The sequence below is a fragment of the Macaca nemestrina genome, chromosome X, assembly GCF_043159975.1.
Source record: "Macaca nemestrina isolate mMacNem1 chromosome X, mMacNem.hap1, whole genome shotgun sequence".
In the NCBI taxonomy this organism is placed as follows: Eukaryota; Metazoa; Chordata; class Mammalia; order Primates; family Cercopithecidae; genus Macaca; species Macaca nemestrina.
The window spans coordinates 23,210,542-23,498,899 of record NC_092145.1 but is presented as its reverse complement, the minus strand read 5'-3'; the positions used below and the strand labels follow the sequence as shown (position 1 = coordinate 23,498,899).

The 288,358-nt window shown below is 38.2% G+C and overlaps 2 protein-coding genes across 13 annotated transcripts; both read right to left on the bottom strand.

Annotated features, from left to right (window-relative positions):
* Positions 1 to 4,820: 4,820 nt before the first annotated feature.
* Positions 4,821 to 10,119, bottom strand: LOC105481430 (RAP2C, member of RAS oncogene family). 2 transcript variants are annotated; one of them, XM_011741047.3, is made up of 3 exons: positions 10,048 to 10,119; positions 7,706 to 8,509; positions 4,821 to 5,133 (listed from the first exon to the last, which is right to left on the bottom strand). In XM_011741047.3, exons 2-3 carry the CDS (start codon positions 7,976 to 7,978, stop codon positions 4,855 to 4,857), a joined length of 552 nt encoding a protein of 183 aa, XP_011739349.1. In that variant the 5' UTR covers positions 7,979 to 8,509; positions 10,048 to 10,119; the 3' UTR covers positions 4,821 to 4,854. The 2 variants fall into 2 exon arrangements, with proteins under 2 accessions (XP_011739349.1, XP_011739350.1); XM_011741048.3 differs by lacking the exon at positions 10,048 to 10,119 and adding an exon at positions 8,610 to 8,807.
* A 155,209-nt stretch (positions 10,120 to 165,328) lies between these two features.
* On the bottom strand, positions 165,329 to 287,842 carry LOC105481429 (muscleblind like splicing regulator 3). 11 transcript variants are annotated; one of them, XM_011741031.3, is made up of 10 exons: positions 287,680 to 287,842; positions 232,830 to 233,705; positions 198,847 to 199,011; positions 185,578 to 185,769; positions 184,263 to 184,499; positions 180,133 to 180,283; positions 177,920 to 177,955; positions 175,438 to 175,532; positions 174,620 to 174,693; positions 165,329 to 172,940 (listed from the first exon to the last, which is right to left on the bottom strand). In XM_011741031.3, the coding sequence occupies exons 2-9, from the start codon at positions 233,004 to 233,006 to the stop codon at positions 174,637 to 174,639; spliced, it is 1,110 nt and encodes a 369-aa protein (XP_011739333.1). In that variant the 5' UTR covers positions 233,007 to 233,705; positions 287,680 to 287,842; the 3' UTR covers positions 165,329 to 172,940; positions 174,620 to 174,636. The 11 variants fall into 11 exon arrangements, with proteins under 11 accessions (XP_011739333.1, XP_011739335.1, XP_011739331.1 ...); XM_011741033.3 differs by lacking the exon at positions 287,680 to 287,842 and adding an exon at positions 286,699 to 286,896 and having other exon boundaries at positions 180,133 to 180,178; XM_011741029.3 differs by lacking the exon at positions 287,680 to 287,842 and adding an exon at positions 286,699 to 286,894.
* Positions 287,843 to 288,358: the final 516 nt, after the last annotated feature.

Below are 288,358 nucleotides of genomic sequence, written 5' to 3'. Positions count from 1 at the left end.
ACCAAGTCCAGTGATAATAAACAGCAGTGTGAGCCCAATGATCCAATTCTAGTTGCTAGCTTTGAATTAGACCAGGTAAGTTAGTACACCCCTCAACTCTAAATTGCTTTTTCTGAAGTTGATATTCCTAAGATTGGCTAATCAAAAGAACTTGGGAGTATGTTTTTGATTGGATACGTTTTTCTAACAGCTGACAGGACTTAAGTTTTTCTTACTGATACTATCTTCTGAATTGTAGAATTCTGCTGAGAAGTAATCCCACGGGGACAATCTTTTCTGTAGTATGGCTAGAACACTTCCTTGGTGGCAATTCTCCAACTCCATGATGCAATTTTTGTTACTTCTACCGATGGTTCATTCTAAGCCAGAGAGGTAATGGAGTAAAACTCAATGGCTTATATGCATTTTATTCTGCAATAAAAGCCTAATCTTGAGGTTAAAAGGAAGCAATTAAAGAGGGAACAGATATACAAAGAGTCATTCTAATCACCACACACCTCCAGATCTACAGCAGGTCTAACTAGGCACCTGTCCACTCTCAAGTCTCAAACCATGAACCAACCCTACGAATTCAGTGAAGGTCTGGGAGAATTAGGGGTAGCAGAAAGGGCAAGGTGGCTTTGTTTTTCCCTTTTACCCAAGGTTCGCTGAGGGCCTTTATGGTACATACCACCCCCAAAGCATGCTTCTTCCTCCATTCAACTCCTCTGCTCCACTTTGACTCACCATGTGAACTGGATGACAGATGAGCATTTTAAATAAGCCATTTTCCCCATTCAAAGTGATATGCAAATAGAGCAGTGGGAAAAAAAGAAGTATCTAACAAAACTATAACTTCTACAACAGAATTCCACCCCAGCATTTTACAGATATTATTAATATTTACCTTGTATAGGAAATTATAAGTACATGATGTGATTTGAGGATTTTTCTCCTCACATTTGCTAAAGCCCCAGCATACCATAAAAAATTAAAAACTAAAATTAAAAGCTAAAAAAATTAAAAACCATTCTGATTCTACTTTATTTAAAAAAAACATGAAAATGTTAATTCCACTGTATTTAGGAATAGTAAGTCTAGCTAGACTAAAATGATGTTCAAATATGGTTTAGCCTTTCAGTAGCCTTTGTTTGCATCTCAGGCATTCTGCTGCCATGTAAAATGATGTGCTAGTCTTGAACCGAGAACCCCCTTTTTCTTCAGGCTGAAATACATAATGAACTGGGGCTGACATAAATAGTGATCTTTGTCCTTTCAATTTGCTTCCCTGTGTTTGGTACTCTTATGCACCATTTACTCTAGTTGGGAGGACCTGTTCCATAGTACACTGAGAAAAATGGTATAAAATCTTACAGGAGACCTTCAAACCACAGTGAATAACACCCTTTGCCCCCATTTTCTTTCTTTATCACTTTCATCAATACTGGACTGACATAAAGGAATCCTTGAAAAATCATCTTTAAAACATTCTATTTGCCAAAAGGATATATCAAGCTGTCACATTTAAGAGACATCTTTACTGCGCTTCCCCCCTTCCTATTAGGGAATCAACAGAATATTTTAGGATATGATTATGCTCCTTCTTGGCATTCTTTCTGTTTGAAAGTCAACACTGACACCCCCCACCCCCACCACCAATCCCCTCAAGTCCTACCCATCTTCAAAGCCTGATTCAAATGCTATTGCTCCCAATATCGCTAACTCAGTGGCTCTTAACTAAGGGCAATTTTTGTCCCAAGGGGGCATCTGGCAATTTCTGGAGATATTCTTGTCATAATGGGGGATTAGGAAGATGCTACTCTCATCTAGTGGGTAAAAGCTAGGGATGCTGCTAAACATCTGACAATGCACGGGACAGCCCCAAACAGCAAAGATCCCAGAATGTTAAGAAACTCTGTTCTAATTGGTTGTGATCTCCCGTTTCCCTGAACTCCCACAGGACAGTGATTTACTTCTTTTATAGTATTACGAGATTATTAACAAAACATTGATCTTTCTCCACAAAAATATACCAAAACAGTGAACTGCCAATAATTTATACTAGCACAGAAGAGCTATGACATAGTGAATGAAACCAGAACAGGGAGACAATGCTGACCTGAGTTTCCATTATACTGCTGCCATACAGCAAAAGAAGTCCCTTCAAAGCACTTGATCGTATGCTCCTCAGATCAGTAAAGAAATCAGGATGATGATGGCAGTGTATAAGGAGTCTGGTTATGCTTCCAAACTTACACTAAAATTACTAATGGGAGGGTAAAAGGTGAGGAAACAATCCTGGGAGCCATGCAGATAAACAGGTGTTAGGGAAGAGACTAGTGACCCAAATTGAAAGGTGTTAAGACATAAATGTGAGGAATTATCAGAAGCAATTCTTAGAGCATTAATAAATTTTCCCTCTCAGTTAAAAAACAACCAATTAACAACAGTAACAGTGTTTCTGATTTACATCCTATTATTTCTAACTTGGACAAGGTACTCTTCTAAATATTAGGGACAAACATTTCTCAAATCACCTTTACCTGTCAAAATTTGATATTCAATTTAGATCTGGGTCTAATAGACTTCAAAGCTCCATGACTCAAGCTATAGTATTCAAAATCCACCATCTATTTTCTTTTCTTTTCAGGTAAATGGTGAACAAGGACAACCACAAATTTTACTAGCCTCAGATTAGAGATTCCCATACATGGGAATCAGTTCAATTTTATTTGATGTCAGAAAAAAAAAAAACAACAACCCTGCATATAGTGCACTTTGTTCTAAAAGATCTTGGTCAGGGAGTCCCCCTTAGTATTTTTAGAAATTCAGCTTATTGGATATTTTATTTCAAGGCTAACATCTTCATTTATATATTCTGCTTACAAAAACAAGCAAAAACCTACACACTATAAAAAACTCACTACTATAAAAATGAATAATTATAGGTATTAATAATAATTTCCATTTTTAGTATGTTAATTAACCAAAAATATATAGTTGGCTTGAGATACTAAAAAAAAAATCTATGTACTCATTCCTGTAGGTAACCAAATAGGTTAAATATAATTCAGATCACAAAAAGTTACCAAATGAAATAAACTCAGAAATGATTCAGAAGAAAAGAGGTTCAAAAATAGCTTTAGAAATTATTCACCTGCCAATTTGGCTGAGACAGCTGGCTCTTGACATGTGTGAGACCAATTTTATTCAGTTAACCTCCTATAGCTGTCTACACTAATGATGGAAGGAAAACTGAGAACATTTCGTGGGAGTTGATTAATTTTTAAAAAGATGATAAAACTAACACAAAATGTGTATGGACACTTACATCATCTGCCCAGTAAGTGTCAGATAGAAAAATAGAGCAAAACAGTAAAGATGCAATCACCACACAGAACTTGTTCAAATGTGAAGCTGGCTTACAATTTAAGGAGAGAGATTACAGCAGCAAGAATATGGGACTTGATCCATAAGCCTCTCTCCTCCTCAAAAGACTATAATGCAAGTGCGATGCTATCAACCAAACATAAGCTGGATTATGGTCTGAAAAGTGACTTTATAAAATAATAGATGTAGCTAGACATAAGAAAATAAATGAGTTTTCACCATATTCTGGTATCCGAAAGGCTGATGAGTGAAAGCATTTTAAATAAAGCATTGTTGTCATCCTTCATTTTTAAAGATGACATTATCTGACAGGAGACCTTGTCTGAAAAGATAAATTAGGGACCGTTAGTCTTTTCTCCAGGGAGCATACACAAAGCCAGACCCTTGATTAGGAATCATTGCTCCAATCTGAAATGCCTGTTGCCATTTGCAACACTGCCTCCTAGACTCGAGGTCAGCCTTGGCTCAGGAAGATCAATTTCATTCCTGATACTGCCAGGCTAGTCTGGCATTTGCTGCGGTTTCTCAGTCATTCACAATATTGGCTGTTCTATCTTATCATCTAAGTGTTACTGTCTAAGTGAGACTATTTGCTCAATTACAATCTAGACTAAAAGATCATGACATGAATAATCTTGTTTTAAATGCTTCGTAGGTTTTACATAACCTTACTTTTAAAAAAAGTATGAGTTTAAAAAAAAACTCATTCATTTAAAAAACTTGTAAGTTATTTAACTCAGTGAAAGGCCTGAAGGTTTGTTACTGTTCCTATTAATCTCATAATTTATTAAACTGAATAAATTTTTTTAATGCATGAAACTGTTCCTTCTAACACATCACAGATAATTCAACCAGATTATCATTTGGACTGTATATTTATAATGAAGTCAGGGTACACTGTGGCACTACAATTTGTTATTATCAGAGGTCACGTAAGTCCCTCAAGTGTTAGGTACAGATGAATTTGATTAAATAATTGTACTGTTAATCAAGCACTTGGTGATTAGTAAACTAGTGATTTTAATTGCAGCAATTTGCTTGCTCAGGACATAAAAACATAAAAGGATAGAAAATACCACAAAACTTCTGAAATTATTACTGAGTGCTCTCCTGTGCATTTTGGATGCTAAATCAGAAGAACAGGGAAAAAGTGTGTTATGGTTTAACTCAACCCAAAGAAATGTTACCAATAAAGCAGAGAAGGAAGAACAATAACTCACTTAAAATCTTGGTGATGGGAATATAAGCAATTTTTTACCTACGCTTTGCTTATCTGCATTTAAAAAAATTTTCTTCATTGAATGTTGACTATTTTGTGTGATGGAAAATGTTATTTTAAAAACAAAGAAATTTAAGACAGTGCCATGTGTATTAACACCAACCAGCTTTTTGTTATACTTGATCAAAAAACAAAACACTACCTGATTCACACAGTTCCATCAAAAACTAACCTGCTCGGTATGGCCATGATTGAGGTTATCTTTTTTACTGGACGACGCAAGTTGTACAACACTGATCTTGCTTCTCAGGCAGGGATGAATAGTTCATTTGCCTGACGATCTCAGCAAAAAGTTCATCCACCATTGATTTACTTTTTGCCGATGTCTCCATGAAAGGACAGCCCCATTCTTGAGCCAGAGCTCTGCCTTCTGAAGACATAACCTCTCTTTCTGGTTCCAGATCCACTTTATTTCCTACTAGGATTAGTGGGACTTTTTCATATCTCTTCACTCTGACAATTTGATCTCTCATTGGCTTGATATCCTATTCAAGCAATCACAAAGAGAAAGAAAAACATTATGCTGTTTGTATAACCATAACAGAAATATTACAGTATTACAAAAAGTCATACCTCAGTGAGTATACAAAGCTGAATCCAAAATGAAATCACACCTAAACAGAGAAAATGTCACCATTTTGTCCACAGGAGTAAGAACTAGATAATTTTCACAGACCCTACCTGCTGGGTTTGTCAGGAATATAAAACATGGGTTGCACACTAACCTTGACTCATATAATCACTTTTACCCACCCCCAGTCTATACTGATTTAAAAAGCAAGTTTCCAAATGATTAATCCATTCGTACATAAGGATGTTTGGCCATCTCCCTAAACCTGCCTGCTTGTCATCACTCCTTGTAACACCTGTTATCCTAGCACAGGATTGCAGCATCTATGCATTTCTAGCCATGTAGCAAGAGGGCTTGAGTGAAAGTGTTTTAAGTGGGAACAAAAACCACTCTGTAATGCCTAGAAGAAAAGCGTTACAACCAGATGGATACACTTAAATGTTTTATTTTAAACTGAATGGTATGCATTTATTCCAGTAAAATCAAACACCTTAAAATACACTTAAATTCGCTAGAAACTACTGTAACAGTTAGTAACTCCTGGGAAGGACAGTGCAAGGGGAGTCTGGGTGGGAAGAAGACAGTTTTTTTTTGTTTGTTTGTTTGTTTTCTTTCTTTCTTTCTTTTTTTTGCCTGTGTTTGTTTTTACTGCTTGATTGTTCTCCCATGCGTATTACTCTTTCCAAGTAGTTACAACGAATTACAAAACATAAGAGCGTTAGCAATCCTCCAGTAGCATCAATTTTGGGAGGTGGGAGTAAGTATTGATTTAAGACAATATTATAGATTTAATTATAAAAATCACCATTTTTTGTAATATTTCATAATTTTAAAAGTTTGCCTTAAATAGAAAATGTATGTTTAATTGGAAGTCACAGTAAGCACAGAATATTCACATGTGGGTCTACGGGAAAGCAAGGGACTATGAAAATCTATAAAAATATAGTTATTTGATATTTACATCAATTTGGTTTGATCATGTATCAACTCAGTCTTCTAGGTTACGCTTATTTCCCGTTGTCTTTATGGAAACATAAATTCAGCTGAAAATCCAAACTTATGGCATTTGGGCTCAAAGGAGTTTACATCTCCACTGAAATAATGGCACAGTTTTTCACTCCCAATTCATGTCTACAACAGAAATGGATATAACAGAAATCTTATGAAACACCCTTCAAAAGACTCTCAGCCTCCAGAGAGTAAGCTGATAGAATAACAAATCTCCTGAGGATCCTTTAGGGAAAAAAATGCCTGTCAGAGAGCACCTTCAGTACTTTGGTACTTTCTGGGGGAAAATGCTTTTATGATACTATTGTTTGGGAATTTACGCCCACATAAAGTGAATTTAGTTTGGTCTCAATAGCTTTGATTTATTTCCCCAGAATTTATCATCTTAAAAAAAAAATCTCTGAAGTTGTTCTATCAGGTTACTGGAAAAGTTCACTATAGTACTTTAATTTAAAATACTAAAGAAAGTGGAATTAGCACATTGTATTGGATGAAGCACTTAAGGTCTCTTAAGTAAGCTACATTAAGCGCATACCTTTAAATGCAGAAAAAATATATCCATTTCCTAAATCAATGGAGGTCAATATAATGGGTCAATATGAGGTTATTTATTTTCAAGGAATAAATAGAAACATACATCGCATCTCCTAAAATAACGTTAAACCTTCAGTCTGTTTCCCAGTGAAGGACAAGACAGATTTTCTAAGAGATTGGACCACATCCAGTTTGGCCACCCAGCCGGAGTAAGAAATCTGCACTTGTTCAGTGTTCCCAGACCCACGTATTTTCTGTAAATACAGGCAGTTACCAGAAACAATTTGGATCAACTGCAGAAAAGGAGTCATCCCTGATTTTTGTTGGTTATTAATTCTAGGTACTAGTCTTTTCTATTAGTAACTTTCCTTCCTACTACACGCCCCAAGTAATTAAGTAAAATGCCTAGAAGGCAGGTCTTGAGTTCTTCATTTTGCAACACTAAGATTTATGAATCTAGTTGAGAAACTTGAGAGAGAAGGGGAGGGCAGCGGGAGGGGGTGTTGCGGGGTGGGAGGGGAAGGTGTGGGTGGGACAGACAGGACTTATCTGTGCAACAGATAATCGGCTCCAAATAATTTTTTCCAAGTGCTCTATTTACCCGAGATTATTCGTTAGATGTTTTGTTGAGTGAGTTAATCAATACTTGTTGAATTGAGCAAGCAACTTCAGAAGGTTATATTCCAGGCGAAATATACACAGACATTTTTTTCACTTTTCTTTCACTTAAAAATAGCTTTAAAATATTTGTTGACGCTTATTACTTTACTATGCTCTATAGAAACAACCCGATAGTCTTCCATGCCTGGAGTAACCTCAAAAATGCGTCATGTCTAACTTTCAAAAGCAAAACACAGTCATTAATGCACGTTTCAAGCAACCCAGAAGTCGATGTCGGATTACCACACCCCCTTCTAACAAATTACGAGACTTGGTTTGGTTACCTGAAAAGACTGTTGATTAACCAGGCTATAAACCAGGATGAAACCCTGGCCGTTTTTGATGTAGAGATCTCTCATGGAGGCAAACTGCTCAGTTCCTGCGGTGTCCAGAATTTCCAGCACGGAGGGGGAAGAGTCCACTTCGATCTCTTTGCGGTAGAAATCTTCAATGGTGGGGTCATATTTCTCAATGAAAGTCCCAGTGACAAACTGCACAGTAAGGGCAGATTTGCCAACCCCTCCGCTCCCTAACACCACTACCTTGTATTCCCTCATGAGTCTCACCTTCACCAACTCCTACCAGAAGGGGGGAAAGATCACCCCGCTAGCTGTGGCGCGGCTAGACTAGGCGGAAGGTGGGCGGAAATCTGCGAACTGGGGAGGAGAGTGCAGAGGAGCAGAGGGCCCAACCAGGGAAGAAGAGGAAGTTACAGGAGGGGGAGGGGAAAGAGCGTAGAGTCAGGGAGGGTGGGGAAGGGATGGTAATGCCCTTCCTATAGGAACTGCGGCCCGAGCAGGGGGCGTGGGGAGGAGGGCGAGTCTGGGAAAAGCCCGGCTAGGGTGGCGCGCGTGCCCCCGGGAAGGAAAGGGTGGGGGCCGCGACGAGGGGACCCCGCGGCGAGGCGGACGTCAGAGTAGCCCGCAGCCCGGGGCTGCCCGCAACCCTCCCCCGCCCTTCACACAAAGGGGCCCGGGGACCCCGCTTCCAGCTCGCGCAGCCCAGCCGGCCCAGGCCTGCGGGCTCCGTTCCAGTTACTGCTGCCCGGGCGGGTTTCTGGGCCCCGGCTCCCGCGGGGGTCGTCCGGCCTGTGAAGGGGAGAAGGATGCACATTACCCGGCTGACCCCCGCCCCGAACCTGCGGTGCCGGCCGCCGGCTCCCACCCGGATCAGGCTACCGCCGCTTACCCCGCCGTCCGCACCCGCCCGGCCGCCGGGGAGGCTCTGTCAGGCCAAGGCCATGGCCACCCGCTGGCTCCTCTGTCTCTCCGCTGCCCCAGCGCTGCTGCTCGCGGCGGGGAAAGGGGCGGGGGCCGTCCGGCGGCGGCCGCAGGGACTCCAGGCGAACCCACCTCTTTTTTTTCTCACTCACCCCCCACCCCCCCAGCACACACCCGGAAGGGTTTCCCTGACACACTGGCTGAGGTGCCCCAGTTCCCCGAGACTGGACGGGATCACTTCCGGTGGGGAAAGTCCCACCTCTTCGGGGCGAGCCGGGTGGCTCTGGGGCCGCGCCCTGCTGAGCGAGCGCGCCGGCCAGGGACGGTTTCGGGTCGGGACTCCGGCCTCGGCAACAGGCCTCTGGGAACCTGCGGCGTCAGTCCTTACTTGCCCGCGGCTGCCGCGGACCATCCCACCCCCAAACCCGTAGAAGCGCCTCCGCCCCGCAGCCTCCAGCCGCCCGGCTCTAGGACTTGAGCCGCTCCCTGGCCGGTGCGGGACTGCGGGCTAATAATCTAGCGACCGGGAGAACGCCAAACATCCCTGGACTAGAAGTTACAGGGGCAATCAAACAGCCCAGAAAGTTTATTCTCCTTGCTGGTATTCCTTCCACTTGCTATTTTGCTGAGAGATGCATGCAAACTACCCTTAGACTTCGGACGCAGTGCGTTTTACTTAGCCGTGCCTGACAAACATACACAGTACTTTTACCGTGTGGTAGACCCGCCTTGACTTTAACAGCGAATACTAAAGTCACTTAAAAAAAAAAAAAATCACAAGACTCGAAAACAGCAGCATTAGAAGTAGACTTTATGGTACTCTGCTCAGCTATGTTCTCATTTGATTCCAACCACTACACGGCAGAAAAGGTAACCAATATTCAGGAAAGATTTGATTGGAAACGGTTTAGACCTAAAGAGTAATTTATTTTAATCGTTGATTATCTGTATGTATAACGATTTGCTTGGCTGGCTCTTACATGCTGAAGTTTTGTTTTAAAGGCCATCCTTTGTAGTCTTTGAAATTCAAAAGCAAGTAGTAACTCTGGTGTTAGATTCTAAGTTTCTATTTTTAGATAAAATTGTTACTTCCGACTATATTTCCCTTTGCAAGCTTTCTATTTGTAAACTTTGTGTCGAATCCACAGATCCCCAGGGCCAGGAGTCTAGGCTGTACTTTAGGTATGTCACTTTCTTTTCAGTTCAAGCATGTACCCAGAAACCTGCGAGACTCGGTGGCCAGCCTAGCAAAAATGACTCCAAATTCCCTTACTTGCAAGCCCTAAATGGTCAAACTCTATAAAAAGAGATTACTCAGCCTAAATTGTTAAACATTAGAACACAGACGAATCACAGTAGTGTGAGGTCCCACTGTCCCTCCCTGAGTATTCCCCAATGTCACTTACAGTCTTCAAAGGAGAGTTTAGTTCAGTTTCTCCTTGACCTCAGGCCGGTGCTATCTCTCCAGCGAAGTTCCCCGCTCTGGCTCCAGCTGGCCTGGGCCCTGTCTCATATCAGAGGCACTGCCCTCTGCTGGAAGAGGTTTGGTCTGTGAGTTATGAGTTTCCCCACAGGTCACTGCTCCTTTCACACGTGCTGTTGCCTGATTTGGAGCTCTGCTGCTCATCTCCCTGTCTAGCTGTCTCCAGACTGTCTGGTGGGATTCACAGCCCTCCACCAGCGTGCTTGTAACTGAGTCTGGAAATTCCTTTTCTGATCCAGCCAGTGTTGAGCAATCGTGGCAAGTCTTTGCTCTATTACTAAACTGTCAAAACAAGGAGTTCTTTTTCAGGTCATCCCACCTGTTGGCAATCCTAATATCTCTGAATGTGTTCGTCATGCTTAGGAGAGAGCTCTTTGTTTCTCCATGCAGTGAAACATACTCCTCCCCTCAGTACAGCGTCCTGTGGGGTCACTCTCGTCAACTACAGTGGACAAATATCACACTCAGTCTAAAGATCCTTCTAAACTTTCTTAGGAAGGGTATTTATTACAGCATTGATTAGGAAATCAAACAATTGGGAGAAGCTTAAATGTCCTTCAGCAGGTGATTTTTAAAAGTTTATAGCTCTCTATCTATTATCTATCATCTATCTATCTATCTACCAACCTACCTACCTGCAGGATATTATGCAGCTACTTTAAAAGAGAAAAGTAGATTTGTAAGTGCTTGTATAAAAAGATGGCCAAGGTATACTGTAGGGCTGAAAAAGCAAGATACTGAACAAATGTCTAGTTGCTACTGTTTATGTAAAACGCGGGTGTGTAATAATTACATAGCCATTCAAATCTGAAACAAAGTAATTATGGGTGAGGACTATTATGAAATAGCTTTTATTTCTCCATATTATTTTAATTTATAAACAATAATCAGGGGAAAAAGGAAGTAAATATAACTTTATAATATTTTTAAAGGAGGAACAAAAGAAAGTTGTTGATCTAAAAATCCTGACTGTCTAGGGGTCAGTGGACAGGTCTGCCCAATTTAAACAAATTCCCTACCCCTGCCTGCCCTACCCAAACATCTCTATACTTAGAAAAGTATTTTCACATACATTATCTCATTAGACTCCAGTTGTTTTCAGTGTACTCTCATTAAGCAATGAGGGTATAAAGAGCAACTAGAAGAGTGTGGCCTGGCAGTTGAGACCTAGGGCTCTGAAATGAGACAGAAGTACATTAAAATTGCAGCTCCCCCACATTCTAGCTCTGTGTCTCCAAGCAAGTGATTTCACTTGTCTGAGCCTCTAACTCCTCACCTGTAAAAAGGAGATAAGAAGTTAATGTGAAAATGGGGCTTAGCATAGTCCCTTGCACATTATAAAGCCTCAATAAATGCTATTTGGTTTTTATTTAAAAGATTTAATGAAGTGTTAATTTTTTAAAAATAGCAAACATGGGGGGAACAAAATTTTAAAAGCTCAAATATCTGCAAGTGGCACGAAAATAATAATTCAGTCACTCTTCACAAAGGTATTTATTGTTAGAAGCTTCTTATGTTTTTTTTGGAGGGAACATTATTCACATGTCAGTATATCAATCTACCTTCTATATATATATTTAAAAATTACTGCACTACAAAAGTAATCACACTATACACACTATTCTGTAACTTGCTTTTTAAAATTTAATTTATTTTTTTTTTAAGACAGTGTCTCCCTCTGTTACCCAAGCTGGAGGGCAGTAGCATGATCATAGCTCACTGCAGCCTCGACCTCCTGTACTCAAGTGATCCTCGCACCTCAGCCTTCTGAGTAGCTAGGACTACAGGTGCATGCCACCACACACAGCTAATTTAATTTAATGTATTTATTTTTAAAAATAGAGATGGAGTCTTACTATGTTGCCCATGGTGGTCTCCAACTCCTGAGCTCAAGGGATCCTCCCAACTTGGCCTCCCAAAGTGCTGGGATTACAGGCATGAGCCACCATGCCTGGCCTTCTTAATTTTTATTGCATGACAGTATCGTAAGTTAATTAGCCAGCTCCCCTTTGAAGGACGCTGATTGCTTCTGGGTTTTTGCACTAAACGCCTTGGACATATATCATTGTCAGTTAATGTTTAGGGTGAATTTCTAGTAATTCAATAATTGAAACAAAAGGCACTTGCACTTAAAATTCTTCTGGTAAGTATTGCCAAATTGTCCTTCAGAAAGGTCACACCAATTCACATTCCCACCAATGCAGTATGACCATATCACTTTATAACCTCACAGTAGGTATTACTAATTTTAGCATTTCATAGTGATTGTTACTTGCTTTAGGGTATTTTCAGGACTAACAAATGCAGGGAAGTGTTTTAGAAGGAATTTGGGCTTCAGAGCCAGACAGTCCTAACACTGCCCTTTTGCAAGCTACACCTCCATTCCTTCATTGGTAAAGTTGGGCATAATAGCAGTATCTAACTCGTAAAGAATAAATGAGAAATCAATTCAAAGCATTTAGCCTTCCAAATACTAATTGCTCAATAAATAGAAACTGCTCAAGTAATAATTTTCCACTCCAAAGGCTTGAATATGGGAAGAGGGGAATGAAGGACTTCTCTAGAGATCATGCCCTCGAGATTCACAACTTTTGCTTTAATTCTGCATCAACCTCCTCTCCAAAGTATTGCTCAGGTATTATTTTAAAGAACACAACCCATTTTTACCATAGTGTAAAGAAACCACAGTGTGTGCACTATATGCAGATAATACAAGTAATAGGACCATAATCTCATTTTGTGAAATTAGTTTGGCACAAGTTTAAAGTGCTGGATGTTTGCTACAGGTGCCAGTTGCTTACTTATCCCTTTCTTGTTTTCAAGTTGTTACCTCCTTAAGTTGCAATCCTTGGAGCCACCAACTGCCTGGGATATTTTACCCTAACTTTTCACTCTCCAAATGAGCCCTCTTGCCTTCTAGGTCCTGGGAAAAAACCCATGGCTATCCATCTATTTTCTATACATGGCTATCTATTTTCCATCCAGACTCTTGCCTTCTCTTTTGCTAGAAGTTGCTCTTGAATTACCAGAAAGCTTGAGCCAGTAGTGTCCTCAATCTTTGCCTACAGAAATCTTATTTCAATGCTTTAGGGGCCCCATTGATATCAGCTAAATTGTCCTGGATTCTTTCTAGCTCCTACCCTCTAAGATTCCAATCTTCTCTTTCAAATCCTGCCTCCAGCTACACCAATCATTAGTTAATCATTAGTTCTGTATGTCAGGCTCCCCCAGTACACAAAACCAATTTTATACCTTTATTATTATCTTTTTCTCATAAAAATAATGTTATTTGCAAAAAAAATTATAAAATAAAAGTATAATCCCACTACTTGGAGAAAATTGCTATTAACATTTTAGTGTCTTTCACAGTTTTTTTTTTTCTGGAGAGAGTTAAAGAACTTTTTTTTTTTTTTTTTGTAAACTAACAATCGGTTCAGATAAATTTGTGAATGGCTTCTTTCACTTACGGAAACATCATGTCTGCATAAAGCACTAAAAAATACTCGTATATCCCTTATCCCCTACATGAGTAAGCCTTTCTTCCTATAGCTTTAGCTTTCCTACAGCCTCAATGAGAATTTAATCACATTCAATTTTGCTCACCTGGAATCCTTCATCCAACCAATGAGATTTCACTAGAGGTGCTGCTGACCACAGAGGACACTACCCCAACCTGGCCAGGCAGACACTCCTACAAAGACACAAATTTCCTTTTCCATGTGTGACTGCTGACAAAGTTAGTTTCTCAGAACTGAGAGGCGTACTAAATAGGGATGTGTTTAAAATAGATCTGAATTCCTTAACAATTTTTCCCTCTCCATTTCATCCTTGATTTGAAAGATAGTAGTTAGAAAATTATTTTGTAATCTATCAAGTACCAAATAAATTTAAAGAATTAGTGCTAATAATAACTATACCCCTATACTCCTAATATATGTACATCAGAATCACCTGGAGGTGATGTGAAACCACAGACAGCCAGGTCTCAACCCCAGAATTTTTTATTCAGTAGGTCTGGGTCAGGATCTATCATTTGCATATCTAAGTTCCCAGATGACACTGTTGTTGCTGGCCCAGGGACCACACTTTAAGCACCACTGTTCTATAAAGCGGTAGGACATTATTTGGGGCTTTCTTGCTTGATATTCATTAATGTATCCACTCATTCATTTATCACACATTTATTGAATTCCTACTCTGTGCCAAGCACTTTACCAGCATTTTTGAGGAATATAGGCAATACAATCAACACTTACAGTGTAGCGTGGCACATCCTGTGATACAGATATCAGCCAGGGTTTTATGGGAGACTTAGGAAGGGTATCAGGGAAGATTTCCTGGAGAAGGTGATTAGGCAGTAGGCAAGGAGGCCAGAGGAATCGGTAGGGGCTCGAACCATAGGGAAAAGCCTTGAGTAATAAGCTAAGGGGTTTGACTTTTCCCCTGGAGGCTGTAGGAGGCCATGGAATGTGTTTTTACAAAGATCTGAACTGCAATACACAAAATCAGGGGCCAGCAACATCCATGCCAGGTTCAACCATTGGCTGTGCTGCATATGTAGCCTGAGGCAGGTTACTTCTTACCTTCTCTGAGCTTCCCTTTCATCATGTGTGAAGGGAAAATATTAATAGATTAAGTAAGAAATTGTGAAGGTATTGTGAAGATTAAGTAAGAAAAAGTGCCTAAGAATCCAGCATATGGTAAGTGTTTAACAAATGGTGATTATGATCAGGTTTAAGCCACAGAAAGAAATGACATGTAAGACATGCTTCTCAGATTATTAAAATCCATTTGAAATTGCCAAGCTAGTCTCAATATCAAGGCCATATCTGATGTGAAGATTAAGTAAGAAAAAGTGCGTAAGTACCCAGCGTATGGTAGGTGTTTAACAAATGGTGATTATGATCAGGTTTAAACCATAGAAAGAAATGACATGTAAGACAGGCTTTTCAGATTATTAAAATCCATTTGAAATTGCCAAGCTAGTCTCAATATCAAGGCCATATTTGATATGGTGGCAAGTCGGATGATTTAATCATGCAATGATAGTAATTTATCTTGTCTTTTGTTTTGTTTTGTTTTGTTTTGTTTTGTTTTGTTTTGGAGACAGTTGCTCTGTCGCCCAGGCTGGAGTGCAGTGGTGCAATCTCAGCTCACTGCAACCTCTGCCTCCTGGGTTCAAGCGATTCTCCTGCCTCAGCTTCCCCAGTAGCTGGGGCTACAGGTGCACGCCAGAATCCCTGGGTAATTTTTTTGTTCTTGTTGTATTTTTTAGTAGAGATGGGGTTTCACCATATTGCCCAGACTGGCCTTCAACTCCTGTGCTCAGGCAATCTACTTGCCTCAGCCTCCCAAAGTGCTACGTATACAGGTGTGAGCCACCACGCCCAGCCTGATAATAATTTCTTGATTACAGATTATTTGCCAGGCACTGTGCAAAGTGATTTACACACATCATTTCATTTAATCCTAGCAATAACCTTGAGTTAGGTATCATTATTATTATTTCCAATTTTACAAATGAAGGAATTAAGGCTCAGAGAAGATTAGCTTCTCTGATCTAAGATTATGTACAAGACTGTGTACAAGATTAGCTTGTACATAGTGGAACAGTTGGGTAGTGGTAGAGTTTGAATTCAAACCTAAGTTAGTCTGAGCCTATCTTATATTAGCCACTTTGTTCCACAGAAAGCAGTTTTGTTTCTTTGAAGGACAGGGCAGTGAATGGGCAGTGAGGCAAGGTTAAAGAATCTAGACTTTATTACCCTGTTTCTCTGCTCTTGAGTAAGACTGACTGTTCATACTGATTTCAAGTGCCCTCTGGAAACATGCCTCTATGACCTCCCAGGGGCCACTTGACCTTGGATCTGTGGCATCTTGTACTGAAGCTGAGGTGGTCATAGTTACTTTCCAAGGTGCTCTGGAACATTTACAACAGGAGCCCCCTTCTTTTGACAGCATTAGACTCCATAAGAGGAGGCATTGGGGTAAGCCTAGTTATTTTTAATGCTGCTATTACTGCTATTGTTTATTGAGCACTTGCCATGTGTCAGAAATTCTGTAGAATACTTCAATCCTTACAGCAACCCTATAAGGCAAGCACATTATCATCATCATCTCTAGTTTAGCGATGATGAGGAAACTGAGGCTCACACAACTAAGTTCACACAGCCAATAGATGCAGATTCAGGCAGAAAACTGGTTCATTCATTTTTACAAACCTTACATTTTCATTTCTTCCTTTGCCTCTGTAGCTATAACACCATCAAACACAGATGTAATCCTCCTGAATTCTTTTTCTGCCCACAAGTTTTAGTTACCACAAATAGTTTAAGCCCTATTTGTAATGATGTATATACAAATCGTGTTTCTCCTCAAAATTATTTCATACCATAAGAAGTCACTCTTCCCTCCCTTTATTTACAAATTCATTCCTCTTTAGAAATGAGCACTTATAATAATTACATGAAAGGCTAAATGTTTGCTGTTTAGTGTAAACCCATAATGTGAAATTGAGAATGGTTGAAAAGCATGGTTATGAAAACATCATGGACTCCAGACTCATCCCATACGATTTCCAAGGGTAATTTATTCTAAGTGCTTTAAAACTTACAAAGAGTTAAATTCTGAACTACTTGGGCCTCTATGCACTCTTAGCAACTCCCCCAGCAGGGAACCAAAAATGAGAATAGGAAGAAATTGCCTCAACATTGAATTCTTAGACATTTAGAAGGCCTGGAGTCTGAATACTTTAAAAGGCTGTTATTTAAATGTGGGAAATGATGTGAAAAGTATAATGTAAAGATAAGATAAATATTGTTTGCTAAAATAAATCATCTTTTTTGTCAAATTCATGGTAATTTAAAAATCCTGTTAATTCTATTTATTTTTTTCTTATTTGGAGCAGGTAGCTGAATATGCAGAGTTCTGGCACTAGGTGTCAGCAAAAGATTAAATTAAAAACACCCACTGTGGGTTTTCTTCTTTTCTTTTTTCTTTCTACACATATGTATTTGAGACGGGGTCTAACTCTGTCACCCAGGCTTTAGTGCGGTAGCATGATCATAGCTCACTGCAGCCTCGAACTCCCTGGGCTCAGGTGATCCTCCCAACTCAGCCTCTGGAGTAGCTGGGACTACAGCCATGTGCCACCATGCCCAGCTAATTTTGTGTATTTTTTTGTAGAAATGAGGTATTGCTATGTTGCCTGGGCTGGTCTCAAACTCAAGTAATTCTCCTGCCTTGGCCTCAAGCAATTGAGAATTGCCTGGCTCAAGCAATTCTCCTGCCTTGGCCTCCCAAAGTGCTGGGATGAGCTACCGTGCCTGGCCTAATCTTCCATATATTTCAAACTTTATAAAAATAAAAATAAAATACATAGTCTGGATTTTAAAAAGAAGAGAAAACACACTTCCTTGTTGCCATGACAGTGTCAGCATGAGAGAGGCTGGGTTGCTGCTGCTCAAGTAGGCACCTTACAGAGATACTCGTGGCTCAAGGAATTCACTGTAAGGCTAAGTTTGACCTTTAGCATTGAATGGCTGGGGACTTAATTTTGTGTCAGCTAGAAAGCTGGGGAATGAGAAGTTTGGAGGGTTGGATGAAGTGGTGAGGTACACTCCTGTAAACAAGATCCTGAAAGTCTAAATATTAAATTATTTTACACAGAAATGTAGTGTTCAAACCAACCACAGTGCTTGTGCAGACAAATTCAGTGGATGCTTTTCCCACATGGACAAGATTAACAAAATTAGCTTAGAGGCTAGCTTTGAGAACCCAGGCTGATTCCAAGGGTTTCTCAAACTTACTATGTTAATATTTAGCATATCATAGGGTTTTTTTTTTCCTTTTAATATCCAGAGCTTTCCCCCCTTCTTGTGTTTCGTGTCACAGTAAATGGTGCTACCATCCAGCAGTCGTTGAAAGTAGAACTTAGGGTAGGATATTGTGTTAGGTCATTCTTGTGTTGCTAGAAAGAAATACCTAAGGCTGCGTAATTTATAAAGAAGATGTTTAACTGGGTCAAGGTTCTGCAGGCTGTACAGGACACATGGCACGTGCATCTGCTGGCTTCTAGGGAGGCCTTGGGGAGCTTTTACTCATGGTGGAAGGTCAAGCAGGAGCAGGCAGGTGACATGGGGAAGGCAGGAGCAACAGGCCGGAGGTGCCATACACTCTTACACAACCAGATCTTGCAACAACTGACTCACTATAGCAAGGACAGCACCAACCCATGAAAGATCTGCCCCCATGATCCAATCACCTTCCACCAGGCCCCACCTCCAACACTGGGGATTACATTTCCACATGAGATTTTGTGGGGACACAGATCCAAACCATATCAAGTATCACTCTCAACTCTTCTTTTATCCTCATTTCCTATAACCAAACAACCATTAAGTCCTGCCAAGTCTACCTCCTTAGTCTTTCTTATATCTGTCCTATCCTATGTCTGCTCTAGTGTGTAGAGGGACTGGAGAAACATTTGTATGACAACTCTTTCCTGAATGTGGTAATAGCCTCCTAAATTGTTTGTATGTCTCTGGTATTTTCTGCATACTTTTACCACTGTTATGAAACAAGTCTGTTTGAAACAAGTCTAACTACATATTTCTGCTCATTTCAACAACTCTCTATCAGAAAAAGCCCAAGTTTATATGCGTGAAATATAAGGTCTTCTATATTCTTATCCCTACCCATCTTCCAAGCACATCTCCCACCTTCACATCCTTTATGTTCTAGTACAAATAAAATCATCATGGTTTCAGTGAATTTGCACCCTGTCTTATGGCTTTATATCATCCTAGAGTCCTCTTTTCCCCTTATGCCATGCAATCCAACCCATCTGGAGATACTGAAGTTCTTACCTTCATAATATGTCCAAAATGTGACCATTTCTTACCACACCCACTGCTTACAGTCTGGTCCAAACCACCATTTTCACTTTTCTGAATGATTATTGTATTCTTCTGGTTGCTCTTGCTGTTTGTGAACTTAGCCCCTTCAATCTATTCTCAACGCAGTAGCCAAACTGATCCCGTTATAGCCACAAAATCCTACAGTAATTTCCCATCTCAGTCAGAGCAAAGTCAAAGTCCTTACAATAATCTAAAAAGCCTTACATAATCTGGCTCTTCATAAATGATAGATATATTTTTACACTAGCCTTTGTACTTGCTGTGCCATCTAGAACGTTCTTCCCCCAGATTCACTGTTTCCTTCCTTTCTTCAGCTGTTTTACTCAAGAGCTCCTACTTTGTATAACATTGCACCCCCACCTCATGCAATACCTTCAAGTCTTATTTATTTTTTTCTCATTAGCACTTAAACACTTTTCTAATGTACTATGTTCTTTAGGGATTTTAATATGTTTCCTCTATTACAGTGTAAGCTCCACAAGGATAGGTACTTTTGTAAATTTTGTTCACTGCATATCCCATGGTCTAGAAAAGTGCCTGCAACATAGTAGGTGTTAGTGATGACGTTATTAAACTGTTTACACTGTTCTGCACATATTTTATTTGCATGTGCCTTATATGTATTGCCTCTGCCCAGAGGGCTTTCCCCTATCTTCATTTCCCACGCCCCCCCCCCCCATGGATTGGCAACATTCTTTTTTCTTAAAAAAATCAACTTTATTGAAATATAATTTACACACCACATAATTCTTCCCTTTAAGGGGTACAATTCAGTGATAGTATTATATTCACAGAGTTACGCAACCATCACCACATTTTTTTTCTTCAAATTCTATTTTAAGTTCAGGGGTACATGTGTAGCATGGGCAGGTTTATTACATAGGTAAACATGTGCCACGGTGGTTTGCTGCATAGATCATCCCATCACCTAGGTATTAAGCCCTGCATCCATTAGCTATTCTTCCTGATGCTCTCCCTACCCCCACCCTCCCCTCTGACAGGCCCCAGTGTGTGCATCGACACAATTTTAGAACATTTTTATCACCTCAAAAAGAAGCCAGGTACTCTAGCTATTGTCTCTCTATCCCCCATTCCTGCAGCCCTAACCAACCACTAATCTACTTTCTGTCTCTCTAGATTTGCCTGTTCTGGACATTTAATATAAATGGAATCATATAATATGTGGTGTTTTGTGACTAGCTTGTTTCACTTAGCGTAATGGTTCTAAGCTTCATCCATGTGAGATCTTGTATCAGTACTTCATTCCTTTTTATAGCTATATTATATATTATATTATATTATAATATATTAATATACCACATTTTGTTTGTCCATTTTTCAGTTGATGTACAATTGGGTTGTTTCCACCTTTTAACTATTATGAATAAGACTTCTATAAACACTTGTGTACAATTTTAAAATGTGGACAAATTTAAAATGTGTTTTCATTTCTCTCTCTCTCTCGTTTTTTTTCTTTTGAGATGGAGTCTCACTCTGCTGCCCAGGCTGGAGTGCAGTGGCATGATCTCAGCTCACTTCAACCTCTGCCTCCTGGGTTCAAGCAATTCTCCTGCCTCAGCCTCCAGGGTAGCTGGGATTACAGGCACGCACAGATCATCTCATCCCCTAGGTCTTAAGCCCAGCATCCATTAGCTATTCTTCCTGATGTTCCCCTTCCCCGCACCCACACCTGGCTAATTTTTGTATTTTTATTAGAGACAGGGTTTCACCATGTTGGCCAAGCTGGTCACAAACTCCTGACCTCAAGTAATCTGCCTGCCTTGGCCTCCCAAAGTGCTGGGATTACAGTCCACCATGCTCGGCCTAATTTCTTTTGAGTTGAGAATTGCTGGGTCATATGACAACTCTAGGTTTAACCATTTGAAAAACTGCCAGACCATTTTCCAAAGTGGCTGCACCATTTCACATTCCCACCAGTAGTGTATGAGGGTTGAAATTTCTCCTCATCCTCTCCAATATTTGTCATTATTTCACTCTTTGATTCTAATCATCCTCATGGGTGTGACATGGTAACACATTGTAGTTTTGATTTGCATTTCCCCACTGACTAATGATGTTGAGCACCTTTTCATGTGCTTATTGGTTTATTTGTATATCTTTTTTGGAGAAATGTCTAGATCCTTTGCCTATTTTCAAATTGGGTTCTTTTTCTTTTTATCGTTGAGTTGTAAGAGTTCTTTATATATCCTAGATATAAGTCTGTATTAATCTGTTCTCACACTGCTATAAAGAACTACCTGAGACTGGGCAATTTATGAAGAAAAGAGGTTTAATTGGCTCACAGTTCCACAGGCTTAACAGGAAGCATGACTGGGAGGCCTCAGGAAACTTACAATAATGGCAGAAGGTGAAGGGGAAATAAGCACCTTCGTCACATGGTGGCAGGAGAGAGAGAGAGAGCAAAAAGGGAAGTGCCGCATGCTTTTAAACCATCACATGTCATGAGAACTGACTCACTATCAGGAGAACAGCAAGGGGGAAATCCTCCCCATGACCCAGTCACCTCCCACCAAGTCCCTCCTCTGATTCAACATGAGATTTGTGTAAGGACACAAATCCAAACCATATTCAAGTTCTTTATTAGACATATACGATTTGCAAATATGATCTCTCATTCTCTAGGTTGTCTTTGGTTGATAGTATCTTTTGGAGCACAACATTTTTTAAGTTTGATGAAGTATAATTTATCTATTTTTTTCTTTGGTTGCTTGTGTTTTTGGTGTTGTATCTAAGGATACTTTGCCAATTTTGAGGTCATGAATATTTACCTTATATTTTCTTCTAAGGGTTATATAAGTTTAGCTCTTACATTTACATCTTTGATTAATTTTGAGTTAATTTTTGTATATGGGGTAAGGGTACAATTTAACTCTTTCACATGTGGCTAACTAGTTGTTCCAGCAGTTTTTAAAAACAACTATTCTTCCCTGTTGAATGGTCTTGGCAAAAATCAATTGACCATAGGTGTATGGGTTTATTTCTGTACTCTCAATTCTATTCTATTGTTCTATGTCTATCCTTATGGCAGTAAAAACATTGTTTTGATTACTACTGCTTTTTAGTACATTTTGAAATCAGAGGTGTGAATCTTCCAGGTTTTTTCCTCTTTTTCATGATTATTCTGGCTATTCTGGGTCATTTGCAATTTCGTGTGAATATTAGAATCAGCTAGTCAATTTCTAAAAGGAATCCACCTGAGATTGTGTTAGGAATTGCATTGAATCTATAGATCAATTCAAAGGGTATTGCCACCTTAACAATATTAAGTCTTCTCATCCACAACCATGGGATTTTTTCAATTTATTTAGATATTCTAAAATTTATTGAACAATATTTGTTAGTTTGCAGAGTGTAAGATTTGCACCTCTTTTGTTAAATTTCTTCCTAAATATTTTATACTTTTTCAATGCTACTATAAGTGGAATTGTTTCTTAATTTCATTTTGAATTGTTCATTGCAAGTGTATAGAAATAAAATTGAATTTTGTATATTGATTTTGTACCCTAAAAACTTGCTGAATTTGCTTATTAGTTCTAATAGTTCTTTTCAGATTCCTTGGCATTGTCTACATACAAGATCATGTCATCTGTGAATAGAGATCATTTTATGTCTTCCTTTCCAATCAGGATGTCTTTTATTTCATCTTCTTGCCTAATTGCCCTGCCTAAAACTTCCAGTACAATGTCGAATAAAAATTGTGAGAACAGATTGATGTCTTTGTCTGGTTTTCCATCTCCTGGAAAGCATGCAGTCTTTCACCACTAAGTACGCTGTTAGCTGTGGGTTTCTTGTAGATACCCTTAATCAATTTGAGGATGTTCTTTCTAATTCTAGTCTGTGGAGTGTTTTTTAAAATCATGAAATACTGTTAGGATATTTGTCAAATGATTTTTCTGTGTCTACTGAGATGATCATGTAATTTTCTTGTTTCATTGATGTAATGTATTATACTAATTGATTTTCAAATGTTGAACCAAACTTGCATTCCTGTGATAAATCTCACTTGGTCATGAAACATAATTCTTTTTTGGATTTTGCTGGATTCAGTTTGCTAGTGTTTGTGGTGAGTTTTGGTATCCATATTCATAAGAATATTGGTCTGCAGTGTTTTTTTGTAATTGTGATGTTTTTGTCTGTTTTTTCTCTCAGGATACTATTGGTCCCATAGAATCAGTTGGGAGATGTTCCTTCCTCCTTTTTAATTTGGAAGAGAATGTGATGAATTGTTATTAATTTATCATCATATATTTGGTAGAATTCACTAGTGAGGCTATCTGTGCCTAGGTTTTTCTTTGTGGGTAGTTTTGCCTTTTTTTGTTTGTTTGTTTAACTATCTCTTAATTGTTATAGGTCTTATTTGTTATCTCTTACTTGTTATAGGTCTCTTCACATTGCCTAACTTTTCTTGAGTAAATTTTGGTAGTTTTTGTCTTTCTAGAAATTTTTTCATTTAATCCAGGTTATTTATTTTATTGGTAGACAATTGTTCATAGTACACCTTTATAATCCTTATTCCTGCAAGGTCTGTAGTAATGTTCCCTTTTATGCCTGGCTAATATATATTCCTCCTTTGAGATCCAACTCACACATCACCTATTTCACAAAGCTTTCTTTCACACTTCTCCTACCCCTATCCCCACCCCAATAATCTTTCTGAAGTAATATTCTAATACCCCTCTTCATTCCCTCATCATATCATTTTACAGACTGTATTATTTCCTCTTTATTATGTCTGTTTTCCTCCTAGACTGTGAGAAACTTGAGGAAAGTAACTTTGGTCTTAATGACACACGATGCTTAGTGAATGTTTTTGGAAATTAACTAAAATTAGTGACTGTTATGAAGCTCCCTTAGCCTGATGCATCTACATCTACTATTGAACTACATTTGCTATTCCTATTTTCTCATCAGTGTCCTCTCTTATTCTTATTTCTGATCTCTCTCTTTGCCCTTCTCCATGATGACCTTTCTCTCTCATCCACAAGTTGCCAAGAACTTCCTTAAAAAGCTAAATCTCAGTTATCCATATTCCACCCTTCTAAATCATTCATGGTTCATTGTAAAATCTCTGGCTGAAAAAAAACATAAAGAGCCCTAAACTCATGAAAAGATACTCAGTCTCACTCCATAATAAGAAAGGTGTAAATTAAAGCCACACTGAGATACTGTTTTTCACCTATCAGATTGGCAAACGACAAAATGTTTAATAATACACTTTGTTGGCAAGTGTGTGGGAAAACTAACACTCAGAAATTGATAGTGGGACTGTAAACTGTTAACTTCTATGGAGGGAAATTTGACAATTTCTATCACCATTAGGAATCTACATATTCTTTGATCCAGCAATCCTAGTTCTAGAAATTTATCCTACAGATATATATACATGCATTTTAAATGACCTCAAAGCATTTATTATAGCACTGTCTAAAACATCAAAATATTGAAAACAATCTAATTGTTCTTCAGTATTGGACTGGTAAATCATGGCCATGTAGTGGAAAATTATGCAGCCATAAAAGAATGAGGAACTCTTTAATGATTGGCAATAATCTTTAAGATGTATCATTGAATTTTTTTAAAAAGCGAAGTGCAGAACTTGTGTAGAGTATGCTGCCATTTGAACAAAAGTGGAGAAAAGGTATGCACACATATTAACTTATATGTGCATGAGATATTTTCAGAATGATAAATCAGCTAAAATCTTTGGTTGCCTCTAAGGAGACGTAGTGGACGTCTGAGAGACTTTACTGTCTCTTTAGTTCTGCAATTTGAATTTTGACAATATCAATATATGCTTGTCTATCTTGAGTCTTGAGTCTGTGTGATTAGGGAATTCAAAGTCATGATGTATTAGTTTGTAACCAAATGAGACTAAAACATGATCCTCATGGCCTGTCTGCTGCAAAAGATATGACCTATTTCACTAATAGTCCAATGGTTCTCAATGTGTGTTCTCCAGACCTGTAGCATTGGCATCACCTGGGAAACGTGTTAGACATATAGTCTCAGGTCTCACTGCAGACCTACTAAATCAGAAACTCAGGGGTTGGGCCTAGCAATCTGTGTTTATCATAAGCCCTCCAAGTGATTCTTATGCAAGATCAAGTTTGAGAAGCACTTCAAAGTCAAATCACCTGATGAGGCACATGTACTTAATGAACACCTGTTGTGCAGATCATCTCCCTTTCCCTCTTTTACTGGGTCAGGCCACTGAGTCCTGTTGACTCTTCCTCTGAAATGTCTCCTGCATGCATTTGCCACTGCCTCTTCTCATTCTCAGCCTCACCATCTTAGTTCAGGTCCTCATCACCTCACATTACAAGAGCATCCTAATTCCCCACTCTACTTCTAACACTGTCCTTTCTAGTTCAACCCAAGATTCCTAGAATACTGTTCTAAAAAACTAGTTTGTCCACATCAATCAGTGCCCTACTCAAAAAAAGTGATAAATGCTTCATCTGCCTCCAAGATGAGGCACATCTTTTTCAATTGAGATTCAAGGATTTTCTTAATTTAGCTTCAAACTGACTTTAAAACATTTTTTCTTTTATGAATCCTCAACTATATATCCAAATTAATCCTTAAATTATACCATGAGAACTTTTGCCTGTATATCTTTCCCTTCTCAACTCCTTTCACCCCACACTCACCACCCTTCCCAGCTAACTCCTACTTATCCCTTAGATTTTAGCTTAGATGGGTTCTTCTCTTTCAGGAAGCCTTCCTGGGTGCTTCAGACTAGGTGAGGTACCTCTGGACTCCCATAGCACTCTGTACCTCCACACTATATTTTAAATATCTGGTTATCTTTCTCCTCCACTACTATGTAAACTCTCTGATGGCAGGAACCTTGTTCATTAACTCAACAAATCTTTACTGAACACTACTATGTATCAGGCCCTGTATCCCTGGCACCTAGGAGGTATTCAATAAATATTTTCAATGGATTTAAAGAAGGTTTATTCTCTTTTTATGTTTTCCCCTCCAGTCACATATTTCTCTGTTAACCATGATTTCAAAGGATAAATTTTTGGACACTTAAGATCACATCCAAGGGCAAGTAAGTGGTATAAAAAATATAAGAGCTATGGAGTTAGTAGCAAAGAGGAAGGGAAGGAAAGAAACTTGTAACCATCAAGCAACTACAGTGGACCAGGCACATTACAAGAAATAAGTGATTGATTTCCTCCCTCTCCATATTTTATGTGAATTTGCAAGCTAAAATGAAGTATGTACAAATAAAATAAATTTTGCTTGAAAAGTAAGTTATTTCTGGATACATATTTGTGTATCAGAAAATATGAGTGTTTCATATTAAGATAAGGAAAGAGTGTGAATTAGGTTCAACTATACATAATTTACAGATAGATTATAAATCTTTTTCCCTGTCTTGCCATATGCTCCTCCTAATCCTCATTAGTTAAAGACATCAAATGAGAATGCATGTAATTTAGAAAAAGATAGTAGAGAATAAAAAAGAGGATTTCAATGAGTTTTCAGACAACCTGGAAAGTTCAGCCTCCTTTCAGTGTGATCAGGAAAGACTGAACTATGAACAGGATTCCAGGTTCATCTAAAGTTAAGGTAGAAATTTCTAAAAGTGGGGCTGTGGATCTCTTAGAGGCTTGCAAATCCCTACATTGAATTGTCTGTACACAATAAATAGATCTGGTATATATGTGCAATGTTTTAAATTTATATTGTTGTTATTGTGAAGAATAAAATATAAATTCACATATGTTTTTAAAAATTTTAGTTTTTTCTTTTTGCAAAAGCAATACATGCTAATTGTCAAAAACTATGGACTGGCAAGAGGAAGAACATAAAGTTCACCTAAAATTCTACCACCCAGAAGTAACCATAGTTGTATATTTTTTGATAGAAATAATTTAGATTTACAGAAAAATTGTGAAGATAGTATAGAGTTCCCGTATAATGTACACCTAGTTTCCCCTGTTATTAACATCTTATGTTAGCATGGTACATTTGTTATAATTAGTGAATCAATATTGATTCATTATTATTAACTTAAGTCCATACTGTGTTTGAATTTCCTTTGTTTTTACCTAATGCCTTTTCTCTGTTCAAAGATCCCATCCAGGATACCACATTACATTTAGTCGTCATATCTCCTTAGCCTCTTCTTGGCTGTGACACTTTCTTTGACTTTCCTTGTTTTTGATGACGTTGACAGTATTGGTTAGATATTTGTAGAATGTTTCTCAGTTGGATTTGTCTGATGTTTTTTCATAATTTGAAAGAAGTCATGGAGTTTGAAGAGAAAGACTATAGAAGTAAAGTCCAATTCTCATCAGTAAAATGCCATTCCCATCACACCATATCAAGGGTATTACATTATATGTGTGTGTACATTACATATATGTGTGTATGTGTACATTGTAATTATGTGTATGTATATGTAATTATGTATAATTACATTGTAATTATATGTGTATGTATATGTAATTACATATAATTACAATGTACATACTGTTTTGTACTCCGCTTTCACTTAAATACCTGGCATGAAACCCTTTCATGTCATTAACAGCAACATGTTAATATCTACAAGTTCATTTTAAAATGTTAATGATTTCAGAGGAGGTTTATGTCTCCATGTCTTTCCTCAAATGATGGATTCTCTGGGTCTACTTCCTATCATGTGGAAGACAGTGTCATTTGTTTACATTATAGAAGGGGGTCTGATTGAAGAGTTTGCTTCCTAGACTCTGACACTTCTCTTTGAGGCTGTAGGTTGTGTTGGGTTTTGTGAGCTATTTTGAATATTTTGAATTCCTTTTAGGATCAGTGATAAGTGAGGAGGTAAGAGAGATAAATATAGAGGATACGCTATGTAGAGAATTCAGAAAAACAAGAGACTTTTGGATTTATATCTAAAGGGAGATAATCCAGTTCAGAGTCACTACCTGAGATACTATTGGAATTGACAGTCTCCAAAGGCTATGTTTTGCTAAACCACAACATATTTCCAAGAATTAGGACACAAGGGATGGGAAAGATTTGTGGCATTAGATATTTGCGTCATTTAGAAATGTCAACTAGAACTCATGGTATTTTTTATGAATTGAAAAGTGACCCCAAATAACTAGCCAATTTGTACTTTGTGGTAGCATTTTATTAAATATTAAAATTTAGTTCTTCTGGGTGGACTTTTACCTAAGATAATAATTACAATATATTATCATTTAAACCAACACTGTGGTTGAACACAATGTCATATTTTGAGTGTTACTGCTATTTGGACAATGTTTACTTACTACTCCCTATGGGTTAGAGGTAAACTACATTATTTGTTTGGGCTTATCTCTGCTTATGTTGATCCAAAAGATGTCATTAATTTCTGCTAACATTATTGTTTGAATGAAGTCAAATTAAGGGTATGTTATGATGACTAATAGGGTGAATGTATTTATTCATTTATTTATTAAGTATTTGAGACTGACTCCTGGGGATTACAATAGGAGATTCTGCTGGCTTTTGCCTACACATCAAGAAAAGTATGTATGCAGTATCATGCCAGGAAATCAGTGGCAGGGGCTTGGACTGGGAACATTATACCAAGTGTAATGTATTTGCAGCAGTAAACTAGAGGCCAGGGGAGTTACAAAAACAAGACTGCCAACTCACACCGAATGTCTATGCAAATAAGCAATTGAGAAACCTTAGTTTATTTATTCAAATGTGGTATGCTGACAACAGCAGTGGACTGAGAAGTATGAAGGTCTGAGTTTGGAAGACTTCTCCTATAACACCAACTCCCTGTGTAATCAAGACTCATCACCTCCTCTTTCTGAGTTTTCCACTCCCAAGGCTCTTTCTAGATCTAGCAGCCTATGAATCCTATGATTCTACTAGGTGTGAAGCACTAGGTGCTTTGTGAGAGCCAAAATTATAGTTCTTAAAGTTCTTTTTTTTGGAGGCTGTATATTTTTAATAGAAATATTAAAAATTTCTCTGTTGTTGTGTCACACTCTGTCACTGTGTCACCCAGGCTGGAGTGCAGTAGCACAATCATGGCTCACTGCAGCGTCAATCTCCTGGGCTCAAGCAATCCTCCTGCCTCAGCCTCCTGAGTAGCTGGGACTATAGGTGCACACCAGCAGACCTGGCTAATTTTTGTATTTTTTGTAGTGACAGGGTTTTGCCATGTTGCCCAGGCTGGTCTTGAGCTCCTGGGCTCAAGCGATCTTCCCGCCTTTGCTTCCCAAAGTGTTGAGATTACAGGTGTGAGCCGCTGTGCCTAGGCTCAAATTCTCTCTCTCTCTTTTTTTTTTTTTTTTTTTTTTTTGAGACAGAGTCTCACTCTGTTGCCCAAGCTGGAGTGCAGTGGTGAGTTCTTGGCTCACTGCAACTTCTGCCTCCTGGGTTCAAGCGATTCTCTTGCCTCAGCCTCCTGAGTAGCTGGGATTACAGGTGTGTACCACCACGCTCAGCTAACTTTTGTATTTTTCGTAGAGATGGGTTTTCACCATGTTAGCCAGGCTGGTCTCGAACTCCTGACCTCAAATGACCCACCTGGCTTGGCCTCCCAAAGTGCTGGGATTACAGGCCTGAGCCACCGTGCCTGGCCCTGGCTTCAAGTTCTTAAAAATCAAAGTAAGGAGTTGAATATTCCATAGATATTCCACAAATATTTGCTCACAGGACTCAAGAAGGCCCCAAGTACTGAGGCAGAGACAGAGCACATAAGTGGACAGTTACACAATTCTAACAATGAAGCAAGGCTACAATGTTTGTCTTCGCTTCAATTCCATTTGTTTTGCTCCAAAGACCTATCTATACACAGCTAAAAATTAGGGATAACATTGTCTCTTATCTGTTTTGTGCTGCTATAACAAAATGCCACAGACTGGGTAATTTATAACAAACAGAAATGTATTTCTCACACTTCTGGAGGCTGGGAAGTTCAAGATCAGGTGCTAACATCTCGTGTCTGGTGAGGGCCTATCATGCTTCCTCACATAGCAGAAGAGCAAAGAAAGAGCAAACCCACTCCACAAACCCTTTTTATAGCAGCACTAAACACCTCTCATTAGGCTGCACCTCCCAGCAGTGTTGCATTAGGGATTAAGTTTCAACATGCATTTTGGAGGGAACAAAAACATTCAAACCATAGCACATTGGTTTAAAACCAATATACCAGAACTTAAGCACAGTGTATCATCTCTTTGAAGTAATTGAACAATTATTGAAAGACACTTGGAAACTGCCTACATAACCTGTGGTGCATGTTCAAATTTACTTGATTGGGATAAATTTTGGTCATTGGAGAATAGAAAAGGTGTGTGGGAATAGTCAAACATCACTTAGAGCCAAATGAAGTGAATATGATGAGTGATAGACTGGGTGCAGTGGCTCACACCTGTAATCCCAGCACTTTGGGAAGCTGAAGCAGGTGGATTGCTTTAGGCCAGGAGTTTGCGACCAGCCTGGCCAAAATGGCAAAACCCCATCTCTACTAAAAATACGAAAATTAGCCAGGCGTGGTGGTACGCACCTGTAGTCCCAGCTAATCGGGAGGCTGAGGCAGGAGAATCATTTGAACCTGGGAGGTTGAGGTTGCAGTGAGCCGAGACTGTGCCACTGCACTCCAGCCTGGGTGACAGAGTGATAGACCTGGTCCATAATAAAAAAAAGAAGAGTGATAGACCTGGTCCATAAATTTTGAGTTAAAAATGAGGTATGATAATTAAGAAATGAGACTGGTTTTCTTGAGGGCCTTGTAATTGGCTCTGAAGGCAAGTCTTTTTTTTTTTTTTTTTTTTTTTTTGAGATGGAATTTCGCTCTTGTTGCCCAGACTGGAGTGCAATGGCATGATCTTGGCTCACCACAACCTCCGCTTCCTTGGTTCAAGTGATTCTCCTACCTTAGCCTCCTGAGTATCTGGGATTACAGGCATGCGTCACCATGCCAGGCTAATTTTGTATTGTTAGTAGAAACTGGGTTTCTCCATGTTGGTCTTGAACTCCCAACCTCAGGGGATCCGTCTGCCTTGGCTTCCCCAAGTGCTGGGATTATAGGCGTGAGCCACCGAGCCCGGCCAGCAATTCTTATTCCTACAGATGTTTTGAGCATTACAGAAATAAGTAGACTTCCTCCCGAGGGAGGACACTTTGAAAGACAACAGTCCTTATCTGACAAACTTATGATTTCAGAGTTGATTTAATTAGAAATAATAGCTGTGTTATTAACGGTTACCTATTGTACTTCACTGATCCTCATTGTTAGATTTTTGGTAGAAGTAATATCTTTTACTTCCGAAGGAAAAAAAAATTTAAAGTAACATTTACTGAATCTCTCCACCATTCAGCTATTCATTATATGTTATATGCTAAGCTAGATTAACTCCCACAGCAACTCTGTATGAAGTAGATATTCATTTTCCCCATTTGGCAAATGAAATGGCAAAACTGAGGTTCAGAAAAGTTAAGTGGCATCTTGGTAAAAATAAGAATCTTCCTTCAAGTTTGCCAAAAATCTTTTAAAAACCCACCTCCATAATATATTTCAGAAGTTCTTACACAGTAATTAGCAATGTAGCATTAGTACAATTGACTTTTCCTTTTTTTGGTATTTTAATACCATTTTAATTGACTAGAGTACACCATTGCTTCCATACCTCCCCACCAGAGACTAATGTAACAGAAATAAATTTTCATTGATTTAATAAATAGATGAACAATAACACTGTCACATTTGTCAGTTATCTACAAAGGGTTTCCCCTCTTTTGTTATGTGGTTGGTTTGTTTTATTGAGCTTCAAGTGTGTTTGACCTATATTGTATATTCTTCTTAGCTACCGAAAAAAATTATTTTGAGTAGTCTCTAGGTTTCTGACTTTTTTTTTACAACCAAGAAAATAGGAACTATCTAACCCTAGGTAATTTATGTAATCATTCTGAACCGGTGTTCTTGTCTTTCACATGGGGATAGAAATGTCTACCTTACTGCCCTTCAGATAATTGGTAGATGGTCTGAATGCAATACTGTATTTGAATGAACATTGAAGAAGTAAAATTTGTGGTACAAAAATGCACAGTATCATTTTTTTCACATTGATTATGTGATTGACTAACCACTAAGTCAATGTCTATGTATTCTGATGTAATTTGATCTACATTCTGGGATGGCTCCAGAGAAAGATTACTTTTTCCTGGTAGCTATAGAAAACAGAAAGAAGTCATACATTACAAAAGTCCAGGCTCTGAAAAATTTCCTTTTGACAATCAAGCACAGCAGCTGTTACTACTCACCGTCTAAGACATTCAATGAGGTGGTTCATATCAATGGAGTGAATGGGGACATTTCACCAAAAAGGCACCCTTGCACAGAGAAGCTCATCAGTCTAAACAAAGATAACAAGGAGAAGGAGTAAAATATCTCAGTGCAAGGAGCAGGAGGCCCCCCAGGGCTTTCAACCCTGATTCTTGCCCACAGTTTGAAGGTGAGTCAGGCTCTGTCACATTACGATAATCAGTTTCTTTGACTAAAACAAGATGAGGGACAGAGAGAATGATACTTGCTTTACTTACTCCATTGGGGTACTGTGAAGAGCTCTGCCAGTTGTAGAGACCTACACACAAGTAAAGAATTAACTCAACAAATGTTTATTGAGTACCTACTGTGTATAATGCACAAAAGGAAACATTCATCTGCCTTCAAGAAACTATTAGCCTGCTAGAGAAAGAATAAAATATATAAAAATGAGAAATGTGAGGTAGAAAATCCTAAGTGCCAAAATAGAGGTAACATTTCTGAAAATATTGCAGTTACTACATTTCTGAAAATAAATTAAGTAGGTGGTTATTGGAATTGATCAATACAATGACTACAACTATAAAAATGATCTTTTTAAGGTACACAGCTTTAGCATCACATTTGCTTTATTCCCAGTACTTAATTAAATCATTTTCACCTGACAAACATTTGTTGAGCAACTACTATGAGCTGGTCCTTGTCCTAGGAGCTGGAGATAAAGTTAAAAATGCATTTCCTTGCTCTCGATGAACTTATAGTTTAGTAAGGAGAAACAAACATGCACAACAATGATAAAAATTTACAGGTGCAGTGGGGGATAACATAAGGGAAGCAGTGGTTAGTTTTAGCTGATGGTGGAGGTTGAGCAAGGATCTGGGAAACTTCTTGGAGAAGGTTGTGTTCAGTCTTGAAGGAGAGGGAGGACTCCCTGAAGCAGGCAAGAGGCAAGGAGCCACGGATATCTCTGGCAGAGCGAAGGGCATGAACACAAATGCAAAACTGCAAAGAGCCTGGGAGTGAGGGCAACTGTAAGTGGTTTCCGGTGGCACTATTGAAGTAGGCTGAGGGAAGAGAAGAGCCACGGAAAATATGAGACACCTTTTGATTTATTTACAACTTTGCCCAGATTCAGGCCTGTAACCATCCTTCAATCTGAATTCCTTTTGTTTTATATAATAGCTTCAAGTCTGAATGATGTGCTTTGGTTCTGTGTCCCAACCCAAATCTCATCTCGAATTGTTATCCCCACGTGTTGAGGGAGGAAAGTGATTGGATTATGGGGGCAGTTCCCCCTGCTGTTCTCGTGATAGTAAGTGAGTTCTCACGAGGTCTGATGGTTTTATAAATGGTAGTTTTCCCGTACTCACTCACACTGTCTCTGCCAACATGTAAGATGTGCTTGCTTCCCTTTCTGCTATGATTGTAAGTTTCCTGAGGCCTCCCAAGCCATGCAGAACTGTGAGTCAATTAAACCTCTTTCCTTTATAAATTACCCAGTCTTGGGTATTTCTTTACAGCAGTGTGAGAACAGACTAATACACTCACTTACACACAGTTGAAAACACCTGAATTTGCCAAAAAAAAAAAAAGTTTTCTTTCCAAAATGTATTACAAGTATTTTCCATGTGAACATGGTGTTGAATGGCACAACTGGACTTGGGGTAGTGCATTACTCTCTACTGCATATTCATCCAAGCTGGTTAAAGGCTTTCTGTGTGAACTTCTTTTCTTCTAGGAAAAAAAAGGAGTCTGAAAATTTTTAATTAACCATTCAGGTTTCTAGAGCTCTGAAACAGTTGTTAGCTCACTAAATATTAGTATTATTCTAAAACATTTTTCAACTAAAGTCTGCATTTTCTGTGTTTCCATTCCTTTTTTCCCCTCACTCTGTGGCTTCACCTGCTATATTGCTTTCAAGTTTGGTGAGAATGGATCCTTTCCCTTTTACTGTGGGCCAGTTATTATTGTGTGTTAGAGCTCACTGGAATAAATGCTTGGTGCCCCTAAGAAGTCATGTTCATGCTCTTTTGTGATATACTCCCCACTCAAAATTGGAGTGCCTGCCTGTATCTGCTGTTGACTACAGGCTATCTTGCATGAGCATCATTCCTGCCTTTTGAACAGGAGCTAGTCTAGCGCAATAGCCATTTGCCATAGGGGAATTCCATTACCTCTCCTTACCAGGAGGATGGATTCTGTCTGGTGTTTACACTGAAGATGGGGGAAATTTAATTAAATTCTTTCAAGTGCTAGATTTACTTACACTATCAATTTACTGCTAAAACCACCATTCTCATTTTGGAGAACGAGAATAGGACCATATGTCTTAAACTGATCAACTGTCAACACTTCCAGTAATAGTTTTCTGCTTAGAATCAAAGAAAGATTTGGGTTTTTGAGTTCCCAAAGCCCTCTAGTTAGAACCTTATGGACCTCATGATTTGGAACTGAATTTACTATACATTTTTGCCCATTGGAATGAGTTTTGCAATAAATCTAGTATCTTATTTGGAACATGTCTCGGGGTGAAGTTTGGCAGCTTCTTCAAAGAGTAGTTTGTTCCTCCCATCATTGCCTGGTAAAGACTGCAGAAATTAGATTAAACAACACCACTGCCAATAAATCATCCAGATGTTTGGCCAAATAACAAAAAACTGGACTATGGGGAAAGCTAGTGAAAGCTAGGATAAGTACACACAATAATTGGCATAAAAATAAATCAGTATAAAGAGAAACATGGTAAAAATTTCAGATGCCAGAGATAAAGCATTCTTAATCCTGTCCAAAAATTGATATTATGGGAAAACTACCCTTGAGTTTCAGTTTAGATCACTATTTGAAGATGGAAAAGGAATACATATGGATTTTGTTTGTAATTTGTTTACAAAATGTTTGACACTTGGATAAAAGCTGAAAAAAATCTATCAAAAATCTAATCGACATGAAACCTGTTCTCAAGTAGCTTATAACATAGTTGAAAAGATAAGACTTCCACACTTGGCATCTTTAAAGTCAAAGGAAGCTTTCAATGATGAGTGAAATGCGTATAACTTAGTGTAAACCTGCATGATACAGACACACATCAAAAGCCATGGAAATTCAGGGAAAGAAAGGATTAATGAGGAGCTCGAGTCTTGGGAAAAGCTTCATGAGGGATGTATGATTTGTGTTGACTTGGAGGCTAGGCACTAGTCTCAGTTTGGGTGCACAGAAGGGAGAGAGAATGAGATATTCTGATTGAAAAGGGGGAAGAAAAAGAGCAAAGGCATGAGAGATAGAATAAAATTGGTGGGCAGAAGGCAAAGAAGAGGCCAGGCTACCTAGGGTAGAGTATGTGAGAAGGCTGGCATGGCCGGGTAGACTCAGACTTGGCAATGCAGGCTTTAGAAGTTAGTTTGAGTTCCAAAGGCAAAGAAGAGCCATCAGGATCCATTGAGCAGCATAGTGACACAATGAATGCAGTGTTGTGGGAAAATTAGACCAGGATTTATGGGATTACATATGGCCATCCAGATGGCAAACACACCAGTTGCAAAGATTCTTACTTGCTGGTGCAATGAATGTGAAGGGAAAGAGGCTGAAGGCTGGCATGAAATCAGGCTATGATGGAGGCTCAGATCAACCAGAATAGATTCAGATGGAGGGTACAGATAGTTTCTACTGGCATATGAGAGAGGTGAGATGAAATATTCTGATGTAGAGTACCCAAAAGAAACTAAGTGGAAAAAAGAAACCAAGGAGAATGAGAGAGCTGGAATAGTTAAGGTCCATTATTATCTGGCTCCTGCCTCTGACTCCAGCTTAATTTTCACGTGTCTTCCATTCATATGGAACTGACTATGGTTCCTTGAAATCAATGTTTTCTCATCTTTCGAGGGTTTTTCCCAGAACACCCTTTCTCTAATTTTTTTTTCCTGAATGCATTTGTTGTAAGCAGAATGGCCTCCAAAGATATCCAGGCTCTAATCTCTGGAATCTGTGGTTATGCTGCATCACACAGCAAAAGGGACTTTGCAGATATAATTAAGGTTACAGTCTTCAAGATAAGGGAGATTATCCTGGATTTTCCATTTGGGCCCAATTTAATCACATGAAGCCTTAAAGGCAGAGAGCTTTCTCCAGTTGGAGTCAGAGAGATGTGACAGGAGAAATCAGAGAGATTTGAAGTGTGAGAGAAACTCAAATTTGTTTCTGAAATTGAGAGGCACATGGAAATCATGAGAAGGAATAAAAGTAGCCTCTAGGAGCAAAGACTGGCCTCTGGCTGACAGCAAGGGAATGAGGGACTTCAGTACTAAAACTTAAGGAACTAGATCTGGTGAACAACCTAAAATGAGCTTGGAAGTAGATTCTTCCCAGAACTCCAGAAAGGAATGCAGCTGCTGGACACCTTGGTTTTGACTTGTGAGACTCATCGCATAGGAACCATCCAAACCATAGTGTAGCCAGACTTTTAACCTACAGAATTGTGAGATAATAAATGGATGTTATTTTAAGGCACAAAATTTGTGGAAATTGTTATGGCAGCCATTGAAAATGAATGCATCATCCTTTAACACTCAACTCCAATGGCATGCTTCTGGGAAGGCTTTCTTAATCATGGCAGCCGATAATTATTGTTCACTAGGGCTTAGGAGCAGTGTGGTGGCCATAGCCACTGGAGATGCAAATAAATACTAAAGGAGACTGAAAGGTTAGGAGGAAATATCAATAATAGGCAAGCTGATTCATCCTAGAGGACTTTGGAGAAGTTCCAAAATTGCAGGCATTAAGTTCTGCCCACCAGTTACAAAGCCCCACTAATGGAATACAACTTCCAATGCACTGTCTAGTTCGCTCTTAAGCAGGAATGGATAGCCAAAAATCACCAGTTATTTGAAGGAAAACTCCAATTTGAAAAAGACCAAAACAAAGATGAAAAAAGAAAACAAATCTAAACAATGTTAGGTGTGCCCGGCAAATGTATGAAGAAAAGCTCATCATCACTAATCATTACCTAATGCAAATCAGAACCCCAATGAGATAGTATCTTATATCAGTCAGAATGGCTATTATTCAAAAGTCAAAAAACAACAGATGCTGGCAAAGTTTCAGAGAATAGGGAACACTTACACACTGGTAGTATGAATGTAAATTAGTTCAGCCACTGTGGAAAGTAGCATGGAGATTTCTCAAAGCAGTGTGGAGATTTCTGTTTAAAACAACTGTCATTCAACCCAGAAATCCCATTACTGTGTGTATAGCCAAAAGAAAATAAATCATTCTACCAAAAAGACACATGCACATGTATGTTCATTGCAATACTACTCACCATAGCAAAGACGTGGAATCATCCTAGGTGTCCATCAACAGTGGATTGGATAAAGAAAATGTGCCACATAAATAATAGACACATAGACCAATGGAACAGGATGGAGAGCCCAGAAAAAATGCCACACACCTACAACAATCTGATCTTTGACAAAGCTGACGAAAACAAGCAATGGGGAAAGAACTCCCTTTTCAATAAATGGTGCTAGGGTAACTGACTAGCTATATGCAGATAATTGAAACTGGACCCCCTTCCTTATACCATATACAAAAATCAACTTGAAATGGATTAAAGACTTAAATGTAAAACCTAAAAATATAAATATCCTGGAAGACAGTCTAGAAAGTACCATTCTGGACATAGGAACTGGCAAAGATTTCATGACGAAGATGCCAAGAGCAATTGCAATAAAAGCAAAGATTGACAAATGGAATCTAATTAAACAGCTTTAGCACAGCAAAAGAAACCATCAACAGAATAAACAGACAACCTACAGAATAGGAGAAAATATTTGCAAACTATCCATCTGACAAAGGTATAATATCTAGAATCTGAAAGGAACTTAAACAAATTTATAAGCAAAAAACAAACGACCCCACTAAAAAGTAGGCAAAGGACATGAACAGACACTTTTCAAAAGAAGACATACATATGGCCAACAAGCATATGAAAAAATGCTCAATATCACTAATCATTAGAGAAATGCAAATCAAAACCACAGTAAGATACCATCTCACGTCAGTCAAATAGTTATTATTAAAAAACAAAAAATAACATGCTGGTGAGTTGCAGAGAAAAGGAAACACTTATACACTCTTGGCAGGAGTGTAAATTAATTCAGCCATTGTGGAAAGCAGTGTGGTGATTACTCAAAGAGCTAAAAACAGAACTGCCACCCAACCCAGCAATCCCTTTATTGGCCATATACCCAAAGGAATATAAATCTCTCTACCATAAAGACACATGCACATGTATGCTCATTGCAGTACTATTCACAATGACGTGGAATCAACTTAAATGCCAATCCATGATAGATTGGATAAAGAAAATGTGGTACATATACACTATGGAATACTACAGAGCCATAAAAAGGAATGAGATCATGCCTTTGCAGCAACATAGATGGAGCTGGAGACCATTATCCTTAGCAAACTAATGTAAGAACAGAAAACCAAATACTATATGTTCTCACTTGTAAAGGGGAGCCAAATAATGAGAACATATGGACACAAAGAGGGGAAAAAAAGACACTGCAGCCTACTTGAGGATGGAGGGTGGGAGGAGGGAGAGGATCAGAAAAAATACCTGTTGATTATGTGGCTTAGAACCTGGGTGATGAAATAATCTGTACACCAAACTCCTGTAACACAAGTTTACCTATATAACAAACCTGCACATGTACCCCTCAACCTAAAATAAAAGTTAAAAGAAAAAAAGAAGAAAATATGGTACATATACACCATGGAATACTACGCAGCCATAAAAAGAATGAAATCATGTCTTTTGCAGCAACATGGGTGCAGATGGAGGCCATTATCCTAAGCGAATTAACACAGGAATAGAAAACTGAATACCATGTGTTCTCACATACAAGTGGGAACTAAGCAATGAATACACATGGAAACAAAGATGGGAACAATAGACACTGGGGACTGTTTGGAGGGGGAGAGGAGAAGGGGAGTATGAGATGCAAAGCCACCTATTAGGTACTATGCTCTGTACCTGGGTGATGAGATCATTTGTACACCAAGCCTCAGTAACATGCAATTTACCCATTTAACAAATAGGCAAATGTACCCTCCAGAACCTAAAGCAAAAGGAGAAGAAAGCTTGTAATCCCAGCACTTTGGGAGGCTGAGGCAGGAGGATCACCTGAGCCCAGGAGTTTGAGACCAGCCTGGGCAACATAGGGAGACCCCATCTCTACAAAAAATTAAAACTTAGCTAGGCATGGTGGCGCATGCCTGTGGTCCCAGGAGGCTGCGGTGGGAGGATCGCCTGAACCCAGCCAGTCAAGACTGCCGTGATACATGATAGTGCCACTGCCCTCCAACTTGGACAACAGAGTGAGACCTCATCTCTAAAAATAAAAGGGAAAAAGTTCTGAGAAAGTGATTTTTTTCACCCATGAATTTTATCCTCAGCTAAGCTATCAATCAAATCAGAAGGTAGAATAAAAACATTTTCAGATATGCAAAGTCTCAAAAAAGGGCCCCAAGAGGGACATTTCTAGGGGAAAACCCCCTAAACCCAAACAAACTAAACAATAGCCAAACTGAGAGAATCTGAAAGCTTTGCTTCTGTGACCATGTGAACATTGTACTGAGGCATTTGATAAGACTGTTGGCAAGTATAGGAAGATTTGGTCACAGGTTCAAATAAACTATGCAAAGGAAAAAATGAATCGGGTGAATTATTTACTTTTATTTTATTTTACTTTTAGAAACAGAGTCTCACTCTATCACCCAGGCTGGAGTGTAGTGGTGCGATTATAGCTCACTGTAACATTGTGTTCCTGGGCTCTAGTGATCCTTCCACCTCAGCTTCCCTAGTAGCTGGGACTACAGGCATGCGCCACCACACTGGCTAATTAAAAATAAAATTTGTGTGTGTAGAGACAGGGTCCCACTATGCTGCCCAGGCTGGTCTCGAACTCCTGGTCTCAAGTGATCCTTCTGCTTCTGCCTTCCAAAGTGCTGGGATTATGGGTGTGAGCCACTGTGCCCAGCCAGTCATTATCTTTTTTAAAAGCAGAAATGGTACAAAAAATGTTACCACAGTATACTTCTTGGTTCAGTAGTGAACAATATTACCATAGTCATAATGATGCAAACTTTAAATTGTGATATATAACTCTATTGGTAGAGCAGAGGAGGAGAGGGGATTTGTAAGCAAATTGACTCCTCATTTACCGGTATAAGATGGCAATAGATTAATTATAATGGATCAAAAGACAGCAATGCCTGCGTGTTATTTAAGAATATGAAAGTAAATGTCAGAAGAAACAGTTAAAAAATTGAAAGTAAGATGGGGCAAGTGTGAGGGCAAAGGGAGAATAAGGAGACAGGAGTCTTGCTTTTTGTTATAGCATAAACCTTTTATACTAGGGTAATATAACATTGTAATTCAGTATATATTATTTAGTGAAAAATAATGATCAGTTTGAAAAAGTGTCAATGGTGGTTAAACATAAGGTAGAGGTTATTTTCACCCCCATTTTCTCAACTGTCTGCTCCCATACATCCTGTGGTTTCCTCCTGGCCATAATTGGAGAGAAAAGAGCCTGAAAAGCTCTTTCACACTGAGATCATAGTCTCCTACACTCCAGCATGGGTGACAGAGTGAGACTATGTTTCTAAAAGTAAAAAATATTTATGAAATAAAATAAAATAAAAGTAAATGATTTACCAGATTCATTTTTTCTTTTGCATAGTTTATTTGAACCCGTGACCCTAGGCACTTAAGGGTCTATCCCTTCAGGAAGAGGGTACTGGAGGGTAGAATCTACATTTTTAAAAAAGGAGTTTGGAGCAGGTCAATGCTAAGCAAGAAATAATTTCTAAATATGGATATATAGGCATTTGTACATTTTCTGACCAAAATGGGGTTTGGTTGCAATGGGTGGGCAGGTGACATACTTTCTTTTTCTTTTTCTTTTCTTTTCTTTTTTTTTTTTTTTTTTATGGGACGGAGTCTGGCTCTATCACCCAGGCTGGAGTGCAGTGGCGCGATCTTGGCTCACTGCAAGCTCCACCTCCCAGGTTGACGCCATTCTCCTTCCTCAACCTCCCAAGTAGCTGGGACTACAGGCGCCCGCCACCACGCCGGCTAATTTTTTTTTTTCTGTATTTTTAGTAGAGACGGGATTTCACCGTGTTAGCCAGGATGATCTCGATCTCCTGACCTCATGATCCGCTCGCCTTGGCCTCCCATAGTGCTGGGATTACAGGCATGAGCCACGGCGCCCGGCCACAGGTGACATACTTTCTAGCAGGGAAGTTTTCACTTTGTTCTCAAATACAGCCACGTAATAAAACCAAGCATTTGTATTGCATTTATGAAGTACTTTCATCTAGGTTGTCTTATCTGAGTCCCATAAGGCCAAGGTCATCCAGCTAATGCATGAACAAAGATGGAGCAGCACTAGGATCCCAGACTGGCTGCCAGGGATCCCAGCCTCTGTACTACTTCATTGAAGTGCCCTGGCTGCCCTTAGAGGAATCACTTGGCCAGCAAACTAGTGCTGCACATGCCCCAGCTCCTCCCAGCATCCCTTCACCAACCTGCCCTGCTCACTGCCTCTTTTCTTTCTAAGCCCTAAACAAAGGTAAGCAAAGGAAAGGCAGGAACATCAGAAAAAGGAAGGCAAACAGATGAGGTTAGGTGGAGAAACAGAGAAGGTAAAGTAGTCCCCAGGTCCCTTTCTGCTTGGTGACTGGAATTGCAAACATGACACCTATGTACACACTCAACGTTCATCTCATCAGATTCACAGACCTGAACCCTTTTCACTGCTAACACTCAAGGCAGAAGAAGATAGGCATTAAGGATCATGTGTACTGACAGAAACACATGAGGAAAGGCATAATCATTGCCCCTTGATAGCAAACCACCCAAAGTGCAAATGTAGTAGTCTTCTCAGAGTGTACCAGCCTTCCCAGCAAGAAACTAAAAATTCCATGCAGGGTCTGCCCCATCAGGGATTCTCTGATTGCCTTCAACCACACACCTGGCAAGTTGGACGTCATCCTGAACAATGTCCCAATCAGCATCTCAAGAAAACCTGCCAGTCCTAGCCTGGAGCCTGGTAAGTTTCCCAACTGTGGGAATATTGGGAGAAACTGAGCTTGAGAGGTGAAAAGAGATGAGTGATGAGGACTTTGCTCCAAAGTTATTTAAGAGGTGGCCACTGGGAATGCCCAGAGACCCACTGTTTTGGTCAGCCTTGGGAATCTGAGTGGGTTAATCTTTGCCCCACTAGTGGTTGCATTTTCACAAACAAGCCTCCCTGTCAAGCTAGGACAGACACTGATGGTGCCTGAAACCTGAACAGCAGGGATGCCTCTGCTAGCTCTCAGTTTCTATATGTTTGAGGGTAGCCATAGGCTGTCATTGCTTTGAGTTCTGGGTAAAGATTTGCTCTCTCATGCCTCTGTTAAAATGCAAGGCTTCTGAGATTCTTCTTAATGCTTCAATGTATTTGTTTCCATTGATCCCTTTGTTTTCTCAAGATGGAGGGAGGGAGTAATCTGTGATCCATGGTCTCCTCCATTGGTCACAAAGTGGAACATGGGAAAGGATAAGCTATTGCATTTCTCTATTGACCAGTGGTAATGAGTTTTTTTTTTTCATATGTTTGTTGGTTGCATAAATGTCTTCTTTTGAGAAGTGTCTGTTCATATCCTTTGCCCACTTTTTGGCGGGGTTGTTTGTTTTTTTCTTGTAAATTTGTTTGAGTTCTTTGTAGGTTCTGGATATTAGCCCTTTGTCAGATGAGTAGATTGCAAAAATTTTCTACCATTCTGTAGGTTGCCTGTTCATTCTGATGGTAGTTTCTTTTGCTATGCAGAAGCTCTTTAGTTTAATTAGATCCCATTTGTCAATTTTGGCTTTTGTTGACATTGCTTTTGGTGTTTTAGACATGAAGTCCTTGCCCATGCCTATGTCCTGAATGGTATTGCCTAGGTTTTCTTCTAGGGTTTTTATGGTTTTAGGTCTATCATTTAAGTCTCTAAAAAATAAAAATAAGTTTTTTAAAAAAATACGGGGAATTCAAAGACCTTGGAGGAGTTCATAGTCTAATGGAGGAGAAAACATACAAAGGATAATTAAAATGCACTGTGATTATCGTTGGATAAGGTGATAAATCAGAGTTGTTGAGATTCTGTAAGTACATGGAGGAGGAGCACCTCATCCTATCAGAAGAAGACATCATAGAAGGTTTTTCAGAGTAGCTGGTGTCCAAATCAAGTCCTAAAAGTGATGGGACAAGAACAATGAACAATTCAGATAGGGTGTAACTGTAAATAAACTAACTCTGCAGTTAGGAGGATAGACAAAAATCCTCTGTGCTAAGGGCTGGAAGAAAGGTAAACTCAGGGATCTTTGGGGACACAGAAAAGGAATTACGATTGGAGACAGGGAAAGGGAATGGGGTGGCCAGGATCACCTTTACAATGATGATTACGCCTGAGTTTGGTCTTCATGAGCACTGACCAAGGTGGCTTGATAGAGGGCTGAAGACAGACTATGGGCCCGAGTATACAGAAAACTATCCTTTGTGTTACGAATGAAGGACAACATATTTTGTATTAGGGTACAGACTAAACTTCTGTTAATAGATATTCAAACAGGATAGAAATTTATCTTTGTCTCATGCAACAAATAGAGGGAGAACAATAGGCTGCTTTGCTCCAAACGATCTTCCAGAGATCTTTTACTACCTTTTGTAGTGCCATCATTGCCTAGAATATTGTCCTAGTTTGCACAGTGAAAAATAGTTCATCACCACTGTGTTAGTGTTTTAGCCTCTAGGGGGAAAGGGGGAAAAAAAGTGCAGGACAAAACATTTCCTTTTAAGGAAGCACCTCAGAGATTGCAGGCATCACTTTCATATACAAACGCAGTGACATGACCACACATAGCTGCAAGGGAGGTTGGGAAAAGTAGTCTCTATTCTAGCCAGGCTCCTTGCTAAGTCTTAGGGATTCATATTACTAAAAGAAATAAATAGAAGGAATGGACAGTGGGTGGTGGGGGAAAGTAACAGTATCTAACACATGCTAATTTGTTTCCTCATACAGGGAAAGGCAGTTTTAGAGAGGAAATAGTTAAATGATAGACTGCAGAGGGTCTTAGCCATGGACAGTTAGAGTTGCGATGTCTCAAGGTTGCTGGTTTGGGTAATGGATAAGCTAAGAGTATGTCCAAGCATTCTGGATTGGCAACTCCCCCAAAAGTTAGCAGGCCAGGACAAAAGGATACAATCCTTGATAGGAGTGTCCCAGATAGAGTTACTGCTATCTTTAAGCTGTGTCGCTCAGGCCTCTTTACTCAATTCCGCTTTGCCTGACTTGAAGATGTCAGGCTAGTCTCTCTGCCTGTTTTTTAGGAAGAACATCTTCACCAGATAGAGAAGTCTGACAGGGCTATGTAAATATTTCTGAACTCGTCCAGATCATTGCTTTCATTCTCTGAGATTGGCATGCCAAGTCCTCAGCATCAGTACAAAGGCATTGCTGTACACTCACAACTAGATAGAAGCAGAGGCTTGAACAGGATCAGTCCACTGAGATGAGGTATAAAGCAGGGGGAGGCATAACTTCAAGCAAGTGATCAGCAATTCTTGGCTTGTAGGTGGCCATCTTCAACCAGTGCTTTCACACGGTCTTCCCTGTGTATCTGCCTGTATCTAAATTTTCTTTTAATAAGGACACCATCGTATTGGATTTGGGCCCATCCTAATGACATTATTTTAAAAACAAATTAGCACCTATCCCAGGATGGAAGTATAGCTTGGTGCCATGGAATAGAGGAGTCCCATAAGCTGGCCACATTCTGTCCACAAGGAAAAGAGTCTAAGCTACTGAGTGGGGCTCAGAGATAGGGCTTCAAGCCCCCAAACACTGGAAGAGGTCTGAACCCTCCTGGATTACAAGGAGCAAGGAGTCATGGTGGGGACCAGAGCAGGTGCAGAGGATTATGAGCTATGATATTCAGGTAAGGAAGAAGGGAAGGTGACTCAAGGAGCAGTAATGCCAGGGCTTAAGCTTTATCTCAGAATGCAGGAAAGAAAGAGGGTATGCTTCTATCTCAGAAGACAACTCTTCCCAAACCATGTTACTTCCATTGCCCTCTACTCTGTGCTCAAATTAGAAAATTGAGTATCATCCTAGACTTGTTCCTCATCATCTTAACATATCCTAATTATAAGTACCAAATACTATCTATTCTATCTACTAATGTTCTCTTGAAGCAATTCAGTTACCGTCAGCCCTTCTACCATTACTTTGTCCAATTTTCCAAAGCCCTACTCTCCTGGATTACTGCAACAGCTTTCTCACTGGCCTTCCTAACTCCACTCTTGCTGCCCTCCAACCCATCTGTCGTGTGCTAAATTGTGTCACCTTCCCCAAAATTCATGTGTTGGAGTCCTAACTCATGATAGCTCAGAATGTGACTATATTTAAAGATAGGGTCTTTAGAGCAGTAACTAAGTTAAAATAATGTCATTAGGATGGGCCCAAATCCAATATGATGGTGTCCTTATAAGAGAAAATTTAGATACAGGCAGATACATAGGGAAGACCGTGTAAAAGCACTGGTTGAAGATGGCCACCTACAAGCCAAGAAGGGAGGCCTCAGAGGAAAAGAGTACCAATACCTTGGTCTCAAACTTCCAGGCTCCATAATTGTGAGAAAATAAATTTCTGTTATTTAAACCATTCACTTGATTTTGGGGTAATTTGTTATGGAAGCTCAGGAAAATTAACACATAATCCTTTACACTGCCTACAAAATGACTCATTAATTACAAACTTGGTCATGTCACTCCTCTGGTTAAAACCCAGACAAATGGGACAAATGGGATTCCATCAAACTAAAAAGCTCCTGCACAGCAAAGGAAAGAGAGTCAAACGACAACCCACACAATGAGAGAAAATATTTGCAAACTATACACCTGATAAGAGGTTAATATCCAAAATAAATAAGGAGCTCAAACAACTCAAGAGCAAGAAAACAAATAACCCATTTAAAAAATGGGCAAAAGACCTGAACAAACATTTCTCAAAAGAAGACATACAAATGGCTAATAGGCATATGAAAAAATATGTCAACATTGCTAACCATCAAGGAAATGCTAATCAAAACCACAAATAAAATATTACCTCATACCTGTTAGAATGGCTATTATTGAAAAGATAAAGAATAAGTGTTGGAGAGGATGTAGAGAAAAGAGAATGGTTGTGCACTGCTGGTGGAGATGTCAATGGGTACACCTATTATGTAAAACAGTATAGAAGTTCCTCAAAAAATTAAAAGTAGAACTACAATATGATCCAGCAATCCCACTACTGGGTATATATCCAAAGGAAATAAAATCAGTATGTTGAAGAGATACCTGCACTCCCATGTTCATCGCAACAGTATTCATAATGGTCATGATATAGAATGAACCTAAGTGCTGGCCAAAGAATGAATGGATAAAGAAAATGTGGTGTACACACACACACACACACAATGGAATACTATTCAGTCTTTAAAGCAGGAAATCCTGTCATTTGCAATAACATAGATGGGCCTGGAAGTTATTGTGTTAAGTAGAATTAGCTAGGCACAGAAAAACAAACTACATGATCTTACTTACATGGGAAATTGAAAAACGTCAAACTCATAGAAGCAGAGAGTAGAATGATGGTTGTCGGGGGCTGGGGGTTAGAGATGTGGTCAAACAATACAAAGTGTCGGTTATGCAGACTGAATAAGTTCTGTAGATCTAATCATGTCATGGTGAGTACAGTTAATAATACTGTATTGTATATTTGAATATGCTAAGGGAGTATATTGTAAATGTTCTTACCACCAAAAAAAAAGACATACATGCTGTGGCTCATGTCTGTAATCCCAGCACTTTGGGAGGCTGAGGCGGAGGATCACTGAAGCCCAGGAGTTCGAGACCAACCTAGGCAACATGGCGAAACCTCGTCTCCATAAACAATAAAAAATGAGGCGGGAGGATTGCTTGAGCCCAGGAGGTCGAGGCTGCGGTGAGCCATAATAGCACCACTGCACTCCAGCCTGGGTGACAGAGCAAGCAAGACCCTGCCTCAAAAACAACAACAACAACAAAAAAGACATACAATAAAATAATTAACTCTATGAGGTGATGAATATGTTAATTAGCTTGATTGTGGTAATCATTTCACAAGATATAGAAATACCAAAAATAACCCAATCAACCTGGTACAGTGGCTCTTGCCTGTAATCCCAGCACTTTAGGAGGCTGAGATGGGAGGATCACTTGAGGCCAGTCGTCTGAGACCATCCTGGTCAACATAGTGAGACCCCATCCCTTAAAAAAAAAAAAAAAACTCAATAAAGCTGAAAAAAGAAACTTAAAGCTATAAGAAAGCTCCAGGTAAAGCTCCCTCAATGGGCTTCTGCTTTCAGTCCTACTACGAATAACTAGAAAATGGTTCTTTAAAATGTTTTTAAGTCTCTGTAAAGGCATAGAAAGCTGCTGAAGCAATCAGCATTGGAGGGGCCAAGATTTCAAAGAAGGTTGAACCACTGAGAGGAGAGCTACATTTTCCACACGGGCTTTGGCAAATTTGGGGTGTATAGTTAGAGACTGAGAATCTGGGCTTTGGCCAGACAGAGGGCCACTGCTGGGGAATACAGGAAAAACAGAACTTTTGATGGTTATTGAGGGCTGGGTTGAGGGGCCAAGACCCCAGTGAAAGGGAAAGGAAAAAATAAGAATATGACACATGTCGAGTGTTTTTCTGAAGACATTTGATTAATTTTGAAACTGTACATGGGATGAGACTAAGAAGCTAAGCAGGAAGCCTCAAGAAACAGTAGCATTTTGGGCAGTCTCACTATGCTGAGTAATGTAAGGATTTGATTTCAAGATCTGCCAGGAATAAGAGCCCCATTGAACACACAAGATTATCAGATGATAGCTCTGAAAAGTGATGCCTTAGGAGCAGGGGCCAGGGGCTTTACCAACATTGAACCTGACCTTCTTGATTCAGCTTAGTCACTGATTTGGTAAAGGTGATCTGTCCCTACTTGATCTGCCTAACAGAGAAAAGAGTAAATTCTCTCTGAGGGAAGATAGCATCATCTGGAGCCTTTTAAATTATTTATACACAATTGGATGGCATTCGTTTAAAACTTTCTAGGAATTATAAGAGATGAGGTCATATGACTGAAAACCTAGAAGGAAGAAAATAGACAATAGGAAAAAAACCCATGGATGATCCAAATATATAAGTTAGCAGACAATGCATTTCTAACAACTATATATTCAGATAATAGAAGAAAGATGGTGAAAAGAAATATAAAAAAAGGAAATTTAATTCAATAATTGGAATCTATAAGTAATCAAATAGAAATTCTAAAGTTAGAACAAAAAACTAAAATCTCAATAGATGTGTTTAATGGATGATTGTACACAACAGAATAGAGGATTAATAAACTAGAAGACACATTAGAGTAAAGTATTTAAACTGAAGCACATAGAGAATTAACTAATAGAAAATTAAGAGTATAATAGACAGGTGAGATATAAATAAAAGGTTTAACACAGTTTTAATTGGAGTTCCAGAATAAAAGGGGAGGAAGGAAAAATGAGCAGTGACAATATATGAAGACACTGAGAATTTTCCAAATCTGATGAAAGGCATCAACTCACAGAATCAAGAAGGTCTGTCAACCCCAAGAAGGATAAGTGCAAAGAAAATACACCTAGGCCCATCATAAATAAGACTTTTGTAAACAAAGAAAAGGAGAAACACCCGGGAGAAAAGAAACATTGTAGTTGGCTGAATAATGGCCATCCAATAATATCAGATCCTAATCCTGGAACATGTGAGTGTTACCTTATAAGGTAAAAGAGTTTTTGCAGATATGATTATGTTAAGGATCTGAAAAATGGAGAAGTTGTCCGAATTATCTAGGTGGGTCCCAAATCCAATCATAAGCGTCCTTATAAAAGGGAGGCAGAAGATTTCTCATACACACAACAACAACACCACCACCACCACCACCACCACACACACACACACACACACACACACACACACACACACACACGAAAAGGTGATGTGATGACAGAAGCAGTAAGTGGAGTGATGCAGCTGCAAGCAAAAGAACTCCAAGGCATTCTGGCAGTCAGCAGAAGACGGAAGAGACAAAGAACAGATTATCCTTTAAAGCTTCCAGAGGGAGCATGAACTTGCCAATATCATTTATACAGACTTCTGGCATACAAAACTGTGAGAGAATACATTTCTGTTGTTTTAGGCCCCCAAGTTGTGGTAATTTGCTACAGCAACCACAGGAAACTAATACAGTAATGATAAGAATGACATTTGATTTAACAGCAATTATGGAAGATAAAGAATAGAATCTTCACAACCATCCTATGAAATGAATCCTCTACCATTTCCACATTAAGATTAGAAAACTGAGGCTCAGAGAGTCAAGTGACTTGTCCAACGATCACATGGCAGAGACGGGATTCAAGGCCAGGCCTGTCTTATTCAAAATACTACCTTTTTAAAAAAACATACTCACCATCGTATATAGCTTTTCATACTCCTTGGCATAGTATATAATCCTTCTGGGTTTGGTTCCTTCCTACCTCTTCTGTCTTATCTCTCACCACATCTTCTTTCAGACTCTATAACCTATCTTTGCTGAACTCCCTGGGATTCCCTGTGTCTTCGCTCTCTGCCTGGAATTTTCTTTCCATACCCTATTTCCACACACCATCACTTGGCTAACTCCGACTTGTTCTTGTAATTCAGCTTAAATGAGAACTTTCTCTCAGAATGCCTTCCTTTATGCTTCAAGATTTAGTTAGATGTCTCTCTGTCCTCCCACAATCTCCTATTTTCATCTTTTATAACAATGCCAATCTTCCTTATTAGACTGGAAGCTCCTTGAGGCCAGGAGTCATGCCCAGAATAATACTTGGTACAGAGTGGGCACTCAATAATTGCTGAATGAGTGATACATGGCTTTTCAGGATTGTGGTGGTAGAAAGCACTGAGTTTTAAGCCACATTTGTCTGATAATTAGAATAAGGGTAAATTTGTAGTTGGAGGGATATTTGGAACAGCATGAGGTATGTCTGGGATAGGTGGTGATTTTACCTTATTACTTTCCCCTGTGTCACAAGCCTCCGTGGAGCTTGCCCTAGTTTCTTCAGGTGGTTAGTTAGAACATGCTCCCATCCTGGTCCTGTTATACGTGCACAGAGAATTTAAATTTAATTTTTTAAAAATCCTAAGTCATGAAGAGCTCTTGGGTTGAATTATCACTTGGTGCCCAATGCCATGCAGACTCATTACTCTCCCTTCCAGTTGTACATACATGACTGCAAACTCCAAATATTGTGACCATAATTTTCCCACTAAATTTGGACAGTTGGTTGGGGTCAGCTTCCAAAGGTCATATAAGTGTCAGAGATGCAAAGACATAAGAAGTTATTATAAAATACAGGATCAGGAAAAGGTTAAATAAACCTTTACCCATACTCCAAACCTGAATTTCTTCAGCCAAAACTACAGTAGGAAAGATAATGTGGTTCCTTGATGAAGTGCCCCAGGCAGTAGAATGTTAGAGCAAGTAGAATATCAGGTTGCTCTTCCTGATACCTAGTCTCCACAGATGGCCCTCAATAAGCCACTCTTGCTGCTCTTCGCAACCTAGTGTTGTCTCTCTCTGCATTGACTCCAGGGTGGCCTGTGACTGTCAATAACCAATATAATGCAACAGAAATGAAGTTGTGAGAGTTCTAATCCTATTATTTAAGAGGACTGACAGTTTTCCCTCCCTGTCTTTTATAACAGGGGTCCCCAACCCCCAGGCCATGGACTCAGGGTGAGCCGTGGGCAGGCAAGTATTGCCACCTGAGCTTTGCCTTCTGTCAGATCAGTGGGCAGCATTAGATTCTCATACAAGCTCGAACCCTATTGTGACCTGCACATGTGAGGGATCTAGTAGGTTGTGTGCTTCTTTTTTTTTTTTTTTTTTTTTTTTTTTGAGATGGAGTCTTGCTCTGTCACCCAGGCTAGAGTGCAGTGGCACAATCTCAACTCATTGAAACGTCTGCCTCCCGGGTTCAAGTGATTCTTCTGTCTCACCTTCCTGAGGAGCTGGGACTACAGGCATGTGCCACCACACACGGCTAATTTTTGTATTTTTAGTAGAGATGGGGTTTCACCATATTGGCCAGGCTGGTCTTGAACTCCTACCTCATGATCTGTCCGCCTCAGCCTCCCAAAGTGCTGGGATTACAGGCGTGAGCCACCATGCCCGGCTGGTTGTGTGCTCTTTATGAGAATCTAACTAATGCCTGATGATCTCAGGTGAAACAATTTCATCCCAAAACCACCCACCCCATGCCATGGAAAAAATGTCTTTCACGAAATGGGTCCCTGGTGCCAAAAAGGTTGGGGACCACTGTTCCTTTCTTGGCACCAGGGACCCCGGTTTTGTGGAAGACACTTTGACAATTTTTCAGTGAACCGGGTGGAGTGGGGGTAGGGATGGTTTCAGGATAAAACTGTTCCACCTCAGATCATCAGGTAGTAGATTCTCATAAGCAGTGCACAGCCTAGATCCCTCACATGTGCTGTTCACAGTAGTTCACAATAGGACTGGCACTATGAGAATCTAATGCTGCTACTGATCTAACAGGAAGCGGAGCTCAGACTTTAATGCTCACTGGCCTGCTGCTCATGTCCTGCTGTGCGGCCTGGTTTCTAAGAGACCATGGACTGATATGGGTCAGCAGCTCGGGGGTTGGGGACCCCTGTTTTAGAACACTTGCTTTGGGAAGCCCTGAAAGAAGTCTGGCTCCCCTGCTGGAGAGACCATGTGGAGAGGAGAGGTCCTGAGACTATGTGTAAATAAAGAGAGGGCCAGTCATCTCAGATACCCAGTTGAGCCTCTGGATGACTCCAACTGCCATCTAACTACACTGCCTGAGTGAGAACAGCAGAAGAAATTTCTGACTGAGCCCAGTCAATCCACAGAATAGTGACAGAAAACAGATTTATGTTTAGCCATTAAATTTTGGAGTAGTTTACTAGGTGACAATAGATCATAGAAACACTCTTTTTCATAACTGCCTCATACTCTACACTATGACATAGGGTAACAGAAATAGAAATCTGATTTCCAAACTTTCCTGAACCCACAGGCCAGCTTTACTTATCAGAAAACTGTTCATCTCTCCATGGAAAAGACTTACCTCCTGAATCATCCACACTTCTGTGTGAGGCAAGCCTCAGTACATCTTCCTAAAAGATAGTATTCCAAGTCTCTTGAGTTGTGCATGAAAAGCTTCAGTCCCAGACCTTGACATTTCTGGTATCAAAAAGCAGGTGTGAAAACTCTTTGGATGACTCATAATCAATCATCCAAATAGGTGGCCTCCTCCCTCTACATGCCTCCCTGTGCAGAGGCAGATAACTGCTCAATGGTATTGCCTTTCTAGGGAACCATATCCACCCACCACCACCATAAACACTTGGAAGTCCTGGTTTCACTCAGAAATTCTCACATATGAATACATGATGTCATCCTGAGGTTTGCATCAGATTGAGTTCAGATTGCATATTTTTCCATAAGCATCATTCTGCTGCAAAGTTAGAAGATGTATTGTTGCTGGCTTTATTTACTTATTTTTGCTTCCTTGACAAGAGTTCTGCTTCAACAGGTTCTGTGAAAACATTAATTTATGGCTATAATAATTTCAAAGAATATTTTGGAGATAGCTGATAGGCATATTATCCAAGAAGACCACTTACATATAGTGACCTTCCTTGCATTGTTTTATTTAGAATGCATATCTTTATTTTTATAAATACAGCCAATTCAATTATCTAGGTTACCGAAAGGGCAAAGTGGTGCAAATAATCTAAAACGTTGGGGGAAAGGTCATTTGTATTTGTTTTGCGAATGCGTTATAGTTTATTTTTTCCAGCAGCAGCAGGTGTTCCTAATCGTGGTTTTGTTTAGGCTAATACTGGAATTAGCTTACACACTGAGTGTGTGTGTGTATGTATATATATATAGAATATGATATATAAAAAACATATTGGGTAACTGAGCAGGGAGAGCCGACCCAAGACTCAAGCTGTTTGATGTACAATTTGCCTGCAAAGTCTTGATTTTTTTTTTTTGGAACTTACCTGTCAGATTTCACACATTAAATGAGAACTGTTCCTCACCTTGATGGGCTGCATACCAACTCTAAAGATGCCATAATTTTTCGGACATTCTCAAAATTTCTGTTTGTGATTTACCTCCTTTTCCTCAGTCATGGGAGAATCTGGGCTTCTGTATCAGCCCGTTTATTGCAACATCTGTCCCTGAAGGACTTTGGGAGCTGGGAGGAATACACTGGGATCAGAATGAGACTGCAGGGCTTCAGCCACCATCTGTATCTTTGACTCCCAGATTCGTATCCCTGGCCCGGACCTCCCTCCTGAACTCAAGTGGTGTATACATCTTCCTATTTATCTCCCCCGGAATGTTCCACAGGACCTTCAACTGAACTCCTCTTCCTTACTCCTTTCAGAATCTCCATCTCCTCCTATGTTCATTACATCAGTGACTGGTACCATTATCCATCCAGTCCTAAAACTATGAATTCAGGAATCATTCTTGCCTTCTCCATCTCCATTCTTCCTCACTTTCTCCAGTTCTTGCTGATTTTACCCCCTTATTTTCGCTTGTGTCTGCTTACCTGTTTCCATCCTCACTTCCACTCAGACCAAGCCCCTATCACCTCTTGTCTGTTCCACTAAAACTTTTTTTTTTTTTTCCTGTAGCCCAGGCTGGAGTGCAGTGGTATGATCTCAGCTCACTGCAACCTCTGCCTCCCAGGTTCAAGCAATTCTCATGCCTCAGCCTCCCGAGTAGCTAGGGCGCCCAGCTAATTTTTGTATTTTTAGTAGAGAGGGGGATTTCACCATGTTGGCCAGGCTGGTCTCGAACTCCCGACCTCAAGCTATCTGCCCACCTCGGCCTCCCAAATTGCTGGGATTACAGGCATGAGGAACTGCGCCTGGCCTCACTCAGACACTTCATAACTTGCTTTCTTGCATCAAATCTTGCTCCCTGCCCCCATTTGTCCTCCACAGAGCAAAGACACGGAAGGGTCGTTCTGATACCTATATCTCAAGTCACTCCTGTGCTTAAAATCCTGAATGTCTTCTCATTGCCCTTAAGGTAAAGTGCAAAACTGTTACCTAGCCTACAAAAGTCCTGCTCAAATATGACCCCTGACAACAGTTCATGTCTCTTTTCCCTTGGGTCTCCCCACTTTCCTCCCTTGCTTCTCCCCACCTCAACCATGCTCTACTTTTTTCTTTCTTAGGACATGCCAGGCTCTCTAGTCTCTGGGCCTTTGTGGGGAGCTTTCCCTCTGCAGTTTCCTTTCACTTTCCTCTTCATCTGGCTAAATCCTCCTCATTCTTCAGAGCTGGATAAAAGTGTCACCAGCTCAGAACAATTTTCTCTGACCACCCCTCAGAATTTTAGGTCTCTGTTTCATGCTCTCCTAGCACCCCGGACTTCTTTGTAGCACTCCTCAGACTGTAAGTACCACAAGGGGACAGGACATGGATGTATTAATTCCCAGCTCAAGTTGTTAGCACTGTGGTGGAAACGGAATAGGAGATCAATAAATATTTTCTAGGCCAGGCGCAGTGGCTCATGCCTGTAATCCCAGCATTTTGGGAGGCTGAGGTGGGTGAATCACCTGAGGTCAAGAGTTCAAGACTAGCCTGGCCAACAGAGTGAAACCCTATCTCTACTAAAAATACAAAATTTAGCCGGGCATGTTGGTGGGCCCCTGTAATCCCAGCTACTAGGGAGGCTGAGGCTGGAGAATCATTTGAGCCTGGGAGGGAGAGGTTGCAGTGAGCCAAGATCACACCACTGCACTCCAGCCTGGGCCACAGAGTCAGACTCTTTCTCAAAAATAAATAAATAAATATTTTCTAAATGGCCGACTAAACAATGACTTCCTAATTGGTCTGCCTTCCTTCAGGGTCTTCCCTCCCAACCTATTTTATCCACTCTCTGCAGAGTGATCTCTAGGCCTGGAATCTAAGGTACAGCCCCAATCAAATCACTTTGGAGCTTAAAGAAAAATCAGTTCTTGCCCTCACCTACTGAATGAAGTCTGAAGGCTTTTGTATGACATGACATTAAGGTGTTCTGTAATATGGTCCTAAACTACCTGACCAACCTTATTTGTCCATCTTGTTTTCTGCTTAGAAGAAACTCCAGATTCTAGTCAAATAGAATTTCATGCTATTTCCTGCCAGTACTTCACATTTTCTAGCCTTTGTGCCTTTGCTTCTGGTGATCCATCCTCCTGGCAAGCCCTCACTGCATTTCTGCCTAAGTCCCATCTCTCCTTCATGATCCTCCTTAAAAGTAACGTCCTCTCTGAAGCTTTTGCAATTCCCCGGGCACCTGAAAATGACCACTGCTCCCTCTGAACATCCCAGCCCTTTTTACCTCCCTGTGGCATCGATCCTATTATGTGCACACAGGCTCATTCTCTACTACACTGCAAACCACAAGGGAGAAGAGCTTGGTCATTTCTGTATGACTGACAGGACTTGGCCAACACCAGAGGTTAGGGACCTGTTTGGAGGCCTACCATAAGTTTTATAACTTTGTACACAAAGTGTTTTCTAAGGACCAGCTGCTTTCTAAGGACCTGGGGGCTCGGTGGTAATTTACAATCTTGAGCCTACCAGATTTAGCAAATCAGAATCTGCATTTTAACAAGATCCCCAGGTGATTCACTTGCACATTAAAATTTAAGAAGCAGTGCACTGTTTTATTACACAAGGTAAGAGCATCCTTAAAAGAGGATAAACACCACATCTCGTAATTCTGTGCTCTCAGACGTGGTATCAACTTTCACATCAGCTGCACAGTGTGTGTTTCTCTGCTTTTGAGTCAACAGCCCAATTTCCTTCCTGTTCTTAGTTTGGAACCTTCCCCTTCCTCAAAAACATGGAAGGAGCCCTATCTTGGGCAAGGGAACCCTTTCTCCTATGAGAAAGCTGTGGATGCACAAAGCTGGCCCCAATCAGAAAGGGAGGTTATGATTCCTTACAGCTTCCCATAGTTGATGTAGTCTCTAGCCAAGGTGTGAGTCAAGCCTTGTGTCCTCTGTTAAACATCAGTGCAAGAATGCCACGGAATGATGTCAAGTGAGCTTTTGAGCTAACCACTCCTAGAAACATCTGGCGCTGGCAGAGGATCATGACTATGAATACAGATGAAGGGAACAATTGAGCAATTTGAATTAATCACAGTTTTAAGTGTCTTGTACAAAATGTATTTATGTTTTGATCTAAATAGGCAAACAACTAAGCAATGCTTCCTAGGTTTTAGAAGAGAGGTAAAGATCCCATTGAAAGGCCTTTTTTCCCTCTGCACTTTCTCTTTCCTCACATCATTTGAACAAGAATAACCTTCTTTTCTTCCCTAGGGCTCCATTAATTATTAACACAGCTGTGCATGGTGTTCAGCGCCCACCTTGTCTGTAGATGCTGATAGGTCCTGTAAAGCATATTATCTCACTTCTTTGCAGTACGCTGCAGAGAAACTTGATAATTGGAAAAACCCTCAAGTTCGGGCAAAGCAGCTAAAACTAGAAGTGGCAGAACCCGCTGCTTTTGCCTCAGGCATATATTTGCTGATAAATCACTGCTCCTAAAAAGTCCTCTCATTTGAGCTCCTTGGCTTCTAATCAGAACCACACCCAGACTGAGACGGGAGTGGTTTCAGACTAGCTTCTGTCTGACACTGGGGAAGAAAGATAAAACTGTCTTTCTGTCACTGAAGTAACAGAAAAATAAGGGCTTGTTGGCAACCTCCGTGTCATAGGCCTCTGACTGCATTTAATCAGAAATGTCTATTGTTGAATTGAGCTTTGCTGGCCAAAGAAATAACTGTTTTGAATTAGAAACCGAAAGATGATGAACAGGCCAATGATGGAAGCTATTCTTCTCCTGAGAAAGTTGTCCCTAGATGAGATTGTGAAATAGACGCATTTCACATTTTCTCTTAAACTATCTCTCCATTTGCTGGGTGTATCAGTTAGGGTTCTCTAGAGAAACAGAATCAATAGGATATATATAAAGTGGGGGAGGGAAGGGAGAAAGAGAAGGAGAGAGATTGATTTAAAGAGTTGGCTCATATGATTGTAGGAATTGGCAAATTCAAAATTTGTAGGGCAGACCAGGAGCTGCAAACTCAGGCAAGAGTTGAAATCACGATTTTGAGTTAGAAATTCTAGTTAGAAATTCCAGCAGGCTAGAAACTCAGGCAGGATTTCTATGTTATAGACTTGAGGCAGAATTTCTTCTTCTACAGTATACCAAGACAATTCTGGCATTTCAACTTCATTTCGTATGGGCCACAGTTTATTCAAAGTTTCATGCGACCAGTCAAACTACTAGACTGGGCTAGAGTCAACTGGTCTTACTGACTGAAGGCTATGCAGGTTCAAAGTTGTTGGTCTGGACCATAAGGAAACATGGTGGGGCTCCCTGTGAAATTAGGAATCCAGGAAGATTTAAAAGACAGAGGTATTTGACCACTCTAACTTGCACAGAGGGAGTCTCTGTGGCTGTGTCAAGAGAGCCAAACTCTCAGATATCACATCCTTCAGGAGATGTCCCTGATAGGCAGTGACTCAAGAACTACTCTAAGGTCTTACTTTGCCTTTTAAGCCAAGACAGTTTGGCCGTCCCTGTTCTGTACTGCCCTATCCTGACTGACTTGCCATCCCCTCTGAATTAGAAGAGTACTTACTGGTCTTTCCTCCAATGCCTGCCACTTGTACCAAGCACAGTGACCCCACATCCTCTCTCCCAGCCACATGCCTTTGTTGGCCTTCTGATCATCTGGCATTCTACATTGCAGTGTCTTGGACAAGCTTACCCTCTCCCTCCTCCCAAATAAGCTTGTTCTACCCTTCCATGTGTTCAAACCTTGTTGCCAGCTCATGGGGCATTGGATATCTCCTTGACAAAGTGGAGAGGCAACATGGTATGAATAACTGATAATCTACTTATATTTATTTATTCAATCAACAAATATGTACTTTAGTGTATCAGGCCCTGTGCTATAGGCTTGGAAGAAATAAATAAATCTGACATAGTTCTTGCCCACAATGGACTCATCATCTATTTAAGGAGACAGACAAGCAGTTGAATACAAACAATTGTATATAAGTATACAAACTGTATACTTATATACAGTGTAAGAAGTATAATGGTAGAGGTATGTTTTGGGAGCAGTTGTAGCAGAGAGAAAAAGTGAGTAACCCTTCATGGCCTGGGCGAGTGGAGAGGAATTTCAGCTGCTTCCTGAGAACTAAGTAGTAGTTTACCAAGTAAACAAGGCAAATGAAACATGCCAGAGTGAGGTAACAGCAGGAGCAGAGTCACAGTTAGGTACTCATACACAGCTTATTGGAATACTAGAGACAAGTCAATCTAGTGTGGTTACGTATGACATGGTGCATGCCAGGGATTGGACATTTATGTAGGAGTAAAGCTCTGGTGTTCCAGGCAACTAACCTTGTACTTAATGCTAAGGGCAACAGAAAGCTATGGAAGTTTTTTCTTTTCTTCTTCTTTTGTACTAATAGCTTTATTGAAATACAATCCACATTCCATACAATTCACATAAAGTATACAATTCATGGTTTTAAGTATACTCACAAAGTTCTGCCATTATCACCACTATCTAATTCCAGAACATTGTCATCACTCCAAAAATAAGCCTTATACAGTCAATCCTCGACTTACGATAGGGTTACATCCTCAACCTACTATAAGTTGAAAACTTCATAAGTTGAAAATGCGTTTAATATACCTAACCTACTGAACTTCATAGCTTAGCCTAGCCAACCTTAAACATATTCAGAACACTTACATCGGCCTACAGTTGGGCAAAATTATCTAATACCATGCCTATTTTATAATAAAGCATTGAATATTGCATGCAATTTATTGAACACTGTACTGAAAGTAAAAAACAGAGTGGTTGTATTGTTGCTCGAAGAATGATGTCTATTGAATGTGAATCTCTATTACACTATTGTGAAGTTGAAAAATAATAAGCCAAACCATCATAAGTTGGAAACTATCTGTACTAATTACCATCCACCCCCCATACCCATTACCTTCGAGCCACTGGCAACTACTAATCTATTTATACATTTATATATTTGCCAATTATGGATATTTCATATGAATGGCATCAAACAATGTATGATCTTTTGTGACTGGCTTCTTTCATTTAGCATGTTTTCAAGGTTCATCCACGTTGTAGTATGTATCAGTACTCTATTCCTTTTCATGACCAAATGATATTCCATTGTATGGATGTACAACATTTCATTTATCCATTTTATCAGTTGATGGAAATTTGGGCTGTTTATACTTTTTGGCTCTTATGAATAGTGCTGTTATAAACATTTTTACAATTTTTAATCCATCCCTTCAAGCATTTATCCTTTGAATTACAAACAATCCAATTACATTCTTTAAGTTACTTTAAAAGATACAATTAAGTTATTATTGACTATAGTCACCCTATCATTTTACCAATAGTAACTCTTATTCATTCTTCTATCTATTTTGTATGCATTAACTATCCCCACCTTGCTCCCAGTCCCCCACTACCCTTCCCAGGCTCTGGTAACCATCCTACTGTTTTATGTACATGAGTTCAATTGTTTTGATTTTTAGATCCCACAAATAAATGAGAACATGCAATGTTTGTCTTCCCGTGCCTGGCTAATTTCACTTAACTTAATGATCTTTAGTTTCATCCATGTTGTTGCAAACTGTTGGATCTCATTCTTTTTTATGGCTAAATAGTACTTTATTCTGTATATGTACCACATTTTCTTTATCCATTCGTCTGTTGAAGGACACTTAGGTTGCTTCCGAATCTTAGCTAGTGTAAAGAGTGCAGCAACAGAGGAGTGCAGATATCTCTTTGATATACTGATTTCCTTTCTTTTGGGTATATACCCAAAAGCAATGAGATTGCTAGATCATATGGTTGCTCAATTTTTAGTTTTATGAGGAACCTCTAAACTGTTCTCCATACTGGTTTTACTAATTTGCATTCCCACCAACAGTGTACAAGGATTCCCTTTCTCCACATCCTTGTCAGCATTCGTTATTGCCTGTCTTTTGGATAAAAGCCATTTTAACTGTGGTGAGATGATATCTCAGTATAGTTTTGATTTGCATTTCTCTGATGATCAGTGATGTTAAGCAATTGAGCACCTTTTCATATGTCTCTTTCCCATTTGTATATCTTCTTTCGAGAAATTTCTATTAAAATATTGTGCCTATTTTTTGACCAGATTATTAGATTTTTTTTCCTGGATAGTTGAGTCCCTTATATATTCCAGTTACTATTCCCTTTTCAGATGGGTAGTTTGCAAATATCTTCTCCAATTCTGTAGGTTGTCTGTTCACTTTGTTGAGTGTATCCTTTGCAATGCAGAAGGTTTTTAACTTGATGTGATCACATTTGTCCATGTTTACTTGTCTGTGCTTGTGGGGTATTACTCAAGAAGTCTTTGCCCAGACCACTGTCCTGGAGATTTTCCCCAATGTTTTCTTGTAGTAATTTCATAGTTTGAAGTCATAGAGTTAAGTCTTTAATCCATTTTGATTTGATTTTTGTATATGGTGAAAGACAGGGATCTAGTTTCATTCTTTTACATACGGATATCCAGTGTTCCCAGCACAATTTATTGAAGAGACTGTCTTCTCCCCAGTGTATGTTCTTGACACCTTTGTCAAAAATGAATTCACTGTATGTGTGTGGATTTCTTTCTGCATTCTCTATTCTGTTACATTGGTCTATGTGCCAGTACCATGTTGTTTTGGTTACTATAGCTCCGTAGCATGATTTGAAGTCAGGTAATGTGAGTCCTCCAATTTTGTCCTTTTGGCTTAGGCTACCTTTGGCTATTCTGGATCTTTTGTGGTTCTATATACATTTTACAATTGTTTTTTCTATGTCTATGAAGAGTATTACTGGTATTTTGATAGGGATTGCATTTAATCTGTAGATGAGTAGTATGGACATTTTAACAATATTGATTTTTCCGATCCATGAACATGGAATATTTTTCCATTTTTGGTGTCCTCTTCAATATCCTTCATCAGTGTTTTATACTTTTCATTATAGAGATCTTTTACTTCTTTGGTTAAGTCTTGGCTATTTAATTTTCTGTGTGACTATTGTAAATGGGATTACCTTTTTTTTAAATGTCATTGGCACATTGTTCACTATTGTCATATAGAAAGGCTACTGATTTTACCAGTACCAGCCACTGCAAAAACATGACAAATTGTAAAGACCATCGATACTAGGAAGAAACTGCATAAACTAATGAGCAAAATAACCAGCTAACATCATGATGGCAGGATCAAATTCACATATAACAATATTAACCTTAAATGTAAATGGGCTAAATGCTCTAATTAAAAGACACACACTGGCAAATTGGATAAAGAGTCAAGACCCATCAGTGTGCTGTATTCAGGAGCCCCATCTCATGTGCAGAGACACATGTAGGCTCGAAAGAAAGGGGTGGAGGAAGATCTACCAAGCAAATGGAAAACAAAAAAAAGCAAGGGTTGCAATCCTAGTCTCTGATAAAACAGACTTTAAATCATCAAAGATCATAAGAGACAAAGAAGGCCATTACATAATGGTAAAGGGATCAATTCAACAAGAAGAGTTAACTATCCTAAATATATATGCACCCAATACAGGAGCACCCAGATTCATAGAGCAAGTCCTTAGAGACTTACAAAGAGACTTAGACTCCCATACAATAATAATGGGAGACTTTAACACCCCACTGTCAACATTAGACAGATCAACGAGACAGAAAGTTAACAAGGATATCCAGGAATTTAACTAGCTCTGCACCAAGTGGACCTAATAGACATCTACAGAACTCTCCACCCCAAAACAATGGAATATATATTCTTCTCAGCACCACATCACACTTATGTCAAAATTGACCACATAGTCGGAAGTAAAACACTTCTCAGCAAATGTAAAAGAACAGAAATTATAACAAACTGTCTCTCAGACCACAGGGCAATCAAACTAGAACCCAGGATTAAGAAAATCACTCAAAACCGCTCAACTACATGGAAACTGAACAATCTGCTCCTGAATGACTACTGGGTACATAACGAAATGAAGGCAGAAATAAAGATGTTCTTTGAAACCAATGAGAACAAAGACACAACATACCAGAATCTGTGGGACATATTTAAAGCAGTGTGTAGACGGAAATTTATAGCACTAAATGCCCATAAGAGAAAGCAGGGGAGATCTAAAATTGACACCCTAACATCACAATTAGAAGAACTAGAGAAGCAAAAGCAAACACATTCAAAAGCTAGCAAAAGGCAAGAAATAACTAAGATCACAGCAGAGCTGAAGGAGATAGAGACACAAAAAAAACCCTTCAAAAGATCAATGAATCCAGGAGCTGGTTTTTTGAAAAACAAACAAACAAACAAACAAACAAAATTGATAGACCACTAGCAAGACTAATAAAGAAGAAAAGAGAGAAGAATCAAATAGATACAATAAAAAATGATAAAGGGGATAGCACCACCAATCCCACAGAAATACAAACTACCATCAGAGAATACTATAAATACCTCTATGCAAATAAACTAGAAAATCTACAAGAAATGGATAAATTCCTGGACACATACACCCTCCCAAGACTAAACCAGGAAGAAGTTGAATCCTTGAATGGACCAATAATAGCTTCTGAAATTGAGGCAATAATTAATAGCCTACCAACCAAAAAAAGTTCAGGACCAGATGGATTCGTAGCCAAATTCTACCAGAGGTACAAAGAGGAGCTGGTTCCATTTCTTCTGAAACAATTCCAATCAATAGAAAAAGAAGGAATCCTCCCTAACTCATTTTATGACGCCAACATCATCCTGATTCCAAAGCCTGCCAAAGACACAACAAAAATAAAGAGAATTTTAGACCAATATCCCTGATAAACATCGATGCAAAAATCCTCAATAAAATACTGGCAAACCGAATCCAGCAGCACATCACAAAGCTTATCCACCAAGATGAAGTTGGCTTCATCCCTGGGATGCAAGGCTTGTTCAACATATGCAAATCAATAAGCGTAATCCATCATATAAACAGAACCAAAGACAAAAACCACATGATTATCTCAATAGATGCAGAAAAGGCCTTTGACAAAATTCAGCAGCCCTTCATGCTAAAAACTCTCAATAAACTAGGTATTGATGGAACGTATCTCAAAATAATAAGAGCTATTTATGATAAACCCACAGCCAATATCATACTGAATGGGCAAAAACTGGAAGCATTCCCATTGAAAACTGGCCCAAGACAGGGATGCCCTCTCTCACCAGTCCTATTCAACATAGTGTTGGAAGTTCTGACCAGGGCAATCAGGCAAGAGAAAGAAATAAAGTGTATTCAATTAGGAAAAGAGAAAGTTAAATTGTCCCTGTTTGCTGATGATGTGATTGTATATTTAGAAAACCCCATCGTCTCAGCCCAAAATCTCCTTTGGCTGATAAGCAACTTCAGCAAAGTCTCAGGATACAAAATCAATGTGCAAAAATCACAAGCATTCCTATACACCAATAACAGACAAACAGAGAGCCAAATCATGAGTGAACTCCCATTCACAATTGCTACTAAGAGAATAAAATACTTACGAATCCAACTTACAAGGGATGTGAAGGAGTTCTTCAGGGAGTTCTTCAAGGAGAACTATAAACCACTGCTCAAAGAAATAAAAGAAGACACAGACAAATGGAAGAACATTCCATACTCATGGATAGGAAGAATCAATATCGTGAAAATGGCCATACTGCTCAAGGTAATTTATAGATTCAATGCCATCCCCATCAAGCTACCAATGACTTTCTGCATAGAATTGGAAAAATCTACTTTAAAGTTCATATGGAACCAAAAAAGAGCCCACATTGCCAAGTCAATCCTAAGCCAAAAGAACAAAGCTGGAGGCATCACACTACCTGACTTCAAACTGTACTACAAGGCTACAGTAACCAAAACAGCGTGGTACTGGTACCAAAACAGAGATATAGACCAATGGAGCAAAATAGAGCCGTCAGAAAAAATACTACACATCTCCAACCATCTGATCTTTGATAAACCTGACAAAAACAAGAAATGGGGAAAGGATTCCCTATTTAATAAATGGTGCTGGGAAAACCGGCTAGCCATAAGTAGAAAGCTGAAACTGGATCCCTTCCTTACACCTTATACAAAAATCAATTCAAGATGGATTAGAGACTTAAATGTTAGACCTAAAACCATCAAAACCCTAGAAGAAAATGTAGGCAATACCATTCAGTACATACGCATGGGCAAGGACTTCATTACTAAAACACCAAAAGCAACGGCAACAAAAGCCAAAATTGACAAATGGGATCTAATTAAACTAAAGAGCTTCTGCACAGCAAAAGAAACTACCATCAGAGTGAACAGGCAACCTACATAATGGGAGAAAATTTTTGCAATCTACTCATCTGACAAAGGGCTAATGTTCAGAACCTACAAAGAACTCAAACAAATTTACAAGGAAAAAAAAAACCATCAAAATGTGGGCAAAGGATATGAACAGACACTTCTCAAAAGAAGACATTCATACAGCCAACAGACACATGAGAAAATGCTCATCATCACTCACCATCAGAGAAATGCAAATCAAAACCACAATGAGATACCATCTCACACCACTTAGAATGGCAATCATTAAAAAGTCAGGAAGCAACAGGTGCTGGAGAGGATGTGGAGAAATAGGAGCACTTTTACACTGTTGGTGGGACTGTAAACAAGTTCAACCATTGTGGAAAACAGTGTGGCGATTCCTGAAGGATCTAAAACTAGAAATACCATTTGACCCAGCCATCCCATTACTGGGTATATACCCAAAGGATTATAAATCATGCTGCCATAAAGACACATGCACACATATGTTTATTGCAGCACTATTCACAATAGCAAAGACTTGGAATCAACTCGAATGTCCATCAGTGACAGACTGGATGAAGAAAATGTGGCACATATACACCATAGAATACTATGCAGCCATATAAAAGGATGAGTTCATGTCCTTTGTAGGGACATGGATGCAGCTGGAAACCATCATTCTCAGCAAACTATCACAAGAACAGAAAACCAAATACCACATGTTCTCACTCATAGGTGGGAATTGAACAATGAGATCACTTGGACACAGGAAAGGAAACATCACACACCGGGTCCTATTGTGGGGAGGGGGTAGGGGGGAGGGATAGCATTAGGAGATATACCTAATGTAAATGACGAGTTAATGGGTGCAGCCCACCAAGATGGCACATGTATACATATGTAACCAACCTGCATGTTGTGCACATGTACCCTAGATCTTAAAGATAATTTTAAAAAATCAATTGACCATCAATGAACTCTCAATTCTATCCCATTGATCTCTTTATTTGTCTTTGTGACAGTACTAAACTGTCCTGATTTCTAAGTTTTAAAAGCAAGAAGTTTTGCCGTTTCAAAGTTGTTTTGGTTATTCTATATCCTTTGTGTTTCTATGTAAATTTTGGGATCAGCTTGTCAATTTCTACACAAAAGTCTACTGTGGCTTTGACAGGACTTGAATTGACATTATACATCAATTTTGGATAATTGCTATCCTGACAATATTGAGACTTCCAATCCATGACCATGGATTCTGTCTCCTTTATTTAGATATTTGTTTTCTCTCAGTAATGATTATAATTTTCAGTGCACATATCTTTTCAATATCTCTTGTTAGATTTGTCCCTAAGTAGTTCACATTTTTGATGGTATTATAAATGGCATTTCAAAACTTTAATTTCTGAAGTGTTTGTTGCTGGTATATAGACATAATTGAATTTTGTATACTAGTCTTGCATCCTTTGACTTTTCTAAACTACTTGTTAGTTCTTTTTTATGGATTCCTTGGAATTTTCTACAAACAGGGTCATGTAATCTCCACATAAATACATTTTTACTTTTTTCTTTTCAATCTGGATGCATTTTATTTATTTACGTACTTACTACACTGGTGAGAACTTCCAATTAAATGTTCTTGAAGGACATTAGAAGTGCTATTCCAGTGAATACATGAAAAATAAGAAACAGTCTCATTGCTGATATGGAGAAAGTTTTAGTGATCTGGATAGATAAATATAGCCACAACATTATCTTCAGCCAAAACCCAATCCAGGGTAAGGCCCTAACTCAATTCAATTCCATGAAGGCTGTGAGAGGTAAGGAAGCTGAAGAAGTAAAGTTGGAAGCTAGCAGAGGCTGATTCATGAGGTTTAAGGAGAGAAGTCATTTCCATAACATAAAAGTGCAAGGTGAAACAGTAAGTTCTAATGGAAGTTTCAGCAAGTTATCCAGAAGATCTACCTAAGATAATTGATGAGGGTGGCTATACTAAACAACAAAATATCAATGTAGATGAAACAGCTTTCTATTGGAAGAAGATGCCATCTAGGAGTTTCATAACTAGAGTGGAGAAGTCAATGCCTGGCTTCAAAGGACAGGCTGACTCTCTTGTTAGGCGCTAATTCAGCTGATGACTTAAATTTGAAGCCAGTACTCATTTAACATTCCAAAAATCCTGTGGCCCTTAAAAATCACCTAAATCTACCTGTGCTCTATAAATGCAACAACAAAGCTTGGATGAAAGCAAGTCTGTTTACAGCATGGATTACTAACTATTTTAAGCCCACTGTTGAGACTTGTTGCTCAGAAAAAGATTACTTCAAAATATTGCTACTCATTCACAATGTACCTTTTCACCGAAGAGCTCTGACGGAGATGTACAAGGAGGTTAATGTTGTTTTCATGACTGCTATTACAACATCCACTCGGCAGCACATGGATCAAAGAGTAATAGCAACTTTCAAGTCTTATTATTTAAAAAATACATTTCATAAGGCTATAGCTGCCATAGATACTTATTCATCTGACGGATCTAGGCAAAGTAAATAAAAAACCTCTGGAAAGGATTCACCATTCTAGATGCCATTAAGAACATTTGTGATTCATGTGAGGAGGTCGAAATTGTTAACACTAACAAGATTTTGGAAGAAGTTGAGTCCAATCTTCAGGGATGATTTTAAGGAGCTCAGGATTTCAGTAGATGAAGTAACTATAATTGTGGTAGAAGTAGCAAGAGAACCTAGAATTAGAAGTGGAGCCTGAAGATGAGACTGCATTGCTGCAATCTCATGGTAAAAATGCAACAAATAGAGTTACTTCTTATGAATGAGCAAAGAAAGTTGTTTCTTGAGATGGTACCTATTCCTGCTGAAGATGTTGTAAACACTGTTGAAATGACAACAAAGGTTTTAGAATATTCCATAAACTTAGTTGATAAAGCAGTAGCAGGGTTTGAAAAGATTGACTCCAATTTTGAAAGAAGTTCTACTGTGAGTAAAATGCTATCAAATACCTTTGCATGCTACAGAGAAATCTTTCACGAAAGGAAGCGTCCATCAATGCTGCAAACTTCCATTGTTGTCTTCTCTGAAGAAATTGCCACAGCCACCCAGCCTTCAACAACCTCCTCCCTAATCAGTCAGCAGCCATCAACATTGAGGCCAGATCTTCCTCCAGCAAAAAGATGACTACTTGCTGAAGGCTCAGATGATCACTACCATTTTGGGCAGTAAAGTATTTTTAAATCAAGATATGTACATTGTTTTGTAGATATAATGCTATTAGATACTAATAGACTACAGTATGGTGTTAACATGACTTTTATTTTTGAGGATAATCTAGGATCCAATTGCCATTTATTTCAAGGTGCCACATGGACAGGAGACAACTTAATACATTCTTAAATACTTGCACTATTTCAGTATTTGTATGTAACTATAAAGATAAATACATTGTGTGTGATTCCTCTGCTTCTATTTTGTTTGATTTTCCTGAGAATCCATCTTGAGCCCAGGGAACTCTACTTGCATGTACTTCCTGTACTTCGTAAAAGAAAAGTATTCAAAGGAAGGACAGTTAAGGAAGGAAATTAGTAGATGGTACTTGGCAAGTATAGTAAGGACCAATTTGGAAGGTCCAGCTGAATTTTAAAGATTTTGTTTTGTTTTGTTTTTAATTTTTTTATTTCAATAGCTTTAGGAATACACATGATTTTTGGTTACATTGATGAATTAATTATATAGTAGTGAAGTCTATAATTTTAGTGTACCCATCATCTGAGTATTCAAATAGTATACATTGTACTAAATAGGTAGTTTTGGGGCAGAGCAAGATGGCCGAAAAGGAACAGCTCCAGTCTCCAACTCCCAGCGCGAGCAACACAGAAGACCGGTGATTTCTGCATTTTCAACTGAGGTACTGGGTTCATCTCACTAGGGAGTGCCAGACAATGGGTGCTGGTCAGCTGCTGCAGCCCGACCAGCGAAAGCTGAAGCAGGGCGAGGCATCGCCTCACCTGGGAAGCACAAGGGGGAAGGGAATCCCTTTTCCTAGCCAGGGGAACTGAGACACACAACACCTGGAAAATCGGGTAACTCCCACCCCAGTACTGTGCTTTAAGCAAATGGGCACAGCAGGAGAGTATATCCCACACCTGGCCGGGAGGGTCCCACACCCACGGAGCCTCCCTCATTGCTAGCACAGCAGTCTGCAATCTAACCGCAAGGCAGCAGCGAGGCTGGGGGAGGGGCGCCCGCCATTGCTGAGGCTTAAGTAGGTAAACAAAGCCGCTGGGAAGCTCGAACCCGGTGGAGCTCACAGCAGCTCAAGGAAACCTGCCTGTCTCTGTAGACTCCACCTCTGGGGACAGGGCACAGCTAAACAACAACAAAAGCAGCAGAAACCTCTGGAGACGCAAACGACTCTGTCTGACAGCTTTGAAGAGGGCAGTGGATCTCCCAACACGGAGGTTGAGATCTGAGAAGGGACAGACTGCCTGTTCAAGTGGGTCCCTGACCCCTGAGTAGCCTAACTGGGAGACATCCCCCACTAGGGGCAGTCTGACACCCCACACCTCACAGGGTGGAGTACACCCCTGAGAGGAAGCTTCCAAAGCAAGAATCAGACAGGTACACTTGCTGTTCAGCAATATTCTATCTTCTGCATCCTCTGCTGCTGATACCCAGGCAAACAGGGTCTGGAGTGGACCTCAAGCAATCTCCAACAGACCTACAGCGGAGGGTCCTGACTGTTAGAGGGAAAACTATCAAACAGGAAGGACACCTACACCAAAACCCCATCAGTACGTCACCATCATCAAAGACCAGAGGCAGATAAAACCACAAAGATGGGGAAAAAGCAGGGCAGAAAAGCTGGAAATTCAAAAAATAAGAGTGCATCTCCCCCGGCAAAGGAGCGCAGCTCATCGCCAGCAACGGATCAAAGCTGGACGGAGAATGACTTTGACGAGATGAGAGAAGAAGGCTTCAGTCCATCAAACTTCTCAGAGCTAAAGGAGGAATTACATACCCAGCGCAAAGAAACTAAAAATCTTGGGAAAAAAGTGGAAGAATTGATAGCTAGAGTAATTAATGCAGAGAAGGTCATAAACGAAATGAAAGAGATGAAAACCATGACACGAGAAATACGTGACAAATGCACAAGCTTCAGTAACCGACTCGATCAACTGGAAGAAAGAGTATCAGTGATTGAGGATCAAATGAACGAAATGAAGCGAGAAGAGAAACCAAAAGAAAAAAGAAGAAAAAGAAATGAACAAAGCCTGCAAGAAGTATGGGATTATGTAAAAAGACCAAATCTACATCTGATTGGGGTGCCTGAAAGTGAGGGGGAAAATGGAACCAAGTTGGAAAACACTCTTCAGGATATCATCCAGGAGAACTTCCCCAACCTAGTAGGGCAGGCCAACATTCAAATCCAGGAAATACAGAGAACGCCACAAAGATACTCCTCGAGAAGAGCAACTCCAAGACACATAATTGCCAGATTCACCAAAGTTGAAATGAAGGAAAAAATCTTAAGGGCAGCCAGAGAGAAAGGTCGGGTTACCCACAAAGGGAAGCCCATCAGACTAACAGCAGACCTCTCGGCAGAAACTCTACAAGCCAGAAGAGAGTGGGGGCCAATATTCAACATTCTTAAAGAAAGAATTTTAAACCCAGAATTTCATATCCAGCCAAACTAAGTTTCATAAGTGAAGGAGAAATAAAATCCTTTACAGATAAGCAAATGCTTAGAGATTTTGTCACCACTAGGCCTGCCTTACAAGAGACCCTGAAGGAAGCACTAAACATGGAAAGGAACAACCGGTACCAGCCATTGCAAAAACATGCCAAAATGTAAAGACCATCAAGGCTAGGAAGAAACTGCATCAACTAACGAGCAAAATAACCAGTTAATATCATAATGGCAGGATCAAGTTCACACATAACAACATTAACCTTAAATGTAAATGGACTAAATGCTCCAATTAAAAGACACAGACTGGCAAACTGGATAAAGAGTCAAGACCCATCACTCTGCTGTATTCAGGAGACCCATCTCACATGCAGAGACATACATAGGCTCAAAATAAAGGGATGGAGGAAGATTTACCAAGCAAATGGAGAACAAAAAAAAAAAGCAGGGGTTGCAATACTAGTCTCTGATAAAATAGACTTTAAACCATCAAAGATCAAAAGAGACAAAGAAGGCCATTACATAATGGTAAAGGGATCAATTCAACAGGAAGAGCTAACTATCCTAAATATATATGCACCCAATACAGGAGCACCTAGATTCATAAAGCAAGTCCTTAGAGACTTACAAAGAGACTTAGACTCCCATACAATAATAATGGGAGACTTCAACACTCCACTGTCAACATTAGACAGATCAACGAGACAGAAAGTTAACAAGGATATCCAGGAATTGAACTCATCTCTGCAGCAAGCAGACCTAATAGACATCTATAGAACTCTCCACCCCAAATCAACAGAATATACATTCTTCTCAGCACCACATGGCACTTATTCCAAAATTGACCACATAATTGGAAGTAAAGCACTCCTCAGCAAATGTAAAAGAACAGAAATTATAACAAACTGTCTCTCAGACCACAGTGCAATCAAACTAGAACTCAGGACTAAGAAACTCAATCAAAACCGCTCAACTACATGGAAACTGAACAACCTGCTCCTGAATAACTACTAGGTACATAACGAAATGAAGGCAGAAATAAAGATGTTCTTTGAAACCAATGAGAACAAAGACACAACATACCAGAATCTCTGGGACACATTTAAAGCAGTGTGTAGAGGGAAATTTATAGCACTAAATGCCCACAAGAGAAAGCAGGAAAGATCTAAAATTGAGACTCTAACATCACAATGAAAAGAACTAGAGAAGCAAGAGCAAACACATTCGAAAGCAAGCAGAAGGCAAGAAATAACTAAGATCAGAGCAGAACTGAAGGAGATAGAGACACAAAAAAACCCTCCAAAAAATCAATGAATCCAGGAGTTGGTTTTTTGAAAAGATCAACAAAATTGACAGACCGCTAGCAAGACTAATAAAGAAGAAAAGAGAGAAGAATCAAATAGACGCAATAAAAAATGATAAAGGGGATATCACCACCGACCCCACAGAAATACAAACTACCATCAGAGAATACTATAAACACCTCTACGCAAATAAACTAGAAAATCTAGAAGAAATGGATAATTTCCTGGACACTTACACTCTTCCAAGACTAAACCAGGAAGAAGTTGAATCCCTGAATAGACCAATAGCAGGCTCTGAAATTGAGGCAATAATTAATAGCCTACCAACCAAAAAAAGTCCAGGACCAGATGGATTCACAGCTGAATTCTACCAGAGGTACAAGGAGGAGCTGGTACCATTCCTTCTGAAACTATTCCAATCAATAGAAAAAGAGGGAATCCTCCCTAACTCATTTTATGAGGCCAACATCATCCTGATACCAAAGCCTGGCAGAGACACAACAAAAAAAGAGAATTTTAGACCAATATCCCTGATGAACATTGATGCAAAAATCCTCAATAAAATACTGGCAAACCAGATTCAGCAGCACATCAAAAAGCTTATCCACCATGATCAAGTTGGCTTCATCCCTGGGATGCAAGGCTGGTTCAACATAGGCAAATCAATAAACATAATCCAGCATATAAACAGAACCAAAGACAAGAACCACATGATTATTTCAATAGATGCAGAAAAGGCTTTTGACAAAATTCAACAGCCCTTCATGCTAAAAACGCTCAATAAATTTGGCATTGATGGAACGTATCTCAAAATAATAAGAGCTATTTATGACAAACCCACAGCCAATATCATACTGAATGGGCAAAAACTGGAAAAATTCCCTTTGAAAACTGGCACAAGACAGGGATGCCCTCTCTCACCACTCCTATTCAACATAGTGTTGGAAGTTCTGGCTAGGGCAATCAGGCAAGAGAAAGAAATCAAGGGTATTCAGTTAGGAAAAGAAGAAGTCAAATTGTCCCTGTTTGCAGATGACATGATTGTATATTTAGAAAACCCCATCGTCTCAGCCCAAAATCTCCTTTGGCTGATAAGCAACTTCAGCAAAGTCTCAGGATACAAAATTAATGTGCAAAAATCACAAGCATTCTTATACACCAGTAACAGACAAACAGAGAGCCAAATCATGAATGAACTTCCATTCACAATTGCTTCAAAGAGAATAAAATACCTAGGAATCCAACTTACAAGGGATGTAAAGGACCTCTTCAAGGAGAACTACAAACCACTGCTCAGTGAAATAAAAGAGGACACAAACAAATGGAAGGAATGCTCATGGATAGGAAGAATCAATATCGTGAAAATGGCCATACTGCCCAAGGTTATTTATAGATTCAATGCCATCCCCATCAAGCTACCAATGAGTTTCTTCACAGAATTGGAAAAAACTGCTTTAAAGTTCATATGGAACCAAAAAAGAGCCCGCATCTCCAAGACAATCCTAAGTCAAAAGAACAAAGCTGGAGGTATCACGCTACCTGACTTCAAACTATACTACAAGGCTACAGTAACCAAAACAGCATGGTACTGGTACCAAAACAGAGATATAGACCAATGGAACAGAACAGAGCTCTCAGAAATAATACCACACATCTACAGCCATTTGATCTTTGACAAACCTGAGAGAAACAAGAAATGGGGAAAGGATTCCCTATTTAATAAATGGTGCTGGGAAAATTGGCTAGCCATAAGTAGAAAGCTGAAACTGGATCCTTTCCTTACTCCTTATACGAAAATTAATTCAAGATGGATTAGAGACTTAAATGTTAGACCTAATACCATCAAAATCCTAGAAGAAAACCTAGGTAGTACCATTCAGGACATAGGCATGGGCAAAGACTTCATGTCTAAAACACCAAAAGCAACGGCAGCAAAAGCCAAAATTGACAAATGGGATCTAATTAAACTAAAGAGCTTCTGCACAGCAAAAGAAACTACCATCAGAGTGAACAGGCAACCTACAGAATGGGAGAAAATTTTTGCAATCTACTTATCTGGCAAAGGGCTAATATCCAGAACCTACAAAGAACTCAAACAAATTTACAAGAAAAAAACAAACAACCCCATCAAAAAGTGGGCAAAGGATATGAACAGACATTTCTCAAAAGAAGACATTTATGTAGCCAACAGACACATGAAAAAATGCTCATCATCACTGGCCATCAGAGAAATGCAAATCAAAACCACAATGAGATACCATCTCACACCAGTTAGAATGGTGATCATTAAAAAGCCAGGAAACAACAGGTGCTGGAGAGGATGTGGAGAAATAGGAACACTTTTACACTGTTGGTGGGATTGTAAACTAGTTCAACCATTGTGGAAGACAGTGTGGCAATTCCTCAAGGATCTAGAACTAGATGTACCATATGACCCAGCCATCCCATTACTGGGGATATACCCAAAGGATTATAAATCATGCTGCTATAAAGACACATGCACACGTATGTTTATTGTGGCACTATTCACAATAGCAAAGACTTGGAATCAACCCAAACGTCCATCAGTGACAGACTGGATTGAGAAAATGTGGCACATATACACCATGGAATACTATGCAGCCATAAAAAAGGATGAGTTTGTGTCCTTTGTAGAGACATGGATGCAGCTGGAAACCATCATTCTTAGCAAACTATCACAAGAACAGAAAAGCAAACACCGCATGTTCTCACTCATAGGTGGGAACTGAACAATGAGATCACTTGGACTCGGGAAGGGGAACATCACACACCGGGGCCTATCATGGGGGGGGGGGGAGGGGGGAGGGATTGCATTGGGAGTTATACCTGATGTAAATGACGAGTTGATGGGTGCTGACGAGTTGATGGGTGCAGCACACCAACATGGCACAAGTATACATATGTAACAAACCTGCACGTTATGCACATGTACCCTAGAACTTAAAGTATAATAATAATAAATAAATAAATAAATAAATAGGTAGATTTTTCCTCCCTCACTCCACTCTCACCCTTCCCCCTTCTGAGACGCCGATGACCAGTATACTACTCTGTATACCTTTGCTTACCCATAGCTTAGCTCCCATTTTTAAATGAGAACATGTGGTATTCGATTTTCGATTCCTGAGTTAGAATAATGGCCTCCAGTTCCATTCTAGTTGCTGCAAAAGGCATTATTTTGTGCTTTTCAAATGGCTGAGTAGTAATCCATGCTGTATATATACAGTATTTTCTTTATCAACTCATTGGTTGATGGGGACTTAGGTTGATTCCATATCTTTGCAATTGTGAATTGTGCTGCAACAAACACATGTGTGGTGGTGTCTTTTTGATATAGTGACTTCTTTTCCTTTGGGTAAATACACAGTAGTGGGATTGCTGGATTGAATGGTAGATCTATTTTTAGTTCTTTGAGAAATCTCTATACTGTTATCCATAGAGGTTGTATTAACTTACATTCTGATTACCAGTGTATAAGTGATCCTTTTTTTTTTTTTTTTTTTTTTTACCACATCCACACCAAACTTTTTTTTTTTCTTTTTACTTTTTAGTAATGGCCATTCTGGCTGGAGTAAGGTGGTCTCTCATTGTGGTTTTAATTTGCATTTCCCTGAAGATTAGTGGTATTCAGCATTGTTTTCATATGTTTGTTGGCCATTTGTATATTTCCTTTTGAGAAATGTCTATTCATGTCCTTTACTGATTTTTTAATGGGACTATTTTTGTTTTGTTTTGTTTGAGGTTTTCTTTTTTGTAAAGTCTGGATATTAATTCTTTTTTGGATGCATAGTTTGCAAATATTTTCTCCCAGTCTGCGGGTTTTCTGATAATTATTTCTTTTGCTGTGCAGAAGCTTTTTAGTTTAATTAGGTCCCATTTATTCATTTTTATTTTTGTCGCATTTCCTTTTGGGGTCTTAGTCATAAATTATTTGCCTAGGCCAATGTTCAGAAGAGTTTTTCCTAGGTTTTCTTCTAGATTTTTAATGGTATCAGTTCTTAGATCCACCTTGAGTTAAATTTTGTACATGGTAAGAGAATGGGATCCAGTTTTATTCTTCTACATGTAGATATCCAATTTTCCCAGCACCATTTATTGAATAGGATATTTTTTCCCAATTTATGTTTTTGTATGCTTTGTCAAAGATCAGTTGGTTGTAAGATTTGACTTTATTCCTGAGACCTCTATTCTGTTCCATCAGTTACGTGTCTACCTTTTTACCAGTACCATGCTGTTTTGGTTACTATAACCTTATAGTATAATTTGAAGTCAGGTAATGTGGTGCCTCCAGATTTGTTTTTCTGCTTAGGATTGCTTTGGCTATGTGGATTCTTTTCTGGTTCCGTATGAATTTCAGGGGCTTTTTTCTAATTCTGTGAAAAAATGATGTTGGTATTTTGATAGGAATTGCACTGAATCTGTAGGTTGCTTTGAGCAGTATGGTCATTTTCATCATATTGATTCTTCCAGTGCATGAGCATGGGATGTATTTCCATTTGTTTGTGTCATTACAATTTCTTGCAGCTGTGTTTTGTAATATTCCTTAGAGAGGTTTTTAACCTCCTTGGTTAGGTATATTCCTGGGTATTTTATTTTTTTGTAGCTATTGTAAAAGGAATTGAGTCTTGATTTGGCATTCAGTTTGGTCATTGTTGGTGCATAGCAGTACTACTCACTTGTGTATATTGATGTTGTTGCCTGGGACTTTACTGAGTTCATTCATCAGATCTAAAAGTCTTTGGAGGAGTCTTTAGGGTATTCCAGATTTAAGATCATATAATCAGAAAACAGAGATAGTTCGATTTCCTCTTTTCCAGTTGGGATACCCTTTATTTCTTTCTCTTGCCTGATTGCTGTGGCTAGAACTTCGAAATGTAACTTTTATATGCACTCAGCAACCAAAAAGATTATGTTGCTCACTTTTTTGCAATATTTGCTTTATGGCAGTAGTCTGAAAGCAAAACCACAGTATCTTCAATGTATGCTTATTTAAGGAGGACATCCTTTGTTGGACAAGTTTGAAGGTGGAGAGACCAATCAAAAGATGATTGAAGTAGCACAGGTGAGAGAGATGATGGAGGCTGTGACTGGGTTGTTGCTAATGCAGATGAAGAAAAGTGGATGAATTGGGCATCTATAACAACTGCTGAAACCACAGACGATTTCAGTTTTCCAGCTGAGAAGTTATGAGGTCAGATCCAGCACAGTGTATGTAGAAACAGAAAATAAGAGATATCTTAGAGATATAACTTTGAAGGAAGTCTCAAAGACTTAATACCAGGGAGAATTAGAGCATATTGAGGGTCAGGGAGACTGATTTGTGATCTCAATCATTAGGAAGATTGAAGGACCAGACAAAGAAATGAGGAGCAAAGGATGGAGACAGGATGTGGGGAGAAGTGAGGAGGGGGACAGTTTTGGGAAAGTTTTAATGTTGAAAAGTCATGGAGATATCCAAATGAACATGCCCCATAAGCAATTGGAAATGTAGGTCTGGAGCTCAGGAGCAAGAAAACACTGCAAACGTAATGGGACGAAAGATCTTTCACATTTATATTTAGGTAGAGATGTATCCAGAGACCTGTAGACATCTTTGGTATTACTCTTTTTAAAAACAAACGTGTGATCATCCATAGTCTCTAATACTTATCTACAACCCCAAGAAAGTCTTTCGTTATTGTTGTTTTATTTTTGTTTCTAGGGAGTTGGGTATGGAGAGGTCATGTGGGAAAGAACATATGGACAAGGTAAAAGAGTGTGGGATGGGGGAGAAATTGAGAAAGAGAGAGGAGAAAAGCACATAAAACATATCAGAAGCTGCTCCCACCACCATCTCTCTAAAGCTATGATTAAGATGCTGGGCCAGGGTGAGTGATTGTGTTAATTTCCCCTTCCTACCCCATTTTCAGTGCAAGTTTCACCTAGCTTCATGAATATCTGTGTCTTGCTCTGTCTCACTTGCTTTGGCCTTGTCTTTGTCTTTCTCTGTCTTTGTCTCTCCTAGTTTCCTTATCTAGCTTTCCCTCGGGGGACTTTTTCATTCTTCACCAGCCCAATATTTCATCCTTGGGTTGGTTCATGTTTCTCAAAAATGCCGACAGCTCCATCAGAGAATGCAAGGATGAGTTGCCACAAATATGTTTCTGAATTGCCACTAGATGGCAGTGTCTGGGAACTTTGTTAACTCGGTCTAGGCATTCATGAGTGCCTGACTGCTGAGTGGTAGGGAGTTTTACTTGATTATTCTGCTTTTAGGCTGTTGCAACCAGTTGCTAATACAAGCGCTAGACTTAGCTGGATCTCTTTCTCCATGATAGAAGAAAATTCATGTTTGTAAAACACCCAGGTCTGGAAAAGCCTGTTCTCTAAGAGGGTTAGCGTTTTCCTCTACCTCAATTCTCACACAAGTTCCTAGCCCTTAGATTCCTTAGGTTCCCTTTTGTTCCCCCTTCAGCTGTTGTTTGTTGTTTGGTTTCATTTTTTATGCAAATGCATTTCCTCATTTCCCAGCTTTGTTGGTAAGCTGGATTGATTCTCTTTCCTCTTTTTGAGCGTGGACTTGTAGAATCATCTGCTATCAAAGCTTGAAGAACTCTTAGATGTCATTGAGTCCAACCCAATCATTTATAGATAGGGAAACTGAGGCAAATACAGGAGCAGAAACTTGTTCAAGGCCATATAAAAATTCAAGGCAGAATCCTATGAGATAATCTCATGACGTACTTGTAATAATCAACAAAACAACCAGAAGATTATTTTTGATCCATTAATTGTGGATCTAGCACAACAGAAGAAGGGGAGGGAGACAGGAGGTATAGGACATGGTGTCTATTCTTAAGGTACTTAGAATCTAGGTGGGAATATAGACTTTTACACAATGAAAAAAAATAAATGCATTGTATGATAAGGTAGTCTAAGAAAAAATGCTAATGTAGGCAAGTGGCACAGGGATTCAGAGGAACAACAGCTCTAAGAGAAAACAAGGCAATGGGTGGGGGTGGAGGGGTGGAGGTGGAGGTGAAGCTGGGAGATGAGAAATGCAAGGATTATTATTATTCAGGGATCAAGGCCTAATAAGTAGGCCTGACAAGTACAGGGTGGGGGCCAATAAGAAGTAAAAGATAAGACTCAGTGATAGGCTGGGACTGTACCGTACAGGCTATTAAATGCCAAGCTAATTCCTGGTAATGCTGAACAGAAACTTTCAAAATGTTTTCAATCTATTTTCTATTTACAGTGGTAACTTTCTACTGTGTTTGATTCCCCAAGAAGTAGCCTCTTTGCTCTACCGTGCTTTTCCCCATTAGTCTCATCTTGCCATCCCCGTAGAAGGGAGATGAAGTAGAGCTGAAAAATCAGTCTGGGGCTTATTTCTACTACAGCTTCTCCCTAGTGATTCAACCAAGAGTGACCTGGACATTCTCCAACCCTAAACCCCTTTCATTCACTTTATTTCCATTCTCCACCCACTCATGGGAGTCTGAGCACCTGGCCCCTGCATCCCACAACTTCCTTTGTCACAAGGACCTTCTAGAAGGTTTGGAGAGCTCTTGACAGCTGAGAAACACCTACAGGAGGTGAGCATGACTTCATGCAAATGAAAGAGGCCACCATACGAAACAGCTCTTTAAAAGCAGTCTGAACGTAGGAACAATCCAAGAGCCCTTTCAGATTGTCAAGAGCACATCAGTGCCCAAGCATCTTGGCCAGCCACATTTCAAAGCCAAACAGTGCCACCCTCTCCCCTTCTCAACTCTCCCTTTATACTCCCAAATGGCTTGAGGTCTTTCTTCCAGGATATAGTGGATACCCCTGCCTCAGCACCTTCCATCTGGCTTTCTTCCCGCCATTTGCTGTCTTCTCGTCCCCCCAGGATGCTATGTGTTTCCTCTTAGCCTGTGCTTGGTATACAATCTGACACAGTAGGTACTCAATACATGGTGTTCTTGTCCTTCACAAGGACGTTGGAGATTATCTAGGCCTGAATATTATGGAGCCACCTAATGGGCCACCGAGGTAGGGATCATTGGGAAATAAGGAAATACTCATGACAATTACAGTCTTTATTTCTGTAACTGGTCATATGGTTGTAGTTGAAATTTATAACTACCTTCTACTACTACCCATTCTACATCCTCTTTGTCTTCAGCAAACACCTCAACTGGTTGTGGTTCTTTACCTGGAGGCATGACCCAAACCTTCATTCCTGAAGGGTCTGGGCCATTAGTAGTCTTGCCTGGATTGGTTTGTTGTCCTTTTCCATTTATCTTAATCACAGGGTGTGGAAATACTAAGATACACCTTAAGGGATCCTCTGTATTCCAGACATATTCTTTCTTACCTACATTGTGGAGTTATAGTTCATTTTCTCCTTGGTATTCAGGATCAATCAACTCAGCCAGCACAGTAACTCTCTTCCTTGCCTCCTGTTGATTCAGAGGCATGAGGAGCCCCAAGTGGCCAGGCGGCAACCTTAACTTTCAATTCAATGGAATCATTGTCGTGTCTTCTGGTGGAAGCATTCCTCCCTTTGGAACTAAGACTTCTTGGCCAGAAGACCATAAATTCATGAAAAAAGGCAGTAGAAATTTTGCTAGTGGATCAAAAGGGGTGATGGTGAATGGTACCACTCCCATTCCCACCCCTTAATTGCTCGACCCATGAATCCTGGCTGTGGGAGAAACAGCCCCATCTGAAGATGCCGATTTAGAGCATATACAGCCTTCTGGAGAACTTTTCTCTTGCCCTACAAGGTATTGCCAGCTGGCTGGTGCTGTAACAGAGTTTTCAAAAAGCCAGTTTGCAGTGAAGTGAGTTCCTTTATCAGAAGCAATGCTGTGTGGAATACTATGATGGTAGATAGGGCATTCTGTAAGTCCCCAGAGGGTAGTTTTGAAAGAATAATTGTGTTCAGGGAAGGCAAATCCTTATCCATAGTAAGTGTCTATTCCAGTATGGACAAAACTTCCACAATGGAAGTGGCCCAATGTAATCAGCCTGCCACCGTATCAAGGATTCAATGTTGATCTCTGCTGCTGGCAGATTGGACACCCAGCCACGGCCATAGCCAAGTTGGCCTTGTTGAGTAGAAGTTCATGTTGCTGATTCTATGCATAACCTCCATTCCTGCCACTATGGTCACTTTGTTTATGAGCCCATTGAGCAATGACAGAGGTGGCTGGGAAAGAGACTGGTATCCATAGAGTGGGTGTTCTATCCACTTGATTATTAAAATTATCTGCTGAAGTCACCTTTTGATGAGCATTCACAAATATCTTCATTATGTTTTTACCCATTCATAGAGATCTATCCCACATCTCTTCCCCAAATTTCTTTCTCATCAATGTTCCAATTATGTTCCCTTCAAGTCTCTGACCATCCAGCTAAACTATTGGCCACAGTCCATGAATTAGTATATATTAATGTCTAGCCATTTTTTATTCCAAACAAGTGAATGACAAGTGTACTTTTTCAAGTTCTTCCCACTGGGAATATTTTCCTTCATCAGTGTCCTTTAGGGATATTTCAGAGAGGGGCTGTAATCCTGCAGCTGTCCACCTTTGGGTAGTACATGTATATCATGCAGAATCATCTATAAAGCAGATCTGGGTCCTCTCTTCCTCTATGACCTGATCATAGGAAACTCCCCCATGAGGCCATAGCTGCAAGCTTACAGACAGAGGATAGTGTAGCAGGAGTGAGGATCATGGGCATTTAGCCCACTTCTTCGTGTAACTTATTTGTGCTCTCAGTTCCTGCTCAGACCAATCGAGTATAATATCACTTTTATTTAATGATGAAGTATTTTGGTGCATGCCCAATTTTATGGCTTGGTGGGTCAGATAATGGTCAGTTCAGGTCACCTGGTAATGTGGTGGCCTGTGGTTAAGCATTCAGTCTCTACTAAGGCCCAGCAGCAGGCAAACAGCTCTTTCTCCAAATAGTAGTTATTTGCTGAGGGAGGTAAGATTTTGCTCCAAAATCCTGAGAGCCTTGTGTAGCAGTTCACCTATGGGGCCTGACATGGGTTCCAAACAACATTCCTATCTGCCACTGACCCTTCAGGCACCATTGGATCTGCTGGATCATGTAGCCCAATTGGCAGAGCAGCTTACACACCAGCCTGGACCTTGTTCTGGGCCCTACTCAAAATTAGCAGCTTTTTGGGTCACTCAGTAAATGGGCTAGAGTAATACACTCAAATAAGGAATATGTTGAAATCCAAAGAGGCCCACCAGGAACTGTGCCTCCTTTTTGGTTGTGGGAGGAGAAAGATGCAACAATCTGTTTTTCACCTTTGCAGGGATTCCTCCACATGCCCTACTCCACTTAGCCCCTAAACATTTCACTGAGGTAGAAGCCCCCTGAATTTTTGATAGATTTATTTCCAAACCTCTAGCAAGGTGTTGCTCCACTGTCTTACTATTTGCATAATTTCCAATCCGCTGTCACCTATATATATGTTCTTCTGAACATAACATATCTCTTTTATCTGGCTACTTTAAAGAGTTTTTCTTTGTCACTGGTTTTGGACAACTTGACTATGATGTGCCCGATTCTACTATTCTTCATATTTCCTGGGCTTGGGGTTAATTGAGCTTCTTGGATCTGTGGGTTTATAGTTTTCATCAAATTTAGAAAATTCTCAGCTATTATTCCTTAAAATATTTTTTCTGCCCCTCTTTCCCCCACCTCAGGGGATCTGATTACATGTGTATTAAGCTGCTTGTTGTTTTCCTAAGCTCACTGATATTCTATTTAGTTTTTTTCTTTCTGTTTCACTTGGGATAGTTTCTACTAATATATCTTCATGTTCACTAATCTGTTCTGCAATGTGTACTCTGCCAGTCTATCCAGTGTATTTTTCATATTAGACATTGTATTTTTCATCTCTAGAAGTTCAATTTGGTCTTTTAAAATTTATTTATTTATTTAGAGACAGAGTCTTGCTCTGTCACCCAGGCTGGAGTGCAGTGGCATGATCTTGGCTCACTGCAACCTCTGCCTCCAGCAATTCTCCTGCCTCAGCCTCCTGAGTAGCTGGGATTACAGGCGTGCACCACCACGCCTGGCTTATTTTTATATTTTTAGTACAGACAGCATTTCACCATGTTGGCCAGGCTGGTCTCAAACTCCTGACCTCAAGTGATCTGCCTGCCTCGGCCTCCTAAAGTGCTGGGATTACAGGCGTGAACCACTGCACCTGGCCTATTTTATTTTATTTTTTTATTTTATTGTATTGTATTATTTTTTATTATTATTATACTTTGAGTTCTAGGGTACATGTGCATAACGTGCAGGTTTGTTACATATGTATACTTGTGCCATGTTGGTGTGTTGCATGGATGCAGCTGGAAACCATTTATTTTTTTTAAATTGTAAAAACACACAACCCCTGGTTTACAATCAATTTGGTATTTTTCATATCACTCATGTCTTCACTCAAACTTTCGAATGTATGAAATACAATTACAATAACTATTTCAATGTCGTTTTCTCTGCTAATTCTAATACAGTTATTCTCCTCATTATGGATCATTCTTTCCTTCTTCTTTGCATACTGATAATCTTTTATTGGATGCCAGATATTGTGACTTTTACCTCAATGTATGCTAGATGTTTTTATAGTTATAATAAATATTATAGACCTTCGTTCTGGGATGCAGTTCAGTTACTCAAAAACATTTTGATCCTTTCAAGGCCAGCTTTTATAATCTATTAGGCAGGTCTGAAAGAATGTTCAGTCTATGGGTAAATAGTCTTTATAACTGAGGCAAGGCCTTCTGATTACTCTATCCAATGCCCTAGAATTATGAGGTTTTGCAATCTGGCTGGTTGGGAACAGGCACTACTCCTAGCCTTGTATGAGTGCTAAGTGTAGTTATTTCTGATCCTTTTGGGTGGTTCTTCCCTCAATATCAGGTAGTTTTCTCACATGTGCAGTTTAGTACTCAGCTGAATGCTTACGAGGAACCCTCTGTAGATCTCTCAAGTTCCCTCTCTATGCAGTCCTCTCCTGGTATTCTGTTCTGAGAACTCCAGCCTCCTTAGTCACCCCAGATTATCAGCTCTATCTCTTCAACTCAAGAAGTCTGTCACACTCTACCAGGATTTTCCCTTCCTAGGTTTCCTTCATTTGTTTTTCGTCCCCCGGGGATTACTGCTCTTCATTGCCTGATATACACTCATGAAAAGTGTTGCATCATATATTTTTTCTAACTTCTTGGTTATTTCAAGTGGGAGATGAAATCTGGTCCCTGATACTCATCTTAATCAGAAGCAGAGGTCCATCTTCAGGAAAGCTCTTCTAACAACATCTCAGCTTCTTCATTATGCTTCCTCTTGAGCTTGTCCCATATAGTTAATTTAGCTGCAAACCTGCTGCATTCATGGGCTCCACCAAGGACACATACAGAACAGGGATATTCTGTCTCTATCCAGGATCTGTTTTCCCTCTTAGTCTTCTCCCTTATGGCCACTGCCCTTGTCCCTTCATATTGGCACACTCATGTCTCACTTGACTGGAGGCCCTTGACAGCTTCCCTGGAGTATAGTTTGGTGTCTTCTCCCCAAAGAACTTCATCATAGTAGTTCAGAGCTTGACATCTTCCCCTAGATTTCCCTAACTTCCTTCCTTTTAACAGGACATACTTAGAAAATTACTAGGGGGTTTCACTGGATCTAAGTAGGTCATAAGGATCCTAAGATTTCCTATGGCTATTCCATCACCACCCAACACTAGGGGAAGTATGATGGAAGGGGAAGTTGAAATGGAAAACTGTAGTCTTAACTAATTCAAGTTAAACTATTTTACTTCTGCAAATTTTACAAAAACATGACTAATGCTATAGTAATTCCCAGGGCCTTGGAAAGGTTGTTTGAAAAGGGCCCAGAAACTTTACGGTTAGTAAGCTATGTGGTAAATTCACCCTGGGTGCATGTGCCATTTTGATGTTCTACCTTGCTCCATATGCTGGAATCTTCCTTTTAGAGTCCATTTCTGTCTCTTTCGTAACTCCCAGCTGAGCAACCAATCTCTATTTTTGAACTTTGTCTTAATAATTGGTTTTGGTCACTCAACAACCCGCTTTCCAAAATACATAACTTTCCCATTATCTCAATTATCTCATCCTGGCTCATTCTTCACATGGTGTGCTAGTGTAAACACTAGCACTAGTTCATGCTCAACCTTCATGCTTCCACACGGGCCAAACTCTGACCAACTTCTCAAATGTATCTAGACAAGCCATTTAGTAAGAGACAAAACTGAATGGATATAGATTATAGTGACACATGTCATCAAACTTACTAGGAGATATAAAGTCACCTGCCTTTTATAAAGTTTTGAGAAACAATATGTACAAATGTGAGATGACCTAGACAATTTCCAAACAGATAATGACATATGTCTATGAAAATTTTTGTTCCTACCCACCAGTCCTTCCAGTGGATGTGATGGACAACTACAGAGCTTGGATCTTTAGGGACTGGTAGGATAAATTCAAACTAAAAGTCTTGGAGTAAATACAAAATTAAAGAACAGAATAGACTAGTTGGAATAGCAGGAGAAGGGTGGTAAATGAAGGAATCAATCAAGAGTCATAGAATAGGATGAAACTGGGTCTCAGTAGAAGCATACCAGGAACAAGCAAATTTTCTTGGATATCAGTGGATGTCCACAGTTCATTCTCATGGATCAATAGATGTGTGGCGCCCTCATCGAGTTAATAAGTACATTAATTCAAGAATTAGTCCATTCATGTAAACAGACCCCCACATATGCCAAATCTCCCTCTCTCTATAAAAGGTAAACATTATTATTCTTTGACTCAAGCTTTTAACCACATCTATAGAAAACCTGAACTCAAAGCAATTTGAAGACAAACTGTTGTTTCATCTCCAACTAGCAATGACTGGTACAGAGTAAGAGTTCAGTGAACATATGTTGAACAAATTTGCCACTCTGTATTTTACCAATCTGTGTACCCCTATCTCTGCCATGAAAAAGTGACAATTCTTATTTATTTTCCTACCCTCAGTGTCTAGCACTATGTCTGGGACTTTTTGCATTATTGATAAGTGGTTTCCAGATGAATGGAAAACCTTGGAAGAGTGACGCATTGCTTTGTGAATCACATCAACATGACACTGGTGGCAGTGTTTAACACTTACCCAATAATCTAAGAAGATTCCCTCCGCATCTTGAGAAGGACAGAGCTAGAACTGATTTAAATTATAGGAGGGAGAATGGAATGACCAGAATCAGAATTCCAGGTGTGCCTTCCCACCATAGCTCAGGTGGCCAAAAGGTAATGGAGACCATACCTTTCTTAGCTACTGTCACCTTGAAGTACACAGATCTTTTCTTTTGTAGTATCTAGTCTGATATTAAGCCTATTCAGTAAATTTTCACTTTAGACATTGTACTTTGCAACTCTAAACACTCAAATATTTTTAGTTTAAATTGACTTTTTTTATCTTTGAGAAGGTGTTGATTATTTATTATATGATAGGAGTTGATAACTTATTGGTTTTCAAACCTTAAATCAGTTACTTATTGAGCATAATAGATACAACATGCTTTTAATCAATATTTTATACCGTAAATCTGCAGTATTTTACCATTTACTTTAAAATCAGCAAAGCAAGCAAAATACTCCTGTAATAGTTTATGTAGTCAGTATTAGACTTCCAAACTGATCAAAAGTTGGATATGTCATTCTACTTGAGATTAAGTAAAATGTACATAAATTAAATATATTTGTTACAGAGTTTTTCTTCTTTATAATTTATCTTTTAAAATTATTTTGATTTTATTGTGGTAATAACACTTAACATGAGATCTACTTTCTTAAATTTTGAAGTGTAGAAACATTTTTGTTGAATTATAGGCACAACATTAAAGATACAGCAGATCTCTAGAGCTTTTTCATCTTGCTCAACTGAAGCTTTATGCCAATTGATTAGTAACTCCCAATTTTTCACTCCCCCATCTCCTCACAACCATTATTCTGTTCTTTGATTCTGTTAAACTATTTTAGCTACCACATATATGTGGAATCATGCATTATTTGTCTTTCTGTGACTGATTTATTTCACTTACCATGCCATCAAGCTTCATCAACGCTGTCCCATATCATAATTTCCTTCTTTTTTAAGGCCAAATAATATTCACGTGTGTGTGTGTGTGTGTGTGTGTGCGTGTGCATGCATATATTTACCACATTTTCTCTATTCATTCATTTATTAACGGACATTTAGATTGTTTCCACATCTTGGTTATTGTGAATAATGCTGCAATGAACATAGGAGTGCTGAGATCCTGATTTCAATAGATAAATACCCAGAAGTGGGATTGCTGGATCATATGGTAGTTCTATTTTTAATTTTTTAAGGAACTTCCATACCACTTTCCATAGTGGTTGCACCATTTTCATTCCCATCCATGGTGTATTTTTTTGGTAATAGCCATCCTAACAGGTGTGAGATAATATGGTTTTGATTTACATTTCCCTGATGATTAGATATGATGACCATTTTTTTCATATACCTGTTTGTCATTTGTATGTCACCTTTCGATAAATGCCTATTCAGGTGCTTTGCCCATTTTTAAATCATGTTATTAGTTTTTTGTTTGTTTGTTTTCTCTTTTTTGCTATTGAGTTGTAGAAATTTCTTGGATATTTTGGAGATTAACCCCTTATAAGATGGATGGTTTGCAAGTATTTTCTCCCATTCCATAGGTTGCTTTTTACTCTGATGATCGTTTCCCTTGCTGTTTGGAAACTTTTTGGTTTGCTGTAGTACTATTTGTCTATTTTTGCTTTGGTTGCCTGTGCTTTTAGTGTCATATCCATGAAATCACTGCAAAGATCTATGTCATGAAGATCTTCTCCTGTTTTTTTTCTAAGAGTTTTACCGTTTTTGATCTTACATTTAAGTATTTAACCATTTTGAATTGATTATTTTGTATGGTATAAGTTAAGGGTCTAATTTCACCATTTTGCATGTGGATATCCAGTTTTCCCCCCAAATTCTCCTGCTTCAGCCTCCTGAGTAGCTGGGATTACAGGTACTTGCCACCATGCCCAGCTAATTTTTGTATTTTTAGTAGAGATGACTTTTTTTTTTTTTAAATACATGTTTATTTATATTCATGATCTTCTCTATGGATTTCTTAGTCTTCATGGTGATTTGTTTTTAATTATTATACTTTAAGTTCTAGGGTACGTGTGCACACCATGCAGGTTTGTTACATATGTATACATGTGCCATGTTGGTGTGCTGCACCCATTAACTCGTGATTTACGTTAGGTATATCTCCTAATGCTATCCCTTTCTCCTACACCCTCCCCACAATAGGACCCAGTGTGATGTTCCCCTTCCTGTGTCCAAGTGATCTCATTGTTCAATTCCCACCTATAAATGAGAATATGTGGTGTTTGGTTTTCTGTTCTTGTGATAGTTTGCTGAGAATGATGGTTTCCAGCTGCGTCCATGTCCCTACAAAGGACATGAACCCATCCTTTTTTATGGCTGCATAGTATTCCATGGTGTATATGGGCCACATTTTCTTTTTTTTATTATTATACTCTAAGTTCTAGGGTATATGTGCACAATGTGCAGGTTTGTTACATATGTATACATGTGCCATCTTGGTGTGCTGCACCCATTAACTCGTCATTTACATTAGGTATATCTCCTAATGCTATCCCTCCCCGCTACCCCCTTCCCATAATAGGACCCGGTGTGGGATGTTTCCCTTCCCGAGTACAAGTGATCTCATTGTTCAATTCCCACCTATGAGTGAGAACAGGCGGTATTTGATTTTCTGTTCTTGCGATAGTTTGCTGAGAATGATGGTTTCCAGCTGCATCCATGTCCCTACAAAGGACACAAACTCATCCTTTTTTTATGGCTGCATAGTATTCCAAGGTGTATATGTGCCACATTTTCTTAATCCATTCTGTCACTGATGGACATTTGGGTTGATTCCAAGTCATTGCTATTGTGAACAGTGCTGCAATAAACATATGTGTACATGTGTCTTTATAGCAACATGCCTTATAATCCTTTGGGTATATCCCCAGTAATGGGATGGCTGGGTCAAATGGTATTTCTAGTTCTAGATCCTTGAGGAATCGCCACACTGTTTTCCACAGTGACTGAACTAGTTTACAGTCCCACCAGCAGTGTAAAAGTGTTCCTATTTCTCCACATCCTCTCCAGCACCTGTTGTTTCCTGATTTTTTAATGATTGCCATTCTAACTGATGTGAGATGGTATCTCATTGTGGTTTTGATTTGCATTTCTCTGATGGTGAGTGATGATGAGCATTTTTTCATGTGTCTGTTGGCTGTATGAATGTCTTCTTTTGAGAACTGTCTGTTCATATCCTTTGCCCACTTTTTGATGGGGTTGTTTTTTTTTTTTGTTGTTGTTGTAAATTTGATTGAGTTCTTTATAGGTTCTGGATATTAGCCGTTTGTCAGATGAGTAGATTGCAAAAATTTTCTCCCATTCTGTAGGTTGCCTGTTCACTCTGATGGTAGTTTCTTTTGCTGTGCAGAAGCTCTTTAGTATAATTAGATCCCATTTGTCAATTTTGACTTTTGTTGCCGTTGCTTTGGTGTTTTAGTCATGAAGTCCTGGCCCATGCCTATGTCCTGAATGGTATTGCTTACGTTTTCTTCTAGGGTTTTGATAGTTTTAGGTCTTACATTTAATTCTCTAATCCATCTTGAATTAATTTTCATATAAGGAGTAAGGAAAGGATCCAGTTTCAGCTTTCTACTTATGGCTAGCCAATTCCCCAGCACCATTTATTAAATAGGGAATCCTTTCCTCATTTCTTGTTTTTGTCAGGTTTGTCAAAGATCAGATGGCTGTAGATGTGTGGTATTATTTCTGAGAGCTCTGTTCTGTTCCATTGGTCTATATCTCTGTTCTGGTACCAGTACCATGCTGTTTTGCTTACTGTGGCCTTGTAGTATAGTTTGAAGTCAGGTAGAGCGTGATGCCTCGAGCTTTGTTCTTTTGGCTTAGGATTGTCTTGGCAATGCGGGGTCTTTTTTGGTTCCATATGAACTTTAAAGCAGTTTTTTTCCAATTCTTTGAAGAAAGTCATTGGTAGCTTAATGGGGATGGCATTGAATCTATAAATTACCTTGGGCAGTATGGCCGTTTTCACAATATTGATTCTTCCTATCCACGAGCATGGTATGTTCTTCCATTTGTTTGTGTCCTCTTTTATTTCACTGAGCAGTGGTTTGTAGTTCTCCTTGAAGAGGTCCTTTGCATCCCTTGTAAGTTGGATTCCTAGGTATTTTATTCTCTTTGAAGCTATTGTGAATGAGAATTCATTCATGATTTGGCTCTCTGTTTGTCTGTTACTGGTGTATAAGAATGCTTGTGATTTTTGCACATTGATTTTGTATCCTGAGACCTTGCTGAAGTTGCTTATCAGCTTAAGGAGATTTTGGGCTGAGATGATGGGGTTTTCTAAATATACAATCATGTCATCTGCAAACAGAGACAATTTGACTTCTTCTTTTCGTAACTGAATATCCTTGATTTCTTTCTCTTGCCTGATTGCCCTAGCCAGAACTTCCAACACTATGTTGAATAGGAGTGGTGAGAGAGGGCATCCCTGTCTTGTGCCAGTTTTCAAAGGGAATTTTTCCAGTTTTTGCCCATTCAGTATGATATTGGCTGTGGGTTTGTCATAAATAGCTCTTATTATTTTGAGATACGTTCCATCAATGCCAAATTTATTGAGCGTTTTTAGCATGAAGGGCTGTTGAATTTTGTCAAAGGCCTTTTCTGCATCTATTGAGATAATCATGTGGTTTTTGTCTTTGGTTCTGTTTATATGCTGGATTACATTTATTGATTCGCATATGTTGAACCAGCCTTGCATCCCAGGGATGAAGCCAACTCGATCATGGTGAATAAGCTTTTTGATGAGCTGCTGGATTCGGTTTGCCAGTATTTTATTGAGGATTTTGCATAGATGTTCATAAGGGATATTGGTCTTAAATTCTCTTTTTTTGTTGTTGTATCTCTGTCAGGCTTTGGTATCAGGATGATGTTGGCCTCATAAAATGAGTTAGGGAGTATTCCCTCTTTTTCAATTGATTGGAATAGTTTCCGAAGGAATGGTACCAACTCCTCCATGTACCTGTGGTAGTATTCGGCTGTGAATCCATCTGGTCCTGGACTTTTTTTTTTTGGTTGGTAGGCTATTAATTATTGCCTCAATTTCAGAGCCTGCTATTGGTCTATTCAGGGATTCAGCTTCTTCCTGGTTTAGTCTTGGGAGAGTGTAAGTGTCCAGGAAATTATCCATTTCTTCTAGGTTTTCTAGTTTATTTGCATAGAGATGTTTATAGTATTCTCTGATGATAGCTTGTATGTCTGTGGGTTCAGTGGTGATATCCCCTTTATCATTTTTTTATTGTGTCTATTTGATTCTTCCCTCTTGTCTTCTTTATTAGTCTTGCTAGTGGTCTATGAATTTTGATCTTTTCAAAAAATCAGCTCCTAGATTCTTGATTTTTTGGAGGGTTTTATGTGCCTCTATCTCCTTCAGTTCTGCTCTGATCTTAGTTATTTCCTGCCTTCTGCTAGCTTTTGAATGTGTTTGCTCTTGCTTCTCTAGTTCTTTTCATTGTGATGTTAGGGTGTCAATTTTAGATCTTTCCTGCTTTCTCTTGTGGGCTTTTAGTGGTATAAATTTCCCTCTACACACTGCTTTAAATGTGTCCCAGAGATTCTGGTATGTTATATCTTTGTTCTCATTGGTTTCAAAGAACATCTTTATTTCTGCCTTCATTTCATTATGTACCCAGTAGTCATTCAGGAGCAGATTGTTCAGTTTCCATGTAGTTGAGTGGTTTTGAGTGATTTTCTTAATCCTGAGTTCTTATTTGATTGCACTGTGGTCTGAGAGACAGTTTGTTATAATTTCTGTTCTTTTACATTTGCTGAGGAGTGCTTTACTTCCAACCATGTGGTCAATTTTGGAATAAGTGCCATGTGGTGCTGAGAAGAATGTATATTCTGTAGATTTGGGGTGGAGAGTTCTGTAGATGTCTGTCAGGTCCACTTGGTGCAGAGTTGAGTTCAATTTCTGGATATCCTTGTTAACTTTCTGTCTCGTTGATCTGTCTAATGTTGACAGTGGGGTGTTAAAGTCTCCCATTATTATTGTATGGGAGTCTACGTCTCTTTGTAAGTCTCTAAGGACTTGATTTATGAATCTGGATGCTCCTGTATTGGGTGCATGTATATTTAGTATAGTTAGCTCTTCCTGATGAATTGATCCCTTTACCATTATGTAATGGCCTTCTTTGTCTCTTATGATCTTTGATGGTTTAAAGTCTGTTTTATCAGAGACTAGGATTGCAATCCCTGTTCTTTTTTGTTTTCCATTTGCTTGGTAGATCTTCCTCCATCCCTTTATTTTGAGCCTATGTGTGTCTCTGCATGTGAGATGGGTCTCCTGAATACAGCAAACTGATTGGTCTTGACTCTTTATCCAATTTGTCAGTCTGTGTCTTTTAAATGGACCTTTTAGTCCATTTACATTTAAGGTTAATATTGTTATGTGTGAACTTGACCCTGTCGTTATATTAGCTGGTTATTTTGCTCATTAGTTAATGCAGTTTCTTCCTAGCATTGATGGACTTTACATTTTGACATGTTTTTGCAATGGCTGGTACCAGTTGTTCCTTTCCATGTTTAGTGCTTCCTTCAGGATCTCTTGTAGGGCAGGCCTGGTGGTGACAAAATCTCTAAGCATTTACTTGTCTGTAAAGGATTTTATTTCTCCTTCACTTATGAAACTTAGTTTGGCTGAATATGAAATTCTGGGCTGAAAATTCTTTTCTTTAAGAATGTTGAATATTGACTCCCACTCTCTTCTGGCTTGTAGAGTTTCTGCTGAGAGATCTGCTGTTAGTCTGATGGGCTTCCCTTTGTGGGTAACCCGACCTTTCTCTCTGGCTGCCCTTAAGATTTTTTCCTTCATTTCAACTTTGGTGAATCTGACAATTCTGTGTCTTGGAGTTGCTGTTCTCGAAGAGTACCTTTGTGGCATTCTCTGTATTTCCTGAATTTGAATGTTGGGCTGCCTTACCAGGTTGGGGAAGTTCTCCTGGATGATATCCTGCAGAGTGTTTTCCAACTTGGTTCCATTTTCCCCATCACTTTCAGGCACACCAATCAGACATAGATTTGTTTTTTTCACATCATCCCATATTTCTTGGAGGCTGTGTTCATTTCTTTTTACTCTTTTTCTCTACACTTCTCTTCTCACTTCATTGCATTCTTTTGATCCTCAATCTCTGACAGCCTTTCTTCCAGTTGATCAAGTCAGTTACTGAAGCTTGTGCGTTTGTCACGTAGTTCTTGTGCCATGGTTTTCATCTCTATCAGTTCTTTTAAGGTCTTCTCTGCATTGATTATCCTAGTTATCCATTCATCCATTCTTTTTCCAAGGTTTTTAGTTTCTTTGCGCTGGTTACGTAGTTCCTCCTTTATCTCCGAGAAGTTTGATCAACTGAAGCCTTCTTCTCTCGACTCGTCAAAGTCATTCTCCATCCAGCTTTGTTCCATTGCTGGCGATGAGCTGCGTTCCTTTGGAGGGGAGGTGCACTCTGATTTTTTGAATTTCCAGCTTTTCTGCACTGCTTTTTCCCCATCTTTGTGGTTTTATCTGCCTTTGGTCTTTGATGATGGTGATGTACTGATGGGGTTTTGGTGTGGGTGTCCTTTCTGTTTGTTAGTTTTCCTTCTAACAGTCCGAACCCTCAGCTGCAGGTCTGTTGGAGTTTGCTTGAGGTCCACTCCAGACCCAGTTTGCCTGGGCATCAGCAGTGGAGGCTGCAGAAAATAGAATATTGCTGAACAGCCAGTGTTGCTGTCTGATTCTTGCTCTGGAAGCTTGGTCTCAGGGTATACTCAACCATATGAAGTGTGAGGTGTCAGCCTGTACCAAGTGGGGGATGTCTCCCAGTTAGGCTACTCAGGGGTCAGGGACCTACTTGAGCAGGCAGTCTGACCATTCTCAGATCTCAACCTCTGTGCTGGGAGAACCACTGCTCTCTTCAAAGCTGTCAGACAGGGACTTTTACATCTGCAGAGGTTTCTGCTCCTTTTTGTTTAGCTATGCCCTGTCCCCAGAGGAGGAGTGTACAGAGGCAGGCAGGCCTTCTTGAGCTGTGGTGGGATCCACCCATTTTGAACTTCCCAGGGGCTTTGTTTACCTACTCATGCCTCAGCAATGGCGGGCACCCCTCCCCCAGCCTCGCTGCCACCTTGCAGTTAGATCTCAGACTGCTGTGCTAGCAATGAGGGAAGTTCTGTGGGCGTGGGACCCTCCAGGTCAGGTGTGGGATATAATTTCCTGGTGTGCCGTTTGCTAAGACCCTTGGTAAAGGGCAGTATTAGGGTGGGAGTTACCCAATTTTCCAGGTGTTGTGTGTCTCAATTTCCCTTGGTTAGGAAAAGGAATTCCTTTCCCACTTGAGCTTCCCAGGTGGGATGATGCCTCACCCTGCTTCAGCTCTCTCTGATTGGGCTGCACCCATGGACCAGCATCGATTGTCTGACACGCCCCAGTGAAATGAACCCAGTACCTCAGTTGAAAATGCAGAAATCACCCATCTTCTGTGTCGCTCACGCTGGGACATGGAGGCTGGAGCTCCTCCTATTCGGCCATCTTGGGTGCCCCCCCCAGAGATGAGGTTTCACCATGTTGACCAGGCTGGTCTCAAACTCCTGACCTCAAGTGATCTGCCTGTCTGGGTCTCCCATACTGCTGGGAATACAGGTATGAGCCACCCCGCCTGGCCCTGATCTTTTCCTTTGATCTAGTCTGCTGTTGAACTTCATGAGTGAATTTTTCAGTTCAGTTATTGTGTTCTTTAGCTCTATGATTTTGGTTTGGTACTTCTAATATTTTCTATCTGTTTGTTGAAATTTTCACTTTATTCGTGTATTGTTCTTTTGGCCTCAAGAGCATCTTTATAACAATGTTTTGAATTCTTGGTTAGGTAAATTATATAACTCTGTTCTGAAGTGTGCAGTTTCTGAAAAGTTATCTTGTTCCTTTGTTTGGAACTTCTTTGCCTAATTCTTTATTTTCCTTGACTCTCTGTATTATGTCTGCACATTATGCAAAGCAGCCACCTCTCTTAGTCTTCACAGACTAGCCTTATACAAAAGAAGACCTCCACCAATCAGTATTGCCAGAGATTCTGGGAGTCCCTCAAACCTTTGTGCTAGTCCAACCTGTTTTTTGTGCTTTGTAGTCCCCAAGCATATAGGGTATGTTGAATCCTATCAGTGTAGTGCAACAAGTGTAAATGCAGTTGGTTCCTTGGAAAACTCCCAGAAAGTTGGATTGTTGGATGCTACATTCAATTCTCTTTTCTAGTCCAATTCAACTCTTTTTCTTCTTAGGGGAAAGCTGAGACCGGTTTTGTTTTTTTTTTTTAATTCCCTTGCTCTGTGTTGATAGGGGGAAATGAGCTATGGCATCTACCAGCGCAAGCCACCATCTCTGTTCTCCCACAGGTGACAGATTATGCTGGGCTTGTCAGAGCTCTAAGACTGGCAAGTAGGAAAACAGTCCTCTAGTGAGCCCCCTCAGAAAAGTTGTGGTGCTTGATGCAAACCAACTCTTTAACCTCTCTTGGGAGAAGCTGGGAGTTTGAAGGTCTCTTCTTTCTCATGTGTTGCTGTGCCAGAGGTAGGGATTTCAATGAGAGGGTGTCCTGAATCTCTCTACTGGCTTCTGTGAGTCTGCTTTCACATTCGCTCAGGTTGCAAGATACTGTCATTTAATTTCTGGATTTTTCATAAAGGTAATTTTCTGTGAATTATTGCTGAATCAATGTGTCTGTAAGAGGAAGAAAGGTCCAGGGATTCCTATTCTGACATCTTGCTGTTATCATTCTTTGTTTTATATGTTTTTCCTCATATCTTCCATTTCTCTTCTCTTTATGCTCATGTTTTCCTTCCAATATTTCAATAGTTGTATTTATAATAGCTTTCTAAAAGTACTTGTCTGCTAATTCTATCATTCCTGTCATTTATGATTGTGTTTATATGGACTGAATTTTCTCCTGGCTCTGGATCACATTTTCCTGCCTTCTTCATGTTAGTAATTGAGTGCTAGACATCATGAATATTACATTGTTCAGAGTCTAGATTTTGCTGTGTTTCTGCAAAGAAGGTTGAAGTTTGTTCTGACAGGAAGCTAAGTTACTTGTGTATCACTTTGATTCTTTCAAGTCTTATTTTTAAGTTTCGTTCAGGTGGGTCTAGTATAACCTCTAGATAAACGCTAATTTAACCCACTATGAATGCATGACCCTTTCATTATTTACTGAATGTTCCAGTGTTCACTGTGGCTTCTTCGCTTTGGCAGGTCAGAATTCAAATGTCTCCTGGTACATGTCAGTTTGGGAATTATTCCAATTACAGTTCCCTAGTAGCTGTTCTTTGCCTGGCCTTGTGGGGTTTCACCATATGCATATGCAGCTTAATATTCAGCGAAAGACTCAAGGGGACCCCAAGAAGTTTTCTTGGGCTTTGTCTCTGCATAGCACCCTTTCCTCTGGTACTCTGTCTCACAAATTCCAGCTTCATCAGCCTCAATGAATCCTAATTTGTGCCTTCTTAACTCATCAAGAGTACCATGTTCTGCATGTGTTTACCCTCCCTGTGCAAATGGTGTGGGAAGTACATTCAGTCAGAAGGTTGAGGTAATCACAAGACCTACCTTATTTATTTTCCATCTCTAAGGGATCAAATTCCTCCAATTTTTATTGCCCAATGTTTGACAAGAGTTGTTTTATATATTTTGTCTACTTTTATAGTTATTTATGCAGAAGGTCAAATTAGCTGCCATTTACTCTATCATGGTCAGAAGGACTGCTATCACCTTCAAAATTCATTGACTCATAAATTTTTATTCAATGTCTTCTATATTCCCAGTGTGTACTCAATCTCAGATGATATACAGAAGATAAATAAGATAGAATCTCTGACCCTAAGGGACATACAAACAGCTAATGGGAAAAGATAAATAGGTACTAACTCACTGTTCCCTTTAATTGGAATATTCTTTCCAGTTTGTCTTTCTGCTTAGCCAAAAATTGTTCATCTAGCTTAAAGGCAACTTTGTGTATGAGGCCATAACTTGGATGGAACTAACTATGCTCTCCTTTGAACATAACAATATCCTGTGCATATTTCTGTCAGTGCTCACTAAACATCTTCTTCTGTTTCTCTGTTTTATATATTACTCTTCCTCACTAAACAGTGAGCTTCTGTAAGACAAATGTCATGACTTTTTTCGCAGTACCCAGCACAATCACTAGCACAGAGAAGATATCCAAGGCAATAAGTACTAGTAAAAGGAAGGAATGGATGAGTAAGTATACAGATATGAGCTAATTAAAGAATAACAGGTGCTAGAGGGCATGGTACCCACTCTTATGCAATAATTTTTTTAAAAAGAGATTATGGAGCTTTGGGACAATCAGGAAAGGCAGTGATCTTAATTTGGTGTGACAGGCAGAATAATGGCCCCCCCCCCCACAAAATGTCCATGTCCTAATGCCTAGAATCAGTGAACATGTTACCTTATAGGCAAAAGGGACTTTGCAAGTGTGATTAAGTTAAGGACCTTAAGATGGGGAGATAATTTGGATTGTCAGGGGGTGCACAATATAATCACAAGTGTTCTTACAAGAGTTATAGAAGGAGATGTGATGGCAAAAGCCAAAAAAAAAAAAGGCAAAAAAACAAAAGCACAAAACAATGCATTGTGAGAAAGATTTGATCAGCCATTGCTGGCTTTGAAGATAGAGGAATGGAGCCACTAGTCAAGGAATTTGGGCAGCCTCTAGTAGCTTGAAAAGTCAAGATAATATGTTTGCTCTAGAACCTCCAGAAGAACACAGTAATTCTAAGACCTTGATTTTAGCCCAGTGAGACCCATCTTGGATTTCTGAGCTCTAGAACTGTAAGTAGTAAATCTGTGTTGTTTTAAGCCACCAAGTTTATGGTAATTTGTTATAGCAGCAATAAGAAACTAATACAGTTCAACATAAAAGGCTGGGTTGAATTTTGGCCAACAAAACAATCTTGATTGATGCAAGAATTGAAGACATTTGAAGATCCATGGAATTATCAGAGCAGGGGTTGATAACTCAAATGGAGTGCTACTGGGCAACTGGGAATGAAAACAAAAACATAAATGATCCTTAAAAGTCATGCAGAAGTCAGATATGGGCTTGGATGGACTTTAAATGCAGGCCCTGAAAAAACACCATTTCCATATCCAAATATTTCATGGAGGGCAAACCTTAACTCCATTCTGTTTTTGAGGGAAGTTTCCTCAACCCATTTGCACAGATGAATTTCCTTATAGGCAGCCGTAACAAAGAAGGAGGCTCATGGAATATTCATTCATTTACTTGTTTATTCTCTGCCGAAATATTGTTGAGCTACTAATGCTCTCACTACTATATACATGATCCTTGCCCTCTAGGAACCTATGTATGTAGGTAATACAGTTTGGATATTTGTGCCTATCCAAATCTCTTGTTGAAATGTAATCTCCAATGTTGGAGGTGGGACCTTGTGGGAGGTGTTTGAATTATGGGGGCGGATCCCTAATGAATGGCTTGGGCCATCTCCTTGGTGATAAGTGAGCTCTCGCTCTGAGTTCCCATGAGATGGGGTCATTTAAAAGTGTGTGGCACCTACTCCCCCCACCCAACCACTCTCTTTCTCTCTTGCTTCTACTTTCACCATGTGAAATGCCTGCTCCTGTTATACTTTTTGCCATGATTGAACACTCCCTTAGGCCTCATCAAAAGCTGAGCAGATGCCAGGACCATGCTTCCTGTAAAGCCTGCAGAGTCATAAGCCAATTAAACCTTTTTTCTTTATAAATTACCCAGTCTCATGTATTTCTTTATAGCAATGCATGAATGGCCTAATAGAGCAGGAAAGACGAATAACTTTAATACAAGTATAGCAGGACAGGATTCTTCATTCCTTTAACTCTTCATTTTTTCTCCTTATTTCTGGGGCAGGGGGACAATTTTTTTTTTTTTTTTGGAAGCAGGGTCTTGCTTTGTTCTCCAGGCTAGAGGGCAGTGGCATGATGATGGCTCACTGCAGCCTTGATCTCCTGGGCTCAGGTGATCTTCCCACCCCAGCCTCCCATGTAGCTGGGACCAGTGTCATGTGCCACCACATCCAGCTAATTTTTTAAATTTTTTGTAGAGATGGGGTCTCACATTGTTTCCCAGGCTGGGAGCAAGTTTTTCACATAATGACACATCAAAGTTTTACTATTAATGATGTTTAATATAAGCAAGAAGAAAGGTTATGTGATTTCTCTATGCTAAAAGAGACTGTAAGAAGCCATTGGATGGAAAGATCCATCATCATCGCCTCCTGTCTGCCAGAATGAAGAATCTCCGGCCTTGATCACAATCAAGATTCCGGACCATTTGGAAAACCTACAGGAAGGGGCTGGAACATGGTAGAAGGGAGAGGAGGGAGACCAGGGGCTGTCATCAGACATGAGTTTTGATTGAACTGAAAGGAAAATCAATAGGTAAAGTGAATAACTCTTTTGTACTACCCTCTGAAATCTGAGTGTGTTTATGATGGGCTACTAGTTAGAAATGGGCTATTTTTGCATATCATTTCAAGGTGTTTTGCAAAATAATCATGGTGTTACCTAAATAAAAATGTATTGTATTATAAGAGTGACGAAGTGACATGGGGGTTCCACATTGGTATGATTAGAGAAGTATCAAGCATGATTTCCAACCCCCAAATATCTCTCCATAAAGAGCTTAGAACCTGAAATGTTATCATTGATGCCTAACACATTTGTCTTAAACATTACTTTCTTTCCACATTGCTTATTTGAGCGAGCAAGCCACCTTAGTCTTAAAGAGCTGGTGGGATGAGGGGTGGGATTGGCTGTAAGGTGGAAGATGTACCTCTTCATTCTCATTTGCAAAGGCTCTGTTTCTAATCATTTATAGGGATCTCACTATCTAATACTGCTAATCTGGTCTTTGTTCCTCAGAACTCCCTGAATATGAAGCAGAATGCACATGAAAATGGAGTGCAACTGAATTGTTCTGTGCTAGATTCTAGACAAGGGAGAGATTGCTGCTCAGGCTTTGGTTCTATTGGAAGTAAATCTTATTCTTTGGGTGATAGGCCCTGCCTTTTTAAGTGGTGCAAGATTTTCATTTTGTGTACCTAAAGAAACAGATCTCAAAATAAAACCAGCTACTCAGAATCAATGTAGCTGTGACATGCACAAAATGGATACATGGCCAGGAGTAGTGTTCAATATCAGCTGAGAGTAGTGGGCTAGATGCTATCAGTGGGGGCTGCTTTTGGTGCTTCCAGAATAAACTCTATTCAGATATCCCCATCAGACTCCCCCAGAACGTTAATGTTTATCTAGTCCCACATATGTGGTTCTCTTTTCCTCCTTCTCTTCCTGGTGGCTTCCCTGATACATTCAATGCCTGAATGCTTCTCTGTGCTATCTATGGGCAGAGGAAACATAGCAGGGACTGTAGGGAACAGCTCAAAAGTTGTAATAAAATGGCCATGTATTCATTTTGTGCATGTTGTGGCCACACTGTTCCTGGGTAGCTAGTTTTATTCTGAGATCTGTTCCTTTAAGTACACAAAATGAAAATCTAGCACCACTTGAAAAAGTAGGGCCTATCACCCAAAGAATCACAGAGCAGCAAGTGATTCTCGGGTACCTTCCCCTCACCCCCCACATACCCCAAGCCTCTTCCTCCTTCCATTCTCAATCTCCTGATGTATGCTTGTCAATATAAGGGACACAGAGTTGAGTTACATCATTAAAACAGACCATCATTGGCCAGGCACAGTGGCTCATGCCTGTAATCTCAGCACTTTGGAAGGCTGAAGCAGGAGGATTATTTGAGGCCAGGAGTTCAAGATCAGCCTGGCCAACAGAATAAGACCCTGTATCTACAATATTTTTTAAAAAATTAGCCAGACATGGTGGTGCTGGCCTGTAGACCCAGCTAGTTACGAGGCTGAGGTAGGAGGATCACTTGGGCCCAGGAGGTCAAGGCTGCAGTGAGCTATGATCACACCACTGCAATGCAACCTGGGTGACAGAACAGGTTTGTCTCCTGACAGAAAGGCTTTGTCTCCAAAACAATTTAACAAAATATAGAGGAAAGAATAAGTTCCTGGGGTTTAGGAGGCCTAGTTGAGCCATTATTTAGTTGTGTGACCTTGGACAAATCTCTTTCAATTCCTGGGCCTCAGTAAATAAGGGGAAAGGTAGGCTGCATTGCTAAGGATGTTGAAAGTTCTGATATTCAAAAAGTAAAAAGAGAGCATACACCTGGGCTCTGTGTTTGTATCCCACCTTAGACAAATCACTTGCCCTCTGTGTATCTAAGTTTCTCTATCTAGAATATGGGAGGCTGAACTACATTGTTACTAATAGCCCTGCCAATCCTCACATTCTATGGAACATTTCCTGAAACCAGACCAGGTGCTGACTACCTCTGAAAGTCATGAAGCATTTTGGGAGAAGAAAGTTGTCTCTTGCTTCCTGGTGCATGTGCTTGAGTGTCTGGCATAACTCATTGGGTGGGTCCAATTTGCCAAGAGATGCATTTTTGTTTGCTTGATTTCTTGTCAAGACAAGTGTGCAATCCATTCTGTGAATATAATTAAAGCGGCTTTAATTCACTTCTCAAGAGTTAGAGATTCTAGTTCTCTCCAAAGGAGGAAATACATTTGCATTGGGAGCTAGGTCCCAGAGGATGCCTACCAGGAGCTGATGAGTGCCTAATGTGAGGATCAGCATTGTGAGGAGGTGATGACCTACATGGTATGCATTGAGGAGTAATAGGGAGACCATCACTATAAAGCATGCTTCTTCCAGTGCTCATCATTATGCCTCTAATTTTCCCATTTAAAAGGCATTCATTGCAATACTGCAGATTTCAGTCAAAGGCTGCAAACTAGTGACCCAGGGGCTAACCAATGCCTGTCCACAGAGCTTACTTGGGCAGCACAGTTTTAAAGATTTGATTTGAATACTTTTAGACAGAGCAGTGTCTCCTGTGAGCCATAAACATCACTATTCCTTTTTGTATGATAGCTTCCTGTTTTATTATGCCCCAGGATACTTGAATGCCAGTGATTTATGTGGTATCAGGTTTTGGCTCCCTACTTTGTAGCTCCTCCTCAGTTGGAAGTTAGATACTCTGGAAGCTGATCTTCTTCCAGCCTCGGAAGTGGGCACTAGGTGGTAGCTTAATGGTTTAAAGAGATTTGATGTTTTCCAATACCTGCCTGAATTCCAACAAGGATTTTAAATCCTGAGATAACCTGGTTACTTTACCCATCCAGAGGGTTCTAATCTGTATCCTCTAGGGTCCAAATGTGGAGTTCCCCAGTGTGGGTGACTGCTAGCTCTGGCACAGAGGCTCAAACAGTTTCTCCCAAACCTAGTCATTGCTGGGGATGAGAACAACAGCTAACAATGGACCGTGGTCACAGAAGCACTTCCTACAACTGGACTTTGGCTTGAGAGAGAAGATGAAAAAGAACACTGTGGCTTGGCATGGTGGCCTGTAATCCCAGCACTTTGTGAGGCTGAGGCAGGCAGATCACTTGAGGTCAGGAGTTCGAGACCAGCCTGGCCAACATGGTGAGACCCCATCTCTACTAAAAATGCAAAAATTAGCCAGGCGTGGTAGCGCACGCCTGTAATCCCAGCTACTCAGGAGGCTGAGGCATGAGAATCACTTTAGCCTGGGAGGCGGAGGTTGCAGTGAGCCATTATTGAGCCAGTGCACTTTAGCCTGGGTGACAGAGCGAGACTCCATCCCTCCACCCATAAAAAAAGAACATTGAATAATTGTTTTATGTTTTATATTATTTAAAATTCTCTTTAATTTTCCGGGGCTTGTAAAAAGCCTCTGGAAATGGCGTTCAGACCCAAAGGTAAAGCTTTCCCTGGAGTAAGGTAAAGTTTTCCCTGGAGTGAGGAGAACTCTTTCAGGCCATGTGCAAAATGTTTTCTTTGAGTTCACCAAGTATTTAACTGCTGACTTGTTTTTCCAACTCTCAGCCTCAAACTTCCCTCTAAGTCAGCCTGAAGAGACTTAATAGGAGATAAACAGTAAGTCATTCAGGCTTGTCTTGCTTCCCAAGTAACCCTGTGGGCTCACCTTCTGCTCTGGAAATGGAGGTCCAGAGGGAACAGACACATGAAAGTGAGACTGGGACTTGTTGTAGGGAAGTTGTTAATGGCAGAGGAGTTCTGAGAGCAAAACAAAATCCTGTCACCATCTGAACCTCAACCTTCATGACCATCTGGGCAACCTCCCCCCACCCCATTTTATTGGCATTTTGTTATCTTTTTCTTCAAGAAGGATAAGAAAAGCAATACTATTCCCCAACAGAGGAGGCCTACAGCTATGCCTGAAAGTCAAGAAATTTAGTGTCCAGTGGTCAGTAGCCACTTCTGCCCTCTGGCCCTGCTACCCTCTCTCCAAATTTTCATTTTTAGTTCCCTTACTCATCCAGAAAAAGTTCAGTGATGTTTAAAGAAGGCAGACAACTGCATAATTCATCTAAGAAATGCTCATTAGGTTCATTTCAATTAAAAAAGAAAAGTTTGGGGTCTTAAGAAGCATGCCTCAATTCCCCAGGTAACCTTCCACCTAATCCTTGAATATATGTTCACCAAGATTTTGCCTCTGGCCACCATTTCTTCTCCCGCTTTGTACTTCAAGTACCATCTTTCCATGACTTTAAGAAATCATGTATTTTAAGACATTGATTTAATAATAGCTTTACAACATTCACTGCATTCTATTTTAGAAATTGCTTAGTATCAAGGAAGTATGGTATCATCTTTCTGCTGATATTCCTGAACTTTTGTCTGCACCTCTGACCCTTCTCCTGAAGTTATGTAACTAACTGTCTACTGGAAGTCTTCATTTACCAGTTATTTACCGAGGACTTACTATGAGTCCAGACACTGTTCAAATCCCTGTGGGTGCAGCAAAAATAACACACATAAAGTCACTACTCTTGTGGATTTTATATTCGAATTGGGAAGGACAGATAATAAATAAGTACATGGTACAACCAATAATAGTAATCATAATAAGTTATATGAAGAGAATGAGCCCTGCTACTATAAAGGAGAGTGACTGAAAAGGGAGGATATTATAGCTAGGGTGCTTACTGAAGACTTTCCCAATGAGGAAACATTTGAGCAGAGATCTGAATCATAAAAAGGATCCAGCTACATGCAGATCTGGGGAAGAACATTCCAGACAGAGTTAACAACAAATATAAAGGTCCTGAGGTGAGAATGAAAAGAAAGTCAATCTGACTGAAGGGCAGTGAGCAACTGTGATCATAAGAGAAAACGTAGGATAATTAAGCAGTAACCAGGATTGGGCCTGAAGGTCAGGGCATAAAGTTTGTATTTTATTTTAAGTACTATTCATATCAGCATTATTAATAATAGCCAAATGGTGGAAATGACTGAAATGCCCATCAACAATTGAATGGATAAAATGTGGTATATCTATACAATGGAATATTATACAGCTATAAAAAGGAACAAAGTACTGATAGATGCTACAACATGAATAAACCTTGAAAACATACTAAGTGAAAGAAGCCAGACACATACTATACAATTTGTACATTTAAAATGTGTAATTTGGTGGTTTTTAGTATATTCACAGAGTTTGGTAACCATCACCACAATCAATTTTAGAACACTTTCATCACCTCGAAAATAAACTGTATATATGGTATATTTTATTTAACAATAAAATTGTTAAAATAAAGAACTGGGTTTGGGACATGTTAAGTTTGAGGAACAAGTAGGTCCTCAAATATTGGGTAGGTCATTGTATACATGAGTCTAAGAATTCAGAGGGGAGATCCAGGAGAAATAAATATAGGAGGGTGTTTTTCATCTCTTTAAACTCTATTTCTTCTCCCTCATTCCTAGTGAAGATGGAGCTTTTAGTGTAATGATGTGCCAATAACTGGCTATTAAGAACTCAATATTGCCAAGAAGAAAGGTCTTGAGAATAATTCATGCTGAAGGCTCCAAAAGACATCAAGGAGGCCTCTAAAGAGCCATTGAATTGAAGGATCTACCATAACTCTATAAGAATGATGATTTCTGAGCCCTGACATTTACTAATTGTGTCCTAGGATTCTATTCATAAGTTCCATTATGAGTCTGTTACATATACCTCTTTGTTTTTATTTTAGGGATTGCTGTAAGATTTATCATCTGCGTCTTTAACTTATTAGATTTTCTTTTCAAATAATGCTGCATCAGTTCACATAAAAGAACCTTAGAGCAATATATTTTCCACTTCTCCTCTGCCCTTGGCAATATTGTTGACATAAACTTTATATCTACATGTTTCTGAACTATATGACGCACACTGTTATTATTTTTGCTTTAAAGTTAGTTACTTTTTTTTTTTTTTTTTTTTTTTTTTTTTTTTTGAGATGGAGTTTCACTCTTTCTCCCAGGCTGGAGTGCAGTGGCATGATCTCAGCTCACTGCAACCTCTGCCTTCCGGTTTCAAGCCATTCTTCTGCCTCATCCTCCTGAGTAGGTGGGATTACAGGTGCCCTCCACCACGCCTGGCTGATTTTTGTATTTTTAGTAGACACGGGGTTTCACCATGTTGGCCAGGCTGATCTCGAGCTCCTGACCTTGTGATCTGCCTGCCTTGGCCTCCCAAAGTGCTGGGATTACAGGCATGAGCCACTGTGCCTGGCCTAAAGTTAATTATCTTTTAGAGAAATTTAAAATGAGAAAACAGTTTGAAAGTATCTGCCCACAGAAGCTCTTTAGTTTAATCCATTATCCTTAGCAAACTAACACAGGAACAGAAAATACTACATGTTCTCACTTTTAAGTGTGTGCTAAATGATGAGAACACATGGACACATAGACGGGAACAACACACACTGGAGCCTTTTGGAGGATGGAGGGTGGGAGGAGGGAGAGGATCAGGAAAAATAACTAATAAGTACTATGCTTAATATCTGGGTGATGAAATCATCTGTACAACAGAAACCCATGGCACAAGTTTACTTATGTAACAAACCTGGACTTGTACCCCTGAACTTAGTTAAAAGAAAAAATCTGCCCACATATTTTCCATTCTGGAGCTCTTTATTCCTATGTTTAGGTCCCAATTTCTATCTGGCATAACTTTCCTTTAGGCTGAAGAACTTCCTTTAATAGTCCCTGTATTACAGGTCTATTGGCATGAAGTCTCTTAGCTTTTGCTTGTTAAGAAATAGTATTCATTTTGCTTTAATTTTTGAAGAATATATTCTTGAAGTATATTTGAAACTTAAAGATTAGTTCCTATCTGGCTTGCATTGTTTGTGCTGAGAAGTCTGCAGTCATTCTTATCTTTTTTCTCTGGTATCTTATGTGTCTTTTTTCCTCAGGCTGCTATTGAGATATTTTCCTTAATCATGACTTTTTGGCAATTTTATTATGACGTGTCTTTGTGTTGTTTGCTTGGTGTTTACCCTTCATGAGTTCACTGGGATTCTTGGATCTGTGGCTTTATGCTTTTCATGAAATTTAGAAAAAAATGTGCTGTTGTTTCATCAAATACATTTTCCACCTTCTCCTGTTGCTTCTTTTTGGGACTTCAGTTACAGGTAGATTACATTGCTTGATATTGTGCCACAAATCTCTATTCTTTGTTGTTACTGTTTTGGCACTTTTTTCTTTCTATGTTTCATTGTAGTTAGATTCTCTTGCTATGTCATCAAGTCACTGATATTTTCTTCTGAAGTGTCTAATTTGCTATTAAAGTACAAACCTTTCAACAGCACACTTCAATTTATGATTACTTTTCATATTACATATTGTATTTTTCAGATTTAAAAGTTGCATTTGTTTCTTTTTTATATCTTCCCTCATTATGTTTATAAGTTTTCCTTTATTTTTTGAGCATTCTTAAAATAGCCATTTTAATGTTATTATCTACTAGTTTCATTAGCTCTCTCATTTTTTTTTGTTTTATTTCTATTGACTGACTTCTCTCCTAGTTGTGGGTAACATTTTCCTTTTTCTTGTATGTCTAATAATTTTTAATTGAGAATAGTATGTTGCTGAGTGTCTGCACTTGGTTGTCTTCCTTAAGAAAATGTTGGGCTTTGCCTAATAGGCAGTTATGTTACTGTATCCAGTTCATTATGATACTTTTGAGTCTCATTTTGAAGTTTTGTTATAGCAGATCTATTGCATACCTTACCCACTGCTTGCTTAGCCCTAATAAAAAAAAATGTTCCTTCATAAGCCACTACCAGATTCCCTGGGTATTCAATAAGTTCTCTCTCCTTTATCTGGCTGGAACTTAAATGTCTCCTATACTTGCGTGAACTCTGTAAATTTTTCAGCTCACAGCATCCTGGTAGTTGCCTTTGTCTTGAAACATGGCATTTTACCATATGTATTTATGTGGATGATTCATAAACAGAACTCAGGGTTATGCCTATGCAGATTTCTGAAGGTCTTTTCCTGCATGTCATCCTCCTCTCCTGTGCTCTTGTCAAGAAATTCCACTCATCTCAGCTTCCATAAACTCTAGTCTCTGTCTCCTGAATTCAGTGTCTGCTGTACTCTGCTCAAGTTCCCTCTTCTTGCAGTATGGACAAGAAAGTAGGGCTCACCTCAACTGTTATATTCCATGATGGATCACAGTTCTGCGCCTGAAAATAGTTGTTTCACGTATTTTGTCCCGTTTTCTAAATGTGTATAATAGGGCAACAAGTTTTGTACTAAGTACTCCACCATGATAGAATTCAAAGCCTCTCAAAGTACTACTTTTACAAAACATTTTTAAAGCACATTTCTGACCTGGTTCTTTCTGGTCTCTGTGCCTTTGCTTATGTCCAAATCATATTCATTCTTCAAGACCCAGTGTATGCTATCTCCTTGATGCAACTTTTAATATACCCCTGCCAGAAACAATCTCTCTTTACTTTGCTCTCCAGTGCACATTTATGATTTCCTTCATTCACTCATTTAGGAATTAAACAATCATATAATGAGCGCTTTCCGTGTTCCAGGCACTGTGCTAGGCCCTGAGGATATGGAAATGCAAAGTCCCTTTTCTTTTGTTGAGCGTGGAGACTATACATTGTGATATTAATACTGTTGTGGCAGAAGGATGCCGACTGGACCACATAAGCACATACTGTGGAAGGACAAGAAGTCTGCTGGAGGAATCCACATACAGAAGGTTTATTAGTAGAAGTGATAATTGCTAGGAGAGGCAGGAGGGAAGAGTGTTCCAGATGAAAGGACTAACATGTACTCTTAATGTCTGTGTAAATCCAAGTCACACTATTACTCTCAATCCCCCACTGCTTTGTAAGCTCCTGGAGTATAGAGATTGCGTTTTATCATACTTCCCACACCCCCCGCCCCATGCAGACTCGTAATATAAACACCAAATATAACACACTGCAACACATAGTATTTAGTAAGTATTTGGGGGTATAAAATTAGAATAGCTTATTTTTCTACAATAGATTTAAGATCAGAAAAATACTTGGAAATGCCTAATCCTCTCACACTGGGTATACTCACTGGACTGTGAAGTGTTCCCTCGAGATTCATTGATCTCTGAGACATAGTGACATCCCCTTTTTCAGCATTATAGAAGTAAGAGTCTCCTATATATAGCTAGGACATGATATCTATACGTGGCTACTGCAGATTTTTGCAATAGCTTCAGAGCTTCCATGTAGACATCATAAATAATGTCTGTAGAGAAGTTCTCATGTTGGCATATTATCTTAGGTCAAAATGAATCAGTTTGACTGATAATCTGGCTAATTCAGCTCAAATCTTGTGTTTCTGTCTTTATTACCTAGGTGACTGAATCCTTTGATTGGGTTTTGACATGACTTAATTGCATGTGTATTATTCATGTCTGTCAGCCTCACACTGAAAACCAACATTCTGATTTCTGTGTAGCACTAGAAAGGGGTCTGTATACCTGGATTCTGTTTTCAGCTCTGCAAGTCTCATCACGTCTTTGAGACTCTCTCATAGAGATAATAATACTTAGAACATCATTAGTTTTTCATGCCTCATATTTGTAGTGAAAGTATTTTTAAATCATATAAAGTGCTTCAAGATGTCTGAAGAATCATTCTACACATGCATTCATGTATCACTTAATGACAGGGATATGTTCCTGTCATTAACTTTGTCAGACAATTTTCTCATTGTGCAAGAAAACATAGAGTGTGCTTATACAAACCTAGATGGTATAGCCTACTACAAACCTAGGCTGTATGGTACAGTCTCTTGCTCCTAGGCTACAAACCTGTACAGCGTGATACTGCACTGAATACTGTAGGTAACTGCAACACAATGGTAGGTATTTCTGTATCTAAACATATAAAAGGTACAGCAAAGTACCTTACTAGACAAGGAAAGGCATTACATAATGGTAAAGGGATCATTGCAGTAAGAAGAGCTAACTATCCTAAATACATATGCACCCAATACAGGAGCACCCAGATTCATAAAGCAAGTTGTTAGAGAATTACAAAGAGACTTAGACTCCCACACAATAACAGTGGGAGATTTTAACACACTGCTGTCAATATTAGACAGATCAACGAGACAGAAAATTAACAAGGATATTCAGGACTTGAAGTCAGTTCTGGACCAAGCAGATCTAATAGACATCTATAGAACTCTCCACCCCAAATCAACAGAATATACATTCTTCTCAGCACCTCATCACACTTATTCTAAAATTGACCACATAATTGGAAGTAAAACACTCCTCAGCAAATGAAAATGAATGGAAATCGTAACAGCAAACAGTCTCTCAGACCACAGTGCAATCAAATTAGAACTCAGGATTAAGAAACTCACTCAAAACCTCACAACCACATGAAAACTGACCAACCTGCTCCTGAATGACTACTGGGTAAATAACAAAATTAAGGCAGACATAAATAAATTCTTTGAAACCAATGAGAATGAAGACACAACGTACCAGAATTTCTGGGACACATTTAAAGCAGTGTGTAGAGGGAAATGTATAGCCCTAAATGCCCACAAGAGAAAGCAGGGAAGATCTAAAATTGACACCTAAACATCAAAATTAAACGAAGTAGAGAAGCAACAGCAAACACATTCAAAATCTAGCAGAAGACAAGAAATAACTAAGATCAGAGCAGAACTGAAGGAGCTAGAGACACGAAAAACCCTTCAAAAATCAATGAATCCAGGAGCTCATTTTTTGAAAAGATCAACAAAATAGATAGACAGCTATCCACACTAATAAAGAAGAAAGAGAGAAGAATCAAATAGATGCAATAAAAAATGATATAGGGGATATCACCACTGATCCCACAGAAATACAAACTACCATCAGAGAATACTATAAAGTCCTCTATGCAAATAAACTAGAAAATCTAGAAGAAATGGATAAATTCCCGGACACATACACCCTCCCAAGTCTAAACCAGAAAGAAGTCAAATCCCTGAATAAACCAATGACAAGTTCTGAAATTGAGGTATTGATTAATAACCTACCAACCGAGAAAAGCCCAGGACCAGATGGATTCACAACCGAATTCTACCAGAGGTACAAAGAGGAGCTGGTTCCATTCCTTCTGAAACTATTCCAAACAATACAAAAAGAGGGAATCCTCCCTAACTCATTTTAGGAGGCCAGCATTATCCTGATACCAAAACCTGGCAGAGACACAACAGAAAAAGAAATTTTCAGGTGAATATCCCTGATGAACATCGTTGCAAAAATCCTCAATAAAATACTGGCAAACCAAATCCAGCAGCACATCAAAAAGTTTATCCACCATGATCAAGTCGGCTTCATTCCTGGGATGGAAGGCTGGTTCAACGTACGCAAATCAATAGATGTAATCCATCACATAAACAGAATCAATGACAAAAATGACATGATTATCTCAATAGATACAGAAAAGGACTTTGACAAAATTCAACACCCATTCATGCTAAAAACTCTCAATATACTAGGTATCAATGGAACATATCTCAAAATAATAAGAGTTATTTATGACAAACCCACAGCCAATATCATACTGAATGGGCAAAAACTGGAAGCATTCCCTTTGAAAACCAGCACAAGACAAGGATGCCCTCTCTCACCACTCCTATTCAACATGGTATTGGAAGTTCTGGCCAGGACAATCAGGCAAGAGAAAGAAAAAAAGGTATTCAAATAGGAAGAGAGGAAGTCAAATTGTCTCTGTTTGCAGATGACATGATTGTATATTTAGAAAACCCCATCGTCTCAGCCCAAAATCTCCTTAAGCTGATAAGAAACTTCAGCATCTTAGGATACAAAATCAGTGTGCAAAAATCACAAGCATTCCTATACACCAATAACAGACAAGCAGAGAGCCAAATCATGAATGAACTCCCATTCACAATTGCTACTAAGAGAATAAAATGCCTAGGAATCCAACTTACAAAGGATGTGAAGGACCTCTTCAAGGAAAACTACAAACCACTGACTGCTCAAGGAAATAAGAGAGGACACAAACAAATGGAAAAACATTCCATGCTCATGGATAGGAAGAATCAATGTCGTGAAAATGGCCATACTGCCCAAAGTAATTTATAGATTCAATGCCATCCCCATCACGCTACCACTGACTTTCTTCACAGAATTGGAAAAATCTACTTTAAACATCATATAGAAGCGAAAAAGAGCCTGCATAGCCAAGACAATCCTGGGCAAGAAGAACAAAGCTGGAAGCATCACACTACCTGACTTCAAACTATACTACAAAGCTACAGTAACCAAAACAGCATGGTACTGATACCAAAAGAGATATATAGACCAATAGAACAGAACAGAGACCTCAGGAATAACATAACACATCTACAACCATCTGCTCTTTGATAAACCTGACAAAAACAAGCAATGGGGAAAGGATTCACAATTTAATAAATGGTGTTGGGAAAACTGGCTAGCCATATGCAGAAAACTGAAACTGGACCCCTTCCTTATACCTTATACAAAAATCAACTCAAGATGGATCAAAGACTTAAACGTAAGACCTAGGACCATAAAAATCCTGGAAGAAAACTTAGACAACACCGTTCAGGACATAGGCATGGGCAAAGACTTCATGTCTAAAACACGAAAAGCAATTTCAAGAAGAGCCAAAATTGACAAGTGGTATCTAATTAAACTAAAGAGCTTCTGCACAGCAAAAGAAACTATCATCAGACTGAACAGGCAACCTACAGAATGGGGGAAAATTTTTACAATCTATCCATCTGACAAAGGGCTAATATCCAGAGTCTACAAATAAACAAATTTACAAGAAAAAAACAAACAATCCCATCAAAAAGTGGGCAAAGGATATGAACAAACACTTCTGAAAAGAAGACATTTATGCAGCCAACACACATATGAAAAAATGCTCATGATCACTGGTCATTAGAGAAATGCAAATCAAAACCACAATGAGATACCATGTCACGCCACTTAGAATGGTGATCATTAAAAAGTCAGGAAACAACAGATGCTGGAGAGGATGTGGATAAATAGGAACGCTTTTACACTGTTGGTAGGAGTGTAAATTAGTTCAACCATCGTGGAAGACAGTGTGGCGACTACTCAAGGATCTAGAACTAGAAATACCATTTGACCCAGCAATCCCATTACTGGGCATATAAGCAAAGAATCATAAATCATTCTACTGTATAGACCCATGTACACATATGTTTATTGTGGCACTATTCACAATTGCAAAGACTTGGAACCAACCCAAATATCCATCAATAATAGACTGGATAAAGAAAATGTGGCACATATACACCATGGAATACTATGCAGCCATAAAAAAGGATGAGTTCATGTCCTTTGCAGGGACATGGATGAAGTTGGAAACCATCATTCTCAGCAAGCTATCACAAACAGAAAACCAAACACCACATGTTATCATTCATAAGTGGGAGTTGAGCAATGAGAACACATGGACACAGGGAGGAGAACATCACACACCAGGGCCTCTTGGCGGGTGGGGAGCTAGGGGAGGGATAACATTAGGAGAAATACCTAATATAGGTGATAGGTTGATGGGTGCAGGAAACCACCATGGCACGTGTATACCGGTGTAACAAAACTGCATGTTCTTCACATGTACCCCAGAACTTAAAGTATAATTTTTTAAAAAAGTACCTTACTATAATCTTATGGGACCACCATCATATATGTGCTCCACGATTGACCAAAAGTTCATGACACAAAACATGATTTTATTTTGTATATGTATTTTGGCATTAGAGTCACAGTGGTATGGTAGTAAAATTAGTGGGCTTCAGGTGTGACTCTGTAGAAATTAGCTTTTGTCCTTGAGCAAGTCATTTTCCTCTTTGTAGCCTTAGTTTCTTCATCCCTCCTTTTTGAGATATCATTCCGGGTATCTTAACTGAAATTCTTTTCATCCTTTGAAATACATAGTGCTATTAGGATGCCATCTTAGTCTGTTTGTGCTGCTATAACAAAATACCTGTACCTGAGACTGAGTAATTTATAAAGAGTAGAAATTTATTTCTCACAGTTCTGAAGGCTGGTAAGTCCAAGACCAACTGGCACTGGCCAGTTCAATGTCTGGTAAGGGTTTGCTCTCTGCTTCCAAGGTGACACCTTCCCGCTGCATCCACACATGAAGGAAGTGAGAAGGGTCAAACACTAACTATATCCTCACGTGGTAGAAGGGGCAGAAGAGCAAAAGAGATAAACATGTTCCATTGAGCTCTTATTATAAGAGCATTATTGTCACCCATGAGTGTGGAGCCCTTATAGCCTAATCACCTTCTAAATGCACCTACCTCTTTATAGAGTTGCATTGGAAATTAAGTTTCAACATGAATTTTGGAGGAACATAAGTATTCAATCCATAGCATTCCACTCCTGCCCTTTCCCACCCACCAAATTTATGTTAAAATACACAAATATTCCTTTCCAATAGGCCTAGAAATTTTAACTCATTCCAGCATCAACTTTAAAGTCTGAGTCCAAAGTCTCGTCTAAATATTGTCTAAATCAGGTATGGGTGAGAGACCCAAAATATGATTCATCCCGAAGCAAATTCCCCCTCTAACTGTAAGCCTGTGAAATCAAACAAGTCACATGCTTCCAAAATAGAATGCTGGGACAGGTTTAGGTTAAATATTTTCATTCTAAAAATATGCCAAAAAAGAAGAAAGGGATAATAGGTCCTGAGTAAGTCCAACCCCCAACAGAGCAAACAATATTCAATCTTAAGGCTGGAGAATAATCTTCCTTTATTCCATATCCTGCCCTCTGGACACCCTGGGGTAGCATTTGGGTTCCCAAGGCTCCAGGCAACCTTGCTCCCATGGCTTTGCTTGGCACAGCCATACTGAAGCTCTGCCAAGTAGAGTCTTGTGCCTGTGACTCTCCCAGTCTACAGTTACATGCTGGTGGCCCTAGCTCTAGAGTTCTCGGTTCTTGGGATCACTCCTGCTCCCATGGATCCAATGGACATTGCCCTAGTGGGGACTCTCTGTAGTGGCCCATTAGGCACCACTAAGCATTGCTTTAGTGGAAACTCTCTGGTGCCTCTGTCCCTGTGGCATTTCTCTGCTTTGGCCCTTAAGCTTTCCAGGGAATCCTTTGAAATCTAGGTGAAGGTAGCCATGCCCCCACAGCTCTTGGACTCTGTGTGCCTGCAGAGTTAGCACCACGTGGATGCTATGAAAGTTTACCCCATGTGCCTCCTGGAGAGGCAGCCTAAGCTGCAGCTGGGCTCACTTGAGCCACATCTGGAAAGACTGAAGAGTGCTGCATCGGAATACATGGAGCAGAAACTTGACACTCCCGTGGGCAGTGAAACTTGAGGACCCAAGATGATGCCTTCTCATTGTATTCTCACTTAATGGAAAGATGGAAGAGATAAACTGTGTCTTCATATGGCAGAGGAGATAGAAGAGATGGATGCTGTGTCTTCATATGGCAGAGGAGATAGAAGAGATGGATGCTGTGTGCTCATATGGTGAAAGAGGCAGAAAAGCAAAAGAGATAAACTCACTCTTTCAAGCCTTTTCATAAGGGCACTAATCCCATCTATGAAGGTGGAGCCCTCATGGCCTAATTACCTCCTAAAGGCCCCACGTTTTAATACTGTTGCATTGGAGAGTAAGTTTCAACAGGAATTTTGAAGGGACACAAACAGGCAAGCCCTAGGAGATGTTCAAGTGCCTTAGTTGAAGTTCAATATTTTTAAAGGTCCAGGTCCAACATTTAGATGTTGAGATCAACATTTTAGCTTTTAGATGATAACAAAGACTCCAAAAAAGGAGGAGGGAAAATGGGAGGCTGATATGCACAGAACTAAATCTATTGACCCACAACCCAAAGATCAAGCTGAGAATGTTAAGACAGGAATATCTATGGAGAATAAAGGAGTGTGATTCTGAAATTTTCGTTTGGAAGCTGAATTTTATTTCTCTGGGAAGTAGGGCACAATATCCAAGATGGAGGACAGGGATACTTATGTCCAACTTTGCCCCATATAAATATAAGCTTTACATTAGGGCATCACAAAAATAATGGGCAAATTATTGCTGGAGGCTTTCCCACATATACATTAATAACCTAGTGCCATCATTTTGAGGAACACCAAGAGAGTCAGCTAGATTCAGTCCATATGACAGCATCCCTGGAAATATTTCCCAGAGGGAATGGCCATTTGGAATTTTGATGGTGGTAGCATCATTGGAAGGCTCAGTGACAGTTTGTATTAGCAGTAGCAATGGAAAATATAACAGTCCATAAACATTGTACAGCAATGGGTAGACTCCTTAAAACAGAGTTTCTCAACCTTGGCACTGTTAATGTTTGGAGCTGAATCACTTCTTGTTGTGGGGAGCTGTCCTGTGCATTGTAGAATGCTGAATGCATACATGACCTCTATCCACTAGATGCCAATAGAATTCCCCTAGTTGTGACAACTGAAAATGTGTTCAGACATGGCCACATATCCCCTTGGAGGCAAAATTCCTGATTGAGAAGCAGTGCTGTAGGGAATGACAGAACACTAAGAGTAGATTGAATCTCAGTCCATCAGGGTGATCCATGGATTCTTTGCAGCATCTGTTTTATCACCTCTCACCTAGATATGCTAAGAACAATCCGAGATTCAGTAGCTGAATGCAAAGTGGAGGAGAAAGTAGTGAGTAAGGCAGTCTGGGCTTCTACTTCCCCTGTAAGCCAGGAGGAGAGATTTCCATTGTTGATACAAAGAACCAGGCTTTAGTTTCAGACAGACTTGTTTGTACAATACTCTGTCACTTTCTGTTGTTGAGTCCTCATGAAGTGGCACCACCTCCCTGAATCTGTTCCCTCAACTGTATCTACACAAATTTGATTTTTATTTTGTTATTTATAATCACAACCTCCTTCGGAGGAGGGTGCTTCTCTCCAAGTGACATTTTAGAACATATTAAAATGGGGGGAAAATACCTGACAAAGTTGTATGAGAATGAAAGATAATAGATATTAATGAAAGTAAATAGAGCACCTGAAACTAGGCCTGGCACATGTGCTGATTCTATAAAGGATGACTATTGTTAAGTTGAATATTTCTGAAATTTAATTGGTGGTGGCTTAATCAGATTTACTATTTTGCCTTTTTTTTTTTTTTTTGTAGTGCAATTTGACATCACCCACCTATTACATTAAGAATCCTTTCTTTAATCTCCATCTCCACCTGCCAACTATATCTAGAGAAGGTTATCAGTCTGTGACCTTTTGCTACTTTCAGAGTAACCATGGGGGCTCAGGGCCTCTCTTCTCGTAATCCTGTTTCCCTTGTTTACCTCAGTGTTTCTTTGATGTGAACCTTCCTGCTGACTGTACCTGTAAGAGATTATCCATTGTGCTTTTGCCTCTTCTCTAAGCCACCAGACATTTGGAGGTATCATTGCTTAATCTTTGTGTTTCACCATCAGTTAAAGTCAGAAACCTTTGATCCATCCTGTTTACTAGACCCTACATTTTAACACATAAAATTGCTGACAGCTATATTTTTATTAAATTTGTTTTCCTGGGTTTTAGTCATAGCACTAAAATTCAATACCGATATACCACTACATTAAAAAAATCTATCATCAGTGTGTTTTTACATTTACCATAGCAGTAAAATTTGTACTCAACAGCATTATTACAATTTTCTCCTATTTACAAGGTATATTTGATTCATGTTTTAAAACCAACAAAGGAAAAATGTAAATAGAATTATTGCTATCAACACTACTGCAATTTTTTCTACCCTTAACACTCACAACCAGTGATAGATATAACAACAGATTGCCTGTAAAAACATAAAAGGCCTTCTCAGAAAAATAAAATGGGCTTTTTGTATCCATCATGGTGAAATCCGGGTCCTTTGATAGGATGATTGATGACAAAGAAGATAAGAAAAGGTGATAAGGCCTACCTTTCTGCACTCTACACCAGTACCCTGTGGATACATTAGGATGAACAGTGGCCTGACTCCTCTTAGTTTCCCAAGATCAAGTGACCCATACTACAATTTGCTACTGATAGATGGGGCAGCCCTGGACTCTAGCAGGAGCAAGTAGGTGATGAAATCTTGCCCACTCCTAATTATTTTTCCACTCTACAAAGTGATCCTCTGGGCAGGAAGTTTAATGGGATACTGTATAGGCCCAACAGTTTTCATGCCTGCTACATTTACTTGCTAGCCTCAGTTCCTGTGGCTCCTGAGCAGCTGGCTGTCTGAACCCCAGCCCTTTCTCCTTACTGTACACCTACAGAAAAGGAGAGTTGGTGGAGGCTCTCCTGTAGGTGTACAGTAAATAGACTCAGCTCTATGGAGGTGGATACTTTTGGGAGTTGGTTTCTGGGGGACCCAAGTTAGAATGGGGTTATCCTATCTGAAGCAATATAGGGAGCATCAAATAATAAGATAAAGTCAATACTGATGGAAAAATCCAAAAGGCCAGGAGCAACATGAGGGTTGTGAGTTTGTATCAGTGTGAGACAGGATTAGAGTGACAGCCAGTAAAAAATAAGTCAGTGGGTCCTGTTGGGTCTTTGCTCTTAGCCTTGCAGGTAGTACATGCATGGTGTGTGTATAGATTGGGATGGCTGCAGTCCCTGAGCACCTAAATGCTTTATTACTTCAATTCCATATATGTACTACCTAGCAAGTGTCTACTTGCCAAACTTAACAATAATATTCCTTCAAGAAGGACACAAAGAAGGTCATTGTAAATTGAGTTCCTTTCATTGTTTTCTTCCAAGAGTGAAGCCTATAAAACAATACATTGATTCTGAAATGTCCTGGTCCTCCCCTTCTCCTCAACCTTGTTTTAGCTTCAACATCTTAAAGCAGTAATATTTTGTGGGCTTGGCACAAGTGGCTAATGCCTGCAATCCCAGTGCTTTGGGAGGATAAGGTGGGAGGATTGCTTGAGGCCGGGAGTTCAAGACCAACCTGGACAACATAGCAAGACCCTATCCCTACCAATTTTTTTTAACTTAGCCAGGTGTGGTGGTGCATGCCTGTAGTCCCAGTTACTTGGGAAGCTGAGATGAGAGGATCGTTTGAGCTCAAGAGGTCGAGGCTACAGTGAGTTGTGATCATGCCACCACACTCTAGCCTGGGCAGCAGAGCAAGACCCATTTAAAAAATAAAAACAAAACTTTTTTGTGGAATAGCCTTTTGTTTTGAGAGGATTTATTACAATGAAACTCTTAACGGCTTAACAATTTCTATTTCATATTCTTCTCAGAGCAAAAGTGGATCCAAAAGAGGTAAGCAGTCATAAAGTAAGGAAGAATGAAAACCCCATTTTCCTTCTATCTTGTTGGAGGCCCTTGAAATATAGATTTTGGAAGATTTGCCACAGGCCTTCCATAGAATTGACTCCAGAAAAAGTTTTCATTAAGCCTGGCACACAAATACTGAAACCCAAATGAGAAAATGGATAAAAGTGATAAAAAAGTTCAAATGTTGTATGCATAGATGTTTTTGTGTGGATGATGTGTGATGTATCCTTTTGTGTATAAAGGTAAATAATCTACAAATACAAACTGTCTGTTTAGATTCAGGAATAGTCAAAGACTTTAAGACAAACTCAGTGAGGTTTGGCTCTGAGACTCACATATTTTGGTTATTAAAACTACAACCTCTTCTTTCAACCTAGGCATCTAATTTGCCCTTATACCCCAAGAGGCTCTTTCTGTCATGAATCGTTGCTCTCTGTAGTTTTTGCTCTTGCCCTCATGCTTTGGTTTCATTTTCAGTGTTCTACTTTATCACTTTCAAAGTTGGAGAACAATTCCCATACTGGAGCAATTTCAGATTTCCTGGTCAAATACAGATTATCTAGCATTCAAGAGACCACAATTCTTAAACTCTTGCTCTCCACCCCCATCCCCAAGAGAATCTTCAATTTTGAGTAATGTAGGACTATTTCATCATGAACTGTTTGAAGGGACGTTTTAGTGGCACATCTTCATGCTATTCTGGGAATATTATTTCCAACCTTTCTTCCCTGGAACCACAGTACAAGATGTTTTGACTTTTTGACTCTACAATCTGCCATTCCTTCCTCCTTCCAGAGGTCTTGTTGAATTTTTTTTTGTGTGTGAATTGCTCTTTGATCTCTAAATCCCGTTCCATATTTCTGCCAGATGGCCCCTTACAAAAATAAGAGTAACTTTGGCTGTCCCTGCTATCCTCTAGTTTATAATGTAGGTTTTAAATTCAGGCCCTTACAAAGACCTTGCTGTAGTCTCTCCCCATAACATTTTTATTATTCCTGTAAAGCTCTCACTTTTACCCAAGATCTCCCCCTTTTAATTGATGACTTTGAGAGCATTCCTTCAATAGTTATTAACTTCAATAGCTACCCTACATCCAGCTTCATGATATAGAGTAACTACTCAAATACTTGCTGAATGAACCAATTAATGGAAAAAAAAAAGATGGAAGGAAGGATTGAATCCGATTTCTAAAGTGCCAGACTGAACAGGCAGTAGAAGTCAACCAAGACAAAGTTTCACTTGGGGCTCATCCATCCCTATATTTCTGTTTTTGTTTGTTTGTGTTTTAAACCATAGTAGAGGTAGCCCTGATAGGATTCCTAGTTTAGAGGTAGACTCTACCTGGCTCAAATGGCAGGAGCTGGATCAAAATGGACAGTGTTTTCCATAAACTAATTTTTTTCTGGTCCAATTCATTAACAACTCCCTCAGTCTTGAATTTTGAGTCATAGTCATTCCCTGAATTCATGATAGCCACAGACTGTGGTTCCCATGATCTATTCCTGCTTTATATTGCTGAGCCTAAGGGACCAACATCCTGGGCTAAAATATGGCAAAGTCCATTTCACTGTATGAGTTGATCTCATACTGATTATTTTGCCATCTCTTCATAAAGGCCGTCAAGTCCAAGCTGAAGAGAAACAAAGGGATATTTATGGTCTCAGCCTACTTTTTTGAGGGCCAGGGAGATGCAGACCTCATGCTTTTCTGTTATTTTGACCTCCCCCAGATACATCATAGCTTCTGAAACTCCAGGGGTAAATTCTGGTTTCAGATGCATCCAGCCTATAGAGAACAAACATTATCATAAGAACAATATAACAGCGGGCTTGCCCCAGAATTACTTGCCCTGTATACTTGGCTCATGACTTCTCTATATCCATTTCCCCCTTTTTTCTTAACAGAATTCTTTATTCAGGACAGTCTCCCCTGTGGCTTAGAGGTGACCACGTTTCAGGGTTTTGGCTAGTTAAACGTAAGTAAAAGTCTAATAGATAAGACTACAAGGAAAACTGTTTTCTTTCCAAGAAGGTGGAGACTCACATATCATATGGATTTTGCCTTTGTTCTTTACTCCTTTTCCCTGCCTGGAACATGGATGCAGTCCCTGGAGCTATGATAACTCTCAAACCCATAGGAAAAAAAGCCAATTAGTAAGAAAGGCAGAAAAGGAAGACTGGAGTGAGGACTGACCTTGAGTAATTAAACCAACTCTGAGCTGCCCACCGCCAAACTTGCTGTAAGAGGAGAAGGAGAAGCCCCTGCCAGGGTATACCTCTTTCATGCAAGTTTCTGCTCTTCTTTCACCACAAAGGCCCTTTTGAGACGTTCTATGACTGTCTCTGCTACTTTGGTTGTCCCTCTTTTCATTTCTCTTCTTCCTCAGGTAGTTTTGCTTTTAGCTGGAAGAGGTTGGGAGGCAGATGCTTTCATTTTGCAGTTATATGGAGATTACACTGAGTTTGGGTAGCACCCAATCTCAACCTAATATGAGGGGTCTTCAGGAAGTTCATAATAATGCATATTATGAAAAAACTGTGCAAGGATTTCAATTTCTTTTTGTGCCAAAATACACTCATATTAACGTGTTACAACATGTCTGAACAGGATCTAGTTAGAGGTGCTAAGAAGTATAAATTATCAGTTTGAAAAGAGCCCCTCTCAGAGCAACATGAATCCTGCTAAAATTAAAGCAAGAACAAACATCAAATTTATGGTGAAGCTTGGGTGGAAGAATGGAGAAATCACTAATGCTTTATAAAAAGTTTATGGGGACAAGCCCCCCCCCAACCAAAAAAAAAAAAAAACTGGCAGTAAGGGAGAAGACAATGTTGAAGATGAAGCCCACAGTGGCAAACCATTCACATCAATTTGTCTGGAAAAAAATATATTTGTTCTTGCCTTAATTGAAAAGGACCAATGATTAATACCAGAAACAATAGCCAACACCATAGACATCTCAGTTGGTTCAGCTTACACAATTCTGACTGAAAAATTAAAGTTGAGCAAACTTTCTACTTGATGGGTGCCAAAACCACTGCACCCAGATCAGCTGCAAACAAGAGCAGAACTTTCAGTGTAAATTTTAAACAAGTGGGTTCAAGATCCTAAAGCATTTCTCCAAACCAACTGTAATAGGAGATGAAACATAGCTTTACCATGTCTTGTGATCTTGAAAACAAAGCACAATCAAAGTAATGGTTACCAAGAGGTGGAAGTGGTCCAGTTGAAACAAAAGCAGATTGATCAAGAGCAAAAGTCATGGCAACAGTTTTTTGGAATGCTCAAAGCATTTTGCTTTTGCTTGCTGACTTTCTGGAGGACCAAAGAACAATAATATTTGCTTATTATAAAAGTGTTTTGAGAAAGTTAGTCAAAGCTCTAGCACAAAAATGACCAGGAAATGTTCACTAGAGAGTCCTTCTACACCATGGCAATGCTCCTGTTCATACCTCTCATTAAACAAGAACAATTTTGGGCAAATTTCAATGGGAAATCATTAGGCATCCACCTTACAGTTCTAATTGGCTCCTTCTGAGTTCTTTTTGTTTCCTAATCTTAAAAAGTCTTTAAAGGGCACCCATTTTTCTTCAGATAATAATGTAAACAAGACCACATTGACATGATTAAATTCCCGGGATCTTCAGTTCGTTAGGGATGGACTAAATGACTGGGATCATCCCTTACAAAAGTGCTTGAACTTGATAAAGTTTATGTTAGAAATACAACTAATAATATTTTTCTATCATTTACTTCTACTGTCCATGAACTTTTAAGAATCCCCTCATATACAGACTCCCATTATGGCAAAAGTAAAAAAAAAAAAAAAAAAAAAAAAAAAAAAAAAAAATGGTGGTTCAAAGCGGGAAGATATAGCCTGCTCAGTGTTTTAAAAGATTAGAATCCATTGTCAGCATTTAAAAATCATAATATTTTTCATAAATTCTAGATTTTCAGCATCTATAACAACACTGGACCCTCATTAGCTCATGACAATAATTGACTAAAGTAGCAAATTCTCCATTTAGAAGGAAGCAGGCACAGATTGCCACAGTTTTCAGCCTTCTTGCAAGCGATACGCTTCATTTCTTTTTAATACCTGTCTTGCCCTATAGGTATTTGAGTTTTCAATAACGTATCTATGGATTCTTTGAAGTATATTTAGTAATACTTTTTCTATTTCAAACCCCTAGGCAGAAGCTTCTGCCTTCTCTAATAACTATCAAGGAAAATATGACCAGCCTGGAATTGCATCTCTCCATACTCCTAAACATCTTAGCCAGTGTCCCCAAGAAATTTGTCTCTGTTACAAATGCACTGGAAGTGTGGAGGATATTGCCTCAATCATGGGGCCCAAAGGCAATTAGATTCTTCTTTTCTACATCTGACACCTGCCATTCTTGAGACATAATTTTGGTGTCTTCCTCAAAATATCTTTCCCTACAAATGAGCAAATGATAATAACCTCAGTTTGGAAGGCTGGCAGGTATTAATAATTATGAGAATTATTGGTTCCAGTAGTCCTTCTCTAAATCTACTTCTTTAGAGCACTTGGAATTGGAGAAAGTTTCATATCTACACCATAACTGATTTTAATTTCTGTTTCTTCTCTAGGATAAATCACAGTAATTTGTAACTTCAATGTTTCTTTCTATTGCTATAAATTGATACAAACTCTTTGGGAGGCGATCTGGGAAAACTTACTAAAATTTTAAATGTGGACATCCTTTGATTTGGCATTGCCTCATCTAAGAAACTTTCCTTAAAAAATGCTTTCACAATTATACTACACACACATGCGCACACACACGTGTGTATGTATGTATGTATGAAGCTTTTTTTTTTTCCAGCCATACAATGAGAACAGTGAAAACGTCCAGTAACAGGGAACTCATTAAGTAAATAATAGTAATCCAACAATATGGCATCTAGGGGCTCTGAGTGACCCTATTGTTTCAGAACAACTTTTTTGTTAATTTCTGGTCTAAGAAGAGTAGTGGGGAAAAAGGATGATCTTTTTAAGACCTGAGGAAAAAGTTGAAACTCAATCTTTACCTCTCACTACGTGCAAATATTTACTTGAAATGGATCGCGGACAAACACATAAAAGCTAAAAAAAAATTTTTAGAGGAAAACTTTGGAATCTTTGTGACTTTGGGATAGGCAAAAATTTCTTAGGTTATTCATTTGAGTTGCTTGTAGATGCTGAATATTAGCCTTCCATCGAATGGTTTGCAAATATTTTTCCCATTCTGTAGGTTGTCAGTTTACTCTGTTGATTGTTTCCTTGCTGTGCACAAGCTTTTTAGTTTAAGTAAGTCCCATTTGTCTATTTTTATTTTTGTTGAGCTTGCTTTTGAGGACTTGATCATAAATTATTTGCCTAGGCAATGTCCAGAGAGTGTTTTCTAGGATTTTTATAGTTTTGGGTCTTGCATTTAGGTCTTTAATTCATCTTGAATTAGTTTCGTATATGGTAAGAGGTAAGGGTCCAGTTTCATTCTTCTGCATATGACTAGCCTATTTTTCTAGCACCGTTTATTGAAAAGGGTATCCTTTTCCCAGTGTATATTTTGTTGACTTTGTTGAAGATTAGTTGCTTATCGGTATTCTGCGTTGTTTATTCTGTCCCATTGAACTATGTGTCTATTTTTATATCAATATCACGCTATAGCCTTTTAGTATAATTTGAAGTCAGGTTATGTGATGACTCCAGATTTTTTCTCTTTATTGCTTAACATTGCTTTGTCTATTTGGGCTTTTTTTGGTTCCATATGAATTCTAGAATTGCTTTTTCTAATTCTGTGAGAAACGACATCAGTAATTTTGTAGGGATTGCACTAAATCTGCAGATTGCTTTGGGCAGAATGGACATTTTAATCATATTAATTATTTCCATCCATAAGCATGGGATGTTTTTCCATTTGTATCATCTACGATTTCTTTCATCAGTTTTATAGCTCTGCTTAGAGAGATATTTCACCTTCTTGGTTAAATATATTCCTAGATATTTTATGTTTTTTGGTGGCTATTGTAAATAGGATTTTCGTCTTGATTTGGTCCTTGGCTGGATCATTATTGGTGTACAGAAATGTTACTGATTTCTGTAGTTAATTTTGTATCCTGAAACTTTACTGAATTCATTTACCAAAACGAAGAGTTTTTTGGTGGAATCTGGTGTTTTCAAGATATCAGATCATGTCATTGGTGAACAAGTATAATTTGACTTCATCTTTTCCAATGTAGATTTTTTTTTTTTTCCTCTTGTTGATTGCTCTGGCAAGGACTTCTAGTACTATGTTGAATAACAGTGGTGAAAGTGAGCATCCTTATCTTACTCCAGTTCTTAGAGGGAATGCTTTCAACTATTCTTGTTCAGTATGATGTTGGTTGTGGGTTTGTCAAATATTACCTATGTTATGTTGAGGCATGTTTCTTTTATACCTAGCTTGTTGAGGATTTTTATCACAAAGGGATGCTGAATTTCATTGAATGCTTTTTCTGCATCTATTGAGATGGTTATATGGTTTTTGTCTTTAACTCTTTTTGTGTGATTATCACATTTCTTGATTTGCATATGTTGAACTATCCTTGCATCTATGGGAGAAATCCCATCTGATCAAAACAAATAGCCCCGTTAAAAAGGAGGCAAAGGATATAAACAGACATTTTTCAAAAGAAGACATTCAAGTGGCTAATGAACATATGAAAAAAATGCTCAGGATCACTAATCATCAGAGAAATGCAAATTAAAACCACAATGAGAAATCTGATGGCAGTCAGAATGTCTATTATTAAAAAGTCAAAAAACGACAGATGTTTGTGAGGATGTGGATAAAGGGGAATGCTTATACACTGTTGGAGGGAATATAAATTAGTACAACCTTTATGGAAAAGAGTATAGAAATTTCTCAAAGAACTAAAAACAGAACCACCATTCAATTCAGCAGTCCCACTACTGGGTACCTATCCAAAGGGAAAGAAATCATTATATCACAAAGATACCTGCACTAGTATGTTTTTTACAGCACTATTCACAATAGCAAAGAAATTGAATCAACCTAAGTCCATCAATGGATGATTAGATAAAGAAAATATTACACACACACATACACTATAGAATACTACTCAGTCATAAACAGAGTGAAGTCATGTCTTTTGCAGCAACATGGATGAAACTGGAGGCCATTATCCTAACTGAAATAATTCAGAAAATCAAATACTGCATGTTCTCACTTATAAGTGGGAGCTAAACAATGGGTACACATGGACATGCAGAGTGGAATAATAGAACACTGGAGGCTAGAAGAGGTGGGAAGATGGTACTAGGGTGAGAGTTGAAAAATTACCTATTGGACACAGTGTTCATTATTCAGGTGATGGGTACACTCAAATCCAGACTTTACCACTACATAATACATGCATGTAAAAAATCTGTACTTGTACCCTCTAAATATATATATAAAATGTAAAAACTTAGAATTCAATTAAAAAGTGTAACTGGCTCTACACACACACACACACACGCACACATACACACACAGCATGTGTGCATATATATGTACATAGTTTATTATAAATTGTACTGATATGAAAGATACACAATTTACTGAAAATAAATAATATACAGTATTCTTTATCATAAATTCCATATAGCCAATTGAATCGTACAGAATGCTTTGATTTTTGCTGACTGTTGTATCCATATGCAATCTCTAATTGCAGTTCAACCATTATTTGACAAATGAAGTTGAATCACAATTTGGTAGCTCTTTCTTCAATGTATATATTGTGATTGAATCTGAATCACAATATGCTCTTGTAAAAAACAAATTATTGGGACACAAAAATGTGAACCGTGTAAAAATGTACAATGAATTGCCTCAAAACTAAACTTTTTGCTCTTTAAAAATACACTGTTAAAAAATGTCAAGGAAAGTTAGAAATGAAAATATTCACACTGCATATATCTAATGAAGGAGTTATATCCAGAATATATAAAGACTGTTAAATTTTGATTACAAGAAGATAAACAATCTACTTAAAATGGATAAAAATATTCAAACATTTTGCAAAAAAAGTTGTATAAATGGTCAATAAGCACATGAAAGATATTCAAAATCACTGGGCATCAAGGAAATGCAAATTAAAACAGCAGAGTCATAGCACTACGCACTCATTAAGATAGGCAAAATTGAAAAATACTGGCAGTACTTGGTGTTGGTGAAGATGTGGAGCAACTGGAATGCAAATACATTGCTTGTCAGATGGGAGAAGGCTACAACAACCACTTTGAAAATAGTCACTAAGGCCAGGAGCAGTGGCTCACGCCTATAATCCCAGAACTTTGGGAGGCCAAGGAGGGCAGATCCCATGGGTCAGGAGTTTGAGACCAGCCTAGTCAACATGGCAAAACCCCTCCTCTACTAAAAATACAAAAATTAGCTGGGCATGGTGGTGCATGCCTGTAATCCCAGCTACTTGGGAGGCCGAGGCAGGAGAATCACATGAATCCGGGAGGTGGAGGTTGCAGTGCACAACTGCACTCCAGCCCGGGTGACAAAGTAAAAGAAGAGAAAAGAAGAGAATAGAAAAGAAAAGAAAAGAGTCACTATCAAGTGATTTACTCAAGAGAAAGGAAAGCGTATGTCCATATAAAAAATTGAACTTAAACATTTATAGCAGTTTTATTGAACTATCAGCAAACTAAGTGTCCATCAAAGGGTGAGTAAACAAAACAAGTCATAGTATATGCATACAATGGAATATTGTTTAGCACTAAAAAAGAAATTAACTTATACCACACATAGTGACATGGGTGAATCTTTGGAAGTTTATGGTGATCAAGATAGCCAGACACAAAATTATACATATTTTATGAATCCATTTATATGTAACTCCAGGAAATACAAATTTAATCTATAGTGATAGCAATTATCTAGAGCTGGTATTGGTAGAAGGGAAGGGTACTGACTGGGAAGGGGAATGAAAGAGTTTTCTGTTGTGTTGGAAATAGTCTATTTGTTGATTATGGTACTCATTACACAACTGTTACATGTTAAGCTTTTCAGAAGAAGATGCTGAATTGGGGGCATAAGTTGTTTATGAGGGATCAATACTTGTGAAGGAAGAGAGAGAAAGCCGTATTAGAGAGTGGAAGTTGTTGAACTATGACATAGGAACAGTAAAACCTCTGTCAATCTGAAGTATTGCCAATAAGAGTGTCCCACATCAGGCAGAAATACCTGAGCCTTTATATTCTGGCTTTGCTAGGTCACTGGGTATGGCCTGCCTTAGGAAGTTTGTGACCTGGAACATGGTGGTTCTCTGTATCTGAGAAAGAAGCTGAAGAAGCTGACAGTGGATGCAATCTGCTGACTACATTCCCCACAGTTGGTGGTGGGGATGGATGTGTTGGTGAGGGGATGTGCACATGGTTGTGTTTTCAGCAATGTGTATATATATTTGTCAAAAATAATTAAACTTATGCTTAATATGTGTGCATTTTTAAATTTTTTATGTTTCGTTTTGTTTTGTTTTTTTTGAGACGTAGTCTCACTCTGTCACCCAGGGTGGAATGCAGTGGCACGATCTTGGCCCACTGCAACCTCTCCTCCCGGGCTCAAGCGATTCTCTTGCCTCAGCTTCCAGAGTAGCTGGGATTACAGACACCCACCACCACGCCTAGCTAAATTTTGTATTTTTAGTAGAGATGGGGTTTCACCATGTTGGCCAGGCTGGTCTTGAACTCCTGACCTCAGATGATCTATTGTTTTTAAATTATATTTTTTAAAGCTGATTTTGTAAAATAATGTTAAACAGATTAGATAGTAAGCATGTGTAACAGTCTCAGTACACATTTTATGTACAAAATCTTAATTATGTCTAATCTATCAGCTTAAAAATTGACAAAAATAAAATATTGGACCAAAATGGCATGTAAGTTGTCACTGTTGCTGGCAAAAATGGAAATATGGTTGATAGGAATTAAAATGTATTAAGATCCATGTACTGTTTGGGAGGGAGATTAAGGTACTATTTTTAACTTTAGGTTGTGTTATGAAACAACATTTTAATGATAACCACCTAAAGAATATTATTTGGTGTAAAAATTCCAAACTCTTACAGGAAAAAAAGACTGGAATATGAAAAAAGCAATAATTGTACTATAATTTAATCAGGGGAGAGAGACAACGAGAGAGAAGTATTAAAAAGTTCAAATAGAAATAAAGCAGTGAGATGGTAGAGACAATTATAAACATATAACAAATCTCATAAAGTAAACCCTTTCCAGAAGAACTGAAAGAATAGGGAGTCAAAAGATATACCAAGAAAAAATATGTATCAGACAAAATAGTAGACAAAACGGAAGCTATGATAGCAATATTACTAGGAAAATGTTAAAATGAATTATTAGAGATAAACAGGGTCACCACAGAAAAAAGGGCTAAATTTGCTAGAAATATGTAGCTATTCTAAACTTATTTGCATATATACATAGCCTCAAAAAGGCAGTAATAGAAAAAGAGAAACAAAATGTCATAAGTCATATAGAAAACAAGGAGCAAAATGGCAGACACAAATCCTACCTTATTAGTAATTATATTAAGTGCAAAAAAGACTAACTACTCCAAACAACCTATAGAAATTCACAGAATGGATAAATAAAACATGATCTGGCAATATGCTATCTATAAGAAATACTTAAATTCAAAGACACAAATATGTCAAAAGTAGAAGCGTAGATCGATGACTTAAATGGAAGAGCTAAAATTATAAAACTCATTGATGAAAACACAGAAGTAAATCATTGTGACCTCGGGTTAGGCAATAGTTTCTTAGATGCAGCACCAAAAGCACAATATCAAAAGAAAGAAATAGTTAAATTGGACTTCATCAAAATTAAAAACTTATTGCTTCAAATAATACCATCAATAAAGTAAAGGCAAACACAGAATGAGAGAAAATATTTACAAATCATATATCTGATAAGACATGTGTTCAGAATATGTAAACATTTCTTGTAACTAAACATTTAGGAAATAAATCAGTTTAAAAATGGACCAAGGAACTGAACAGACATTTCTTCAAAGAAAATATTCAAACAACCAATAAGTACATGAAAAGATTCTCAACATCTCTAATAATTAGAGAAATGCAAGTCAAAACCACAGTGAGATCCAAACAAACACCCAATAGAATGGCAATGTTAATAATAATAACAAAAGACAATAACAAGTGTTAGCAAGGATGTGGAGAAATTGGAATCCTCTTACATTGCTGGTAAGAATGTAAAATGATGCAGCTGCTTTGGAAAACAGTCTGGAAACTCCTCAAATGGTTAAATGTAGAGTTAGCATATAATCCAGCAATCTCACTTTGAATTACATACATAAGAGAAATGAAATCATCTGCTCACACAAATATTTTTACACAAATGTTTCATAGCAGCATTATTCATAATAGCCATAAAATTGAAACAACAAAAATATCCATGTATTGATGAGTTGATAAACATAATGTTGTATATCCACACAATGGAATATTATATAGGCATCAAAAGGAATGGAGAACTGAACTGATATATGCTGCAACATGGATAAACTTGAAAAAAATTATAACAAGTTAAAGAAGCCAGTCATGAAAGACTACATATTGTATCATGCCATTTATACGTGATGTTGAGAATAACCAAATTCATACAGAATGAAACTAAATTAGCATTTGCTAGGGACTGGGAAGTGGGTCCAATGGGCAATGACTGCTAATGGGTACAGAGTCTCTTTTTGGAATAACAAGAATGCTGTAAAATTAGGTAGTGGCAATAGTTGCACAACTCAGTAAATATTCTCTAAACCATTGAATTAATAGAGTGAATTATATATTTTCTGATTTATATCTCAAAAGGAGTTATGTTAAAAAGGATTTGAAGAAACTGTCCATAATTTTTTTTAAAAAAAATTAAGCACCCTTTTGTGACAAAGAATTTCAGCAATCTAGGAATAGAAGGGAACTTCCAAAGGTTATTTGAGGTCCCTAGCAAAAATTTACAGCAAATATTTCTTTTTTTATGGGAGAGAAAGGTAGAAAAATTCAGATTAAAACAAGAAACAAGGTAAGGCTGACTATTATCAACACCCCTGCTCACCTTTGTATTTCTGTTTCTAACCCATGCAGTAAGATAAGAAATTATAATTAAGGACAGATGAATTAAGAAAATGGAAACAAAAGTACTATTGTTAGCAATTGATATAATTTTCTACACAGAAAACAAAGGAATACACAAATTATTACATATATAGTGTTTGCAATATGGCTAACTATATGAACAATGTACATAACCTAATTTCGTTTGTATCTACCAATAAACATTTTGAAAATATAAGTTGAACAAAAGATACCACTTACGATATCAAGAATATCATTAAGTACGTAGGCGTAAATATAACAAAAATGTACAAAACACCTACAGAGAAAATTGTAAATGTTTTTCTGAATACATTAAAGAAATAAGGGAGAATTAATGGAGAGATATTTTCTCTTCATGTATATGAAGGCTTAATATTTTACATATGTCAATTATCTCCAAAAACATTTATAGATTCTATGCAATTCTGATAAAAACTCCCAAAACCATATTCTAATAAGCCAATTCTAAAATTTATATGTAAGAGCAATAGGCCAAAAACAGATGAGACATTTGTGAAAAAGAAGGTCAAAGGAATCTGCCCTACTTGATTTGAAATTTATTTTAAATCTAGACCAGTTAAGCCAGCATCTTTTATTAAATGAAGGGACAAATAAAATAATCAATGTAAAATAATAGAGAACCCAGAAACAGAAATGTGTATATAGAATCTTTGTATATAACAGAAGTGAGATCTCTGTGTAAGGAAGGTTTAGTTGTTCAATAAATGGAACTGGAACAATTGGTTATGTATAGGGAAAGTGAAATAAAACCATCATTTCACACCCTACAGCTAAATAAAACCATATGGATTAGGGACTAAAGTGTGAAGCTACCCAAATTGAATCAAGAACACAATCTCATTTATAATAGCCACCAAAAAAAAAAGTACCTAGGAATACATCTAACCAAGAGGTTAAAGATCTCTACAAGGAGAACAACAAAACACTGATGAAAAAAATCATAGAGGACAAAAACAAATGGAAAAACATTCCATGCTCATGGACTGAAAGAATCAATGTAGTTAAAATGGCCATACCGCCCAAAGCGATATACAGATGGAATGCTTTTCCTATCGGACTACAAATTTTTCCCAGAAATAGAGAAAAAGCCCAGAGCCAAAGCAATCCTAAGCAAAAAGAACAAAGCCAAAGGCATCACACTACCTGACTTCAAACTATGCTACGAGGCTACAATAACCAGAACACATGGTACTGGTATGAAAACAGACACAATAGACCAATGGAACAAGATGGGGAACCCAGAAATAATGCTGAACACCTACAACCATCTGATTTTCAAAGGTCAACAAACACAAGCAATCAGGAAAGGACTCTCTGTTCAATACATGATGCTGGGATAACTGGCGAGCCATATGCAGAAGAATGTAACTAGGCCCCTAACTTTCGCTATATACAAAAATTAACTCAGATTGATTAAAGGCTTAAATGGAAGACCTAAAACTAGAAAAATTATAGAAGAAAACATAAGAAACACCATTCTGTCCATTGGCCTTGGCAAAGAATTTGTGACTAAGTCCTCAAAAGCAATTGCAGCAAAACCAAAAATTGATAAGTGGGACCTAATTAAACTGAAGAGTTTCTGCACAGCAAAAGAAACTATTAACAGAGTAAACAGACAACCTACAGAATGGGAGAAAATATTCACAAACTATACACCTGACAAAGGTCTAATATGCAGAATCTACAAGGAATTTAAACAAATCAGCAAGCAAAAAACAACTCCATTAAAAAGAAGGCAAAGGACATGAAAACTCAAAGAAAGGTATACATGGAGGTAACAAACATGAAAAAAATGCTCAACATCGCTAATCATTAGAGAACTGCAAATCAAAACCACAATGGGATACTATCTGTCACTAGTCAGAATGGCTATAATTAGTAAGTCAAGAAACAAAAGATATTGGTGAAGTTGTGGAGAAAAGAGAACACTTATACACTGTTGGTACAAATATAAATTAGTGCAGCCACTGTGGAAAGCAGTTTGGAGATTTCTCAATGAACTTAAAACAGATCTACCATCCAACCCAGCAATCCCATTACTGGATACATAACAAAGGAAAACCAATTCTTCTACTCAAAAGACTTACGCATTTGTATGTTCATCACAGCACTATTCACAATAGCCAAGACATAGAATCAACCTAGATGCCCATCAATGGTGCACTGGATAAAGAAAATGTGGTACCTATACACCATGGGATACTATGCAGCCTTAAAAAATAATGAAATCATGTCCTTTGCAGTAACATGGATGCAAATGGAGGTGATTTTCTTGACGAATTAATGCAGGAGCAGAAAACCAAATACAGCATTTTCTGACTTATAAGTGGGAGCTAAACACTGAGTACGCAAGAATGTAAAGATGGGAACAACAGACCCTGAAGACTACTAGACGGAGAAAGGAAGGATGAGGTGACAGTTGAAACACTATCTAGTTGGTACTGTGCTCACTATCTGGCTGAAGGGATTATTCATACCCCAAACCTGAGCATCACACAATTTATTCATGTAACAAACTTGCACGTGTACTACCGACCTTAAAGTAAAAGTTGAAATATTTTTAAAGGATAAAATTAAATGGTCTTTATTTGCAAGTCATATGATTTCTTACACAGAAAACAAAAAAGAATCTATGTAAAATTATTACAAATTATAATACAGTTTATCAACATGGCTCACAATATGATACACATAAAAATGTAATTGCATGTATATATTCTAACAACACACAAAAAGCATAACTTTTTGCTAAAAGATAACATTTCTTATAGCTGGAAAACTATTAAGGTACTTGAGAATGAATATAATAAAACATGTGTAAGACATCTGTGGAGAAATTTATGAACCTTCATTAAATACATTAAAGAAGGCCTAAATAAATGAAACGATATTACATGTCTATGAATTTCATGTTCATCTTCTAACACTTTTAGAAGGAACTATAAGAGAATGTCTTTGTGACCTTGGGCTAGTTTAGACTCAAGATAAAAAAAAGCATAAATCATAAAAAACAAACTTTGATACATTTGACTACATTTAAAATTAAGAGCTGTGGTTTATAAAAATGTAACAGAAAGAAAGTGGCAATACAAACCATAAACAGATAAAGGATATTTGAAATATATATAGTAGACAAAGTTTTGGTGTCTTAAATAATATATATTTCTACAAATAAATATGAAAATCAAAATCAAAATGATCTAGTGGGAAGGAGAGAGAGAAGAAAGACAAAACAGGCATTTCATGCATAAACATGAATGCCAATTTAAAAATACAAAAATTTTCTCAATCTCATTAATAATCCAGAAGATGAAAATTGAGAACACAATGAGGTACCATTTTACACTCATTTGATTGACAGTGATTAAACTGTCTGACAATACTAAGTATTGGAGAGAATGTGGATCAATAGGAATTCTTATACAGTAATGCTGATCATTATCAATCAGCACAATCTCTTTGAAGAGGAATTTGTCTTTATCATTAGAGTGAATATTCACATAATCTACCCAGAAATTCTATTCCTAGGTTTATACCCTAGAGCAGCAAATTCCAATAGGAATGTAATATGATCCATAAATGTAGGCCTAATATGTAATTTGAACATTCTTGAAGTAATATAAAGTACTAAGAAAAAAGGTGATATTAATGTTTATATTTAATTTAACCAATATATCCAGTACATTTTGATTTCAACATGTAATCAATATCAAAATTATCCATGAGATATTTTACATTACCTTTTCATGGTAAGCCTTTAAAATCCAGTGTGTATTTTAGATTTATAGCAGATCTCAGTTCTTACCTGCCCATTTCAAATGCTCCATAGTGACAGGTAGCTACTGCCTACCATATTGGACAGTGAGCCTCAGAGAAATTCTTGTTCATGTGCATCAAGAAACATGTGCAAAATTGTTTATGGTAGCAATGATTGTAATAATCAAAATAAGATAATCTATATGTCCATCAATAGTGGTATAAATAATAAATGCAATAGGATACTATGCAGCAGTAAAAACACATGGACTAAGGTTATACAATAACATGGATAAATATTAGAAATCATGAGTGAAAATGCAATTCTAAGAATATATGTAGAATGATAGCATCGTAATAAAGTTCAATATAAGCAATTCTAGGCAATATATTCTTTAGGGAAACAAACATATGTGACAAAACTATTTTTTAAAAGGAAAGCAGGTTGAAAGAACAAGAATGGCTGCCTTATTTTGAATCTCTCCCATACCTACCTTTCAGAAACTCTTAAAATCACCAAGAAATATATGTATAAGCATACATGATGTATGCATTCAGCATTTCTAGGAAACAGTAAACACTCCAACCTTAACGTGACCCTCAAGGATAAAAAGAGAACTAATTACAACACACCCTGTTGCTGTCCACTTGCTATTGCAAGCTTGTGGATGCAGAAAATGGTAGTGGAGAGGCTTAAGAGGCACCTTCAAAAAGTGTTGATCTGATCAGAGGACTTAGATGAGGCACAAATAAAAGTCACCCCTAGGATGTGAGCATTCAACATTGACAAAATATTGAATACAGGTTGGGATTTGGCAGTTCAAAGCACCAATTGCAAGAAAAGGGCGTGAATGTGTGTTGGACCACAAGGGGCAGCCTCATATGCTCCTGTGGGAGAAATAGATATATAGAGAAGTGTCAGTACCCTTTAGAGATGAGGCTGTGTAGTGAAAGAGGGAAACAAGAAGAAAATAAAAAAGACACAGCAACCTCTCCCTCACTCCCTTGCACCAACACCACCATTGATAAAAGAAACTTCATAGTAGAGGGAAGAACTGGCAGAATAACTTCTTTAACTAGGAATCCTGTCCATGAATTTAATAGAAATAGAAAAAAGACTGACCATGTCCATAAAAAAACTACTGTAAGAAACAAGACTACATTAATCAAAGAATTTCTGATGGTAAAAATTATCCCCCAAAAAACATGAAGTGAAATAAAATTGAAAATACTTTGAAGTAAATTATATGACTATATACCTTTCTCTTCAAAAAAGCTTTTAGAGATATGAAAAAACACCTTCATTGAGAAATACAAAACCAAAGAACATAAATGGACAAAAAAAAAAAGTAGCAAGAAATGAAATGAGTTCAGCTCAGGAAAAATGATGAAAAAATAATAATCATACAATAATAAGGACTAAATTACAGAGTCCTTAATGAAATATCAGTCTAAATGAAAATGGAATAAAAGTCCCATAAGAGCATATAACAAAGAAACATTAAGTAGAACAGGAAGTAGTAGAATGGGACAGTCACTGGCGCTTACTCTGATGTGTGAAAGTTGGGAAGGAGTTAGACAAAAGAGTAGCAGGTATCATTAAGGATCATCACAAGCCCTATTGTAGGATGGAGCACATCTTTGTGAATAAACTCTGATAATAAGATGAGGAACAGTAAGAGATGAGCGATGAGGAACAGTAAGAGATGAGCCTGGAGAGTATGGTAAAAGCCAAACCGTAAGAAGTTTGGAAACCACATTATAGACTTTAGTCTTTATGTTAGGAGCAATGTAAAGTCACTGAAGTTTTTTTTTGTTTGTTTGGTTGGTTTTCGTTTTTTTGTTTTTTTTAAAAGAAATGGGCAATACAATCAGATTTGTTTTTGAAAAGAAGACTGGCTGCAGTTCAGAGCCTGTATTAGAGGGGAATCAGAGATTCAGGGCAACAGATAGGGGGATTTGTCTAGTACTTTAAGTAAGATCAATCTAGGGTGATAGCAGAAGACATGAAGACAATTCAATAGATTTTAGTGATATTTAAGTAGTGAAATTAACTAAAATTTGTAATATATTCAATATAGGGGAGGTGAAAGACAAGGAAGAGTCAAGTATGATACTTAGGATTTTTGGCTTGAGGAATTGAGTGGATGGGGTACCATTCAATAACACTGGACACTGAAAGAGGATTAGATGTGTGGAGGTGAGAAGTTAAAGGGTCTTCAAGATATCAAATTGGGGCTGGCACAGTGGCTCATGCTTGTAATACCAGCACTTTGGGAGGCTGAGGTGGGAGGATTGCTTGAGGCTAGGAGTTCAAGCCCTAGCTGGGCAATATAGCGAGACCTCATCTCTTACTACTACTACTACTACTACTACTACTAATAATAATAATAATAATAAGGAAGATATCAAATTTGATATATCAAGCAGATCTTACAGGTGATGTGTAGGCTAGAGATTTTATTGGGAAGTCATTGACATTTAGATGTAATTGAAGCTATGAATGTGAATTAGATCACCTAGGGAGTGAGTATGGGGAGTATAGGAGGAGTTATACTAGGGCAGAACCTCGAGGAACTCCAAGATTGAATGCCCAGAAAGAAGAGAATGGATCTGCAAAAACTTTGAAGCATGGACCACAGAGATAGAAAGAAAAACAGTAGAATGTGGTTTTACAAAAGTCAAGGGAGACGTTTTCTAGATGGAGGAAAGATTAACAGGGTCAAATGTTGCTAAGAGGCCAAATAGGATAAGGATCATAAAGTGTCCCCTTGAGTTGGTAACAAGGAGATCATTGATGACTTTCATAAAGGTATTTTGTTGGAGGAGTGGAGGACAGATTGGAGTTGGTTGAGGAATAACAAAATGGATAGAAAAAATAGACAAATTTTTAAAGAAATGTATCTATAAACGGGAGAAGAGAGACGAGGGTAACTGGAAAGGGTGGTGGAGTCTAGGGAAGGGTTTTTAAAGAAAGAAGGGACTTAACAAGGCACAAATATTGTTGAGAAAGTTCATGGTGAAAGAAAGAAGTTGATGGTATAGGAAATGGAATGGATGGTTGATAGTATAAGGTTCCCTAGAAGGCAGGAAGGTGGAGGATGTAAAGCTAGAAATGGTGATTGCCTCACATGGGAGCAGACATAATCTGTACTGTGTAAAAAGAGGGGGAGAATTGAAGATTAAAAAACAGGCTTCAAAACAGTATGTATGGTACTATCCTGTGATTACTTAAGGTATAAAAGGAGCATGCATCAGTACAAGACAAAAAATATGGAGAAATATATGTCAGTATGATAACAGTTTGGTGGGCTGAAGTTGGGATCAGAGGATGAAAATAGTGATGGCATGGACATTCTATATTATGAATGATTTTATTTAACATTGATTAAATGTTTATTACATGCTTTTATTTTTACATGTTTATTTGGTATATACCTTTATTATAAGAAGATGGTGCTCTTACCACTTTCATGCATTACCACATTTCATTCTTATAAATAGCATATGAAGTCAGTATTATTGTTTTGCCCTATTTACAAATGAGAAAACTAAGGATGAGAAAAGTGAAGTATCTTACCCATGATTACGAAATTAAAATGTCTTTCGAGCCCAGATTTATCTGATTTCCGAGACATGCTTTATACCAAAATGCTAGACTGCATTCCTGCAAATTTTGAATTTTTTACAGTGAACGTGTATTATTTTGCAAGCAGAAAAACATATAAGGGTCAAAGTCTATAGTAAACATGATACCTCTTTGATTGCCCAATAGCACTTTGTTTTAGGAACTATCCCTCTGTCATTACCTTATATAGGTTTTTTTTTCTCTAACAAATGATACATTTCTCTCATGGACATAGGAATGGACATCTTACCCAGACTAGACTGATCTTTGTACTGCATTCCCTATAGTCACAGTGATTTGTGCAGAGAATAGCTCATGAACCAAGCAGAGTCATCAGAATTCTTTCCTGAGATTTTCTATAAGTATTCTGGGGGAAAAAAATATCCATCTACCTTTTGAATTTTGAGTTACACAAATATAGACTGGGAACTACCAGCAATCATCTTTCCTGCCAAATGAGGAGAACCTAAGAAATAAGCAGCACACAGAGATGAACAGAGCCAAGAAATGAAAAGGGAACTCAGATGACATCGTTGAGCCCCTGGGTCCAACTCTGCCAGATCTGCCCTTGGACTTTCCAGTTGTGTGGGCCAATGTATCCCTTTGCTGCTAAAGCTATTTTAACATGGGTCGTTATTGCCTGCATCTGAAAGAGTACTGGCTAAAACAAAATTGGAAGCAAAACTGGTGTCTAGAAAGTGGCAGACATAGGCCGGGTGCAGTGGCTCACGCCTGTAATCCTAACACTTTGGAAGGCCGAGGTGGGCGGATCATCTGAGGCCAGGAGTTTGAGACTAGCCTGGCCAACATGGTGAAGCCCTGTCTCTACTAGAAATACAGAAGTTAGCTGGGCATGGTGGTGCACATCTGTAGTCCCAGTTACTTGGGAGGTCCAGGAGAATTGCTGAAACCCAGGAGATGGAGGTTGCAGTGAGCCAAGATTGTGCCACTGCAATAGAGCCTGGGTGACAGAGCGAGACTCCATCTCAAAAAAAAAAAAAAAAAAAAAGTGGCAGACCTAAATACAAAATTTGCTTCACTGAAATTCGCTACAGGGTAAGAGGATCCCCTCGTCTCCAATCAGGAAGCTGGCACTCTTTATTATAAACTTGCATACCATCTAGTTAAACTGTTTTTACTGAAACTTGTACCTATTGGTTAGATTAATATTATGTACCTATTGATCTGGAGCTAGAAAATGTTCGAGATTATGATGTGACTGCTACTTTTTGTAGCCTCTAGTTAGTATCTGCATGGATACAAACTTTGGTCAAAGCTGGCCCACATGTAAGCAGAAAGGAAAGGGCACAAAACTTCCCTAAACAAGGCTATATCTTGCTGCACTAAAGAATTTAAGAAGGCTGGGAGTTGCTGTAAATGTTCAATGTCTATTTCTCCTGTTAAAGTTAGAGGAAGTAGGAAACACTGATAAATCAGACTGGGACAAGGGGAGGTGCGAATTGGGGGATGTGATTCTTTAGCTCCATCCCAAACACTTCTTACTGACCTGTATTCCTTTCCTGAATAAATTTAATAATTATTAACTTATTAAATTCTTTATTCTTTATTACAAAGGGCTGTCCATTAGAATACAGGCCAGGAACAAGGAGGAAATTACCCCTGTATCATTACCTAAGCTCATTTGTCAGAGATGGAGACTCTTCAAAAGAGACAGAAATTCTTAAATGAGGGTCCAAATTTAAGGTCCATGACTGAGCAGTCTCTGGCCAATTGATACAAATTACACATTCTCCAGCAGCTGTCTAAATAGATACATACACATGTACATGCATACATAAATGCTATGTTATTAGGTACATACATAGAACTATATCTTCTTGTTGAATTGACCCTTTTAGAATTATGAAATATTTCCTGTATCTTTCCTTAAAGTATAGTTTGTCTAATATTAATACAGTCACACAAGCTTTCTTTTGGTTAGTGTTTACATGGTGTATCTTTTTCTATATTTTTACTTTCAACCTATTTCTATTTTAACATTTAAAGTGTGTTTCTTGCTCCTTGTAGACATAATTGGGGTCTATTTTTAAAGTCAAGTCTGTCAATACAGTTATTTTCATTGTTTCGTTATTTTTATTGTGTTGTGTTTATTTATATTTAATGCAATTACCAGTATAGTTTGTCTTAAGTCTACAATTTTGCTATTTACTTTCTATTTTTCCCATCTATTCTTCATTTTTTATTCCTTCTTTTTCTACTTTCTTTGTTTTAATAAAGCATTTATTATTCCATTTATCTCCTCTATTAGTCTTTATGTTACACTTTTTTATTGTTCTTTTAGAAGTCATCTTAAAAATTTCAAAATACATGTGTAGCTTAATGGTTCACCTTAAAGTAATACTTTTTCTCCATCCAGAACCATGCAAGAACCTTACAGGAGTTTAACCCTAGTCACCCTTCACACACTTTCAGTTATCAAAAAATATATTTTACATTTAACCCCACAAAACTTTATTATTGCTTTTGTTTTAAATAGTCAATAATTTTTGAAAATGACCAAATTATTTAGCCTTTCCTGTGCTTTTCATTCTTTCTTGAAGTTCCAAGGAGTAATTTTCTTTCAGCTTTCCAGAACTTCCTTTAGTATTTTTATCTAATACTAGCAAAAATTTATTTCTGCTTTTGTCTGAGAATGTCTTTTTTCAGTGATTTTTGAAATATTGATTGTAGAATTCTAGGTTGGACATGTTTTTGTTTTTCTTTTGCTCTTTTTGGCACTTTAAAGATGTCGTTTTATGGTCATCTGCTTTCCATAGTTTCTGTGGATTAGTCAGCTATCTTCTTATATTGTTCTTCTCAGGACAATGTGTTGTATTCCTCTGGGCACTTTTGGGATTTTCACTTTAACTTTGATTTGAGCAGCTTGACTATAATGTACATGAATTGTTTTTCTTCATATATATTCCGCTTGATGTTCACTGAGCTTTTTGAATCTGTGGGTTGATGTTTTTCATCACATTTAGAAAATTTCCAGTCATTATTTCTTCCATTCCATTCTCCTTTTTCTCTTCTTCTGGGACTCACATTACATATATGCTAGACCTTTGTCTGTATCCCACATTTCTCTTATGTGCTGTTTTGATTTTTGCATTCGTTTTTCTCTTGAGGTTCAGATTAAATTTTCTACTGACCTGTCAATAAGCCTATCTTCCAGTTGACTGATACTATCTTCTGCTATTAAATCTATCCAATGGGCTGGGTGCGGTGGCTCATGCCTGTAATCCCAGCACTTTGGGAGGCCGTGGCGGGCGGGTCACCTGAGGTCAGGAGTTTGAGACCAGCCTGGTGGAACCCCGTCTTTACATAAAATACAAAAATTAGCCGGGAATGGTGGCATATGTCTGTAATCCCAGCTACAAGGGCGGCTGAGGCAGGATAATCACTTGAACCCGAGAGGCAGAGGTTACAGTGAGCTGAGATTGCGCCACTGCACTCCAGCCTGGGCAACAGAGCAAGACTCCATCTCAAAAAAAAAAACAAAAAACAACACATTGTCTCAGCCCCAAATCTCCTTAAGCTGATAAGAAACTTCAGCAAAGTCTCAGGATACAAAATTAATGTGCAAAAATCACAAGCATTCGTATACACCAGTAACAGACAAACAGAGAGCCAAATCATGAATGAACTTCCATTCACAATTGCTTCAAAGAGAATAAAATACCTAGGAATCCAGCTTACAAGGGATGTAAAGGACCTCTTCAAGGAGAACTACAAACCACTGCTCAGTGAAATAAAAGAGGACACAAACAAATGGAAGAACATACCATGCTCATGGATAGGAAGAATCAATATCATGAAAATGGCCATACTGCCCAAGGTAATTTATAGATTCAATGCCATCCCCATCAAGCTACCAATGACTTTCTTCACAGAATTGGAAAAAAACTGCTTTAAAGTTCATAAGGAACCAAAAAAGAGCCCGCATCTCCAAGACAATCCTAAGTCAAAAGAACAAAGCTGGAGGTATCACGCTACCTGACTTCAAACAATACTACAAGGCTACAGTAACCAAAACAGCATGGTACTGGTACCAAAACAGAGATATAGACCAATGGAACAGAACAGAGTCCTCAGAAATAATACCACACATCTACAGCCATCTGATCTTTGATAAACCTGAGAGAAATAAGAAATGGGGAAAGGATTCCCTATTTAATAAATGGTGCTGAGGTAGGCCGGGCGCGGTGGCTCACGCCTGTAATCCCAGCACTTTGGGAGGCCGAGGCGGGCGGATCACAAGGTCAGGAGATCGAGACCACGGTGAAACCTCGTCTCTACTAAAAATATAAAAAATTAGCTGGGCGCGGTTGTGGGCACCTGTAGTCCCAGCTACTCGGGAGGCTGAGGCAGGAGAATGGCGTGAACCCAGGAGGCGGAGCTTGCAGTGAGCCGAGATCGCACCACTGCACTCCAGCCTGGGCTGGGCGACAGAGCGAGACTCCGTCTCAAAAAAAAAAAAAATTAAAAAAAAATAAATGGTGCTGAGAAAATTGGCTAGCCATAAGTAGAAAGCTGAAATTGGATCCTTTCCTTACTCCTTATACGAAAATTAATTCAAGATGGATTAGAGACTTAAATGTTAGACCTAATACCATCAAAACCCTAGAAGAAAACCTAGGTAATACCATTCAGGACATAGGCATGGGCAAAGACTTCATGTCTAAAACACCAAAAGCAACGGCAGCAAAAGCCAAAATTGACAAATGGGATCTAATTAAACTAAAGAGCTTCTGCACAGCAAAAGAAACTACCATCACAGTGAACAGGCAACCTACAGAATGGGAGAAAATTTTTGCAATCTACTCATCTGGCAAAGGGCTAATATCCAGAACCTACAAAGAACTCAAACAAATTTACAAGAAAAAAACAAACAACCCCATCAAAAAGTGGGCAAAGGATGTGAACAGACATTTCTCAAAAGAGGACATTCATACATCCAACAGACACATGAAAAAATGCTCATCATCACTGGCCATCAGAGAAATGCAAATGAAAACCACAATGAGATACCATCTCACACCAGTTAGAATGGCGATCATTAAAAAGTCAGGAGACAACAGGTGCTGGAGAGGATGTGGAGAAATAGGAACACTTTTACACTGTTGGTGGGATTGTAAACTAGTTCAGCCATTATGGAAAACAGTATGGCGATTCCTCAAAGATCTAGAACTAGATGTACCATATGACCCAGCCATCCCATTACTGGGTATATACCCAAAGGATTATAAATCATGCTGCTATGAAGACACATGCACACGTATGTTTATTGCGGCACTATTCACAATAGCAAAGACTTGGAATCAACCCAAACGTCCATCAGTGACAGACTGGATTAAGAAAATGTGGCACATATACACCATGGAATACTATGCAGCCATAAAAAAGGATGAGTTTGTGTCGTTTGTAGGGACATGGATGCAGCTGGAAACCATCATTCTCAGCAAACTATCGCAAGAACAGAAAACCAAACACCGCATGTTCTCACTCATAGGTGGGAACTGAACAATGAGATCACTTGGACTCGGGAAGGGGAACATCACACACCGGGGCCTATCACGGGGAGAGGTGAGGGGGGAGGGATTGCATTGGGAGTTATACCTGATGTAAATGACGAGTTGATGGGTGCTGACGAGTTGATGGGTGCAGCACACCAACATGGCACAAGTATACATATGTAACAAACCTGCACGTTATGCACATGTACCCTAGAACTTAAAGTATAAAAAAAAAAATTACAATCTATTACTTTTAATGTAAATGTATACGCATTGTGTTGTACAAAAAATCCCTGCATTTTTACTTAACCTATCATAGATCCATTCTTATTTGATAAACATGTAGGTGCATCACTGTTTTTAATAGGTGCACAATCCTTCATTTTACAGATGCACAATAGTTTGATTACAAACACAGTTTTTGGCAGTTAGGTTGTTGTCAAACAACATAATTACAAAAATCCTACAGTGCAATGTTTAAGGTATTAGATTTGCCTGGATTAAAATTTTGCTGTTGAAAAAAAAAAACAAACTATCCAATGAATTCTTAATTTTAAATATTGCATCTTGCAGTTGTAAAATAACCATTTAATGTTTAAATAATTATTTGTTGAACTACTTCATCATTTTACTCATTCAATTATGTTATTGGTGTCCCAACCTTCATTCCCCTCTACTTTTGGTCTGGGAATCTCATTTCCTTTTACCAGATCCATTGATTTCCTTATTTCTTTGTTTGGGAATAAAGGCCTAGCTTTTTTTTATGATTCTAATCTTAGTTTTTCCGGAACCTGACCATTAGTTTCAAGCTCTCCTTCATAAGTTTTCTAAGGAAATCTCCTTCAATTGCTGAAGCTTGCCTGTTCTAATAAATCAGAGCTCCCAAACTGGGATTAGTCCCTCCCGTTTTCCACTTGATTCTGTGCAAGCATGTGTGTGTGTTTGTGTGTGTGTGTGTGTGTCTGTGTGTCTGTGTGTTCATAAAGCCTAGGCATATTTCATCAGGGTTCAAATGGGCATAATTTTCATGTAATCAAAGCAGCTAATGAACATATGAGTATCTGGTGATATGTGAAAAATGATATCTATTAATTTGTAAATTTTGATACACACAGGTGATAATTATAGGCATTCCTTAGCATTTATTTTCCCAATCATTTTCTGCAATTAAGCTTAGAATTTCTACAATACGTAACCTTAAGTACTTTAATTTCCAATCAAATACATTATATAACATTGTTTCTAAGAAATTTTATCCATTAGTGAGTGTTTATCTACTTAAGTATTTAATAAAAGGTTTAATGTTTGTATTTCTGTTTTCATAGCAGCATTATTCATAAAAGTCAAAAGGTAGAAGCAACCCACATGTCCATCAAGTGGAAGAATGGATAAACAAAATGTGGATATACATGCAACAGGATATTATTCAGCCTTAAAAAGGAAGGAAATTCTGGCACATGCTGCAATGTGAATGAACCCTGAGGACTTAAAGTTAAATAAGCCAATCACAAAAAGACAAATATTGTATGATTTCATTTATACGCATTATTAACAGTAGTCAAATTCACAGAAAAAGAAAATAGAATGGTGGCTACCGGGGACTGGGGGGAGTTGGTAAATGGGAAGTTGTTTAATGGGGATGGTTTTATTTTTGTAAGATGAAAAAGTGCTGGAGATTGGTTGCACAAAATATGTGAATATACTTAGTGAGCTGTACATTTAAAATGGGCATGATGGTAAATTTTACGTTTGTGTGTTCTATTACATTTACAAATTAAAAATGAGTTCAGTGTTTTTAGAGCTTCAACATGACTGATTTGTATGATAGAACTGTGACCATATAAAAAATACTGATGTAAGGACAGGCACAGTGGCTCACACCTGTAATCCCAGCACTTTGGGAGGCCGACGTGGGTGGATCACTTGAGGCCAGGAGTTTGAGACTAGCCTGACCAACATGGCAAAACCCCATCTCAACTAAAAATACAAAAAATTAGCCAGCTACTCCAGAGGCTGAGGCAGAAAAATCGCTGGAACCCCAGAGGCAGAGGTTGCAGTTAGCCGAGATCATGCCACTGCACTCCAGGCTGGGCAACAGAGCGCGACTCTATCTCAAAAACAACAACAACAACAACAACAACAAAAAACCCTGATGTGAGGGGAAATAAACTACAAAATTAAAATGAAGCAATGATGATGAAAATGGATGAAGAAAAGGTAAAGGAAAAGGAAGACTTAGATATGAGACTAAGAATTTGAAAAATAGGACAATAAAATAGAGGTGTTATGTATGGACAATCAATAAGCAATAATCAACTCATAAGGGTATAATGTGGACAATATGTGTTCAACTGTGAGCCATAAAATACAAGGTGTTGGGGACAAAAGTTAAATATAATGCATACACACACACACACACTAAATGATGTCCCTATGGAAAGATGTCTAATATCTACTCCAAGAATACAGGATACATGAAAAACAAAAAGAAAAATAAAGAATATACACAGGAGTACAGTTCAGCAACAGCATTTACATCAGTAGGTACCAAGATAAAAATTAATTTGTATTTACTCACAAAAATGTTTTCCTCTCAAGACATCATTGTACTCCTCTCAAGACATCATTGTACTCAGTAAATGTTGCATCTACCAAAAAATTAAGACTAATAATTGTGTTTACAATAAAATGAGCAAATAGATCCATAAACATTTCATTATAATTATAAATAATTATTAAGATCTACCAGATTAGTGTATTCTATACTGTGTAATGTTAAAATTTCAGATGTCTGTTGCAAATCAGATCTGTACATAGCTCTTAGGCTGATTCAATTTGTTGAGTTACTAGCAATGTGAGGATTAACGAAGTGTAAAACCTTATCTGTGGCATCAAAGTATTTACAGACTGTCTGGGACCACGTTGATGCCCTGGAAAAGCTATGAATGTGTTGGTTATGCCTCTTCATGTTTTCAGGCAAAACTCTGATCCTAATCTTGCACTTCTGTCACAAGATAAGAAGAGGGCACTGAAGGCCAGGACTAGTCAGCTACTCTCAAAATTGTGTCCCATGCATTATATTTTTTCTAAGTAATTTTGAGGAAAAATTTGGATCATATCGATCTCTCCCAGGCATCAGTAACAGCTGATCATCTAGGTGGTTGGAGTGTGTACAAGCCCAACAAAAAGACAAGAGAACCTACCACACCTCTATACGTTTCCCTCTAACCCAGGGTGGCAGCCTTCCATCACTTTTGAAAACTTCTCCCTCCCTAACTCAGAGTGGGGAGAGTTAGTGTCAGATGAGCATCCTAAGGATGGTGGAAAAGAAACTGAAGAAAGCGCAGAGGAGTGGACTCGCATACCTCCAAAAGAGGTCCAAGTATGCATTTAGTGTCCACACATGCCTCTGGATCTGTAGTATAAATTTCTAACTTCACTTATCTGTCTGCATCTTTAGCAAGCATTGCTTGTCAAGTGTTGGGTACTGACAATGAGAGAAAATGACACAGACATAGTCCTGCTCTCGTGAAGCTTAGATTGTAGCAGAGGAGTAAAATATAAAAGAAGTGATTGTGGATTCACTGTTATGATAAAAGCAATATGGAAGTAGATAGCAAGTGTACCTAACCTAGTTTAGGAAATCAAAGAAGATCTCCTAAGAGAGTGAAACTTACACTGAGACCTGAAGGCTAAGATCTAGCTAAGTCTGAGGGGAATGAGGTAGAGAAAAGTATTACAGGAAGAAAGAACACTATGAGCAAAGACCCAAAGGCATAGTGCTTTCTGTGAATTGAAGGAAATCCGGAGTGCTTAGAATGATGTTAGAATACAGAAAAAGGGAAGGTGTTGAAACTGGATTGTATAAATAACTACTTGGACTAGAGTAAGAATTAACATAAATTTAAGAGGTAGGATTGGATGTGGGAAGTTAAGAAAAGGGGAGCACCAAGTATGACTCCCAGTTTTCTGCCTTAAGCAAATAAGTGGATAATGGTATCATTTATTAAGATAAAGAAGATTGGAATAGAAGCATGGCTAAGGGTGAAGATATAATATTAAGTTCTGTTTTAGACATGTGGGGTTTGACATGCTTGTAAGACATTGAAGTGTATCAGAAGGTCTGAAGGTCAGAAGTGTCCTGGCTAGAGATCTGTATCGTGGGAATGGGTGAGATTGTCTTTGAGTATAGTGTAGAATTTATAACATATATATAGTGGCCTTGGGCTAAACCTTGAAGATCTTCATATATTCTCTGAGTAGAGGAGGATGTGATAAAAGTAAGGAGGAAAATGAGAAATGTCACAAAAGCCAAAGGAAGAAGTTTTTATTGATTTATTTGGGTTTATGTAATACATTTTATTCTTTGTGGTGTGTTGTTCTATGTGTTTTGGCAAATGCATACTCATATAACCACAAACACCAGATTTAAGAAATAGAACAGCTTTGTCACCCCCCAAAATTTGCTCATGTTGCCCCTTTTTAGTCAACCCCTGCACCTACCCATGACAACCACTGATCTGATTTCCACTGCGTGGTTTTCTTTTTTCCAGAATGATGTATAAATGGAATCATACCATATGCAGCCTTTTGATTCTGGCTGCTTTCATTTCGCATAATGCTTTTGAGATTCATCCACGTTGTTATGTATATCAGTAATTTGTTCCTCTTTGCTGATGAGTAGTGTTGCATTGTATGACCGTGCCACCACTTTTCCATTCACCAGTTGAAAGACATTTGTGTTCTTTCCAGTTTGTAGAGATGTGCATAAAATTGCCATAAACATTCATCTATAGATTTTTGTGTGAATGTAATTTTTCATTTCTCTGGGATAAATACCTAAGAGTAGAAAGGCTGGGTGATGTGGTAAGTGATATGTTTAACTTTATAAGAAACTGATAGACTGTTTTCCAAAGTGGTGATACCTTTTTATATTCACACCAGTAATTTATGAAAGTTCTATTTGGCCAGGTGCGGTGGCTCAAGCCTGTAATCCCAGCACTTTGGGAGGCCGAGAGGGGCGGATCACGAGGTCAGGAGATTGAGACCATTCTGGCTAACCCGGTGAAACCCGTCTCTACTAAAAAATACAAAAAACTAGCCGGGCGAGGTGGCGGACACCTGTAGTCCCAGCTACTCGGGAGGCTGAGGCAGGAGAATGGCATAAACCCGGGAGGTGGAGCTTGCAGTGAGCTGAGATCCTGCCACTGCACTCCAGCCTGGGGGACAGAGCAAGACTCCGTCTCAAAAAAAAAAAAAAAGAAAAAAAAAGAAAGTTCTATTTGCTTCATAGTCTCACCAGCATTTGGTATTGTCACTTTTTTTACTCCATTCTAATAGGCACGTGTGGTAGTATCTCACTGTAGTTTTAATTTGCATTTTCATAATGGCTAATGATTTTGAACCTATTTTCTTATGTTTACTTGCCATCTATATGTCTTCTTTGGTGAAGTATATTTATATATTTTGCCCATTTCAAAATCTGGTTGTTGGCCGGGCATGGTGGCTCATGCTGGTAATCCTAGCACTTTGGGAGGCTGAGGTGGGTAGATCACCTGAGGTCAGGAGTTCAAGACCTGCCTGGCCAACATGGTGAAATCCTGTCTCTACTAAAAATACAAAAAAATTAGCCAGGCATGGTGGCGAGCACCTATAATCCCAGCTACTTGGGGAGCTGAGGCAGCAGAATCGCTTGAACCCAGGAGGCGGATGTTGCAGTAAGCAGAGATCATGCCACTTCACTCCAGCTTGGGCAAAAGAAGGAAACTCCGTCTCAAAAATCAATCAATAAATAAATAAATACATAAATAAATAAATAAAATCTGGTTGTTTGTTGTCTTATTGTGAGTTTTAAGGGTTCTTTGTACATTTTGGGTACAAGTCCTTTGTCAGGTATGTGATTTGGAAATATTTTCTCCTAGTCTCTAGCTTGTCTTTTCACTCCCTTAAAAATGTCTTTCACAGAATAGAAGTTTTTAATTTTAGTGAAGTCCAACTTATCAAGTTTTCCTTTCATTCATTGTGCTTTTGGTCTTGTATTTAAAAACTTTTTGTTTAAAGCAAAGGAAGAATTTTAAAAGAAAAAGTGGTCAACAAAGTCACTGATGTCCTTGATGAGGGAAGTTTTATGGAGAGATGAAGGCAGAATATGAACAAGTGGGTTGAGAAGTGAATGAAGAGTAACTACATGGAAATAACAGGTGCAGACAGCCTGTCCAGGAAGTTGGGTAATACACGAAGAGAAAAGAGTGATAAATTGAAGGTCATGAGGGAGTTGAGAGAAAGTTTTTTTTTTTTTTTTTTTTTTTTTTAAGCTGGTAGGGACTTGAGACTATAAATTCTATTGGGAAGAAAACATCAGAGTGGGTGAAGTGTCATCATTTGTGGCTTTGGTTTTAAATTTAGTTTCTACCTTCTAGGTCATGTGCTCATCTTGCATGAATTTGGCACCTGCCTTTGGCTTATCCCTTACTGAAACTGGAAAGGAGGGTCTGACCTGTGATGCTAACACACTTGCTTAGCTCCAGCCAAAGCTATTAAGTCTTCATTCTTTTGTATGGGCCTGGGCTGTAGCCTATAACACTTAGTGATTGCCACTCCCACAGTCCGTTTCTGAAGAAATCAGCCCCCAAGTTTCTTTCCGCATAGAGTTGTTAGAGCCTATGCCATATGCATTGAAAACAACTAACCCTTGAAATAAAACTAACCCCAGCCATGACAGGTTGAACCAGAGATCTGCACACAATCAAGGCCAATTATTATCTAAGCCTGTTTGCCTTAAAACACTGCCTTATAATGGTGCTCTGTGTTAGAAGGTACTGGTGCCAAGAGCAAATACCTATAGAATGGGCATAAAGGAGGCTATCTGTCCTTGTGGTACTGTGTTAATCTGTTCTCGCATTGCTATAATGAACTACCTAAGACTGGGCAATCTATAAAGAAAAGGGGTTAAATTGACTAACAATTGCACAGGCTGTACAGGAAGCATGGCTGAGGAGGCCTCAGGAAACTTACAATTATGGTGGAAGGTGAAGGAGAAGCAGGCACATCTTACATGACTGGAGAAGGAGGAAGAGAGCAAGGGGAAGTGCTACACACTTTTAAACAACCAGATCTCATGAGAACTCACAAGAACAGCAAGGAGTAAGTCTACCCCCATGATCGAATCACCTGCCACCAGGCAACTCCTCCAACAATGGGGATTACAATTTGACATGAGATTTGGGCAGGGACACAAATCCAAACCATGTCAGGTGGCTTATTGAGAAACCCAGCTCCTATAAATGTAGAGGCAGTAAGGAAGGAGAAGGTGTCTCTGATGTTCTGAATGTTTACTCCTAAATGATCTTGGCTATTATTACCATTTTCCTTGATAATCATCCATGTTTAGGAATTACCGAGATCTAAACTGTCTATGTAGATAAGAAGACAATATGTTTCACCGAGAGACAGTAGAGCATTAAGGTTGGAACCAAACTGGTTGTCTCTGGAACCAAATTGCCTATGTTTGAATATTGCTTTCATTGTTTAATACCTATATGACCTCATGCCAGTGATATAACCTTTCTGTGCCTTAGTTTCTCTGTCTGTAAAATAAGGATAATAATGGTGCCTACCAGATCAAATTGTGAGGCTGAAATTAGTTAATACAGATCAAGCACTTATAACTATGGCTGGCATGTAATACGTGCTCAACAAATACAAGGTCTTAGTATTATTTTAGCCTGGCACTAAGTGAAGCAGGGAAATTTGTTGAGATATTGTTTATTCTTCCTCTATTTTTTCTTTCTTGTATTCCAAAGAGGAATCCAGGCCCTTGCGCTTTCTTTCCTAGGGACAGGGTGGAATGTGTTGCAGGGCCCAAAGTCTGTCTTCCTAGCTTTTATCTATCTGGAATCCTAAGCACATTATAGGGACTACACTCAAAGAAAGAGATGGAAGTAGTTACCTTTAGAGCAGGCAGAAGAAGAGTGATTTCTCCAAGCCTTAGGAATGACATACAGTTGCCAGTTTGGAAGTAGTAAAACTCTGAGGCCAGTCGCTCACAGAACCCCTGGGAGTAATATATCTGTGGTTGACCTTGGAAGCCTAGCTAGATTTTAGATGTTGCAGCTTTCACCCAGGCATGAGAGAAGTGTGACTGCTTGCTTTCACAGTGCCATGAAGGCTTGGACTAGAAAGCATGAGAGCCTGAGAATTAGAGATATCGTGACAGTTACCACAAAAACCTACTGAGTATTTGTGATTCTGCAGAGGGTAGGGAGCTCCAGAAAGTGATGGTAATTTAATTTATTGCGATTTCTGACAGCACAGAAAAGTGGAATTGGAATGACTTGGATATAAAGAAAATGAAGAAATGTGACAGTTCTTGCATACTCCAGTGTATGGGGTACCACCCATACAATTATGCAATAAACTATTATTACCAAAAGTGATATTGTAGAGTTTCTTCTTTGTAACATTAGAAAGACTATATGTAAATTGGTGATAAAAAGTAAGTTACAAGGAAAAGATCATTAGAGGGAATGAGAGGCTGGAGGGGTGGAGTGGGGAGCAGTGAGGATCTCCCTCTGTGGTTCTTGTGAAATCATTAATTAAGGTATGTTTTAGAGGTTAGGTAAAGTCTTTGGGTGCATGACATCTGTCACTTAGAGCATGCACTAGTTTCCTAGGGCTGCTATAGTAAAATGCTACAAACCAAGTGGCTTAAAACAACAAAATGTATTCTCTTACAGTTCTGAAGCTTTCAAATCCAAAATCAAGGTGTCTCCAATAATGAAAATCCTTATGAAGGCCTTCCAGGAACATTCCTTTTTTTTTGAGACAGGGTCTCACTTTGTCGCCCAGGCTGGAGTGCAGTGGTGAGATCGCAGCTCACCATAGCCTCAACTTCCTGGGTTCAGATGATCCTCCCTACCACCTCAGCTTCCGGAGGAGCTGGGACTACAGGTGTGCACCACCAAGCCTAGCTACTATGTTTTTTTTGTTTGTTTTTGGTTTTTTTTTTTTTAGTAGAGATGAAGTCTCACTGTGTTGCGCAGGCTGGTGTCAAACTCCTGGGCTCAAGTGATCCACCCACCTCAGCCTCCCAAAATGCTGGGATTATAGGTGTGAGCTACTGTGCCCAGCCAGGAACATTCTTTAAAAACACAAAACAACATGGCAGTTTCTTTTCTTTCCTGTTTTATCGAGGTATGATTGAAAAATAAAATTTATTTATATTTAAGATGTACAACGTCATCACAAACAACTTTTAAAGTATCCCCAAGTTATTGCCTGGGATGTAACAGCAAGGCATGACTTGTAGATTGCTACTCCATTGGAAAGAGGGTAGATGTAATACTGGTTGGCAGCATGATAGTTGGAGTATTCTAGTGAGGATATATGCAGAAGAAAAGATATTTTACACATGGTGGACAACAGAATACCTTGCAGAAGTATACATGATTTTCTTAATTTACCATTCCTATATGGCCAATCTGAGACCAGTAGCCTTTTATTGTTCTTTCTGCAGAAGGCTGCTAGGGTAGGGGATGCTACGGAAGACAAGCAAGTAATGCCAATAAGCAGCATTGGCTAACCGGAAACTGGTGACCTGGAGAACATATACCTCACTTAAAGAGAGCAGCTGCACTTCAGATGCGGTAGATTGCCCCAGCATTGCCAGATCTTCTGGTTTCTTTAAGAGAACTCCCATAGCTGCATCATTATATAAAATATCTTGATTTTTCAATGTTGGCAAGCAATTAAAGAAAAACATTTGGACAATCTGAATCTGATCCAACGGCTGCCATTTGGGGTCCTTTGGTAGGAGCATGAATTATATGAGCTGAAAGGAAGCCAACCCTGAAACTCTCTCAAAAGTCTAGGCGACTATTCCTTCCATGAAGTTTCTTCAATGTAAGAAATCTGTTCTTCTTTCATACTGCTATGGCATGTAATCCTTATATTTCTCGTGGTATTTATCTTTACCACGGGAATAACACCACAAAACTATAGGAGAGAACTCTGTCTGATGTATTCATAGAACATTACCTTTGCCCTCTGACCACAGCTAATTTGATAAATGAAAAGCTGACTAAAATGAGCTAGTAAGATTCTCTCCCTAGGAAATTTGAATTTGGGACCCATGGATTCTTGTGACTTGTGGTTCTTTTGGTTAAACTGAAGATATGTTAATCCAAGCATTGGTGGGGTCAGCCAAAAGCTCCAAGAAAAAAATACCCATTCTGAACACAGGAGAATGAATCAGATGTGCAAAGAAAAATGACTATAGAGTTAGGAGAAATTACAGGGGAAATATCAGGATGGTGACATTTGCTATTTGTTGCTTTTATCAAAGTTCTGCAAGAGAGAAATTAACTCAAACTAGAACTGAGAATGTCTGAATGTAGATATAGAAAAAAACAACATTGCCAAGATAAGTGCTTTCTGCCTCTGATTTACAGTCTACATTGACAGTTATCCCATAATTTGGAGACTTATGGGATCGAAAGGACCAACTGTTTCTGTATCTCAAAACTAAAGCTGGTACAATCAGTGGCAAAGAATTGGCAGCCATAGCAGAAGATGCAGTTGGTGGTCTAGGCCTTTATAAAGCAGGCTCTATTAATAATTATCTGCCAGAACAAGGGGCAAGCCCATTGAAAAATATCTGATTATGAGTGGTGTCTCATTAACCAAAGTTATTTTAGGATTAGGGGCATGGATAGAGTGCAAAGATGAGTAGATACAAAAGAGACACTTCAGTCTTACAAAGAATATGTCTTGTCAAAACATTTGTCTGTGGCTACTTGCACATGGAATTGATTGGAAATATACTTCAGTTTTTGAGAGAATTCAGTTCCCAAAGCCAACAACATACTGTGGGGTTCAACCCCTTAGCAAACCCCAGGTGTCCAATAGGAAATGCTATGAAATTATAGTCTCCAGGATATTCTCCCTAGTGCCTGCCTCACATATGGCCCTGAGTGAAAAAGAACCAGCCTCTCAGAGGACAGATTTTTTTAAATGAAGGAAAATGAGTAAGGGAGAGCTTCCTAGAGGACAGGACAAAGAACTGCTAAGTTGGCTCACTAAGGAACTTACTGTACTGTAAGGGCAAGAAACCCTCGTAATTCCTGTCTAGCAGGATTTGATATAAGTTTTGGATGAATGACTGCTATATGTCATTCAATTCATGTGCTTATATGAATTTTCTGAATGGAGTTTTTATTTTAGATATTCTGTTCCAACTACAACATTTCATACCAGTTATGTGAGGAGAAGACTACTTGTGTCTTGATTTGTAGGTCACCAGACCAGACATTATGGAGAGGATGTGCAATACCTAGAGATTCTAGCTTCAAGGTGGAAGCTGTAATCAGGTTAGACTTTTGGCCTGTCCTAGCTTTTCCATTAAAGGGCAAATAGATGTGTATAAACATTGGCTACCCAAAGTGGTAAACAGGCACTACAGATTGGCTTCCCCACAGCCTTATATAACCTTATTCTCCCTTGACTTCCTCTACTATTGAGGATGTAGATGGCCACATAACCCAGTATTAGCCAATAAGGCAGCATTCATTGGTTGGAATTTCTGAGAAAGTGGTTTTTTGTTTTTGTTTTTGTTTTTAATGGATATATTCAGTTGGCATATCTTCGAATCTTTTTGTTTCTTCCTTTCTCTTTCTGCCTAAAACATGCTCAAAATGCCAGAGGTACAGCAGCCATCTTGTGATCATAAAATGCAGGACGAAAGGTCTGCATATTAAGAATAGCAGAGCTTTAGGTACCTTTCAAAAATGTCAGTATGTTGGAGTATATGGGGACTTCTTGTGGCCTTCACTAATAGCCTGCAAAAACAGGGGAAAAGCTGTGGCTGACACTGGTGCATCTGAAAGCAGAGGGGAAAGACAGTACATTTTTGCCAAGTGGCCCTTTATGCCTGCTATCAGCAATCCAAGATGAATGAGAATCATTATGAAACTCGGAGTGTCAGAAAGCCTGAGTTATTTTATCCAAAATATAAAGATGGTGTTTGGAAAGTTAAGAAGAAGGAAACACCATTGAACATAAGAATAGGACCTGGGAAAAGCCTAATCTCCCAGGCATCCCTGAAATAGCTAATCCTACGAAAGGAGAGCCAATACCTCAGATCACTTGTGTTTCCCCACCCTAAAGTGATTTTTAATGACCCCAATGCAAAAGTCAAGAGAGAGTCATTTAATTGAGGGACTAGGAAGCTGGGCAGGGTTCTAAGGCCTGTTGTTTCTTAGGCTAAGGTAAAGATTCAAGAACATGTATATACAGTACCTTTTCCTCTGACCGCCATCCCATAAAATAGAATATAAATCAAGTTTACTTTTATGGTAGAATTCTAGTTGCCTACACCAACATCTATTTTCTCCTTCTGTAGTAACAGATGCCCAATTTGTATCTGGGCATATTGCCATTTGGCATAAAAAACTAGAATACAGGCCCTTCTTCATTTTTCCCCATCCTGCTGTGTGTAATGTAGATGTGTTAGCTGGAGTTCTATCAGCCATCTTAGGCCATAAGGATGAAGACCATACCCTAGGGATGGTAAAGCATAGAACTAGAAGGAAGTTGTCTACTTCATATCAACTGTAAATATTTACTTACACACTTCTTTTATGAAAGAAAGGAAGAAATTTCAATCCTGAGTAGGCCACTGCTATTTTTTTTTTCCTATAGGAAACTAAATTTAATACTAAGCGATATGCCTATTAAATAGTTAAGAAAGATGTATTGCCAGATAAACCACAAGTCTGGCCACAAAAAAAGGACTGTGATTTTTCAACTCCTAAGGCAATCTCCAAGCCACTGTATTCACACATACAGGAAGTGGGTTGCTGAAATGGTGGCACCCCCAGGGAACATTTTTGCAATGCCCCCTTTGGGAGTAGCCAGTAGGAAAACAGACAAGGGAGATGCTCTCAGCAGAATCTGGGACATTCAGCTGGCTGACCAAGAACTCACTCTGTTGCCAGGTCTGGGAGTTCTTGCTATTCATATATATGGTACATAAATTGTTATAATATTGGTCAATAATCTCTGTATATTGTTTCTATTTCTTCCATTTCCAAATTGGAGGTTTTATTTAGTTCATCCTGTTTTCCCTCTAATATTGGACTTTGGATATTTTAGATGGAGTCAAATATCTTGTACCCATAAATGTGAGACCATGGGGAGCTATATCAAGACATGTCCAAGATGCCTGTAAATCACTGAAAGATCTTGCACTTAAAATTGGATACCCTGGCCATGCGCGGTGGCTCATGCCTATAATCCCAGCACTTTGGGAGGCTGAGACGGGCAGATTACCTGAGATCAGGAGTTCGAGACTAGCCTGGCCAACACGGTGAAACTCTGTCTCTACTAAAACTACAAAAATTAGCCAGGCGTTGTGGCATCCACCTGTAATCCCAGCTACCCAGGAGGCTGAGACAGGAGAATCGCTGGAACCCGGGAGGCAGAGGCTGCAGTGAGCCGAGATTGTGCCACTGCACTCCACCCTGGGTGACAGAGCAAGACTCTGTCTAAAAAAATAAAAAAATAAAAGGATACCCTTAGGTTATATGTACTTGGGTTGTGTCTATATAGAGGGCACAAGTACACTTTCATCTGTATATGATATAATTACGTTATATTAGTTGAAGAGCTTTTTAATCGCTACACTAGTTGCTGGAAATAGAGCAACAGATAAGACACACACCTTTTCCTCAAAAAAAACTCACAGGATAGTGGGAGAAGCAGAAAAAATATTTTAATACAATATGGTAAATCCAGTGATGTGTGCTCAAGGTATAATGGGAGTTTCAAAAAGGAGTACATTAATGGAGGTGTGGAGCAGATGTGGACGTTTTCTTGGGGGATATGGTACTTAAACAGATCCTCGAATGATGGTAGCCAGGCAAAAAGGGAAAGCGTGGACATTCCACGCAGAAAGAAAATCACAAGCAAAGACTTGCAGGCATGAAACAGCAGAGTGTGTGCTGGAAACTACCAGCATAAGCATTTACCTGCTGTTGAAGCAAGTCCAAGGCAAGAAATGGCAAGAGATGAGGCTGGAAAGTTAGACAGGGACTGGATCATGCCAGATGTTATAGGCTATTGTAAGGTTTATTTAAGTTTTATCCCAAGACCCATGGGGTGTCATTGAAAGTTTTTAAGCAGAGGAGTTGCCTAGTCGAAGTTGTGCTTTAGATCCAAGCTTCCCAATCTCTTTTCATATCACATCTTAGTATATGCAGCATGATAATTTTTGTGTGGCACTCTGGGTGAGGTAGACTTGCAGCTGCATGCTGCTGAAGACAACAGGCCCAGGCTCCATCTGCCCTGTGCCCAACACAACTGTCCTGAGAGCTAAGGTTGGGAAGCTGCTTTAGCTAGATCACTCTGAAAGTCATGTGAAGAACAGATTTAGAAAAAAAAAAAAATCACTGGAGGTAGGGTGTCAAGTTAAACTAACCAGGCATAGTAGGGATAGAGAAAATAATTAGGAAATAGAATTGACAAAAGTTTATAGATTGGGGTAAACGAGGAAGAGTCAAAGAAGTTTCTAACTTGCACTACTGGCTGGAGAGGCAGCATATTTGAGAGGGAAGATTATGATTTTGTTTTGTTTTGTTTTGTTTTGTTTTTGAGACGGAGTCTCACTCTGTCGCCCAGGCTGGAGTGCAGAGGCCTGATTTCGGCTCACCGCAAGCTCCGCCTCCCAGGTTCACGCCATTCTCCTGCTTCAGCTTCCAGAGTAGCTGGGACTACAGGCGCCAGCCACCACACCCGGCTATATTTTTTTTGTATTTTTAGTAGAGACGGGGTTTCACCGTGTTAGCCAGGATGGTGTCGATCTCCTGACCTCATGATCTGCCCGCCTCGGCCTCCCAAAGTGCTGGGATTACAGGTGTGAGCTACTGTGCCAGGCCCAGGAAGATTATTTTGGGGCTGAACATAAAGTTTTGATTCAATTTGAGATGACTGGCTGGTGATGCCCAATAGATGGTTATTATTTTCCTATCAGCTCTATTGGCTATGGAGAATCGAGCCACATGAACCAAGGAACTAATTCAGTATAGAAAATCTAATGGCTTTAAATACAGCTGTGGCAGTGACTGTACTAGAGATCTAACTTCTTGGGAAAGTTTCCCAACCCACAGCCTCAAAGAGACAACATGTCATATGTACCATGTGACTCCAACCTCTTGGCCACAACTGAGTGCAACAGAGATAGCATCTGACTCAAATTGGACCAATCAGATTCTCTCTCATGAGACTCAGGCATTGGAGCCCAGTGACTGAGTCAGTTCTCTGTGGGGAGTCAAGCTTGAAGTTCACATCAATCAATGATTTTCAAAGTGTAGTTCCCAGATCATTGGAATCAACTATCTGAGAACATGTTAGAAATGCAAATTCTCATACCTCATACAATAGCTGCCTAATCAGAAATTGTGGGGTGGATCTCCAGCAATCTTTGTTTCATAAACCTTGCAGGTGCTTCTCAGGTTGGGTATCATTCGTGAAGACTCTTGGTACAAGCCTACCATTCTGGGAGTAGTCCTGATCAATTACTGATAAGTTATTATCAGTGCTTATAAGTAAGCAGAGAAAGCTGGTTTGCACACAGAAGCAGGAGAATGGAGCAGAGAGATACAGACAGACAGACACAGAGAGATCAAGACAGGGAGAAAGAGAGGTGAGAAACAAGCCATCTGATAACTTTTCAATTTCATGAGGCCCAGTTGTTCTTCCTGCAGCTGGAAACTGAAATTTTTCTTTATCATTACATGAATCCCTTTTATTTGAATGGATTTTCTTTCTTCTTTACAATAAAAGTGCCCTGACTTGTTACTTATTTCTCCCCCAAGTTTTTATTGCAGTTGTACTGTATGGCTACTGTTCCAAGTATCATAGAGGATACTAAAATCAACGAGACCCGGTTCTTGCTCTTGAGAAGCCAGATTTAATGAAGGAGGCACAGAGACAATGTTAGAAGCACTATAGAGGATGTGGTAATTGAGCTTTGAGATCACCTGGTAAGCACTAAAGAAATATTAGCTGCATCTCAGTGTAGCAGGTGAGACCAGAGAAGACCTCAAGGGAGTGCTAGTTGATACATACGTATGTACTAGTCCATCTTCATGCTGCTAATAAAGACATACCTGAGACAGGGTAATTTGTAAAAGGAAGGTTTAATGAACTCACAGTTCCACATGGCTGGGGAGGTCTCACAACCATGACAGACGGTGGAGGAGGAGCAAAGTACATCTTACATGGCAGCAAGCAAGAGAGCATGTGCAGGGGAAGTGCTCTTTATAAAAGCATCGTATCTCGTGAGATTTATTCACTATCACAAGAATAGCACAGGAAAAACCCACCCCCAGTGATTCAATTACCTCCCACTGGGTCCCTCCCAGGACATGTGGGGATTATGGGAGCTACTATTCAAGATGAGATTTGGGTGGGGACACAGTCAAACCATGTCAACATAGGATGGGTTTGCAAAGAAGAGGAAGAAGAAAAAGAAAAGGTGTTTCAAGTTGAGATGAGAAGACAGAGACATGGGAACCCATGGTGTGTATCTGGGAAACAGAGAGTGGTGTAAGGGCAGACACAAGTTAAAAATAAGAAGCTTAATTCTCCCTGTTGAACATAAGGGAAGAGATTTCTTTCTATACTACCCCCTTCCCTTTTCTTTTAAAATTTATTTCTCTGTCCTTTGCAAGTCTTTTTTATGCAAATCTTTTAAATGGCTAAATAAGTAAGCCTTTCTCCCAGTCTTACAACTCCTAGGAGCTATCTTTTTGAAATGCAAACATCAAGGGAGGTAGCATCCCTATCTCCCAGTTCCCATAGGACGGTAAGAGCCTAACTTTCATGGGCCTTGCTCCAGTTTGCAAAACTACCTCCTGCTTAAAATATATGAGAAAATTTGTTTCTTCTTCAGATAAAGCCAACACAAGTGACTTCTCCAATTATCACCGTAAAGTTAGGACAAAATTTTGTGTGACAAAAGCTGCTCTAAAATCCTCTTGGTCAAGGACTAGTCATTACTTATATTGGGAACATACATGTAATGGGTTGTATCTGCTTGGCTATATTAGGGGGTGAGATTCCTTTCTGTCTTTGCATTCTCTTAGTGAGTTACCTGCGATGTACATCACACTCTGGTTTAATGTTTATTCAATAATAAGAGTGTTTTCTTTCTTTACTACCTTTCTGGAGAAGATTTCTGGATTGGGAGAAGATCTCTTGTTTTATTACATTTCCCCAACAGTGCTTTAACTTGCCTGGAATGTACAGTGATGAAGTTATTCCTTGATCAAACTTTAGTCAGATTCTTCTGAGTCCTCTTCCCAACTTGGCCTCAATGTTTACACTTCCATGTTTGTCTTCGCATTGCTCAATTTTAGCAAGAATCTTGCCAAGTTGGTTTAGCCAAAAGCCCACCCTTGATATCTGATCAGGTTTCTCATCCTCTACCGACTCCCAGGTGATGTCTTTTCACCCTGACCTGTCTTCAGCAAGAATCCTGTTAGGTCAGGTTAGCCGGAATCCATCCCCCCCACCCCCTGCGTCCCCACCCTGCCCCTTATCTCTGATGCTTCCTCTTAGTAATCTTCCATCCACTGTCCCCTACCCTTACTCCTTGGCTATAAATTCCCATTTTTCCTTGTTGTATTTAAAATTGAACCCCGTTCAATACTGAGGTCTCTTTTCCCATATGGCAATAGTCCTGAATAAAATCTGTTTTTACTGTTTGAACCACTGTTCACCTCTGGCTTGCTTTTGTAACACATTACAGGAGGCAGAGGGGAAAGGTAAAGGGCACGCCCAAGGCCAGAGCACGAAAGAGTGCTATGTCAGAGTGTAGACTATTCCATAGACATTGAGGACCTGTGAAGATTTTAATCAGGAATCGAAATAATCCACCACTTGACTTTAGGCAAATGACTCTGGCAGTAATGTGGAGGATAGAGCAGAAAGGAGAAGGGTCAAATGGCACAGCACTGAATGCATTCACAATCATAAATTTCCAATTATTTTTTAGTCTGTTATTACCAAAAGTTATTCTTGGACTGACTTTTCCCTAAGCCACCCTAGCAATATCTAGAGCTGTATTTTTTTTCCCCCCACAGGAACATTTCTCCAGAATGTGGAGAGTAGAGGACGACATGTCGGGATGTCTGACACTCCTTGGATATTGTTCCTGTGTGGTTTGGGTGTTCCTCTGGCTCCAGAATTTCATCCCAGTGACACTGAGATTCCAGGCATCTTTAGGATTTCTGATGGTGTCCATCAGAAGAAAGAGTTGCTTATTAGAGTGTTCTCTACCACTGGCTTGTAGCTCAGTTTATGGTAAACACTTGCTTATCACTGAGGTTTTGTATATGAATTGTGAAAATGGGGTGTGATTGTTAGAACAAATGCCGCTTGGCTTTCATTGGCAGCCCCTTCTGCGAGCCCCAAATTATGACCATTGTTTGCATGGATTCTTATGGGTGCAAGTTTTCCTAGTGTAACTACCCGTCAGTGACTTTAACTTGGGTCTTTGTTCATAGAGATTGAGAAGAACTGAAACACTTTGAACAAACTACACACACATTTATTAAATAGTTAAATGGTTAACAAAGGCACATCAATAACCACTTACTATATATATAGAAATATATATAATTAACACGGATACAATTATAACTGCCATTTTTTTCCAAAAAAGAGTCATTCAATTCATGTCATGAAGGTTAAAGGCAAAGTCTTAGTCCCCATCTTATGCTTTCCCACCCTCTTCTTGAGAACTACATTGAACCTCTATGAGTTGATCATCATCTTCTGTAGCCATAAGGTCTCTACAAGCATGCTGACTGCAGGCTCCTCAGATTCTTTCTCCATTCCCTCAAGTCCAGTTTTTAATGAACAGGCTGTCTGCTTTAGCAGGTGCTGTTGCTGGTATTCATCCAGTTACACTATGACTTTTTAAAAATCAATCTTTCCTTGTACTTGTACATGCCTGCATTGCATTGCATCACTTATGAAGAGATAGCTCCCTCTCTCATCAGGAAAACTGGATTTGTGTGTCTATGTCTGTTGTACTTTGCACCGGATGCCCTGCCTGCCTTTTCACTGTGTTCTTTCCATACACAACAGAAAAATGCTGGGCTACACTGACCAGAACTGCCATTGTATATGAATTTCTGCATCCCCTTCAGAATGCTGTGCTTTTGCTTTGGACATGTTTGTACAGATGGGAATCAGACAGTCTGTCCCTCTCACAAAGCTCACCCTATTTCCTGGTGGCTGTCCTTTGTATCCAAAATCTCTGTTTGGAGCTCTTGGTTTTTACTCCACAGACACCCACTGTCCTCCTGCCTAAGGGAGTAGTGTAAGTCAGGCACTGAACAGAAAAGCCAGGAAGGTTTAGTTAAATGTGCATTTCCAGTACAGGAAAGAGCCAAGTAGAAAATCAGAGAGTGCGTGTCCATCTGTTAAAGTTTAACAAATATAGGCTTTAAATTACTCCAGAATTATAATCATACCTCAGGCCTGTCACTGTATTATGCCCTCTACAGATGATGACCATGGGAGTGGATTCTAGTCAGTGGAATTTTAGGACGTTCACTATCTAGTCAGTATTTTAGGTTTATTATCATATCATAACTTTCCTGATAATAACAAAGTTACAAGAGTCTTCATTTTTTGGCCTTCCTGGGGTGGTGAATGACTGCATTGCTTATAGGAATTCCATCTCTGCGCCTAAACACTGAGCTTCAATGCTTAGAAGTTTGCTTAAGTAAAACATATTTCCCTCATCTATGCATGTAGGTGTCTGATATTTGCCCATTGGAAAGTCATGCCTTTTTAAATGTGAACACTTTCAGGACAGGCAGCACATTAAGTATGGCCATTCTTGAACACCATAGGGTAATTTGTCGCTTAGATCTCAACTATGAGCAGCTCTCCATAGTCTGAGAAGCCCAACAGGAAAGTACTTAAGGGGAAAAGTCCAGATCTATCAGAGGAAGCAGGCCTGATAAGTTGCTATCTTGAGGATTTTCCTGGGCCAGAGGCCACCATGAGGGATGAGAAAAGGATGCTGTGGAAAGAATTTGAAAAGTACCCAAGACAAACTTGGTTTACATCTGGTTTTGCCTGTGGGTCAACTTTCTTCCAGCCAATAGAAACTCCAAGTCTCCACTTTGATGATGGTTGGGAATGCTTGCCCTGAATTCTTACCTAACATTCAGCAGCCCCAAAGAGAAAGACATTAACTGAATTCTGAAGAGGCCTAAGACCTCTTGTAAATGTCTATATACTGAACTGGATTTAGTGCTGGTATTATCAGACTCACAGAAACACCTACAAAACATTAAACGGCTCAAAGTTGGCTTATCAAGAAATGCCATCGTGGGAACCACCTTAGAAATAGTAAAACCCAACCTCCTCCCTGACCCTCTTCACTGTTAAATGACACATCAGTAATACTTTGCTCTGCCACAGCCTCTGACCTAAACTCTGTTCACCCCAGTTTTCTATCAGCCCGACTCCAGGACAGTGGTCAATGCAGAGAAGTTCCAGATTCGCATTTTTGAAGCATTTTGAAATAAGGCAGAATAAATTACCAAATTACATTTACTTTCTTAAGGAACAAAAATGATCATCCTTTTATTACTGTGCCATTTGTCGAAGATAACCAATTTTAAGTGAGAGAAAACATTTTAATGGAAAAATGCATGCATCTCATTGTTATTAAATGATTGATACCCATCTGGAAAGTAGGAAATAAACAACACTGGTTTCATATGTTACACTGGGGATGCAGGATAGACATGAATAACTGGGAAAGAGAAACTTCTAATAATGTATCTCAGAATATGCCTTAGGATTTCTGAGGCACAAGAGAAACTAGTAAGCATTCTCTCAAAATTTTAAGTTTTCTTTTATTAAAATAGAAGTGTCTTTCTTGTGTTAGTAACTTCAATCTTATAGGAGTAATAGGCCTAACAAAATGGATATATTATCTACATAATTCAAAATACTGATGGTATATTTGGAAATAAATTTACTTTATGTATGAAATATAACATTGAGCCAAGTCAGAAATTTAAATTTCATTTTAGAATTACTAAATATTAGCATTAATATACTAGAACATGAATAGCCTTCAAGTGAACTCCTAATGTGTGAATATGGATTCATAAAAAAAGACATAAGCAAGAAGTTTACGCATTTTATTAAAAGAACAAAAAATAAACATGGAAGTAGCATACTAAAATGAGCTGCATAATGTGCACTTTTAAACATAAACAAGCACTACAGCACTATAACTTGAAAAAAAATCAAAGTGTCTGCAGTTGAGGGAATGAGCTATTGCATTTTGGAGTAAAAATACTATGGGAAGAGTTGGTACTCATGAAATATTCTGGTCATTATTTAAATATGTTACACAGGGCTAATAATTTTCTTATATGTATTTTTAATTGCGATTTTCCACCCAAATTATGTGCCTCCATTTTTCACATTATTCCAAATTCTTGTTATATGAATGCACAAAGTTAGCCCTTTAAAAAAGAATATATTTAGGAAAATCCTTCAAAGTTTTTTAATTTAAATGCTTATAATTTCGGAGCATGGGGACAAATGGCTCATTTTCTGTTAAAGCAGCAACAATAATAAAAAGAAACTTATTTTGAAAAGGGCATTCATTCCCATAATCCAGTGATATGATGGTCATATCATTCTCTCAACTGCTAGACACAAAAGACATAGCAACAAGATAATTTGTTTCCATCACTAACAAATAGCAACTCTACACAGAAATAAAGCTCTGGAACCATGCAGTTTTATGACAGATAAATCTTTAGGTTGTGTGTTTTCGGTGAAAAAAAAGCACTGCTTAATAGTTGGGTTACTTTTAGGTCTTGTTACAGAGGTATTTTTTAAAAAACTAATATGATGTAGATGCCTAGCAAGGATTTTGCAATAACTGCAAAGAGCTGCGACTTATTTCATAGTGATACATTTTTTTTTTTACATATACCATAATTGTGGATGGATTATATTTAAAGATAAAATTTCTCTTCGGTAATCCAGCTTTTGAGTATTAGTGATTCTCTTATAGGCAAGAACAAGTAGAAGGGCTGGAAACTGCACAAATTAGTCAAACTAAATACTTTCTTGAGGTTAGTAATAGAGGGCTTTTTTTTTTCTTGGCCTCAGTTACATCCATTTGTTATACTTAATTCCCTAATTTGTCTTACTTATTGAAACACAGCCTCTATGTTGAAACTCCAGAGTATGACCCTGTGGCTGACAGCATGCACACCATGCCATCTATACATGGGGTATCTTTTGTGATGCTTCTACGGTTATTCCTACTAATTTACAGGTGATTTTTCCTGACTTAAAATGTCATATCTCTATTGACCTTAGAAAAATACATTCTTGAATCTGGCAGATTCACAAAGAAATGTCCATATCAGTACATAGGTTAAATTGGGAAATTATGTTGAAGATAGGGCTGAAGTTGGAATTCCTAACTACAGAATGAAGGAATGCTTACATTTTATATCAATGGAAATGCTGGTCAGATTGTCAGGCTGTTTGTTGTATGGCTAACTCTGAGTGATTATGGGCTGAGGGAAAAGAAAATTCTAGCCAACTGGCCCTGAGGTATTGGACAACTGTAAGGCTTGGATTGCTTTCTGGCTTTGGCTTATTTTTCTTTCTCTGTAAGTGACAACTATCAAAACGAGTAGCAATACCAACTCCACCAACCCCAGGATGGGCTCCTTCTCTAGGTACTCAAAGTACCTGTGGTGATCAAATGCTTAACCTTTCTAACCTTGACCTCTTCAAGGGCCTCATTGCCTGGGGCAAAAAGAAAGTTAACTGGCTATCTGTAGGTGGTGTGGGAGCTAAAACTGGCAGAGATGGTCAGATTGAAACATTCTCTTCCAGCTCCTGTGTTATGTAAGATTTTGGCTGGTTCTCTTCTGTTTAGTTAAAACAAAACAGTGGGAGGCTGAAGTGGCACAGTTAAGTACTTTGTAATCTGGTAAAGGTAGGTCAGAAAACAGCTTCCACTGAACAGGTATAATGTAAATAAAGTCAGTTATAAAGTTGTGCCAGCAGCATTTTTTTTTTTCCCTTTATTGAAGGGAATGAACTGCCCTACGCTGGCCATCCTTAACTGTTAAATATCATCTTTCAATGGTTACCGATTTGGTTTTGGTTACTGGATCTTAAAGGAGGAACAGTGGTCAACATTAACAATTTGTCACTTAAATAACTATTAATTGATAAACGTTTTAACTGACACATATATCAGCTGATTACTTTCTGTGAAAGACGAAATCTGATTCTATCATAAAGGTAATATCTATCGTGTAATATATGAGGTATTTCACTGCTTGCAACCACTGAAAAGGGAAAACTTGTTCTAGAAACTGCCTGGTGTGTGTGTGTGTGTGTGTGTGTGTGTTTATAGTGGGGATTAATTTAAAAAGCAAACAATCTTTGCTAATGATCTTGTTAAAAGATGAAATTATTCTACTCTTGTTCAATGCTGTTAGCTGAGGCTGACCTGTTACCTGTTACTAGCCTTCTCTTTTGGTGACCTGTAGCAAACTAGAAAGCCTCCATAACAGCAAAGCAACATTATGCTTTAGTTAAGTCTTAGAGCAAAAACACCGTCCTTTTCAAAGCCTTAGAAATAACTCTCTCTTACTAACTTTCCCACTATTATCACAGACTTCTCACATTTAAAAAAAGCTCCAAGGATTGCTTTCATGGACTATGTACATTAAGTGCAAAAAAGGTGTGTCTCACACATCCGCACCCTAACTGAGACAGTCAATTAACTGCAGCATATGTTTCTTAAACACTGTTAAGGAGTCATTCCACAGTATCTTTACGTATAGTTTTAAATATATGAATTAATTTCAAAAGAGGCTTTAGTCATGCTTTAATCCTCATATAGCTATATTTGCTTATGTAATTCCAGAAAACAGAATTTTTGCAGCTACAGCTATGCCACTTGAATAGGGTAATTTTGAATAAAGTTATAAAAAAGTTAGGTAATGTATTAAAAATGCAATGATTGTGTTTTTAAGTCTAAATACTGTGGAATAACCCTATCCACACAACAAATTCTATAAACTATAAAGCCTGATTCTCGAATCCATGTGTTACAAACTTTTTCACAAAAAGTCACACAAGGACACAAATTCAGCTTTTATATATGGGCCTTTGGGTTTAAAAAATAACTCAACCATGTCTGTTTTCATAGTTTTGAGCTGTATTTTCTACATGCTCATACTGTCACAAATCACCTATAGTTTACAAGTAAAATGTTCACATACACAAATGTCTAAAGGTAGCCATGTTGTAATTTTGTTGCCAAAGCAACAACTAAATATAATTAGATAACAATTATTATTTGTATATAAAGTTAAATTTGTTCTTAAATTGTGAACTGTAAAGGATAGTTTTGGACTATAATCTGTATCTTGTCATACTTCAGTGTCAGTTTAGAACCTAGCTAGGCGGGCAGAATCCATGCAGTAAAAGCTTAAATTTTCTTTAACTTTACTTCAAAATTAAATTCATTAGTTACTTAGAGCTACAGAAAAGCAATAAAATAAAGCCTTAAAGATGAAAAATAAGAAAAATGAAAATATGGTACCAATTAGTGAGTTATATTTACAGTTTGATTAGGTTAGCAACTAAATTTACAGAAGAAGTTGTTATACACTTGGACATGCTATTTATTCTAGTGCCTTCTACAGGCACTGGTTAAACAAGGCTACTATCTTAGTATATCTATTCATCAGAAATGGGAAATCAGATTTCCCTCATAAATTTTGCCTATTTCTGTTTCAATGTGTGTGAAATGTATTTGAGAGAAAAATAATGAGGATTTCAGTTTCCAATCATTCTGTACCTCATAGCCTACCCTACAGACTAAAGGAACTCAGAAAACTTGTGGCTGCATTTTACCTAAGAGCATCCTTATCTATACTCTTCAAAGAGGGGGACAAAGAACCAAATAACATTTCAAGTAGCACATTAACGTTCTCTCTTATTTAAGAAAATGTAATGTAAATGTCATTCCTTATTCAGACATCACTATGCTTATTGGTAATGCTACTTAAAACAGATTCAAGTTGCAAAGATTAATTTCATTCGGTTTCTGCTGATGGTAGGGAGGAGGTACTTGCTTTTTCCCAAATTGGAGAGCAGGTGAGCTGAGGCCCTCCCATTAGTGAACACCGCCTAGTGGTATAGGACAACACTTATGGCAAGATCAAAGTGCTTCAGCATGTTCAAAAATGGATGAAGAAAATTGATGGGGTAGAGAGAAGATGACTTTCCACATCATGATTAACTACAAATTAAAGCCTCTGATCTAGATAAGTGAAATGAAATGCCACTGCTGGTTGTGGAATCATGCTCCAATTAAAAAAGTAAATATTGTATTTAAATAGCAATTTTATGAATCCATTTACTTTAATTTAATCTTAATCCCTCTTTAAAATATACGTCTGTTATGGTCACGTAATACTTTTTTAAAAAGTTGACGCTACTAAATCCCTCTTAAAGATAACTTTTAGATTATTTTCTCTGTATACATGACCCGTTTTATCCAAGTTTCAGCACTCTTGCATATGTTTTGCAAAAGGCTGAGAAAAATGGAAAAAAACAATAAATTTGGATAAATAGAGGCCCCTGTAAAATACAAAGCTTATAAAATGTTAACTAAGAATCATAAGTGATTAGAATTTTATATATACAATTCATCCAGTAAATTTTTGTTTAGAGTCACTGATTAGTTTTGTGACTTGTCTTTTTAAATGGAAATTTATAGTCTAATGACTTATCTTTCTTTTCTTTTCTTGAATAAAGATAATTTGAATAAGTCATTGCACATCTAGTTCAAAGAGTGCTATCTTAAAATTGTATTTTTTTCCTCAAAACTCTATTGAATTTGATCAAAACTTTAGGGCTTTGGGCTTTCTTTCTTTAAATTCATTTACAAAACAACTTTTAAAATGCCAACGATGTAGAAAATTGTGGCACCAAAAATACAATGGCCCTAAATATTCCTCACTGAACCTTTTACTTTAAAGTAAGTCATTGTTAATGTCTTCCAGTGCTTAACGCAACATGAAAACAGCTGTACTCTAGGTCTATTATCCATGGTTTATGTACGTCTTTGCCCAAAGTTGAAAAAGTTAAGTGAGATAGTTCACTGCATGCAGATGTCAAACTATACAAAAGTTCATTTTGCACAAAAAAGTTCTTGTCTCCTTTAAGAAATATATCCAGACTAGCTCAGGTGCATCCCTTCTGGATTCATGTAGTCAGATCCGCCCTTCTGGAGAGGCACTGGCACAGATCATACAAAACTCAGTTCCATACAGAAGGAATTTCAAAAAGGCATACACTACTTTCTTCTATAGCAATGTTAAGATTTAAGAAACAGAAATTAACTGGTTCAAAGAGTCCATAGGTAAAAGTCGGGACAACTCTTGATCTCTAATTCCACGCAACACTGTCAACAGCTGACAATGGCTCAATACAAGCAAGACTGTTTAGAAAGCACTGTTGATCAGGATTTGGATGGATAATTAAGATCAACAGAGCATCAATTCCCAGAAAGTTAATTTTGCTCTCTCGCATTCCGAGCCAAATGGGTCTGCTTTGGGAGAGAGCATCAAATGTTCTGAAGCACAAACAATGTGAAAAGGAGGAACAATGGGAAGCAGGAGATATTTCTAGTTCCCACAATGGCTAAGGTAGCCTTGGGCAAGTCATATGCCCCTGGATTCAGTTCCATCAACTATGAGAAGGATTTTGCTAACTCCATTGTTCTGTGATTCGAACACTTCTAGCCAGCTTAAGTTATCCTCAATCAGATTTGCTTTTTGTCATATTCATGAAAGAGAAAAACAATTATATATATACACACATATATATGTATATATATGATGGTTTTATACTTTCTGGTGGAAGAACACCTATTTACTAGAAAATATTAAATCTATTACTTGATGTAAAATCTCATGTTTCCACCACTGTATAATAACATTAATAACTGAGTAGAGTGGATGAGATATGTCACACACCACAGGAATTATTTGGTTGTAAAATTCTTTCATAAGTATTAGTAATGTGAATTCAGCTGAGCTCTGTGGAGTATAGCCACTCTGTCTCATTCAAAGGGTGCTAAAACCCTCTCTATTGTCATTTTCAAACATATATAAAGGCAAACAAATCCAAACAAGCAAAAAAAAAGGCTTGGTTATGATGTGAGAGGGTCTGATGTTAAAGTTTGGGCAGGGGGACACTTGCCATATATCACAGGTGCTTTCTCCTTCACTGAACTGTTTAACAAAACGAAATTCAGTTGAACCGAAGCTAAAGACAACTACAACCATCTTTCCCAGTTCTTTTGAATAAATCAAGGAATAATTGTAAGTGCTTCCCTGTTCCCTGTCCTAGCCATTTCTCCAAGCCTGTACTCAGGCTCCCTCTGTGATCAATAGAGAAGACTGTCCATTTGGGGAGGAAAGTCGTTATTTGTAACCAATTCTCTTTCACCCTGACTGACTTTTGCTAGATTGCTTCTTACTTGTTATTCAAAGAGTAGCCTAAAGAGCATGAGCCATTTGCATTTGGAAAATGGCATTGTGTAAAAGGTGACATTGCCATGGTTTTACACACTTTCCTCGAGTATGTAAGAACTATCTCCACGCCCCCATCTCTCTGTTTGATTTATAACTTGTAATTAGCATATTTTTAAGCTCCCAAGTACCAGTTTCTCAGCTGAAGATGACAAAATGGCTGAGTTTTAGACACTCAACCTAGGAGATAGGATTCTCAAGCCACACACACAAAAAGTCTAATGGGCACTTTACATAATTTTTACTATAAATGCTGAGAAATTCATTTAAAGGTAAAGTCTTATTTTCCAAGCTATTTAAGAAGAGTGAAATAGGGGTTAATGTTTTATGAAGTTCTCTGCTTTGTGCAGGTAATTATTTCTCTCTTTAAAAAATCTAGCAATTTGATTGTATTATGCAACATCAGATCTGCAGGTACAAATTATACACATGCATGTTAATGAACAGGTTTTGTGCACATTCAAAAATGAGGCGTTTTGAATGTCAGTCCCAAGAAACCTACAGAAATATTCTAAAGAAAGAGAGCATATTTGCATGAACCTGTCATGGTTTTAAGCACATATAGTTCTGTTCCCCACTAATAACACTTTAGTTGAAATCAAACACCATACATATACGGCAAAACACTACAGTATGTAAAAACCTAACACAGCACAACACAATACAAGAAATGGTACTGAATATATTTGTTACATCCTGAATCAAACCAATAGACTATCTTGTAAACAAAACAGTAAGGTAACACTTCAAAAACAGATGAACAATTTATCCACCAAGAATGTATATAGTAAGCCAACAGCTCACTGTGGAAATACACTTAGCATGGTTATTAGAAAATCACAAAGAGTAATGTAACAAGTTACCAAATTTTATGGTCATGTTCTGCTTGATAATTCAAATAGGATGGATGGTAGTTACTAGTTTTCTATTCGTGTTGTTTTAACATCTCCATTGATTTTTAATGCTTTATTTTTTATCTGAATTTGCTGGCTGGCAGGTTTGCTTTGCTTAATACATTGACTGCAACACGCTTATTGTTGTGTTGGTAGAATAAGACATACGAGAAAATACATAGAAAGGCCATATGGAGGTTTCCATGGAAAGATTCTGATACTCCATAACTCTGCTGTTCAGAATTTCAGCTGAAATGGAAAAAAAAGAAAGAAAGAGTGAGAAATATTGAAAGGTTATTGAACGAAGAGTCAGGAGAATGTGGTGGGTCTTGTTCCAGTTCTGTCTGTTAACAGTGCCAAAATATCCCCAATGTGAATTTCATATTGAAATAGGGCTTTTGAGAATGATCATGAAAGAACCATGTATCTATGATAGTCTATGATACCCTTTGAGTGCTAATGTGGAGAACTGTCCTAACAGAGATGCACTCCAATGTTTAAGGCATTATTTATCTACTCAATGCCAATACTTTTTGTTGAGCGTACACCCATGTGTCCACCTTTCAACTGGCATGTACTGAGAAAACATGTTTGATACTGAACATTTTGAAATATGCAAATATTAAATACACTTTCAACTTTTTCTCTGAATGTTTTAGAGCCATGCAGTAATAGCCTACCTGTGAAATCTGGGTATTGTATTGTACAGAATTACATTTTTGAACTTTAGAGAAATTTTCAGCACCTATTACATATTGAAGTGATTATGTTCTGCCAAATACCTCTACATTTTCTAACGAAATCAAGCAAGAAGGAATCACTCTTCCCAAACATGCTCTGTTGGAAAGTTAATTTGACAACTTTTGTTTACCTTGATGTAAAGCAGCCCATGAAAGTTGGGCAAGTGTTGGCAAAACCTATATTATCATGTTTAGTGCTATTCCCAAGTTGCCACTATCCCAAATGACACCCCTGGATACAATTACAATTTACAGCTCCTTCAGTTATCCCATGTGCTCAAAGGTGCCTTTTAAAATCCTTCCTTATGATTCAGGGGACCTATTTATTAAATGTCCAGTTGGCTATCTGCTCTGTCCAGAACACTTAGTGTTCTAAGCCCATGTGTCCTCAGCAGGAAAGAAGGGCTAGCTGGGATCTGGGGGACTAATTAACTAGGGTACAGAACTGCTGCCTCCTTCCACCAAATGACACATGACAGGTGTGAGAACTTCAAACTTTCGATGATGAAGGTATGCAATTCAAAGTTGGTACACTATTTCAGTTAGTCCCTAGAATTAATTAAAATACCTAGGAGTCTTAAATGGCTTCAGAAGTCACATGTTCTTAAGTGAATGACTGCTAAAATGAAGTGTGTGCCATGATGGGCACCAGGCAAAGAGGAGATTGAAGGTGAAGGAGAAAAAGAAAAATCCCACAACAACAAAAATTTTAAAAAAGAGACATGATTGGAATGAAAATAATGACTCGGTTACTAAATTATGTCACTCAAAATTCAATACAATGTCACATGAGAGGCATAGTGCTTACTGTGTTTAACATAATCATATCAGTCAAATTCTAAAAATTCTTGTTTGATTTCCAAAAATAATGAAGCTATAAAGTGGTTAAAGAATTACAATTCAAAAGTAATCTGTGCCTCTGTCTAACAAATCATATATTCCTTTACATTTAAGAATGTGTTAGCTCATTGAGAAAATACAGTACCAGCTGTCATTGCCATATAAAAGATACTGCATATTTGCGCTCACATTTCAATTTGGAAAATTTATAATGTGTAAATCAAGCTCTACGTCACAAGCAATGTCTATGAATGAAAATATTTACCAAAGCCTTTTAGCAAGTGTAATTGTGTAAATAAAATATGTAGCCTATAAATATTATTTATATTAATACTTAAAGAAACTTACTGTTCTACTGGGAACTTCTACATCTGTGAAACAAACATGCTGCTATTCAGTTCATCTATTGATAATTGGGGTATCTATAGTAGTAAAAAAGATTTTAGATTAAAATAGTTTCTTGAGAGAATTCTGTTTATGTTGTTATATATGTGGAACTTTTCATCTATAAGCATGATTCCCACTTTAATAAAGCAAAATGGCCCTAATATTATACAATAATTATCATATGCATCTCCTTATAATTTCAAGACTCCCCCCAAACTTATAATTTGCCTTGTGAACTCTGCCTAAAAATACCTAAAGCAAATAAAAATCAAAACGACAAGCACATCTAATGTCCATATGAGAAGGAACTTCTGATATAATCACTGGGAAATGATAAAGATATCCATGTCTTGGAAAGAAATGTGATATTTTGTTTTCTCTCCAGTGGATCTGAAGGTAAAGGCGATGACTGTACTAAGCCAAAGTTTAAACACAATAATAAAAAATGGCAGTAAAATAAATTCTCTTGACCAATGAGGAAGCATTTAAGTAATATTAAGTATATACATTTGAGGATTGGTGTGTTACCAGTAATTAAATATAGAATATCAAGAGCAACATCTGGTAACCAATTAAAAATGAGCAAAACTCCTCTGATTCATCTTGAGATGAATAGCAAAGCACATATAGCACTCTAGAATATACACAAAAATAAAAATTCTAAATGTAACAATGGCTTACAAACACATAAGAATCTCACCAATCCAAAAAGCATACACTGTGCATTACCAAAACATTGTAGTTATCTCTATCTGAACAGCTGAAATAAATGGCCAAACCTGATTGCCTGTAGTTGGTGCAGCGAAGGGAACGCTGGTGGCAGGTGTTGTTGCTGCAGACACAGTGGTAGGTGTAGCACCGTGCATCATGGGCACTTTCAGTTGAAAACCATAGAAGCAACACACAGGAGGGTAAAGGATTTATGCAACCATGACATTTACGATGGAATGAGGTGTGGTAGGTATCACAGCAGCAAGCCATGTGACATCATAATGACGAATACATCAGGGTGTTCATGCAATCACAGTCAATGCAAAGCAACACAGCATGGAAGGGGGGAAAATTAAAAAGAGAAAAGGGGAAAGCCAATTATATTTACCAATATGGAAAATGGAACCATTCTCAACATTTAGTAAGGTTTTGAGCAGAATCCCATTGCAGTTTACTCAAAAGGCTAAATTTTCAGAAGGGGCTATAATGAATGCATATGAAAACAAAAATCCAATGTTACAAGAGCTATCTATCTGAAGCTAGTTAAGCAGACAAGTAACTGGATTGCGCATTCAAAATGGAATTAAGGAATCATACATTGGAATTTAGGTTCACTGACTTATGGACACGAATGCCGTCACTAGATCTGCAGGTGCAAATGGACAGTTATATGTATACTTACCCGATCTGCATGCAAAGACATGGTAGGTAGACTGGTTGGTGTGTGGTAGGGGGGCAGATATGAAGAATATAGTGAACTATGCATGCAGGTTTTTAAGTACACCTCTGGCAAACTCCTGGGAAACTTTGGCCATTTATCAAATAAATACATGGAGTACTTCATAGTAAATCTTGTCTTCATAGCAACTATTATAGCTACAATGGTTAGCAGCTGTGAAATCTCTTGCAGGACGTTTTATCTTTGCCTTTTCTAGTTCCTCTCTCTTTTAGAAAGTGTTTTGGGTGCTTTCTGATGTCTAGCTCATTTCAGAAACCAAACCAGGGAATTAATGTGTGAATGGCAATGTGTGAATGGCAAGCACACATATGTAATAATTTATCATGTCTACATCGATTGAATTCAGATTTTCTGAAAGTCTACAGAGAAAATGAATGGCCAGGGAAAACTTAACATGTGCAATACCATAGAAACCGAAAATGTACCCCAAATGGTGATTAACAAAAACTCCATAGTTATCCATTCCACTTATCTCTAGTTACCCATTACCCAGAGTCATCCCTGTTGTCTTACATGCCAATTCTAAAAACACTCTTGTTTTCCATTTGGGAGTGCAGCAATTTACAGGAAGCAGACCCACTAAAGAATGCAGTTTGCATTCCTAAGCAAAGCTCTGAAGGTGAAAGGACAAGAGAGCATCTTCAAGAAAATTGTCACAAAATATGAAGGCAAAGACACATTTCTCAAACTTGCAGAAGTCTGTTCTGATTGTACACATTATGATTTCAATGTATACATATTGTGCTCCTGTTGGTATTAATGGAAATGTTTATTAATTCCTACAGAAGACAGTCAAACCCTCCCTGACAGGATCCTCACCTCCATTGCCAGGGTTCAGATCTCGCTATGTTAGTGAGCGCTGATACTATGCGGTTGTCATTTTGAACTTTATTCTCAAGAAGCCTGTTAGTAGTGCTTTTGGGGCTCTGCATCTACTCTGGTCCACCAAGGTGACAAAGGTCAATTTGTTGCGAACTCTCAAAAGGGATGGGATGGCCTGGATTGATGTGAGATGGCAGAGTGGGACGGGGTGGGATCATTTCTCCTTGCATAGAACAGAGCTATTTTCTCCTGGTCTGTTCCTTGTGCCCATGAGGACTGTAGGAGCTGTGAACTCCCCACTCCTTCCTCATGATCTTCAGTATTAGGGCTGTATAAAATGGTTTAGAGATGGCTATCATATTGTGTTAGTGGCTAACGAAAGGATCTGTGTGCAACTGCTTGTTAAAAATCACATAACACCCAAAGAGTCATTTTGAAATGATTCCGTTGTGCCTAGCTTCTATGCCAATGGTGCCTCAGGCTAGAGCACTATAGGATTTATTACACAACACTGCAGAATCCTCTGGCTTTGCTGAACTCATCCTCTGGCAACATGGGAACATTGAATGCTTTAAGTTGTATAGATAACTTTTTCAGGGAGGAATTGTTTCATTGTACTTTACAAGTTATACATTTTAAGTATTTTACAATTTTTAAATAATACATGTTAAACAAGGAACAAAACTGCCCAGTCTGGCTAGTTTCAAATATTGAAAAAGAAACTTTTTAAATATTTCAGTTGCTATTATTAGGGCAGAAATAGAGAAATGACAGGGCCAGCATTTGGCCACAGTGGCAACCAACTAGGACTTGAGAAAGTAGGACTATTTTGATGCTACAAAGACATAAAACAGAAAGCACCATGTTAAACCTTAACACACTCAGAAAATTTCCAGCCACATCTTTCAGTCATTCATCTTTCATAGTCACAACAGAAAAACACATTTTTTCAGATTAGAAAATGTTGATAATTTTTGTAGAAAACCTACCAATATTTGAAGCGGGTGCCATGCACAGTATTGGCCCTGTACACCATGCAGAAAAGCGTGGAAAGTAAAGAAAAGAGATATTTGATTATTAAGGATTTACTGATAGAAATACATTTTAACAGAAAGATTATTTCTTTGCAATATCAATTACTCAGCACATGCAAGTCCAACAATCTCTCATGTTTACAATTACAGATTAGCTTTAAGGTCACAAACCCAGGTAATCAAAATAATTCTTGGATTCTTAGGTACAAAATGAGCTATAATTTTTCTTTAAAAGAATTAACTCACTTAAATTACATATTTATTGTGGACAAATACATCCTAAATAATTTTTATAATAAGAAGGAGAATTTTAATTTATTACACATATCATTTTCTAAATATGCTCCAGAATCTTGTATCTGGTGTCTGTATTTCTATTTAGAGTATTAATCTGTTAACACTGTCTCCTCCACTGTCTCATAGTCAATAGGACTCAACTATGAATATATGGCAAACAGGTTCCATTAAGAGAAACCTCTTAGCTGGACAGGCTTTTATGTTGCTACTAATCAAGGGGAAAGGAATTTTTCTGAAATTTTTGCTTATGAAACTAGATTTCATGTTGGCCAAATCTTGCAAAAAATTTAAACTTGGAAACAAAGTAACTGTAGTATTAAGAAAACCTAAGATGAACAGCATAAATTTTATTATATTCAACCACCTTGACTAGACTTCCAGGGCTACTGAATTCATTCCATAGCTATAATATAAATTGGAAGTAGCCAAGGTAGAGTGATCTAATGTGTAGGTAAATTACCACAATTTTTGAAGAAAAAAAATGCCAGGAATAAAGTCATGTCAACTCATACTGGTTTTCTCTTTTACTCTGTAGACATTATGTGTTTTCTTCTTAGGTTGGGAGAAAAATATCTAAATTATTAGATATCAGTGGTTACTTATCATAAGGGATGTAAGAAAGTGCTGAAGAATTCCATATTTCCTCTCAGAAAATATCATATAAATGTATACAAATTGTATAATTTAAATGATGGCATGAAGGACTACTGTGGTTAGTAATTAAAGACTGGTGTTTTACGGTACCTTTCAAAATTAATTAACTGATTAATTTACTAATTAACCAATAAGTTTTCTCAAGTCTGGGTATTAACAAGGATTTCTAAATTTTTTTTTAAACATATGTTATTTTCATTTAAAAATAGTTTCCAATCTTGGGCATTTAGCATTCTGTCAAAAAAAAAAAAAAAAAAGAAAAAAGAAAAAAAATGCTGTACTCTCAATGGTTAGAATTTTCAATTTATTCTTAAGAAACTATATGCTCATTCTTAAACTACTAAACCACTGGAAGAAAATTATTTTCCCCCCCAGTATATGATATTTTTTTTTTTTTTTTTTTTTGAGACGGAGTCTCGCTCTGTCGCCCAGGCTGGAGTGCAGTGGCGCGATCTCGGCTCACTGCAAGCTCCGCCTCTCGGGTTCACGCCATTCTCCTGCCTCAGCCTCCCGAGTAGCTGGGACTACAGGCGCCCACAACCGCGCCCGGCTAATTTTCTGTATTTTTAGTAGAGACGGGGTTTTAATTGAACAAATTTTTGGCTTAACATTTTCTATTCAACTTGGTGTAAAACAGGCTATTAAATATAGCTGAATGTAGGAGATAACAAAATACGCTGCAAAATGTCAGAAAAGATAAACTGCTATGTATTTTATATTAACTGATTCAAGAGTTACAGGCTAAAACTATCTGTTTAATCTATATTATACTATATTATACATTTAAGGGTAGTTTTATTTTAACTACCTTTGGCATATCAAAGATATATTGACAACGCATTTCCATAATATCAAAGCTGGGAGTTTTTTCCTTTTTTTTTTTTTCCCCCGACAACACTCTATTGTCTGTGACAGTGATACCTGAGAGTCAAGGAATTAGTTTGAGACTGAACCAAGTGAATTAATCATAAGCAAAAACCAATAAATGCTAAAAAGAAAAATGTTGATACCTTTTCCTAGTTTGATTTCAAACCATGAATTTTCATGACTTATAGAAAAACAAGTAGTTCTAGATACTAGCAGATAAGCATAACTTCCTTGTTTTATTTTTAATCAAAATACATGTCCTCCTATAAAAGCTCTTTGAAAGCTGCTTTGCATTGTATACATTCACAACATCACCAAACTCGCTGCAGTGCCCAGAGCTGTGTTCTCACCTGCAGGGATAAATGCCGGCTGTGGGAGCTGCAGGTTAGTCAGAGCCTGTTGACAGTGGAAAACAGTGGGATTAAAGACCGGGGTGGCACCATTGGGCTTTTCCAGTGCTGATCTCTTTGGTATCAGTTGCAGTGTACCAGGCTGCAGGGCCTGTCGGGGGAGAGATGGTACTAGTACTAGAGAAAGTAACCAATGTACTCAAACCAAGCAAGCACCAGTTATATAAGGTATTTCCTGGGAATCCTCTGTAAGGGTATCCATTGGGCAAGACACTGGATAAGCAGTGGCCCCACAGCAAGGTAACCAACTGCAGAGATAAGGGGGTTCACGGCTGTGTGCAGTGGCTCATGCCTGTAATCCCAGCACTTTGGGAGGCTGAGACCAGCAGATTGTTTGAGCTTAGGAGTTTGAGACCAGCCTGGGCAATATAGCAAAACCCCATCTCTAAAAAAATAGAAAAATTAGCCAGGCATAGTGGTGCATGCCTGTGGTCCCAGCTACTTGGGAGGCTGAGGTGGGAGGATTGCTTGAGGCCAGGAGGTCAAGACTGCAGTAGCTGAGACCACACCACTGCACTCCAGCTTGAGTGACAGAGCAAGAGCCTGTCTCAAGAAAAAGAAAAAAGGTAGTCCACTACATGAGCAGTAGTCCAAAACAGAAAAAAACGCAAAAAAAAAAAAAAAATAAGGTTTTCAACTTCACTAATTTAGACCTCATTTGGGCAGGATGTGACAGAAAGCTACTACAGTAAACGATCATTTATAATTAATATCTCAGGGATACTCATCTGTGAATCTATAAAAATGAGATTAGCGGAAGCAACAGATAGCAGGAAAGAGATTCCTGCCTGTTAAAACTCCGATACAGATCTAGGACATAAATGGCATATAGGTGATAAAGCAGATGTTGGTAGATCAGAGTCTGACACTGTCACCCCATAAAATAAAATCCAATTTATACAAAGACTTCAGGTTCAAATCCAATAACTATCTATTTCCTAACTAACAGGTAAGGAAAAAGCAAATGAATATTTCCTTCCCCACCACCTACCTCACCCAGGTACTATGTAGATAGCTAGCAAAATATATGCAGTTCTTATTTATAGAGGCTTGCTGTGCATTTCGGTATGTACCATTTGCTTTGTTAAGTTCTTGTAAGGTTTAATTCTAAAACCTATTAGCATTTTTAAACCATCCTTTCATGTCTACAGTTCTTTCAAAATCCCACTGTGCTTACAATACTCAGTCAAACTTGCCCCTGGATCAGATTCTTTGGAGAAGTTTAACACTACTTTACATATTTTTTTCTCAGCAAATTGCACGTTACTTAAAAAACATGTCCCAGCAACAACAATTAGGTATCCTCCAAATTCTTAAGGAAACAGGAATGCTTGTGTTGAGTAACTATCCTACCATGTGTCCAAAAGGGTAATGCCATGACCTCGTTCCTGTGGATAACAAAGGTCTCAAGGTATCTCTATTTTCTTTTGGGAACTCTGCTGTCAGTACACACATTGTGACAGAGCTGCTTTTCATTTCACCTAAATAAAGAAAAGCATGCTAGAAGAGTGAGATAAAATAAACTGAGTAGCTTTAGAGATACAAAATTTCCAAATTTATCCCAGCAGACCAGATGGCAAAGGTCAGGACTAAAATCATAAACCATAAAACAAAATCTATCATTTCGAATGCCTTTTATCACCATTGGGAGAAAATGGTTTTGCTGAACATTTTAACTAAGACAGAAGACTTACTTATCTGGTTGTTAAAAAGATTTCCCTTTGGTATAAATGGGGGGTGTCCCTTTCTCTTGAAAGCTGGCAGCATGGTATGATCATCAGAACCACAGTTATGTTCCCTAGTAAACTATAAATTGGGGTGAAACCTAGATGAACATTCAATAGGCAGACGCTGGTAAAGTAGTACTGCTTGTTTATGGCTGGGGTTTATCCTGATGGGTCAGTGCCCAGTTCCAATTGGGTGGTGATTGTACTACTAAATTCATAAACCTACTGAAGAAGTGTGAGACTGTGGATGAACGAAGTATCAACCCTTTATGTCTTTTTTTTTTTTTTATTACAAGCTGCTTTCTGTGAACTTAACCCGAGCTATATACATGAACAAGGTAAAAATGTCTCTTTTACAAAGCATGTCCACTATGAATCCTTAAAAATATAAAATGCTTGAATTTCTTCATGAAGCCCTTCTTTATTTAATCTTACCTCTATCAAATTCCTATGGGCCAACTTGATCTCACTGCTAAGACCCTGCTGTGATCAGTTACTTAAAAGGGAATTTTATACTGATATTCATAAGTAACAATTGAAGGCCTACGATATAATATTTAGCTCTCTAAATGGAAATTTGAGGCTGACTTATAACCTATGCATTCTATCAAACACACTCAAATAATCAGAAATGGACAGATGCATATGAAGTTATTTTCATAGCTTATAATTCTCCCATTCAAAAGCATTTAAGACAAAAAGAATTTGGTAAAGTCTTTTTTAACATTAATTAACAGATTATGTTGTTCAGATCAAGGGAGAAAGTAAGTTTTTTCTTCTTTAGTGCTCAGATCTTTCAGGATGCAATGAGTTCAGCTCTGAAAAAAAGTGGAGCCAGTCTGAAAATGGTACTGTGTCCTTGAAACCACAAACTACTAGGAAAAGTGGGAGAAATCTGCAGTATTTAGCTTAGAGAGGAGACATCAGAGTCCTTCTCACTTGGAATAGGGACTGACTTCTTTCGTGAAGTTCCAGTTGCAGCAAGATAAATTTCAACCCAGTATGAAGAAAACCTTCTTAATAGGGATGTTTGAAAATAAGTGTCTCTGTGTTGTGAATAGGCAAAGTCTGTGTCATGGGAGTCCAAACTATGAATGTTTGTGAGGAGATTTAGCTACAGTGCATCTCCTGGGCTTCAGGGTCACGTCAGTGCTTTTTCCACACCCAGGGAACATGAGGTTTCCTGCGGGTTTTGTCCTTTATTGGAGCTATTATGCCTTATTATACAAGGAAAGGTCCAGGTAGAAAAAGAAAGACATAGCAAGCAGCACATCAAAACAATGGACAGCTGTGGCAAACTTAAGTCATAAGAATTCCTGGTTCTCACTGATCGCACTACAGTGTTACACAAATATTTTTCTTACTTCCTACCTTTCAGTGTTACTAAGCAGCACTTACTATTCCCCCAAACTGGCTTTCTACAGCAACTTAAAAGTCAGGCCTCTGGGCTGTGCATGGTGGCTCATGCCTATAATCCCAGCACTTTGGGAGGCTGAGGCAGGAGGATCACCTGAGATCAGGAGTTCAAGACCAGCCTGGCCAACATGATGAAACCTGGTCTCTATAAAAAATACAAAAATTAGCCAGAAGTAGTGCACGCCTCTAGTCCCAGCTACTCAGGAGGCTAAGGCTAGAGAATTGCTTGAACCTGGGAGGTGGAGGTTACAGTGAGCCGAGATCATGCCACTGCATTCTAGCCTGGGCAACAGAGTGAGACTCTGTCTCAAAACAAACAACAACAAAAAACACACAACCGCCCCCCCACCAAACAACAACAACAACAAAATACCAAAGTCAGGCCTCTGCTCCCAACCATGTAGAAATTCTCCCCCAGACTAAGCAGGCTGCTGTCCTTGATACTATGCCTCTAGAGAGGAAAAGTGGCCTTAACCTTTAGGAAATTACAGCCCACTTAATATCCTATCTTTTAAGTGCTCTGTTTTTGAAAGGCATTAAGGATGTTAATAGCAAAGTGCCCATGAAAGTGGCTCACAGAGCAGAGGCAACTTTCTGCCTCGCTAGGATATTGAGGGTAGTGAAACTATAAAAGCACTAAAAAATAACTTACTGTTTAAATTATATACTTTACCCTTACTCTGAAAATCGGAGAAAGAGCACAGTAGGTTAAAAGCATTAGTAAGGCTTTTAAATAATTATCTTTAGAAAATCTTAGTAAATAAAGTAGAATAAATAGGTTCTTTCTTTTCCAGCTTATAACCTTGACTGTTCATATTAAGGTCTACTCATGACTATCCATGATTATGGTTACAGGATATTAGACAAATTGAGGAATATACAAAGCATTTACTCTGAAACAGGCCAGAAGTACAGGCCTTTTCTTACCATGGCAGAGGCAGCTGAATGGTTCATCTGATGATGAGCTGCCTTGAGTTTGGCTTGCAAGTGTGCAGGAGGATGAAAGTACTTGCATTTCTCCCGCGAGCATCGACCTTTGATGTAATCCATGCAGATTGTCACAGTATTATCACTCGCTTCAATCATGGAAGCATCAGTAGGGTGAGCATAGCGGCAATCATTCTCCCCACGGGTACAATTTCCACGCTGAAATTCTCGGCAAACCTTAGAACACACACATGCACATACACACGCATCACACTGATGACTGGAAGCTGACTGGCTTTTATTTATTTTGCTAGTGAATGTAACAGTAATTATACATACATTGAATATATTATTTATGAACAAATCTAAAAAGATAAAGAATAATGTAAAGCCATATTCACTATGACATATAAACAGACAGAATTTCTATTCCCAGAAAAAAATTCTATTCTCCACAAAGGAAGGTTGTCCTTACATTAAAATAAAAATGCTTAAAAAATATATTACTGAAAACCAGTTTTAATTCTCCAATTAATACACAGCCCTAAGCATAATTAGTGTTTATTTAAGTCCAAGATGAGTCTTTATTACAACGTAACACACTGGTTTTCCAAAGTCAACTTGTGAACCATAACTGAGTTATATGTACAATCAGATTCTATTACAATACATTACTAGGCATTTAAGGGGCTGCAAATGGAGCTGACTTGATAAGGAAAAGACTAGCTATTTCAATGTACAAAGAATAACAAGAGAAGAATGAAGGACTTCAATAAATCAAAAAGTTGTCTGAAATTTCTTTCAGATTTTCTTTTCTTAGGCATCGGGGGTATTTATTGCCTAGCACATCACTCTCAAAATGGAGAAAAAAGTTGAGGCACTATGAGACTAATTTACTTTCTTTATTCATATAGCTTTACATTCTGCAATCATAGAGAGTTATATTGTCTACTTTTTTCCCACTTTGATTATTCTAGCAAGTAGAGACTCATTAACAAATACAATAATCTGTTTCTGAAAGCTGGAGCCTAGGTAAAAGGAACATTCCCACAAAGGCTTCCTGAGCCATCACACAGTCTATGGCTGGGTACACTTAACATATTGTTTGACCCACCATACAGCTGAATCAATGCACTTTATAACAAGGTATGATTGCAGTAGTAAAAAGTTTAACATTTTTCTGAGGTTATACCCTATAAGCTAAGAAATTTGGGTTCTCTTATTTAAAACACAACACATTGGGCTCTGAGAATACTGCTTTATGTGTAAGGTTAATATCTATTCTACAGGTATTTATATATATCTTCACAAATACCTCCAGTTTATCTGAACGCATCAGTTTTGGGCCAACAGCTCCTGGCATTGCAAGAGGTGGGTTTCCAGGAATCAGAACAGGTGTATTTGGTACAAGTTCTGCAGGAACGAGGCTCATCCCAGGATGTGGTATGTAAGGATTGAAAGCCATGGGAGGATTAGCTGGAAGTGATGGAGTCATAGGAAAAGAACCCTGTATGTTTAAAAGAGAAAAAAAAAGATGTTAGAGGTAAACAGATTCTTCCTGTCATTACACAAAGAGGCATTCTTTCAGAAACATCAAAATTACTTACGCCACATCAAAATTTACCATTGTTTCTTCTGATTTATTTTTAGCCTCTTACTAATTCCCATAGAGGAGTTGCTTTTAAACCAACAAATCTCTTTAAGTAATAACTTTATTGGTAAGCTGATAAAATAAGCCACATGACTTTAACAGTCACGAATTAGCCAAATTAAATCTCATTGCTAGAGTCTGTTCCAAATGTGTTTCCTCCAACTCTTTCTTTTTTCCCTAAAAACCATGTCACCAATGACAATACACATATGGACAATCTTCTTTGTTTCCTTACACAGGCATGGCCTTTGCATTCAGTCCCTTTCCTTCCTCCTTCCTCTTCCCCATCAATACTGCTTGGCTGTAAAGCTGTCTGTCCTACCACAGGCCCCACCTGTACTACCAAATACTGACTGTGCTTCTGTCTTTCTGGCCTGCTGACAGTTATGGAACACAGCAAGGAGTTGAAGAAGAAAGGGATAAATTAGAAAAAGTGAGTGCTTTAATGTCTACCTAAAATGAGTTTACTATGGTCCATTATATTTTGTTATTTTTTTAAATTAGAGGTCCTGTTTTGTTTAATTTTTTAATTTTTATGTGTACATAGTAGGTATCTATATTTATGGGCTACCTGAGATATTTTGATACAGGCATACTATATGTAACAATCACATCAGGGTAAATGGAGTATCTATCACCTCAAGCATTTATCATTCCTTTCTGTTACAAACACTCTAATTATACTCTTTTAGTTATTTTTAAGTGTACAAGAAATTATTGTTTACTGTAGTCATCCTAGAGGTCCTGTTTCACAAGCTAATCTGACTTGCCTAGCCTTGTCTTTATCTAGGGGGCCAGATGATATTCATAGTTCAAAAGAAGGCACTAGAAATGCTACAAGAATCCCTGCTAGGCAGGAAGAGATAAGATAACAGGATTATATGGTATACAAACTAAGTGTAACTTGTAAAAAATAAAAAAAGCCTCAGAAATGCAAAAAGGTATTACTGTTTTTTCTATTTTCAAAGATCCTGGGACTCAAAAAGTTTGATATGTGTATTTCCTTTATTATCTGTCACATTATTTATCACTTTGCTGTTTCCCAGTTTGTTCCACATGTGGGTATCTTTTCTTGTCAATGTGGTCTTATTCCTTTGATAGTTCTCATCTCCCCTATAGTACCCAACACTTAGTGAATGACTGGTTGACAGATATACTCAATGATACATTTTAAAAGTTTAATGAATGAATAACAAATCATGACTAAATGTAATATATTTCTAAAAATGACTCTATAAGGTAGTTATTGTGAAACTGGTGGTGTTTCACTGTGTATTACTAATTACATGTGTTCCTTTTTGCTTTATAAAATTTTTTCATGTTAAAAAGAACCCGAATCTGTTGCATTTGCCAAACTGTGCCCATACCTGCTAAGTCACATTAATAGAAACAAGTCTAAATACAAATTGTGGAATATAAAGTGAGGGGCAATGTATACTCTTTGCCTCACCCCCACACAGACTTGAAATTGTCACCCGCACAGCATTCCAAGAAGACCCTGTTATAAACCATATTCAGCTTAGAAGGAAGCACTCCCCCATTAGCATTCTACCTTAGATGAGTTTATCAAATTAGCTGATTGGGACATTAGGAAGAGCAGGAAGAATCTGGCGCCAAAAAATTGGCAAGACTCATGAGGGTGAGTAGAAAAGGCATGGTTGCTAAGAGCCTTAAGTGGAAAGGGAAGGCCAGGTGCCAGGAAAGATGATGGCATAGTCAGGAGGACTCTAAAGTCTGGGGGCAAATAGCCAAGGGCTGACCCAGTCTAACTAGGTCTTATGATATAATAGAATACAGGAATATGGGATACCTGTCATGGAATGAGATGTGAAGCTCAGGAACTAGCTGATGTGACATTATCTTATATAATGAGAAGGAAATCTTCTGGAAACAGCCACCCAGGCATGCTTCAGCAATAAGGCAGACTTTATCGATGTAATGATTCATAGTTGTCTCAAGATCACCAAGAAATCTCTGAGAAAAACTCCATTTTTGAAGCACATGATAGTGCTCTTCACTTGACTTTTTGTTGTCTCTGACTTTACTGGTAAATTTCTCACTGAAGCCACCAGCCCATTCTCCTGCATGCTTCTTGCTTTTGCCTTTTACAAAAATGAGCAGGACCATTATTGCATCTATTAATTTTTGAACTGAAAGAAAAACCTGGAGGTGGGTGAATTTTCCAGATTAAAAAGTTATTAATCACTAATAAATGCTGATCAATTAATAATATTAAAGCCTAATGTATGTGTAAGCAATGCTTTCTGTTTATGGTAGCTTTTTACTTCCGTAACTTTTTCTTTTCTTTTTTGGGGTGACTCACCAGGGAAATTCTCCTAGCTAAATTCTGCTTTCTTTGGATTACTTTTAAGCTTTCTTAGGTTTGTTATATGCTCCAAGTGTATGGAAAAAAAGCTATAAATTAATGATTAGTCTACATATAAAATGTAAAGGGCTTGCTGCAAGTATTTAGATTTTTCTAAGGTTTCATCACAAACTATGCTATCTTTAGATCTTAAAACTAGTATCCTAGCACTTATAACTATTTCCTCCTTGAGTATGAAATGCATTCTATAACACTGTTTATTGAGAAGAAGCAAGCTATTCCATTGTCAATACTGGGGCAGAGGCAGGAACTCCTGAGTGGCTTATTTACTTTCAGTTGGACATTTCTGTTTTCTCACCACCACCTCTGCCCCAGGGTAACTACTCCATTTCATGAATTTGAACATTCAAGGGCTTAGCATTGACTAACAGCCATGGGTTAAGTCAAGCAGCCTGCAAGCTCACAAGCTCAGGTTTAATAAACAACTTTAATCCTCTCTCTACATATATCTCAGCCCTTGATGTCAGTTGAGCTAACATGAACCTATCTGTGGGTTAATTTTTATTGTAAAGGAAAAGGTTTAAATACGCTGACTCTGATTTATCTTTACAGCTTGAAATGGTCTGAACACTCAAATGTTTCAGATATTTAAATTCCAACCTAAATTATTTACTAAATACTTGAAAAGAGACGGCTGTCCCTCCCATAACCAGGTGTAAATTTTCATCTTTCTGAGTCTTGTCAACCAGCAAGAATGGTGGCGACAACAGGCTTTATGAATAAGATCACCTGACAACTATTTATCCCGATGTCTCTAGCAGTATTAGCTCCTACAGTAGAAATTCCCATGAGTTCCCAGTGACTTGCAGAGTGCTTAGGAACTATTGGGCATTCAGGAAATGTGTCCTAAAAATTAATGAAATATCTAGAGAACAGTGGCTTCTAATCTTTTTTGAGTCCAGGACTTCTCCAAGAGTCAGATGAAGACTGCAGGCTCTGTCCACAGAAAAATTCATGTATGCAAAAAATGTTGCTTATGATCTCAGCAAGTTCAAGGACCCCACAACACTCACCCCTGGTGTGGGGTTATGAACTACTTACTGGTTAAGAATCTCTGTTCTAGAGTAAGACTCTGCAAACTAGGGCCCATAGGCCAAATTCAGCCTGCCCGTGTTTTTGTATGGCCAGCAATCTAAGAATGTTTTTTACAGTTTTAAATGATGGAAAAAAATAAGAAAATAATATTTAGTGAAACATGAAAATTATAGGAAACTCTTATTCCAGTGTCCATCTACAAATTTCACTGTGCTCATTAGTAGACCTGTATTACAAAAAATTGTAGATACTTGTTTCCTCTCTTGTTATATAAGTACCTATATAATACCCTCAACTTTGCCTCTTGAACCTCACAGCCTAAAATATTTATATTTAGCCATTCACAAGAAAGTTCACTGACCTTGGTTCTAAATGATTTCAAAAAATGAAATTCTCCAACACTTTCAGGAGTAAAGCACCAAATATATACATATATATAGACGTGAATTTAGTATTTGTAGCAAGATTCCACAAACTGAAAATGTTTGGCTTTGTAAACCAATACTAAGGTATTCACTAAAATGCTCTTTTACATAGTTGCTAACGTTAGGATTTTTAACTATTTGTTTCTAGAATAATCACTACTCAGTGACTAAGAATGAGGAAATAGCAGTTGGAATCCTGTAAAGGTAAAAATTTTAAGAGCCACCACAGATTGCTCTTAAAGGATTCTGAGGCAATGCAATTCAATGCAAAACTATGCCTCAAGTAAATGTCTAGTTTACACACACTTTAGGAACAATGACTTAACAGGTTATTTCTCAAGCTAGTATAAAGAAATGAAAATTAAATGTTATGCTGAATCAATCTTTGTGTCTCCTCAATAGCCTAGATCTATTTGTAGTTACCTCAAAAATATCCAAGATCAGTTACAATTATTGTTGGATGAATGTAAAAATTTCAAAATCCTGGCCTAAGGTCAACAGAATAATCGGGGCCTTCCATCTCTGAGTTTCTGTCTGGAGTTGAATGACTAGATATTTTCTTTTACAGAAGGGTAAACATTTGGTAACCATTTGTTGACCCAATTTTAATACAAGAAAAATAGCACTCTTAAATTTTACTAGCATCATAATATCTGCATTTTATTGCTCATTTGCAAGCATTTATATAATGTAAAAGGAAGCTCCTTTTATGGTCATCATGCATATTTCTATCTTTAGATAATCCCAAAATGCACTGAAATATATAATGTTAGTTTCCATCCGACTTCATTTTCACACAGAGTACAATTGAATAATCTCTCTTTCACAGTATTTGCTTGGTCATTTCCACACTGCTTGAGTAATGTTCCATGGGGACTGAAGTGGCCAAAATGCAGGCTGCAGGAGACCCACATAACCTCCAGACTAGTTAATTGGTTTCTCAATAATTGAGAGTTAACTTTATAAACAGATGCAAGCTGATAGCGGTGGTATTTAAGTACTAATCGTACTTGTTAATGAATAAGTCGCCGTGGCTCTAGAGAGAGCTAAGGAAAAAAATGTTCAAGGGTCAAAAGTGAACCATTGTCCTCACCTAGACCTGGATTTTCTGATCTTATTAATCAGAGAAGTCTCCAAGTAAGAGGAAGCATTGAAGGCAGGCAGGTTAGTTGAAAGATCAATAGGTGATTGTGAGTATAAGAGGTATAAAGAATAACACAAATGAGAACACAAGTCATGGTTCAGAGCTACCCATATTTGCTGGGAGGAGAAATACAACAGCAGGCCAGGAATCATAAAGGAGTACCTAAACACAGATCAGCACATCACCTAGGTAGAGAGCAAATGATTGACACTTCATAAGCAGGTAACTTTGACATTGTTCCTGAGGAGGTGAACAGGAATTGACCTAAAAATTTGTTGGTGACCACCGTGTAATAATAATGACAATTCAACTAACTTTAGTAATCTAGTAGGAAACAAAGATTACTTTTAAAAAATCAAGTTTGTGGCATGGATTGTAGTAATGGTATCATGAGCCTCTGTTTGTCTCCAAAGTCATCAATTTGCATACATTGAACATGTGCAGCTTTTGTGTGTCATACCTCATTAAAGTAGTTCAAAAATATTAAAGTAGTTCAAAAAATTAAGTGGTTATCTAGTTTTAACAAAGGGTATAAACAAAATGTGGGTTTTTGAGAGACAAATAGGAAGAGATAAGCAAAGCAAGGAACCCACAGGAAACCTGGAGACTATTTATGAAGATGTCAGTGAAAGTTAGATAAATAGGCACGCTAAGAGTCAACTTTATCAGGGGTTTGACCAATTACAACCACCACCACCACCACCATCAAAACAACACAAACCAAAACAGACCCTTGCATGGCTAATAGAAAGATAATTCTATGTGGAAAAAAGAGAGGCCCAAAGCTATAAAAATATGAAGAATTAGGTACAAATCAGAAATTAAGGGGACCAGAAGATATTCATCCAACATCTTACTTTTGTTACATAATGAATTCCTAGAGGGTAGAGTTTGTTTCTTGATCATCTTTTCATCCACCCTTTACTCATTTAAATACCTGTCACAGAGTATATGCTCGATAAATACTTACTGAATTGAATAAAAAGGGATTCCTAAACCATTAATTAATTTTTGATTTACTAAATAGATCAACCCAATTTAAAAATCAGAGTGCAAAAAGAAGTAAAAGTAGTTTCAAAAATGGTGGCAAAGAGAATGAATAAATCCTCAGTCTTGCTCTCCGCTGAGGAAGACTTTAGGCAGATGGCTAGTCCTAAACTGTCTTTTGATAAAGATATGAATTGCTAGATCAAACAGTATGAAAAGCACAGGGTATTTTATACATTCATATGTACATACATGAATCCCATATGTGTATGTATGTATGTATGCATGTATTTTTAAAATTGGAGTGGCTAAATCCATACTAGAAGGTACCTAATTAAGAGCTCTAAAAAAAGTGATTTAGTGATACTATAGATAAAAATATGTAACTTTATTACAAAGTGTGTAATTCACAACGTGTATAATCCAGGTGATTAATGAATTGCTAATGTGACTGGTATCCAGAGTGGTTCAAGAGATAAGACTATGGAAAGAAGGGTGTAAATTAATATTTAACAAATGATTACAGGATATTAAGGCAAATTACAAACGCTTGGGGGTACCACTTTAATTATCAGGTGGTGGGGCAACCACAGGTTTTTATATAAGGTCTCCTCTCATTGACAAATTACTGAGCCATATCAACCTGCAGGTAAAAAAAAAAAAAAAATTTCACAGAGCCCACCAAACTCCCAGCCTTCACCTCATTTGTGATCAACAGCAAGCAATCTCAAGGTAGCTGGCTGTAGCTTACACTGCGACCACGAACAGTGAAGCTCACAGGCCACCATGGTCTCATTAGCAGCAGGCTCCAACTAACCAAGCTAACCAGCCCCAAAGGAGAAGGACACAAAATAGAGGAGGTTACATATAATTTATCTCATGGGAATATATAAAGGATGATAAAGGGAGAATGTTGAGATTTGTGACTATCAAAGAAACTGGGCACTATAAAAGATATCATATGTACAAGTGTCCTCTGTTTGACTGTAAAAGTGTAGCATTTTCATTCAACTTTTGAAAAAAGCAGATTTCGCAGTGTCTATTAACAGAGGTGGGGCAAAGCAGCAAAGGGACTGCTAGGGGATTTATTTTGTTTTAACGTAAAAGAAGCTTTAAGCTATGTGACATACACAGTCTTATTAGCAAAAGGCCCGAATAACTACTCTACTTTGGACCAGTAATTGCAATGAGGAGCAAATCTAGGATCTGTGGGGTCTGAAGCTTAGACCACTGGGTGGGGAAGTGAAGCCTTAAGAATGAAACACACAAATATATTTTGCAAATTTTATAAACACATTTTAAATACGTTGCTAGGACCCCTCTCAGGGTTTTGGAAGGAAACCATGCAAATGAGCATCCCTAAACCCCTCATGTTAGTTTGAAGGTAAGTCTACCTTAAAAACAATATTAGTTGAACAAACAGATAACAATAGGCTTCAGTTGGTACACCTAAAAGTAAAATTTTGTCTAATCTTTCAGAAAATGTAGTAAAGTCCAGATGATTATGGCATGGTAGCACTCCAGGCACTTCTGTGATGTGATTTGGTCAACCTCAGTGGGGAAGTTCACATGATCATGACTGTTGTAATTATATTAAGAGCATATTAACCTTATAATTACATAATGTCTGTCTTTTCCTGACTTGAAAATTTTGCAAAAATCCTTTTACAAAACATGTAATGTCACCACATCAAGATGAAAGTACTAAATGCCATCATTCATCATTACATGAGTAGGTGAACTGAAAAACCTGTTGTGGAACCTTCATTAAAACATGTTATAATTTCTGTACTGACCATGAGACTGGTAATTTAGAATATGGACACAGTTTTCTTTTCTACTAAACCTACACAATATCTGGGCCACCTTTTAAAATAATAATTGTTAATAAAAGAGCCATGACAAAACTACTGTTTTTTAAAACAGCATACGTATTTCAATCAATAAACTAAGTTTATATGAACTAAAAAACTGTAACTCTAATATGAATATTTGTCCTCTTGTTTTCAAGTACTATATCATTTAACGACTGACTTACAAAAATTAAAAAGTAGGCCAGGCATGCCAGCACTGTGGGAGGTCAAGGCAGGAGGATTGCTTGAGGCTGGGAAATCAGTACCAGACTGGGCAATGTAGTGAGATCACATTTCTAATTCTATTCAAAAAAATTTTTAAAAAAACATTATCTGTGCATGGTGATGTGCACCTGTAGTCCCAGCTACTCAGGAGGATGGGGCAGGATGACGACTTGACCCCACAAGTTTGCGGCTACATTGAGCTATGATCATGCCACTGCACTGTAGCCTGGTCCACAGAGTGACACCGTGTCTCAAAAAAAATAAATATTAAAAAGTAAATAAATATTTTCCAATTTTATCTCTAGTCACTTAAAATTGTTCTAGTCCTAAATTTATAAGTAATATATACCTAAGTAATATAACACCTTGTAGCCCTTTAGTAAGAGAGAAAAAAATTAAAAACACGAGTCTAAAAATAATATTATTCATTAATTAGTATATCTCCCTTCCTCGTACCTATTTGAACTTTCTATTATTTTTTTCTCTTGGTTCTGAAGCATTACATAACCTTCATTCCTTACTACATTAATGTGAGATAAACATATAAGCCTGTTTATGAGAAATATATTTGGTAAATAGAATTATGATAATGATGTAAAAAGGTGGAGGGGGATCCAGGCAGACATCAGATGATTCAATTTGAGATAAAGGAAAACCTAGAGAGGAAACCTTGTTTATGGCCTCCATGGTTTGGAACTTGGTAACTTAGCCACAGGAATGCCAGCCATGAATAGCATACAACAGAACCTGAGGACTTGGCACACCCCAATGCAACCTCAAATGTGCTGAATCAACAATCTCTATATAAATAATCAAATGAATACACTCTACTGAGTCAAGTTCACTTGTGTGTCAGGATCTGTTTCCATGTGAATCACTACATTCAAAGAGAGAAAATAGACGAATTTCCCAGGTATTCCTTTAGTTTGGATATGGACAGGTGTAGATATGCAAAATGTCCAAATAAAACATTTTAACAGCCTGTAATATCATATTCACTTTATAAATACATACACCACATCCAGTAGTGAGAATCTTTCCTCATAACTAAAATTTCTAATTGTAAAACCAAAATTTTAAAACATTCGCTTTGCTTCAGGGTAATCCACTGTTCCTACTCTTTCTAATATTCTTCTATAGTGGTTGTATTTGCCTCCTGATTATGGCAAGGGGATACTTCAACTTATACTTTTTTTGCTGGGAACATCAGGAACAATCTCTTTTAAACTGCATTGAAAAATACTAGGTAGTCACACCTTTTGTTTCACCTGCTGAACTTCCTTAATAAAGCCAAAAAAAAAAGCTTTCAGAGATGGACTTTTATACTGGCAAATGTCAATTCAGATCTGTTTAATAGAGTGAACAAACTTGCCTGTTCCAGCAAGCATTCCACCCAAATTGACTAGGTGTGGCTTTTATTCATTGTTCAGTTACACTCAACAGAATCTGTTCTCTAGGTACCATCACATTTAGGTTGACATTCCCTTTATCTAGGGGCTTATAATAAGCAAACCATATTCAGTTCTGCAAAGGCAGATGTGCTCTTCTGGTATCCTAGAAACAGATCAAAGTATTCTTTGTGGAAAGACATGAAGTTCAAGCCAGTGATACAAATGGGTCTTAATATGCAACCCTACAAATATCAGGACTGGAAATTTCTTAAACAAAAGCATGACCATCTTAGAGACAAGAATCAGATTATTGGGTGCGGTGATTGAAAGGGATAGAGAGTTGTTTGAGGGAGAGTAGGTACCAGAGAAATTAAGTAAAATCATACATTACTTCTGTAATAATATCAAGATCTACAACAAAGAAATTTTTTTTCCAAATCAGGCTGGTAAATGTTATTTAAAATTGCTCACACTAGCTCAGTTACACCATGCCTATAAAGTGGCTTCCTTAGACCATAGAAGAGGAACATATCAACCATCTTGGAGTTAGATTTTTGTACACATAATAACTGCAGGAATTAATCATTTAGCAGCTCATTGCATCATAATAGCTATCATTAAATAACCTACAAGGTAGAGAAGCAATTTCCAATTGTTCCCTTGGGTCTTCTAAGTAATGCCTTGTATCTTGTAACATTCTATAAAATAAATTGTACTCCTGTGAATCATATCAGTCATCTTCCGTCATCTGAAATCTAAAATTACCCTCATTGAAGAAAAGACAGGGAAACATATTCTAACATAGAAAGGATGGAGAATCAAATTAGAAAGCACAAGTGAAGAGGCTGGAAAGCACAATGGATTTCTTATTGGATTCTCAAAAAAGCTACTCCCTATTCTCCAGTATGAGCTAGCATGATCAATAACACTTGAAGGGTTGAGACTTGAATTGGAGAGACTCTAGCAGAGGCTGAATAGAACGGCTTTCCTCTGTACCCCTACTTTACCCCACTTCTTGCTCTCTGATTCCCTGAAACAAGGCATTTCACTAGTACCCTAAAGCTGTCCCTCGACCTTTGAAAAGATAAATGCTCCAGCTCTGTAGGAAACACTGGGCTCAGGTGTCTGATAATGAAATCTGCTTCCTAGTCTTTGCTCAGTTTGAATTGAGACATCCCATGAGAAGCTGAGAGTAGTAATTGTGCGTTAAAATCTCCCTTGCTATACCTTTGACCAACATCTTCCCCCATCCCCTCCCACCCACATCCCCTGGCAACTACCCTTCTACTCTGTTTCTATGCATTCAGTTTTTTCAAGGTTCCACATATGAGTGAGATCATACAGTATTTGTTTTTTCTCTGTCTGGCTTATTTCACTTGGCATGATGCCTGCCAAGTTCATCCATGTCATCTCATTTCACAATGTATACGTCTAACAAATCATCACATACTGTACACTTTAAAATATACACAATTTTATTTGTTAATTATACCTCAATAAAACTGGGAAAAAAAATAAAAGCTGCCTTGCTTTATTCCCCAGCCACTCACATTTTCTGGACTTACCAAGCACGTTCACTTCTCTGTGGTTTTGTTCATAACAATTTTCAGTATCCAAAAGACTTTATCTTCCCTCTGCCCTTAGAAGTAGGGAGGGACTGAGATACGTCAGTATGTGAAAGCCCAGAAAAAGCGTTTGCGCAAGGAGTTCAAAGATGTAAAGAATTACTGAGGGTCAAAGAGGAGCTTCGAGGAGTTCACCTTCTAGAAACTAATTTACCAACATAATTAATCTGAGTTCCAAGGCAAAACTTTTTGGTAAACTAATAGTACAGAACATGACATCTATTTATTTTACTTAAATCTGTCTAGACATTCTGGAAAAAGTATGGTGCAAACCTTTAGTGATTCATCATTGCCTCTCCCATCTGTTTTTGCATATATCCATAAAGATGTACTCATTAAAGGGTTCCATATCAACACAGATATCCTTGAATTCTGAGAATCAACTTTATAATGAGATAGGTTTTACTGACAGCAGATTGTCCTCCCACATTTTCATTGCATCTAAATACTATATACATATTTCAGCTTTCAAGTTCATTGTAGTCACTGATTAAATGGGTAACAAATAAAGGTAACAGGATTTTCAAATTTATCCTGTTAATAGTTTAAAGGAAGTAGGTCAGCTGGAATTAGAATGAGGCACCACTGAACTAAATGTGAGGCCTGAAGAACTATAGCAGAAAAGGGACAGTTTTCAATTCACCCTAAGAGGTGTAAAAGCAAAATGAAAGTTTATATTTTAAGGCATAGGGACAAGATGAATTTTCAATAGAATAATATGAACAGATACAGCTTAAGTACTTTATAAAGAATCCATTTAAACTCACAAGTCCACAAAATAGTAGATATTTGTCTAGAATGACATAATCTTACTAATTTCTGCATAGGGAAACCCTGTAGCTAAGATAAGGGAAAGCCACCATCAAGATCATGGGAAATTGGGAAAAACTGAGAAATGGTCACAGAGCAGAGAAGAGAGGGGAGGCAAAATTCAAATGAATGCACTTTGGTACCCTGAATCAGACACTGGAATAGAAAGATTACATTAATAGAAAACCTGGGGAAATCTGAATAAAGTCTGGAGTTTAGTCAATAGTAATGACGTGTGATTCCCGTTTCTTGATTTTGACAAATCTACCAGGGTAATATAAGATGCTAACAGTGGGGAGAACGGGGTGAAAGGTAATATAGGAACTCTTTGTACTATTAATACCTTTGCAACTTTTCTGTAAATCTAAAATTATTTCACAATAAAAAGTTTGTTTAACAGCAACAACAGGCCAGGCTCACACCTGTAATTCTAGCACTTTGGGAGGCCGAGACAGGTGGATCACCTGAAGTCAGGAGTTCAAAACCAGCCTGGACATGGTGAAACCCCGTCTCTACTAAAAATCCACAAAAAAATTAGCTGGGTGTGATGGCAGGCACCTGTAATACCAGTTACTTGGGAGGCTGAGGCAGGAGAATCACTTGAACCCGGGAGGCAGAGGTTGCAATGAGCCTAGATTGCACCATTGCACTCCAGCCTGGGCAACAAGAGTAAAACTCTGTCTCAAAAAACAACAACAAAACAAAACAAAACAAAACAAAACAACACCAAAATCCCCATCAAACAAGAAACTTTGTTTGACTTAATGTCCTAGAATTCAAAGGTTTCCATGTAACAATAATCAACTCTCCTTATCTTAAAATGCCCCTGCTCCTTTATCCATATTCTTTTATAAACTGAACTCATGCATAAATGCAGCCAGGTTTTCAGTGCAACACACCTGACTGCTCTCTTCAAGTGCACAGCTCTGTAGTGTCAATGAACATATTAGTTTGTGTCCTAAATCCTGTTGCAACTAATTTCCGCAAGTCCCTGCCAGGTTATTCCACTGTAGATGTTTATTGGCAATTTTCAAAACATAGCTGCGACTTACAAGTGATGACATTTGAGCGTTCTGGAGCATAAGCTGCATCTGCTGGGCGAACATGGCTGCGGCAGTCTTCTGTTGAATCAGATTGTTCCGCCCATTAATCTCCAGCTGCGTTTTTAAGTGTGGAGGAGGGTGAAGGTACTTGCAGTTCTCTCGAGTACACCGACCCTAACAATGAAGAATGGGGAAAATATTTAATTAAGACTATACACAAATAGATAAATTTTGGACTCCATTATCTGGGGACAATCTAAGCTCCAAAACTCTTCATCTTGAATCCACATAAAGCGAGAAATACCCTGAAATTCACTGACAGTCTGTTAATGAAATAATAAATCCCTATGCCCGGCAGCCATTTTGTTCTTTAGGTTCCGGAGACAATGGCCCAATCACTTGCATGATGGAGACCAAAGTGTATTTTGGAACCTCAGCTAATTGAATGTTTTTTATTGATGTTAAGCACTTTCAAGACAGGATAGTGTGTCAGGTCCGTGGAATCAAACATGCTTTTGGTGTCACCTAAATGCTGGCATGGCCGCTGATTATGGTGTTTACTATGTAGCAGCAAAGGATGTCACTGAACTAGTTGTTGATCACATTGTCACAATGTGACCCATTACTGTGTTTAACTCACGAGCAGTATACAAAGAAGCTAATGATTCTCTCTTATTTGGATTACTAGGTCCACCATAAACCTTTTAAGAAAGCACAACTGCAAACAATTCTATTTCCCATAGATGCTAAGATTCTTTACAGTACATGAGGTTATTGGGGGAGGGGAAGGTGGGGAGCAAAGGGGCAACTTTTTTTTGGACCAAAGAGTGCAAGCTGCTAGGCCACCTGAATTCCCAAGAGAAAAATGAGTTTGTTCACCAAGTGTTTTCATTCAACACATGCTATGTGCAGTTTCCTTATTTATGATGCCTACACAGTTTATGCAATGGCTTCTCCATTGTTTAGTTGTTATTAAAACATTCCTATAATGTCATTGAGAATCAAGATGTGTCCTTCAAAACTTTTCTAGAGCTACATATAATGCAAACCCAGATGCACTGCAACTGCTCTTTTTAAATATTAGATCACTAGGACAAGGTGGCTCTATTGTTTTACCTCCTCTGTCAAGAAGCTGAGTATAACTTAAAAGTCAGTGTGAGAGATTAAAAGACACATCATTGTTTTCTGTCGAGTTTGTCTTTTTGTTTTTCCCATTGCTCAATTTACATTTAATTAAATTAAAATGATTTACAAAATCAAATGCTATCTTAGTTTTATGTACTTCTGTATTTCTATGCAAATCTTGGAGAAAGAATAATTTATTGGTAGTATGAGTTAAGAATCATGTTAACCTAATCCTCCTAAATTCTTAAAAGTAGCCTAGGAATAGCTACACAATTTCAACATATATAATGAGTATAAGCAGACCCCTGTGTATGCTAAATCACAATAATGGGGGTCTTTTCCCCCATAAATGTACCCCTAAGAGAAACCATAAGCTTCTTTTTACACCCACCAACGTGATGCAAGGCAGAAAGTCACAAGGATCTTCAGTTCCTAGATTCTCCACTGTCCATCTACATAACTGAGGTGATCCGGCTCAGAATTAACAGCTGATGGAGGCAGTGGCACTTGGTGACTTCCACAGCCAAGCATTCTAGTTTATACTTCTACTTCAGGGTTTCTCTTCCTCCTCCCACACCCTAACATTAAAGATTTCCCCAAGGCCCTGTTCTAAATCCTCTTGCTCTCTCCTCTCTAATCTCTTTTCCCTGGAGAGACTAAGTTGTCTCAAAGTTCCATCTATTTGTACAATTGCTCGGATCTTAAAACTCTATCTCTACCCCTGACCTCTCTTCTGAATTTCACTCTTTTGTTTTGTTTTGTTTTTTTAACCAATTGCAGCTGCATTTGGAGACCCTGCTGCCTAACCAGGTCTAAATAACTTACTACTGACCTTCCTTCTCATTTGACTATTTTTCATCTTGCTGCATACTCCCGGTTAGGGCCACCACTCTAATTCCTGTGCTTTGGGGTAGTTAGACAGCAGTAGTGGGAAAACAAATTAGGCAGCTCAGCAGTATTGCTTAAGGATTACAGAGCCACCTAGATAGCTTGTTTAGACAATTAGCATACATAAGCATGGAACACAATTTGTAACTCCACTGAAAAAAAAAAAACTATATAATTAAGACTGTCTTTCATATTCAGGAATTCCAAACATTAGATAAGTTAAAGAAAAGAAAGAAAAAAGAATAATTGGAATTTCACCATTTGTTACAACTGAGTTTTAATATCATCTACATTGAATGTAATCAGACAGAGAAGTAGAAAGGGAGGGAGAGAACACACTGTATTTGGCACATTTCCTGCCAATATACAGATAAAGAAGTGAACATGCCTTTGTGCTTTTATATCACTATCCTTTACATAAAGTAACTTATCTTAAGCTTTTTCTTGGGAAATAATGACAGTTTAGCAGAGCAAAAGCAGTACACAGAAATAGAAAAAAAAGAGAATTACACTTTAAAAAATTATATCAAGTTGGGCTATAAAACTAAAGTATGGAATATGAGGCAGCATGAGATTTAAAGAAACTTATTCATCTTAGTTATGAGATTTTACTTGATTTATAAAGCTTCTATTTTGAATGACAGAATCCATAATTTAATTCTATAACAATGCAAATGCATAGCAACACCACCTTACCAGAGACTGCTGCTTATGTTCCAGAAAGCTTATAAAATAAAATAAAAATCTGCATTCTCTATCCAAACAATAGATGAGGAGACCAAGTAATTTAATATCTATATTATCCATGGAATACAACATTTCAAAAGAAAACTATGCCCCTGTTTTTTTCAAAACGACATTAGAACTCAGGATAATATATTTATACGCACAACACTTGGTGATAATAAATCTCGTCTACATAGCATTCATTCTTCAAGAGGCCCAAACGTAATTATAGGCCAAAATACTTTAATTGGTGTTTGGGAGAGAATAAACTTGGTTTTTGACATCTGTTAACACTTGTTTTTTAATCCTTGTATAGAATTAAGGCTTTGGTAAAGCATGTAAGGTTGGGATGGAGTGGGGATTAGGGAGGGACTGTCCCAGTGGAGGAGGCAATCATCTATTGTTTTTGTCCTTTGGAAAATCGATGACTCTGTACTAGGAAAGTTCCAATGATTTCTGTAGGCCACCTAAGCACTCTGAGTGGGCCACAAGGTACCTATCACATTGGGTCTATAACAGTTTGGTGTGATAGCCCAGCAGCCATCTTGGCTCTGAAAATTCACCCTTCATGTTTCCCTAGCCAAGTCAATGGTGTCCCAAGTCCTCCTTCTTCCAATCTAGACCCACAGGTTCAGAGTTGGCACACACTAGTGCAAAGTATCAGACCAAGTCTTAAAAGACTCTGTAAATGTACCTACGACAGTCGCCATCCTCTGGCAGAGCAGGCTATATACTAAAATCAGCAGCTAAGGGGAGTCAAGACATGAAAATTAACTCTCTCTCTCCCCCCCTCCCATGTACACTGAAAATTAAAGAAACATCGAAGAGATTAGAGTGCAAGCTCATTTATGCTTGCCTCAATTTCCCTCCTTTTCCATTTCCTTTTGGACTTAAAAAACATGTCTTTCACTGTGTTACTGAGTTAAGAAAATAGCAAAGTGATTCAATAGGAAAGTGATTCTCTGCTGAAATATGTGCTACTACACCTATGAATCATACGAATCTTCTAACTCCCCTTTCCCATCTACTGTCTTTGAAAAATGCACTCAAAAAGCAGCAAGCAGGGGGAGAAAATAGCCGATGACATTTCTGAAGTACATCTGCATCAAGAAGTTGATGACAGACAAAGGGATACGTTGCAGAACATTTATAAAGCCTCCCAAATTCAATCTATTACCTTTTTCCTACCTTCAGGCTTCTCCCAAATGAATACAAAGCCTTTGACTAAGAGAGAAAAGTCTCATTGTAGAGATTCAAATCCCACCTATGTCTAGGGAGTTATGAGAGTCAGTCTGTCAGACACAAGACTTCCCAGGCACTGGGTGATAGAAAAACCCTGTGAAATGTACTTTACGTTCATGAGAAAAAGCCCTACCATACATCAGAATAAGAAAAGGAACCTGGGAGTCTGCAAATTACCCTTTGTCAGCCACAGTATCTTAAGAGAAACAGCTGTTTGCAGAATGACTTGCTTCTTCAAATACATATGGAGTTAGAGAGAGAAAAAAAAACCCTAAATATCCTCTCTCAAATACAATTATAACTGGATTATTTTTCAAATACATAATCTCACTGATCTGCTAGACTGCCAACAGTTAAAAGTTAAATGTTAAGTCAAGGCACCCAACAGATGATTTGTTCTATGAAGAAAAATGTTGTTATTCCATTTTAATCATCATGTATTAAATGAAAGAATTCTGACGATAGTGCCCCACTGTAACATACTTACATGCATAGACATGGCTTCTCAGAGGAAGTAACAGTGATTTCAGAATTACAAATCCTATGTACCAATTTGGCTAGTTCCTGCAAGCATCACAGATTTATTAAAGCTAGGAAAAACCTGAGTCAAGATCAACATACAATGAGTTATTAGCCAGATATCAGCACTCTACTGGCAAATTTCCCACTTTCTTCCTCTTAGAATTCCGTCTTTACAAAAATGGATAATCTGCATCATTTTCTCCTCCAAATAATGTATCATCTATAAATATTGATATAAATGCACAAAGAGCAGCCTTAAAATTCTGCATACAACTTTTAAGTTAAATGTGAGATGCAGGCAAGAAATTTAGAGGGAAAAGTCTTTGATAAACCATTTCTTAAATATAATGAAGGCAAAATTAATGAGGCTGAACGTCGACCCCTATGGAGAGGGCCAGCCAAGTACCCCCTACCATTGCAGCCAGCACTGTACCCACCTTCTTCATGCTGTCCCAACTCTGTTTTCTTGACACATCCCATACACACATACACAGGGCAATGACTTTGGTGCAAACCAGATAATAAGTTTGAATAGGCAAGAAGCTGGGGGGAGAGCAGAAGAATTTTCTTGCCTATCTGTCTCCAGAGAACTTTCACATTTTGATCTCCCAATGACAAAGGGAGTACTGGGCTCAACAATCACACTTTTGTTCTGAAATAGCCCACTAAGATAATTTGATTCCCAGGATGGAAACAGTTTAGGGCTGAATCGGATTGTAGGGAACATCTTGTGCACCTTTATCTTACAGAGAATGTGAAGGCCAAAGGGGTGAGGTGACTTGTCCTGATTCATAAGCAGCTCAGTAAGCACATAAGCCAAGTTTCCAGACTTTCACTACCCAATATGGATTCTCAGTTCAAATGACTTTTCCTCTGTAAAGATTTTCCTGGAACCATCTCCCCACTCCTGCCTCCATTTATCTCTCCCTTCTTTGTGCTCCCAACTGCACCTTGTACTCAGTTTTATTGTAGCTCTTATCGCTGTGTATGTCGATAAATTGTTTGCATGCTTGTCTCCTCTATTAGACTTTGAGTATGTATAACGGCAGAACTACATCTTCCTCCACTTTCAATCTCCAGGGATGTGTGTGTGTGCCTGATGAATAGTCGTCCCGCCATACACGTTTTTTGAACTTTGTGAGAATAATTTTATAGGGCATAACACTAAGTCTGCCTTAGAAGCCTAAGTGCTTCTCTTGTTATTTTCTTTCACAAGTTCTTTCTTCTCCCTCCAAGAAGAGAACAATAGTCAACACACGACTGAGGCTGCTCCTGGTTGTCTATTCCAAATGAACCGTTATTCTATTCAGGTCCAGAAAATAGCTAGTTCCTAACTTTTTTTTTTTTCCTATGAATATAGACCCTGAGGAATATGTGACCATTACAGCTGAAACATCCTGATAATTTAGTATAACTTAACCAGAAGTGACATGAATCCATGAGGCCCACAGACACAAACTCTGGTCTGATTCCAAGGGGTCTCTGGCCACAAAGGCCCTCAGGATATAGGGCCCCACCGGACGAATAAAGGAGCCAGCAGCAGATCCATATCTAATCAGCACCTGGGCCTGCCCAGGAGGGCCCTGCATTTCCAGGGTCAGTTTAGAAAAAAACTGCGTTCTCCAACTGCCCCACCCCCATCCTGAATTTCTCTGAACAAGCCGCAAGTCAAATTCCCTGAAGCTACTAAGACAAAGGTGGCTTTAGGAAAATCACAGCAGGTGGGACCTTCTTGTGGCTCTCTAATGCATATGCCTTCTTACAAGAAAAATGTTTGCAGCTTTCCTTCATGACCCACGCTTAGCTTTGTTTACGTTAAACATTTATTTTCAAATGATCATGAGCTTGATCTTTTTCTCAGAAATTTTTTGAACAGCAAATAACACTAAAAATCCCAGAAGCTGTTCACCGTGAAAGCAAGCCTGCCTCACTAATAACCCAAATCTACTTCCTGCCCTATTCCACCCCACTTACACACTTTTTACCTCGGTTCTCATCGAATACTGTCCATCGCTGTAGAAAAATATTAACTGAATGGTCAATAATAATCTCATCAAAAATGCATCATCTATTTACAAACCAGCCAACCAGAATAAAATTAAAACCCAAACACAACGAAGCACATTGGTACCAAGTTATCAAAAGTCAGAAGGCATTCCTGATGCAAAGTATTCCTAGACGCTGTCTTTAGAGCAGCTGATAGCTGCCAACATAAACTGTCATCAAGAATGGAAAAAAAGGGAGAGAAAAAGTAATGGTACTGAATTTGTTACTCCAAGAAATAAAACACACATAAAATCATATAATTTCAAACATCTCCTTCTACACAGACTTCATTAAGAACATAAGGAGGTGTTTCTCTCTGACCCATTAGTCAAATCTCCTGGTCCTAGGCTTCTTTACCTCCTTTTTCTGGACACCTCATCCACTCACTTGCCACAACGATTTACAAGTCAGGACAAACAGGGTACCAGCTGCTTGCCCCCTTTATTCCCCAGCTAGGGCTTCTGCTTAGGATCCTTTCTAGAGATGCTAGGTTTATCAAATAAATATGCAGGACTCCCAGGTAAATTTGAATTTCAGATAAACAGTGAATTTTTTTTTTTTTTTTTTTTAGTATAAGTATGCCCCATACAATATGTTATCTGGCAGCCCTCTCCCGCTCTGTTCTTCTGCCTTGATGACTTGAGCTCAATAAAGGCAAATCCTTGAAAACCCATTTTACCTCTTTACCTTAAGATTCTTAGCAGCCCTCTCCATGGAATCAGCCCAGGCTCTCCCAGGCCTTCATTTGCCCAGAGTAAAGTAGAAGGCACTCTCAGCCCCAGCTTACCTGATCAGCTGCAAGGAAATTTAAGGAAGTTGACTGTTGGAGACAGCAATTTTTGATCCATAGCTCCTCCCACCAAAAGCTTCACACGGCTCGCTACCCTGGCAGCCACTCCACCTTCCCACCCACCGGTGGCGCAACAGTATATTTAAATACCCTCGATGTCCCCTGGAGCTCCCCCTTTAGGCTAGGATGAAGAGGGGGATGGTGTGTGACCAACAACTGCCTAACCCGTAACTCCGATTTTACAGAACAGATTTTTGAGTATATGAGGTGTTACATAAAGATGAGGCTTTTAAGTTTTTAAGGTTTTTATTTGTGTGTGCAGAGGTGAGGGGTGGTTAATCTTTTTTTTTTTTCCCCTTCAGCCCTGTCTTTGGAATACTCAAATTCGAGTAAAAGTCAATCATTAAAGTGCAGGGAAATAACTGCTTAGCATCATGTTTCTAAACGCACACATAAGCGCTATAAAGGTACAGATTCACAGCATGCAGATGAATAGCCATTATTTGCATAGATATCTTTTTCAGTCAATACTTGATTACTTACATTAAAAGAGAGCGCAAAGTAGAGAGGTATGGCTAATTCTAATGAACCAAATAATATATTCAAGAAAAATGGCAATCCACAATAGCCTCACATTACAATAGTGAACATTTAAGCAATTGCCAGACACAGTCCTGAATTTATTTTTTCAGTAAGAATGCAGACTCTTTCATTGGAATGATCAAAGATTAAGAATTAGTAAGGTCAGAAGTAGTAAAATTGTACTGCTCTGGGGAAGTTTATATGTTTACGGATATATCATAGAAAGATCAAATAGTAAAGCTGGAAAGGCTCTTAGAGATCATTTAGTCCAGCATTTGCCAGAGTGTGTACCACAGACAACTAATACCAAGAGAGGAACCTCAAACGCTGGGTTCACTGGTCAATTAGGTATAAGAAATGTCACTTTATATTCCTCGCTTGTAGGCTGACAATACACAAGAGTATGATAAAGGCTCTCACATGTCCTAAAGTAAAGAAACCTGGTTACCTTTGTTAACCCAGCATTTCCCAACATTGTTTAACTCGCAAACCATCCCCCCTTTTTTCAACATATTACCGTTAACATCTCTCTTTAGTACACCCTTAGGAAAATACTGATCTAATCCAACTTCCTCATTCTATAGGTAAAGAAACTAAAGCTTAAACCAAGTTGTATGGTGTTTTACGGGTCAAGTTAGTTTTCCTTCGTATTTTCATTTTGATTTCTCTCTTAAATAGAAAAATAGAGTGAACTCCCCAAAAATGGCTCTTCTGTTGAAATGCCATTTTTGCCCACCCCTGATCTCCCAAGAGCTAACAAGATGGATATTTTCCTATTACTTCAAAGTAACATCCCACAATCATCTTCCCAACACCCCTTTTCAAAGCTGTAAGTTTCGTCAGATCTTTCCAAATGGTTGCCGTGGCTTTCGTCTTTCATTTGAAGGCTTTAGTCAAGGAACTTCTGAAATAAGAACGTCAAGCATTCTCTGCCTAACTGGCTTTCCTACATTGTGACTTCTGCCCCTTGAAACCATGCTAATTATTTTAGGCTTTCCATGACTTAAGGGTCTCAAGTGAGTTTTCGCTGTCCTGAAACCTGGGAAGTCAGAAGGTATTGGGCAATCTCACCTCCAAATGGTTTTAGTTTTGCACCAACCTCAAACCTTGGGGTTTCCACTTGGCAAAATTAAATTTCCTGTCTCTAAGTAAAATGAAAAGTTTCAAAGAAGAATTTAATTTGCAAAAATATCTTACAAATTTATGAAGAGTATAAGGTGAGAAAGGCACTGATTATTGTTCAGATTTAAACAATTTATCTTTGCAGGGCTCAGTGTGCGGCTCAGAATAAATTAAATAATTATGTCTTTATAGCCAGCCACATATCTCGCCACTCAAACTTTATTTAAAGGGTAGATATAGCTATTGATTTACCTCCGCATTTTGAAATTAGCAGTACAAAGATGAAAATCAGTTCCTCTTTTGTTAAACATGAATCTTCTTTCAGATAAAGAAATGTAAAACATGGTATCAGAATGATTGTTTGCAGGGTGAATTAGTCTGTGTGAAATTATGTTTCAATCCCCCAATGAGGCCAAATGTCTCCACTTTATAATAAGCATTTTCCTCACACTCCTACCCTACTACCAACCTAACACCAAAAATGGAATTTCCACGCAGAAAGTTTTTACTTGGTGACATGGACTGCCATTAAAATACTTTTGAGGCATGGACTAAGTTTATATTTTGTTAGGGAAAGTATACATTTCATCACCAAAAGTTCTACTGAAACCTTTGTGCCAAGTTGTTATTAAAATTGTAGGAAAGTAGGCAACTGTTGGTGAGAATGTAAATTAGCACAGCCACTGAAAAAAAAAAAAAAAAACAACAGTATGGAGGTTCTCCAAAAAACTAAAAATAGAACTATGATATGATCCAGCAATCCCACTGCTGGGTATCTGTCCTAAAGAAAGGAAAACAGTATTTCAAAGAGATGCACCCCTGTGTTTATTACAGTATTATTCACAATGACCCAGATATGGAATCAATTTAAGTTTCCATCAACGGAAGAATGGATAAAGAACATGTGGTACATATACACAATTGAATATTATTGAACCATAAAGAAGAACAAAATCCTGTCATTTGCAACAGCATGATTGGAACTGGAGAACATTATGTTAAGTGAAATACGCCAGGCACAGAAAGATCAATACTGCTCATATGCGAGAGAAAAAAACAAAACAAAAACCCACTGAACCCATAGAGACAGAGAGTGGAATGATCTCGTTGCCAGAGGCTAGAAAGGGTAGTTAGCAAGGGCTTATAAGGAGGGGATGGTTAATGGGTAAAAAATACAGTTAGATAGAAGGAATAAGGTCTAGTATTCAGTAGCACAATAGGGTGACTACAGTTAATAACAATTTATTGTATATTTTAAAATAAGTAAAAGAGTAGGATTGGAATGTTCCTAACACAAAGAAATGATAAAGGTTTGAGGTGATAGATATCCCAATTACCCTGATTTGATCATTACGCATTGTATGCCTGTATCAAAATATCACATGTATCCCACAAATATGCACAACTATTATGTTCCCATAATAATTACTAATTAAAAATAAAACACAATTGTATGAGGTTTAGAGTATCAGGCATATGCCCAGGGAAAATTCCAAACTCTAAATGTATCATGTATTTAAGTGGCATTTTTAGCCAAATGATTCTTTTAAAAAGTATCTGAAAATTAGGCCAACTTACTGTTTATTTTTGTTCTACAGACACGAAAACAAGGTATTGATACAAATGCTTTCTCTTCTAAAAATAAAGATCTATTCTGCCTGGCATGAATATCTACCAAGTATGTTAAGTTTCATCCAAAATGTAACTTTCATTTGGGATGAAATGTTTCAGATATGTGAACACAATTGACAAAGCTCTAAAGAAACTGCTGAGATTATTTTTCTTTTTCTTTCTCTCTCTCTCTTTCATATATGTGTGTGTCTTAAAATGTTCCTCTCACAAATTTAGTAAATACTGCAACCTTAATTAAGCTCACCTTCTGCTTCCAGTGAGCAGTTAATATTTAATGATGATGAAACTGTTCCCAGTATTTAAAGAACTAAACAAGGCCCTCCACAAACAATGTAACTAGAAATGGGGTTAAAGAAAATAGTGATAAAGGGAGGCTTTTTGCTTTAAAATAAATCAATGCCTCAACCATAAATGTCTCATGGTCTTACAGAGAAGAAGTTGAAATATGACCACTACCAAAGGATGCATATCTCCACACCCAAAACAAGAAAAAAATAAAGCAAAGAACAGAGAGTTAATTAGTTAGCTTCAAAATCTATGAACTGTACTCCCTTAGTCAATTTAAACAGCTGGAATAAGACTTATTAAAAGAGTAGTACACGTCTAAGGATGTAGTGTTCATTAAAAATGTGCATCCTTTATATTAAGCACAAAAAGATTTCTGGGGTCATTCAGGCCATGGTGATATTCTAGTCAGTGCCTTTTAATTAGCAGAATCCTTATTTTGGTGAGGAAAAATAAATAAAATAAATCTACTCTAGCTCCATTGTGCTTTCCCTCAAAATCAAGATAAAATTAGGAAACTTCAGAAAACATGTCTTTCTGAAAAAAAAAAGTCAGTTTATGTCTGTTATATAAGGTAAATCAAATTCCATTCTCAAAGATTTTGACAAAGTGGATAGAACGAAAGAAACTACGTAGTGTAAAACATCAGTGCGCTAATCTTTTACACTCATCTTTCTACTAAAGATAACTAGTCTATTAATTTGGTTTTACATTATTTCATGTTTTGCATTGACTTGGTATACTAGACTCTTGCATATAAGGTCAAGTGACCCTTTTGATGTTAACTAATTCAGATCACTTATGAATAAGCTGCAGATATTTGTATATACAGCTTTAGCTCATGTTACTTGGCATGAGACAATTGTTGATACACATTTAGACACCAGGTTGAGGCCCCTGTAAAATTATATTTTCTATTAATATCATGAAAGTAGTCATAAAACATAAACTAATTTTAAAAACAAAACTAGTCATAAAAAACCAAAACTAATTGGAGAGATTTTTAGAATACTGTAAACTGGTTTCAATTTTTTCACACCATGTCTACCTGAATATTAATGGCTAACTTTATTGTGGATTTACCACATGCCAGGCATTGTTCAAAGTACTTTATATGCATTATCTCATTTAATCTTCGCAATTGAGGAAACAGGGGCACTGAGAAGTGAAAAAGCATGCTCAAGCTGACATAATTAATAAGCAGCAGAGCTGGGATTTGAACCTGTGTGCTCTGTGTCCAGAGCTCATACTCAATCAGGATACTTTGCTTCATAATACTGTGATAGTTCTAAATAGAGGAATGAGCTGGTTCAAATATTTATACTGTCTGGGCCACCACTTACCCTCTAAGATTATAACAAAGACTGCATATCAACTGGCTGTTAGGTATGTCCAGACACTAGTTACTAGCCCAAATTTATGGCAAATTTATTTTGTTCAAAACCCAGGGATCTTGAATGACTTCAGAATGAATAAGACAAGGCAACTGAAGTGCGTGTGTGTGGGTTTTTTTTTTTTTTTTAGATAGGGTCTCACTCTGTTGCCCAGGCTGGAGTGTAGTGGCACCATCACAGCTCATTGTAACCTCAACTTCCCCAGGCTGAGGTAATCCTCCCACCTCAGTGTCCCGAGTAGCTGGGACTACAGGTACACACCACCATGCCCAGGTAATTTTTGTATTTTTTATAATGACGGGGTTTACCCGTGTTGGTCTAGAACTCCTGGGCTCAAGCAATCCACCTGCCTCAGCCTCCCAAAGTGCTAGGGATTATAGGCGAGGGCCACTGCACCTGGCCCTAGGTAACCAAATGTTAGAAATAGCCTTCCATAATTCCTGAAGCAGAACAATTAGCATAAACATGTTATCTGTTAACACAGCTTTTTAGTAAATGTTTGCACAGTAGCATTTTGCTAGTTGGTTTGGGAGAAGCAATGTCCAATTATCAGGAGTTGGGTCATGAGGGCTTAAGCATAAACGGCCGTGACTTGACAGAAGTAACAGTCTAGCAATATCCCATGGAGATTGAGAACCAATGGAAGTAGGTCTCAATGAAAGAGGTGGTCTGTGAACTTCATGACTATCATCACCACCCTAAGAGAAGAATCTTTTAAAAACACCATAGTGCCATTCAGAAGCAAGTTTACTCAGATGACAAGTGAGTGCTGTAGGTTTGACACTATCACAAAGCAGAGAAAGTCTCCAAATGATGAGAAAAGATCAACCTTAACACAAAATGGTACAAAGTGTTCTTCTGAAGCATTTCATTCCCCTAAGGACAAAGGCAAATGAGAACGCACATGAACTGCACACACCATTTCACAAAAGACTACCCCACCGAAAGCTCAGTTTCAGAGGTTTTAGTTAAATGACTGTAAAGTAGATATATTTTGAGATACTGCAAAGTGGAGGTGACGATCTGCGGGCCTAGGCACTAGGGTTTGACTTTTTCAGTGCTTCAAATGTACAAGTTTTTTTCTTTCTTTTCTTTATTGGCAATTTATTTTTGGTTAAGCAAATATTATTCACAAAATAAAACTAAAGGGTTTCAAACACAAATTAATATGTGGCTGCATCATGTAAATATGCCAATAAGATAAACATATCAATTCTATTCTGTGATTTATCATTTAGGTTTCTCCACAGCTTTTTAAAATGAAGGGTTATAGACATTTTGATGATGACAGTAGATAATCTGCCTGTTATATAAAAAGTGAGCTGGGTGCAGTGGCTCACGCCTGTAATCCTAGCACTTTGGGAGGCTGAGGTGGAGGATTGCTTGAGCACAGGAGTTCGAGACCAGCCTGGGCAACATGGTCTCTACTAAAAACAAATATACACACACACACAAATTAGCTGGGTGTGGTGGCACATGCCTGCTGTCCTAGCTACTCGGGAGGCTGCGGTGAGAGGATCACCTGAGCCCAGGAGGTTGAGGCTGCAGTGAGTCATTGTTACCAGGTATCCTTGTTCTTAGAGCTTCCAAAATAGTGGTGGGCCACTTCCAAGATGGTGGCAAGCCTCTTGTTCTCTGACCTGGGGTTCTTGGCCTCATGGATTCCAAGGAATGGAATCTTGGGCCATGTGGTGAGTATTATAGCTCTAATAGAAGCCGTGGATCATGGAAGAGAACCTCGAAACCCAGCGACTAGTTCAGCTTGATTAGGACGAACCTGGGCACTTAGCCATGCAGGAACAATGGCAAGCCTTTAGCCCGACTGGGAGCGGCAATGGGTGCCTCGCTGGACCAGGAGTGCAGCGGACACCCTGCTGGATCTGGAGGGGTGGAAGTCAGCGTTGGGTCTGCGGCGGCGGGAGAAGAGTGTGCAGTACCAAGATTTATTAGAGTGAAAACAGAGCTCCCATAAAATAGGAGGGGACCCAAAGGGGGTTGCTGTTGCCAGCTGGAATGCCTGGGTTTATATCCCGATCATTGTCCCTCCCCCTGTGCTCTCAGGCCATAGATGATTGGCTATTTCTTTACCTCCTGTTTTTGCCTAATTAGCATTTTAGTGAGCTCTCTTTACTACCTGATTGATCAGGTGTGAGCTAAGTTGCAAGCCCCCTGTTTAAAGGTGGATGTGGTCACCTTCCCAGCTAGGCTTAAGGATTCTTAGTTGGCCTAGGAAATCCAGCTAGTCCTGTCTCTCACCATGATCTTGCCACTGCACTCCAGCCTGGGCAACAGAGTGAGACCCTGTCTCAGAAAAAAAAAAAAAGTGACTAGACAACTGAGGATACAGAATCCAAAAGTATACTAATACTTCTAAAGACAATATAATAGGGAAAATAATAACAACAACAAATAAATCCACTGTTATGTGAATTAACTGTTTTGGAAGCAGGTCACAGGCTGTTCATACTCTGTCCTCTAATGTATTTGTTCCCAAGAAGAAATGAATTTAAGTTTTAACAGGAATACAGGATTTTATTAGAAAGAGTACTAAGCTGAGATTCAAGTGGCCTTAATTCTAATTACTTTTAGATCATCAGTAAATTATTTTCCAATTGTGCTAGCTTCTCTAGAAATAATTCCTGCCCCTACATACTTTCTAGGTGCTTTGAAAGAATAAAGGAACAAAGTAAAATTTAGTATGTTTTGGAAGTAAAATCAGTACAAAATGTAAAAAATATATTTTTCTTTATTAGTTCTTTACAACAGAACTAAAATATTTCCCGAGAATTAAGTATAATAACTTTGACAGATTATAACTACTTTAAATCATTCTACTTCCCTAAAAGAGGTAATATATTATCATAGAGTAATTACCAATTATATGAGTAATATAAATTACTATGTGCCTAGGGAGGGAATTTGTATATGTATAATGTTAGGAAACTGAGGACACTTCTCTTATTAGAAATGGATATTACTGTCAAACAGTTGCTGTTCCCACAACTTAGTAGTGTTCTAGGTGGAAAGGCAGAGGATAAAGAAGCATATCCAAGTTTTAATTTCATCCTCGTAAATAACTAAAAGGAGAAAAGAATTATTGCTCCTTTTCAAATGGTAATAAGCCAGTGCCTACTTAGGAGACTAGTTTATCTAGTCAAGAGACACTCTTTTACCATCACAAGCTTCTTTAAGATTTAGCATAACGAACATCCACTTTAAAATCATAATGAATAAAACATTCAAAGTCATTTGTATTATATAAAAAAGCATGGAGCATCACACTCTAGTTGGTACTATTTTTATTCTAATTTGGCCATGGGTACTGTTATATTTTACTTATAACATATATTAAAATGATAACAAGAAACCAGGCAAGTCATTTTTTCCTGGTAAGTTAGAAAGACAAAGTCAAATAAGAGACTATAAAAGATGTTAATGGTGCTTAAAATATTTTTAAACAATTATAGCGAAGTGATTTTAAATATCATTTAAATAAATTGGTAAAATAATAAAATCGAATCTCGTTAGAAAACTGTTTATAGATGTTTGAGCCAATTTTTCATTTTTCTGATTTTTCATTTTAATAGGCTAACCTTATGGAAGTGAAGATTGACTCATATAAATGTGAAATGTCTGAATATACTGTGTGTGTGTGTGTGTGTGTATACATACACACACCCTTTTGTTCTCACAGTTGCTACATATGAAAATTTGAAGGTCCACATGTGGCAGCTAGCAACACCTACAATACACGTTTTGGGGTACAAAAAAGTCACTAATCCTTTCAAAGGGTTATAATAGGCAGATAATTAAAATAACTTCATTTCTTTTGGGTTCCACACATTTAGACATCAGCATGATTCTTGCCCAATTACCTGTTATATAATATTCCATAAGTTTCTCTATGCTCCACAAAGACAGGGTTCTATGATCAAAGGATTTAGAGAAATTCTTGGGTTAAACAGAACTAAACTGCACTAACACGCAGTTAACAGAACTAAACTGTCTTTCATGCAATACCTCTCAGAGCCTTTTATCAGCTAAAAAGCATTGTGATGCTCCTTGGAGGGAAAATATAATAGGTCTCTGAAAGAAACATTAGTTTTCCAGAATAGACATCATTTCCCTTCCAACAGATCTGAATATATATCAAGAAAGGGCCGTTTGAACAAGTGGTGAGGAAGGAAGAGGCATTGGAGGAACAAGAGAGTCCTGAGAATTATGAAGCTTTGAAACATCATCCTTAATTGACACCCTGCTAAACCAATTATCATTTTCTCTAAACTAATGGTTCCCAATTTGCCAGAACTACCAGGACAGTTTCTTGAAACAGAAAGTGTCAGGCCTCCCCACAGAGTTTCTGATTCAGTAGGTGTGGGTGAGGTCAGAATTTACATTTCTAAATGCATCCAGGTGAAGTTGATGTTGCTAGTCCATCTGCCATACTTTTGAGAACCCCTGCTCTAAGGGAATATTGTCCTATCTGACAATGGATTTAGTTATTTGCTAAGCATTTTCTTATCGTACTGATAATTCAGTTTCCAAAAGGTCATACTGAAGGAATCTGGACACCTTAATTCTACATCTCTGACATCAGTAATTATGTTAGCAGCCACGTAAAAGAAGGCCGGTCTAGGTCATGAAGAAGGATTGGCCTTCTCAAAATCTATTCTACTACTCCTGGGAAACACATTCATTTTCTGTTTACAAAGTAGGGCTACTAGTTATGATGGTAAGTATGTATATGAGAGCTCTGTGTTGTATGTTGCTTACATTTGCTGTATAAACATTTCCAGAGTGTTTTCTAAATGTTTGCTATGTACTCAAATTTGAACGAATAAAGGATTCTTTTAAAACTGCCCCTCAGCTCTCCAATAAACTCACACCTTTACTCACTATAGAAATCCCAATCATTTGAGAACATTACCCCTTCTCCTCACCCCTAAAAAAAAGATACCTAGAAAAAAGACAAGCTAAAAGGAGGAAAATACTTTCCACATCGATTAGGCAAACAATGTAATGCTGACCACAGCATTTCAGCACAGACGATCAAAAGCTTAAGTATCAATAGATTACTAAACTTCAAAACAAGCACTGAATACAAGTTCATCAATTGCACCCTGCAGCGAGGAAGTAAGGAAAAAGCACATCTCATACAACCCTTTCTACTTTTTTCCTAATGAAAAAAAGTGAACATCTAAGGAGTGTCAAGTATTTGTTATTTATTCCTTTCTGTTTTACAAGTAGCCCCAGCTGCATTTGGTTTACTTCTGAGTATCACTGGAAGCCCATTTTAAACTGAGGCCCCCAGTTAACCATACTGGAATTCCTGGAATACATTAACATGTCCAAATGAAAATCACTCAGATAGCCTTATAAGCTGCAAATAAGAAATGCAGAAATGGAAATAGCCCCTTCTCTTGTTGACTTGCTCTCTTACTACTTAGACAATTACATTCTTCCCAAAAGGCTTCGAAATGACCTTCAAGAAAGATATTTTTGCAGTAAGATTATTACAGTAACTGTAAAGACTGATATAATGGGGAAGGTGGAACAATGGAGATAATTGTATCAAAAACTTCAAAATTCTAGACTAAGGTTAATTGCTGCAGCTAAAACTTCAAAATTCTAGACTAAGTTTAATTGCTGCAGCTGGGCCCAAAACATAGCTGTGAGCTTTCTGGCAACCACAGTAAATAGGAAAATGTACTGAATTGCATTTGCTCCTATAGTCTGATAAAAGAAGGCATACTGTTTAATACCTCTCCTGCATAAAAGTAAAAACTTGTGCTAGATACTGTGGAAGAAATGAAAAAGATTATGCCATGGAAACTGCCCACAAGGAGTTTACAAATCTTCTCTCTCCCATAACTACAGAGGCATGAGTAGTTGTGCTGGCGGGGGACCTAGGACTTGACGCCTGCTTGGAGGTTGTGAACAGTAGGGAGATCAAAGGTAACTAGTGGTGCATGTTTAGTGGTGCTGTTGAAAATGAGGAAGAGCAAGTTCCATGGGGAGAATGAGACTTCTCTGGGCCATAATTAATCACAGCTATTCATTTTTGCTTCAACGAAAGCAGAGGAGTTTATAATGAAAAATATGTGATAAAAATGGCACAAATAATTCTCTCTTGGGGGTGGAGGAATCCTACTCTCTTATATTACCCTCTTTTCATGAGTATGTTACTCTATTCATTACACTTTCCTTATGTTTTTGTTACAAATACATTATTATTGGAGCTGAAGTATTTCAGAATGAAAAGCCTTTCTCAATGGGTGTCTCCTAATTGCTTTCTTTCTTCACTCACTCCTTCCCTCCTTTCCTCCTTCCTTCTTTCTCTGACTTGGAAGCAATGCCACTTTTTAAAGGTATTTCTTTAGTGGGACAATAGGAAAATTTGGGGAGAAATAAGTGAAACATGTTTAAATGTTTTATCATTTCAAAGATGAGTAAATGTCACATGCCACTAAAGTGAGGCCTCAAGAATTTGGAAAAAGGGGGAGACAGTCTTGGTTCTGTTTTATCTGTCAGTTGCCTATTAAAATATGCAAGTCACAATTATGGAAATCATTGCCAAATGTTGACAACAGCTGAATGCTGCTAAATATTTAAAAATCATTTTAAGGTTTTTTGTTGTTGTTGAAACACTTTTCTCAAATGTTCCAGACACCTTCCCTGTTTTTGAAAGCAGAGTCAGTTGTCCAAACCTGAATCGTATCTTGGTTACTAAGGATTGCACTAAGACCTAAGGATCGCCTGTTCAGAAAACCAGCAATCACTATCCAGGAATGGAGATGAACATGGAGAAAGTCTAAGAGACTGGGCTGACTATACAAACTCCAAGATACAGTACATGAGCCTAGAGATCCTTTCTTAAACTTCCATGTTGAAATTACTTTCTTATTATTTCTCCCATTTCTTTTAAAAGCATATTGCTTGGACTAAATTACAGTTACTGTGGGTTTTTTTAAGTGTTAATTCATGGGCTCTATTATAATATTTCTTTGTCTTTCTATGTTCAAACTTTTTGGACTTTGAAAATGTCATTGTGTATTTAGAACAACAGTTCTTTAATAAACTTTAAATATATATATTTTTGAACTAGGCAGTCACCTTTTTCACAAAATCGCTTTTTGAAGATTATGAGCTCATACTTGATTCAGAATCACCTTATTAGCACTCATTATGCTTCCAAGAATACCTTGATTTGCAAGCTACCCATCTGCTGTAAAATTCAACCTCAAACATTTTAAGACAAAAAATGCTAGACTACTACTACATAATCACACTGATTATTTTAAAAATAACACTTAACAATGGCCACCAAGTAATTTTGTTTTTAAATCCGTATATAAGGTAAAAGCACGCAAAATGTAACAGTTGGGGAGTATCCAACAGCATTTAGCCAAATATCATTTCTATAATGCTAAGGGATGGAATTAGATTTGCAAATATCAGCAATCTGTAGGCCATCAAATCTAGGTTAAAATCTGGTTGAGTGAGGAAAGTTGGCACATGGGTGTATACAATTTTCATCTATATTTGAGTAAAAACTGAACTGGGAGTGAAATTACAACTGTAGATGAAGAGATCTCTGTGTACCTCTCAGTTGAGCCCATATTTATTCTCCCTCTCTCAAAGTGTTTCAACAATCTCATGTTTCATTCAACAAATATTTTTCCAAGTCCTAACATGTACTAGGCACAAAAGATATGATGGTGGACAAGATAGCATCTAATGCAAAACAAAACAAAAAGTATGGCAGACTTTCACTGCAACTTCAAAGAAATCTGATGTTAAGATGAGCACAAGGTCAGTAGGCTGGAGGAAAATATCCACTCCTTTCTACTTAACCATGTAGGATTCATCTGAATCTCAATTCCATCACTAGTTTTTCCTTCCCACCATGACCACCTAATTCAAAACCTTAATATTTCATACCTTCGATACTTCAACAGCTTTCTAAGAGGTACTTCCTCTTGTCAGTCTTTTTTTTTCTATCATTTTTTTTTTTTTTGCACAAGCTGATGGTGTCATTTCTCATGCTTCAGCCATTCTGACTTAACATTCGACTCCCCAAACATATCACAGTTTTCCCCTTCTATCTTTGCTCAGGTTATTCCCTCTGCCTGGAATACCTTCCTATTCCTTCTTCAAAGAACACCTCAAACAGTGTCTCTCCCATGACTGCATCTTCAGCCACCACTGCTGGATATAATCCCAGTCCCTACCTGTGCCCTTGGACTGTTTTAGCTGTTAGTTTGTATCTGGCTTACGGCATATAACACAAGCAACCTCTTACTGAAAGGTCAGGCAAGAACCACGTCTTTCCTAACTTTGTATTCTCCACATTACTGAGCCCAGTGCCTAACAAGTAAGAGATTGCAATAAATGTTTGTTGAATGAATCATTTCTTTGGGGAATTGAATGTACATACAATTCTTAATGGATTTAACAGGACTTTCAGAATTAAATAACCCCTGACATTTATAAAAATCCTTCTAGGAAACCACAACCAAATACTCTTATAAATTCAGCGCTGCTGCTTGCTCTGAAATGAAGAGAAACAGAGGTAGTAGGATTCCCATGATTTGCTCAAGGCTGCATAAGGAGCCCTTGTTAGAACTGTTAAAGCAGCATTTTCAGTGTTTATGCTACTTGCTGATAGAACGTTTCATTTCAGATATTTTCAGTGGTTACATCTAGAGTTCACCCAAGAAAAAGGCATTTTCCAAAACTACTTATCAGGCTCCTTTGAAAAATGAGACAATATTCCAAAGTCAAATTCTTCCTACAGTGGGGTACTGGGAGATTAAGGATGGCTATGGTTTTAAAAATTTTTTAGTAACACTGAAGTTAAGACTGAATTTGTTTCTATATACAACACTTTTTTTGGTTAGTAAAAAAAGTAAAATAATCAGGAAACTGCAGAAACTCTAGAAATTACATTTTTATAAAAGCTGGAAAAAATTAAGTTTGTTAAGTGGAACGACTCCTAGGATAGGTATTTGTGAAATATTTAAAACAAGAACACAGAGTACATGGAGCTATTAAAAATCCTCAAATTATTACTTCAGTTTTATTATCTTTCACAAATAGGTGGATGAACAAAGATATTAAGACAGTGTGACAATGTGGTCTTAAAACAATGTGGTTTTTAAAAAATGAGACCTCTAAAAAGTATTTGGAGCTAAGAGATTATTGATAATACAGTGTCATCTACTCACTGTATTTAGACGCATATAAAAGATGGTTAAAGAGTTTAAAGTCACAGAAAAAGGTTTTCTGTTTGCATTTTTGCATGCTAAGACAGAAATTAGAACATTACTACCATTCAGTTAGTTAGCTAACAAATCATGGCTGATACATAGGACATGTCTTGGTTTTTGTCATATTTAATGTAATTAAAGGGAATTTGTCATCTGTAATACATTTATATTACTGTGGACTTTACATTTTCAAATTTTTGTACAGTTTTCAATGTGGAAACTGCCTTCACTGTCCACTATCTACTCATAAGAATATAGGTAGAAGCAAAGCCTAATTTATTTTCTACCAATTTCCAGTGGGTTAAAAAAAATTTGAGCTTCAACAGAAAAAAAACTTATTTATGATAGACAAAAATCCAATTTAAAGCATACATTTAAATGCCTATGACCGAGTTATGGCTGCAAAACTGTTTCTAACAGATAGATTCTATAGCCATATCTACTTAACTAAATAACAGATTAGACATGACATTAAGCAATTTTACATAAACTCATCATAAACAAGATACTGAAAAGTGATTTACTCTATCTCTAGATACAACATGGTTCAATCCAAATACTGGAGATCATTTAGAAAATAAAAGGATGAAAAACAAATGGAATTGTTTACTGACTTCAAAGAAAACAGTATCAAGAAAGATGCAAAAAATGTGAGACAAACTTGTAATGACATCTAGCAGTAAAACTTGACCCTGGGGTGAGAATTGAAGGCACAGAAATAAAAACATTGAAAACCCAAGCAGGACTGCAAATCTGGATTAGACATCAAAAATTTTTAAAAAACCATAAATTTAAGAAACTGAAGACCAATTATGCAGCAGAATAAACACTGAAGAAAAAAAAAAAGAGTATTTAGAGAAAACAGCAGACAGCTCAGATTCCTCTGGAATATATAACCCCATAAGTCAGGGACCAAGTGACACACTGAGATAGAGGAAAACAAGGGTCACCCCAAAGATGGTACATGCAGAAAGGTCATCTGCAAGGGCAAAAAGAACAGTAAGTAAACAATGTTCTATGAATAATGTCATGTTCCTAGAAGAACTAATTGCTATTTCCAGATGCACAGAAGTACCTTGTATACACATTTCAAAAAAATCTGATATGGCGAAAAAGACTTCATTTCAGCTATGCTACATGAAGAGATTATTTACTAACCAAGTAGGATCAGATGTATATTACCCTAACATCTAAGAGTTTCTTCTAGACAAAATAGTTGACATAAAATAGTTTTCAAATTTCAAATTTCCAAATCTCTCCTACTTAATGGAGCTCCCGTAGCAAAGGGTCAGTATTAATGGTATCATCAAATAGTGGTTGGGGAATACATGCCTGGCCCTAGCCCAAGTCTTTTCTCACCAGATGCCCAATTACAACTTGGCCAGGAAGAAATGATTTTGAGCTATGATCCCATAAAACAACACTTTAAATAAGTTGGATTAGATTCTAAATTACTGTACAAAATACTTGACCCATAATAAGGCTGAATTGCTACTGCAGTATTTCAGCTGATCTATGACAGGTTTCTTCCTAGTTGGCCAGGGCATCGTACTAATGAGAATATAACAGAATCAGACATCAGTGAGTTTTATGCAGTGAAGATGTGATACGCAGGCACAGTTATAATCCCCAGTTCTGGTCAGCAAACTCAACAATGCAGTGTTTGGGGAGAAGGATGGACAAGGGAGCAGAGACAGCTCAGTGTTCTGATGTTCATCAATTAAGCAAAATTTAGTACCACAGAGTTAGGTAACTTTGTCTAAAAATTCTTCTCTTCTGTCCTGTTTTCAAAACAAGTTATCCAAGTAATTGTCCATGAACTAAATATGGAGGTTAATAAAGTCTTAATCTAAATTATCATGAATCAGAAACAATAAAAGAGGGAGGGATTAGCAAAGGAAAAGTTGGCTCTCCACCCCTCACTTTTAAGTGCAAAAAGTAAAGGAGAGCCACAAAACTTCACAGACAGTCCCAATGCAATGTGGAGCAGCATGACTGTGATAAGAGCTGGATGCTTTTGGTTTACTAAAGCAATAGACTAATTGATGTTTTCTCCATTTCCTTCTCCTCCATAGGAAAGAAGACCGAATAATGATTGGAAGAACGCTGGAGTCATCAAGCTCTTTTGATAATTGCATATGTGAACTAGGTCAAGTAACTCTCCCCCAACGGATCGCCAGTTTACCCAACTGTAAATGGCAACAATTTTGAACTGAACGTTCTTCCTTCTACAGCCAAAATTATTCATTTGCTAGGTTTGTGAAGTGCTTTTATATGTATGAGTGCTTTCTTAACTATTAAGTTATCTGAGTCATCAAGCTTTTGTCGGGGGCGGGCAATCTCATGATCAGTCATGACATGGATTTTAGAGTTTTCTCATCCCCATACTCAAAGTTTTTTAAAAAAAATAAAAATGAAAAGAAACAATACCCGACAATATTTCTGAGCCTCAAAGGACAGACTAAAAAAGCTAACTTTTAAAATACTTCCTTTTGAAATAATTTTGAACTTACAAAAAAATCGCAAAAATGATACCTGGAGTCCCTGTATACCCTTCACCCAGAATTCCCCTACTGTTAAAAACTTACATAACCATAACACAATTACCAAAACCAGGAAATTAACACTGGTACAAGACTCTTAACAAGAGACCTTATTTGAATGTCACCAATTTTCTTCCTAATATTCTTCTGTTCTAGGATCCAATCCAGGTTCCCACATGGCATGTATTCCTCCCTTCTCCTTAGTCTCCTCCAATCTATGACACTTTCTCAGTCTTTCCTTGTCTTTCATGACCATGACACTTTGGATGAGTACTGGTCATTTATTCTGTAAAACGCCTCTCACTTTGTGTTTGTTGAATGTTTTCTCATGATTAGATGGAAACCATGTCTTTTTGGCAGGAATATCCCAGAAATGATGTGTATTCTATCTGAGGGTATGTGATATTGCTATATCTTATCACTCATTATGTTAACCTTAAACACCTGGTTAAAGTGGCATCTGCTGGGTTTCTCCACTGTAAAGTGACTATTTTCCCTTTATTTATTTATTTTAGAAACAGGGTCTTGCTGTGTTGCCCAGGCTGGAGTGCAGTGGCACAATCACTGCTGACTGCAGCCTCAATCTCCCAGGCTCAAGCAATCCTCTGCTTCAGCCTCCTGAGTACCTGGGACTACAGGCATGCACCATTATGCCCAGTTAATTTTTTAAAAAATGTTTTGTATAGACAGGGTCTCGCTATATTGCCCAGGCTGGTCTCAAACTCCTGGCCTCAAGAGATCCTCCCACCTTGGCCTCCCAAAGTGATGGGATTAAAGGCATGAGCCAGTCACCATGCCTGGTCTATTTTTCACTTTTAATTGATAAATATCCTGGGAGAAATACTTTGGGACAATGCAAATATCCTGTTTCTCCTCCAACTTTTACCCACTGATTTCAGCATGTATCAGTGGATCTTGCCTGCAACCACTATTACCATGGCATTTGCCTACTAGTGATTTTGTGTTTCCTTCATTTGTTCTCCATTTATTAATTGGAATTCTTCTGTAAGGAGGAGTTGTCCCTTCTCCCCACCTTATCCATTTATTTATTTATTTTTTTATTTTATTATTTTTTTTGGTAAACTATGGACTCATGGGCATCTATTTTATTCTATGGGCTATAATTCTATACTATCATCATTTAGTTTCTTGCTCAAGTTATTCCAACTTCAGTCATTGGGAGCTCCTTCAGATTGGCTACTGTGCTCTCTTTCGTGCCCCCACCCTTTTTCTAGCACTTTCTTATATTCTTACACCAAAAGACATTACAGCCTCATCTTGTATTTTCCCTGCTTCTGTCCAGAATCAGCCATTATTCCAAAGATCCCTAGTTCCGTTATTGGAGAATAATATTAGACACAAAGATGTGGGTGCTATGTATGCTCATTGCTGTTGGGGTGTTAATTGCTTCTAGGTCCTCCCTAGACAGAGCTAGGAAATGAAAGCGTACATAATAACCCATGCATACACACAGATCAATATCTATTCCTGTATCTATCTGTATACATACTCATGTGTCCTTTCTAATCCACACCACAGCATTCATCCTAACCTTCCCCTTTTATTTTTAACTTTTTTTCTCTGACAGTGAGAAAACAGGCTCTCATTATCTACTCTATATACATTTAGTTGTTCAACCTCAGTATCCACATACTTACATATGCCTGTGAGGAACAGATTTACTAACTAGAATCCTGTATTTGTGTGCAATTCTTTTATCTTTATTATAAATATAGCACCTCCAGGCTTCTATTTATTAGTGTCAGCATGACATAGCTTTTCCCATCTTTTACAATTAATATTTTAAACTTAAAAAAAGCAAGGAGGAAAACGGTATGCTACTATTTGTGTAAAAATGGAAAATATGTATGGATATATTTGCTCGTGTGTGTGTGTGTGTGTGTGTGTGTGTGTGTGTGTGTGTATATATATATATATATATATAAAATATCTATGGGAGAGGGAAAACCAAAGTATCAGTTTGGAGGTCAACTGATTAACTGGGAAAAAGAGATGAGGGGAAAACTTCACTGCATACTCTATTATCGTTGAATTTTCTTAAACTTTCTCATTGAGTATAATTCACAAATCATAAAACTCACCCTTTTAAAATGTACACATCAGCAGTTTTTAACGCATTTATATACAAAGTTGTATAACTATCACCACTATCTAATTCCAAGACATTTTCATCACCCTTAAACAAAAAACCTTGTACCCATTAGCAGTTAATTCCCATACCCCTCATCCCTCACTCACCCATCTACTGCCCTTCACAAGACCCTGGCAACCACTAATCTGCTTTCTGTCTCTGTGGATTTGCCAACTCTTGATGTTTCATATAAATGCAATAACACAATATGTGACCTCTTATGTCTGGCTTCTTTCATTTAACATCATGATTTTAAGGTTCATCCATGTTGTAGCATGGATCAGTACTTTGTTCCTTTTTGTGGCTGAGTAATATTCCATTGTATGTATATACCACATTTTGTTGATGTAGTCATCAGCTGATGACTGTTTTTATAAATTTTTGAATTATGAAAATATCCATTCAAAAATTAAACTTTAAAAAATAGAAACAGGCCGGGCGCGGTGGCTCAAGCCTGTAATCCCAGCACTTTGGGAGGCCGAGGCGGGCGGATCACAAGGTCAGGAGATCGAGACCACAGTGAAACCCCGTCTCTACTAAAAATACAAAAAATTAGCCGGGCGCGGTGGCGGGCGCCTGTAGTCCCAGCTACTCAGGAGGCTGAGGCAGGAGAATGGCGGGAACCCGGGAGGCGGAGCTTGCAGTGAGCCGAGATTGCGCCACTGCACTCCAGCCTGGGCAACAGCGTGAGACTCCGTCTCAAAAAAAAAAAAAAAAAAAAAAAAAAAAAAAAAGAAACAAAATGAACAAGCCCTTCTCATAAAAAACATAAAAATGTAAAAAAAGAATCAAGCAAATAATATACGAAAAATACTAATGTACAGAAAAGCTTCTTTGACATTTGCCAGGACTCACAGACTCAATAGCAACTTACACTCGTGGCTAAAATTTATTACAGCATGGAATACAGAGGAAAAGTAACAGGAAACATAAATGTATCAGCAGAGTCAAGAGAAGCCCAGCACAAGCTTCCAATGTTCTTTCTAGTTCGAAGCCACACGCACAAGGACTCTCTCTCTAGTAGCAAACTACAGAGGCATGTATGGAATGTCTCCACCCTGGGAAGCCCAGTTCTAGTCTCAACGTCTGAGGTGCAGATGGGTCCTGATCACATATGCACAGCCTGCTACCAACTGGCCATGGCAACTGTAATCCAGGACCCTAACAATGAATCAGTCATCAATCTTGATCTTGAGCAAAGCAACCCTGACAAATTGTTATGTCATGGTCCATTGTTCCAGGTGTATACAACACAATAACCAATCAGTGACAAAATGAATGGTGGCCACATTCCCAGGGGATAGTTAAGGTTTCCCTTGGAGACATGCAAAGAGTAAGCCACCAAACCTGCTATGTTAACTCTTTCCTCACATGAGATTTCTTTATTGATAATCCCCCATCACTGGGGCATGAACTCTAGTTGATGTACAAGTCATAGAAAGAAGGGAGTGAAGAATAGGGATTGGGCACCGTTTGACTTCTACTTTACCTATAAACAGGAGTTATTTGTCTTCGTGGAAATTATTCTCTTTTCCATTTAAAAATATAAAGAATAGACACCTCTGCTTTGTGTGGGCTTGCTTTCCCCCGATTATGTCAACCTTTCCAGCTCTTGGAACAGAATCCAAAGTCCTCAGTATGATACACAGAGCCCCACCTGATCTCCCCACCCCCAGGACTCCCTGCCCTCATCTCCCACTGCCCTCCCCCTTCACCGCTCTCCTCCAGCCACACTAGTGACCTTGAGTTTCCTCACACACACCAGGCTGCCGCCAGCTTCAGGGCCTCAGCTGTCACCATTCTCCTTGCCTGGAGTGTTCTTAGAAATCCTCTTCACTGTCCCCTCATCTCCTGCATGCCTCTCCTCAAAGGTCACCTCATTGGAGGCCTCCTGGCCACTGTGTCTAAAACAGTAGCCCCTGCCATTCTCTGTACCCTTTCCTCACACCTGACAATATATTGTTATCCTGTATATTTAATTATTATTATTATTATTTATTTGTATTTATTTATTTTTTGAGATGGAATCTGGCTCAGTCGCTCAGGCTGGAGTGCAGTGGCGCGATCTCGGCTCACTGCAAGCTCCACCTCCCGGGTTCATGCCATTCTCCTGCCTCAGCCTCCGGAGTAGCTGGGACTACAAGCGCCTGCCACCACGCCTGGCTAATTTTTTGTGTTTTTAGTAGAGATGGGGTTTCACCATGTTAGCCAGGATGGTCTCGATCTCCTGACCTCGTGATCCACCCTCCTCGGCCTCCCAAAGTGCTGGGATTACAGGCGTGAGCCACCGCACCCGGCCATATTTAATTATTTTTTTACCTGCTCCTCCTCCAACTCCCAATGAGAATGTCTGTACCATGGAGACAGGGACTGTTTCTGGTTTATGGCTAAGTCCCAAGGCCGTGAACCAGAAGGGGACAGCTGTCACACTCTGCAGGAGTATATGATAGGCACACATATATCACACCACTTCTAGGACTTCTCACTCTCCAGTGTTCTGTCTTTCTGGTGACTTGTTGCTTCTATTTTCTCTGTCACGCTCTTGGTCCATTTTCCCTTGCTCTCTTTCTTGATTGACCATAATTACAGAAGTACATTACCAATCACTTCTAAGATGGACACTTGTTCACTTTTTAACATCTAGGACATTGGGATGCCCATTATGATCAATGGCATATTGTAGGGGATGATGAATAAATGGGAGACACAGTTAAGAGTTTTTACAAAAGAAAAACTGGTCATGTTACAGTAGAGAAACCCAGTAGATGCCAACTTAACCAAGTGATTAAAGTTAACATAATGAATAAGATATATCAACATCACATACCCTCATATGTCATGCACATCATTTCTGTGTGTGGGTTTCTTTTTTATTTGCCAAAACCACATGACCTCAGTCTAATCATGAGAAAACATTCAATAAGCACAAAGTAAGATGTATTTTACAGAATAACTGACCAGTATTCATCCTCAGTGTCATGGTCATGAAAGACAAGGAAAGACTGAGAAAGTGTCACAGGTTGGAGGAGACTAAGGAGATATGAGGAATAAATGCCATATGGGATCCTAGATTGGATCCTGGAGCAGAAAACTAACATTAGGAAGAAAATTGGTGACATTCAAATAAGTTCTCTAGTTTACTTAAGAATCTTGTACCAGTGATAATTCCCTGGTTTTGATAACTGCAATGCATGGCATGTAAGTTGTTGACATTAGGAGAATCTGGATAAAAAGTATACAGGAGTTTCCTGTATTACTTTGGTAACTTTTCTGTAAGCCTAAAATTATTAATATTTCAAAATAAAATGTTTAAAAGGCGAGGCTGAACTATCAATATGTATTTGTTTGGGTACCATTAGGTTGGTGCGGAAGTAATTGCAGTTTTTGCCATTGCTTTCATGGCAAAAAACACAATTACTTCCGCACCAACCTATAATTACAATTCTATTTTCCTTTCAAAAGAGGTTTTTGAAATGTTCAAAATAGCATTGACTTTTACCAAAGATACTTCCTTTTGAAGATTAGCATCATAGAAAATAGAGATCCTTAAATAAAATGTTATTTTCCTTGACTCTCAGGATGACAGGTGCTGCTTATGTGTCTTTATAGTGTAGACAGACCTCTCTGATGGAGCTGATAAATGGTGCTAAGTCTTGCATAATCCAGTGACCCTTGGGATTGTGTTGCTAGGTGTCTAGTTTCTGGTAAACTTTCCCTTAGCAAATAGGGATGAGTAAGTATTCAGTCAAAAATAGTCAAATTTTAAACTAATGAAAACTGCTGTGACTAGTGGTGCTATTACAGAATATACTGGTAACTCGGGTCAGTTTGACCTACAAGGATAGATTCATATCCATATAATTATACAACAGGTTTCACTTGTCAAAATATTATTTTTCTTGTGATCATATGTGATTTTGAAGACACAGCATGTGACTGTTTTATGTGCATTCCTCACCGACTTCCCATTTTTTAAGGAATGTATATAGGTTAGCTTGAGTATCCTCTAACTATGTCTGCTGCTATAGCCTTTACCAGGAAATTCTTGGCACAAAACTACCCAAAGTGGTAAGAGGGGTGGGCAGATGTGATGGGTGTTGACCTGTCATAATGAAATAATGACAACATTTATATCCTTCCTTGATAAAAAGTGACTGATAACACATTGCTTCAAGTATAGAGGGAAAGGTTCAAGACATCATGATATTACTGAAGCAGAATAACTTGGCTATGAAAACAATCACAAATATTGATTTCGTTTTAAAAATGACGACTCTTCGTTAAATCCAAGGAACATTCACTAAAAATACCAACCTAGATCAATGGCAAACTGTAATATCAAGAAATTGGCATAGAATGGATTAAGCAATATTTAAAGAGAACTTTGGAGACAGATTGTGCCCAGTCCACAAGGCAACGGAGTCAAAAACAGCTGCATACTAACATGATATGAGACCATTCTACGTAGTTGGAAATTAATCCATGGACTGCACTAGATTTCCATTTGAAGACGGTGCTGCCTTCATCACTGAGCACTCAACATTCATGGATTGATAGGCACAGCACTTCAGCACAATACACAATCAGTCATCCAATTTGCCCTTCTTATTTTCATAATATTCCCTCATTACAAGGTGAGTTAGAACATTGTATCTGTTGTACCTGTTATTAAGGCAATAACTATCATCTGGTAGAGTAGCTAGTACTAATAGAATTCTTACACAACAACAACAAAACAAAACAAAAACAAAAGCAGCAGCCCAAAACTCATCAAATGATTGCTTCAGTTATTTAATCACTCATGAGAGAAGAAATAGTATACAGATGAAGTTCAACAGTGTTTCAATTATAAAAACTCAGGAGAAGTAGGAAATGCTGCAGTAACCACGGAAGTATGTTATTTGTGTATTATAGATATGATACTAGTACAATGCACACAGGTCAATTACCCTCAGCTTAATTTAACTTTCATGCATGTCATGGATAAGAACTACAAAGCTCTTGTGCAGACATGGAACTCTGATTAATGTGCTATCTAAATGGCAAATTAAATAATTGTTTGAAAGGCTTTATATATTTGAAATATTAAGGGTTTCACAAAAATATGAGAATGTAAGGATTATGTAAATCATCTTTACCCTTTGTGACTGGTCATCAGGATATTAACATGATGCAAACATTACTTTAAAAATACTAGATACAGTGAGTAGACAACTTATTTAAATAATTAAGTGGCTTATTAATATTCATTGGCCATTATCTATTTTGTCTCTGAATTAAACACTTTCCAAGCTCTAAAGTTGTAGTGCAGTATGCATTTTGTAAACAGTCACCTTCCCTAGTACTTTTCTTCAAAATGTTTAGTTTATGGTACTCTTTTGCCTTTAAATGGAATTACTGACCTGAGTTTATTAATGAATAGGAAGATCACACATCTCCTTTCACATTCTATGATGTTCGGAAAGATAGAATTTACAAAGCCTGCAAGGAACTCTATATCAGAGCAACCACAAAACAGTTATACTTAGTTTGAACAACTAATATCACACAGCAACTAGATTTGGTTATGTACCTTTAGAACATGAGTTTGTAATTTTAAATAATAAACCCTAACTAAATAGAACTTTATTAAAGAATGCCTCCACAAACATTTAGTTGATAGGAAGAAAACCTTTTATTTAATTCACTTTTATAGTGAAATGTGGTTTTCCATTTGTACTAGCTTACTGCAGTCTCCACAATAATCACAGAAGTTAGGTAGAGAAGATATTACCTATCTGTTAGAGATGAAGTCACTCCAAGATTGTGAGGTTAAGTTGCCCGAGGTCAGATACAGAGGCTGGGACTGTACCCCAGATCTCCTGAAACAACACATGCAAAGTTCCTACTGCAGTTCCTGACCCTCTATATGGACTGGATGAAAGATACCTCATTTTTTCCCCCAACTAACTCAGCAATCTTTTCCCCTTCAAAGTAATGCCCAACCCTGTAGCAGCAGATTTAAATAATACACAAAATAATTGTAGATGAAACTTAAATGAAACCAAAATGAATAAAACAAAGTAAGTTCTTTAGTCATAATGTCTACCACAAATAAAGGCAATTCAGAGATTTTCAATGGTAGGAATTACCTTTATCTTTACAATAACAAGTTTGTATTCTTAAAATGGAATGGTCTGCAAAAAAAAAAAAAAAAAGCAAACTAGTAATCACGAAATAGGTAAAAGTAACTCCTTAGATAGTACAGGTTGAGCATCTCTAATCTGAAAACCTGAAGTATAAAATGCTGCAAAAGCCTTAACTTTTTAAGTGCCAACATGATGTCACATGGGTGGCTGAGATAATGACACTTTTGTTTTCTGATAGTTGAATGTACACAACTTTGTTTCATGCACAAAATTATTCAAAATGTTGTATAAAATTACCTTCAGGCTATGTGTAAAAAGTATATGTAAAATGTAAATGAATTTCATGTTTAGACTGGAGTCCCATCCCCAAGATATCTCTTTATGGATATGCAAATATTCCAAAATCCAAAAAATCGAAAACATTTTCAGTCTCAAGCATTTCAGATAAGAGATACTTAACCTGTATATCACTTAAGAAAATGTTTCCTGAGGAAACCATCACACTAAGGGATACATCTCTGTTAGCCAATGCAGCCATAAATAAAAATGTTAATGAGGTAAAATTGGTCACTGGTCATGATGAGGGTAAAACAATATCAAGAAACTGAAAAGGTTCTTGTTAAGCTTAATTCATTTTGACATATTTTGAAAAAAATCTCAAATGCATTGTAACAAATCTTATTAATTAAACCAGAAATCCATTACAATTTATTGCTTCTATGTTTTAATTTGTACTTTTTATCCTTAAGGATAACTATGAATAAAACATGAAAATGACTACATTTTCTTTTTCTGCAATCATATACATCCTGTCCTATATAATACCTCATCTGCCCTCATATTTTGTTTATAATCTAGTATGTAATACTCAGGCTTGGTGACTTTGGTAATAGGGCTTTCCTTACAAAATATACTTACAAATCTGAAATTGGTCAATCAGCTGTCCAGGAGGAAAATTAAGTGAACCTAGTTTTATAGCAATATGTTTAAGTTAAAGGTTCAAAATATACTTTGAGATACTTCAAAACGCTATAATTTTCCTTCTGGAAACCTTATACTCCCTCAGTCTGACCTTATTTATCCTCTGAAAGCTGACTGGTCCCTCCCAAGTGCATTTTGGTACTATGGATAATAAGCTATAATTCAGTGAAGGGCTTCTCTAGGTTACATGGCGATTATGATCACTGTAACATCTAAATCATATACAAAAAAGTAAATGATAGCAAGACTACAATCCCTCACTGCTACAAAAATTATTCAATTTTTATTCTTTAAGTGTATCTGTTTTGATAAGTGGTAAGTGGTCTTTGGTGGAATGAGATTTAGACTTGGCTTAGCTCTACAAACACAAAGAATTAAGACATTTTGTCGTTAAGCCATTCTGACTTTAAGACCTTCTATCTTGCCATTCTGTTTTTTTTTTTTAAAAAAAACAAAATTTATCACTTTCATGCTATTATTAATTTTACTCATTTCAAAGCACATCGTATTTCAAAAAACACAGAAATCAACAAATTTAAATTATGTGCATTCAGATGGGACTCACCTTTAGAGAATCAAAACAGGCCACCACACGACCATTTTCCACATGGCAAACTCTTGGTGGATGGGCAAACTTGCAATCTGCATCAGCTCGAGAGCAAGTTCCTCTCTGAAATTCTCTACAGACTTCTAAAGTCAGCCACTTGGTATCACGAATCAGGGCAACATTGACAGCCGTCATATTGAAAGCAAAATTAAAATCCAATGTACCCTCTTTAGGACAATATTATTGTGGACTATTAAAGGATTAAAAATGAATTCAAACTAAGTGTGAAGAGATAACAGGTTGCTTTGGTGAAACGTCTATTTGTTAACACTTAGGTTTTCATTAAAGTCAAATCTGGTCTAGTCAAACAAAAAGCCAATCATAAAAACTATCAGAATAACTAAAAATCAAATTAGAGACCAACTCCTAAGAAGCCAACTGTTAAGATAATGAATGCTTTATTTTGTTCCTTTGCTGAATTTATGTGAAATAACCAGCAGACTTTCAAAAGAATTCTGTGCTCTGCAGTTGATGTTTTCAATTATTCTTGTAAAAAACATATGCTGCTGGCTGCCCTTTGATTTGTGGAATGGTCTCAGATCAGGGGGAGAAAAGTTTTTCTATTTATTAGCTTTAAATAATAAGATTGGGAAGGATGTTAGAACCCCAAAAAAGTTTTGTTGCAAAATCAAGTGGAGGGAAAATGACTAAGAAAATTGAGAATCACAGAAAAAAGAAATGGACCAGCTGCTGACAGTAAACTACAAGCACACCAGGTTCGGCGGGGAGGTGGAGAGGGCAGGGAACGGTATGGTAGGGAGAGGGGTTTATAAAGAGACAGCTCTAGAGTAGAATCCAAGCAGCAGAGTTTTCAGAAAAGGCACTTTTCAGAACCTGCAAGAAAAAAATAAATAAAATTAGCTAAAATAATACAATGCTTCCGTTTCAAACTCTAGATTTGGAAAAGAAGTAACTATATCCTATTTAAAACAGGAAGCATCTAGATACTGACAGTGCAACATAGTACAGTCAGCTATTGTCAATAAAAAGGGCATTTCCCAGTATAAAACTGTATAGTAAAAGCAAGCAACTGCTTAGATTTACTGTTGTACTACAAGACTGGGCAACAACCTCACATTAAGTGGGGTGGAGGATGGAAATGTAAAATGTGCTTCAGATAAAGAAAAAAGTCATTTGAAAAGATATTTTTGTTTGTTTGTTTGTTTGTTTGTTTGTTTTTTGTGTGTGTAGGCTCCTTAGTCTCTGAAGGGAAATTGGAGCAACTCAGAAGAAGGTTTCAGCATATACAAACAAGTGAGACAGAATGTGCTGTTTAATGAAATAGATTAAATATTATGCAGCTTTAAAGTACGCAGTTTAACTCAGCGTGAACCAGCTATAATTTCTAGCAACAGCTGAAAAGATACAGGAAAGGTTAATTTACTGGCATATGCCATAAACACATACTGAAACAGCACTAATGCAAAAGTGAGCTCTGAGTATTAGAAAAATCAAATAACTGTTAACTTCATCAAAAAGTGAGATTAAAGTTCTTAAAAGTATTTCATTTAATTTTTTGGACAATATTTTCAACAACTTTATAAAAATCTCAATCTTCTCTTTGTCTTTTCCATATTCAAGATGAAATTCAATATCACCTGACTTTTCAAATGTCATTGAGAAATTAAGTACCTAGAAAATTCAAGCAAGCTTATCTACTCAAGAGCAAAACATGTTTTTCTCTGAATCATTCTTCATGGAAATCACTCTAAAATGTATTCTATGTAACTTTGCCTTCTTAAAAAATATATCAAATATAATTTGGTCTCTAATTAAAGACTTGGGACTATTAATATATTAGGAAGTATAATAGTTCTCATCTTTAAGTGGCAGACTAATTGTCATATCCACTGCCACTTATCTGACTGTCACAATATCTACCACAGTGAATTTTCCAGCTCTCTTCTGAAAAACCTAATAGCCAGTCATGAATGTTGAATAACAATTAGTTACCCACTGAATGAGGGGCCTTTGGAACAAAATGCAGAGCTTTCTTGCATCTTCTATGACTGCTCTTACTTTTTTGGGGGCCCTTCTGCATCAAGTTACATGCAGGACCATGTTCTAGAGGGTTGAAGTTGCAGGCAAATGACTTCTAGGAAAAAATATTTTTTAAATAACCTGATGATAGAAATGCAAAACAAAATCACAATGTGATGACCACTTCACTCTTATTAGTCTAACTATAATTTTAAAAGACAGAGAAATTGGAGAAATTTGAACCCTCATACATTGTGGCTGGGAATACGAAATAGTGCAGTTGCTGTGGCAAACTGTCTGACAGTTCCTTCACTTCCACAACTCAGTATATACCCAAAGTATCTGAAAACAAGCGATAAAGAAATCCTCCTACAAATCCTTGTACATGAATGTTCATAGCAACACTATTCACAATAGCCAAAAGTGGAAATAGCCTAAGTGTCCATTAACAGATGAATGGATAAACAAAATGTGGTATATCCACACAATGGAATATTATTCGGTCACAAATAGGAATGAAGTACTGAGGCATGCTACCAGAAGGATGAACCTTGACAACATCATGTTAAGCGAAAGAACTCTGTCACAAAAGGCCACATATTGTATGATTCTATTTATATGAAACGTTCAGAGTAGCCAAATCTACAGAGACAGAAGATAAATTAGTGGTTGCCAGGGGTTGCGAAGAAGGGATAAGGGTGAATGACTGCTTAATGGGTACAGAGTTTCCTTTGGGGGGTGATGAAAATGTTCTGGAATTAGATAGTGGTGACGATTGCTTGATTTTTGAAATACCATAACCAATTCACTGAATTGTACACTTTAAATAGATGAATTGGATAGTATGTGAATTACATCCCAATAAAGCTGTTATATATATTTTAAAATGTCTAAAGAGACATGACAACCAAAAACAGCCTGACTAGTGATGGGATTAGCTATCCCAAACTTTCTGAGTTTCTCCTTAGCCAGAGATTTTTCTCAGTAGTGTCAGTAAGTTGAATTTCAAGAGTAAATTCATTTCCACACTGTAACTGTCTTAATGTATTATGAAAAGTACTCTGGAAGAGTATGATATTCCAACCTAATCCCACAACTAAATTATATAGTCTGTCTGAACACATTTGGAAGGAAAATGACAAAAAAAGATCTATCTATATAAGATCTGCTCAAAACATAAACACTGAGGGTCTGGAGAAAGACTTTTTCTACAGAGGTCCACCAAGTATAGAAACATAATAAATGATACATGTGAATTCTGAACTTTTACAAATGAAAAATGCAAACAAGAACTGGCTTCTGGACATGCATTTTATTCAGAGATAGGGGGAGAAAGAATTTTCTTTTTTCTTTTTCAAAATTTTGGCCTGTAACCTATGATAAAGCCCTGGCCAACTCTTCAAAGCAGTTCTAGCCACCACATGTCTTCCTTCAGACTGAAACTATTTTAGGGGCTGACTCAGAAGAAACTAAGTGCAACACTCAAGGGAGCTGGAGGAAAGATGGGGAGAAGTTCTCTCATGCAGCTCTGTTTGTCTATGTATAAAAGACAGGGAGAAGTGCCAGTTTTCTCTGTATTCTTAAGATCAATTTTGTTTTGGGGATAATATAGCTTTGTCTTCACTTCCTTAGACTTAAGTAATAGGAATACAGTTCTGCTTCTTAAGATTTATAGTCCTCTAAAGCAGAACATGAAAAGTTACCATTTCTTAGTGCATTTGTACTTTATTGTACTTGCAGTTTACAAGCGCTTGTATTTCACTGATCTTTCGATCTCTCAAAAATATTCTAAAGCATGAGTGATAACCTAAAACACTGATGACTGAAATGAAGCTCATGGAGGTTAAATTAGTTATTCGAAGTTACAAAGCCTGGTGGTAGAGCCATGACTCCAGGCAAGATCTTCTGACTCCAAATCTCATGCACTGATTCTAGCTGAGAAATGTCATAGATAGCATTGTTTATCTCTCTTGGGAATCTTAAACAAGGGAAACCTGTCAATTTTGTAGAGTACTTATGGTTCGTTTTCAGAATTACATTCATGCCTGATGTATCAACATTTTCATAATTGCCATAAGTTGTGCTCAACCAACATTTATCTAGCATCTACTATGTGCCAGGCATTGTTCTAGGTACTGAACAAGACTGATAAGGTCCTTGCTCTTGTGGAACATGCTATGCTCATTTAAATAGAGAAGTAACTTGATAGTACAATGAAATAAAATGAGTATTAGAATTTATGAAGAGCTGGAAGTAAACACTAGGAATTCTGACTTCAGCACAAACCTCTAACTCACCATGAATGATACACCAAGCACTATGATTTAAGAATACTCTTAAACGCACGCTCAAACACCACTGCATAGAAGTTAAGTCATCAAGAGGAATACCTTGGAATTACATTGAGACTTATTGCTCTCCAGATTTCTCTTGGAGAGGGCAACTACTGTTCTCATTTTACAGATGGGGAAATGAGGGTGGAGAAAGGTTGAGTAATTTAACTTGCACAACTTCATGAAGCTAGCAGGTGATCAAGCCATGGTTCAAACTCAGGCAGCCTGACTCCAGAGTCCCCTCCACCACTTAACCATACCACAATACTGTGTTACTCTTATGGCATCTATCATATTCTTCCTCATGCTTGCTGACTGGGCCCCTTAACCTTTTCTCCCTTACCAGATTTAAACTCCTTGAGCATAGAGATCATGTCTTGCTCAGCACTGCTGGCTCTATCTTGTCATTGGGGGTTACAGTAGCATTCCCCAGGATTTTTGTTTTGAAAATTATAAAGATTAAATGGTAATTTAACATTAACCCTTCTGTTGTATGACACTAGAAAAGAGTTTTGTCAGTTGGGCACCCTCTAGGCTAGCTGAGCTTTGGCCACCTCTGTTAGTTTTGAATCGATTGGACCTGTGAAGTTGAATATTTTCTCACAATCCTAGCCTTCAAATTGAGATGACAATACCTAGGATTCTTCATATATAGTGCATTCATTCTTCACAAAGAATGACCTATTCCTGTCCATTTGATAGCAACAAGATCTTATAAAAATATGAAATTCCCAGATGATTGCTGTTTGTGTCTTTAGATAGTAGGTTCATCTTTGGAATGTTTTTGCTCAATAATAGGTATGATGAAACTGAACTGGTGGTGGGAATAAGGGTGGGGGAGATTTCACTCCAATCCACAGGAAGAAACCTTTCATAAGTATTTTTCCATGAAAATAAAATAGTTAACTTTGACTTTGAATTGATGCTCATCTATGAGAGTCCTAGACAAGATACAACATAAGGAAAATACAAAAACTTATATTTTAAAATTAAATACATAACAGATTCTCTATTAAAGTATAATGTTTGAAAAAAGAACTGCAGATTTTATTATTTTTAAGAATTCATATTTTTTTTCTCACGGAAGTTGTCTTGAAAGTAAAACAAGAGAAGAAAGACATGTTTTCTTCTAATCTAATGGAAGCAGTAACTTGTCCTAGAGCTGTTTGCAAGGCCACTACCATCAGCTACTTTTGCCCTGGTTTTCCTATACTTTCCTTGTCTCCTACTTTCTTTTGCCTTCCCTCCACAAACCAGCACATAACAGGAACACTGCCAGTGCCTGGTCCAGAAGATCACAAAGATTTTTCGCACCTAAACCAATCACTGAAGAGGTCTTCCTTTAAATGCATTTATCAACCCCTGAATAAACAATGAAAACAATGTTTTCTTTCTTTCCATTTTAAGCTTTCCTTACATCTGTATTACTTCTGAATTTCTTGTGGCCATTTATTTTGGCTCTACAAATATATGACACACCTGCCATACACTGCTTGAATTGGATGGCTGACAAGATTTAAAAGTCTTCAAGTTTTCAGATTTGCTTCAAGTTCTATTTCCCTCACGTGTTTTTGTTAGTGGTCCACCACAAGTTCTGTAAGGAATATAAGAGGTACTCAGCACTGCAGATGGAAACCATGATTTCATAGACATCCTATGGAAAATCAAGTCTTCTGTCCAGAAAAAAAAAGTGGTCGTAAAAAAATAAGGATATTTTGCCTAAGTACAGAACTTTTTCATTAATGTATTTTTAAAGCTTTGCTGCATTTTTTTCATAATACTCCTGGGATGGTAAATTCCATGTCTTTTTTCAAAAAGCAGGTAAGTCAACTTATTCTATTTTACAAAACAATTAAACATCCCAACTCAGTTCATACATATAATCATAAAAGGAAAAAATAGGTGCAACAGTGTCTCTTTTGAAAATAACTTTAGCAATGGATAAAATAATGTTACTGGCACATCTTTTTAAAAAAGATGTGTCCATTTTTAAATAGTACAAGAACTTGCTAATAAATGCCATTTAAAGTTTTATTATCATTATTATTTTTTAATTGTACTTTAAGTTCTGGGATACATGTGCAGAACGTGCAGGTTTGTTACATAGGAATACACGTGCCATGATGGTTTGCTGCACCCATCAACCCATCATCTACATTAGGTATTTCTCCTAATACTATCCCTCCCTTAGCTCCCCACCCTCCAACAGGCCATGGTGTATGATGTTCCCCTCCCTGTGTCCATGTGTTCTCATTGTTCACCTCCCACTTATGAGTGAGAATATGCAGTGTTTTCTGTTCCTGTGTTAGTTGGCTGAGAATGATGGTTTCCATCTTCATCTATGTCCCTGCAAAGGACATGAACTCATCCTTTTCTATGGCTGCATAGTATTCCATGGTGTACATGTGCCACATTTTCTTTATCCAGTCTAACATTGATGGGCATTTGGGTTGGTTCCAAATCTTTGCTATTGTGAATCATGCTACAGTAAACATATGTGTGCATGTGTCTTTATAGCAGAAAGATTTATAATACTTTGGGTATATATCCAGTAATGCGATTGCTGGATCAAATGGTATTTGTGGTTCTAGATCCTTGAGGAATCACCACACTGTCTTCCACAATGGTTGAACTAATTTACACTCCCACCAACAGTGTAAAAGCATTCCTATTTCTCCACATCCTCTCCAGCATCTGGAGATGGTATCTCATTGCAGTTTCTATTTGCATTTGTCTAATGACCAGTGATGATGAGCTTTTTTCCATGTTTGTTGACCACATAAATGTCTTTTTTTGAGAAGTATCTGCTCATATCCTTCACCCACTTTTGATGGGGTTTTTTTTTTTCTTGTAAATTTGTTTAAGTTCCTTGTAGATTCTGGATATTAGCCCTTTGTCAGATGGATAAATTGCAAAAATTTTCTCCCATTCTATAGGTTGCCTGTTCACTCTGATGAGAGTTTCTTTTGCTGTGCAGAAGCTCTTTAGTTTAATTAGCTCCCATTTGTCAATTTTGACTTTTGTCACCATTGCTTTTGGTGTTTAAGTCAAGAAGTTTTTGCCCATGCCAATGTCCTGAACGGTATTGCCTAGGTTTTCTTCTAGGGTTTTTACAGGTCTTGTGTTTAAGTCTTTAATCCATCTTGAGTTAATTTTTGTATAAGGTGTAAGGGGTCCAGTTTCAGTTTTCTGCATATGGCTAGCCAGTTTTCTCAACACTACTTATTAAATAGTGAATCCTTTCCCCATTGCTTGTTTTTGTCAGGTTTGTCAAAGATCAGATGTTTGTAGATGTGTGGTGTTATTTCTGAGGCCTCTGTTCTGTTCCATTGGTCTAGATATATGTTTTGGTACCAGTACCATGCTGTTTTGGTTACTGTAGCCTTGTAGTATAGTTTGAAGTCAGGTAGCGTGATACCTCCAGCCTTGTTCTTTTTGCTTAGGATTGTCTTGGCTATGTGGGTTCTTTTTTGCTTCCATATGAAATTTAAAGTAGTTCTTTCCAATTATGTGAAGAAAGTCAGTGGTAGCTTGATGGGGACAGCATTGAATCTATAAATTATTTTGGGCAGTATGGCCATTTTCACAATATTAATTCTTCCTATCCATGAGCATGGAATGTTTTTCCATTTGTTTGTGTCCTCTCTTATTTCCTTGAGCAGTGGTTTGTAGTTCTCCTTGAAGAGGTCCTTCACATCCCTTGTGAGTTCAATTCCTAGGTATTTTATTCTTTTAGTAGCAATTGTGAATGGGAATTCACTCATGATTTGACTCTGATTGTCTGTTATTGGTGGATAGGAATGCTTGTGATTTTTGCACATTGATTTTGTATCCCAAGACTCTGCTGAAGTTGCTTATCAGCTTAAGGAGATTTTAGGCTGAGAAAATGGGATTTTCTAAATATACAATCATGTCATCTGCAAACAGAGACAATTTAACTTCCTCTCTTCCTATTTGAATACACTTTATTTCTTTCTCTTGCCTGATTTCCCTGGCCAGAACTTCCAATACTATGTTGAATAGGAGTGGTGAGAGAGGGCATCCTTGTCTTGTGCTGGTTTTCAAAAGGAATGCTTCCAGTTTTTGACCATTCAGTATGATATCGGCTGTGGGTTTGTCATAAATAACTTATTATTTTGAGATGTCCCAATAATACCTAGTTTATTGAGAGTTTTTAGCATGAAGCACTGTTGAATTTTCTCAAAGGCCTTTTCTGCATCTATTGAGATAATCATGTGGTTTTTGTCCTTGTTCTGTTTCTGTGATGGACTACGTTTATTGATTTGTGTATGTTTAAATAGCCTTGCATCCCAGGGATGAAGCCAACTTGATCATGGTGGATAAGCTTTTTGATGTGCTGCTGGATTAGGTTTGCCAGTATTTTATTGAGGATATTAGTCTCTCTTTTTCTATTGTTTGGAATAGTTTCAGAAGGAATGGTACCAGCTCCTCTTTGTACCCTTGGTGGAATTTGGCTGTGAATCTGTCTGGTCCTGGGCTTTTTGGGGTTGGCAGGCTATTAATTACTGCCTCAATTTCAGAATTTGTTATTGGTCTATTCAGGGATTCGACTTCTTCCTGGTTTAGTCTTGGGAGGGTGCATGTGTCCAGGAAATTATCCATTTCTTCTAGATTTTCTAGTTGATTTGCGTAGAGGTGTGTTTATAGTATTCTCTGATGGTAGTCTGTATTTCTGTGGGATCAGTGGTGACATCCCCTTTATCATTTTTTATTGTGTGTATTTGATTCTTATCTCTTTTCTTCTTTATTAGTCTGGCTAGTGGTGTATATTTTTTGTTAATCTTTTCAAAAAACCAGCTCCTAGATTCATTGCTTTTTTTGAAGGGTTTTTCGTGTCTCTAGCTCCTTCAGTTCTGCTCTGATCTTAGTTATTACTTATCTTCTGCTAGCTTTTGAGTTTGTTTGCTTTTGCATCTCGAGTTCTTGTAATTGTGATGTTAGGGTGTCAATTTTAGATCTTTCCCACTTTCTCCTGTGGGCATTTAGAGATATAAATTTCCCTCTAAGCACTGTTTTAGCTGTGTCCCAGAGATTCTGGTACATTGTGTCTTTGTTCTCATTAGTTTCAAAGAACTTATTTATGTCTGCTTTAATTTCGTTATTTACCCAGTAGTCATTCCCAAGGAGGTTGCTCAGTTTCCATGTAGTTGTACGGTTTTGAGTGAGTTTCTTAATCCTGAGTTCTCATTTGATTTCACTGTGGTCTGAGAGACTGTTTGTTATGATTTCTGTTCTTTTGCATTTGCTGAGGAGTGTTTTACTTCGAATTATGTGGTCAATTTAAGAATAAGTGTGATGTGTTTCTGAGAAGAATGTATATTCTGTCGATTTGGGGTGGAGTGTTCTGTAGATGTCTATTAGGTCCATTTGGTCCAGAGCTGAGTTCAAGTCCTGAATATCCTTGTTAATTTTCTGTCTCATTGATCTAATATTGACAGTGGGGTGTTAAAGTCTCCCACTATTATTGTGTTGGAGTCTAAGTCTCTTTGTAGGTCTCTAAGAACTTGCTTTATGAATCTGGGTGCTCCTGTATTGGGTGTATATACATTTAGGATAGTTAGCTCTTCTTGTTGCATTGATCCCTTTACCATCATGTAATGCCCTTATTTGTCTCTTTTGATCTTTGTTGGTTTAAAATCTGTTTTATCAGAGACTAGGACTGCGACCTCTGCTTTTTTTTTTTTTTTTTTTTTTTTTCTTTCCATTTGCTTGGTAAATATTCCTCCATTCCTTTATTTTGATCCTATGCGTGAGATGGGTCTCCTGAATACAGCACACTGATGGGTCCTGACTCTTTATCCAATTTGCCAGTCTGTGTCTTTTATTTGGGGCATTTGGCCCATTTACATTTAAGGTTAATATTGTTATGTGTGAACTTGATCCTGTCATTATGATGCTAGCTGGTTACTCTGCCCATTAGTTGATGTAGTTTCTTCATAGTGTTGGTGGTCTTTACAATTTGGTATGTTGTTGCAGTGGCTAGTACCGGTTTTTCCTTTCCATATTTTAGTGCTTCCTTCAGGAGCTCTTGTAAGGGAGGCCAGGTGGTGACAAAATATCTCAACATTTGCTTATCTGTAAAGGATTTTATTTCTCCTTCACTTATGAAGCTTAGTTTGACTGGATATGAAGTTCTGGGTTGAAAATTCTTTTCTTTAAGAATGTTGAATATTGGCCCCCACTCTCTTCTGGCTTGTAGGGTTTCTGCAGAGAGATCCACTGTTAGTCTGATGGGCTTCCCTTTGTGGGTAACCCGACCTTTCTCTCTGGCTGCTCTTAACATTTTTTCCTTCATTTCAACCGTGGTGAATCTGACGGTTATATGTCTCAGGGTTAGTCTTCTAGAGGAGTATCTTTGTGGTGTGCTCTGTATTTCCTGAATTTGAATGTTGGCCTTTCTTGCTAGGTTGAGGAAATTCTCCTGGATAATATCCTGAAGAGTGTTTTCCAGCTTGGTTCCATTCTCCCCATCACTTTCAGTAACTCCAATCAAACTTAGGTTTGGTCTTTTCACATAGTCCCATATTTCTTTGGGGGCTTTGCTCGTTCCTTTTCATTCTTTTTTTTCTAATCTTGTCTTCACACTTTATTTCATTAAGTTGATCTTCAATCTCTGATATTATTTCTTCTGCCTGATCGATTCGGCTATTCATACTTTTGTATGCTTCACAAAGTTCTTGTGCTCTGTTTTTCAGCTCCATCAAATCATTTATGTTTTTCTCTAAACTGGTTATTCTAGTTAGCAATACCTCTAACCATTTTTCAAGTTTCTTAGCTTCCTTGCGTTGGGTTAGAACATGCTCCGTTAGCTTGGAGGAGTTTGTTATTACCCACCTTCTGAAGCCTACTTCTGTCAATTTGTCAAACTCATTCTTCGTCCAGTTTTGTTCCCTAGTTGGCAAGGAGTTGTGATCCTTTGGAGGAGAAGAGATGTTCTAGTTTTTGGAGTTTTCAGCCTTTTTGTGCTGCCTTTTCTTCATCTTCACAGATTTATCTACCTTTGGTGTTTGATGCTGGTGACCTTCGGATGGGGTTTTTGTATGGACGTCCTTTTTGTTGATGTTGATGCTATTCTTTTCTGTTTGTTAGTTTTCCTTCTAACAGTCAGGCCTCTCTGCTGCATGTCTGTTGGAGTTTGCCAGAGGTCTAGTTCAGTCCCTGTTTGTCTGGGTATCACCAGCGGAGACTGCAGAACACTAAAGATTGCTGCCTGCTTCTTCCTCTGGAAGCTTCATCCCAGAGTAACACCCACCAGATGCCAGCCAGAGCTCTCCTGTATGAGGTGTCTGTCAACCCCTGCTGGGAGGTGTCTCTCAGTCAGGAGGCACGGGGTCAGGGCCCCACTTGAGGAAGCAGTCTGTTCCTTAGCAGAGCTCAAGTGCTGTGCTGGGAGATCTGCTGCTCTCTTCAGAGCCAGCAGGCAGGAACGTTTAAGTCTACTGAAGCTGTGCCCATAGCCTCTCCTTCTGCCAGGTGCTCTGTCCCAGGGAGATGGAAGTTTTATCTATAAGCCCCTGACTGGGACTGCTGCCTTTCCTTCAGAGATGCCCTGCCCAGAGAGGAGGAATCTAGAGAGGCAGCCTGGCTATAGTGGCTTTGCTGAGCTGTGGTGGGCTCCACACAGTTTGAACTTTGAGGTGGCTTTGTTTATACTGTGGAGAAAAACTGCCTACTCCAACCTTGGTAATGGCAGACACCCCTCCCCTCACAATGCTGGAGCATCCAAGGTCGACTTCAGACTGCTGTGCCTACAGCGAGAATTTCAAGCCAATGTATCTTATCTTGCTGGGCTCTGGCAGGGTGGGATCCGCTGAGCTAGACCACTTGGCTCCCTGGATTCAGCCCCCTTTCCAGAGAAGTGAACGGTTCTGTCTCACTGGTGTTCTAGGCACCACCGGGGTATGAAAAAACTCCTGCAGCTAGCTCCGTGTCTCCCCAAACAGCTACCCAGTTTTGTGCTTGAGACCCAGGGTGCTGGTGGGGTAGACAACCAAGGGAATCTCCTGGTCTGCGGGTTGCAAAGACCATGGAAAAAGCATAGTATCTGGGCCTGAATGCACCGTGCCTCACAGCACAGTCCCTCATGGCTTCTCTTGGCTAGGGGACGGAGTTTCCCAACCCCTTCTGCTTCCCGAGTGAGACGATGCCCCACCCTGCTTCAGCTTGCCCTCCATGGGTTGCATCCACTGTCTAACCAGTCCCAGTGAGATGAGCTGGGTACCTCAGTGGGAAATGCAGAAATCACCTGTCTTCTATGTTGATCTCACTGGGAGCTGCAGTCCAAAGCAGTTCCTATTCGACCATCTTGCTCCACACCCAGAACCCACCATTTAAATATGTTAAACTAGCCCAATTTAATATAAAACAACTGAAAACCTGGATTCTAAACATAGTTGTTATTAAATCACAATCATTAAGTGCTTGCTTATGTGCATGTGACAGAAATCCCAGTGCCATTAAAAGGTCTTCTTTCACCAAAAACTGGATTTCAACTTGAAGACAACAGGAACTTGACACACTTGGCACTTCCAATCCTATAATGCTCAAGCATCTTAGATGAATGAAATACTAAATGGGTCCCAAGACTGATTCCATTTAATATATGTGGGGTGATTTTGCTGACAATACTCGGCAGACATTTATCAGGCATCCACTATGACCCAGGCCCTGATCTAGGTCCTGGGGAAACAAAGGTGAACAACACAAAAGTCCTGTCCTTTGACTTGTACATTCAAGTGAGTGGTAGCAGGTGAGGACTAGCCAGAGGAGCAGAAAATAAAGAAATATATTCCATCATTCATTTTATCCAATCAACAAATATTTAATATCAATGAAAGTAAAATCTTTAAAAATGTTAACATAGGAAAATATCAATCAATCAACAAACATGTTTTGTATGCCAACTACCTGCACAGACCTGTATCACGTGCTTCGTGGGAATTAGAATAACCTTAAGGCACCGCCTCTGCACTCAAGAAGCCCCTAATTTAGTTGGAGAGGTAAGAACAACATATATGATATGTCTACAAACAATGCAGACAATTAAGAACAAAATTTGGTAACATTAACAACAAATCTGATGACAGTTCTGAGAACAGAACATCACTAAAGTCTGGAGTAGTCAAAGGAGTTTTCAAGAAGAAAGGGGAGCTGGGCCTTAAAGAATGAGAAGGATCTAGATGAAAGCAAGAGGAGCAGATAGTATTTCTGAAAAGGGAAGCAGCATGAATAAGGGCTGGAAGATCAGACTGGGCACCTGGCATGTGTAGGATGGTGAGCATACATGGGTTGGTTAGGATGGTAGGTTTATACTGGTGAAGAGAAATAATGTGTGGGTGGTTTCTGAAGAACCTGGAAAGCGACCCAAGGAGTATATATTTGTTATAGAAGAAGGAGCCTCTCTCACAGAATTGAAGCAGAGTAGAGTCTTAGAGGCCGTAAATGTAGTATGTTAACAATGATCTGCTCCTGGAAAATTGGTTTACTTAAGGAGCCCACAGCACAGAGTCAGACTAAAGTTCATGCATTCAATGTACTGTGGAAGAACAAAAGGTGAAGTGAAAGTAGATAAAGGTCAGAGTGTTTTTCTTTACTTCACAGGCTCCGTGAGGCCAAGATAGAGAGTATTTCAAGACCGGTCAACTTAAAAAGGTTGGGAAACAGAAAATTACAGCTTCTTGTTTGCATTTTGCTACCTACCCATCATTTATCAATGACCCCAGTCATTAAGGACACATAGCTACATTCCTATTTTCTGAACTGACTCAAATACTTTTCAATCTTTGTCTCTATAATATAAATTCTTTTAAAAATGTAGTTGAACTTTCAACTAGGATGGTTTTTTCCAGTTACATTTTGCCAAATAGTAAGCTCACACCAGGAACTAAATTTGAACAGTAACTTTTTGGATATAATGGCATCCTGTAAATTCCTGCTATAGGGCTTTAACCAGCACCCCTTTTCAAACCAGTGGTTTGAAAGTGTTCATGCAGATGGGCGTGGTGGCTCACACCTGTCATCCTAGCACTTTGGGAGACTGAGACGGGCGGATCACTTGAGGCCAGGAGTTCCAGACCGGCTGGGCCAATATGGTGAAACCCCATCTTTACTAAAAATATAAAAATTATCTGGACATGGTGGCACATGTCTGTAATCCCAGCTACTCAGGAGGTTGAAGCACGAGAATCACTTGAGCCTGGGAGGCAGAGGTTGCAGTGAATGGAGATCGTGCCATTACACTCTAGCCTGGGCAACAGAGGGAAATTCTGTCTCAAAAAGAAAAAGAAAAAAAAAAAGTGTTCATGGTTCTCCCAAAGTACATATTGAATTGAATCAAATTAAATTTTGGTGGCCAAGATATTCACTGATAAGATTTGGTTGAAAATTCACTGTTCACCTCCCCATACACACACACACACACACACACACACACACACACACACATCAAAAGCTATCACTAAATGTTTATTCATCCTTTAACTACTTATAAACAGCCCAAGAAATTCTCTAGTCAAACATGAGGGTCATGTAAGGATAATTATTTGGCAGAGAGGTAAACTAAGGTAGCATCCATGTGATATAATGTTGTAAAGGGATTCAGTACCATACCTAATAGGCATCCCGTGAGGGCTTCCTTACCTGAATTCATCACTGGCATTATAGCCAATAAATTCAGATTCTCAATCTCCATACTAAGTACCTTCTTATCAAGAGCACTTATAAGAGAAAAAAGCTTTGTGGCTGAAAATGTTGGGAGAGTACCAAACGTACCCTGATTTCAAAGACCAATGCCAAACCTTCCAGTAGCCTTGAAGGGAGCTTTCTGGGAAAGTGAATTTTCTAGGAAAGTATGCACAAGAGTTCTAACCCTTTGTGTCTGAACTTACTGTTTCTAGAAGCATTATTTCACATTCATATCACGCACATGACTGAAATACGTATCTACAAACCAATTGCCTAGAGTTCATTGGAAAGTTGGCTACTTTAGCAAAAAGTTATGAGTGAAATGCTGGGAGCACAGACAGGATAGAATCTTAAGCTCTATATTTCCCAATCTTTACACAGGCCTGAGGGTATCCTTCTTTAAGAGTTTCTAAAATAAAAAAATTCACTTTTCTCTTGATATTCCAAAGTAATTTATGCTTCACTGGAAATTGTGGGCCTTTCTTTATGGAAAAATTTAGAGGAACTTCGAAATAGGCTTACTTTTAAGCATCTTTTAATTGAATGTTGGCCAAGTAGTCAATGCCCTTGTTAACACTAAAGAAAGTTGTGTAAATATAATACAGTCATTATAAAGTCATCTTCCTGGCCCAGATAGAATAGTTCTCTTCCATCTTCCAAGGTCAATCTCAAAAAATCTCAAAAGAAAGATTACAGAACCCCCAAAGTAGAGGGGAGCTGGAAAGGAGATTGGTTTAATTATACCATGAGATTGGAAAGCAACACCTTACCCCCATAATCTAATACTCATCTTCAATAAAAACAATGCTATGAAACACATCAGTTTCAACTCTGATTTACCTCAATAAATGGGGAAACAACTTCTGTGCCAACTTTTGCAAGGCATGCGATTTAAATCCATGTTTTGGATATAAAAAAGGGATATGGACAATCAAGTATACATCAAATACGAAAATATTCCAAATAAAATGGGCTCATAATAGAGTTATCAAAGCCAATGAGGGACAAAGTAACCTACTGATTACTTCAACCTTGAACAGAGGCCCAGAAGGGTTCATTTACTTGGCTGAAATGCCTAAAATTTTTAGTGTACACACGAAGAGTTCACGCTGTAATTTCATCTTATCTGATATCTTGGCAATCTGTGATCAGAATGGGTAGGCAGAGTCCCAAAAGTTTAACCCAATTGTCCCAGTTCATTTAGTTTGTTTTATTGACAGCTCATATTCATGTTGAAACTTAATTCCTGGCTCTGGAAGCATTTTCACACTACTGAAAACCAGAGGGACACCTTCCATAGCTTTAAATCCCTGGAGAAAGGCAATCCCTTGCTTCTGAGGTTATAAAGATTCATTGACCTCTGTGGGCCTGTGTCTTCCATTAATTTCAACACAACTGCCGTGACACCCTTGTTCAGTTTCAGAGAACAACATCTTCTTTGGACACATGGTTTTGTTTCATTTGCCTCTCTACTATAGGTTGTCCAAACTTTGGATTCAGCTTTTCTATCATACTCTGCCTGATCCTCTCTACTTTCTAAAACCTGTTAGAATCAGATTTAGTTTACCTGTTTGTAACCATCTGACCCTCCTGGCCACAGTCTGTTGCAAGCCAAAACTCGTGAGATCTAGCACATTTCTTCTGTTAAACAAATAATTTGGTTTGTCCTCTCTTTTTCCTGTGTCTACCTCTGTGAGCCCATTTCTCCTGTTATCCTCTGGTCTGGATAAACTGTGTCCACACAAAATATTTTCTATATTAATTTCTAATCAACTGTGATACTGGGAATTGTATTAAGTAGGAATTCTAAGAGTGAGTTTAGGATTCACAACCACTAGAACACAATGAGGAAGATAAATTTGCTTTGCTGAGCATATCATATGATGTATTCTAAAGCCAATATCTTTGTTATTAACTAATAGCTATTTTTATATTCCAAGGTCAATCTATTGATTATTAATAGGTATCAATAATAGTTAACATGTATGGAGCTCTATTTCTGTGCCAGACACTGTGCTAGGCATTTTATATTCATTTTCTCATTTAGTCATCCCCAATATCCTATGAGGTACATACTTTTAAAGAGCAATGTTAAAATTTCATTTAAAAACAAAATCAGTCTTTCACAAATTTTAATTCTAGACTTGTCACCAAATCATTGTATTGTTTTTCAATATTTAAATTTCTCAGAAATCATAAGAGTCATAAACACCAATAAAAAAATCTCCAAGTTCTCATTCTCTACACCCCAGATTCCTGAAATTACAATAAGAAAGCTTACTAATCCCTACCCATGGAAGCCAAAGCATCCTGAATTGCTTATAGGTACACATATCTGGCAAATAAGTTAGAAACTGCTTGACACATTGGGTTTAAAATCATCATTCAAAAGAACATGTGGTCCAGAAATCTGGCAACCAGCTGGCAGAAGGGAAGCATAAAAACCCTTGGGCACAGTAGATCCTTCCTCTAAAAATAAATTTTTTTCTACCAAAAAAAATGGCTATCCAAATCAAAGTGAAATCTCTGAACAAGATTTGGAAATTATGAAAAAACTATGAAGCTATAATACTACAACAAGATTGTCGGTAACCTTCACAAATGCAACTCCGTTGCTAACTTGTCAATTTACTATATAAAAATCTGGAGTGTGCAAGTCATAAAAAGAAGGCAAATTTCTTTAAAAAAAGATTTCACCACAAGAGGTTTTCAGGACAAGATCTGAGTAAGAGCCTGCAAAGAAAACAGGGATTTGACAATAAAACTCAACGGAAATACCGAAGTCAAACAAGCAAGGAAGTCTGTACATATATGTTGGTAAGTACCAACATATATGGAAAGTAAGAAGGTACCTATAAAGAATCATCTCAAAAATCAACTCAGCTTAAATGCCTAGGCAAAAAAGAAGAAGGAGGTGAAAAAGGAGGAGATGGAGGAGGAGGAGTGGTGGCTTAAATAGTAATTTAAAGAAGGCATTTACATTTATACTGAGGTGAAGGGAAAGTCCATTAAAGCTGATAGATTCCTGTACTGTAGGTAGGAATCATGTCATGTAGGTATCATCTATGTCACTAAGTACTGAATGACTTAAACCATTAAATCTGACAGCCATATAATTCCATATACAGAAAGGGAACCAAAATGTCTTCATTCTATTTAAAATAACAGTATAATCCTACAAAAGATCATAAAGATTCTCAGCAAATACAAACTTCTTCAACTCAAACTGACATAAAACTAGGCTGAAATTCTCAGGGTCTAATATGGATGGTATTATCTATTACATGTACTACTAAACACTTGTTCCACTGAAGATACGCAAGCCTCAAACAACAAAGCAGCTTTCACATTAGTAACTACTGAAACAACACAACTCATGTTTTCAGGTTTGGCAAAAGTCATATAAGATTCATTCAGTAAAGGGTAAGAATTTTGCCAATTCTAGAGTTGGAAATAACTCTGAAAGATCAAGTCTAGCTCATTACCTTCAGGCAGGTAAATGTAGGCCTCTAAACCTTTTAGGGTAAATGGTTTATATCCATTTATTCAATGTATATCAATAGCAGTTATCCATAATTAATCTTTTATAAATTTATTCACTAAACAAACAGTAAGAACTAACTCAGGGCCATATAACTAGATGTTGAAGGTACAAACATGGATAAGCCACAGTCCCTCGTTTACATTTAATTTTCAAAATTTCAAAGAAATTTCAAAAAATGTCTTAGTGGATAAATGATAAGACTTTAGAAATCCTGATGTTATATACCCTTCATTTAAAAAAAAAAAAAAACTTATGTGTAGGCCCACAATGTTACTGAAGAATAGGCCAAACACTAGGAACTGGTCCATCTTCTGTTGCTATAAAGGAATATCTGGGACTGGGTAATTTATAAAGAAAATAAGTTCATTTTGGCTCATGGTTCTGAAGGTAGGAAAGTCCAAGATTAGGCAGTCCTTCTGGTGTGGGCTTTGTGCTGCTTCAACTCATAGTGGAAAGTGGAAGAACAATTAGACACATGCGAAAGAAAGGGGGACAAAGTGGTTGGCCCACTTTATAACAACACACTCTCATGAGAACAAACCCAGTCTTACTAGAACTGCGTTAATCTATTTGTGAGGGTGGAATTCCCATCACGTAAACACTTCTTGAAGGCCCTATTACACTGGCAATTAAATTTGAAGATGAATCTTGGCAGGGACAAACCACATCCAAACCACAGCAGAACCCATCTATCCCTTGACCATGTTCCTCAGGCCTCTTCCCACTATCACTTGAGCTGTAATTTTGTCTCCCCAACAAACATCCATGTGACTTTCCTAAACTTCAACTTGGCCTCCCTCTAGAGGAAGGCCTCCAAAGCCTTCATGGTTGAAATATCTTCTTCTACCTGATACCTCCTCTTCCTCACCCTTAATCACTCCAGCATGTACTACAATACAGCTTCCATCTATCATTCTATTAAAATTCCCCTAGATTCAATGACTGCATTCAAGTACATTAATTTGAATTGAATATTACCTCTCCTAGTACAGTATTTGGCATACTAGATTCTCAATAAATACTAGCTGAGTTGAAATTTGTATAAATAATAAAGGTGGTGTGCACTATATAGTAGTTACTCATTAAACAAAACTTCAAATTGTCAGTTGTGTAAGAGTCTGCATATTTACAACTATTTTTTCTTTCATTTGTTTTCCAAATATGTATTAAGTACCAGTACGAGGCAGTGGACATGGTTCCTGTTGTCATGAACTTTAATAGTCTAACAAACTATAATTCCATGCCACATACTTAATAAACCTGTGTATATAAAAAACAGTATAACATAAATTTGATTTTTAAAAATACATTTAAAGGTCTTACAGGATTATGGAATGTGCTTCCTTAGAAAGGGAGAAATCCTACTCATTCCGTGAGAGCCAGCTTTTGATTTACACCAAGTAAAAGGGATCAATGGGTACTCAAAACACTGTTCAAATAGACATCACCACTATGAACCCATTAAATTAAAGTTGTGTATATCTGGGAACCCCTTCAGAGCAGAACCTAGCCTGATGCCTAACACTTAACAGGCTCTCAGTCTACTTTTTATATATATATATTTTTCCCTTTTCCAGGTGAGGAAACTAAGACCAGACCCAGAGAAGTGAAGAAAATGTGTTGTTGTATACACTACAGAATAAGTTTTAGAATCACAAAGACCTGAATTTGAACCTCTGTCAGGGTATTTAAACTCGGTATCTCAGTTTCCTAGCAGGAATAAATCATATGACACGTGCAAATGCTTGGTGTGAGATAGGCACTCAATAAAGCCAAGATCCCAGTTAATGACAGATATGGTAAATGAGTTGTTAGGAATTCAAAGGAAGTGTTAAAAATGAGCAAATTATGATATTTATTTGGTGTTTTAGGCTTGACTTCATCCAAGGTGAAGCTTTAAATAAAGTGTGGGAGAGTGCAAGGGACCTAGATGGAAAAAAGTTAACAGTTGCCCAAGGGATAGAAAACAGAGCTGATGTAACAGCATCCTTAGAGACTATAGTAAAACTTACCCAGATAGTAGCAATGTCAATTAATTAAACAGGCAAAAGTTTTATACAATTAAAATAAATAAAGGTAGAGTGCTTCAAGGTGGCACAAACAGAACAAATGAAAGCAGTACCTTTTCCAGATCTTTTAAGATTAACTTTTAAATAAGTAAAGTTCGCATGAAAAATTGGAAACTTTAAACGACTAGGTTCTTACTTAAGAGAACAAAAGAAACAAAATTAAATGTCCTAGACTTTTTGGTAACCCGTAACAGTTATCCCAGCATAGCATAGTGGTTAAGAATAGGATTCTGGAGCCAGAAGGCCTTGTTCATCATTCTACTTCTTACTGACTAATTGAAAACCCTGGGCAAGTTACCTAAATAATCTGTACTTCAGTTTCCTCATCTATAACATGGTATAATAGTATCTATCTCCTAGGGTTGTTTTGTAGATTGAAATTAGTTAATATTTATAAAGGACTTAGAATAGTGTCTGGCACAGAGTAAATACTAATTAAGTGCTTCTGAAATAAATCACCTGAAGTTATCTCATTCAGTGTGGAAATAGAACTCTGACAAATCTCATTCCATTACTTTACAGTGGCTCAATTTTTAAAATTATTATTACTTTTCATTTCAACAACCTTTGAGGTACAAGTGGTTTTTTGTTACATGGATGAATTCTATAGTGATGAATTCTGAGATTTTGGTGCACCCATTACCTGAGAAGAGTACCGTGTGCCCAATATGTAGTCTTTTATCCCTCACTCACGTCTCTCAATCTCCCACTGTGAGTCTCCAAAATCCATTATATCACTCTGTATGTCTTTGCCTCCTCATAGCTTAGCTCCCACTTGTAAGTGAGAACAAATAGTATTTGGTTTTACATTCTTGAGTTACTTCACTTAGAATCATGGCTTCCAAGTCCATCCAAGTTGCTGCAAAAGACGTTATTTTGTTCCTTTTTATGGCTGCAATGACTCAATTTTTAAAAAATGATTTGTTATGTATTTGCTCTGAAGCCATCAAGGTCCTTATATACACACTTACAAAATGATAAATTCTGGAGATGAACACAGTTGAACAAGAAAAAAATAAAGACAAATGGTTCACTTGCTGTTTTTCCAGAAAGATCTACAGGTGAAAGCTACAGAGAGATAAACTTTAGCTTAACACACTGAAGAGCTTTCTCACAGCCTGAGCTCTCTAAGTGTGTTGAAATGCTTTTCTGGGTGGTACACTCCTCTTCACTGGGTTTCCGTCACACTGGCTGGGAAGTTGGGCTAGAAATCCCCAAATGACCACATAAGGCTAAGACACCATGAGTCAATAACTTATTATTATAGTATCAGAGAGGAAGTGCATTTCTAACCTGTATTCTAGGTGCATAGCACTGCATTTGGTTTTTGGGTGACACAAAATGCATACAAGATAGTTTCTTCTCTCAATTAGTTTATAATCTAGTTGGGGAGATAATCTCACACCCCAAAACTATTAGAGGCAGCATATAATTAAGTTCTGAATTTCACTTGCTTTTTATTTAAAAAGAATATAAAATGACAAGCTTTGCCCTCTTGGAATGCACTCTCTTATCCAATTGCAGTATTTCTTGTAGATCACAATGATTGCATCTATGTAAACAAAAAATAATCATTGCAAGGTTCCTATTTTCCTTTAACATGAATGGGAATATGGTATATCTAACAAGATATCCTAAGTGCAAAGCACTGCATTGATAGCAGATGATTCAGAAAATGCAAGAAATAAAAATAAAAATGAACATACATATTTCTATTATACATAAGAATCTGTGCTTTTTATAGGAAGTTGAGTAGTTCAGTCATGAACTCAAGCAGACCTGAAACTATGCATTCCCCCACATTTTTGCTTTAATATGAAAGCCTGAGTTATGGACTCACAATGTGGGCAAGTGATGATCTACAGGCCAACTCCCTCATTTTTCAGAGAAGACAATAGGACTATAGAGGATAAATGACACAGTCACAAAGAGTGACAGAGCCAACACAAGAGCTCAGTTCTGATACCTGGAGTTGAATATTTTGTTCTACATTTTGGAGAAAGTTTAAATCTCAATCTCTTTCCCAATCTCAATCTCTCTCTCCCTCTCCCTCCCTCTCTCTCCTCTTTCTCTTTACAGTTAAACTCGATTTTCATGGCATGATAATACATGTGGTCAAAGAACTAAAGCAACTATGTCTCTACCTAAAAACCATTCTATTTATTTGAATGGGAAGTTGAAATAAATGCTTTCAAAAATTCAGTAGAAACAGACTATTGGCCTCCTTTTGCAAAGCAGACTGTAAAACTGCTGGGAATCTGCTAGAGAAGTTCACAGGTAATTTCACTATTTGATGCAAATTAGTTTTTGTACCAATCCAAGCATCAAAGTCCAAAAGAAAGCACAAGTTAGAATGAGTGACAAGCCGGAAGCTAGTTGGTGGAAGAGAGACCACTGCAGGACTTTTTCAGAGATCAAGGAAAGACACAGCCACATGTCTACATACGTATACTATACTGTTATAAACCAGTGTGTGGAGGGGTGAGTACACCTGCACTCTGTGTGTGTGTGTGTGTGTGTGTGTGTGTGTGTGTGCATGCATGCATGCGTGTGTGTGTGTGTGTTGTTATTTTTGGACATGGGTGTGGAATCTTATGTACAATGGTCAAAAAGGAGCTAAAACTACTGATACACTGTATTCGATACGTGACACAGTTCTTTCCTATATAAAATTGCTAGGGCTTAACACTTCACCTGAAGCCCAACTAAACCAGACTTTAGTTATTTAGGGCACTTAGAACTAGTAGCAAAACAATTAACTAGGTCAATAGAAGAGAAAGCTACAAGCAAAGAGCCTACAGGAAGCTGTCCATATGCATAGGGCCCAGAGCTTTTTAATAAACAAAAAATTTTGAGTAACAGAAACAGTCAAGTTCTCCTTTAAAGAAAAACTAAAGAAAGCACATGAGGTGATTTAAAACATTTAAAGTTTGGTGAAAGAAATTATGTATAATTATGCACCCTCGTTTATTTAAATTTTATTTAAAAATGCAGACCAATCTGACTATACGTGGAAGCTGACTGAATATTTATATTGAGGCCGGGCGCGGTGGCTCATGCCTGTAATCTCAGCACTTTGGGAGGCCAAGGCAGGTGGATCACCTGAGGTCAGGAGTTCGAGACCAAACTGACCAACATGGTGAAATCCCGTCTCTACTAAAAATACAAAAATTAGTTGGGCATGGTGGCTCACGCCTGTAGTCCCAGCTACTCCGGAGGCTGAGGCAGGAGAATCGCTTGAACCCGGGCGGAGCAGAGCTTGCAGTGAGCCGAGATCGCACCACTGCACTCCAGCCTGGGTGACAGAGCGAGACTCCGTCGCAAAAAAAACAAACAAAAAGAATATTTATATTGACCAATTTTCATTAAAAATCCGAATTCAGTTGTATACTATAAAACTATTCTCTTTTTTTTATTTATTTATTATTATTATACTTTAAGTTGTAGGGTACATGTGCATAACGTGCAGGTTTGTTACATATGTATACTTGTGCCATGTTGGTGTGCTGCACCCATCAACTCGTCATTTACATCAGGTATAACTCCCAATGCAATCCCTCCCCCCTCCCCCCTCCCCATGATAGGCCCCTGTGTGTGATGTTCCCCTTCCTGAGTCCAAGTGATCTCATTGTTCAGTTCCCACCTATGAGTGAGAACATGCGGTGTTTGGTTTTCTGTTCTTGTGATAGTTTGCTAAGTAAATGATGGTTTCCAGCTGCATCCATGTCCCTACAAAGGACACAAACTCATCCTTTTTTATGGCTGCATAGTATTCCATGGTGTATATGTGCCACATTTTCTTAATCCAGTCTGTCACTGATGGACATTTGGGTTGATTCCAAGTCTTTGCTATTGTGAATAGTGCCGCAATAAACATACGTGTGCATGTGTCTTTATAGCAGCATAATTTATAATCCTTTGGGTATATACCCAGTAATGGGATGGCTGGGTCATATGGTACATCTAGTTCTAGATCCTTGAGGAATCACCATACTGTTTTCCATAATGGTTGAACTAGTTTACAATCCCACCAACAGTGTAAAAGTGTTCCTATTTCTCCACATCCTCTCCAGCACCTGTTGTCTCCTGACTTTTTAATGATCGCCATTCTAACTGGTGTGAGATGGTATCTCATTGTGGTTTTGATTTGCATTTCTCTGATGGCCAGTGATGATGAGCATTTTTTCATGTGTCTGTTGGCTGTATGCATGTCTTCTTTTGAGAAATGTCTGTTCATATCCTTTGCCCACTTTTTGATGGGGTTGTTTGTTTTTTTCTTGTAAATTTGTTTGAGTTCTTTGTAGGTTCTGGATATTAGCCCTTTGTCAGACGAGTAGATTGCAAAAATTTTCTCCCATTCTGTAGGCTGCCTGTTCACTGTGATGGTAGTTTCTTTTGCTGTGCAGAAGCTCTTTAGTTTAATGAGATCCCATTTGTCAATTTTGGCTTTTGCTGCCGTTGCTTTTGGTGTTTTAGACATGAAGTCTTTGCCCATGCCTATGTCCTGAATGGTACTACCTAGGTTTTCCTCTACCAACCAAAAAAAGTCCAGGACCAGATGGATTCACAGCTGAATTCTACCAGAGGTACAAGGAGGAGCTGGTACCATTCCTTCTGAAACTATTCCAATCAATAGAAAAAGAGGGAATCCTCCCTAACTCATTTTATGAGGCCAACATCATCCTGATACCAAAGCCTGGCAGAGACACAACAAAAAAAGAGAATTTTAGACCAATATCCCTGATGAACATCGATGCAAAAATCCTCAATAAAATACTGGCAAACCGGATTCAGCAAAACATCAAAAAGCTTATCCACCATGATCAAGTTGGCTTCATCCCTGGGATGCAAGGCTGGTTCAACATTCGCAAATCAATAAACATAATCCAGCATATAAACAGAACCAAAGACAAGAACCACATGATTATCTCAATAGATGCAGAAAAGGCTTTTGACAAAATTCAACAGCCCTTCATGCTAAAAACGCTCAATAAATTCGGTATTGATGGAACGTACCTCAAAATCATAAGAGCTATTTATGACAAACCCACAGCCAATATCATACTGAATGGGCAAAAACTGGAAAAATTCCCTTTGAAAACTGGCACAAGACAGGGATGCCCTCTCTCACCACTCCTATTCAACATAGTGTTGGAAGTTCTGGCTAGGGCAATTAGGCAAGAGAAAGAAATCAAGGGTATTCAGTTAGGAAAAGAAGAAGTCAAATTGTCCCTGTTTGCAGATGACATGATTGTATATTTAGAAAACCCTATTGTCTCAGCCCAAAATCTCCTTAAGCTGATAAGCAACTTCAGCAAAGTCTCAGGATACAAAATTAATGTGCAAAAATCACAAGCATTCTTATATACCAGTAACAGACAAACAGAGAGCCAAATCAGGAATGAACTTCCATTCACAATTGCTTCAAAGAGAATAAAATACCTAGGAATCCAACTTACAAGGGATGTTAAGGACCTCTTCAAGGAGAACTACAAACCACTGCTCAGTGAAATCAAAGAGGACACAAACAAATGGAAGAACATACCATGCTCATGGATAGGAAGAATCAATATCGTGAAAATGGCCATACTGCCTAAGGTAATTTATAGATTCAATGCCATCCCCATCAAGCTACCAATGACTTTCTTCACAGAATTGGAAAAAACTGCTTTAAAGTTCATATGGAACCAAAAAAGAGCCCGCATCTCCAAGACAATCCTAAGTCAAAAGAACAAAGCTGGAGGCATCACGCTACCTGACTTCAAACTATACTACAAGGCTACAGTAACCAAAACAGCATGGTACTGGTACCAAAACAGAGACATAGACCAATGGAACAGAACAGAGTCCTCAGAAATAATACCACACATCTACAGCCATCTGATCTTTGACAAACCTGAGAGAAACAAGAAATGGGGAAAGGATTCCCTATTTAATAAATGGTGCTGGGAAAATTGGCTAGCCATAAGTAGAAAGCTGAAACTGGATCCTTTCCTTACTCCTTATACGAAAATTAATTCAAGATGGATTAGAGACTTAAATGTTAGACCTATAAAACTATTCTCATTGTTATCCACACACGGCAAGCCCAGATGGTTACAACTTCCAACCACGCACCACCTAGTGGCAGATAACAGAATTGCAAGCATAGTGGCTAGTTAAAAATAAGGAGTTTTGCACACAATTTAAAAAGAAATACGTATCCCATAAAACGTTAAGAAATTACTAAAGCCATGCTTTTTCAATGACTGCTTTTTCTCATTTTGTGGTATTTAAGTTATACATAGATTATTAGAACTGAATCAATTGCATAGCAATTCCTATCACTGTGTAAGAGTTAGAAATAAATAATTTCTCATTTATAATCTGTCAAACAAACATGATCTGTATGTGTGCCAAAGGTAACAAAGGTTAAACCATCACTGTCCCTAAAAAATTTGTCGGCAGTTTTTAAGGGGTTAGGGGAGAATAATGTGGCATGAGATTATGAACATAAAAAATAGATGTACGAGAAAAATAGCTTTTCTTCCTCTGTTTTATAAAAAGACAAAGCACAATATTGTCTGAAATCAGTAGACATATGAAATAGATTCATTTAATGAAAATACGGAATGAATTTTTTAATCGTGGTTACTAAAAACCACTTTTGATAGAAACCATTTCAAAATACCAGTCCTTGTTTTTGTCTTGGTAAACAGCAAATAGTAAACGGAATTAAAACTTTCTCTCATTACTAAAGAACGTGGTTACACTTTTCTTAACACTGAATCCTTGGTAAATTCATATTCTTCCTAATAATCAAATACAAATAAAACTTTTGTCGACTGTGGTTTCAGACAGTTGGGTTCTACTTAATTAATATTTCACTGCACCTGAGAAAATGTATTAGTAGCCCTCAGTGAAAAGAAATAATATGATCATACAATGTAAATAAATATGATGCTAAGTTAAAATCAAGAGTATCTGCTCCTCACAACTGCAAAGGTTGATAAAATAACAGTAAAGAATGAAGGGGCTTTTGCTTTTCACATCTAAGTGGGAACTCAGAAGTGAAACTTAAAACACCAAAAAAACCCACTAATTCTATATGCCATTTGTTTATGAGGTTATTTGGGTCAATAGAAAAATCAGCAAGACCATTAGTGGTAAGTGGAATGGTGCTGTATCAACTAAAGACACACAAATGTCTTACTGTATTTACTATCCAAATACATTTTATATGCTAAGGAGAGGTAAGAAGAGCTTTTTTTAAAAACCATCTGGCCGGGTGTGGTGGCTCACACCTGTAATCCTAGCATTTTGGGAGGCCAAGGTACGTGGATCACTTGAGATCAGGAGTTCAAGACCAGCCTGGCCAACATGGTGAAACCCCCATCTCTACTAAAATTACAAATAAAAAATTAGCTGGGCGTGGTGGCATGCATGTGTTATCCCAGCTACTTGGGAGGCTGAGGCAGGAGAATCGCTTGAACCTGAGAGGCAGAGGTTGCAGTGAGCTGAGATCGATCCACTGCACTACAGACTGGGTGACAGAGCAGGACTCCCTCTCAAAGTAAATAATAAAAACTTTAAAAAAGGGAAGTAAAACAGACATTTTGTTGCTAAGCACATAGTAGGTTTCCAAAAATATATTAGCATATATAGGATTCTAATATACAGGCTATCAAAAACCTTACCTCTGGTAAATCACTGTGTGTGTGTATATTTGAACACAGAAAACTCCAGGGCACATCTTGTAAGCTGTAAGCTACTATGTATTTATTTTGTTATGGTAGTGGTAATACTTTTAAATAAATTGGAATATTTGTTGCTCATTACACTATGAATGGTAGAAAGCCAAACTTAAATTTAAAATCTATGATTCTGGAAACAATACATGTGGTTGTTGGTGCACACAAGTAACATTTACATCTGTATAATATTATCTTCTCTGTATTATAGCACAGGGTATTGTGAGCATTCACATTAACACAGCACTTGCAAATCCTCATATGATAAGCAAAGTATTATTGATATTTTTTGAAAGTTCCGCTGGTAAATCGAACCTTAAAAAGTTAGTGTTCTTCATCTTTGTTCTTCTTTTAGTCCACATTTCTATTTTTAAATGATGCACAAATATTTTGAAGCACATATGATATTGATGACAGAAAAATAATTTTCCCTCCAAATACAAATGCATATTTATTAAAAAGTAAAAGGTGTACATGTAAACATTCAATGGTGACACCAGGTCATTTTAGACATTTCCTGAACAGGCTCCCTTATACTGTTATCAGTGAGATATCTAATAATTCTTTAATCATATTTCTTTGAAAAAAGAGACTAAGAAGATTAATATTATGTGTTCTTTTACCTCACAAACAAAACTCTATGAGTTTGGAAATATTTTCACTGAGAGCAGATACTTCTTTGTGATGCTGGCTCTGGTCCCAAAATAATTTTCTCACTGCGATAATTTCTATGAAAAATAATTTTGATTAATATTGCAAGCCCATCATATACTACAAAAGTACCTAAGTTCATATACAGTTCTTATTACAACACTTCATTTATTGGAAAAATGTCAGGCAAGGAGATCAATAAGAATAAAATTTCAAAAAACAAAACCCTTATAAATTAATATTTGTCTCTTTTAATCAATCTTTGGAAATATTTCTGAAGTGCTTTGTAAAACTTTGTTCCCCCTTAGACATAAAACAGTGAAAAAAGTAATGCTTTTTCTGATAATTCCAGGTTATCATTAGAAAGAAGCTTTAGTAATGCCTTGAAGGATATATTGGGCACTTTGTTAAACGGCCCCAAATGCCTGTGTGTTTGGTGTCTTCATTTCCACTTTTTACAGTTTGTCTGTCTTCTTCCTCACTGGCAGCTATTTATTGGCCATGACTTCACTATGCCTCTGCCTCTATTAATTCCCCCACAAACACACTGATTAAATTTCTGTGGTTTGTAAAGTCACATTCAATCAAATAAACTGTAGCAAACAATTGCTCTGTGTAAGGTATTGAATCAAGAGTCTTTAAGATTTGGGTCTTAAAATATAAATGACATGAGCACTTGAGTGTTCTTAGAGAGGGCCTTGGGAGGTTCCCTATGAGTATGTTTTAAATGCTTTAGGGCCTGGCCTTCATGAGATCTACAGCGTCTGTTAGAAGCTGAGGTCTGGAAGTAGTATGCCATTTCTTTATGGGATACAGCTCTTCTCTCAGAAGTCTAGCTGATGTTTAGGAAGCAATCAGGGAAAAAGTGTTCAGCAAAAGGCTGTGAATGTCACAAAGCACCAATGGCCTGGTCGGTGAGGCAGGGGGCCAACCTCATAGTAAACCATGAGCCAGGAATGACACTCAAAATGTTAAACAATTCTTATAGCATGGTCACAGGCCAATCAAGACTGAAGGTGTTCTGCCAAGTGTTGCCATTTTTGTTGCTGAATCATGGGGGGTTGTCAGGAAGTGAGCATTGGAAAGGGTACTGTAGGCAGTGTCTATTTACCAACCAGTAAGGAAATATTTCAATAAATATTCAATACTATATGGCCATACACATGCAGACTATTACACTGTTACTTTGTGCTGGGTGCTTGCTAATGCACACCACACATTCAGATCCCTTGACATTATATGCACAACGTGAAGGTATATACAAGAGCTTAGTTGGACTTGAGTCAATGAACAAGAGGGAGGATTAGATTTTCCAGGAAGCCAACTAGGAGAAAGCGTAGTTTGCATGCCTAGAGAGAGACACAACCTTCCTTAAGTCTAAAATACAACTAAAAGGCATGCCAATAATTAGGAAATACAAGGAAAGTGGTTATTGCCGTTTCTGTTTATTTATCTTAGTTAAAAGCTCTAGAGAATTAGTCACTGAACACATTAAAATTTCTAGAGATAATTACAGCAGGTTAGAAAGACTATTTGTTGTTAAGTTTATAAACCCAACTTACCTTCTTGTGCATTTTATTTAAGGGAAGTTCTGATTAAAAATTAATAATGATCATACATATAAGAACTATCATTAACTCATTTTCTTATTGGTGCTGAGGAAACTTCCTTGTGGATACAACAGTAATATTTTTACATTTAACAGCAATATATTTACATTTAATGGCAAAGATAAAATTGTGATCTAAATACAATGAGACATTGTTAACAACTTGATCCTAAAAGGTTAAAAGTGCAAAGTGAATCTCCTGTAAACCCTAGACTAAGTCACACATAGTATAGCATCATGTCCCAACAGGCTTCTGTTTTTCTGTGCCAAACTAGCTCCATCACTCCTTTATGCCATTTTCAATGTTTATACTTGTGCTTAATCCTGAAAATGACTATATATCATCACTGTACTGTAAATAATAAATATGAAGCAATATTGAAAGATGAAAAGTTATTAGTAACCTGCATCTGCACTAAGGCAAAAACAATAATCTCAATGTTAATTTGTTATTCTAAATTACTTTGTATGTGTCCATTTTTGACCAAGCAGAACTCCCAAACCCTGCCAAAAACATTTATCAGCAAGACAGACTGCAAGTCACCACTAAATTTTGGTCCCTAGACAGCATACTGGCCAATGATGCTACTGGCTGACTAAAAAAAAAAATGCCCTTGTAAATCACAAGACTGGCAAACAGAATGACATCAATGCAGTCAAGAAGTATAAATCCAACCCTGTTTATGCTTTATTTCCTGTGGATTTGTAACTATGCATCAAACATTTTAAAAGCACTGATCCTTTGGCATGAAATAATGTGTGAGTTATAGAGATTTTATCAAGCTAACTGATAGGAGATAGGCATGTGACATTATAAAACTCTGTGGCCATGCAAAAGGAGCAGAAAGGAATGTCAACCGTGACCTCTTATTTTCAAGTACAGATACCAGAAAATCTAGTTGGCCTTTGGTGTGAGAACCTCAAAAACTATAGGTCCTTGTAAAAGGAACATTCAATTTCCAATGACTTGAATATCATTTAATGGTGAGTGTGTATAATTTATGAAGAACAGACTAATAAAACATGGCAATTCAACATGGTTGAATTGAAAATATAACAACAGAAAATATGCACGGGTTTTCCACGTGCAAGGCACTAATTTTAGCATACTCATATATATTAATTCATTTACTGCTCATAACTATCCTGTAAGGCAGGTTCCATTATTGTACCCATTTCACACATGAGGAAACTGAGACACAGAGAGGCTAAGTAACTTGGTTCAAGATTACACAGCAGATGAGTGGAAGAGCTAGGATCAAATTCAGGCATGTTCCAAAACGCTTACTGTCAATCACTACTCTGTACTGTCTCTAATGGGCACAAAAGCATACAAACATAATCTAAAATTTATACATATTTCTTACCAGAGATTTTGGCCCATTAAAAATCCAAGTACTTTCTATAAAATAATAAAGATTACTTGAAGTTCTATTATGATATGGTATCATTTCTGGAGGTGCCAAGTAATGTTAACAGCTCTATTTAAGTTTTATTTACAAACTATGTAATTATACTGTATAGATTTGATGTCAAAATATATGGGTATTTGGTAGATTAGAAAAATGCAGCTTAATTTCACTGTGTTAGTAAAAAGTGAGCATCTTATGTGCAAAAATCACAAGCATTCTTATACACCAGTAACAGACAAACAGAGAGCCAAATCATGAATGAACTTCCATTCACAATCGCTTCAAAGAGAATAAAATACCTAGGAATCCAACTTACAAGGGATGTAAAGGACCTCTTCAAGGAGAACTACAAACCACTGCTCAGTGAAATAAAAGAGGACATAAACAAATGGAAGAACATACCATGCTCATGGATAGGAAGAATCAATATCGTGAAAATGGCCATACTGCCCAAGGTAATTTATAGATTCAATGCCATCCCCATCAAGCTACCAATGAGTTTCTTCACAGAATTGGAAAAAACTGCTTTAAAGTTCATATGGAACCAAAAAAGAGCCCGCATCTCCAAGACAATCCTAAGTCAAAAGAACAAAGCTGGAGGCATCACGCTACCTGACTTCAAACTATACTACAAGGCTACAGTAACCAAAACAGCATGGTACTGGTACCAAAACAGAGATATAGACCAATGGAACAGAACAGAGTCCTCAGAAATAATACCACACATCTACAGCCATCTGATCTTTGATAAACCTGAGAAAAACAAGAAATGGGGAAAGGATTCCCTATTTAATAAATGGTGCTGGGAAAATTGGCTAGCCATAAGTAGAAAGCTGAAACTGGATCCTTTCCTTACTCCTTATATGAAAATTAATTCAAGATGGATTAGAGACTTAAATGTTAGACCTAATACCATCAAAACCCTAGAAGAAAACCTAGGTAATACCATTCAGGACATAGGCATGGGCAAAGACTTCATGTCTAAAACACCAAAAGCAATGGCAACAAAAGCCAAAATTGACAAATGGGATCTCATTAAACTAAAGAGCTTCTGCACAGCAAAAGAAACTACCATCAGAGTGAACAGGCAACCTACAGAATGGGAGAAAATTTTTGCAATCTACTCATCAGACAAAGGGCTAATATCCAGAACCTACAAAGAACTCAAACAAATTTACAAGAAAAAAACAAACAACCCCATCAAAAAGTGGGCAAAGGATATGAACAGACATTTCTCAAAAGAAGACATGCATACAGCCAACAGACACATGAAAAAATGCTCATCATCACTGGCCATCAGAGAAATGCAAATCAAAACCACAATGAGATACCATCTCACACCAGTTAGAATGGCGATCATTAAAAAGTCAGGAGACAACAGGTGCTGGAGAGGATGTGGAGAAATAGGAACACTTTTACACTGTTGGTGGGATTGTAAACTAGTTCAACCATTATGGAAAACAGTATGGTGATTCCTCAAGGATCTAGAACTAGAAGTACCATATGACCCAGCCATCCCATTACTGGGTATATACCCAAAGGATTATAAATCATGCTGCTATGAAGACACATGCACACGTATGTTTATTGCGGCACTATTCACAATAGCAAAGACTTGGAATCAACCCAAATGTCCATCAGTGACAGACTGGATTAAGAAAATGTGGCACATATACACCATGGAATACTATGCAGCCATAAAAAAGGATGAGTTTGTGTCGTTTGTAGGGACATGGATGCAGCTGGAAACCATCATTCTCAGCAAACTATCGCAAGAACAGAAAACCAAACACCGCATGTTCTCACTCATAGGTGGGAACTGAACAATGAGATCACTTGGACTCGGGAAGGGGAACATCACACACCGGGGCCTATCACGGGGAGAGGTGAGGGGGGAGGGATTGCATTGGGAGTTATACCTGATGTAAATGACGAGTTGATGGGTGCTGACGAGTTGATGGGTGCAGCACACCAACATGGCACAAGTATACATATGTAACAAACCTGCACGTTATGCACATGTACCCTAGAACTTAAAGTATAATTTAAAAAAAAAAAAGTGAGCATCTTGTTATTGGATGTGTTCAAATATAGAGAAGAATACCATGGATGGGGTATGCATATCAGATAAGTGAATGAACTAGATCCAGACACAGAACTATACTCAGGGTTTCAGCATCCCCATCAAACATGTCTGCCCATCTCCACCTCAACATTTGTCACACTGTAGTGTAACTGCTGCTTAGCTGCCTGGCTGACTGTGAGCTCCTTGAGGACACATCTTCATCTCCAGTGTCTGGCTCAATACTACATATAAATAAGTCATCAATAAGTACATGCTAAACCAATGGAAGTCATGAGCATCTGTCATATGGAAGACACTGTGCTAGATGTTGGGAAGGCAATGATTTGGTCCACATGTAAGGCAGCATGGCCAAGTGCTCAGTAAATAGTGGGACCAAAAAGGAAGGCATCTGTAAGAACAGAGATAGCTGATGTGGGTCTTCAGGTAAGAAATCAACTGTTCCCATAAAGATCAAAGAATAAGTGGAATCCAAAGCTATTCCAATCCATTGCTCTCTTTAAAAATAGATCAACAATCCCCTCAATTTAGCTATTGATTAAATTTGTAATTCTAAAATGAGAATAATATAACATATCATATTTAAGTCAGTACAATTCTTAATAACAGCTTTATTGCAATATAATTCACATACCATAAAATTCACCCTTTGAAAAAGTATTAATTCAGTGATTTTTAGTATTTTTTACTAATATCTGCAACCATCACTATAGTAAATTTTGTAACACTTTTACTCCCCCACCAGAGAAACTCCATTTCCCTTAGGCTGTACTCCCACCCCTTCTTCCCTAAGCAGCCACTAACACTAATCTGCTTTCTTGTCCCTGAATTTGCCTTTTCTGGACATTTCATATAAATTGAATCATATCATATGCAGCCTTTTGTGTCTGCCTTTTTTCATTTAATACAATGTTTTTAAGGTTCATCTACATTGCAGCATGTATTCCATTCCTTTCTATTCCTGAATATTATTCCATTGTATGGGTATGCCACATTTAGCTTACCTGTCCATTAGTTGATAGACATTTGGGCTATTTCCACTTTTTGGCTATTGTGACTGAATCAGTACAATTTTAAAACAACATGACTAGGCTAAAGAAGGACATCTAAGGCAATAAAGGTAATGGTGCTTTGTGAGACTCAATTTATAGAAAAATGTCTAAGTCCCTTACATTAACACTAAAATTAATTTACTTACACGATCAGAGTTATATCCTCAGCACCTAGAAACACGGCTGACTCATAGTATGTGCTCAATAAAGTATGTTGAATGAATAACAAATGCAAAATCAAAAAAAAAAACCACAAAAACAAAAAAACTGAAAGTGGGATGAAAAGGAGAGGGAAATAGGAAAGTCCTAGGGAGTCAAATATCAGGGAAAAATCAAGCTGTAATTTCAAAAATGCTATAGATACTTCTAAGCATTTAACAGTTTACATTAAAGTCTCCTAAATGAAACATTCCTAGAAAAATGTCAAGAACTACCTCTATTACATAATAGTAAATCCCACCATAATACAACTTTTAAAAGTCTGAAACATTTAGGCTTGCTATTACTGAAAATATTGTGCCGAACAGTCTTATTCTGCACAAATGTATTATTAATCAAATGATGCTTTCCCCCTTCCACTTCTAACAGTTTATAATTCTATAATTAGAATTATAATGAATGAATTGTAATGTCTGTCCCATCTGGTGGTTCCAGCTGTTTACTTCATTCAAGCAGCACTATCTTTATCCAGTGCCCAATCCTAGGTGGCTAATACACTGTGGAAGAGACAAGCAGCAAACTCAAGTTCCCAATCAAACCTTTTTTTATATTTCCACAATATAACCACGGGGATTATAGGCATAGACCAATGTTAGAGCATTAAGTTCAAGTTTTTGACGCTACTGTTTACTAGCAGAATGTCTTTGGGCGTGCTGCTTCCTCTCTCTGAGTCCCATGTTCCCCATCTGTAAAAAGGAGATAAATAAGAACACCAAATTCACAGGGTTGCTGTGAGGATTAGATGAGATAACATGTGCAAAGTGCTTGCCACAGAGACTAGCACAGAGTAAGTAGCTGTTACTATTAGAAAAAAGTACAAAATTACATCACTACTTCCCACCACTTCTTAATATGATATCAATATTCCTTTTATTTTCCTTTTTTCTCCCTAGTGGATAATTCTACAGTTAGACCCACTCTGAAACTAAAAACTGGCTATCAGTTAATATTACATTAAAATAAAAAGATATGATTAAATGATTTATTTTAGGTCAGTTATTACATGGGAAAACACAATTGAAAAACTTTCACAACTGCTACACATCTATAATATAACTGGGCCAGGTGCAGTGGCTCATGCCTGTAATCCCAACACTTTGGGAGGCTGAGGCAGAAGGATCGCTTGAGCCCAGGAGTTCAAGACCAGCCTGGTCAACACAGCAGACCCTGTCTATTAAAAAAGTTATTTTTAATTAGCCAAGCGTGGTGGCACATGCCTCTGGTGCCAGCTACTCAAGAGGCTGAGGTGGGAGGATTGCTTGAGCCCAGGAGTTTGAGGCTACAGTGAGCTCTGATGATTGTGCCACTGGTACTGCAGCCTGGGCCACAGAGTGAGACCCCCTTTTTGTAAAATAAAAATACAATGTAACTGCAAGCTACTACATAACTGTAGTTTCAATATAAGTTAAAGCTGTTCCTATGTTTATTTCTGTGTGTACATGCTGCAGGAGGGAAGGGAATATATTTAGCACTTAGGATGCCCTGTTATAAAGTCATAAAACATATGTAGTCTGTAAATATACTTTGAAAATAAAAAGAAGACTTGCTATCTAATATATTTTGTTAGTGAAGCAATTTTCCAAGAGTATAAGTATAGTGATTTCCTGGGCTAAGACTGCTTTGGGAGGATGCCAGCATTGATATGCTATAGAAGGTCAACTGCAGACGTCACACACAACTGGTATATTGAACTTTTCTCCATGTGTTTTGTAGATTTGCTGTTTTCATGTGAAATTGTGTGGGCTTATTGACTAGAGTCAGATAAATTAGCCCCCTTCCCCTTTGTGCCAACTGCTCTACACATGTAAGGGCACAATTTTCAATTTGAGTATTGGAAGAATCAAATTCATGCCAAGAAAAGAGGATACAAAAGTTTGGATGTCAATGTGGATATTTAGGAACATTGATGCTGTACCAGGAACTGGGGCTAAGGGACTAAATGTGAGCTTGCACTTTCAGACAAAAGGGAGTTCTGATGATGTACAGACACAAGAGAAATTGACTGGAATTTGAATTGGAAGAAGTGAATACCTCTCAAAGATCACAAGTCCTTCAAACTAGGCTTCTCTATCTTTGAATAAGGCAAGGTACTTAGCATCCTAAAGTAAATGTTTCTCTCTCTCAACTAAAATGCAGCCCGGCAGAGATGGAGGCAAAAGCTTTTCACTGAAAAGTCATTTTAAGACACTTTAAGAGGGATATGTTTGGAAATACTCTCTCATCACTCACTTCTGTCTTCCTTGCTGGATTTTTTCCACTTAAAGCTCAACAAACAAGTCGTCATTTCTTTGGTATTTACTGCAGTATTAATCATACAGACACATACCCCTCAAAAGATAACATAGTAAAGACTTTTGGGGAAAATGCATCTTTTCTATAGGTTTCCCATTTTAATTCTTTTAATTTCATTGTGTAAAATGTGTTTAAAAATATTATTTTACAGAGGAAAAGGATTCTAAGAATGTTGATTATTGATACTATCCAAATCCGAAAAGGATCTGCTTGCAAATTGAATTTCTTTACTGAATCCAGTAAATAATCATCATAATACTAAACTAGAGAGCAGACCCTGAAAGAGAGACTAAGATTCCTATGAGGTGTAGCTAATTGGTAACACAGAACATGGACTTTGAGGGGATATCACACTAAATTAATTAGTTCAGAGATGCACTGAGTTCACAACTTGATTACAAGGGTTGTCTGATTCCCTCAAAACAATAGCCTTAATTTAAACCAACCATATAAACTTGCCTTCCTTTGCAATCCTTCCAATTATCAAGCAAACAGTTGCAAATCGTTGATCACAGGCTTAATAAGCTCATTCATGCTATTATTTCAGAATTTAAACCTGCTGAATATTTTTACTTCAACAAAGTAAAACTATATCCTCCATAATCTAAATGTAAAGCCATTTGACTTGCTTCTCTATATAGGATACTACAAAATATATTTTCCCCAGTATAAAATGATAAAAAAATTTATACTAGAAACCATAAACAAAATTAAAAGCAAAATTCCTGTATTCATTTTAGAAATGCATTTAATAAACATTTTTCTCTAGCATTAGGGAAAGCTTTTAATCTAAAGTCTTGTTGATTTTGTGCAATGTGTTCTCTTGGCTTGAAGATGCCATTAATCTACTTTGATTCCTATAGAAAGAGTATTCTTAAATTCTTATCAACAAGTAATATTTGCACAGTAACTTGAAATGCAGCATTAAAAGCCAAAAGCTGAAATTTAAAAGAATAAACACATGCACACACACACACACACACAAACTCATATGTATACATATGTTTACATATATTTTTAGGAATATAGCCTTAATGCAATTTAATTCTCAGAATGTGGTGTTTGTTTCAACCTCAATTCTCAGGCATTCCACCTAATATATCTTTTTTATCCTAGAACATGTGGCAAAATAAACACAGTTTTGAAAATGCTGGTTTAGATCATTAGTATCTCTACAATATAACTTCAAAGATTTAAGTTTTTCAATGTATTTGCATTGAAAATTTGCCACGTTTTCCGCTTCAGAGCAAAAAGAAATCTGCAGAACCTCAGAGCAGCATCACCTTTTGTTTGACTAGAATCAACCTAGACATTAAATTCAAAGCTTAAGGTAGAGATATTTTCTACCAATAATTCATAAGCTTCTAAGAAAAGAGGAAATAAATATATTCTTCTAGATGGGAGAATAGGGATGGTGATTAAAATGAGGGAAATTGAACCAGACCTGAGATTTTTTTAATTATTATTACAAGTTGAAATATAAAATCTATGAAAAACTGAAATTGTCAGATATAACATAAGGGAAGTAATGTCTATGGTAAATTTCCAAATTTATGAAAGACACTGAATCCTAGTGTAAAGGCAAATCATAGAGTAAAAATATATCCTCTATAGTTATATTTGAATTCTCATTTTTATAGATTTCCCCAACCCTCTCTTTCATTTTCATTGAGCATGTGCTGTAAAAAAATGTCAGTCACATTTTCACTATTTCAGTAGCACTGTCTTGCCTCTGAAGCCATTTAAAAATAATCCTATCTGTTATTTTGGCTGAATTCCACTGTCTTTCCCCCTCCTCCTTTTTTGTTTTTGGTTATACCTATCCCAGTTATTTTATGACAACCCTAATCCTCTACCTTAAAGGCAAAAAGAATAAAGAGTACCCAAAATTCAGGCTCACCAGAGTTCTGCATGAATTACTTGATCAGACTGCACAATTAATACTGTGCATATTAACAGAGATGTTGGGCAAGTAGGGTAGCCATTCAGAACATATTCCATGCTTGACAGACATTTTCAATATTCTCTTCTGCTTCCTTCTCATCAGCCAGTAAGCACATCTAAGTCGTCTCTATCCTAATAACAAAACCCTTCCTTCCCTTGATGCAATTTCCTTTTTAAGTTCCAACATATCTCATCCTTCATCATCATATATCTGAAAAAAAGTCATCATTACCACTTTCACTTTCCAACTTTTCATTTACTCCTCAACCCACTGGAAACCAGCTTCTTGGCTCTCAAAAATCACCAACAACCTTTTCAATGCCAAAACCAGTGGCCTCAACTTACATAATTCCTGCGGTATTTGTTGATTGCTCACTTCTTCTAGACTTTCTTTGCCCTTTGCTTCTATAACAAAAAAATTCTCTGGTGTTGCTCAACTTGGGTTGCCCTGGCCACTCCTAGGGGTGAGGGATTAACTTCCAACATCTTGCCCTGTTATTTTCTCTGCATTCTAGACTTAATCCAATGTTATTCTAGATTTTTCTACATGGCTTTCACTAGCACTTAACTCCACATCATTTCACACTCCTGACCCCTCACTCTTCATCCACCTCTCAAGCCTCTTCCTCTGTTTCTCCTATCCTACTGTAGTACCATCCATCAAATACTGAAAGCAGCCTTTTGTTACATCAAGATGGGTAACAGATTAGTGTTGGCTTGATTTATAATGAAATAAATATCTTCATGGATGGAAGAGGCAGACCATGGGCCATTAGATGGTCCCCAAATGATGAAGCAAGACAGAGAAGAAATGATTGTGTGTTGGGGGGGGGTGTTTTATATAAAAAGTGAACAGGGTCTTGAGGATGCAATTTTTAGCCTGATATCTACTAGATGCCAAAGACAGTATTTGCCTGGCTAGAACCAATTGTATTTCATAACTTAAAAAAACTGTCATAACAAAATGAAAGTACCTAGCAGAGCATCTGGCACACAGTAATTGTTCAATAAATGTCAGTTGACTCTGAATAAACACCTATTACAGGACGTTTTTATTGGGTGTGAAAATGGGGGTTCAAATTTTATTCCTAAATATAAACTCCTGCCTACAGATACTAACATTGATTTAAAAGTATAATACATTCCTGGAGGTGAAGGTGGTTGTAAACACTGTTTCTCCTGCCACCCAAGTGCTACAAGAGCCAATGTCAAACTGCCTGGGCCTGCCAGCATAAGGAAGTATCAAGGGAAGTCTCAGGCCTCTAACATCTTACATAGTTAAATTCTATACCATTATTCGCACCACGCCAATCAGAAAGGGACCCTTAACAGCACAGAAGCCATAGATTTTTACTGTATTTTCTGACTTCATATTTCTTAAGTCTTTCCTGCTCTAGAAAGCAAAAAGCATAAACTCTCAGAAGTCTGGATGAGTGCTTCACAAGAGTCTCCTTATAGGAATCCAAGGAAACCCTACTTATTTTCACTTAAAAAACCTTCCATTTCAAGGGGGTTTTATTTTCTTCTGTTTTAATGATTATTCAACATGAGGAATAATATGAGCCAGGACTCCTCTCCTGGATCCGAGATGATCAAGTTTATTTTTCAACATGATTATATTTATTTTTATTTTTTTTAAAATGTTGTGAGTACATAGAAGGTGTATATATTTTGTTTTCCTTATGTCCAAATCATTGCAGGCTTCCTGAGAGTGTTAATGGTTGCAATTCTTGGGAACAAGGGGTTTCCCTCACTTACTAGTTTAGGGAAAACTCTGCTAACAGCAATATAGCATTTCAACCTTCTTTTGGATTTGATGAAAATGAGGAATGTGGTATAAGGAATTCCCCAAACAAAATGTTAGGAAACCGTGCAGCTCTTTCTCTCCTTCCTTCCTCCTCCTCCATTCTACAAGAAAGTTTGCCTTGACAGTCTCATTGCCTACTGAAGGAAATTTCCGCTCACAATAAACAAAACAAACTCACCTGTCAAAGGTCTTGAGTTCCGTGTATACCTTAAAGTTTCAAATGTAATATTACATAACACGTCATAATATTTCCCAGACAGCCTGATGAAAGTTAGAATGCTGCATGAAATGAATGATAAGTTGGTGTTTAGTTGGCTTGAGCACTCCCTCCACAGAGCTTTTGCTTATCACTATTAATTTGTCAAGCATCCCATAACAAAAAATCCCAAAAGGCTAACGTGAAAAAGGTAGCTGACACCCAAAACAAAGGCTAATTTTGTTTGCCTAAAACAATCAACTACACGCTTGTTACAGCTGAAAATCCTGAATAACTCACACTCAAACCCCCCACACCTTCTTGAACTGACTCTATACTACTCTATAAATGTTTACAGTGAAATAGATGCTTATAGGCAAAGGTATCCTATAATCCCCCAAAATATGTATTACTGCTTTCTAAAAAACTTTAACATCAGAATAAGGAAGAATTAAAACTTTTAACTCCCAGGATCAGAGAGTGTATGCAGTTTCATCCTTCAACATTTTTTAGTTTTTATCGTCATAAACAGAAAAATGTATATAACGGGTTTTGTTGGTGATGATGTAACCTTTTATTATGGTCCTTAATTTGTTTTACATCTCATGTCATAAACTGATTGCTAATTACACAATCAGAAGATGTGTAAATCTTTTCCTATTCTTAATATTTAAATGTACTATATCTGAGGAGGGAGATACAAACTCACAATGACAAAGAGTTTAGTCACTAACTCATAAAAAGCTGACATTATATTCTCAGAGCAGTAACTTCAGTTTAACATTTAAATATCTATAAAGCCTTATTGCATGTCAGGTCGCAAAGCTGAGGAAGCAACAGTGCTTTAAGGCTCTGAAGGTTGTCCACAGGAAGAGACCTTTGGGAAATGAATTTAGTATGTCCCAGGCAGAAAGAGATTTAATGACAACAGGAGGGAACTGCAGGAGAGGTGAGGGTGAAGACAAACTCCTCATGATCCTACTGGAGATGCAATAGTACCCTCAGAAGGCAATATTTTCCTCCCCCTGACAATTATTTAATTCTAAGGAATATGCAAATTGGCCAGACTTCTAAGGATGATTCCATTCTCCTAATGGGTTGCATTCAGTAGTTAATCTCCTATCTGTTCATGTGAGTACATCTTATTTTTTCCTACTACTAAGCTCAATACTCATTAGTACAAAAAAAGTGATAGGAAGAGTATGTGGCTATTTTCTTCTTTATTTCTGTAATCACTCCCATTAATATTTTAGGTATATTTAACAGACTTTCAGCTTATGCCTCATCTACAATTTTAAAATTCATTTTAAAATGTGCCTTTGTTCACTGCAGAAAAAATATACATCAGCAGTTTTTTTTCCAGCACAAACATTTATATTTATTTATGAATCAGCTTGTTTTGTTCTTGCAAATACATTCTCTCTTGCTGTGCCCATTTTTGGTTTATGAAAATCAAAAACAATTTTTGAGCCCTTTAACTTATATTTAACTCAGTAAAATGAGCTGGAGTTTCTTCCAACATTTAAAATTTTTTGATAATTATTTTGCCATTCGAAGCACCTCACACCCAATTGTCCCAAGATTTTTAGTTGTCATTTTGTTGTTGTTGTTGTTAAACATCCTTTTTTGGCTTTTGTTCCCAGATAGTTTTATTTTCAGTGTCCTAATGTTCTGGCAATACCACTTAGTAAATACATAATATATAAAGTTTCTGCCTTCAGGATTGCAAAATACCTTGGACATTAAATCTTATAGCACATCTATAGCAATATTTTACTGTTCAGTTTGAAAAGCAGACACATAACTATCAGGGTACTGAACCAACAGCACTAGGTATGTTATCACCAAAGCCCTCAGCATCCCTTGACCATCTTCCCGTCAGAAAAAAAGAGGAAAAATATTTCTGACACAGAAATAAGATCCACTAAAATACTGACTTTTAAACCTTTCTGATAGCAACAAATAGTAAGAAACACACTTTACATCCTAACTCAGTAATATGTGCATGAATTTGAAATAAGTCTCCCCCAAAATATCTAATCTTACTACATGACACATGTTGATATTTTCTTACTGTCTATTTAATGCAATTCTGTTTAATAGAAATGCTAGTCACAACCTACTAAATGGATTTCATTATGCATTAATGAGTTGTTGCCTACCACTTGAAAACTACAATGATAGAATAAATAGGCTTTTCTAATACCACAAGGTAATGCTGTTGGCTCCAAATACAGTAGAGTAAACCTATATTAATTTTGACACCACTACTTCAGATTGTGATAACTGAACCTGAATCAGCTTGAAATATATATTTTAGATTACCTATAAAAAAAGGTTTTGCTAAACAAAATAATAAAGTCCAGGCCGGGCATGGTGGTTCACGCCTGTAATCCTAGCACTTTGGGAGGCCAAAGCAGGCAGGTCACCTGAGGCAGGAGTTCAAGACCAGCCTGGCCAACATGGTGAAACCCAATCTCTACTAAAAATACAAAAATTATCCTGGTATGTGGCGGGTGCCCATAATCCCAGCTACTTGGGAGGCTGAGGCAGGAGAATTGCTTGAACCTAGGAGGCAGAGGTTGCAGTGAGCTGAGATTGTACTACTGCATTCTAACCTGGGTGAAAGAGTGAGACTCCAACTCCAAAAATAAAAAATACATACATACATACATACATACATACATGCAGCTGTTTTGCTAATTATAAATGTGTGTAAATATTCAGGCCAATCTACTTAAAAAAACTTTATTTGTTCTTAGTCCAAACTAGTTTCTAAATCAAATACTGTCTTTGAGTTTTCAAAATTTTAGTGTATCTTAACATTCAAACTCAAAAATGTTCAAAAATTAAAATCATGTTTTGAAATATATATATTTTCATTTATCAGCCACTTTTTTGTTTATAAATCTGCTCTGGGCATCATCTAATAACAACAGTAATGAGTATACGGTTTATTTGTGGAACATTTTAAACTTCAGAAAACCCTTTCACTTTTGTGTACTGGTAATGACCAGCAATCCCTGGAATACTAAATATTTAAAAAGCATGTAATGACATTTGCCAGACTCAAAAATGAAACTTAATATTTGGTTTGTTCTGCATGTAACAGATTACTCAATCCCATGAAGAAATGCAGGTGTCTGGCCATCAATGATTGCCTCTATTTCAGAGATTCAGCCCACCCCTGCCATCCCCCCACCAAATTTGGAAGATATGAAAGAAATTTAAATTTCAAGGTAAAGGACCAAACCAAGTCGTGGAGTCGGAGGAGTTGTGGGGGTGGGGGGAGGCCGGTCACATAGCCTCCTTTATATGGAGGTACCTACCAAAGAACTCAGAACAGATGTTTGTCTTTTATAAACATTTAACTTTTTGGCAAAGTGAAGGCTTAGGAAGCTAAGGGAGTGAAGGGCAGGCCAGGAAGTCAGGGATTCCTGGATGTGAACCCAGCCTCGATCTTACTCTGTTTTTGCTCTAAATCAATGCCAAACTCTTCACACCTCAGCTGCTTTATAGCAGGCAAGAATTATACCGAGGACAAAACTGTTTCCTGGAAATGTCATGGGTTACATGATCACTATTACAGCTCTCAATGGTACTTCCACAAAAGGCAAAGCACTCTTCATGTATATTATTTACCTTCATTATATTAGGAGATCAAAGTAAAATAGCTGTAACCTGCTAGACTGACCTTGAAAACAAACCGTTCTTTCCATTCCTTTCCAAGTTTTTGTCCACTTTACTAATGATCAGTTATTCAACCAATTAGGAAACTCAATCATGTGATCTTAAAGGTTTTTCAAGTACCTGTAACAGCTCTGAGTTAAGAATTATCTGGCAGACGTTAATGGCAAGTTCAGGGCCTTCAACTTTATTTGGCCAGTCTCTATTGGACCATCTACCTATAGGAAATGCCCTCCCATCGAAGGCCCAATTTGGCAACCTATGGGAAATAAGTAGTTCGTCCCTGTTAGGAAAAGCAGCTCCATTCTCCAAATGGATGAAGAGGCACCACATCCATACCCAGCTCTGCCCATGGTGCTCTGGGCTCTTCAAAGGGCAGAATGTGGTTTCACTTTCTCCCCACTACTTCATGAGAAAAGCAGCCTGGTCGCTTCCTGGCATTTAATGAATGGTCCTCTCTCCGTGGATTTGGACTGTTGGTCCTTCCAACCAGTCATTAGCTGGCAGGAAATGCCCTCCTCAGCAATCACTATTGTGTAAATAAAGCCATAAACTTTCGAAGGCCCATGCAATCCCAGACCACAAAGCTGCACGTGTGGGGGGGGGGGGGGGAGGGACCTTGATTGTAAAAGCACTGCCTTCCAAATTAAACTCAAACCACATGATACAGTTCATAAAATATACAAAACATGCAGCCCAGTGACAGATTTATTGTGGCCTTACAGAATAAAGAAAAAAAAAAAACTCTATATGGAAAACACAGCTACTTTTGACTCAAATAGCCCCCAAACAGGAAGTTAAAAGCAAATCAGCCAGCTGTGGCCTCACTAACTTATGAAGGAGCCCAGTGCAACCAGCATTTCCTGTCATTGCTTGTCACCGTTTCTGAGCGCCTCTGTCTGAACTGTTTTCTTAGATGGCTAAAAATATTACAGAGATTTCTTTGGGGATAGACACCAGGCAACAAGGAGGCCTATTATAGGATCTAGGCTTGAAAGTGAAAAATGTAACTTTTCTCCAAAAAACATTCACTTAACACAGGTTACAGATTCAGTCACTTGAACCACTGCATTATAATGAATATTGGAATAAAAGCCCATATTTGTAAAAGCATTTAAAATCAGATCTTAGGTTGCCTGTTTCCTGTTAATTTAGGATAAATATTCAGAACCACAATTTTCATATGCCTGATTAGTAAGTGACAGAGCTGGAAACTACTATATCCCAGAAAACTAGCTTCTTAGAGGTTTCTCTCATCATCATCATCATCATCATCCCACAAAATTACTTGTGCAAGTTCAAAGTATGTGCATGTATGAGAGTTCTCTAAATCAAATCACATTTTAGATCCTTTTATGATGATGTGATGATGATGATGATCACACTCTTCACAAAATACGGAGGCAGTCTCGTCTTTTTTTCAGCACTGTGAAATGCCAAGCCTTAGGACACGTCTTTCTAGCCTATCAACTTTTCGATCACAAAAGAGCTTTGGAGGGGGAGTTTCGGTAACAAAGCAAAAGCATTCTGCCCTGGTATTGTTGCTGCACTGAATCTCAGTGTATATAAATGAATTCCCCAGCAAAACCAGGTTATTAAACATGGAGAAGAGGGGCAACTTGCAAGTCAGTCAGAAGTCCCACCAAAACATGGATGAACCTGGAGGACATCATGTTACATGAAATAAACCAGGCACAGAAATACAAATACTGCATGTTCTCACTCATATATAGAAGCTGAAAGAGTTGATCTCATAGAAGCAGTGAGTAAAACATTGGTAACTAGAGCCTGGGAAGGGTGGGGGTGGGGGAATATCCAAAGGCTGGTTAATGGACACAAAACTATAGCTACATAGGAGGAATAAACTGTAGTGTTTTATAGCACTGTGGGGTGACAATAACAACAATTTAGTTTATGTTTTCAAATAGCTAGAAGAGAGGATTTTGAAAGTTCCCAACACAAAGAAATGACAAATGTTTGAGGCGATGGATACGCTAAATACCGATTTGATCATTACACATTGTATGCATGTATTGAAATATCACACTCTACCCCATAAATATTACAATTATTAAGTGTCAATTTAAAATATACATATAAATTTGTAAAAAGAACTCCCAGACCCTCCCTCTGGTCAATCCACAGGTTTTAGCCCTTCCTCCTCATTTAGATGGGTGACACTGATTTTCAATTCATCTTCTATGGTGAGTGGGACATACCCTGAACTGAAGTTTAGAGGCGGACATAAAGCCCTTCACTGCTCATACTGGTCTCCTCCCTGGTTCTGATGTCATGATGACTAAATGGCGTGATGACCATCTACCTAAGGTCTTGAATTCACAAATTGCCTCAGATGCAGATGTTTAACACTATCTCCAGTTCAAGTTATGTATTTTGACCCTATATTTTCATTTGCATTACAATGTTAATTTAACAAATGTAAACATATAAAGTACATCACAAAAAAGTCCCGCCAAAATCCAAGGTCTTTCTCAAAAAAGGGCCTCCCTTGGGGAGCCTGTCAATCTGAGTCTGGCCTTGACCCTGACTTCAGAAAGCCAAAAGAATGCATATTGACACAGCCTCTGTCTGCAGCTGAGGCCGCTGCTATAGGCATTCATGAAACATATCAGATTACACAGGCATGGTACCCCAGTCCCTCCCTAATTATTTTATTTGGAAGTCCTTAAAGATAAAATGTAACTCTATAACATGTACTATGTTTCACTTCATGTATCTGGGTGAGCTAATAAGGTTTCTCTTCATGTCCAATTGCTTGGGGGAAAATGCTGACATAAAGGAGTTGGGAGTTTAAAATTTTCTCAAAATCACTTCTGAAAGAAATGCCCCCATTCTTTCTTCGGGATCCTCATGGATCACAGACAGCAAACAATTTTTAAAATATCAATGTACCCTTTAACAAAACAGCACCCCCAACTGGGCCATTATCAAGCGCCTACTTTTCAGAGGACGAATACAAACTCTTCACTTGGGTACTGAGGTTAAATGTGATCCCCCACCTCTGTGCCATGGGTCTTGTTGAATTTGTCATTACATATTTTAAATGGAATTCAGAAAAACCAGTGTATAGTATATAAATCCAACCTTAAAGCAACCACCTTAATATTATATATTGTGACAATCTCATTTTCCCTATTGGTAAATTAAGTAAGGAATTATTTCATGAGATATATGTCCAGTTAATATTCTACAGCGTGCTTTTGTTTTGTGTTGTTTTGCTTTCCCGCGTAGAAGCTGAGTACTACAAAACAAAAGGTGAAATGCTAGCTGTCTGGCTCTTTCACTCTCTCATTTTGCTAATAGACCACCCCTCCCACACCACTCTCCAACACAACCTGTTGTTTGGTTACTTTGTACTGCCACATAAGGAGAAACTGCAAGCGCTGAACCTAAAGACTGATTATCCTCTGGGCACAAAAGATGATTGTGGTGGATCTGAAATGACAGCTCTTGTCTCTTCTACTGTGTGGACTTTGCTTTCTGGACACAATAAAAAGAGGCACTATTCATACCTGTATCTTGGTAAGTAAAAACCTATGCAAATCCAGTCTCTAAATGGGCAATCAACATCTGACTGAAAATGAGACAGCTCCCAGTGTCCTTTTTGGATTTTGTCTGTAACTTCATCACTTCCTAAACTATACATGATGGGAGGCATCAGGGTCACAGTATTTCTGATTTTTTTTTCTTATTTTTAATCTGGTGAAACAGTTAAAAAACTGTTTCTATGTAAACATTTCTTTGTAATGAAGACTGATGTCCCTGGGATGTGGGGGAGGTATTCTAAATGCAACTACAGGTGAAAGAAAAGTAGCAGCTGGCTTTCAGGCCAGTCCTCAAGGTCTCAGCCCTAAACCTGCATTGCTTGCATCTCCCTGGACTTGAGTTGCTACTGTGGCCTCTAACAGAACAGTCATTCAATCTAGTGTTCAGTCTGCTTATTGGTGTTGATTTTTCTTTTGTCAATAAAAAACAGAAATAATGCTATAAGGAAGAATGTTCATAACATGCAAAAACAAGTTAGAAAGATTAATCTAGTCTTTCATTTATTTAACAAACTTTTACTGAGAACCTACCATTTACCAGGCGTTAGGGATATGAGGTAAAAAGACCCAATAACCTCTGCTTAATGAATAGTTACTGGTACATTCAAGGAAACCTGAGTAAGCCTGAAGGAACCTTTCCCAATTTTCCACACCAGTTGAAGGCAATGCCAAGAAGCTCAGGATTCAAAGAATCCAATGTGGACAATTTTAAGCTAATTTGAATGATCCTAAATTGAAAACAAAATCCAGCCAACTATCAGACTCCAGGATGCTCCCATGGCTTAAAGAGATCAAATGACCTCTAGTCTCTACTGCCAACCCCCTGCATTTCTGTCCAGGTTGCCTTTTCTCAATGGGAGGCCCTTTCTTTCTAAGCCCTTCAAGTTCACTCACCGAGCACAAAACAAACTCCTGCCTCAAATCAGAAAACAAATCATTTCTTTTCCTCATGAGCCAACTTAATGTTGATGCAAGTAAAACTTGAGAGTCAACATAATATTTCAGGAAGCATGTCAAGTTGAGTCCTATGCTTGGGCTTCTAGAAAATCACCATACACATACAAAGGGAGAACACACACACACACACACACACACACACACACACACACATATTTAAATCAAGCCTCCTTTTATTCTTGCTTCCTCTTGAGTTCTGAGCAAAACATCTTTTTTTTTTTTTTTTTTTTCTGAAAGTTAACTGCCTGGAGTTGAACATTCAGAGCCCTGGCTCTTTTCCTGAGCCTCAGAAAGACACCACTATATCAAATATTTATTATAGTTTACAGTGAACCTTTTTTCTTTCATTCTTAGAATTGAAGGAATGCTGTAAAAATAGGTATTTTCTGTAATCTTCCAGTGAGAAAGCAATGCACATCTGTATACACTGTTTTGAACTGGCCACTAATTTGCACACTCACGTACGTGTTTGTGTGCCCAGGCAATTTGGAAGTCCTGTTATTTCTCAAATAAAAATGGTAAGGTCCTACTTCTCAGATTGTATTGTTTTCCCCATCAATCTTTTATAAACAATGTCACTCAATCTAATACCAAGCAGATCTAAACGATGAGTTAATAATGCATTTTTACTAGAATGATCTGAAAAAAAATATTTTGTTAACCCTTTCAGGTCATGTGGATGTTATTAATATCCAATAAGACAACTGATACCTTATTTATCCTAATTCTCAAAGTTGCCTTTCCAACACTGTCATTTGGCTATCTTGAGGCAATAGATAACCATTTAGAAAGAACAGAATGTCATGGAACCATCTGGTATCCTTAAGACCTAAAAGCCCACATTATTAAAGATCTAATTGCTTTCTTTCAGTCATAATTTATGTTTGTTTACTGATTGTTTAATTGACAGTTAAACAACTTGCTCCCAGACACAGTTTCTTCTCTTTCAGGAAAAGTGTCCATCTCATTTTAGCTGAGGCTCGGGTTTCTTTCTATATTTGAAGTGAGAGCTGTATCTCTCCTAGAGAAAGGCAGAAAAATCCCACAAACACAACTTCTGATTTCCATTTTCTTGATATCACATACATTTGAATGAGGAAAAATCCATCTGTTCTGCCTAGTAGACAATGTCATAAGAAAACTCAACAGCATAGAAGAACCTTGATGAAGTAAAGGTGAGTGTAGCCTTCATGCTCTTACAGACACTTGATAGTGTTAACATGGCAATGACCATTGTCTAACTTTAATTACAGGATGAAATTACTTGTTAAAAATGTACTATAACTTATGTACTGTCAGCTATGCTCCAATCTGTTTAGAAGCCTATCAGGCAACATTATTTATTTGAAAACAGAAAAAGTCTGCCACCTTCCTGAATTTATTGTACTATAAGCAGAATAAAAGTAAAATGTTATCAATAGAAATCTTCATCATTTTAGAGCTTCTCACACCATTCCCTCCCCTCCTCCCTCACACATAAAGGCAGCTGGGTGGAGAACAAAACTGTACTAAACTATACTGTCAACATCTGCACAACAGTCAAGAGACTGTCACTGTTCCAGCATGTGTGGTACTATACAGTCACTCAAAAGACAAAACCTTCTTTATTCCCAAGCTGCTGTGATTACTGGGAAGTATCACAGTGAAGCTGGAGAGATAATAATACACCTACTGGTCAAAAGCATGAAGCATGCAAGTGCCTGGAAGTACAATGAGAGGCAAGAGAACCCTTTAGAAGCAAATACAATACAGACAACTAGGGGAATGTACATTCTAATCTTCTTTGAATGTTTAGGTTCTTGTAAGTGCACAAAAATGTCCTTCCGTTTAAATTAAAAGCTGTACCCAAAATCCATTCCACTGTGAGTTTATAAGCTATTCATTTTTCTTTTTAATGTAACATTTATTAAGCACCTAGTTTGTGCAAAGCATTATTTAGGTAGAGGGTAGCTGCAAGAGAATACCAAAGGTACTTTGCCACCAGCTCATAATCATAAAAAGCAGCTGTTGTGAAATGCCTGAAGTGGACAGTTGAGGAAAAAAAGGTACTTTATAATAGTCCTGGGAGTCATTACAATTGCTTAAAGTAGCAAAGGAAATTAGAGAAATGAAGTAGCTCTTGGAAGTAGAGCGAAACATGCAGTCACCACCTCTAGCCCAGCACTATATCAATTATCTCTCAAAACATTTTTTTTTTAACAAACTCTTTCACTTACGTTTTCATATAAGGTCTCCAATCTCATCACTGTAAGAGGCAGCAGAGTGTTAACTGGCAAAATTTCCTCCTAATTTCTCTGACACCAGTTTAGCTTATCTATTCTAGCCTCAAGGTTTAGTATTTTCACTTTTTTTTTTTTTTTTTAAGGATGCATTTGGTCCGAAGTCTTTTAGCAGCAAGGCAGCACATCCGGAAGCAAACAGTACTGAACTGGGAGAAGTTGCTTTTTCTCATCCTCCCTTTACCAAAATGCAAGGGTTTATTGCTCTACCTGCAGGAACTCTCATTCTAGACATGAAGCAATGAATTGCCCCATATTCTTCTCTCAAGAATACTATGAAAAATTGCTGAAAATTTGTTGTACAGTAAATTCCATTGTAAACAGTTTGACTGTTTCTAGGTAGACTACAGCACCTGGGCAGAAAACTGCACCATGCTTTAATAAGTGCAAAATAATATTTTTCTCCCTTTCCACACACTTGCTAAATTTAGTAGCAGAGTGTCTGCCAACCAAGTAGTTTCTACCTGCTTTGGGAGAAGTAAGAAGTGAACAGAGATAGAATATTATCAGCTAAGCTGTGGGCAGAAGCCCATTTTAGGTTATATTTGAAGAAGTGTTGGTAAATATGAAAACATCCCCCAAAAGTATCGCACATTAGAAAGAAGTTAAAAATTACTTGAAAAAGTAGTTATTCAGGACTAGATTTTCATGGGCCAAGGAGAAAATGAGAATATAATCAGGAAAAATCCAAGGTGTCTGATAAGCCTCATTGTCTATTTACCTTTCATTGGAGGGGGAAACAAAACAAAACAAAATTCAGATAAATTGTATCAAGCAAGGATGTTTAGTCATTCCCACATACCAACAATGTCTCCCAAACATTATATCGGTAATCACCCAAACGTTTATTCACTAAAGCAGGGAGTCTGCTTAATAAAAATGTACCAATCATTTCAAAATTAAATCTTGCAAGTTTTGTTTTAATTGATTCTTTCCCATGAAGTCTACCCACGAAGACGGAGAGGCTGTGGGGATCCCAGCTCAATTTACCAACGATGTAAGAACATCTAGGAGAAAATAACTCTTTTAAAACATATTACTTGAATTAGAGCCACAATCAATTTTTCTGTTTTATCTCTCATCTAGCTAGCTAGCTAGCTATCTAAGAGTGCTCAGAAAAACACACAGTAGGTCTATTACCCTAATTACGAAACTACAACAATGAATCACTTAAATGTCAACTTTCATTACTTGTCTGGGTTTAATTTCGTTTTCTTACCATAAAAGCTTATTGTGTGAGTGTTAAAAACTAAAGTTCCCTTTTTAATAGTCTCCTAAAATCTACTCTCATGCCCTTCAAACCCCAGTAGTAAAAGCGAGCTGCCCAAATGTGTTGACTCAGGGCAGGAAGAGACAAGGTTCTGCAAGGAAGCTGTGGCACTGCTCACGATATCGCGTGAAAATGGGGAAATTAGTTGTTAAAAAGCATTTGCTGATGATATGCCATGTAAGAAGTTCCTTTAAATTAAAAAGATAGAAGAAAGCAGAAAAAAAAGAAAGAAGGAAGGAAGGGGAGGAAGAGAAGAGGAGGAGGAAGAAGAAACAGGAGGAAAGGAGGAGGAAAATGGTCAAAGCTCTAAAATCGCAACAAAGTTGCAGGATGACTTTTCCTTCTATTTGCTATTTTGTAAAATGAAGTGTAAAAGGCATTATTTCCTCGGAGTCCTAGGAAAGCAGCCTCGCTTACAAATCCCAGTTCATCTCCAGCCTTACCTTATGCTGCTAGCGCAAACCCAGAGGCTAAGGGGCCCTGCTCTCAGCGGCAGCAGCAGGGGCAGCGGCAGCGACAGCGGCACATGCCATCTGTTAGCGGCAGAAGCAAAAGCAGCGCTGCGCTAGGTGGCCCCGGTGCCGGGAGAGCCTTTAGCAGGGGTGCATACTGAATGCCGCCATTTTAAAGCGAGGTTCCTGAAATCATTAGATATAAGCAAATTAAAGCCCGCCCCACCTCCAGAACTTAAGGGCTGGGACTCGCAACTCGGCTCCAAGTCGGCCGCTCTGGGGTATAAAATGTCAAGTCTACAGACACACGCACGCGGACTCTCGGACGGAGGCGACGGATCCCCCTCTCCCTTCTGCCCCCTTGACCCTTTGGTGCTTTTTGCAAGACTCCTTTCGATTCCAGGGGCCAGAATACTTTCTTTTCTGGGCTCCTCGGGGCCCCTTCCCGGGGCCGGCCGGCGGGCTGTTGGGGGAGGGGACGAGGCCACGGACTGGCCCTCCCCGCTCCTCCCAGGCTCTTGGTTCAGTCCGCTCGGAGCACACCTCGTAGAGCCCCAGCTCCCTCGCGGAGGCCGGGCGTGGGGCTCCCGCCCGGGCTCGCAGCCACCATAGCAACCCGGTCCCAACCCCGCCCGGCCTTTGCCAAAGGCGTGCCCTCCTCCCGGGCCAGTGCCCTTCGCCGGACGCCAGACGTCCCCTCGCGCAGCCCCGCCGATCCCGGGCAGCCCGGGCCAGGGCCGCAGCTCCGTGCGTCCAGCTCCCGACACACGCGGCACGCGGAGGGAAACGGCGCCGGCGAGGGGCTTTAGGCGCCAAAACGGAAACTCCCGCGAAACTCCGCCGGCCAGCGGAGCCGCGCGCGGGCATCCGGAGCGCCGGACTCGGAAGCGGCGCACGCGGCCGCCCGGCCACGCCCCGCCCGGCCAGGTAGCGCGGCGCGCCCCGCGTCACCAGTGCTGCCGCCAAACTCACCTGGCTCCGCGCGCCGCTGTGGGACAGACGGGAATTTGGCCACGGGCCGCCCGGGCTCCCGCGCCCACCCCGGACTCTCTGGCCTCCGCCTCCCTCTCGCTGCTCCCAAAGAGCGCCAAAAAGTCGCGCTCCGGCTCACGCTCGGAGTGCGGGCACTTTCTTCCTGTAGGGCGCTGTTTCGTCGCGAAATATATTCTTTGTGTGGTTCGCTCACTCGTGCCTGGTTCTCCGAGAGCGCAGCGCGGGCTTTATTCTCAGGGGGTGTGGCGCCTCGCCCCCAAACCCGGCAGCCCAGCCCCCGCTGCACAGACCCTTTGTCATTTCATTAGGAAGGGAAAGGGGGACAAATCATAACGCTCAGATTTTACAAAAGCGAAAACAAACGGAGCAGGCACACATCCCCAGAGGCGGGGGTGGGGTGGGGGTGCAAAGTTTCTGGCGCTTCAGGAACTGAAGTACCAGTGAGAAAGGCAGGGTGGTTCACAGCGGGACGCTCATAGACACTTCCCAGACAGGTGAGAGGCGAAATGGGTCCTTTCAAAATTGATCTTAGTCGATAAATATGTCCACTCACTACAGGCTAAATAAATACATTCATACTCACCAGCTGCCTTCTTGGGGGTTTTATCTTTCATAAATGCCCCAATCCTTTATTTCCCTCTAAGAATTTCAGGCAGGG

Bases quoted from the DNA above. Each gene is read 5' to 3' on its own strand.
- LOC105481430 (XM_011741047.3), bottom strand. From the start codon at position 7,978: ATGAGGGAATACAAGGTAGTGGTGTTAGGGAGCGGAGGGGTTGGCAAA. The intron at 5,134-7,705 runs GTAACCAAACCA...TTGCTTGAATAG, and splicing joins TTAATCAACAGTCTTTTCAG to GATATCAAGCCAATGAGAGA.
- LOC105481429 (XM_011741031.3), bottom strand. From the start codon at position 233,006: ATGACGGCTGTCAATGTTGCCCTGATTCGTGATACCAAGTGGCTGACT. The intron at 184,500-185,577 runs GTATTTGTGAAG...GTGTGTTCTAAG, and splicing joins TGCGTTCAGATAAACTGGAG to GTTTGCCGAGAATTTCAGCG. The intron at 174,694-175,437 runs GTTTGGCCATTT...TTACTACTATAG, and splicing joins CACCAACTACAGGCAATCAG to ATACCCCAATTATCAATAGA.